Source organism: Mauremys mutica, chromosome 1 (assembly GCF_020497125.1).
Source record: "Mauremys mutica isolate MM-2020 ecotype Southern chromosome 1, ASM2049712v1, whole genome shotgun sequence".
NCBI classification, from domain to species: domain Eukaryota; kingdom Metazoa; phylum Chordata; order Testudines; family Geoemydidae; genus Mauremys; species Mauremys mutica.
Window position 1 is genome coordinate 109,498,021 of NC_059072.1, and position 288,358 is coordinate 109,786,378.

The window sequence follows — 288,358 nt, forward strand, 5'->3', positions numbered from 1 at the left end:
TGGATCACTCAATAATTGCTCTGTTTTGTTCATTCCCTCTGAACCATCTGGTACTGGCCACTCTCAGAAGACAGGATACTGGGATAGATGGACCATTGGCCTCAACTAGTAGGGCCATTCTTATGTTCAGAGGGATGGGCTGAAGCAGATGTCCAGTGAAAGCAAGCTCCATATGCTAGAAGCTATCACAACAGAAGATCATTCATCTGCCAACAAGAAACTATGGTGGAATTCCTTAAAAGGCAGATGGTGTCACAATGCAAATACCAGTCTACAAGGAGACTTTGTATGTTATTGTTCTTTAGTCAGGAGAAATTAGAAGAAATCCAACTAGCAGAAAATGCAGTGGAAAATGAGGCGTATCCCAGGCTGGGATACAACATGGCATAGTCATGACATAAAGAAAGGACCTCAGCAGCAGAGGAGGCTCTTCACATTGAAAAATGTGAATTCAAGTATGCCCCAATGTAAGTGGGCCTTTTAAAGTGATGGATGTTGAAACACAAACTTATTGGCAGTATCCCATTGTACCTGTTACTGTGGTGTTGAGCTGGCTTGTGTAATTATACAAAAGAACCTAATATTTTCTGATAGCCAATAGGGAGGGAGAATGGTGGGATCTCACATTTGACATGTTACCTTACAGGTTTCAAGCTCTGGGGCTCTGTTCTTGTCCCAGGTGCTGAAAAGGTTAGATAACTGAAGCATGCCTTGCCTTTTGATACCTCCACCCTCTCATGTATCTTGCAGCTTGTTTGGTTTAAGGGAGACATGAACACGCCAGCTGAGGAAGCTGATATCCAGACAGTGCTGTGCCTCTGCCCAGGTAGGGAGAAGGTCACTATAGAGATAGGTAAAGTAATAAAAAGATCAAGATGGAGGCAGTATTTCTAAAGGTTAGGGGACTAGGACTAGGGGATGGGACTAGGCGGTATCTGAGGCAGGTTCTAGTCCCAGCTCTGCTGACTTGCTGTGTGACCATGGTCCCTGGCCCAGGCCATGTCTCAGTTTCCCCATCAATAAAATGGGGGTAAGGATAGGAAGGTGCTGCACGGAGCACCGTGTGAGAAGCTCAAACGTTGTCTTCCTCCCCACACAGGGCAGGCAGGCAGGCAGGCTGAGGCCGCTGCTTTTCCTTGGCAGGTAGAGGCCGCTTCCCCTCCGCTCCAGAGAGGGGTGCAGCGGGCAGATGAGCTCCGGGCCGCTCCCCGCAGAACTCAGGTGCAGGGCTGGGGGGGAGCGCAGCAAGGAGCATGCGTGCTGGGACGGGGGGAGGAGGGACGGCGAGGGGAGGCGGCGGCTGTTTATGTGCAGCTGGGCAGGCGGAGCAGCGGCAGAACGCGAGCAGCCAGCAGCGGCTCGGGCTCCTGCCTGCCCCGGCGGCACCATGCTGGCGCCGCTGCCTGCCCGCGCCCGGCAGGAGGAGGATGCCCCGCGCCCGCGAGGAGCCCGCCCGGCAGGATGGTGACAGCCTCCGCCAGCGGCAGGAGCCGGGACCGAGCGCTGCTGCCGCCGCCGCCTCCTTCTCTCCCCGCTGCTGCTCCAGCCCGGCCCGGCTCCGGCAGCTGCGTGGCGGCGGCCGCGGCGCTGCTGCTGGCCGGGCTGTGCGCCCTGTGCTACGGCAACTCTCTGCGGGGCGAGTTCGTGCACGACGACGTGTGGGCGATCGTGAACAACCCGGACGTGCGGGCGGCGGCCCCCTGGGCGGGCGTCTTCGCCAACGACTTCTGGGGCAAGGGCATGGCCGAGAACACCAGCCACAAGTCCTACCGCCCCCTCTGCGTCCTCACCTTCAAGTAAGTGCCCCGGCCCGGCCGGGCGCCCGTGCCCAGCTGCAGCCGGGCGCCTCCTGCTGGCTCCCGGGGGGGGGGGCGCGCAGGGGAGCTCTGCGGAGCCATGGCCCCGCCCCCGGCGAGCCCCGGGCAAGGGGGTGGGCAGAGGCGCACCCGGGGTTAAATTAACCCCGCGGGCGTTGAGAAGGGGGGCGGGACACGGAGGGCGGCTGCTTTAGCCCTGGGGGGCGCCAGCGGGCTGGAAGCAGGCGGGTTAGCCGCGCATCCCCCGGCAGTAGCAGCACCTGTGAGCGCCCCCTTCCTACGCAGCCGCCAGGGCGCCCCGAGGGGAGGGCGGGCTGGTGGGTGCACCCAGCCGGCGGGTTTCCCGGGGGGTTACTTGGCGGCTGGGGCAGCGCGGGGGCGCCTGTGGGTCCGCACTGGGAGGAGGAGGAGGAAGCAAAGGGCTTTTCGGGGCTTGCACCCCAGCGAGCGAGCCAGCCAGCCGCGGGCTCCGCGTGCCCCTCTTGGCTGGGGTGCTCCCCGCGGCGCTGGCCCGAGGGCGCGGGGCGGTCGAAGCCCGCCGTGCCCCGTGGGGCAGAGGGCGAGGCGGGGTTCTGGGGCACCAGCGCTGCCCGCCCTGGCCCGGGCATGTTTGGGGCTGGGGCTGGGAGGCGAGCTCCGTGAGTCAGCGTTTCTGAAGGGCGCGTGTGAGCAGTCCAGAGCCCGGTGAGGCGCGGAGAGCGGAGGCGAGCTCGAGTCGAAGCCTTGCGGGCTGCCTCCCCCTGAGCACCGGGGCCGGGTTGGCGGGGCTTGTGCAGCCCTTGTGCCCGGGGCTGTGGTGTCTCCAATCCGCCTGGGGAGGGAGCGCTGAGGGGGGGGGGGAACGCTGGGTTGGCATCAGAATCAGTTTGGGCCGAGGGGACTCGCTCTCTCCGAAGGGCAGGCAGCTTTCGCGGGAACTTCGGGGGTTCTTGGCAGGTGCACCAGCTCCGTGGCTGGCTGGTTCCGCAGCATCGGCACAGCCCCACCGTTATTCCTTCTGTGTTGGCTTTGTGTCCATTCAAGAAGAAAAGAATAAAAACAGCTTAGAAAGTGCTTCGTCTCTGAAATGATCATTTAAATGTTCTAATTCCTGTTCAACCCTCCCACCCCCCCTTAAAGAAACCAAACAAACGCCAGTGCCTTTCTGAAATCTCCTTCTGCAGTAAGAAAAGGAACATGACAGTTGTCTGCTGATCACTTTCAGTTACACTTCTGAGAGGAATATATTAGCAACACTCTTTAAAAGAACCCAAAGGGTCTGCCTTAAATACTACATTTCTTACTGTCTGACAGCTGCAACTCTCATGTCAGTCACTGAATGCAGACTCAGACAGCTATTCTGCATTAGATGGCCCTTATGCATCATATGCAGAATAGGCAGGGAACATTTTCTGTTACAAAAGAAAAGACAAGTTGGGCAGCAGCAAAGGAACTGACGGTTGTGCCCCACTAATCCGGAAGGGAAAACTGTCCCACTTTTTTAAAAAGGGCAGCAGTATCAGTGCATGTCCTTCTGGTTATCTTATTCCTTTTTTTACTGTTTTGATAAAACTCTTGATAATATAAAATATTTGATATATTGTAATAAAACACATTTTAAAATTGAGGGTCATGAACTCAGTATTGCTATGAGAAGACTTATGGTTACACTTATGGTCACACTTTAAGGTTATGTTTATAAATAATCGATTTATAAGCATGTTACAGACAAGCAGTATGTGCTATAGATGACTATAAGCACATCCGTGGAAGGTTTTATAAAAATGCTTATAATCAATTTATTAAACCTGTTGGACTCTAACAAATAACCATTAATTAAATCAGTTAATAATCATTTATAAAAACTAGTTGAAAATGGTACCTTAATATAAAGTGAAACCCATTAATGAAAACAAAATTTCTTATTTTTATGTGTAAAAAGCTGGAAGTGTTCTTGGTATTTTACAGGCAGGTCTGAAGGCAAGAACCTTGCCTTAAAGAGGTGCATTAGCTTTGCATAGACAAAACCACTTCTACATGGAGCCCCATTGACTTAATTGCTGCCAGGATCAGCATGCTTGGATCTGATGCCTAAATTATATGAGATGATTAGTGAAGTGCTTTTGAACTTTAACAGTATATCTAAAAATAAATGTTTCAGTATGCATTTTTTGTCTTTGAATCTGAACCAGCATTTGCCGATACTGTTTAATTAAAAACATATTTAGGATGAAATCATGCTTGATTTACCTATGCAGGTAGTTCTTTTGATAGTTAGTTGGACTGGTTTTGTTCGTGGGATTTGATCCTGAAGTATATTCATTTCAAAGTGTTTACTATATAGTTTTAATTTGATCAGTCCCTGGGCTGGGTGTTGGACAGGGAAGGAATCATTTTACTTCTTTAATACCTGGCTGCAGAGTGAAGAATAATTCAGCTCAAAGGCCTAAGAAGCCTCTGTGGGACCTTTGTGTTTTTTCCTCCTCACCATTGCCAGCAGCAGGGAGGTGGAGGATGGTGGGATCTGAGCAGAAGTGGGTCCTCTGGCCCCACTTCCTGAGAATTGTGCATAAGGGGCTCTCTCCAAGTGGTACTCCACTCCATGTGCATGCTTCCTGCATAAACATCCAGTCTCCCTCTTGCTCAGCAGAACATCACTGGTTCCACTGTGTAGAGACACACTTTCCCTCTGGTGGATTTACCCTATTGACAATAAAAAGCTTAAAAGAAATGGACCTTTTTAGCAAAATTGAAATAAAAATAGCATCCTAATACACTTTCCAGAGATGAGAGCATCCATTTAGGATGCTTAAGAAAATGGTGCATTGTGTGTATTTGCAGATTAGATTGAAGTTGGAATGTAATGGCTGAGCTACCCATTCAGCCATGCTATGTTGTCTAAGTGAAGATCAAGGGGTTTTAACAGTAGCAAGCTCCTGTGTGAGGCACCATTCATTATCCTCCTCTGGAATAAATTTATAATTCCAGCCATGGAATTTGTTCTATGCACATAATTCAGAGACCGTATGGATTTTGGATCATACTATAGCAAGATTCAAAAGAAATCTTTTGGGATTATATCTGCAACTCTCATTTTAGTCTCTCTCTTATTTATTCTTTAATAGCCATGCCCTTATTGTAACTATGAAATCAAGAGGAACAATTTGGGATGCCCTGTAGACTTTGAATTGACACTGAAACAAAGTCTATGACAGCAACTACCATGTTCTGAAAATGATTTTGCTTGAAAAACAACCTCCCCCCCCATCCATTAGAAGAATTTTAAAAGGACAGTCCTTAATACATTGGACTCAAGTGTTAAAACCAAGCAGTTAAAAACTTCAAAAAGTTATTTGACTTAATTCATATTATAGCAGAAAGACTAAAATAAAAATTTTAAATAAAAATCTTTAATTTCAAGATACAGTTAAGTTACAGATTAATAAATACATATCATGGATATAATTTATTCTGTGTATGCTCTCAATATGAACAATAAGAGGAGAGTTGAACAGCCTACATTACTGGAACCTTGAGCTAAAAATAAAATAATCACACTCTGGGTGCATTTTTTGTGTGTGTCTGGACATCAGCAAGCCAACCCCTCCCCCCACCCCAAGAAAAAAACAACCACCAAGGTGCGTCCCCCCACCCCATCCTCAATGTAAGTTCTTGGCTTTAAAAAAAAAAAAGTTAGTGTATTTGATCTTCTACAGTTCATTCTCTCCCTGCCTTACAAACAAACAAGTAAAATGTGTTCAAATAAGTGTGTGTGGGTGTGTATAATTTCCTAACAGCCAGTCCTTTGATTCCTCCTGGTCTCTTAGAAAGCACCCTGCTTAAATATATCTTGTGCATTGTCACTGGTAACAGAGGTTCTGTAGACCAGTTATGTCCTCAGTGGCACTTAGGTTACACACCCTTGCTTCTCATGGATTTGCACAACGTTGCTGATTTGGAACTTAGTAAACAATACTGTTGATGCAAAAGACAAAATAAAATCCTCAGCTCACACTCTCTTAACTGTTTGTTCTGCAAAACTAGTAACCAAAAAACAGTAAAACTTGCTTTTGTCACTCAAATGGGATATGACTGAGACAGCAAATCTGTGGAGTGATTAAGTAGCACTTTGATATAGTCATCAGAGTAGAACTGCGCTTTAAGGAGCAGCACTACCAGGCTTGGAGAGAAGTCTCTTCTAAATTCAAGAATTAACAAAAAACATGTTTCAAAGGACATTAAACAGATGTCATCCTGTTTTAACTTTGGTTTGGTGAACACAGCCTGTAAGGAAAATGAAAGGCATGCCCCTAAAGCCCATTTGAGATCCCATCAAACCAACAAAAGGCTCACCCTCTCACAAGATGGAGTGGGACACAGAAGTCAACAGATTATTTGGGACAAAAGATGGGGAAAAAAGGGATTGGAAGTGCAGTTCACAGCCCCCCCCCCAAAAAAAGAAAATGGATCCAGAGAGGGACACCCAGCAGAGAAACCTCAAAACACCCATTTCTCTTAGAAGGAGTTAGTGGAACTCTACTCAAATGTGTGAAGGGAACAGAAAAAGGCCTTGCAACTGCAGACAACCTCCTGTCCTGCTTCCTCTTCCTGTCCATCTTGGCTTATGTCAGGGGGAGATGGACAAGGAAGTCACGGGACTTTCTGGGTCTATGGATGAGGAGATAGACAGCTTTGGAGACTGAAGTTCTCTTCCCACAGAACTGGTGTAGAAGAAGGCAGTAGTGCATGCTTCCTTCACACTAACATGCCTTCTTAGGTGGAAGAGCAGTTAAATCTTTGGTCATTCATACACTGGTCTTTCTGCTGAGGTACACCAACAAAAAGGCTAATAGTGTTGGCTTTTGGGACATGGACACTTGGGAGTTAGACTGAGAACATCATCTCTTTTCACAAAGAGCACTGTATTGCTGTCAGCAGTAGCTTGGAGGGTGTGATCCAAGGCCCACTGAAGTCAATAAAAAGACCCCCATTGACTACAATTTCCTTTGGATCAGACCTTTAGCGACTGTGAACCTCTGGGTTAGATTTAAACAACAGCCAAGAGGTAAGATGTTAAGTAATCCATTACCAGCCATCCAAACTGTCCAGTCATCTACAGGTAAACCCTTCTGATTTCCAGGTGGATGGGTGGGGACAATGGCAGTGGAGTGGACTTTAATGTTAGGGAGTTAAAAATAAAATAAAAATGGAGTCCCCAGATTTTTGTTTTACTTTTGTAACAATGTATTATTGTGTTACAGTTTGACACCACACAGTGAGCTGTAATTTATAAGGCTAAATACTCAGGCTCCCAGGTATTATGACTTGCTGTACAATCATTTCATAGCAGCGCTACTACACTTAGGATTATGTCCGTGTTCTCCTTACACATCCTATTTCGGTTGTTATAAATTTGACCATAAAAATCAGTCTCTATACTGAAACTTATTATACGTGACCTGAAACTGATGCACATTTTAAACTGTTGTTCACCAAATGCATATATATATTTAAGAACGGCCATACTGAGTCAGACCAAAGGTCCATCTAGCCCAGTATCCTGTCTTCCAACAGTGGCCAATGCCAGGAGCCCCAGAGGGAATGAACAGAACAGGTCATCATCAAGGGATCCATCCCCTGTTGTCCATTCCCAGCTTCTGGCAAACAGAGGCTAGGGGCACCATTCCTTCCCATCCTGGCTAAGAGCCACTGACAGACCTATCCTCCATGAACTTATCTAGTTCTTTTTGGTACCCTGTTATAGTTTTGGCCTTCACAACATCCTCTGGCAAAGAGTTCCACAGGTTGACTGTGTGTTGTGTGAAGAAATACTTCCTTTTGTTTGTTTTAAACCTGCTGCCTATTAATTTCATTGGTGACCAGTGTTTCCTCTAATTTTTCCCACACATGTGCGGAATGAATTTTGTTATGTGCACCAATATGGAGGTGATGTGTGACACATCACTTTCATATTGGTGCACATAACAAAATTAATATGGTGGGGGTGGGGCTGAGAGGTTCAGAGTGTGGGAAGGAGCTCAGGGCTGGGGCAGAGGGTTGGGGTGTGTGTGTGTGTGTCTGGGGAGGGTGAGGGCTCTGGCTGGGGGTGTGGGATCTGGGGTGGGGCTGGGGATGAGGTGTTTGGGGTGCAGCAGGGTACTCTGGGGCTACGGCGGGGAGAGAAAGGTACTCTGGTGCTCCAGCTCTCTCTTCCTGCAGCAGCACCTGGGCTGGGGGGGAGAGGCACCTCTCCCACTGCGGCAGCTCTGGGGTGAGAGCCACGGGATAGGTGCCCCTCCCCCGGCCGTGGCAGGTCCCAGCCAGGCAGGTTCTCTGAGTGCTTGCACAGCGCTAAATAGGCTGCTGCATGGCCACGCAGCTTACAGGGAACTTGGTGACCCCTAGTTCTTGTGTTCTGAGAGGAAAGTGAACCAGAGTGGAATGTTTAATATTTAGTAGCAGATATTTGGTGCTGTCTTCATTGGTGCGTTTTCTGTTTAGCTTTATTTTTCAGGTGTTTTCTCTGACCTCTCTCTCATTCCATTCCTTTCATACCAATTTCACCCATTATTTCCCTCTTCCTTCCTTTCCTTATAAAGCTGAGCTTTGGACCAGCCTTTCCTCCCAGCTGGAGGAGCCTTGTCAATGCTTTTCGAGTACATTAAAATGAATTACGATTGGTGCTGTGATTGTCTAGTGGCATTTCTTTGCGTTCGGCCTCCTGTGTTTTGGACTCTTATGCCAGGGCTTCTTTTCCCCCTTTTAGTTTGTCTGGCTCTCACTTGTTACACTCTCACCAACAGGCTGAGACTGGAAGTCAGAGCTGAAAGATTATGTAATAAGTTACTCCAAATTCAGTTAAAAATTCTAACATCCATCTGGTTTGAAATCTACCCTTGATCATGCAGAATAACTCCAGTGTAATCTTCACTAGTACTGTCTGCTGATGACTGATTACTGTGACTGTGTCCTTTGAATACGTTTTGATCCTGGTCCTCTTTCAAGTGAGTAGACAAGTAGTCTGATGGGGCTGGAAAGCATCTACTTTTGGAAATCTCTCTACCAGTGCAGTGATATTTCCTGAAAGATAGAGAGCCTTTTGGTTAACAGCTTTGCTATACATGAATTTGCTATACATTTGTTGTGGTTTTAACCTTATTTGAGAATAATTTTAGAGGTAGCCTCTGATGTGTGTTGCCCTCTTCTTCATTATTCAACACCTCTATAAAGTGTTCTACTATATTGTCAATTTGTACATACAGTGGGTCAATTTTTTTTAATTGCTAGGCTACTATGTGGAGTCAGAACCTGAAACCATGTGAATCTTGGTTGCATTAGTTTGTTGAATATCAAAAACAGTCCAAATTTTCTGCTGCTTTTGCCTGTGAAGACCCATAAATATTGCACATTCATATTTGTCACTCCTGATGAACCATACCTCCATAGAACCTTCTGTTCTTCTCTACAACAGAGCAGAGGTAAAGGGGAATGTGTTGTTTTCGTTTGAGTACAAACCTCAGTACCTGTCTGGTACATGGTAGCTGTTACATTCCAAGAGGATTAGTGTGACTGCCTCCAGTTATAAAAGACTGAAAATGTGGTGGTGAAGAAGTCTTTTGGGGCTTACACTCCACTACACTCAAAGTGGAGTAGCACTAAAGAATTACCAATACAGAGTGTTCTACACTTGAAAAATGATACCTATCTTCCAATAATAGTGCAACTGCATCAGTGCTAGCCACAGTGTAAATCAGGGGCGGGCAAACTTTTTGGCCTGAAGGCCACATTGGGTTTTGTAAATTGTACGAGGGCCGGTTAGGGGAGAGGGTCATGGCCCAGCCCCCACCTCCTATCTGCGCCCCCCCGGGAATCCTGTCCCATCCAACCCCCCCTGTTCCCTGACAGCCCCTCTGGGACCCCTGCCCCATCCACATACCCCTGCTCCCTGTCCCCTGACGCCTGACCATCCCCAGACCCTTGCCGCCCCATCCAACCCCTCCTCTCATTCCTGACAGCCCCCCTGAGACTCCTGACTCATCCAACCCCCTGTTCTTCCCCCAACCACCCCGACCCCCTATCCACACCCCTGCCCCCTGATCACCACCCTGAACCCCCCTGCCCTTTATCCAACCCCCGCCCCCACTCCCTTACCGCGCTGCTTGGAGCACCGGTGGCTGGTGACGCTAGAGCCGTGCCACCCAGCTGGAGCCAGGCCACGCTGCCGCCACCATGTAACACAGAGCACTGGGTCAGGCCAGGCTCTGCAGCTGCGCTGCCCTAGGAGCTCGCAGCTCCGCCACCCAGAGCATTGCACCAGTGGTGGAGCGAGTGAGCTGAGGCTGTGGGGAGGGAGGACAGCAGGGGAAGGGCCAGGGGTGAGCCTCCCGGGCCAGGAGCTCAGGGGCCGGGCAGGACGGTCCCGCGAGCCGGAAGTGGCCCACGGGCCGTAGTTTGCCCACCTCTGGTGTAAATCCTAGTAGGGCTTGGGCATTTTTTGGTTACTATGGGTTTTCATGGTATGCTGAAGGAAAATATTTGAACCTTGTCTATTTAACACTTTTACAGCTGTTAGCACTAGTGCAGCTAGACCACTGTCAGAACACAGGTGCACATTTTTTTAGCATATGGTAGATGCATTCTTAGAGTTCATTGTAAGCAGACTCCACTTTATAGTACAGTATAGTGAAATCTTGCACTGGCATACCTAGTTGGCCATTTTCAGATATTATTTCATGATTTATGTGAAGATGTAAAGAAAATGGAAAACCAGAAAAAGCTTAATTGCTCAGTTGGCATCCCCTATTACATTAATTTGTACAGATATATAAAAGCCTGCATTTAAATCTCCATCTCTCCAAGATTTGTAATGAGCTTTGGGATCCTATAAGTGAGAATTTTCATTAAGAATTATTTGCTGCAACAAATTATCATAATTATGCTATGCATTTCCACTTCATACTGTGTTGTATTTTTGTCAGTCTGTTGAAAATAATAAAACAGATTAAACTAAACACAAGCTGTCCAGGGAAAATAACAAGGTCCATAAAAACACAAACTCTCTAATTATGGTTTACAATATTTTTAAATCATGAGAATTTAAAAAAAAAAGAAAAGGCTGATTGGGTATTTGTGTGTGTCTAAATGGATGAAAAGCACTATATAAGTGCCAAATGGTGTTGGTGCTTATATATGACATAACTAGCTTTCTCAAACAAATTCCATTTTTAAGTCACTCTCAAGTTTCTATTAGTTCTGTGTCCAAAAAAAAAAAAAGCTAAATAGAATTCAGCAGATTAACTTGGCAATGTTTCATAGAGATCAAGGCTGAACACTGGGGTCAAAAGTTATGAGCAGTAGAGGGTTATGCAAATTTTTCTGTTTTCCCCCACGAAGGAAGGAGATGAACATTAGGATTCATGTGCTTTCATCATTCTGCATGGGAAAGAATACCTTTTCCCGAGGGCAAGATTGTGCTCTTACCAATTCAGCTGGACAGGGCCATAAGGAGAAAGGTCCATCCTACACCACACAGTAACATGGCGAGCTGTAACTTACCAGGCTCACTTACATGATAAGGGATCCTTTGGAAACTGTCCCCAAACCAAAGGGATACACCCTCTCTAATGTTGTTCTTGAACAGATTTTATTACACTAACAAATCAAGAAATTTCAAGATTAAATGCTGCTTTTTCTTTTCCGTCTGTGTATGGGTTTGGCAATGGTTTCTGAGCAGTGTGTGATGCTATGAACTATCTATGTTGCAATACTTAGACACAAAGGGATGAGTTGAGGCCAGAGTCTCTGCTTCAGCATGGAATTATCTTGGAGCTCAGCTCTCCTTGGTGGGGGAGTACCCACACCAGAGAGTTCTACTCATGAATTTTCCAGTGAGTTCTCTCATTCTGTATGGGGTGGGTGGCCATTTCCCCCTAGAAGATTCTAGCAGTTACACCTCCTCGTGCTTGTGGATTCTCTTCCCCCCTCCCCCAGCCCCCCAATCTCCTGGAGGCCCTTTGTTCTTGAACTGCTGTTCACCAGTACCTGGATGGCATAATCCCCCACCTAACAGTCGCCCTTGAACCTCCTCTTCCATGAGGGGTACACAGGTGTATTTCCGAATTGCAGAATGGGTAGCAGTGAAAGACTGCAATAGTTTAAGCTGTGATTCTGCTTCCATTTAGTAGATTGGCAAAGCACCATTGATTTCAGTAGTGAAAGATCAAGCTCTATGTTGCCAGTAACTTCCAGTGGGTTCTCCTATGTATTTCTTCAAGAGGGGCGAAGGATTAGTCAGAGCTTTGCCAGATGAGATGCTCCACTCCAGAGCCACAGGGTCAGGTAGTCACAGAGATGCTACACAGGGTCTTTTGCAGGGTGGGAGGGATGATACCATGGTGGTGGTACTCTTTTTGTGTACCCTCTTCATCCAGCCTATATCATTGGAATGCTATTAGGGGACACCTTCCTTGGCTGATAAGGAGGAAAGATTGAAAGGGTCTGGTTGGCCCGAAGACACAGCTTCCTTATTGGAGTTCCCTTACAGAGCTCAGCCAAGGAGAAGACAGGGTTGGAGATATATCTTTCTAAAATATATGCTTTAGCTCAACCATAGACGTTATGGTCTTGATGTAGGAATTCTACTGAGTCAGGTTCTGTGGCTTGTGATGTGCAGGATGGTCAAACTCTTAGATCCTAATGGTCTTTCCTAGCTTAAAAAAATTACAAAAATATAACATGAAATCAAAGGTTTCTCAGTTGAAGGCCAGTCTGCAATTGGATGAGTCAGAGAGAAAACCTTGCACACCTATATGCTACTCCTGAATGGGGCATTCCAGATGCTTCTTTCCATTAAGCTGGAGTTTGAGAGGCCTTCATTTCAACTGGAAGTTAATTTCAAAGGACTACAAGGATCTGTCTCCTTATTTTAACCCTCCCACCCCTTTTCTCTCCCACTTACTGAGCTATGCACAGTGGATACTTAATAGTATAATAATGCCCAATGCCAAAAGTGAAGAGAGGACTGGACCCAAACTAGGGCTTGGTGGGTTGGGAGGGGAGGTGCTTTTGTCAACTTCCCCATTCCTACTCTGCAGCACTCTGCTGTGGAGCTTTTTGGCTTTATGTAGGAGGCTGCCCTTTCCCTTGGACAGTAGGTGACCCTACTATGTAGCCTTGTGAAGCTTGTATAGCTTGGAAGGCCATGGATGGATTTTTGGCTGATTGAAGTGCTATATTTGTGCACACATACTGTGTATAACAATCGCAACCACTATCAACATTTCAAAAGATTTCTAGTGAGATTGTTTCAGGACAAAAGAATGTTTCCTTCACCATTTGGCCTAATTTGTTATGACAAATAATAGCCTTAGCAGAAATGAAACAACACCTGCACATTTTCACATTTAATGTTCATGGACCACCAAAGACGGCAAATTATATATAATACGTGCACACACACATGTGCATATTCCTACTCAGATTTTACAGTTTAATGGAAGGCTTATCCTAGTAATGTTTTGTTTTGCTTTTTAAAAAAAGGAATAGCCAGACTATTAGGTTATTGCTATTTCATACGTAGCAGCTACTCTAAAGAAACAACATTAGGTAAATCTCTCCTATTGTAGGCCGGTGATGCTTGGCCCTTCGCTGGGCATTCAGTGGAATGGATTCAAGGAGCATTCCCTCCCCAATGTGTACTCTCCCTAATGATCAGGTGCTGATGTACTGTCCTTGGACTGAGAGGAGTGCAAAGACTACATTACCTACTCCCTTGGAGGCACATTGTTCCCACCACCAGCACTGTATCATCGAGTGGGAATGACAGATGGGGGTGGGGGACAAATACCTCCCCATGAAGGCATTCAAAGCAGGCTTGGGGATTTCAAGAAGACTGCCACTCTACAACAGAATGGTCCCTTGGGCCAGGGCAGGACTGCCCCTCACTCTGCTCTGTGCATTGCAAGTACCATTTAGCCCTGCAGGGCATGATGCTACTGTATATTTTAGGCTGAAATTTGGTTTGAATGTATTGTTTACTTTTTTCTCATTTTGTGATGGGTGGGAGGGCAGCTTGTACCAGAAGTGAAGCTCAGGGTGGACATATCTCACAGGGGAGAAAAAAGGCTTCATTCAAGATTTTTTGATCATTCATATGAATTGAAGTCCTGTCAAAATATAGCTGCATAAAGCATTACTTCAAAGTCCAGGGTTAGGTTATGCCAAAGTTGTATTTTTCCCAAACTCCTTTAGCTCAGTGACTACCTCCAAAGTGTTCCTGTGGGAACAAAAATGTAATACACAAGTAAGACTCCTTCCCTGTTAAAGTTAGATTGACTGGTCAAAATGCAGCCTAGGGTAGATAAAGATCTATCAATTGTAAGCTGTAGAAAGTATTTATAAAAAAACAGATGATGTCTGGGCTTCACAAACTCGCCAATTCTCATCTGATTCAGAAAAACCAAGGTGTTTACATAGTAATAACAAGTCAAGGGCATTGCTCTCAAGCCATGGGGAACTGCAGTCTGACCCTTAGTAAAAGCAAATATAGGGATTGCTGCCCCTTAATGTGTGGTTTAGTCTACATGCAAAATATTTGAACTGATTTTATTGGGTGTCATTTCTTTTGTCATCTTTTTAAAAATTTCCTTTAACATTTTAATTCCAACTCTTTCTTGTTTGTATGTGGCATCTAGGTCAGTGTTTCTTAACCTTTTTGATACCAGGGACTGGCTTGCTGCCTTCCTAAACTGTGTCAGGGAGATCTCAGGGACACCGGTCCATGAACCAGTCGTTGAAACACTGATCTAGAAGACATAACCAAATGGACAAATATGGTTAATTCTAATTAATTTGATTCCATTTTCAACTGTATGTAAAACAAATCCTGTTAAAAACTGTTAAATAAGTTGGCAGTAAGTACAGTGAGGAGACAAGTTTATGAATATCTTGTGAAAAGAAATTCTTAGCAGTTAGTCACTATTTCCTTTTGTGGCAGTCACAAATAATGAGTAGTGCTGTTGTCTCATCAGCAGAGAACCTGAAGGGATAGCAACTAATGTGTCTTGTCACTGAACATTCTGCAAAAACAATTTCTGATGGTAGAGTGGATTCCTGGTGTAGACCCAGGAATCATGGCTTTAATTGGTCACAAGCGAAGATACCAGTTCTTGTTTCGAGTGCTTGCTCATATCAATTCCAGTTAGGGGTGTGCGCGTGCCGCGTGCACGGATGTTGAAAACTTTTTCCCTAGCAGCTACCTGTCGGGCTGGCTGGGGAGCCCCCTGGAGTGGCGCCGATATGGCACTCTATATAAGATCCTGCCAGCCCCACCCCCCTTCAGTTCCTTCTTACCACCCGTGATGGTTGTTGGAACAATGGTCTCTTGTTATCAAGTGTTCCACTAATCCCTAGCTTTCTCTTATCTTAGTAGTTACCTTTGTTAGTTAATTGTTGATAGTTATCTTAGTGTTAAGTGTAGTTTAGTAGTTGGGTGCAGTTCTGCCATTCAACAACTGCCCTGCAGGGCTCTGGGGCATGCCGTCCCAGGGCTTCAAACCCTGCAGTTCTTGAACAAGCCCATGCCCATTGGTGATCCCCATGACTCCTGCCTTAGGTGTCTGGGGGAGGCCCATCAGGCTGACAAGTGTAAGATCTGCAAAGCATTCAAGCCCCGAACAAGAAAAGAGAGGGAATCCGCCTCAAGCAACTCCTCATGGAGTCCACATTGCATCCCTCCCAAGACGCAGGACCAAGCGCCTCGGTGCACAGTGCTCCCCCAACAGTACTGGTCACGGCACCACAGAAGATCCTGTGCCCGCCTCGGGACTGACAATCTCCCAGGCCCCAAAGTTGTCCACCTTGGCACCGCTCCCACTCCCCTGTCTCTCGAAAAAAGCAAGCCTTGGGAGGACCCTCCGTTCGGCCCGAAGCGGTTGCTGCGGCCCCAACTGAGCAAACTTTGGACCAGGCCTCTAAACCTGACAAAGCCGCTAGGCCCCGGTCTGCTCAAGCCAGTCCCATGCCACAAGGGACCTTACAAGTGACGGAGGTTACACTGCCTTCCACTCCAGATACCTTTGAGGCTGCCAGAGGGCTTATTGGTGTCCCTGATTCAAGCACCATCTCCAGCCTGAGTCCCGGTACTGTCTAGGGGTAAACCGGCAATGTTCGTACTGTCAGCTCCCAGACCAGCATCTCCATGCTGCTCTGAGTCCCGGCATCGTTCAGGGTCCCAGCACCACTCCACATACTGGTCTGACTCATGACACCAGTTAGACTTGTGGCGCTGGTCCGTAGCCTCAACCTTCGGAGCCGCTCACACTTGAGGTCGCCGTTGATTGCCAGAACATGGTTCTGCTTGAGGTCCAGATCGCACTCGGCAACCTTGCAGCACTGTTCAGACTGGTACCTTTCGGGGCACCAATCCCCGCACCGGTTGTTGCCACGGCACTGACCCAGGACTTGTCGCCGATCCACTTCGCAGCACCAGTCTCCATGGCGGCACCGTGTTCCCTCATGGCACCATGCTCCCTGGCGCGGCACCAGTCTCCACCGCAGCACCGGTCGCGATCACGGTCAACATTACGACACCGATCACCGTACGACCCTTGTCTGCCAAGGGACTCGGTGCCCCCCTCATTCCATTTGTGCACCGCTCCCCCATGACCGTCACACTCCCAATCCCCTTCCAGTAGATCGGGGAGAGCTTCAGGGGCTTCGGACATTCCCCAGTTGGGCCCAGGAAGCCTTGGTCACAACCCCTCGGTGTCCCACTGGCTACCCCCTGGGGCATATCAAGCCCAGGGCACCCCTTCTGTTGCCCGCTCATTGACACAATCAGGCGCCCAGCCTCCTGAGGCGACCCTCAGCCACCCTCCTTCAGACCCGGAGCAACCCATGGAGTCAGCCCCTGTGGTAGAAGCTACCCCAGGCGCCCAGGAAGATCTGGCCACAGCAGACCAAGGGGCCACTTCCAATCCGACTCCCCTAGTGGTGTCATCCTCGTCTTCCCCTGACAAGGCTGTGGCTGGCACGTCCACCTCTGGCCCATCCCCCCTGGACTTTAGAGTCCTGCAAGAACTACTTAGGCGCGTAGCCCTAAATATGAACCTCCAAGTTGAGGAGGTTGTGGAGGAGGAGGATCCTATGGTGGACCTCTTAGGCCCAGAAGGACCTTCCAGGATGTCCCTCCCCATGAACAAAACAATCCAAACCAATGCCAAAGCTCTCTGGCAAATTCCGGCCTCCATCCTCCCCACAGCCAAAGGGGTGGAAAGAAAGTACTTTGTCCCCACCAGGGGATACAAATACCTTTTTACCCACCCTGCCCCATGTTTGCTTGTGGTAGACGCGATGAACGCAAAAGAGTGACAGGGCCAAAAAGGGCCTTCCCCCAAATCAAAGGACCCCAAGCGGCTGGACCTTTTCAGAAGAAAAGTTTACTGGTGGCCTTTCGTTGTGGATTGCGAACCAGCTTGCAATCCTCAGTAGATACAATTTCAACTCGTGGTCTGCGGTCCTTAAGTTCCAAGACTTTCTTCCAGCGGAGGCTCGTATGGAACTGGGGGCCATTGGCAAGGAGATCAAGTTGGTAGCTTGAACCTCCTTTCAGGGTTCCCTCAATGCCGCGGATGCGGTTGCACACACTCTGGCATCCGGCGTCACCATACGTCAAAACGCCTGGCTCCAGTCATCAGGTCTTCCGCCTGAGGTGCAACACACCATACAAGATCTCCCCTTTGATGGTCAGGGCCTGTTTGCAGAGCAAACCGATTCCCACCTGCATACCCTGAAGGACACAAGAAATACTATTAAATCCTTGGGCATGCATACCCCAGCTACTCAAAGGAAGCCGTTTAAACCCCAGACCACCCAACAACACCCCTTCCCACTTAGACTCAGGCAGGACTTCTCCCGTCGGAGAAGCAGGTACCCTCGATGTAGACCATCATGTCTCCCCCCGGCAGGGTCAAGGACAATCCAAGCCACCTCCGGGCCCTAAGTGTCCTAAGAACTACCAGCTCTTATCCCGGACAGTTATCCTTTTCTGAACCATCTATCTGTTTCTACCATGCCTGGTCCCTTATTACATCGGACCGTTGGGTCCTCCGCATAGTAGAGGCGGGATATTCTATCCATTTCCATTCCACCCCGCCCTCCCACCCTCCTTTCCCATCCCTCTTCAGGGACCTTTCTCACGAGCAACTCCTCATCCAGGAGGTACAATCCCTCCTGGCCCTAGGGGCAGTGGAGGAAGTGCCTTGAAAGCTCAAGGGCAAGGGTTTCTACTCCCACTACCTCCTCATCCCCAAGGCAAAAGGAGGCCTAAGGCCCATCTTGGACCTCAGGGAGCTCAACAAGCACATCGTCAACCTGAAGTTCTTCATGGTCTCTTTGGCCACAATTATCCCCTCACTGGACCCGGGAGACTGGTATGCTGCCCTCGATATGAAAGACGCTTACTTCACATTTCAATTACCCCACCCCACAGGCGTTTTCTTTGTTTTGTGGTGAACAAGACACACTATCAGTTCACAGCCCTCCCGTTTGGCTTGTGCACAGCCCCTTGCGTCTTCACCAAGTGCATGGCGGTTGTGGCGGCTTTTCTTCACCAACATCACATGTACGTCTTCCCATACCTCGATGACTGGCTTATACAGGGCCGATCTCACCAACAAGTTTGGTCTCAAGTGCAACTGGTCATGGACATGTTCAGTCGCTTGGGCATCATGCTGAACGTCAGCAAATCTGTCCTCTTCCCTACCCAGACAATAGAGTTCATCAGGGCAGTCCTGGACGCAAACCAAGCGCGGGCTTTCCTCCGCCTGGCTCTAGCAAACATAATAACCAACCTCTGCAGGTTTCCCACCACCACAATGAGGCAGTGCCTCAGGTTGCTATGTGGTGCAACACGCCAGACTAAGATCAGGCCTCTCCAGATGTGGCTAGCATCGGTATATCAACCAGACTGCGACAATCTAGATATGGTGCTCACAGTCTCAAGCCGCACACTCGACTCCCTAGGTTGGTGGCTGGATCCCTGTATGGTGGGTGCCGGGGTCCTGTTCCACCCCCTCAACCCACCCTGACCCTGGTTACAGACGCATCTGCACTGGGATGGGGGGCACACCTTGGGAGCCTGACAACGCAGGGTTTATGGCACGAAAACGAGCTGTTCCTGCACATCAGTATCAAGGAGCTCAGGGTGATTCGCCTTGTGTGCCAAGCATTCCTTCCCTGCCTACTAGACCATTGTGTAGCAGTCCTAACAGACAACACCAAGGCCATGTTCTATCTGAACAAACAAGGCAGAGCCCGGTCATTGCCGCTCTGCCAGGAAGCCCTTCTTCTGTGTGAATTCTGTTTAGCCCACTCCATCACCCTTCAAGCCTCATACCTGCCGGGTGTCCAGAACGTATTGGCAGACAACTTGAGCAGGCGTTTTCTCACGCACGAATGGTAGCTTCGCCTGGACATCATTCACCCTGTTTTCCACATCTGGGGGTTTCCCCAAATCAACTTGTTCGCTTCATGGACCAACAGGAAGCACCCAGCCTTCTACTCCTTCCGGGGTCACAGCCTGGGCTCGATCGCAGACGCCTTCCTGATCACGTGGTCGGACCAACTACTTTACGCCTTCCTGCCATTTCTGCTGGTCCACAAGGTGCTCCTCGAGGTCCGCCGGGACAAGGTGAACTTCAGTCTTGGTACCCTATCCTGCTGGACCTGTCAATTCGGGTTTCCCTACGTCTACTTCTCAGCCCCGACCTCATCTCTCAGAACCACGGTTGTCTCCTACACCCGGATCTTCAGTCGCTCCACCTCACGGTCTGGAGGATCCGTGGTTGAACCAGGCTGAGCTTGCCTGTTCAGACTTGGTAAGGCGGGTGCTCCTGGAAAGTCACAAGCCTTCGACTAGACTTACTTACAAAGCTAAATGGAAAAGGTTTTCCAGCTGGTGCGTTCAGCGGCTGGTGCCCCCGCTCCCGGCTTCAATCCCGTGCATCCTAGACTACCTGATGTTTTTGAAGGACCAGCACCTAGCCTTTGGATCCCTTAAGGTTCACTCACAGCCATTTCTGTGTTCCACCCAGGAGCGGCCGGGCGCTCGGTGTTTGCACACCCAGTCATGCAGCCTTTCTTCAAAGGCTTGGAAAAAATCCATCCTCGAGCAAAGCAGCCTGTGCCTACATGGGACCTTAACGTGGTTCTTTCCTGCCTTATGGGCCCTCCTTTCGAGCCGCTGGCTTCCTGCTCACTCCTCTAACTTTCCTGGAAGGTCGCCTTCCACGTGGCCATCACTTCGACATGTCGGGTGTCTGAGCTACGGGCTCTTGTGTGAACTGCCTTATACCATATTCCATAAAGATAATGTTCAGCTGAGACTTCACCCAGCTTTCCTGCCAAAAGTGGTGTCCCGCTTCCATGTAAGTCAGGACATTTTTCTACTGGTTTTTTTTTTTTTTTTTTTTTACCCAAAACCACACGCCGACTTTCGGGAACAACACCTCCATTCGCTGGATGTTAGGAGGGCGCTCGCCTTCTATATAGACCGAACAAAGCCATTCCATAAGACAACCCAGTTGTTCGTCGCCATCGCGGAGCGGATGAAAGGCACACCGGTCTCCTCCCAGCAGATATCTTCATGGATCACCACGTGTATCCGTACCTGGTACAACTTGGCAAATGTCCCTCCGCCTGCTGTCACGGCTCACTGCACGAGAGCTCAGGCATCATCATCAGCCTTTCTGGCAAACGTTCCCCTTCAGGAAATCTGCAAGGCTGCCACGTGGGCCTCGGTGCACACCTTCATGTCCCACTATGCCATTGTCCAGCACTCTCGTGATAATGCGGCCTTTGGCAGAGCGATTCTTCAGTCTGCGGTTTCCCCACCTCCGAGGTAAGGCTTGGGAGTCACCTAACTGGAACTGACATGAGCAAGCACTCGAAGAAGAAAAAACAGTTACTCACCTTTCTGTAACTGTTGTTCTTCGAGATGTGTTGCTCATATCTATTCCATTCCCCCCCCACCTTCCCCTCTGTCGGAGTAGCCGGCAAGAAGGAACTGAATGGGGGTCAGGCCGGCAGGGTCTTGTATAGAACGCCATATCAGCGCCACTCCAGGGGGCTCCCCAGCCGGCCCGACGGGTAGCTGCTAGGGAAAAAGTTTCCAGCATCCGTGCACACGGCGTGCGCGCACACACCCCTAACGAATTGATAGGAGCAACACATCTCGAAGAGCAACAGTTACAGAAAGATGAGTAACCGTTTTTTTCCTCCAAAAAATTAATCTTAATGGATCCATATCATAAAACTACCACATAGCTTGGACTTGTGTGGAAAGATTCAGTGTTGAAAGGGCACGAATATCACAGCTTTCATGTTGAAGTGCACGATTTACCCTGGGTAAGTATGTAAAGCAACTATCTATGAGCTGCTTAGCTCAAGTCTGTGTTGTTAGCCTCTTACTTCATTTGCAGTGAAACTTGCCAAATTTAACCACACATTTCAAAAGGCAGTGGTGGGAGGAGGCTGCAGCAGGGAGTGGTTTCTTTTTATCAAGATTAACCAGATGTTCTGAGCAATTTTACCCCAATTAATTTAACAGCCTATACTCTAAATTACGTATTTCGTCTGGTTTTAATGGGTGTGAATGATGTTCTGCCATTGCAAGGATTCCATGGCCTAATTATATTTATTATGGTTCTGTTTTGTTTTCTTACAGGCTAAACATATTGTTGGCTGGTATGAACCCATTCTATTTCCATGCAGTGAATGTAATTTTACACTGTCTAGTGACTCTTGTCCTGATGTATACGTGTGACAAAGCTGTATTCAAGGATGGTCGACTAGCTTTTGTCACGGCTCTCTTCTTTGCTGTGCATCCTATTCACAGTGAGGCTGTAAGTATATATGTAAAACTGAGATAGTACCTAAAAGAAATACATGTTTATAACTTAAAAAACAAACAAATCTTTAATACAAAACATACCATTTGCTGTGACTCAATGTGGTGCTTGCTTTGAAGGGTCAACAGTAAAAAAACAAAAAACAAAGGAACCTCAAACCTTTTGCATTCAAAATAACAACATACATTAAGAATAAACTTCATAGTTGCTGTCTTTCCACTTAATACTATCTGTAATTCCAATTAGCCATCCTAACCTGCAATGCTAAATATAATTACACAATGTTTCAGTTGAAGAAAATGTGGATCCCCACTGTCTCTCAAAACCAGAAAACTTTGCGAGGCATCTGTCCTGCTGAGACATTGTTCTGTTTCTTAAATCTTTTTTCCAGAGTCTTCAATTTCTAAACAGAAAAGGGTCCCTGTAATTCATAATGTAACTTGGTGTGCATTCTGGACAAGATAATAGGAAAATGCTGATACAGGGCGTAGGTCTATATTGACCCATGAATTTACTCACATAGCTCTTAATTAGAAACTATGGATTTTTTTTTAATCTAGGAAAAAAGCTGCTTTGAGTACACTTCATGGCAAAGTTGCAGTATATAAGCTTATGCTGCTTTTCTACTAATCACAGGAAAATGTAAGATATCAAAATATACAGATAACTTGTTTTAAAATGACGGCTATTTTAATTCCCATGTAGATAATAAAATGGTTGTGTGTTTTCTTTCAAATGGGGATGCAGTTTCTTCTGTTTCCACGTAGACAACAAGTGTATGTCTAGTTAAGATATTGTCAGCATTGTATTTTGTTGTTATGAACTATTGCAAACTAGTGAGAGTGAAACGACTGCCAGTGCTGAGATCTTTTGAGGAGAGAGTGCCTTAATAACAAAAGAGCCATGAGCTTTACAGTTACCTCTTGTGTTGTCTCTGTAAGCTTATCAGCCGGGCTCCTTTACTTAATGCTGCTTTATAATATAGGCGAGGCTTTAGAGGAGGCTGGCTTTGAATTTACTCTTGTCTAGATCAGAATTTGGGGAGTTTAAAGCAAATGCCAAAGCATTGAAGAGTACATAATTAAGTTATCTTAAAACAGCAAAAGCTTCAAAGGGCCTTTAATTTCCTTTATGTGCAGTTTCTGAATCTTTATTAAGTGGAATGCTGAAATATTTTGTAATTTGAATAATTATAGAGAAACTTACCAATTAGAATTTGAAAAACTCTCATACGTACTAAGTTAGCAGTTGCAATTTGTTGTCTGTCTGAACTGATTATTAACTAACATTTGAGTAATAAGCTTTCTTATTATGTAGGAGTGACTTTTAGTCTTTGGGGAGGATTCTTATCTAAAATCAGTTCTCACGGTATTAAAGAATATGACTAAACTTCACAGTTTAGTGAATCAGGCATACATTTCTCTTTTTGATCCCCATTTTAATTATTTCATAAAAATCCCGACCACAGTTATGTTTTTATTTTCTGAGCTGCTTCTATAAATGCTTTTAAAAATAATTTAACTTAGTTTTAGTCAGTCTGTATACTGTTAGTATTACACAAAATAGCTTAATTACTCCATATCTATATCTGTATTAGAAAAATACCCAAATTCCTACTGATTAGAGTGCCAGGATGTGGGGAAGAAGAGAGAGACAGAAAGGAAAGGAGGGGAAAAACCCATAAAGCAAAGGCAATTGGTACGGGTCATTGAAACAGTATCTAAAGGGTTTTTTTTAAAGTGTAATTTTCATGTCTTTCTTTTTTTCCTCCTCTTAGGTAACAGGTATTGTAGGCAGAGCAGATGTCTTAGCCTGTCTACTGTTTCTGTTGGCTTTTCTCTCCTATAATAGGTATGGATCTTTAATATTAAATGTTATGAGATGTTGTGAGACATGAGTTTTTTTTGCGGGGAAGAATCCATATAAAATCCTCCAACTATTGTACCCAAGTATGTGTTCGCAGCACTGGGTCCATGGTTATTGAGAATATTTTTTAATGTTTTAAAAATGATGGACATGCACTTGGAAAATGTTTAATGAACTAATTAATAAATATGAAAATAACTTAAATTAAAATCTCTATATCAAATCTATTTTGCAGGAGTGTGGATCATTTTTATGTTGGGGAACATTTCCCTCCCACTGCCTCTCCATTCTTCTTGCTGCTTAGTTTATTTCTTGGGACCTGTGCAATGCTGGTGAAGGAAACTGGAGTCACTGTGTTTGGTGTGTGCTTGGTTTATGACTTGCTTTTCCTGTCCTACAATAGACTTAGACTGTAAGTAACTTAATATATTCTTCAAACCTTGACACCATTTATGTGCATAATATACAGTATGATGTATGGAATTCTGTCCCCATTTAAGTTAATCGGAAACTCCCATTGACTCCAGTAAAGCTAGGATTTCATCCTATATTTTATTTTATGTTTTGCTTGATCCTGTTGCTGGGTGGGTAGCTAGCAAACAGTGAAGAAATGATCTACAGAAACACAACTCAGTTATAGCTAACTTTGAAAGAGTTTGATTTTTATTTTTGTGTGAATTTTGATTGGTAGTATCAATGGTATTTAAAACTTATTGGCTTAATTTCTGCAGTAGCAGCAAACTAAAACCCCATAACTGTTCAAAATGTGATGACATGTGAAGTTACGTTTTATATCAGATTTAGTAATAAAATCAGATTTGTTCATTCATTTCTTAATATTTTATTTGTAACATGAATGATGCTTACATCGGAATTCTTATGAGCCCTCAAGCAATATCTTTAAATGTTTTTTTCTTTTTTCCCCTCTGTAAATCTAAATTTGTTACATTGGAAATATTTTTTTCATCTGTTTTTGGGTGGCTCAAGAATTCCACAGCTGGAGAATTCAGCAGTTGTCAACACTTAGTTCAGAAAAATCAAATCCATTCAAGGGGACTTATCACAGTCTTAGTTCTGCCCGTAGCTATATGGCTCCTTACTTATAGTGTTACGTTCTTCTCTTTTTGATAGGCACTAACAACGTGTAGAGCCTGTTACGTCCATCTCTCCCCCAAACATTCAGTGTTTTTAGACTTTCTACATCCTTGTCCCCTCTCAAATGTTTTATCTCTTTCTGTTGACTTTAACGGGACTTAGATAAGGCCCTATGAAAAAATCCCTCCCTCCACAAGTAGTACTAATCCGTGGTAAGCTATGATACGTCACTAGAGTATTTCTTCTGTCTTGATTCTAATACATAACCTCACAAATGGTCTGCCAGTGGCAAGCTATGGACTTCTTTGGGGTTGGCAATCAGAATTCTTGTAGTGTGTACATTTACAATGGATTGTGTGGAGTTGCAGGAACTCTGTGACTAAGGATGGCAGAAATATTTAATTATTCACAGGAAAACCCATGCACTTATTTTATATCCCTCTTTTCCTTGGGTTCATGTTCCAGCAGTCTCTGAACATTCAGTTTCCTTGCTTCAGTGACATTAAATAATGGTCATGCCTGGGCCAGAGACCTTACAGTAATGAGAGGCTCTGTGGCCCAGATGTGATGCATTTTAATATTCATTCTAATTTATTGTGCACTAGTGTAGCTGTTTATGGTGCTCAGAATTTTGTCTGTCTGTTTTGCTTGATTTTAAGGGATAGGAGAGAACCTGCAGCCAAATGCTGCTGAGACTCCTTCCCGCACCCCCTGTTTGTTTGAACCAGACCTTCTTTCTTTTTTTTAACAAGTGAGCTGCCACAAAGGATAATTGTCTAATGAAATATACTATGCAATTTCTCCCTCCTGACTCCCCATCATTCTCACCGCTGTAAGCTCTCTTGAGGCCTGTAAGAAAGATTAGACTAGTAATATTCTGTGAGGTTCTTTTACATATTTTTAATACTGTAGTTTGTACAGTAGCTGAGAATCCATTTATGCCCCGTAGCAGTGAAGTAAATGCCAGATCTTTGCATGGAGAACTGAAGGAAATGTCATGTATTGTATTAAGATAGCAGTTTGGGATAACTTTCCAATACTCTTTTTTTTTTTTTTTAATGAAGTAAACGTGAAACAAAAGAACCATCGCTTAAAAGGCCTCTTTCTCCCCCCGCATCCCCTCCCCTTGTGCTTCTCAATTCAATGAGTAATTAGGAGAAATGGAGGGGTGCATCAGAGGTTCGCACGGCAGCCTGCGGCTTCTCCATCTGCTTCGCTGCAGATTCCTCCATCCAGCAGGGAGAATGGGAAGCACCGGTTTGCTCACAAAGGGACCTGGAACTCATGCCACCCTGCATCACCTGAAGAGCAACGGAGCAGCAGCCTTTCTGTCTCAAACAAAGCCATGTGGGCTATTCTTAGGTACTGTACAACCACAAGTGGTTCTGATTTTTTTTCTTTTTTTCTCAACAGGTTGATTTATATCTTTGTATATTTTTAATGACAAGAATCACTACTTTCTTTAAACATTTTTATTTAAAAAAAAACAACTATAATTGTTGAGTGAGGAAAAAACAGGGTGAGGGGCCAGGATGGATTAAATAAGTACATTTCTGCTGCTTGAGGAGAAGAAGAAAGGACTGATGTCACTTCACAGCTGAGAAGAATCGGTATTTTTAGAGAAGGCCAGGCATTAGAGAGAGGGCTTTGTCCCCCCGCCATCTTATCCGGTGGGATGGAGTGCTTCCTTGTGTTTCTTATCCTCCCCTTCCTCTTCCAGAGTTAGAAGATGGGGTTGTGATGTTGGTTTGAGAGGGGAGGCACAGACCCTTTTACCTCTAAAACCTGGTGGTGAGCATAGGTGCATAGTTTGGAGCAGAGCTGCCATTTATAAACAATGTAAATATTAACTGCCGATTTTTGCCCTGCCTTGTGCCCAAGATTATATATAGGCTTGGCAGAATTCTATTTTTATTTTTTATAATTTCAAAAAGTAGTATCAGTTTTATTTGTAAGTATCTACTTAAATTTTCACAGTTTGGGAAAATTATGGGGGCAGGGGTCAGACAATAATTATGTAATGACCAGTAGATGTTGAGATTCAAGTAGCTGAACCATTAAAACACAAATTGTCATCACATGTACAAAATATCCTTAAATCAAAGGCTAATAATTTGTCAAGCAGCATTTTTCTTTCTTAGCCTGTCTGTAAATTTTGATTTTTACCAGCTGAAATATTTTTTCAATGGTTTGAGTCTGTGTATGTTGAAATCAACCTTTACAGAAATTTAACAATTAAAAATCTAATCCTTCCAAGCCTAATGGTACATGGAGAAAGCAGGGGTGGTGGAATGATGGAACAGTTTTATATCCAGCACTAAGTGAGGTGGTCAGTGCACTGTCAGTGGACCTCTTCTGCAAGCCAAGCAGCTCCCTTTAAGGCTGAACCGCACTCTGACCTAGGGCCAGAGTCTGACATCCTTTGAATGGCAGTTAGTCAGTAAGAGGGTATAGCAAGATGCATCTCAACGTCCTCTCTTAAATACGTAAGTGTGTCATTTTCTAAATGTCCCAGTCTCTAATAGCATTTAGAAACTTGTTTAATGGCTTTCCCTCCTTAGTAGGATACTGATACTGCCCAGCCATAGTTTTTTCTGATGTTATTACATGCTGCATCACTGGTTTTAAGAATAATGTAGATGAGGTAATGTAGTAATATTTATTTTCAGGCACATGAAACTCCAAATCTGAAAATCTGAATAAACAGGGAGCCAGGCAGTGGTTTACTTTTGAAAGGAGTTTTTTCCTGAATACAATTGTTTGAAGTGGTCTTTTTTTTCTTTTTCCTCAAAACTGAACAGATGATGACTTCTGCAGTACGTTTTAATTGCAATCTTCTAAGGCAGAATGGCTTTTAAAAAAAAGTCTGCTATAAAAAACAGCTGCTTTTAGAAGCAGTATGTTGTGATTCTTGCTTTAATTGCAAAATATTCTCTGGGTTTTAAAATAAAAGGAAAAATAATTAGCAATTTATGCTTTTTAAACAAAGGATAAAATTTTCAGAAGAGACTCGGTGACCTAGCTACCTGAGTGCCATCCAAAGTCAATGGGAGTTAGGCTGTTTTTGATACAGTACCCAAAAGCTTGAGACACAGGTAAGGCTTTTTGGTAGTACTTAAACCAGCAAGGGCCAGCCAGACTCTTCCAGCAGACAGTTCCTACATCAGATCATATGCCATCTAAGTCCTTTTTGGCAGCTTGTGTGCAAGCAATATTTCATAATTATGAAATGGCCCCAGAAAACAGGACACTAATGGAGGCTTATGTTTGGCTGTCAGCAATATGTAAATCCTGTCAGCAGTGCTCATTAATTGTATAGTCCACAACTATGTTGTTTATATTTATTTGCAAATTCCATTTCTTAATAGCTAAAATAGACTCCAGGTTATATGACCATAAGGGGGGCGGAGGAAGTATTGTCAGGTCAGGTGATCAGTCTTTGCCTTTCATCTTGTGCCTTATAATACCATTTATGTCCAGCTATAATTGCCCAAAAATACTCTGCCTGGATTACTAGAGGGTCTTATTGTTTGAAGATGATGTGTAAATGTCTGTCTTTTTTTGGTATTCTATATATTTCTAGTGTAATAGTGCCTAGAGACCCCAGTCAGAATCAGGAATCCCTACGGGGTAAACACTTAGTAAGACACAATCCGTGCTGCAAAGAGCCTACAATTAATTAATTATTTTTAATTAATGTATATGTAATTTTAATTAATGGATAACATTAATGTATTTTTCCATTTGCTTGATGCTACAGATGGAAAGAACTAAAGGTGCATTCAACAAATACATTATTTTAAAATTACCTTTCCACCCCACTTGCCACTATGTTGCCCAGAATGTCCTGGCTCCCTGGTTTACACTCAGAGGCATTGATAGAGCCACAACTCGCGTATCTGGACTTCTGGGGAGGAGGATACATTTTAAAATATTTTTTGTATGGCATGCCCCTTTAATCCTTTCCTGCTTTGAGAATTCAATACAAATATATTTTTCCACATGAACAAAATTACAGGTCACTTTAATTTGTACCCTACGCTGATCCAGATTATCAACTGGCGTAAATTGTTTTAGCTCCACTGAAGTCAATGGAGCGATGCTGATCTTTTCCTGGCTGAGGATCTGACCCTTTGAATGTAGCCCCTAACAACAAGTGAAGAATCATGACCCAACACACACACACTCAGCCGCTTGACTGATTCACTTGCAGGAGAAAGCTTGTGTACCTGAAATTAAATAATTGATAGTGTTGTGTGAAGGACAATAGTAGAATGAAGATGAATTATTAAAGCAGTCTCGCAATACAGTGTGGTACACCTGGATTGTGAAACCCTGCTGACTAGAAGTGATGATGGGTTGGGATGGAAGTCCTGTGTGGACCATTTGTTGGAGAGAGTTTTGTGGAGTCACTGCTGGCTTTTATGTTCTGTCCCCCCTAAACTAGCTAGAAATTCTCTCTCCCAGTCCTTCAGTCACTAAACAGTTTGCTGCCACTGGCCACTGATCTGTATTTAGGGCAGAACTGATTCCATATAGAGGTTTCTGAAGCCTGTAAGAGAGGATACTGTTCATGGTGCCTCTCGTTGGGCATCCCTTATTAGCCAGTTCATTAAGCATCATTGACTTTTTTTTCTTGAGTGTTGTGTCAATATCCACTGTAAGTACAGGCTATTATATGCAAATCATTGACATGACAGTCCATGGTACCTCTGTGTCACTAATCAATAGGGTAAATGGTCCCATACTAGAGAACTTATAGGATGCAGGTCGAAACAGAGTCCTGATGGTCTACCTTGACAATGTGAATTTGCCTGTGGTTGTGTTTTGCTTTAAAGGGGGCCAGGGTTTGGTAATCTTGCATTTATGAAAACTAGTTAATTTCTTCCTTCTCTCAAGTGGAGATGCTCTGAATCCCAGTTTCACTTAGCACTGATCTTTCATGTGCCAAAACCACAAAATAAATTAGTGCAGTTGGCCAGTCTCTGCTATTTCTGATCTGGCCATCTCTAGAGCAGAGGAGTTGCAGGAAAATAGAACTGTGAGGAAGACTCCAGGATTTTTGGGAAGATGAGGGTAAATGTTGGCCAGGTGCTTTAAGGGACAGAGAATGTTGGTGGTGGGAAACTGCCTACAAAATTGATTGATAAATTTAGGTTTTTTGCTGCATCCCAAAAGGTCTAGAACAACTAGTAAGCCCAGGTGACCATAATGTCTTATGATATGGCAGGCTGATGGGCTGCTCAAATACACACTCTGATATCCTGTCTTGGGACCGCCACTCTTTCTATCCTCTGTTTTCTCCTTTTTTTTTGATCTGTCTTCTCCATCTGTGTTTGTCTGTATTTCATCCTTTCTCTGTCAGATACTATGGTGAAAGCCACCAATGTAAGAAACCAGATAGATTTATTTCTTCTTTATTTCTCTCTCTCCTCTGTTTTGCTTTCTTCCCTCATTTCTTTCTTCCCTGTGTTCTGTTTTTCTCTTTTGCTTCAACCTTTCTTGAACTCCAACTACCTCTCCCCTCCCCCAAAACATCCTTTTTAGAACATTTTCCCCTTCCATATGGGGGAAGCCTCCATTTTTCTCTTTCTCTGCAGAGGCAGCTGCACAAGTCAAGTGGTGGTGCTCTGCATAGAGAATGGATGCAGAGGGAGTCTGTCCAGTATGCTAATTAGCATCAGTTTCCCTTAGCTGCCTTTCTGAGTGTTTAAAGTGTTTCTGTGCATAATGAATCAAGCTCTATGTACATAATCATTTTTAATGGAAAAACAGCTCTGATTGCGTGACCCTTGCCAGCTTCCCTTTTTAGCCGGCTGTGTGTAAAGCTTTCAGGAGCTGACGCACAGTTTTGACCATTGAGGATGGCCAGTCGTCTGCTGCTCATGGTACAGCCAGCCCGGTAGCTGAAAGCCTTATAGGATGCATTTGTGTGGTAGATCTGTTATCTAAGAACTTTGGGAGGATGCACTGGAGGGGTCGGTGTAAGCTACTTTGAGTCAATACATCCTAACATTTTATTGTGAATTCCCCCATTCCCCTAAAACATCTGTACACACCTAATCCTGAGCTTTCCCCCTCCATGTCACTTTGATACGTTACGTGAAGAGGCTCGTTTGCCCGCGACACCAGCTATAGTCAGCTGTCCTACATGGGCAGTTTGGTATACCAAGGGCCTAATTTCTCTTGTCTTGCACCTTTGTTAATTTTACACCAGTGCAAAGTGAGAGTAAAATGTTGCTAAATCAGATTGACAACATTTACATCCACTTTGCATTGACTATGCACTGGAGTTAATGACTGCACCACATTCAAGGCAAGGAGGGTCAGACTTTTTGTGTTTACTGTACCTCCCCACTTCTGCATGGTGCTCTGTACAATGTGGGATGTCTGTGTCTAGGATTTGCTAAATACTTCGGAATGCAGAGCTGAAAATCATATTAGTGTTTCTTACTCATTAGTTTCTAATCTTGCTGCTGGGGCTGGGCCAGGCTTCGTGCTATCATATCAGTAGTTGAAGAATTATCTAGATTTGTTTATCATAAAGCTTATTGGAAATTACTCTGGTGCTTTAAGTGACTACATAAACTGAGCCATGTCAGAGAGAAAAATAAAATACTTCAATATAAGCCTTTTATGCTTTCATTCAAAATTAGCAATACTGCCTTACTCCAAAGTAGTAACCTTTTTAAAAGGTTTAAAATGTGTCTGGTTTACTCTCTGCTGTCTTCTTTGGCGATCTTGCCCTTGCTCCAAATTCTGGGTTCATCCAGGGTAGCATAAAGGTAGATTTGTTGTTATGAGAGTGACTATGCTAATGAGATGATATAATACAGTATTAGATCAATTTACCCAACACCTGCATGTCTGAGATCTAAGGCTTCCAGTCACAGTGGAAAAATAAATGTGCTGCTATATTCCCAAAACTATAATCCCAGAGAGACTGTCAATTATTAATCACATTGAAAAGTGTTTACCTATTACTGTTACTTGTAAGTACCAATAAGATGATTCTCAGTCTGTGGTTCATGAAACTCTGGTGGTCTGTAGAGAGCTGGCCAGTCACATGGTACCAACCTTTCTCTTTCTTGTTTCCAGTTGCTAAATCCCATTAAAAAGCAGATAATATGCATGAAATACTTCTCCATATAAGCAATTTTTCTTTAGTTGCCATAGGTACATTACATGACCATGAATAGGGAGGTGTCCATGAGACAGTGTATTAAAATGTTGTCTACACTGTGGAAAACATTGAAAATCCCTGTTATAATTTAAAAAGATTTGAGGAATAAATTAGCATTGTGCTTTTGACAGCACTCAGCATATAACCAGTTTCCTTGTTTCTCCTGTAGAGTCATTGTCTGCTTGGTTTTGAATGGGTCTTTCACACAACAACAGGGAGAAGGAAAAGATTGTTGTTTTTAGTTGTGAAAAACACAAAAATTGTCAAGGGGAATTGGGCATAGATGTGGCACCTGAAGTTATTTTAAATTTATTTTTCAAAATGGGCTAGGTTTCTAGTTAATGGTCTTTTCATGGAATAAAACAGCTTTGCATTGCTTATTGTGTACTGTATTTAACTATACATCAGTCAACTTTCTGTTAATAGCTTTATCATGTATATTACTGCTAGAGCTGACTGAAAAATGCAGAAAAATTTTAGTGGTGAAATTTATGGGCAAAAGTATAATTAGCAATAACTAGAACTAGTTATGTAAATCTCAGCTATCACAGTGGTTTTAAAACTTATTTGATCGTGCTCCCCCTTCTTTTTGTCTGTAATAGTTTACGCTTCCCCTCCCCGGCACCCAGTCAGCAGCCACTGCTCTCTGGCCACCCAGCTCTGAAGGCAGAGTGGAGAATGGCGGGTGCTGGCCGAGTGCCCAGCTCTGAAGACAGCGCCACTGCTAGCAGCAGCAAAGTAAGGGTGGCGTGGCATGGCATTGCCACCCTTTTTTCTCCACTGATGCTGGTCTCGGTGCTGCCTTCAGACCTGGGCACCCAGCCAGCAGCCACTGCTCTCCAGCCGCCCAGCTCTGAATGTGCACAGTAAGTTTGTTCCCCCCGGCCAAAGCTTCTCCCGATCCCCCTCCTGCCCCCCAAAATACATTCCATGCCCAGAACTGGCCTTAGGGTTAGGTGACCACTGAGGGTGCCATGGTTGGGAGGCGGGGGTGCTGTCCAAGTGCTGCAAACTGGTGGGCCTGGGCTGCCGGAGTGGAGGTGAGTGCTGGTGAGCATGGGGCTAGAGCCCTGCCCGGCCAGCTGGGTGGAGGGCGGGCAATACCAGCCTGGTAGAGAGGCACAGGAAGTAGGGCTCACCCCTGCGGAGCCAGTGGGCCAGTTCCTGGGTCACCCCCTTCCCACGGGCATAGCAGGTGATGTATGGCTGGGGAGCCCCTGGGCTCAGAAAGTCTTCCTTGTGCATGCCGCCGTGGGTGGCTGGAGAGCATACCATGCCACCCTTGCATCTGCACTGCTGCTGGTGGCCACTCTGCCTTCAGAGCTGGGTGGCCGGAGAGTGGCAGCTGCTGCCTGGGAGCCCGTGCAGGAGCTAGGAACCTCTAGGCTTGGCAATTCATATTCCCAGCACCTCAGTGCTCAAAGGTTGGTCAAACTTAGGATCAGACAGATAGTGTTCATTTAGAATTGCTGAATATGTGTGCTTTAGCTCACTTCTCAGTGCTGAGGGATCCAGGAACAAAAAAGATGGATCCAAATTCAATTAAGTCAATATGATTACTCCAGAGACGCATTGGAGCTAATAAATAAACTGTCAGCAGTGTTGTTCGCTCTTGCGGTACCATGTAAGCAAACTGGGAACAGGCTTTAGTGTATTGTGTATACCAGGCAGTGTTAGTGTATCAATCAGCAGTCCGACCTATCAAGAAAAGTATGATGAGGTCATACTGTATTTTCCTTTATAGCCCAGTGAAGCTCGCAGATTCTGTTTCAATTCAAACAGATGCCGATCTCCAGCATGCAGCAAGAAGGAAGAGAGAGGGAAACCAGTGACAGTGCAGGTAAAGGTGTATCAGTTGCTTGTGGTTATTTTGGCCTTTCCTAATTGGGTACAAAAGTGGTATTTCTCTTTGCAGTTCATATGTAGCCATAGTTCATCTCAAGTAAGACTCTATAACATGTTTCTACTTAAACATAAAATTCTTGCTTACATTCATTTTGAAAAATAGAAACCTCACTTACTATTCAGTATTTTATTACTTGCATTGAAAACCAGTGTTGCAATTAGAGCTGTGAGAATAAGTGATTTTTCAGTTTGCTGGCAATTCCAAAAATTGGAGGGGGGGAGGGGCGAGGGGAATGGTTCAGACTGAACCAAAACCAAGACTTTTCTGAATTTTTCATGAATTGAAAAAGTTGGGAAAATTTTGTTTCAGATTGACCAGAATGAAATGTTTTATTTCCAGGCATTTTTTTTAACTGCTCTTGCAATTTTTTTAATTTCTTACAAAAGGAATTTCATTTTTAATGTCAGAAAGCAATTTTATAGCAAGGTTTGGATTAGAACGTCTGACTGTCACGTTTTAGAACAAACAGATGGGACCATAAAATAGCCCATATTGATCAATGAATAGTGATTATGAAAGTGCTTGGAATATAATTACTGCTAGGCTCCCTTTTATATAAAATTATATCTGTTTTATAGTTCTCCCCTTCCTGCCCTCCTCCCTCCCCCCGATTCCACTGAGTTCAGTGAGAGCAAATGGGATTTGGTTATTTTAGTTTACGTGATGAGATGCACTATACACTGTGCTTTTTTTATTTAAACTGTTCATTGTTTTTGGTGCCCAGCATACAACTAAAAAGAAAAACCCAAATGTGTGACTCTACCCTTGAAAGCATTTTGGGTTTTTGCCCATGCAACAACAAAATAGTAGAGGAGGGAATTGAAAATGATATGGAAAGTATGTAACTAAGTACATGTACGTAAGTAGCTATACAGCTGCATATTTTTCTATAACTGAGGCTTCAAGATTCAGCATTTCTTGTGAAATACCAATCTGCCATAACTGTAAATTATGGGAATAATAACAATCTTGTATGAAGCAAAGGTCCTAGCTCTTAAGTGAATACATTTGGGAGAGGTGTTGCCAGAGTGTTAGTCATGATAACTTGTTCCTAGTGCCCTTGCTACAGTGATTATACGATATTTTCGTGGCTGTTTAACTACAAAAATACCTAGACAGTTTAAAGAGACCCTGTCAAGGTTGTTGGGTTCAAATTTTAACTTTTTATAGGCCCAGATGACAGATGTTTTCCTAATCCATGTGGATCAAATTCTGGGAGTGAGGCCTATCGCAGTAACTGATTTATGTCCTGATACAGGACATTTTTATATAAGAAAATAAAACTGAAAAAACAACATAGATATTGAATCTGCCAAACACTTATGAACACTCATAACTTTGCTCCCCTCAATAGTCCCACTGAAGTCAATTGAATTATTCATGTGAGCCAAGTTTTGCATGTGTTAAATGCTTTGCAGGAGCAGGGTCATAGTATACAATGGCTGTTGTTCATTTTAGCCCACTGTCTGTAAAGTTACGTGGGGCTCAGGGATAGCTGTATAAAAGTAAATTGTGCCTCTGCCCTATACTTGGCTTCAACAAGTTTATGCATTGTGATGGACATAGAGCTGCTATGTAATCCAAGTAATGAGATAATTTTATGAATACTGTATATGACCTGGTCAGCGAGATGAAGTTACTGTATGAAATATACTGCTCCAGTTTAATAGGGGGGCTAAATGAAAAACAGGAAAAGCAACATGATGGATCTAGTTAAGAAACATCTGAGCGAACACTTGGGAGAGTGGGGGGAATCAATTACAGAACAAGGCCCTATTTCTAGGCCCCAGCCCAAAGTGACACAGCTGTTTTGCCAGGTTAAGAGCCTAATGATCAAAAGGACATTCAACAATTAAAAAGCCACTCCGCCAGAGAAAAAGGGGAGTCCATTATCAGGTGCTCTCCAGGTGGGACAGTTTGACCTAGAGAGAAGCTCTGCAGAGAGAGTTTGAGTCTCCCTTCACCAGACCCAGGGAATGGTAAGCCTCAGGGAGAGGCAACCACACATATACACTGGCTTATTGTTTTGAGATCAGTTTTCTTCTGGATGGTTTAACTCTAAATAAATAATACACCTCTACCCCGATATAATGCTGTCCTTGGGAGCCAAAAAATCTTACTGCGTTATAGGTGAAACTGCGTTATATCGAACTTGCTTTGATCCGCTGGAGTGCGCAGCCCTCCCACCAAGCACTGCTTTACCGCGTTATATCCAAATTCGTGTTATATCGGGTTGCGTTATATTGGGGTAGAGGTGTACTTTGCTTAACAAAGGCTGTTTGGTTACTGTTTACCACTGTCATTACTCCCAGCTGGAGCAGAACTGCAGGCACTGAAGGTAAGTCAGGCCTGCTTAGGTGATCACAGCTGATCATAGGGGACTGCAGACCTAGATCCTGTCTGAGAGTGGGAGAATGGCCTGATTCCACCCCAGGAGAGGTGATGGCTTGAGGGCCAAGACCAGAGGGGGGATGCCCTCAGAGATCAGGAGAGGTCAGAAATGCAATTAGCCTTGAAATCATGACATGTTTCCCCTGTTTGTTATGTAATCCTCTTACAGTAGCTAGGTTGCAGTAGCACTGCTCTTCTTTCCATTTTAGTGACTGCTGAGGGCTTGCCTACATGGAGATATAGCGCACAGCAAACTGGTGTGTAAATCTATAGTGCACTAGCTTGCTGCACGCTAACTGGCCATGCGGATCCCGCTTCCCCTCACTAAGCGTTCTGTGCTTTGACCTACTGCTGTTTGAAATAGCAATAGGCTGAAGAGCACTGCAGAACTTTTAGTGTGCGATAACCGAGTCCACACAGTGACTTAGTGCATTGATGATTTATACCCTGGCTTGCCAGGCACTTACTCAAGCTCTGAGTCAGGTTCAACCTTTCCTCAGTGAGAGACATCTTATTGGGAAAACAATCTCTATGTGAATCTCTTCTCTGACCCTGGCTACTGGCACCACACCTGCTCTGTCTTTTTATAGTCAATATTCAGGAAGGAATGTTGCACTAGGAATAACATCTGAATCTAGTTCTCATTTTTTTGCCCTTCAAAAAATGTCTGTTTTTATCCTTGTTATGCTGAGACAGTAGAAAGGATTGAGCTTTACCATAGTCTAGAAAGATGAGATGAAGGATGATTTTATGATTAAAGTGTAGGATTGGGACTCTGAGAACTGGACTCAATTGCTGGCTCTGCCACAGACGCTCTTTGTGACTTGGACAAGTCAGTTCCTGCTCTGTAAAGTGGGAATAATATAATAATTCCTTTCTCCTACCATTTGTCTTGTGTTTTTTAAGACTAACTACTTCTGCCTTGCTATCTGAATGTACAGTATATAGCACAATGGGTGTTGATCTTTGGAGCCTCCAGTTGCTACTTCAGTACAACTAATAATGAAATAATTGATTGCTAATTAAAGTTTGCCCAAAATAATACTAATGTCTAGAAACCTAGATAAGCAATCTTTTGTTGTTTCAGTATTTTCAGTATGAAGATGAGATATTTTAGACAAAACAAGTGCATTAAAAGAATACTATTGAAGTTGCAACATCAGCAGTCAAAAGTTAGGAAATGCCAGAAATGAGGTTTCCGGTACAACCTTAATTTGTCCCTCTTGTGTGTACACATTATGTATGTAGGGTGACCAGATGTCCCGATTTTATAGGGACAGTCCTGATTTTTTTTTCTTATATAGGCTCCTATTACCCTCCACCCCGTCCCAATTTTTCACACTTGATGTCTGGTCACCCTAACATTATGGTACAGTGTTAATTACACAGTCACATTCTATTTATTCCACAGGACCCCTGCTTCTTTCAATCCATGAGATGCATGATGCTTACTTAATGAGCAGCTATTCAATATTTTGATTTTTTCCTCATTGTTCAGTTTGTGGCCCCAGGCCTACTATTCAAACTCTGCTCTGAAGACAGGCATATTAATGTTCTCCTGAAGTTTTCTGTTCACTGCCAGCCTTAATTCTAGCATTTCCTAACTTTTGGACGCTCGACTTTGCAACCTTAATAACGCTTCTTTAATGGATGTGTTTGTGTGTAATTTCCTAGCTTTTTCAAAAAGCCTGACCACCTCCCTGAAATTCCATCATAGAATATCAGGCTTGGAAGTGACCTCAGGAGTTCATCTAGTCCAACCCCCTGCTCAAAGCAGGACAATCCCCAGACAGATTTTTGCCCCAGAGCTGTCAATGGCCCCCTCAAGGATTGAACTCACAACCCTGAGTTTAGCAGGCCAATGCTCAAACCACTGAGCTATCCCTCCCCCCATTGAATCCCAATGGTTCTTCATCAGGGTCGGAATCTTTAGATCCACAGCATATACCTCTGCCACTTGGGCTTTGCAGTAGGTTGTTATATTGTATGTGAACCAGCACTAAGGGGGATGACACACAGTTTGCTAGTAGGTTTCACAGGTATTAAGCAGGGGAATAGTGAGACTTAGGAGCCTTGGCTTCCATTCCAGGCTCAGGAGAGGAGTGTGCTCTAGTGGACACAGACTGTTCTGCCCTGGCCTACCCTTGTCTCTTCCTCATGCCAGAATCCCCATCCCACTCCCATTCTCCTCACTTAGCCAATCTTATTCTCCACTTCTCAAGATTTTTCATTTCAGTCTTAACTGCCCTGCCCAGCAAGTCCTAGTCTTATCCCTCCAGACTTCACACCCATTCGTTTGTCCGCCCCGCCCCCATCTCAGTCTCCTTGCCCAGACAGCCCAGCTCCTCCTCTGATTTGTCTCTCTTCACCCTCCTACTCTCCAGTCATTTCTATGCCTTAGCCAGTGGGGATGGGGAACATGTCTCTCAGTCCCAGTCTCCCTCTCTGAGCTTCTCCAATTTATGTGCCCCCTGCCCAGTGATGAGCTGCCAAAATCTTAACAATGGGTTCCCTATAAAAAGTTCTGATTTAAGGGATGTGCGATAGCATGTATTTTTTGTACCAATAGGGTTACCATACGTCCATATTTTCCCAGGAGGTGATTAAGAACCGAAAAGCCTGACATGTCCAGGAAAATACAGATGTATTTTAACCCTACCTAAATTCTTTTTTAAAAAGATGGGGCTGAACTAGAAATGAGCTCCGTTTCACATGTGTGGGTGGTGATCAGGGACAGTCTCAATTTTTGGGTCTTTTTCTTATATGGGCTCCTATTACCCCTCACCCCCGTCCCGATTTTTCACACTTGTTGTCTGGTCACTCTAGGGTGTGCACATGTGTGGGTCCCAGCTGCTCCCTGCCCCCCCCTCATTAAAGCAGGTGTGCAGGGTTACTGCCCTGGGAACTGCAGGGCACCAGTGGATGTGGGGCTGGCTGCAGATAGGGGCATGGGGCAGGGCTAGCTGGAGGCAGGGAGTGACACGGGCTGGCTGTGGGCAGGTGATGCAGACGGGCGGGCTGCGGGTGGCTGTGGGCAGGGGGTGGCTGCGGGCGGCTGTGGGCAGAGGCTGGCTGCAGGCAGGGGGTGGCTGTGGCAGGGGCTGCAGGCAGAGGCTGGCTGCGGGCAGAGGGTGGCTGTGGCAAGGGCTGGCTGCGGGCAGAGGGCGGCTGTTGCGGGCAGAGGGCGGCTGTGGGCAGGGGCTGGCTGCAGGTGGCTGTGGGCAGGGGGTGGGGCAGGGGGCTGACTGGGGGCAGGGGGTGGCTGGGGGCAGAGGGTGGCTCTGGCTGGCTGGGGGCAGGGGCTGGCTGGGGGCAGAGGGTGGCTGGGGCTGGCTGGGGGCAGGGGCTGGCTGGGGCTGGCTGGGGGCAGGGGGTGGCTGTGGCTGGCTGGGGGCAGGGGGTGGCTGTGGCTGGCTGGGGGTGGCTGGGGGCAGGGGGTGGCTGTGGGTGGCTGCAGGCAGGGGCTGGCTGGGGGTGGCAGGGGGCAGGGGGGTGGCAGGGGGTGGGGCAGGGGCTGGCTGGGGGCAGGGGCTGGCTGGGGGCAGGGGGTGGGGCAGGGGGTGGCTGGGGGCAGGGAAGGCGGGGGAGGGGCGCAGATACTCACACGGGGGGGGGGGGGCTGGGAGCAGCAGGACGCAGCCGGGGACTCACCAGGCAGCAGCAGGAGCCCCAGGGCCAGAGGTCCAAAGAGCAGGAGCAGCAACAGGGCCAGGAGGCAGCTCACATGGCTCTCGCAGCACAGCGCAGCGCCCCCGGCGGCCGGGAGGAGGAATTACAGGCTTCCCAGGCAGAGCCCATCAAAGCTTCCCTCGCAGGGAAGCTAGTTAACAAGCGGTTCTAAAACCGCTTCTAAATTTAACAACGGGTTCGTGCGAACCGGCTCCAGCTCACCCCTGCCCCTGCCTCTTTGTCTCTGGCTCTTTGCCAAGCCAGTCCCCATTCTTCTCTTGCACTCGGCTCATCATCGGATCTGTCTTCCTTCTCCCCGTCCCACTGGTACCTGGTCCCAGCCATTCCCAGTCTCTCCCCTTGTTCTTCATCTCATCTGTCTGTTCCCACCCTGGTTTCACTCTCAGCTCTAATTTATTTGCACGGCCAGCCCCAGACTTAGATTCCCACTCCCCTGCTTTCCCCAGGCTCTTTGTCCCAATCTATCCCCCCCCGGGCCAGGCTCTTGTCCCTTCTGCTTTTGAATCAGGCAGCTTCCTCCTCCCAGCTGCCTGGGTATAGGGGGAGGGGTGTTTATTGAGAGCCCAGGACAGACAGATGCATTGCTCTCAGTTCTGATGCCTGTCCCCAGCCTGGCGCACAGCAGCCCAGAGACTGAATCAGAGCCTTAGTAAAGATCTTACAATCATAGGCCTGGTCTACACTGTGAGGAGGATCGATCTATGTTACGCAACTTCAGCTATATGAATAACGTAGCTGAAGTTGACGTACTTAGACCTACTCACTGTGGTGTCTACACTGCGGTGAGTCGACTGCTGCCGATCTCTAATCGACTCTGCCTGCACCTCTTGCGGCGCTGGAGTACGGGAGTCGACGGGAGAGCACTCGGGACTTGATTTATTGCGTCTAGACTAGACACGATAAATTGATCCCTGCTGGATCGATCACTGCCCACCAATCCAGCGGGTAGTGTAGACATACGCTGAGGCTTGATGCTTCACTGTCTTCCACTGTTTTTATGTTGATGTAACACCAGTAGGGTATCAAAACTGGTTTAACAGGGCCATAGCTTTTCTGTGCTCTTAAGGAATGGGAGCTATATCAGTATCACAGTTTAAAAAGAGACCAGCATAACTATAGTTATTTCACTGTTTTATTGGCTATTTTTAATACTGGCAGTTTATTTTAATTAGAAACAGAGCAGGTAAATCCTGCCCTAAGCATGACAGCTATAATATTATTAACATCAACAGCCAAAATCTGTTGTTGATGGAATTCTCTCTTCTACTTTTGCTCCTCTTGGCCATGCATATGCTCAGGCAGTTTACAGTAATTGCACATTTGGATTTGAATTGCTAACCCAATTGGCCTATTTACGTGCACAAATCCAAGAACTTGTGCAAGCAAATGTTCCAGCATAAGGAATTCAATGAAAATGTGCCCCTCTAGTGCTAGGTAATTTGCATTGGCTTTTAGGATAATTATTGCAGAGATTAAAACTTTTTTTTTTCCAGGAAGAGGTGGAAAGTAAATAACATACTCATTGGTCAGCCATGAGTGACAGGGTCCAGAGGCCCTGTTTTTTTTCCAGTTAGCAGCAAGTGAACTAATCAGTTAGGCCTCACACAGGTGTATATGCCAGGATAACAGGGAAGCACTGGGACTGGTATTAGTTTACCTACCTGTTGATGGTTCATTAGCTAACTTTTAAAATATCAATACACTCAAAGAATCAAAATCTAGGGCAAAGCCTCATGTTGAACAAAATGGCATAAGAAGGCAAAGGTAGTCACGTGTAGGGAATTTTTTCTTTCGCCCTCCTGAAGGATGTTGATCACCTAGGGTAAAATTCACTCCATTCAGAGGACCAATGCAAGTCCTGTACGCCACTGAAGTCCCACTTAAAACCTTGAGTTGCAGGCATTTACTGTACAATGTTACTAAGTGAAAATCTCTAACGTGTAAGTACAGTCTGTGTTTTCCAGTGTTGATTTGTGGGAGGCTGTATGTATTCCATTCACTTCACAGCACTGCCTGCCTTTTCATTGTACATGATAGTCTCATTAAATTGATATGGAAATAGATTCAATGTCCATTTTCATTGGGCTTCATTAGAAGTACTGAAATTCAGTGTCAAGGAATGAATGGTGTCTGAGAAATATACATGCTTGAATAGCATAGACAGAGGAGTTATCTTTTGAATGAACTGGGCCAGTTTTGTGTAGGGGTTAAATAAGGATTGGAGAAGACTGTCCCCCTCTCTCAGAAAATAAAGACCCAACAGGGATAAGTGGCACCCAAATTATTATGGGCTACATCTCTGTTTCTATTCAAGTTGTCCAACTTTGCCTTTCCATGCTTGTCTATTAGCCACCTTTTTGTTAAAGCTTTGGGACACCTGGCAAAAACATTGGCAAAAACATTGGTCTTCACTAGACCTGCTAAATTGATCCCTGCTGCATTGATTACAGCAGCATTGATCCCTGGTAAGTGTAGACATGGTCTGAGACTTTAAATGTATTATACAAAGGCAAAATCTATTAGTGTGCCTAATGCCTCTCCCATCTTTTTCTGTATGATTTTTACAAGGTACATAGATTCTCCCTTTGGCTATACATTTAATTTGCATCTTGACTTGAAGAGAAAGAACAGTAAACCCAATTTCAGATTTCTAATTCAGTTGCACCAATATCCTCTTCCAACTAATGCATTAAAAGCCTTAATCTTATGTGGTCTTTGAAAATGTTGGAAGACCAATTTAACTCTCAACAACAGACACTTGAAATGAAGCTTTTGTGACTGAATGGCCAGAAGGCTGGAGTGCAGAAGGGAATCTGGTAAATGCATTCCACATTCCCAAACATCTGCATGGAAATTCAGATAATGACCTAAGTGAGCCTTGAAAGACAACATTTGGGCTCATGCTGTTGGAACACTACTATCAATTGTTTGCGCTCCAAGTCTGACAGGTCTCCTAGCATCTGGCAACACTTTGCTTTGCCTTATGAATTCTCATTACCTGTCACAACTGATCACCAGACAGCTTAAAAAAAGCAGTGTATTAAAATATGTTGTAATTAATGTTTAACCTCCCCTTTTATGCTAGGTTAAACAGTTTCAGAAAAGCGGCATCACTTATCATCTGAACAATACAGAGTTCCCTCTGTATAAAGCTACCACTATAAGGTCATTTTATGATGTTTGCTATAGAGCCTCCATTCTGTGGCTGTGTGCTAAAATCTACTAAAATCTCTCCTTTTATGAGCTGTTAATTCCCTGTCTTTGCAAACCAGCTGTGGAGTTAAGGGCATATTAAACCTAGACTGTATTCTCTAATGAAATGGGATTGTCCGTTAATTGCCCTAGTACAGAATATATGAAAAAAACACTTTCCTCTATTCTTTAAAAGATGGCCAACAAACCTCTCAGGCACTGGCTTTGGAAAGAGAACATAAGGAGCAGGTCCGTCTATTTTCTTTTTCTTTTTTTAAACAGGAACATAAAATACAGGGAGAGAATAATTATCAGTCAGTGGGGAACAAAATGTTGGCATTTTTGGCAGTATTGCTTTGATCAGGCAACACCACTACATATATCATACTTGGTAAACTATGCAAGGAATTTCTGCAAAGACAGAGTTGCTGTTAAGTTATGTCCTATGGTTCCTTTACCATATTTTGACACTGTTTGATTTTAACTGCATTTAACACTAATCTCTGCATGGTAGCAGTTTATATCCCTGATGTGCCCAGTGATACATTTGGAATGTTGTGAAGTAGAGTTGTTTCTTCTGTATTTTGTTAATAAATTCAGTTCAATATTGTTGTCTCCTCTCCACCCTAATCCCCTTTCCAGAGCTAATTACAAGTCATATAGATTCTTCTACAAGATACATCGCTGTAAAGAGCAAATTTTATTTGATAGGAGGGGAAGGGATTTTCATCTTTTAGAAAGCTTTTTATCTGGCCTGTGATGTCTTAAATGGCTTTCAGTGCCAGTCTTTCTAGTCAAAACGAGGAGTCCTTGTGGCACCTTAGAGAATAATACATTTATTTGGGCATAAGCTTTCGTGGGCTATAACCCACGCATCTGATGTAGTGGGTTATAGCCCATGCAAGCTTATGCCCAAATAAATTTGTTAGGCTCTAAGGTGCCACAAGGACTCCTCGTTGTTTTTGCTGATACACGGTTACCCCTCTGAAATCTTTCTAGTCAATTATAGATTAGCAGTTTTTCTGTCTTTGGGCCCTGATGACTTCCTGCAGATTTCCTACCAGTCCCTTTAAAGAACACACATTGTGTCTCCTTCTTGGCTGTGTGGAACACTGAAGGTCATATCCACTGCACATATAAACCCCTGCATTTGCTTAGGCAGATCAGGTAACTGCACACTCAAATTTGCATTTGCAATGCATCTGATCTAGTGGCATGTACAAACACAGAAATTTTTGCATGCTACTACAACAGTATAAAGGACTCTTTCAAAAAAATTTCCCTCGCATGATCATTGAATGGGTGTTTTCAATAATCCATTTTAATTCATGCTTCATCTTTTTTCTTTGCAATAAGATTTGTCCATTAAATATTTTTACACAAGTATAACAGGCCAGATTGTTAACTGGTATGTGTTGGCATAGTTCCATTAACAGTGATCTTTCATTTAATTTTTAATGGAGCTATACCAGTTTTATACCATTTGAGAATTTGCCTCTGCATGTTTTTTTTTTTTTGGTCCTGAATGCAAGCATGTGGATGCTGGCTTTGGCTGAAGAATGCCATTTGGGGTGGCTAGTCTCTTGGGCCTCAGCTTCAGGGAAGGAGCTGGAAGAGAGGCTGACCGGCCTTGAAATGTGCACTTCAAGGCTGATATTAGCAGAGCCAAAGAGAACCATTGAGCTGATATTGTACCTGGTGCCTGTTGTCCGTTTAACAAATACATGGAGAAAGATTGTACACACTTTTTAAATAGCCAAATTTTGTGGTAAGTGTACCAATGCTGAGGGAGTCTGTTCACTTAATGCAAGGCCCTGACCAGTAAGGATGGAGTCCAGAGGCTTTTGCCCATTGTTTTGTTAGGTTGCTCTTCTTCCCCGGCAAAAATGTCACCCTCTTCGTTAACATAAGAGTGGCCGTACTGGATCAGACCAAAGGTCCATCTAGCCCAGTGTCTTGTCTTCCGATAGTGGCCAATACCAGGTGCCCCAGAAGGAATGATCAAGGTAATCATCAAGTGATCCATCCCCTGTCGCCCTTTCCCAGCTTCTGGCAAACAGAGGCTAGGGACACTATCCCTGCCCATTCTGGCTAGTAGCTGCTGATGGACCTATTCTCCAGAAGCAGCTATGATTGCTGTGGTCATTTTGTGCTCTCTCCGTCATACTTATATGACCCCATTACCATAGTATCTGAGTATCAAACAGTTGTGAATGTATTTATCCTCAGAACATGTCTGTGAGATAGGGAAGTGCTATTATCCCCATTTACAGACAAGGAACTAAAGAAGCAAAGAGAGACCGAGGGACTTGCCCAAGGTTACACAGGAAGTCTGTCATGGAGCAGGAACTTGAATTCAGATTTCCAAGCCCTCGCTAGAGTGCTTAACCACTGGACCATCCTTCCTTAGGACCTCAGAAGAGGCACTGACTGCAACATTCCTCCCTAAACAGCTGCTAGAAATGCAGAAACCCAGTGCATGCTGTGTCTTTCCCCAGAAGCTGAGCGCTTCACCAACCCTCATGTTTTAGCACCTCAATCCAGACAACCCAAGCCATGATAATCTTTAGCTCCTTCCTTATCCCAGGTCTTTCACATAATAGCTGGTTACATTATTTACTGTGATCTGACTTGATCTTTGCACTCCAGAAAAAACAGCTTTTCAATGTGAATTAGTTAAAAGAACAGTGTTTACTTCCTTTAACTGCACATTTAGGTACCTTTTTTTTAAAAAAAAGTTCCCACGAAGCAATCTAGCAATCAAGAGGTGAGATGCTTTTCTTGAAAATTGTACTTTTAAAATAGTCCAGAGATACTCTGTACCTTTCTTTTCCCTTTGGAAATCCATTTTATTACAATTCTGATGGCTGTAAAATGCCAGACTCCAATAAGAACCCTCAGCCACCCAGGACCACATGAACAGCTTTCTAATAATAAAGAAAAATTTAATACTGCAACATCCTGTCTCTGTATGGTAGTCAATGATGAGGTGTGAATACAGAATATAGCAGTTTTCTGAGCTTGCTGATCCATAAACAAGATTATTGCCTAATAGTCCTTCTGCTCTCTGCCATTATTACATGACAATATTCAACCTTAAAATTAAAAATGACTAAATTTTAAAGTTTCTTTTCCAAGTAATGTCCCTATGAGTGCTCCACTGTAGGTGTATGTGCGCCCCTGCACCTCTAATCGGAGATTTTTGGTAGCAGTGTCCGTTGAGCTTGCACATGTGCTTTCCCTCCCTCATGGTCTGCCTTGAGGCTATCTAGCACTGCGTGGGCGAACCCTGCTCACTACCTTCTCAGCCACCTTTGGCCTCAAATGGAGCGAGCAGTCCCCTCCCCCCCATCACAAGGTGATGATTTTAAGAACTTTCTGGATCTTACCAAGAGAGTGACAAATGAGCTGCAGATTCCCCTACAGGACGTGGCAGATACACATCACAAGTTGGTGGATATTCTGCAAACCTCCTCCTCATCCAGAATTGCCCTCCCAATTAATGAGGTAATTCTAGATCCTACCAAACTCATCTGGCAGACACCAGCCGCCATCGCACCAACCAGCAACAGAGCCAAAAATAAATAAATAAAAATACTACATCCCTACCAAAGAGGCAGACTTTGATTCAACATCCGCAACCCAACTCCGTCATAGTGGATGTGGTTAACGCACAAAGCAAGCAACAAATACAGTTTTATTAATTATGGGGAAACTCAGTGCGTTTTAGAACATTTACTGGAGACACAAAAGGAACAGTTTCAGACCTCAAGAGGTCAAAACTCTCACTCAGCTCCCTTAAGGTACATCTTGCGGTGAAAACTATTTTCCACTGCCAGGTAGACGGATACTTGGTGTTTGCTGACATGTAGATTCCTTAAGGGCATCGGGAATCTCTTCCCGCATGTGACACCACCCGCTCCAGCCTGGAACCTTAATCTAGTTCTCAGGGCTTTGACTAGACCTCCCATTGAGTCCATGGCAACTTGCTCTCTCTTACACCTGTCCATGAAGACAGCATTTCTAATTGCCATTATCTCAGCTAGGCACATAGGAGAAATAGCAGTCGTGGCCACCCACCATTCATGTCCTTTTAAAAATTATTATTATTATTATTTATTATTTTAAAAAAGACAAAGTAACTCTAAAGCAGGGGTGGGCAAACTACGGCCTGGGGGCCATATCTGGCCCTCCAGCCTGTTTAATCTGGCCCTCGAGCTCTTGCTGGGGAGTGGGGTCTAGGGCTTGCCCTACTCCCATGCTCCAGCTAGGGAGCAGGCTTGGAGGCTGCTCGGAGCATGCGTGCCAAGGGTCCCTGAAGCAGCAGTATGTCCTCCCTCTGGCTCCTACGTTTAAGGGTAGCCGGGGGGCTCTGTGCACTGCCCCAGCCCCAAATGCCACCCCTGCAGCTCCCATTGGCTGGGAGCTGCAGGGGCAGCGCCTGCGGATGGGGCAGCACGCGCAGAGCCGCTTGGCCAAACCTCCGCATAGGAGCCAGACGGAGGACATGCCACTGCTTCCAAGAGCTGCTTGAGGTAAGCGCTGCCAAGAGTCTTCACCCCTGACCCCCCTCCCATGCCCCAACTCCCTGCCCCAGCCCTGATCCCTCTCCCACACCCCAATCCCCTGCCCAGTCTGGAGCCTCTTCCCGTACCCTGAACTCCTCATTTCTGGCCCAACCCCAGAGCTTGCACCCCCAGCCAGAGCTCTCACCCCCAACCCCAATTTCATAAGTATTCATGGCCCACCATACAATTTCTATACCCAGATGTGGCCCTCAGGCTAAAAAGTTTGCCCACCCCACTCTAAAGCCATATCCCAAGTTTCTCCATACTTTCTCTGCACTTTCCATAGGAATCAACAGATCCATCTTCCATTTTTTCCCCCCAAAGCCACATTGCGACAACAGGAAGACAATTCTGCATATGCTAGCTGTTTAGGACACTAGCATTCTACTTGGACAGGACTAAGGACTTTAGGAAATCCCCTAAACCCTTCCTTTCGTCCACCACAGAAAGATCCAAAAGCCCTGTGTTATCGGCTCAAAGACTATCCAAATGAGTCTCTGATTGCATTAATCACTGTTATCAAGGGCACAATCTGCTTCCGTCCAGAGTCCATACGCACTTCACGAGGTCCATTTCTACCTCGGTCACATTCCTTAAAGATATCCCTATCTCAGTAATCTGTAGCGCCTCAGCCCATACTTCTGCAGAACATTATGCCATCACTGAAGATTTGGCCCCTAACACCGTCTTTGACTCCACAGTACTCTCTGTAGTAACAATCTCCATTCTGAAGTCCTGGCCGCCAGTGGTTCGGTACTGCTCGGGAGTCACAGTGGAGTCATCCATAGGGACACTACTCGAAGAAGAGGAAGAAGAGAAAATTACTCACCATGTGCAGCAATGAGGGTTCTTCGAGATGTGTGTCCTGATTAGAAATAATAAAGTCAAATATGAGGGGAAATTTGAGAAGGCAGAATCTAGTTCTCAAAGATGGTGTTTGGATAGAACATGATCCCTATTCCTATGAACACTGTCATGGAATCTTTAATGACTGCAAGTGTTCAGCGCCTCCATTTGATTTTTCAAAGACTGCACCTTCGCCTGCACAGTGCTTCCTAACATCCTACTTGACCCTCGTTGACTAAAATAGAGCCTGAGAAGATAGGGATGGAAAAGTCCTGCTAGATCATCTAGTCCATTTCCTCTCCAATATAGGATTGTTCCCCATGGTACATTTTCTAGGTTGTCATCAGCCGAGTTTTAAAAACAGCAACGGATGTGGCTTGGTAGCCTATATTTTCACATTGTAATGGATCTCCTTATCAGGAAGTACCATCTCAGAGGAAAGAAAATCATGTCCTGAATCACAAGCAGCCCTCACTAGAATATCTAAATGGTCCTTGGGAGTCTCTCATCCAAATATTGACTTAACTCAGCCTTGCTTAGTTTTGTGAGCTCTTACTGGATCACAGCACAAGGAAGTATGTCTGTAACTTTAGTTACAGCTTTAATGAAGTTTTTTTTTAAAGTATGTTTTTGGACAGCCTGGGCCAAATCCTCCCCTGGTGTAAAATGGCATAACTCAACTTAAGCTGATTTACACCAGCTAGGGATCTGGCTCAATTAACCGACTACTTTGTCAGCAGTGTAATATTTCCTGTAACAGGTTTCACTTAATTGCATTTCTTTTTATATCATTACCTCCTCGTAAACCCCTTACAAATTTGAGGTGCAATTTGCAAAACTGAGGAGAGCAATTGTTGTTCCATTACCGACTAATGAAGTGTACGTTCGTGGAAAGAATTATAAATCCAAATATGATAAAACGTAGTGAGAATCTCAGAATAATTGCAAAAGAAGTACCTGTGACTTGTAAAATTATAGTTAATAGATGGCAAATCTTATTGCTAATGCCTTGTTTAAAAATATAGGGCAAGAAAACAAAATTAACTCTTAAAGGTGATCAGTGTGTTTTTCAAATCTGAGGTAGGTATTCAGCACCATAAACCACAAAAAACTTGCCATCATCATCACCGCTCAATGTGGGGTGTCATTGGCTTCTGCTCTCATAATACCATTGTTATGTCATCAACTGTCAGATAGTCCTGCTTGGGCATGGAGCAGGCTTCGGGGAAGGTGGCAAGTCAGGTAAGTCCAGGGTTTTTAGTTTATTGTATTATCTCCCTCCCCTTCCCCCCAAGTTACTTTAGAATAGTGCCAAAAGAGTCCAGTGATTTGGGATGACTCAGGTTTTTGGTTTTAGTTTTAATGCTCAGCCTAATGCCTGATTTTCAGAGGTTCTGAGTGCCAGCAGCTCCCATTAAAGCTGTGTGGAGTTATGGGTGCTTAGCACCTCTGAAAACCAGGCCCTGTATATCTTAAGTTGGCCACCTAAAAATTGAAGTGCCCAAAAAGAACGTTTTTTTCTGAACATTGGAGGCTAATTTTTTAATGCCCTTTGAGTATGACTAACCTTATGATCATGATCTGGCTTTAGTAGAGTTCCATAGTAACAGGGACACATCATCATGGTGCATTGCAACAGAGCAGGGATCGGAGCCTCAGCTGGTGTGAATTGTCATAGTTCCATTGAAGTCAATGCAGCTGTAAAGATCTATGCCCATGAGACAGTCACTTGCAAATTTATGGAAAAAGGAAGGATAATACTAAAGTTTTAATTATTCATGATCTGGATTCCCCCATGCTTAGTCTGATTCGGGGTATTCAGCAGATAAAGGTTGAAATGTAATTTTTTTATTTAACTTTAAATTGTTGTTTTGGTTTTTATATTATTAAACATTGATGTAAAAATTGTTTTTCAGTGCATTTGAGGTATATCCTCTTCCTCAGCTCATGCAATGAGAGTTTATGTGCATGTACAAGAGGCGATTTATACTGTCCAAATTATAATATAATATATTTGGAAAATAAGCTACAGTGGTGACTTTTAAAAGTAGTGTTTCTGTCCACATGTCAGAGCATGTCTCATTCATGTGTGTGTGTGTGTGTAAATAAATACACTCTCTTGGTAAGAGAATCAAGCCAGATGTAAAAGTCATGTTAAAGCATCAGAATTTAGCAGTAAGTCTTTGTGATATTTTCTTACATACGTTATTGTAAAAGTAAATAATTCAGTGACTGGTTATGGCAATTCTCTAATATTTTTCTTGTTACCATTTCATTAAAGGCCTGACTGCATCTCATTTAAGAAGGGCGGAGCCTCTCAAGAGAAGGTTCTTTGCAGTTTGCCAGCTGGAAAAGGGTATTGTTTGAAGAATTTTTGCTTTTTGCACCAAATAATACCACAAGAATTACAGCCTCTCCAATATAACTTTTATGCTTTGCCCTCTGACCCAGAGCCTTTATAGAAAGCAGTGAAGACTGGAATCTAAAATATCTGCAATCCTAATTATATAGCAGTTAAAAATGTCCCCATTCAATGTATTTTAAGTTCTATCAATGGAAAGATCTAGATTTCTCTACTGAAGGAAGAGTGTAGGGCTGGATTTTGCTCTCTCACACCAGTGCAAACACAGTGTGAGACCAGAATAAGGCCTCTAACCCTCACTCCAGAATTCTAAGATTTTTCCTCAACTATTTTATGTTTTCAAGTCAAGATACTTCCTTGCTTTTGTTCCCTTTCCACCTCTAATCCCCAGAGGTATTTATTTACCACAATGCCAAACCTTTCAGAGATTACAATTCTTCTTTTAATGAGGGTGCCGTGGGCTTGGCTTTGCTTATTCATGGAATGCTTTTTATCCATTGCCTCTAAGACTTGATATTGGTGTGAAAGTGATTTGCTTTGTAGGTAGATTATAGAAATTACAGGTGGAAAAGGCCTATTAGGTCATCTTCTTCCCCTCCCCCCATGGCATGAAACAGCATGGTAAAGACAGACTGGCATGAAGTCAAATAGACGCTGTGCCTGGGCCCAGCATGACTTATAAGGATCTTGCTGTTTTGCTAAATGTCTTAGAGGATTTTTACAATCTCTGGCAAAATGGTGTAGACCTCCACCATTCCTCTCAGTTCCTGTTAGAACTCTGTGAATCCTTTCCCTCCTTGTGGCTTGATATGCTGCCATTTTAGAGGTCCCGAACTGTGGCTACTGTTTTTTCAGCTAAGAGTATGTCTACACTGCAGTGAAAAACCTGTGGCTGACCTGTGCCAGCTGACTTGGGTTTGCAGGGCTCTGGTTGCAAGGCTGTTTCATTGTTGTATAGACACGTGGGCAATTAAACAGCCCTGCAGCCCATGCCCTGTTAGCCAGAATCAGCTGGCATGGGCCAGCCATGGGTGTCCAATTGCAGTGTAGACATACCCTGAGGAAGAAGAGGTGTCATTTCTCTTTAGTGTCCATCAAAGTTGGTTGTTAATAGGCTATAGCCTAGGCTGCTACTGAATGAGAAAAGGCACTTCCCTTGCTGTAGGGGCTCATATGTTGCCACTGTAGTGTTTCCAACTCCTGCCATCCAGGGAAGCAAAAGACTGGTAGGACTAGCTGCGAAACATGAGTCTCACTTGGCAGTGCAGAGCATTAATTGCTCAGCCACTGTGCTGGACACCTTTTTAAAAAATAAAATAACTTTGGTGTTGTATAAGTTAATACCCTTAAGGGCTACAATCCAGAGGGGAGACACTATGTTTCCTTCAAGAACCTGATGCTGAGCCCCTTCAACATTCTTTGACTCAAGTGAGAACTGGAAGTGCTCAGCACCTTGCAGGATTGGGGCTCGTGAGGAGATGTGGCTTCTCAGCAACTCCCAGGCCTGTAACCATGATTTCCCGGGGGGGAGAAAGGGGGAAGGGAAGGTTGTTCCCTCTCCCTCCCTCCTTGGCAAACTTTTGTAAAAGGAACTTCTCTTTTAGAAAGGAAATTGGATCTTTAAAATGAGTTTTGAAAGGTTCTTTTTCATAACAAAAAGAGGTGATATGGTAGAACCTTGTGTGCCCGTGGCGTTAGTAGATAAGGGGCTCCATGTGTATTATGCTAGTAACTCAAGGTGGGATCCATTTTGTCCTGAATAGCGGTTACTGGTAAAATACCCTGCCAGTTCATGTGTCAGGATTCAGCCAAGCTGGAAATGCATGAGTGAATGGTTTCAGGCTGTTCTCTTTAGCTTTCTACTTTCCCAGTTCCATGGAAGTATTATACAATTTTCCATTATGGTAAGAAAGAGGGACAGATGGGGGCTTACGTGGGTTAAGGCAAGCTATGGATTTATGCTTCCTTATCTACTCTGAGCTCCTTCTCTCTCTCACTTACAGGCAGTTGTATGCCTCCAGACTGTTCAGATCAGAACGATCTTTCCTCAAAACATTTGTCACACTTGTAAAGAAAACTTCTTGTAAAGATAAGCATTGTGCTCTGTATCATGAATCTAAGCTATTTGTAACTTTCAAGGGCCTTCCTGTTGAATGGGTTGAAATACTGTCGCTCTCTCTTCTCCCTGTCGGTAAAGTAGTGTTCCCCTAGTACTGAAGCCAGAGCTTTTCAGATTTTTTTTTCCATTTCTAAAATCTTGATCGATTGACGCTTTTAATTGCAGTGTGCCTTTTGTTGCGGGTATTTTTTAATCGATGTAACTATGTCTAAAAAGAGTAAGCATGTCCTCTTTGAATATTAGTGCCTCATCTTTACTCTTTAGCCTTGCCACTTGATTTGTCTCAAAAGTTCACCTGGATAGGATATGCTTTTTATGTTGCTATTTAGCAGAAATTAAATTGGCGATGCAGTTCCCTGTTCGGGTTCCTAGACCCAGCAAACAAAAGGACGTATGTTTATGCATGGTATGCCCAAAGTAAGGAAATGTTCTCAAAGGATTGTAAAAAAATGATGTCTACACTACCACGTACGTCGGCAAAACTTTTGTCACTCAGGAGTGTGGAAAAAAACACCCCTCTGTGCAATATAAGTTCTGCTGGCATAAGCGCTTATGTGCACAACGCTGTGTTGAAGGGGAGACACTCTCCCACCAACATAGCTACCACCGCTCGTTGAGCTGGTTTTATTATGTCGATGGGAGAGCTCTCTCCCTTCGGCATACCACGACTACACAAGCACTCTTACAGCTGTATCAGTACAGCTGTGCTGCTGGCCACTTGTAAGTGTAGACACATATAGACTGCATTACAAATAGCATTTTAAGAGCTCCATAACTATTGCCTTCACTTTCCCACAACTGAGTGGGAAACCATGCTGGGAAACCAGTGAAAATAATTATTCTAGCATAAATAGACATACAAATGAAACACCCTGATAACCAGGTATAGCAATTAGTAACAGCTTTGTTTAGAGCAAGGCTGATGGTATGCGGCTTAGCCACTTTGATGTGGTGCTAATGTAGATGTGTTGTGGGAGGCCCAGAACTGGGAGAATTGGCTTCTAGATCTCCCTGCTTTAAGGAGTTGATAGTCTAATCCTGAAAAGCATTGCACAGTAGATGTGTTGTCTTGGTTGTTATGGCATGGAATGGGAGTTGGTATTACTGAGTTTTGTTCCTGACTCTCCTACTGATTTGGGGCGAGTTACTGAACCTCTTATCGTTGTTTGTTTCCTTATCTATAAAATGGGGATAAGCACTTGCCTGCCTCTCGTTGGTGTTGTGAGGTTTGCGCAATGTTTTTGTAACATGTTAAGATCCTGGGAGGTAGGGCACTATAAAAGTGCAAACTTTATTATTATTTATTACAGTGATCCAATCTCCTAGGGGAAAGGCTTACACTCTATAGAGTCTACAAGCATCAGAGCATAATACTTTTGACATAAAAGTATTTAACGGTGCAAGAGATTCCCCCCCCCAAACAAAAATACATTTCTGTGAAAACTGTACTCTGAGGTTCTAGATACAGAACCGTATCACTTAAATAAATGGGGTGTTTTTCCCCATAGTTGGTAATCATCCAAATCCCTATTGAGTCCTGAGAACCATCCTCATTTTAGCACTGCTTTCGCTCCCACCCAACCCCAGCCCTGGTTGCCTCACAGGGTATGTCTACACTGCAGTTCAGCACCCGCGGCTGGCTTGGGCAGCGGGGCTGTTTAATTGAGGTGTAGACGTTCGGGCTCATGCTGGAACCCAGGTTCTAGGACCTTGCGAGGTGGAAGGGTCCCAGAGCTCGGTCTGCAGTGCAAGCTGCAATGTCTACACCACAATTAAACAGCCCCAACAGCCCGAGCCCCATGTGCCCGTGTCGGCTGGCATAGGTTTTTAATTGCAGTGTGCCTTTCAGTTTTATTGATAAGGGCTGGAAAAGTCTCCCCTTTAAAGCTTGTCAGTCGTGTTCCTGAATTGGCCAGAAGTCATCCTTCTTAAGTAATCAAAGGCACTCCCTCCACAGGACTAGCATGATGCCTCTGGAGCACTGTCAACCCAAGACAGAAAAAGATGCAAAAATTGACCCAACTATCATGTGAGAGTACGGGGCTAGACATCTAGAGTAGGCCTCTTATCTTTTTTCCCTCATGGATGTGTTACCGTTACTAAACAGTCCTTCCCTTCAAAGATTCCACCACTGTGGTGAGTATATTCAATTGTTGTATCAAAACCAGAAATCACCACCAGTTTTTGTGATTAAACAATCCAGATTTACAAAAAGGGTTAAATTGCACAACCAGTGAGTGATTGGAATGTCCTGGAATTTCAGAAACCATAGGCTGCTGCAATCTCACAGCCAAAAAATAACCTTGGTAATGTGAGTGCAGGACAATGCAGCAATGTCACTACAGTAGGGAGAAAAAAGTAAATAGTTATCTATTGTTGCAGGATTCTGTAATATTAATCTTAAAAATTCTGTGCAAATGAATGTATAGACAGCTGGATCTTGGAGAAATGTTATCTGTTGTGGTGCAGTTTTTTTCAGAAGCTTTTAATTTATCTGGTGAAATTATGTTCACTACCTGAATTTTTTTGACTTGAATCAATTTTTAGGGGCAGAGGTGCTGCCTAAAAAATATACTTGTGACAGGTTGGATCACAGAATCCCCCTTGGGAGCTGCCACCTGATGTGCCCAGACTACTTCTGCCTCTGCTTTCCTGCCCTGTCAACTTAGGACTTCAGTGCCCTGCCTGGTTTGAGCCAGACTTGCTACCCTGCTGCAAACCCAGACCCAGGTCTGAATCATGTCCCCTAAGAGCCGTAGGCTTGCCTGAAAGCAGCTTACAGAAGTGTTCCTGCCTTTAACACTCAGATGCCCAACTCCCAATGGGGTCTAAACCCAAATAAATCCGTTTTACCCTGTATAAAGGTTATAAATTGTTCGCTCTCTGTAACACTGATAGAGAGAGATGCACAGCTGTTTGCCCACCCAGGTATTAAGCCTGAGTTAATTAATAAGTAAAAAGTGATTTTATTAAATACAGAAAGTAGGATTTAAGTGGTTCCAAGTAGTAACAGACAGAACAAAGTAATTCACCAAGCAAAATAAAATAAAACACGCAAAGCTATGTCTAATCAAACTGAATACAGCCTACTTAGAATCAAACAAGTATGCAGCCAATATTCATAACTTTGAATACAAAAACGATACATGCATACAAATAGGATTAATAGATTCAGTAGATCATGACCTTTACAGAGATATGTTACATGGCATATGTAGCATATATATATAAATGCTTATCTCAAAATTATATATATAAAGTATATTTCCATAAAGCCGTATAGGTGGCACCATCACAATACTCATGCAAGAAAGCAAAATAATTAGGGGAGTCAAATATTAGGGGTCAGATTCTCAACTAGTGTCAATTTGGCATAGCTCCATTGACACTAATTAGAGCTCTGTCCCCAGATGCCATATTTGCTGCAAAAACTGCCTGTGAAGCAGCAGAGATATTCTTGTGTCCATGACTCATCTAGTGAAGTGTGAGGTTTTTGAAAATGGGGGAAGTCACTTGGGACAGAAGGCTTTATATTGTAGTTAAATAAAATGTTAATGTATGTTGGGAAAGGTTCACTGTCTGTCCCAAACCTAATCACTGTCAAAGAAGTGTGAGGAAGTTTGCATCGTAGATATTTCCTCCCCACTCCCAGCATTGATGCCACTGGCAAATTATTATGTGTTGGGCAGATAAATGCATTACTATGAATTTATTGGTAGAGTGGATTAAATCTTTCCAGAGGCCAGGTTGTTGACACTTCTGATGAAGGATGTATGATCATGGTGTGAGTCCACAGAGATCCATCCATCTGATGATTACCTTTTGCTGCAGGGCACAAGGCTTGACTGTACATTAAGGGATACTGATAAATGCTTATCTCAAAATTTTTGTCTTCAAGAAAAAGCCTTTGTTCAGTGGTGATTAGATAGAAATGAGTCTCCTAATGAAATTCTGTAGCTGGGAATAGCTGGGACCTCTTGTCTCATGCCTGAGTTGCTCAATGTAGCAATGCCTCATGAGCTGTATCTGTCTAAATTCAACTTCACAGTAACTCTTGGTATTTGGGCTCCTGCTAGAGTAGATGAGTGATGCAGGACTTCGTGTGAGTGAGGCACATGGACAGTCACAAAGCAGATGTCCCTACCTTGTTTTCCCACTGAGTGCCGTTGTCTAAGTGCCCTAAGTCAATGGGCAATTCAGTCTCTGAATTAACTCTACCATGGCTTTTTCCTCGGTGGCCTTAAACAAGCATTACTGTAGCAACGTTATTGGTAGTGCCCTTTTTCAGACAGAGACAAGCGGTCCACATACAGCAGTGGCAAGATTACAGATTCCATTATATTGAAGAGTTTGGATCCACCTTGACCTATGGGCAACAAATGAAAGGACTAGCCCTTTTGTTTCCTGAGCCCATCCAACACTCCTTTCAATCAAAGCCAACATCGACTACTTTCTACTGAAGGGCAGGATTGTTTCTGGATGACACTGTCCTGTACTTGCCGTACCCTTCTGCCCAGAAAATACCGAACACAGAAGGAGGTGTACTTCATGCCACCAGCACTGTTGTTTTCTTTAATAGCCAGTGAAACTTATCCCTATGCTGTAGTTGTTAAGGATAGGAGCTATGGAAATACTCGAGTGGTTTCAAGTTCTTTATTTTAATAAAGTGGAAAGAGAATCTGTCAGATTTACAGATATCCATTATACATGTGATGCACGTATATGCAAAGAGTAAGGGAGGTGTGGAACAAAATATACCCCGAGTTGTTTTTTTATTGATGTGAACTTACTTGATATGAACAGTGAGTTTCAAGAAGGCAGTTGAAACAAGCAGAGAATGGGCACCTGATGCTCTGGAGTTCCAAAGTGTCCTTGTGTACATCCGTTCTCTTTCTGGCTGTGATTATTTGAGGGTAATACAATTGTCCTCACGCTACACATTGACAAAGGTACACCTACAGGACCCCAATCAGTCATGCGAGTGTGCACGTTATCTGATGGAAACTATGGACTCTCAATCATGAGTTTTGCTGTATGCCCATGCAGAGAAGCTCCCTTGCTACCGACACTGCTGTAGCAATAGTTGCTGCTTCTGCAGACTGTTAATCTTGTTCTTGCGCTGATCACCAGGCAGTGGTTGGAGGCTTAGTTCTGTCCCCCTTCAGTGTGCCAGCTAGCACACAAGATCTGGCTAACAGGGGGAAGTAATCTGTGTCAGCCGAAGAACTAGTGCCAATTACTTCCCTCTGATCCCAGAACAAAGGGGAACAGGGACCAGATTGTAATGTTCAGAATTGCCATCTGCTTCCTGCTCTGCTCCTGAGGCTGCACACTATGTGCTGCCCTTCCTGGGGCTGGATCACAGGGTTAAAATCCAGCCCTAGATGGTGAAATAGAAATTTATTTTTTCTTTTTTAACGAAGCTGCTGAAACTCCCCATCTTCCTCAGAGGAGTAAGGGCACAGCCAGAGCTGTGACAAATGAAACCAAGCACAATTCTATTCCAAGATCACAGAACTTATGAACATAAGAGCAGCCATACTGGGTCAGACTAGCCCAGTATCCTGTCTTCCGACAATGGCCAGCAACAGATGCTTCAGAGGGAATGAACAGAATAGGGCAATTATCAAGTGATCCATCCGCTGTCATCCAGTCTAGCATCTGGCAGTCAAGAGGGTTAGGGACACCCAGAGATGGCATTGCATCCTTGACCATCTTAGCTAATAGCCATTGATGGAGCTATCCTCCATGAACTGATCTAGTTCTTTTTTGAACAAGTTATAGTTTTGGCATTCAAAGCATCCTCTGGCAGTGAGTTCCACAGTTTGTGCATTGTGTGGATTAGTATTTCCTTATGTTTCTTTTAAATCTGCTACCTATTAATTTCATTTCGTGAATCTTGCTTCTTGTGTTGTGTATTCACTTTTGCCACACCATTCATGATTTTATAGATCTCTATCATCTCTGCCATGCCTTAGTCATCTCTTTTCCAAGATGTACAATCCCAGTCTTTTTAACCTCTCCTCATATGAAAGCTATTTCATACCCTTAATCTTTTTTGTTGTTGCCTTTCTCTGTTCTTTTTCCATTTCTAATATATCTTTTGAGATTGGGCAACCAGAGTAGCACGCGGTATTCGAGATGTGGGCACACCGTAGATTTATATAGTGGCATTATGACCGTTACTGTCTTCTTATCTATCCCTTTCCTAATGGTTAGCTTTTATAGAACAGATGTTTTCAGAGAACTATCCACGACTCCAAGATCTCTTTCTTGAGTGGTAACTGTTAATGTAAACCCCATAGTTTTGTATGTATATTTGGGATTTTGTTTTCTAATATGAATTACTTTGCATTTATCCACATTGAATTTCATCTACCATTCTGTTGCCCAATCACCCAGTTTTGTGAAATCCTGTTGTAACTATTGGCAGTCTGATTTGCACTTAACTAACTTGAGTAATTTTGTCTCCTCTGCAAACTTTGCCACCTCATTGGTTACCCCTTTTTTCCGGATCATTTACAAATACGTTGAACAGCACTGGTCCCACTACAGATCCTTAGGGGACACCAACCATTTATTCCTACCCTTTGTTTCCTGTCTTTTAACCAGTTACTGATCCATGAAAGGATCCCTCTTATCCCATGACAGCTTAGTTTGCTTAAGAGCCTTTGGTAAGGAACCTGGTCAATGGCTTTTGAAAGTCCAAGTACACTATATCCCTTGGATCACCCTTGTCCACTTGCTTGTTGACACCCTCAGATAATTCGAATAGGTTGGTGAGGCGTGATTTCCCTTTTTACAAAAGCCATGTTGACCTTTCCCCCAAACAAATTGTGTTAATCAATGTGTCTGATAATTCTGTTCATTATTAGTTTCAAAAAGATCTCCCATCTTGATACTGAAGTTAGGTTTACCAGCCTATAATTGCCAAGATTGCCTCTGGAGCCTTTATTAAAAATTGGCATCCCATTAGCTATTCTCCAGTCATCCGGTACAGAAGCTGATTTAAATGATAGAGGAAGTGTATTATGTAACCTATTTGGGAAGTGTATTATGTAACCTAAGGTCCTGATTCAGGAAAGCACTTCAGCATATCCTGAAGTGACTTCATGAATGAGAATGGTTCCCTGAATTGGGTGCTAAATGAGCAAATTATGCCTTAGCAGTGTACAAGTCATATGAGACTTAAAATAATAGCCAGAAAAGACTTTGTATTCATACCTTTAATCAGTGCTTAATTACGGATGCAATAAAATATCCCCTCCAAAAGTAATGTGTTTGGGAATAAACTGGGATTTCTACTTCATACATTGTAGCATTCATGGCCAGATCTTCAGGATCCCTCCTCCTCCTTCCCCCGACCCTGGTAGTGCTGGTAAGAAAGCCAAAGCATTTAAAATGACTGCAAGATCCTCCAACTGCTACAGTTCTGTAATTGCTTCCCTCTAAACTTGTAAAACTGGTTCTCTCCAGTTTTCTTCCAGCCCCTTTCATTGCAGATTGAGAGACGGAAAAAAAATAAAAGATCTCCAAGGACCATATGCTTCCCAACTCCTAGAGATGGATTGGATCAGTTTGCCTCAGCATGTTTCAAAGCCTCCATCCTTATCCTGGAGACACTCTTTCTGGCATGCTGTCAGGGAACTGTTTTTAAAGGGCTCTCAAGAAATGGAGACTTCTGAGTCTGATCAGGTTATTAAAATAAGCTCATTAGAGGTGGAAAAGTTGTGGATTACTAGACTATGATAGGTGCCATTCAATTTGGCAGATTCTTTTTACCTGAGGCATACAGCCTATAGGGGTAATGTAGCATGTATGGTTCATTAAGGGTTTTAAGCTTATGTAGAGGATTTGCAGTTTGTTAATGTTCCCTGAGGCACAGCATGTTCACCATCATTTTTCTTTTGGTGCATGGCAACTATTCAAAACATGCTTTCTGGGTCTGTGGATTGTCTGTGCACTTCCTGAAAACTGCCCTCTCTGTTATATCCCCGAGTGATCAGCTTAAAAGCAAAAGGAGTAAGAGTCGAGAATGCCAGAGGGAAGTAGACTTGCTTAGTAAATTGCACCTGCACAAGCTCAGTCTCTCTGTAGGAAGCTTCTGTCCGAGCAGCACCACTTATGTGGATTTTCACTCTATCTACTATTTCACTGTTCTTTGTAAAGTATCGTTATATTAGCCCCTGCACTGAGGACACTTTATCAGCAAACTATGTAACTTTGTTTTAGAAGCTGCCAGTCCTGAACAAGAGCAGCTTCTAAAACAATTTCATTTAGTAACTGTCTTTACCCTAAAAACCCCAGAAGGAGAGGGACGACCTAAACGTAACAGAAGTTGCTATTGTTTTTTAAGTCATTCCTCATTTAAAGCCACAGGGATTAATACTTTAAACTTAATTGAAACCCTGGTTTATATATAAAGGTGTATGATGGGTCCTCTTCCAAAATGGAGGCTTCCATTCTTTAATGGGTGAGACTTGCTGTACATGGTACAGGACATGCTACATTGCCTGATTGTGGCATCCAGACCCACTATTGTATGTAGGGTCCACTATCTTACATACCATTACCTTCCAAAAGTCCCACTTTGTTCCTGTATCGCTGTTGCTTCTACCAAAGGTTGGACATTCTCAGAAATGCTGACATTTCCTGGTGAGCATGCAGTATTCACTGCTTTTGTTGATAGGATTGTTGTAGAACCTCAGTTACGAATACCAGAGTTATGAACTGACCAGTCAACCACACACCTCATTTAGAACCAGAAGTACGCAATCAGGCAGCAGAGACCAAAAAATAAAAAAAAAAAGTGTACCGTACTGTGTACGTAAACTACTTTAAAAAGGCGAAATTTAAAAAGAGAGGGTTGATAAGGTAAGGAAACTGTTTCTGTGCATGTTTAATTTAAATTAAGATGGTTAAAAGAAGCATTTTTCTTCTGCATAATAAAATTTCAAAGCTGTATTAAGTCACTGTTCAACTGTAAATTTTTGAAAAACGCACCATAACATTTTGTTCAGAGTTATGAACATTTCCGAGGTATTCGTAACTCTGAGGTTCTACTGTACTGTCATTTCTGGTGATCATTCTTGTGGGACTACTCAACAAGTAGAAATGATTGATATTTTTCTTAATCTCTACATTTTTTCACACAAATTTTCATTTCATTTCATTTCATTTTTTTTTGTGTTCAAAAATTTTCCTCCACCCACCAACACTTCCTTTTTCCATTTTGCCACTGAAACAGAGAAAACCAAGAACTAAATGTTTTGGCGGTGGGAGGTGTTGGAATCAAAATCAGCACATTTTGGGAAAAATGAAAAGATTTCACAAACATTTCTGATTTTGAAAAAAAGGCCTTTTCTATAAGCAAACATTCGAAAAAATGTTGACCAGCTTTACAAACAAGCAGCCCATACTGACACTTTCATGCCAAATTATAGTTTGATATATTGTCTCTACTGTCTCCCCACAGTTCAGGTTGCTATAATTTATTTTTGTTTGGCTTGTGGGTATATTGGATGCTTTTCTTGTTTAATTGTGTTTAAACCACTACAGGATATATGAGTGGCACTTGGACTAAGCAAGGCTTTATTTCTCCAAGAATGTTAATGGAATAGCAACTCACATCACTACTTCACAGATGTAACACTTCATCAATAACTCAACAGCTGTCTGTTTCCAATCCTAGCTGGACATGTAGCCTACTGTGGTTGACTTTCATTGTTCAGCCTGCAAGGGCCCATAAAATAAGGCTCCTTAGAAACTCAATACAATAATATGCACAAATGCACTTTGTAATTAACAAGATATTGTCAGCCCATTTATTTCATACTAGCATTAAAAATGGCAAAGTACAAATATTTAGATCATCCATCTTTTTTTTTTACATTGGTCTATCTTTGGTGTAAAATTTAATAGGAATAGGTGCAATGCCTTTGGATCACACTTTTTAGCCTGTTATACAGTGGGCACAGTGTAGAACCCATGTGTGCAGGGATACCTTTACAACTAAATTTGGTAGAAACAAGTGCAATTCATTTTTTTAAAAACTGACTGGATTGAATTGCTATGAAACTGTGGGACAAATAGTACTGGCTGAAGTGGAGTATAATGAGGACAAGCATTCTGCAAACTTCAGCCACATATCTCTGCCAATCTGCCTCATGCCACATGCAGAAGAGAGGCTGCCAGTTATGCAAAGCTGTGTGTTCATGTGGAAAAATGTTTGCTAAAAGGAATCCCAGCTCCTCTATCTGGGATCTTCCCGTAATTGGTTTGGTGTCCTCAGAGGATGCCCTACAGAAGGGATTTTTTGTCAAGATCCAAATTTCTTGGTCAAGGTATAGTTAAGGTCCAGACTCAGAGAAAATTTTTTCACACCACAATAACAATAATGATGGTAATAACAAAATAAAAAAGATTTCGGGGTCTGTCCAAAAGCATCTGGCAGGCCAGATTTGACCCCTGGTCTGCCTGTTGATTACCCCTGCCCTGCCGGCTGTTTACTAAATCCCCAAACCAGAAAATATACTTTTTTATTTGTATGATTTCAAACTTGTGTGGTAAGCTTTTGTGGGGCTAGATGTGCAGGCTCCTTCATGTCTGTCGTACGGTTAAATGTCAGAATTCAAACTCAGATTCACTGAGGTGCAAGACTACCTTGATGATCCACTGGCTTTTCTCCCTCTAGTATAGTCCAAGAATCAATCTGAGATCATGAACAGTAATGTTTTTATTCAAGAAATAATATGCAGATTCAAAAGGAAGATTTCAAAAAGATCTTACTCACTTTAGACAATATTGGAGGATTTGTGGCTTTGCTTCTCTGACAAAGGATGAGACTGAACTATGGTCAAAACAGGAAAAGTGTAATTATTTTTAGGGTTTTTTTTTAATGTAACCCAGTTTTTTAATTATTCTTTTTTGATGTTGCTATTGTCTTTACCATATATTATCTATTTAGGTGATTATATAGAGGATGGCTTTGTAAATAAAATCATCGAAAGAGAGCTCTAATCTTTTACCTGTCATTGCAGATTCTAGTTTATAATTTTTAAAAGTTACCCTGTCATAATGAAACTATGATTAACTGTGATGAAAGAAGTGGTACTCTTTTAAATCTGAGAACTTGGGGATCTCTGTGTGTGTGTGTGTGAGAGAGAGAGAGAGAGAGAGAGAGAGAGAGAAACAGTTGTTGGAAATGTATTGTTTGGTTCTTCATTCAAAACTAACAGCACAAATAGAATTGATTCAAAGTGCTGCTGATAAAAGGCCAATTTTTGGATTGTTTTCTTTCAGCTCAGTTGTTACCATGTTTCAGTGTAACATTGGTGCAGGGCTGTATTTTATTGTAAATATAGAAAAGCTTCAGTGAAAAGATACAATCTCTTTACCAAGAAATAATAATTGTTACAACTCTGTTGGCAATCTGGGAAGTGTTATCTGTCATTTAAAAGAGAATAAGCCATTACTGAGACTCTGTTAAAAATAGCACAGAACTTCCAAACAAGAAAGAGAGAGGAAACTTGTTACCCTTTATTTTTGTATTTAGACATTGCTGTGGAGTGTCCATGAGCTGCTTTATTTAACCTGACAGAAACAAGGGATCTAGGAGCACAGTAGATCAGAATGTCAGATTAAGATTTTTCTGGAGAGGAAATAACTTTTCCTTATGGGTTTAACATTATTGGCATTAATTTAACTACTTTTGAAATGACTTGTAGGTGGGTATTATTTTGACAAAGGAAATGTTTGTGGAAAACAGGCAGGCCCTTCATTTTAAACAATACAAGTGAATGTGGGGCCACTACTACTTTTGTTGGTCATTTTTGGCAGTCATGTCTGGAGCCAAACAATGTGTTTTCACCCTCCCTCCCCTGAATGTAAATCTGATGACATCCTTTGATGAGGCAATGTTTCATTTGACTTAAACATTGTTCAGGAGAATTCACACAAACTTTTCTGCATTTCACATTGGATTTTTTTTAAATAAACAAATGAATATTACTATTTTATCAGTGCTGAGTGGTCACTGCTATGGCATTAGTAGTTGGAATATTGGGTCCAGTTGGGGACAAATTGGCGAAAGTCCAGAGGAGAGCAACAAAAATGATTAAAGGTCTAGAAAACATGACCTATGAGGAAAGATTGAAAAAACTGGTTTTGTTTAGTCTGGAGAAGAGACAACTGAGGGGGGAAATGATAACAGTCTTCAAGTACATAAAAGGTTGTTATAAAGAGGAGGGTGATAAATTGTTCTCCTTAACCACTGAGAACAGGACAAGAAGCAATGGGCATAAATTGCAGCAAGGAGATTTAGATTAGATCTTAGGAAAAACTTCCTAACTGTGAGAGTAGTTAAGCACTGAAACGAATTACCAGAGGAGGTTGTGGAATCTCTGTCATTGAAGGCTTTTAAGAACAGGTTAGACAAACACTTTTCAGGGATGGTCTAGAGATGATACTTAGTCCTGCCTCAGTGCAGGGAACTGGACTAGATGACCTATTGAAGTTCCTTCCTGTCCTACATTTCTATGATTCTATGAAATGCACTGGCTACTGCACAGATGTATTTGTACAATGCCTAGCACAATGGGGCCTCAATCTTGGCTGGGCCCAGGGCTGTTACTGTAATACTAATAGTCATAATATAATATAGAAAGACATAGTCCTGCCCTGCAGAGCTTGCCATCTACAAGGACAGAAGAGGAGGGAAGGAAATACAATAGACAAATGAATGCACACCTACCCCTCTAGTTAACCGTTGCTTGTTGGTTTGTTTGTGGCTACTATTTTATTGTTACTTGTTTTCAATTCCTGCCTGGTTTTTGTTTTTTTTAATTATACCTGTTGCCAACTTTGAATTGTTAAGTAAATTTTAACTCTTGCCTATTAAGCCTTGTGAAGTTCACTTTACACACACTTCCCTCTTATTGTTTACCCAGGAAGCTCAACCTACTTGCTGCTCTGGGATAACTGCTCCTCTCTCCACCCTGCCCAGCCACATAAGAGATTCAGGGTATGGCTACACTTGAGAGTTGCAGCGCTGGATGTGCCCTGCAGGTGTGGACAGTTACTAATTGCAGCACTGGAAAGCCTCCACCAGCGCTGCAACTCTCAAGTGTAGCCATACCCTCAGACTCAGTGGTGAGGCAATGGGCTGAAATTCTCTGTGCCAGAGCTGAGCTTCATACGGGGGTCCAATGTGTGGACTGGAATATGCAAAGTTTGCAGATCAGGATTAATGCACACTGATGGAAAGGACTTTATGGGGGAAGCTTGTAGAATAACCATTGTGGTTAGGCATTTAAAAATAGTCTCTCTACTTATGAACAGCTAGCCTAGTCTCCTACTTTCTGTAAATATTTCGGAGTATATTTTCTGGTCACGCACAGCGCTACCATTACTGTGAATGGAATTTATGTAGGTGCCGCTACTGTGAGACAACTCTCCAACTAAATATTTATAAACAAGATAAATAGAACTGAAAATGTCTGGGCTTACTGCATTTGTTTTTTGTTGCTTTTCATGAAGTCCACAAAGTTCTGTGACTGAATCAAGCCATTGGATCATATTCTGCCCTCTTTTACGCACAGGTAACCCCAAGGACTTAAAAGCAAGTAGTCGGCATTTGGTTAATAATGGATTTTGGTATTTTTCTCCCCCCCCCCCCCCGATCTCAGATCCAAACAGGCAAAGCTTTTTTTAAAAAATGCCTATAGAGAAACTTGTGGTTGTTTCAGCATGGGGGGAATCCCCTCCTCAACAGTCTGAAATGCCATAATAAAGCTACCAAAATCAGTGGCTGTGAAGGCTTAGTGTAAGAGAGGAAAGATATAGTGGTATAAATAGGAAATAATACATTAAACCTCTAATAGCACTTAACCATCCAGGATATAAATTGAGTGCCACAAAAGAATGGGAGGGGAAAAAATCTGTCATATTTCAACAGCCTGCTTATTCCTATGGACAAATAAATGGTGCTGTGCGGGCACCACTTCTCTTGCATGCAGAACCATTTTGGGTGGGGACTGAGTGAATAGTAACACATTCCATCAATAAATACATCTAGCAAAGGAAGGCTCCTTAATAACTCAATCCATGGGTAGGAGAGGGAGTGTGTGCGCACATGCACATCAGGAGCGGCTAGAAACCACAGGGAGCAGATGAGGCCATGCAGGTCCCCTGCCCTACCAAACCCAGGGAGCCCCATGAGAGAAAAGAATCTCTGCCTTCCGCCACAGATTGAGCATAGCTATTTGCTGACAGCAGAGGAGTGTAGAGACTTGGGGATCCTGAGTTCAATTTCAAGTTCTGGAGGGGAGTGGGCTCTAGTGGTTATAGGCCCTTCTTCCCTTGTCTCTGTCCCTCTCTGTTCCTGCCCTCCTCTTCCTATTCACCCCACCCTTCCTGGCTCCCCATTGCTCCTTTCCTACACCGCACCCCCTGGACCCTGCTTCCCACTCACTCCTCCAGCTCCTGACCCCTCCCTCCTTTTTTAGTTCCGAAACACCCCGCCCCATCCTTTGGATACTACCTCTTCTGCTCTTCCGCACCCTCTGGCTCCTGCACCCTACTCTCCCCCCCGCACCGCATAATTTCTCAGCTCTCTGCCCTCCAGTCTGGCAACTTCCTTCATCTCTACGCTGCCTGGGTGCCAGCAGGGGAACACAGAGCACAGGAGACAATCTCCCTGCTCTCCGGTCCTGTGCCTAGTGCAGTGCCACAGTGGCCCCGAGTAGCCAGGAGCAGCAAGTGTAGTGAAAGCCCTGCTCAGCCCCTCCAGACCCAAGTTAGAGCATGCTCACTGCACATGGAATCTTTGGAGGATTTATCTGCCAAACTCTAAGTCTCTACTGAGCATGTGTGAACTGAGATTTTGTCAGAGGCTTGTAACTTGACCAAAGTTAGGTGAATTTTCTTGGGAACAGTCAAAGGCGCATCCATGATGCCCCGGGCAACCTCCCTGCCAAATTTCAAGTTTCTGCTCCAAAAACTGGAGGTAGTAGAGTGGCTCAGCCAAATGGTTCCAAGAATTATTTTAGCATGGGCGAAACAATGTATTTTCCCCAAATCTGTTCTTGGAAATGGCTGAATAGTTTTAACTGAAACATTAAAAAAAAATCAAAAATAAAAATTCAGTTAGAGACAGACATCCAACATGGAAAAATGTCAGCCCAAATGATCAAAGTTTGATAAAGTTGTAAGTAACTGGAAACTGGGACTACTTATGGAAAATGTCAGACAGCGTTAACTATAGGCAACACTACCTGTGCCACCTATAATCCACACATTTTAAATTTTTTTAAGAACCCTTAATTGTCCTGTGACAAGGGATCACCAGTTCTTAATGGATGCTAGTAGATTTCCTCTCTTCAGTGGAGTATAAGTGTCTGTGTTTATCTTTCCTCTTAACTATGCTCCTTCTTGTCTACTCATGTCTATGATATGTCTGGTATGAAGGGAACTTCTTATTCATATTCTACACATCTTTGGCTTATATGTCTCTGTCTCTCTCTCTGTCTCTCCCACCCCCCTTCAAATCTCCTTCCTTCCCCTTCTTCCATACACACCCTGAGGGCCTTTGCAAGAAATGGAATTTATACAAAATATCATAGAATAGTCATGGGTAAAGGGGGATAGTCTCCATGTGGCAATGCAGTTTGTTTTCAGACCTTGTGCGAGGGCTGTTTTGGATGTCTTCTATTTGCTGTAGCTGCTAAGCTCTAGTTTGAACCTGTGTTATGTGAGTAGCTGGAGGAGAGCGAGTATGTGCAGTGCTGAAGAGCAGCCTACTGGTCAGGACGTTTCCAGGTGATGTAGGCACTGGTGACTTGATTTCCAGAGGTTTTGAGAACCCCCAAATCTCTGAGATGCCATTGGCAATTAGAAGTGCTCAGTGTCCTTGTATATCAGGACATGTTTAGTTTTCATGGATTGTTTTTTTTTAACTTTTCTATTAATATTAGATGTTAAGAGGGTTATTTGCAATGTTTTCAAGAATTAAAAATAAATCAGTGATAAGTTTTCAAACTTTAAAAGGTTCTCTTTAAATATTGACATCCCAAAGATTGCATTAGTGAATGAGAGTCACCAGTAAAAGTTAAACAGAAACTGTAACGGACAAGTTTCATTTTGCAAGCTGAGTTAAGATGCAATTTTGAAAGGGCCTGATTTTCAGAAAGTGCTGAGCACCTACCCTCTAAAAATCACAGCTCTTTATGGTGTCTCTCACTGAGGACCCCAGAATCGAGGCACCCAGAATCACTAGTAACTTCTGAAAATTGAGTTCTAACTGTTAGTAAGACAACGGAGGAAAAATAATTGTGAATTTTTTAAAAGCTGACCATGTCCCTTTAAATTGCCAACAATGACTTTCTGTGTACCTGCCTCTGTGTGTGTGTGTGGTGGTGATGATTGGGGTTTAACAGTCTCCAGAGAGGTAAGGAGCAGGGATACAACACATGTGCTGCAAGGAATGTCAAGTCTAAAGAGGAAAGCAGGAGACCTTTCTTTTCCCCCTCATTAAATTTGTAGCTGTGATTGATATTTTATTTCCCGGCACTGACAGGTATTTTAAGTGAGTTGAAAACCTGCAGGCGTCTGGAATATGTTTGTTTATTTTTCAGCTTCACTCTGTGTCTGTGTTTGGTTCTTGTTTTCTCACTGGAAAGTCATTTACAGCCTGTCCCACAATGGCTCTCTTCATACAGGAAAAATAAGCCAGACTAGGGTGCAAAGTTACTTCTTGAATACAAAATTCAGTTGGCTGGATAGATTATGATGAAGATGTGAGTAGGTAGAAAAGTAGACAGTGTTTTTTTTTACTGAAGGAATCTTGACCATCCCCACAAGAAAACTGCATTTTGAAAGGATGGATTTGTCACTGGATATAAACTTCCCACCCGTTTCCTAATAGTGCTCTTATTTTGCTCTTTGGTATATGTGGGTTTTCATAGTGTTGTCATTGTTTTGCCTCCCCTGCAATTGGGTGAGATGGGGTTTGGTTTGACAGAGAGGCTGTGGGAATGGAAATGGAAAACCGTGTTCTTCTGGGGATGGGTCTCCTCTCTCTCCTGCTCTAGAAGAATAAGACACTAAAGGGTGTGTGTGTGTGTGTGTGTGTTTAGCAATGTGTTCTCACCTCATTCCTTCTGGGATCCCTGATGTTACAGTATTTTTTAACGTTCTAACTGTTTGCTGTATTTCTGTAGTGCCCAGTGTGATGGGGAGGGTCGGGAGGAGAGAAGGAGTTGATGTTTTAGACAGAAAATAATTACTTTACAGATTGGGGCTGATCCTCAGCTGGTGTCAATTGTCATAGTGTCATGACAACTTGGGATGCCTCAAATGTTAAAGGAAAAGAAAAAAGGTCTGTTTCTTAGCGAACTTTGTTTTGATTAACACAGAGTCCATCTGGTACCAGCAATTTTGACGTTGCTATAAACTGCACGGTTTTGCGTTTTACTAGGCTACCTACCCTGCTGTCCTCGGTTATAAAATCTCTGAATGCTGTGATAATGTAATTTATTTTGGGATGAGCTGTACTTTTCAGGAAGCCAAAGCTGCCAAATATCTGTCTTGGCCTCTGTTCGAAGTGTGTAAGAGAAATCCTCACATTATTAAGCATTTTTGTATTTATTGTGTGTTTGTGTTGCTTCAGGGAGTATTCCTCTCAAGCTTTTAAAAGACAGCAAGTAGCCAAATACGCAGTGGATTTTGCTATGTGGGAGAGTTGGCATGAAGGCAAGTTGAAACCTCTGCCAATTCTGCTAACCAAGTGTGAAAAAAGAACATTTGGACAATCTGGATTTCCTGCTCCAATTTGCTCTGTTCATTAAAATCAGTGAGATCCACATCTTGAAATGTTTACCATATTGTTATGATGAGGCACTAATATTTTGTGAGATCATTCTTTTTGTTGCACAGGGGCTACTGGCGATATACAGTTTTCTTTTTCTCTGCGTCCCACCATGAGCACTGAGGATCTGTGTTCTTGTGCATATGTGGATGGAGCTGATGATGGGGAGTGATCCTTCTGAACAGAGAGGTGTCTTAGGGTATGTCTACACTGCAGTTAAAAACCCATAGCTGGCATGTGCCTGCTGACTCGGGCTCGCGGAGCTGTTTAACTGGGGTGTAGATGCTCAGGCTGGAGTCCAGGCTCTTGGACCTTGCGAGGTGGACAGATCCCACAGGTCGGGCTGCAGCCCAAGCCGGAACATCTACTCCTCGCTTAAACAGCCTCTTAGCCACAGCTCCAAAAGCCCAAGTCAACTGGCATGGGCCAGCCGTGGGTGTCCAATTGCAGTGCAGACATACTCTTAGATGTTTGACGGGGCTGTGTGGCTTTCAAATGAACAGAATTCTGATCTGTGACTGACTCGGTATAAAAGGCAGTTGTTTTTATAAGGTACAAAACAGTGAAACCTTGCAAAAGTGCAAAATAATTACATTTATTACGTTAAATATCCTGGTTAGCTTACCAAATAAGAATCATTAGCAACTTACAAACCGAACAAGCAAGCTGCACTAGAAAAACACACCTGATCCAAGTTGTGTCTCTAAGCTTGAATTTTACCTTGTATATGTTGCAAGCTGTGTATGACTACTATTTAGAAAATATACTTTTCCTGCTCTATCTGCAGCTCAGCGGAATTTGAGACAGGAGCGCTGAATTGTCATTTGCTCACATTGGCCACATGTAAGATGTCTTCCTAGTTAGTCTTTCTGAGACCAGTAATACCACTCATAAGACATCCAGAATATACCAGGGTTCTGGCAAAGCAACATTTTGATGAGCTGAGTTACCCATATGGTTACCCATGGGTTTGTATTTCATATATGCAGGGGTGGCTCTAGGAATTTTGCCGCCCCAAGCACGGCAGGCAGGCTGCCTTCCGCGGCTTGCCTGCGGAGGGTCCTCCGAAGCCGCGAGACCAGCGGACCCTCCGCAGACACACCGCTGAGGGCAGCCTGCCTGCCGCCCTTGCGGCGCCGGCAGAGTGCCCCCTGCGGCTTGCCGCCCCAAGCACGCGCTTGGCGTGCTGGGGCCTGGAGCCGCCCCTGCATATATGCCACCTCTCTAGCTTGGATGGATTGGGTGACCAGGACAGCTGGATCAACAAGCAGAGTATGATGTTATCTTTCATGGTTTTCCTTGTAGATTTCATAGCACAAGCTCTTTTTAAGTCAGAAAAACATGTTTCCTAATGGAATCTGCATGAAAAGAAAATTTCTCTGCCTCCGTTGTAAAATGCCAAAAACATTTGGAAAAGAGATTATGAAGTTCAGAAACCCTTGAACATCTCTGGGTTTGCCCATCCCCAGTTGTCCCTCTCATCCCTTCTGGTGCATCCTGGCTTGATGCTAAATCTGTTCTGCAGATTACAGTGCTGACCACAACCAGGCTTAATACATAGGTTACTTTTCTTTGGGTGTGTTAGTGCTGAATGACTTAAATGCTGCATGAAGGCACATCAGGAAGATGGGGTTTGGTAAAATGCCATGATAAGGCTTGCTCTGTGGTGGGCTGGGCCTCTCATAACGTTGTGGGGCACTTGTAATTAATTCCTGCTTTTAAACAGCGATGCATTGACACAACACTGGATAAAATGTTTGATTATGCTTGGCATGATGAAGATGGGAATGAGAGTGTGGGTTGTAAAGTGCATTTTAATTATACATGTTACAGGCCAAAATGTCAAAATCAATAAGCTTAAAAAGTATGCGGGATATCTTGAAAGGAGAAGAAAGGAGCTTTAAACCATCAGTACTAGATAGAAGTAGGATTTGGGCCCTCCAGCATGGGACAGATCAAGCACTTTTCATTTTCTTCCATCTTACTATGATCATCTTAAAACACATCCAGAATATTATAGAAGTAAACAGACTAACGTACTCCTTTCAAAAAAGTTGAATCATTGTTATACTCAGCAGACTCCCATTCTGTGTACCTTGGAACATCCACCACCAGAAAGGGACCAATAATCAAAGACAACTGTCACCTTCCTTGAAATGTCAGGATCTAGTTCCTTTTTTTAAACATTTATCCTTAGACTGTAACTGAGACAGAACAAATGGATGGTAGGTGGTGGTGCAGCTAAAGACCTTGATCAGGACCATATTGTACTAGGCACTGAAGAAATAACACAAAAACAGCTCTTGCTCCAGACAATTCACAGTCCAAGATTAGGTTATGCTTTTCCTTATTTTTACTTAGTATATTGTTTCTAAGGCCATGTCTACAGTACAGACACTACAGTGGCACAGCAACAGCATTGCAGCTATGCTGCTGTAGAGCCAATGGATAGATGTTTTCTACGGCAACAGAAGGGGCCTTTCTGTCAGCCCAGGTAATCCACTCTCCAAGCCGCGGTAGCTAGGTCAATAGAATAATTCTTCCATCGGCTTAGCTACTGTGCTCGGGGGCATGAATTTTTCACACCTCTGGCATGGCAACTTAACTTTTAAGTGCAGATCACGCCTAATAGTTATTCCAGACTGGAGCATGCATAGTGTAGATGGAATCTTTGGAGATCAGGAGATTTTATCAAGTAGACTCTAAATAGTCTCTACTGAGCATGTGCCAACTGTGATCCCACCCCTACCCAAGATTTATAACTTGGTCAAATTTGGTTGGATTTTCACGGGGACAACAAAAGGCACATCCCTAACACAAAGACCCCCTTTTTGCTGTATTTCAATTTCCTGCTTCAGAAGCTGGTGGTGCTTGAGCTTTTGAGAGAAAAGGTCACCAGAATTTTTTAAATGGATAAAACAACATTTTTTTCTCTAGTTTCGTTCTCAGAAACAGCTGAACCATTTTGGCTGAAATTTCCCAGAAAAATATCAGTCTAAAGCAGACACTGGGCATGGAAAACTTCAACCTAAATGGTTAAAGTCTTTCAAAATTATAAGCAAGTGTAAACAGGCTCTTATAATGGGAAGTATTAGGCGACCTTAATAGTAGGCTGCGCTACCGGCCCTGTCTATAATAATGTAAACAAAATACAACCAACCACTTCTGTTGCTTACTAAAAAGCATAAGAGGTTTGAATTTCATGAGACATTCCAACTGGCACAAAAGTCCAGGGGCTGATCCAAACCCTGGTGAAGTCACTGGGAGTCTTTCCCTTGGCTTCAGTGGGCCTTGAATCAGGGCCATAGTGAAAACTTGAAGGCCAGTCTGGCCTTTCATGAAGTATAAAACCTGAAGACTAGTCTGAGCTTCCTTGTTCTGGGAAGTTGGGGCCTGATTAAAATCAGTGGGCGTTCAGAAATCTTTTCACCTTGCAGGATTGGGGTCTTGAAGGCCAGTCTGACATTTAAGTCACCTCTTACTCTTAAATGTCAACATTTATAAATAAGTAGATGACAAGGGCCTGAGGTTATCCAGCTTTCTCTACCGAACATAGTTTGGGTTACTATGTTTTAGGTACAATGCTTACAGAAGATTTTTTAAAGAGATTGCATTTTCTAGAGTGCATCCAGCTGCACTCACTTTTCTTTGTTGTTGTCAAACTCTAATTCCTTCTCATACCGGTTTTGGTTCTGTTGCTTTTGTCAGGAGTGAAAGCTTTTCTTCATATTTCAAAGGTGCCTATCACTAACTTCCTGCTATCGAAAAGTTGAACAAAAAGCCGCAAATTAAGAATCTCCTTTTCTTGACGAAGTGTTGTGACCTCATTTTTACAGTGACTTGAAGGGCTAAAGGTAGTTAGAGGATCCTGTGTATTGAGAGATTTGGAGAGGAAATCAAAAATAAATTTCTGTACTAGACGTTCACAGGAAAAAGTGTGACTCTTTCCTTGCATGGAGTGCTGACTTGAATACAAGCATTATAATCTGTTTCATAATCTTCGGAGAATGTATAAACTGAATTTTTTTTATTACTTCTTTTTAACACGTTCTCAAAAGCTCAACAATAATGTTTCTTCTATTTTCTCCAAGTTAAAAACATTCTTCACCTCCTACATACTTGTCCCCCTCAACTATCTTCTATGTTTTACTTGTTTTTCTTCCTCAGAAAAACAAAAAGGTTTTAGGGTCCTAGATAAGCATATTTGGTATTTAGTTACTTTAGTGCCATAGTGACAGTCATTAATTATTTTAAAATAGGTATTAGAATTTGGAGAACACTTTACTGTATTAGAATAATTTAGAGAGATCAAGTTTTTGAGCTTTATAATGCTTGACCTCAAGCCTTTAATTTTACCTGTCTGTGGAGCAGGGAGGGTTTGCACAGACAAAGGGCATCCTCTACATTTGACGCACTTCCATATAATCATAACAAACTAGTCAAGTGACTTGTAATAGAAGTGGAGTATGTGAACTCTACTTAAAAAGAGAGATGCTTTAAAGAAGCTCAATTTTTCCTGACTATGCCTCCCTCTCTAGTTTTTGAGCACAGAATTGGATTAAGGAACTTCTGAGTTTTAATCATGGCCTGATAGTGACTTCTGTGCTGCAAAAGTCATACATGGAGATTTGTGAGCATTAAGTAGTTGGTCGTTGTAAATAGAGCTGGTTGGGGAAACAATTATGATAATTTCTGCAATTTTTTTCATTTGAAATTTTGTTAAATTTTAGAAATAAAATGTTGACTAATTCTAATGAGAAAATGCTTTGAAAATGGAAAATGATACAAATGCTTATCATTATAGCTTTAATGTTAACACATTAATAGACATAGGATGGTTAGAGCATTGTGCCAGTGATTTTTCAGTGTGAAAAACAAGCTATTTTCCACTAAGTATTTAAACAAGTGTTTGTTCATTTGCATTTCAGCTACCTGACGGCAAGTAACAACCAGAATTTCTTGTATACTGCAAGGCCATTTTTGAAGAGGGCTGCTTTAGTAATAAGTTATGTAAGTATGAGTGATTTTAAAAATGTGGTGGTGTACATCTAAATAATATTAACAATAATGTTGCTGAACAGTATCACCAACAGAGCTAGAAAGCTGAAAATGCTGCTGAAATTCTATTTTAAGTGGTTTGACTAGATGGTATTAACTCACAGTTAATCTTGAAAGATAGTCTAATAAAATTTCAGCTGGACAGTTAGATGAAAATGCTGCTCTTTTCCACCTCAAATTCTCTTTTAGTTTACATAGGTCATCATTTAAAAATTAACATTTGCAAATGTCCCACAGTTGATCCTTTTCTAAATAGTGAGGAAATATACAGAGTAAAATATACCACTGTGGGTTAACTGGAAAATACTGACTTTTCAATGGCAGTCACTGCAAGTGTAAAGAATGAACCCCATCTCCAGAAAGCAGTTGACCACGCTGCTCCAACCAGCAGGACTGGTAGTAAGAAGAAATCAAAAGGTTGCTCATTTTAAAGCATAACTTCCCTGCTGCCCCCTACAGGCCAGATCCTGTTTCCCTTGCCTGGAACAGTAGTTAATGACCCTAGTAATCCCTTTGAAACCAGCTCAAAACTAAATCAGTGGAACTCTCTCAGCATGAGGTATCATTCAGCATGAGGAAAGGTATTAACACCTTCATACTCACAAACATTATCTCTGTTTTGAGAAGGCTTAATATCCCATACAGTCCATGGCAGTAGTACACACTTCCACTGTGGCAGGACACTCTGACAGAAAAGGGTAGAAAATTGTCCAGATAAATATTTGTGAAATTTCTTTTATGTATATTCATAACGTGGTTTATTTTTTAGTGGATGTTCAAGGATTAACACCCTGCTATGCCACTGATGCTAATAGGAATTGATTCGATAATTGCCCTGGAAATTGATTCGACATCAAGCCCTAGTTTGTGTTGATTTCCCTGCATTGTTTGCTAAATCTTAAAGAGCCATCTTAAAAAAAATTTAAAAAATTAAGAGTCTGCAAGTTAAAGATTTGGATTTCCATGTATGGTATAATATTGCTCAAATGGTGGTAACCATTTCAATAGATGTTGTTCTTCTCTGAAGGTGATTCTTGTTTTATATTTCCGTTTCTGGATAATGGGAGGTTCCATGCCAATGTTTTCAGAACAGGACAATCCAGCTTCATTCTCACCTTACTTACTTACAAGGTACAGTACCAATAACTGCACAAACTTATTAACTACATGTAGTTTTCTTGAACGAAAATGTTTTAGTCAGGGAACAAACAGATCTTTGTTTTGTTGGTTAACTTCTACACATAACTGCATTTCCTTATCGCTCTCCCAAGATTAGAAAACAGTTGGCATTATTTGAATCACTGAAGCATGCAGCAATGCCTGTGGTATTATGCTGCTGCTGTTGTTGTTTATGCCTTTTTGTTGAAACCAATGAGCTTATCTTTGTAAGGGTAAGGTTTGTAGCCTAGTGGTTTGAGCACAGTAGTGGGAGTCCAGGTATCCCAGTTCTGATGCTAACTTTTTCTGTGATGTGGGGCAAATCACTTGACCTTTTTGTCTCAGATGCAGAGTCTGTAAACTGGAAATAATGATACCTAATAATCCCTCTGGTGTGCTAATGAGCAGTTAGCACTTTGAAGATATAAGGCAAGATAGGGGTATCGGGTATTATTCTTTTTGCACTTACAAAGATATATATCTCTAGGTGGGCCTGGCTGCCAGGGATTAATTAAAAGTAATGGTCTGAAACTTGCAATTTATGTTATCATTAGATTGATTGGTGAAATAGCATAAAGAAGCTGATATAGCAGCAATGATGTTTCATTGCCCCCACAGTCAAACCAAGCTTGGGGTGTTGTCACTTTCCACAACCTAAGTTGGGCCAAGTCAGTACTTGGATTTGAGGTCACACTGGAGCTTCAGGAAGTATTGTTATGATGCAGAAAATGACATTCTTCCCTCTGAGTCTGACCAAACCAGTATTTTAGGATGATGATGGGGAGCTGATATATATTCAGGGGCTTTGCTTTAATTGATAGAACAAGGAACATGCATGGCTTGATAATGCAAGAAGGATCATAGTTGTGGGGATGTTGTTTTGAAGAGAGGATGTGAAAGTAATTGAAAGGTTTTTGTTCCAATGTCCCTATTGATTCCAAGTGAAAGGGGTAGCAGTCCTCTTTGATACCATAATCCTGGAATGCTGATTTGTTGTTTTTAAAGACTAAAGCTCAAACACAGCTGAGACTAGCAGACTGAGATCAAGAAGCTGTTGTTCAACATCTGCAGCAAAATTGAACTGGATCTCATTTGAGAAACTACTTTAATAATGTGCCAAGAGCTTCCTATTACTAGCAATACTAAAATTGCTTCCAGGGAACATGCTAGCTAATTTGGAAAGTTCTAAATTGTTACATATGATACATGTTTAGAATTTACCTTGAAGTGTCTAATAATGACATATTTCTTAAATCATAGTATAAAAGACTTAGCTGTTTGTTCCTCTATTTAATGTTTATCCTAAGAGTGAGGTTATATAATATAAACCAACCCAGTATGACTCCAGTTATTTATTATTCTGTAACTGAAAATGTTTTATTCTATTTGCAATTAACATTTTTCATTTTTTGCAATGACTAGGATAGCTTTTAAAGGAAAAACTAAATTATTGGGTATAAGAGTGAATATTTACCTGATAATAGCACAGGGGTTTTTTTAGTGTCATGCTTCTGAAAGGAAAGTAATCAATAGCACTGCAGACTGAGCTCCTCTTTATCTGAAGGACAGGTAGGGTGACCAGATGTCCTGATTTTATAGGGACAGTCTCAATATTTGGGGCTTTTTCTTATATAGGCGCCTATTATCCCCCACACTCTGTCCCGATTTTTCATACTTGTTATCTGGGCAACCTAAGGACAGGTATGATACCTTCCCTGTGCTGTCCCACTGATGTGTGTCTGCCCTGACTTGAAGTAACTATCTTTAGAAGGAAAGAAGAGTTCATTGTCCAGGGCCCATTCTGTTCTTAGCCTATGCTAAAGCTGCCAACAAGTGTACCCGTTGTAAACATGTTTTGTTTGTAGAGCTGTGCAAGAACCAGAATTTCATTCCCACGGAAAATTTTGTGTTTCAGATTTTTTCACCCGCACTGCAAATCAGAAATACACAATTTTTTGTGGGATGGAATTTTTTTTTAAATGTCTAGATTGACAAGCTGGCTTCCCAGCTGGGGAGCCAACCAGACCGCTTGCTTGTTCTGGAGCCCATCAGTCTGGAGCCCAGAGAGCCAGCCAGCCTGCCTGTCTGGTTTCCACCTAAAGTTTTGTTGCAATCAACACATTCTTATGGAACATTTTCAATATTTGAATCAGCGTTTTCCAATGGAAGATTTCCATTGGAAAATTTTTGTTCAGCTCTGGATTTTTGTAGTGGATCCACTGTGAGCGGGACATGGACCATAAACTAATTCAGTAGAGCCTAATATTTATTGTGTGACTGGTATGGCTTTCCTAGTCTTCAATAACACAAGCATGTGCATTAACCTCAGTTAAAAATATATTTCCACATTTCATAACCATCAGAGGTAGATGAATCCTGTAATTGTGACAATTTGAAATCTTTTAAAAAATGAATCCGTTGTTTGTTCAACCTCCTAATAAAATTTCTGCAATTCTGTGCAGGGGTACAAACAAGTAGTTCAAAGGTCAGAGTATGGGCTTCTCTATGTGGTAATCTACAGTGCCCCAGCTTGCTGCGCACTAACTCGCCATTTGGAGCCTGCTACAGGGCAGGAAAAGTCCCGGAGTGCAGCTTACCATACTGCTCTTTGAAGCAGTATTACTCTAAATCACACTCTGGGTCTTTCACTGCACTGTATCACTGCCCACATGGGACATTACTGCACAGAAAACTGGTGCACAGTAGATTCTCACCCTGGCTTGCCACATAGTAACTTGCTATGTAGACGAGTCCTATGAATTCTTTAATTGGCAGACCCTGCTGTACAGTCCGTCTTCCAGTGTCACCAAAATAATTTAAACTTGCAGTGAGATCTGCAGCATGCTCCATTATGATGGCCTGTGCCTCTAACAATGGCCTCCAGTAGAAGTAACGCTAGAATGACAGAATAGGCCTGTTATGTCATCGAGTCCATCTTTCAGCCAAGGCAGAAAATAAAAGGTACTGGAAATCCTACTCTTCTTGAAGACTCACTAGAGATGAGAAATGGGACCTCTTGTATCCCACACAAGGAACCCGGGTCTAATGAACCACTGGTTATAAAATTCATAAACTTGCGTTCAAGTCGGTGCAAGTTGCTGTCACAAGTTGTGCTATGGATAAGCAACTGCAGCACAATGAACCTCAGCCAAGCTTCTGTGACAACATGCTTAATGGGATTAGGATGAAATGGAGGAAAGATGTAATAATTATAAAGGTATTGAGTGATACAAAGCTTGATGTAAACATTTTACTGAAGTGCAGTTAGTCTTAGCAGGGCATTCAGCAGTAGGCTTGTTATGCTTCAGACATTCTGCACAATGTTTCTTTATTCTGCTGTTCTTGAGGGAAAATATTTCAGTCCTCCGAATAACAATGAGTACATATTGTGTTACGAACACCTTGTTAAGACTGAGGAAAAATATCCAACATATATTATGTCTCACAGATAGTGTAAGAGACAAATAGCAGCAGCCTTACCAGTAAGTTCCAAATACAAATATTTTAAAAAATAAGTCTCTCTCCAAGTGTAACTGTATATTAACCATTGCTGGCATTGGTTGTGTGACAGCCACAAATCCATCTATTGAAGCCGTGAATGAGCTCTAATTGTGTCTTTTAATTTGCTTTACAATATGACTGCTTTGATAGCATTTTTTATGTGGTCAAACTATTCCTTTTGTAATTTGGCTTTTGTGTGTGTTAAGTGTTTCAATCAGGTATATGAGAATTCAACACAGTGGAAATTCGAAAACCCGAAGAAACACACATCCACCAAAGTTTACTTCTTTTACGCTTCATTTGGATTTATGTTTGTTTTCTAAGTGATGCATTTAATTGTGACTGTTGTGGCTTCAAAAGGAATAGAGCTATTGAGCTCAAGGGGCAAACCTCTGCGGTAGAAGCAGATCGCTGCGCCAGCTAGATCTGGCAAGGCAAGGGAAGTCAGTTGCAACAACCCCTGTGGGATTTGCACTAGACCCTAGGCTAGTAAAGCAGTATTGAAACCAACCTCTGTAATATACCAGCCCATTAATTAGCCATCCAGAGCATTCTGATTCTTGGCCACACTTTCTGAGTTTAGGAGCTCTTGCTGCTTTCTCAGTGTGTTTCATTTCATCTGCATTTCAGTGTAATATGTACAGTAGACTTTTTATTTCAGTGCTCACTTTTGGGTAAGGCAGGAAAATGCAGAGACAGCAAGAAGTCCTGACTTACTAACATGGGGACCCCCCAGTCCATATACTAAATTTTGAAATATATTTTCATTTAAAAAAGGGGGGGATGAACCCTAAAGGTAAAATTACAAAGCACAGGTCTCTCTCCTGAAGTGGTAACCTGCCTACCCCATGCCAAAGAGTTGAGCATGTCTCTTACTTAATCTTATACGGTTTAATGAGCAAACCCTGATAAATGTTGCTGTCCTGAAATATTGGTTGTTAACAGGTATTTATAATGGGGCTGTGGAACCTATTACAAACACTGTTTGTGAAACAGAATATCCTGTGAATGCAAATACCTGGCACCCAAAGGTAGCGTTGGGAAAAGAGGCACAGCTTAAACATTATCATCAGACATTTATTCCTCTGAGCCATGTGTGTTTCACTTTTTAAACCCATTGCTAACACAGGGCTGGAGAAAGTAGCTTGACCCCTTGAGGCAACCAGCCAGTATCCTTTTGGTATTCATTCCACTTTCTGTTGGCACTGGATAGGGAAAGATAAGGCTGTTTTCTCTGGGGTCACATGAACTTTTTAGACCATTTTAGAATTTCTATCTTGACTGATTTCCAAGAGATCTGATTTTAACTTCCTGGGGAGCAGTAATCCATATGTCAGTCGTTGCCCAGGGACTCACCATTTTCCCCCTACAGTAAACCTTGGTTGAAGCCCTGGTGTGTAGCCACCAACCTGTTAGATTGGCGTAGGGTGCCCCTTGGAATCCATTGCTACCATTTTTTAGCTAGGAAAATGAATCACATTTGAACACAAAAGTCTCAGGGACTTACAGGTGAGGGGAGAACAAGAACAGCCCCAGGGTTTTGCGTATTGCAACATTATCAGGATGATCTCCAAGAGCTCAGATTTTATTGGCAGGTCAGTCTGTTTGAATGTCTCATTTGAATGTGCCTCATTCTTAAAAATCTGATATTTTCAACTACATAGCAGCAAATTTTAGGAGGAGACTCGGAAACAGACCTACTGGATTCAGAAATAGAAAGATCAGTACAGTTTATACAGCATCCTCCTTCACCTTGTAGTAGAAGATACATCTTACTATTCAGCAACTGCTTGCATAGCTCTGTATTTCTGTACTCTGTGTACCCAGCACTGTATTAATAGGCAGCTTTTCTTTTAGTTGCCCCAGCTCTGTGATGATGAAAGGGAATATATGGAGCCATTATATTTTTTGCAGTTGAGAGGGCTTTTCCCCCTCCATTAATGTTTATGCTGACATTTGGATCTTGTCTTCTACTGATGATGTGAAATTGGACTTTGTGAGACCAATCTATCATTTTATTTATTTAAACAAATGTGATTTTTCTCTATGTACACAGAATGTACTGGGCTGAGAAAGAACATATTATTTTATGATTATCGTAAGAAAATGGCATAGGCTGACAAGATACAAGTAAATTCCTGCAGAAGATATGACTGGACTGATAAGCTGCTTGAGATATGTGCCTTAGAGGATATGCAAATAAACATAACTAAAATACAATACCCTTAAATAACATCACCTGGTTATAATTGCAGCAGCATGTGTTTTACAACATTATCATGAAGTGGCTCATTATCCACGCTTGATTTAGGGCTTTGCAAACGGTGGAAAGAGCCTAGAGCTGAAGTGAGTTCTGCTGTTAATATGTGAGTGAGAAACTCTTCTCCTAATAAAGGACATAAATGAATTCTTGTCACCATTAGAAAGAACTAAAACCCCCTTGAGTACCAGGCAAAGCGCGTGGGTTATTTAAACAAGGGAGTGATGAGCTACAGGGTTCCCTAAAATGGCAGCAACCCTCCTCTGTGCTTCTGTTTTCTACACCGTCCCTTCCCTGAGAGCCTCTTATTTTTTTCTTTCCCCGACCCCAGGTTCATCTGAGATGATATAAAAATAAACAATTATTTATTGCCAGTCTTCCAGACATTTCCCATTTTTGGTGCCCTTTATGAGACCATTTCTCCTCCAACCCTTCTGCTAAAATGTAGGTATAAAGGGTACTTCTGTTCCTAGGCACCCAGGCCCAACAGCTTCTGGGAGCCATAACAAAAGTAACCCGTAGGATTAAATTGTGCCATTTAACAATGTTCCAGTTTGTTACACCATCCCTTTGGGGGAATAAGCTGCACAACCCTATGTGACAAAAAGAAGGGGGGGGTCATGCCCTACCTTCTTCCCACACCCTCTGTAGGGGGGTGCCTGGAGGGAACAATCCTTGCTCTTTCCAACTGCAGGCATGGAGATTGTCCCTGGCCTTCATGCACTGCCTGCAATAGTGGGCAAGGCTGTAGGGAGGGGGACAGCTACAATTGGAAACGCGCCTGAGTGAACTTCAGAGGAGTCAAGTCAGAGGGGCAGAAATCAACAAAATTTACAAACAGAAGAAATCCTGAGCCTAGCCTAGGGTTGCCAACTGTCTAATCCAGGGGTCGGCAACCTTTCAGCAGTGGTGTGCCGAGTCTTCATGTATACACTCTAATTTGAGGCTTCACGTGCCAGTAATACATGTTAACATTTTTTAGAAGGTCTCTCTCTATAAGTCTATACTATATAACCAAACTACTGTTATATGTAAAGTAAACAAGGTTTTCAAAATGTTTCAGAAGCTTTATTTAAAATTAAATTAAAATGCAGATCTTATCAGTTTAGTTTGATCCCTGCCCTTGCTTTTCCTTGCTGAGTTTTCCAATGTCTGGCACGTATTTGGATACTTTAAGCTGCACACAGGCTTCTGAGTGATCAGTTGTTAACCAGCTGGCAAGGGGCCAGCAGCTGGAACCCCAGAGCAGTGATTGAGCGGCTCAGCCCGCCCTCGCTCTGGGGTTCCGGCCGCAGGCTCCTGCCAGCCGGGGTCTCAGCCCGCCGCCAGCCTGGGGTTCCTTCACCCAGGCTAGCAGCGGGTGCTGAGTGGGACTGGTGGCAGGACCCCGGCTGGCAAGGGGCCAGCAGTGGGAACCCCAGAGCGGGGGCGGGCTGAGTGGCTCAGCCCGCCGCTGTGTGCCATCAAAAATCGGCTTGCGTGCCACCTTTGGCGCGCATGCCGTAGGTTGCCGACCCCTGGTCTAAACACATAAACCCAAATATCCTTTCCCTGCCCTGCCCTGCCCCTCCTCCGGGACCCTGCCACGCTCCATCCCCCCTCCCTCCGTCACTCACTCTCCCCCACCCTCACTCACTTTTACTGGGCTGTGGCAGAGTGTTGGGGTGTAGGAGGGAGTGTGGGCTCCGGGAGGGGGCTCAGGGCTGGGGTAGAGGATTGGGGAGGGGAGAGGATGAGAAGTGCAGGCTCTGGGAAGGAGTTTGAGTGCAGGAGGGGGCTCAGGGCTGTGTCAGGGGGTTGGTGTGCAGGAGGGGGTTTGAGGTGCTGGCTGTGGGAGGGGGCTCAGGCTGGGGCAGAGGGTCGGGGTGTTGGCTCGGCTAGGCTGCGCTTACCTCAGGGCAGGGAGCCTTCCTTAGCCCTGCTGCACTGTCGGACTTTTAGTGGTTTGGCTTCAGTAGCCTCCAGGAAATAGAGCCCAGTTCCGGGAGACTTCTGGCAAAACCAGGAGGGTTGGCAACTCTAGCCTAACCCCATGGGTGTTGTTGGGTGTCCTTTTGCGTCTGTAGGGGAGAGGAGAGCATTCAAGTGCAGCAGGCTCTTAGCAGAGAAGGCCTTCTCAGGATTCAGGGTTGCCAACTCTCACAATTTTATCATCTCTCACAATATTTGGTGCTTTTCTTAAAGCCACACCTGACTAGGCAAGGAGAGCAGCCTTCTCTCTCTCTCTCTCTCTCTCTCTCTTTTTTTTTAATGAAAGTCATTGTTGCAAAGAAAAGCCTGAAAACTTGAACCCTTGAGGTTCAAAAACCAGTCCAGAAGGCAGATTACACACACCCACACATGATTTTTTTTAGCAGACTCAGTGATTTCTGAATGGTTGGGGTTGGCAATACTGAGATTGTGACTTTTCCATTCTAAATCATTCTCAACTACTGCCTGGAGTAACAGACGATTCTTCAAGTATTTATGTCCTATATTGTTTGAGTTTAAACAGTGGCCTAAAATAACACTCTCTGCACTAAAGGCAACCAGTTCAGATAGCAGAATCATACTCCTGTTTTCTGCAGCAGATGCAATAAGTGTTGTGCCAAATAAAGCACATGACATTAAATCTAGCCTTAGAGGATTTGAAAGTATGGGTCACCATGACGACGTCTAAGAGCTAAAGAAAGCTTGCAACTTCTGAATATTTCAGAGACCGGGGGACTGGGAAAGCCACATTTGACAACTGCTGAAACTTGTATTTCCATGTTCAATGCGCAATTAAAAATTGATCTCCACTGCAATGCAAACCCAGGTAACTGGCTTGGTGAAGGTGGGAGGGATATGTCAATTGACACTAAGGCTATGGCTACACTTGCACTTCAAAGCGCTGCCGCGGCAGCGCTTTGAAACGCTAAGTGTAGTCAAAGCGCCGGCGCTGGGAGAGAGCTCTCCCAGCGCTGTCCGTACTCCACCTCCCTGTGGGGAATAACGTACAGCGCTGGGAGCCGCGCTCCCAGCGCTGGGGCTTTGACCACACTGGCGCTTTGCAGCGCCGCAATTTGCAGCGCTGGAGAGGGTGTGTTTTCACACCCTGCTGCAGTGCTGCAAATTTGCAAGTGTAGCCATGGCCTTAGTGATGCCAATTAAGAGGCAAATTCTTCCAGTTGTCTCCTCACCATGACAAGTTACCCTGTTATCTAGACTGAAATGCAGCAGGCCTGACCGAAAGAAATGTTTTAAGCACTGTACATTTTTCCCCTCTTGAAATTCCAGCAGAAATGAGTAGTAATACAGGGACGATGATTAATTTAAAATGTAATTTATTGTCAGTCAGCTAATTAAAAGGAAATATTTTAGTTGCTGACTATAGCTAGGCCCCTAAAATGTAACTAGCTCTTGGAATAATTCCAGGTGGTTTCATTTCTGTTTAAAATTGCAAATTATTTCTATCTTATGTCAGCTTTTGAAATAATGTTTTTGAAAGGTTATGCCTGCACTGAACTTTTACCTAGCATGCTTGAATAAAGAAAAGAGCTGCAATGCTGGATTTACAGGAAATCATGTGGGTGCCTGAATGTGGCTCCTGTCCACCCCCTCAATTTTTTCTTCCATTATTTAAATATAAGAAAATTCAAAGTCAGTTCAAGAGATTTATATTTTATCTAAAATCTGTAGCATATTTAGTCCCTACCTTCCAATACAATTTGCAGGGGTACAGGTTCATACATTATAAAATTTGCTTGCTTGACATAACAGAGAATGCTGCACCATTCCTTTCTATCTTGATAATTCTCTTGCCTCATTGGTCTGTCTGCAGGCATTGGAGAAAAGTTTTGAATCCTACATTGCTCTTACAGAAATATTTGCTTTATCAGTCTGAGAGATCACATTGAAGTATAGATGGTAAAACAGCTATCCACTATTTGTGGAAAACAAATCTTTTAGGCCTGGATATTCTGCAGGGTTACATGCATATTCATGCAAGGTTTTCATGCATATTCTGCAGTTTTGCAAAAACTGTGTAAATTTTCCAGTTTTGATATAAAAATTGAAAACCACCAACATTTTTAGGTACACAACTGACAGAACATTCAAGATTACCAAAATTGAAAGACTGTCCAAATTGTTGGTGATAAGAAACATCACTTGTAGAATTTTTACAATTCAAAAAGGCCTGCTGGAAAATCAATCAGTTTTTTTCTGTTTTGCCATTCTGGGATACGTGGTGCATGCATTCTAAACCAAGTAAGGTAAGTGAGAACTCTCAGGATTGACATCAGGAGAAATGGCCAACGGTTTTCTATTCTGATGTACGGAGATGTGCACCAGTCAACTATGTATGGTACATAATGTTTTTTATAGGCTTTGAAATAGTTCACTGCTATTGGCAGATTGCAATTAAGGAACCTGAGTGTTGCCATAACTGAACAGAATAATGGTCTGCCTACTTTGGTAACCTGCCTCCAGAAGTGGATTGTGCCTGAGGTTTATGGGGAAGGCAAAAACACTTCAGTGAGTGGGGAAATAGATCCATTCACAAAACCCATGATCATCAGCACTGAACTAACTTCCCAGCAGAGTGTAGAGCTTTGTATTACACTTGCCTATATATGTATTTGGAATTCCTTTTAAAATCACATTAAATTGATTCAATTTGCTGTAACAACAAATTCCACATATTTGTTACATGCTGCATAAAGTTTTATCACCTCTTGTATCCTGGAGAGTGGATGTTGAAGGCCAACCTGTCTGTTATCTAAACCCTTTAGCATTTCGCTCGTTTGTATCGAGTCGTTTCTCTCTTCCTCTCTGGAAGATAAATAGTCGAAGTGTGATGAGGCTTCAGAATTGCCTGGTAATTTGATGCATCTTCCATCTGGGATGACTGTTGAGATGCTTTTTGAACATACCAATACACAAGTTGCACTAAGGGCCCTTTTATTAACTCAGTAACTCATCTTCTGAAAATTTAAGACATTTCAAGTTGGATACCCAAAATCACTCTTCACTTTTGAAAATCTTAGCCACGTTTCTAACAGTATTACAGCCTGACACTATTCACTGAGTGATATGAATGGTTTTCATTTGGAAATATGGCAAGTCATGCCATATGACATTGTGCTGTATAAACCCATCAGCTCCCGCATGCTGATCAAGGCTGAGCTACATCATTTTTTGAACTGGTGAATCTCTGAGGAACCCCCATATACTGTAGAACGTGATTTTGCTGACTTAGAAGGTGGCATTCCTCATTTAGAGTAATGAGGCAATGGCCCAGTGTGACGATGGGTAGAACTGATCAAAATTTTTTATTCAAAACTTTTTCAGATGAGAAACTGGCTTTTTCGGGGGGGGGGGGGTTCCTATGGGAGGAAAAAAATCCCCTTCCTTATACTCCTTTCCTTTCCTTTTCTTTCCCTTTACAATGGCAAAATGAAAAAAGGAGGAAAACAATTGGGGAAAAACCTAACAATTGTGGGATTTACAATTTTTATATCAAAATTGGAAAAACTACTTTGAAAAACTATCCTGAAAAGGAAATTTTCCCAGTGAAACAGCCTTACAACTTTTTGATCAGCTCAGGTGTTGGGACATTATGCTGCTGGAGATGGTGTCTTTGGGATGAGAAGTAAAATCAAGATTCCAACCACTTGTGGTTATTAAAAAAAATTTCCACACAAAAGTTAGGGTTGTTAGTCCCTGTGTCTTAGCCAAATTCCAATATGAGTAATTCTATACTGCCTGCCTAAAGTCATTGTTACTTTGTTCTGTACCTCCTGTCCTAAAATTCTGTGTAGTGTTCTGCATACTGCTGAGTAATTGCGCTGTTTTCACAGTAAGTGGTGGATGAAATGATTTTTTATATATGTTTGTACATGTCTTGGGAGTCCTTTGGGATCACTTTAATAAATCTGTAAGCTACCAGAGTGTAATATACAAAAACTGAGGCAGACACAGATGAAAAAGTGCTATATTGTATAAATGTATTATTTATATGCAAGTCTCTGTGCTTTCTGGTTCTATATATTTGCCTTTGTTTTTTTTTTAAACCAATGAAAGTTTATAGTCTATGAATCTCACAGTTCCCCTCAATGGACTTTGTGAGCACTCGACCAATTTCAGCAGCTCACAGAGAAATGTATTTAAACTCTTCTGCAAACATGGTTCGAGAGAGCAGCTTTCAGGTTTGAAAATAAGTAGCTGCCAAGTGGCTAAGGGTCAAATTATTTACTTAGATGCATTCATATTGCTCCTGTTCCAGTCCATAGATGCTTTCACGTGTCCCAAAAGGTAGCATGTTTCCCATGTGCCCACCTCCCAATCCCCTCTGCATTACAAATACCAAATTATAAAGTTAGAAGTCTCTCTGCCCCTCCACTTTTGCAGCCCCCCTCACGCCAACTGCTCATGCCCCCCAAGAGCTATGATGGGAGCCAGGAATCACCAACTTTGATCTGGGCTTCTTGCCCCCTCTGCTAGAGAGCAGGGAGGGGGTCTGATGTAGGAACTGCTACAGCAGCTCTAAGCTACCCATGAGTTCCTCTGCACAGAGGGAATCTTCAAATGGCTGGTTAAGCCAGAATTAGGGTTGCTTTGCATCACAGGATTCCAGCAATACTGCTGTAAGAGACTGATTGGTGGGTCTCTCTTATATATATAATTTTAACTTTTAATTACTTTTTTTGTAGGAATAAAACATTACATAGAATTAAAGCAGGTAAAAAATAGTCACCTCAAAAATATAACATTCCAATACTATATGCAGAACAGTCAAGCCATTCAAAAGTTGATGTACAATTCTCATATAGAGATAATTGGTTTAAAGTTTTATGGTGTTTATAAATAACACATGTTGAAGACATATTTATAGAGCGGTGTGTTGCTATCTTCATATATATATATTTTTTTCTTTAGTATAAGGGACAATAATTGACTATATACTGGATCAGCATGAACTCACTGTGCTCTCAACATAAGAAGAAACTTACATGGAATCGAGAACATTCTAAGTATTGTATTTCCATTTCATCTTTCAGATTTCTAACTTATTCGTACCTCCTGGCCTTCAATTCCTGGCTTCTGCTAGCACCAATTACTCTGTGCTATGACTGGCAGGTTGGGAGTATTCCTTTAATTGAGTCGATATGGGATGTGAGGAATTTAGCTACAGTTCTCCTGGTGGTGGTTATGATATTACTCAGCTTACATTGCATAACAGCATTCAAGGTAATTTTAAAAAAGTACACTACAATCTTATCGTTTATATGCTATTTTTGTTACCTAATCTTTGAGGAAATGACCAATAAAAACAATTGAGGGTTTGTTTGTTTTTTTTCAAACAGAATAGACAGTAAGAGGAAAAATTCTTCCCTATAACTCTCACAGGTAAATCCAAAAGGCTAAATTCTGCCATCAGATGTATGCATGCTGCTCCCATTCATTTGGTCTGAAACCAGAATTTAGCCAAAAGTGCTGTATTAAATTACTATTAATGACCAAAAGCCCATTGAAGTCAATTGAAAAGCTCTCCTTGATTTCTATGAGCTTTGGATCATGATCTAAGGGCCCAATTCAATTACCATTAGTCAATGGGATCTTTGCCATTGGCTTCGTCAGTCACTAGCTTTTGAGGGTTAAGTTTATGTTTTTATCTATTCCTCTAAACCAACTAAAACATATATATGAGACGCAATAAGAGGAACAAATTTGAGTGTAATAAGTTGAAAATGATCTGGGAATCATTATTTAGCATAAATGACATGTTGTTTAGGGCTAGTCTACACTTACCTGCTGGGTCGACGCGGTGAGTTCGACTTCTCGGAGTTCGAACTATCGCGTCTAATCTGGACGCAATAGTTCGAACTCCCCGTGCGCTCCGGTCGACTCCGGTACTCCACCACTGCAAACGGCGGTGGCGGAGTCGACCTTGGAGCCGCGGACTTCGATCCCGCGGCGTCTGGACGGGTGAGTAGTTCGAACTAGGGTACTTCGAGTTCAGCTACGCTATTCACGTAGCTGAACTTGCATACCCTAGTTCGACCCCCGCCCTTAGTGTAGACCTGCCCTTAGATACAAGTTGGTCCAATAAAAGATGTTATCTCACCACTGTCTCTCTAATATCCTGGGACAACATGACCACAACCATACTGTGGACAATGTTATTTAAATCCACTTTCAGAGATCAGTATTGGAGATGCACGTTACTTGCACTGCAAATGTGTAAATGAGATTATACTGGATTTGTGTGGGACAGAGATGAAATAAATGTCTAAAATAAGAGGCATCCCTAGTAATAAGGGGTAGTTACAACCAGTGAAGTCATATCTTGTGATTAAAAGTGAGAAGAAATAATTACCGAGTGGTTTGTTGATCATTTTTAAAAGAGTTCCTTCCTTAAGGATAACTAAGCCAAAAAAACATTATATGGTAACAGACAGCTCTTGAATTATGCTAAAAAGTGCAGGTCCTGCTCATACTGCCTGAATGCCCAGAGTTATGTATGTGCTCTTGATAGGAGGATAAAAATGACAAAGACTTTTGGACTGTTGAGTCCTTAATTTGGATTCTTTAAAATGTCAATTGATGCCATATGGAAAACATGAGAAATCAGTCTATTTAGCGATGCTGTAGTTCTGCCTACAGGTCATATGTCTTGTGTATTTTTTATTGTTAGATACTTTGATGTAAAATCAGAATCTTTGGAGAGGATTTTCAAAAGGGCTTTGCTTTGATCTAACTCTGCTCCAATTGAAAGCAATAATAAAATTTCCCATTTGCTCAACACTGAGCACTTCTGAAATCCCACCCTTTATTCCTTGAGGTTTCACTAGCTTCTTATCTTTTACCAGTTGTCAAAATTAGGGTTGTGCGCAATGCAGGGATTTAATTTTCCAGGATTTGCTTGTTTGCTACTTTGAGCCTTGTGTAGTTGGTCCCCCCCCCCAGTTTTTGCTTGGAGTTCCTGGTTCAAATGAACAACAAAACACAAAGTAAAATGCATCTCAAACTATCTGGTTTCATGTCCAACCCCTGTTAAACCATAAATGTCAGAGGTTTGACATGGAACAAGGTTTACCAGCCTTATAGCAAACCTGCTCTGAACTTGGCGTTAGTAATGAATCCTGGATTAAGGGGCGCCACATGGGAATTTGTTTTATTGTGAATGCTTCACACAGTTCTAGTCAGACTTAGAGAGGGCTGAAATATTCTGAATTTCAGTAAGAAAAAAAGGATTTTTTGATAAACAATTTTCCCATTTTTTTTAAGTGGCTTTTGCAGTAATTTGCATCATTACATGCTGTGGAGAGGATTATGATGTCCTAAGCAGTAAGAGTTAGGGTGGGGAACAAACAATAAGAGTAGATGAATTTTGTAGAAACTAATTATCCTGTTTTCATTTGTATGTTACTATTTATAAAGGCAAAGGGGGGGGAAAGGAGTACAGAGAGCATGACTTGCAGGTGCAATTCTTTAAAAAATCGCATTTCTAAATGAGAAATCAGTGACATTTTAAGATGACACTACTCACTTGTAAAGGCAAAGACCATCGTTCTACCAGACAAATGGCAGGCTGTCCTGGCTAGTTTACTTATGCTATTTAGAATGAGGCATATCAAGTTATTTCACATTGAATCAAATCTTGAGTTCCATGAATTCACATTTTAATTTTCTGTTGCTCTTTCTCCTCTTCCCATAACACAGTATAACCTGGAAGTGATAATTTACAATTTTGCTAAGGAATGAGTTTAACGTTAATAAGGCAAGGATTATATATATGCTCTATTAATCTCTAGAAAGACAAGGTGGGCGAGGTAATATGTTTTATTAGATCAACTTCTGTTGGTGAAAAATACAAGCTTTCAAGCTTACACAGAGCTCTTCTTCAGGTCTCTGTGTAAGCTCAAAAGCTTGTCTTTTTCACCAACAGAAATTGGCCCAATAAAAGATAGTACCTCACCCACCTTGTCTCTCTAATATCTTGGGACCAACACGGCTACAACAATGCTGCAAGCTGCTATTCTGTATCACATGTGCAAACACACATATATACACTCTGGTTGCCAGTAGCATTTTCTGTTCTGTGGTACTAAGAATAGAAAATCCTGTGTGCAAATGACTGTGGCAAAATCAAAGATATCAGCACAGTAAATGTTGAATTGTTTTCCGTGGTGGTGGTGGGGTGTGTATGTAGGGATGTGTGCTCATGTGGCATGTACACACAGAGAATTATAGAATATATTACATGGACTGTAATTACAGAATGTGTGTGTTGGATTGATGGCTTTGTTGCCACTACATTTTAAACAGGACTAATTTGTTGTTGATGCTTGTGATTAGGGTAATCACACTGTTGGAATATATGTGCACTGCTGATAAAGGACATCCAAGCCATGATGGTTGATTGTTCCATTTAATTTTATGAATGCTCTATATTTATACCCCAGAAAGAGCATAGACTGATAGCTCTGAGGTTTCTTCTCACTAGTTTTGCATATGCCAAGCTTGGAACAGGGCCACTTCATTTCATTGGAGAGAGTTTTACCCTGAAAACTGCACGAATTGGAAAGGCAGCTGTCCGGTTTTTGATTGTTTAGTAGAATGAGTGTCACTGCTTCTTTCTCTTTCCCTTTGCTCCTGTTGGTTTCAACTTTGCTACTCTTTTTGCATAGCAAGGAAATGCATCAGTAAACTCTATTTCCTAATAACCTGTTTAGTAGCCTTGATTAAATGGGTTCACAGAAGGTCTCCTGTTTTCTGCACACCTGTAACCTACTGGTGACTCCGTTACACATTAACCATAGTTCCTCCTTCTGGAAAGCATGCTGTTTAGGCCTCCAAGGACAGAAAGAACTGCACCACCACCTGAGTAAGACTTGCCATTCCGTCTATACCCTTTATATCTGCAGGCTCATTTTTCAGCTGCCACAATCTGTCCCGTTACACTCAGCTGCCAATGACTGTAGTAAATAATGCCTGATGGGATTTAATAGGCTTGTCTCCTGTAGTACTTCTAGATTCCCCTGTACTGCAAATGAAGAAAGACTCAGCTACAATCGCAGGCTAAGGTTTTCAATAGTGACTAGTGATTTGAGGTACATCTGTTTGGGGATGCCCAGTCTGAGACTGCTTAATGAGACCTAGTTTTCAGAAGGGAGGTGGTTAACTTTTTCTGAAAATCTGGCTCTTTTCGGGTATCTCAAACTGGACACTCCAAATTGCTAGTTACTATTGAAAATCTTGGCCCCAAATTCCAGTCCCCAATGTGGAAGTGTCCTGTGTGGCTGTTAGAGGGAAGAACTTTCCATAAACAACCAGATTAATTAAAAAAGGTATTGAAACTGATTGAGGTCTGTGTGTATGGGAAGGGGAGGAGAGGCAGAGGGGAAGGGTAGAGAGACAGAAACCCTATTGTTAACTCCTACATTTTATATAAAACTTAATGAAAAGAGACAGGAGCAGGAATAGAACACGGTAAACCCAACCTTAGCGACAAAGAAAGGAGCTGCTATATTTTCTAGATTTGGGGCTAGGTGAATTACAAGAGAGTCACTGAAAGTAATTATCCAGTTTTAAATTCTGGCTACCAACTAAATCAGTCAAAGCATCTACTGTCCCTCTGATGCTAGAAATTGTCAGTAGCAAAAGCAACTACTTACAGTTCCTGGTTTTCCATGCAGAAGGGAACTGTACCTGCTGAGACAGTGGGGAGAAAGGATGCCTGGCATACTGTCAGGATGACAACTTTTTCATTGGTGTATCACAATGATTCAGGGAGCATGAAAGGAATACCCTTTAAATGGTTGATCTGCCACTCTCCTTGGCATTTTTAGGCCATTGCTTTATCAGTAGTATGATTAAATTGCAACTTGTCCTCTACTTCTAGCTGTAAAATTTGCAGAGCATACAATGGGTCAGATTCCATGCTCCCTATGCAAGCAAAACTCTTTGTGTGCATAGCCTGAATAAAGTTTAGGATTGGGCCTATGTTGCTATGGGGGAAGAACTGGGTAGGGGTGTCATTCACAAAATGAATGTGGACAGCAGAATCACAAAACTGAGGATACCATACCTGAAAGAGTTGGAGGTCATTTTAGGGTGAATTTAATGTGCCTTGTCACTGACTTTATTCCCTCTGCCTTACCACTGAATTCTCCTTGGCCTTTGTACTCATGACCAACATTGCTAAAGCACCTTATGGCAGTTTCTGCTGCAAACAAGCATAAAGTGTTATAAATATTAGCTAAAGAGTAAACCCCCTTTTTTTGTGCCTGGCTGAGGAGGAGGCATAAACATCTCTCATGGTCTATGTGTTGCTTTTAGAGTATTTGAAGTGCTGCTATATGTAATATAGCTACATATGACGCAGGAGGGTTTGATGCTTTTCAGATTATAAGTACTATATGCAATTAAGGCAAAGTATTATTATCAAACCATTTTATTATATATAGTTGTGCAGTGGCTTTTACTTCATATTTAATCTTAAAATAGAGCTGGTTCTCACATTTCTGTATGTATGTTCCTTAGTTATGGCAAGATACTTAATACAGAATTATTTATTTCTTCCAGTAAATTGCATGATATTGCTCTTTACATGGTGGTTTATAGGTAGGGAGAAAAGCCAGGGAGATTCCTTAGTCATCCCACAAACTATGAATTCTCTGGCTCTAAATGTTTAATAACTTCATATTTTATATATATATTTTCTGTGGTTTTCACCAGTACTTGTTGAGTATATTCTGTTGTGCTATTTATCTTAGTCTACAGGTTTTGAGGCTTTTGCATGGTTTCCCATGCTTGGCATCTCATTAGTAAATCACTGTCTGCGGACCTTTCTCAGAGCAATTACCTTTTAAAATATCCTCTAATGCTAACAGCACAGTCTTTGAAAGTATGTCTAGCAAAATTCTTCTGCCTCAACCCTCCAGAACAATGCTTTTGTCCCCAAGTGCTTCAAAGACACTGCAAGGTGAATAAGGCTATTTATCGACTGCATATATCTGACTAGCTGGAAACCACAGTCATTTTCATAAAAGGTCCATTTAAAATAAATCCTGCTTTCACTTTCCTGAGGGCCCCCATGAATTCCTAACACCAAGTTAAGGTCAGTACTGATGTTCTTAATGTTTAGCAGTGAGGTTTTCTATGCCTCATCTGTTGTTAACGTTTGCTTCAGGGAGGGAGCAATAAGCCATAAAGACCCTGCTTAGCTAAAAATGAAGGAAAGGGAAGAAAAAAAGCACTTGGAGGAACTCTGCATGTCTTGCTGGCTGACTTCTAGGAGTATGGAAAAGCTGCAGGTTGATCAGCTAAGTATCCTTGCTGTTGATGGAAAATACCACAGAACCCTTCCTGAGGTTATAGGTATGTCAACCAGAAAATGCAAGCAAAAGAAGAAAATGACTGTAATCTCTCTGTATGCAGCTGCCAAACTTGTAAAAATACTTACTGTCCGTGTTCTTTTATGCATGGTGGTAGTTTTAGTTGAAAGGAAAAACAGGCTTGACATGTGCTACGTAAATATAGCCCAAATTAATTTTCATACATATGAGCATACTCAGCATGTCACAGCACAGAATCCTTAGTTCCTGCAGGATTTTTTCAGGCACATAAATAGTTTTGGCATTTCCATCCTTTTTTGCACTGAAGAATTATGTTTTGGGGTCTCCTCTTTGTTTATTAACCGGAAGAAAAAAAATGTAGACTGTCAAGGCCCATTTAAAGTGACTGGAAAGACTACTCTTGACTTCTGTGGGCCTTGGATCAGGGCCTCAGACAGTGGATGAAATGAATAAAACAGATGGATTAATGATTAGGAAATGTCCAGGCTAATGGGATAATGTTTCCCGTTTTGAGTTGGTTTGCGATATACAGTAGGGTTTCAAGGTCTGTCTCATTATTTTTATTGGGATCCCCAATAAACCATTCCATCCTATATGAGAACAGTGTCCGTTCTCCAAACCAGATTACCTGTATACATATAACAAGCACTGTCTAGGCTAAGTTTTACCTTCCTTCTTTCTTCATGTACTATAGCAACTTGGGGTCTGAATTAAAAAATAAATTCATAAAGGTCAAAGTTTATTTTTTTTATTTATTTTTTTAAAATTCCTGGAGCCAAATTCTTTTGTATTTCCTTTCAGAATGCTCCAGGCTATTTAAAGGATGTACACCCTCTTGCATCCTGTTCAGAGAAGGCCATTAAGTGTGCAACTAGAGCAGTGGTCCCCAGCCTTTTTCATCTGGTGGGCGCCGGACGACGAGCCACCGAGGACCGTGGCTAGCGGACAAGCATCCACTGAAATGCTGCCGAAAAGTGGCAACGTCAAGAGGCGTCGCCGCTGAAATGTCACCGAAAATCAGTAGCATTTTGGTGGCGACGCCTCTTGATGTTGCCGCTTTTCGGCGGCATTTCGGCGGATCCTTATCCTCCTGCCAGTACGCAGGCGCAGATAGATACCCCAGCGGGCATCATGGCGCCCACGGGCACTACATTGGGGACCACTGAACTAGAGGATATAGGGGTTGAGGCAGATAAAATGAACCCATTGCTTCTGAGAGCCATTGGAAGACTTAATAATGAAGACTCAGATGTGATGGATTGCCCTGAGTTTGAACGTGCCTTATAGTTAGCTATAAGAAAACACATTTGGCTGTGTAAAAATGGAAGGGAAGCTGATAGATATAGCCTACTGGGGGGAAAAAAACAATATTAAAATAAAAAGAAATCTCAGTAAGTTAAATTTCTGCCTCTTTGTTGAGTCATTGAATTGTGAATGCGTTGCATACTGTTTTGTTCTATATTGAAGAGCCTGACTTTCAGAGGTGCTATGCATTCACGTCTTCCATTTGCTTCAGTAGCAGTTGTAGTTACTTAGCACTTCTGAAAATCCAGCCCTAGTTTCCATTATGGCGTATTAATTCCCTTTTCTTAAAGAAGAAAGTGAATCGCAATAGACTAGTTCCCAGTGGTTGTGATCAGTGCTGAAGATTTCCTGAGGGGCACTCCCTGGTCAAGTAGCCAATGACGCTTGATCGATTCCAGCCTTGTGTGTGTTCTTGATCTGCTGAAGAACAAGGAAGTAGTTTTTTGGTGCTGCTGAATGCTAGGAACAGGGACAGACACTTCTAGGCAGTTAAAGTTCACTGAATAGTGACTGTAAAAAGACAACTGTGTGGCTCCATACATATGGAGGTTCTGTGGTTCCTTGTCAGATTTGCCCACATCTAGTCAATAAAAATATTGATGTTTTTATCAGTACTTAGAAGGGAGATAGTCAGAGAGAGCCTAATTATTGAAGGAAGGTGTTGCTAGTGACTTGCTGAACCCAGGCCTGGTATTTAAGGGGCATTGTGCTCTTTGGATGGAAAGTAAAACAGAGTTCCTGACCGGAGATTAAAGAACTCGTGCTGCTTTCTGTAAACATAGGGCTGTTAGAACTTGGCTAGGACACCAAGCTTAACTTGGGTGACTACATTTTCACTGAAAATTATACTATTTTCTTTACTGTTGCGTATGGAAGGTGCAGTTAGACATTTGCAAATCTTGCCCCCTTGCAATATGCAAGCTGATGAAATGTTAAGGAGTGTCATGTTGACAGTGACTTGTCATAGGCCTGGTGAATAGTGAAGTTAAAAGATGGTTGAGAATTGTGATGAGCAACCGGTATTGTAAGCATATGTCAAGTTACCTTCTGAGTTTGTATATGGTTTAGAGGTCTAAACACATCCATGGGTGCCAAAAATAAACTGCAGAGTTGTAATCCTGTCCTGTCTTTGACAGATTCCTTTTGTGGTCACTTAACCTCTCTGTACCTCACTCTCCTCATAGATAGATTATTTACTTACCTCCTAGGATTGTAAGGGCTTTGAAGATGAATAGCATTTATTGCTACAATCATATGCATCCATCCTCCTAATGGTACTAACTTCTCTGTGCCTGAAGTCAAATGCTTGAAACATGGGCCATCTGAGACTCACTGACAGGGAATGATTCAGGTCTTTGTTACGAAGGCGCCCCTTAATCTATTGAGATAGTTCAAAAGGAGGAGAGATGGTTCTTGTCTTGTCCCTGTAATGGAGTGGAGAAAGAGACATCCATTTAATAGCCACAGGCAAATCTTGAGTTTCAAATAAGCAAACATGGGTAAGCAACTCAGGAAGTGTTCAAAGAAAGAAAGAAAGGAAAACCTCTTGCAATTGCCGCTCTCTTATTGCCAACTCTAGCTGTGCATGCCCAGAAAGGGGTTCTAAAGAGTTTTCTCAGTGAAGGGATGTGGACTTTCAAAGTGCAATATTTAGGACAGGAGCTCAAGCTCAGTTTAGAGAGACTCTACTTTTTTCCTCTGAGGTCTCGCTTTGAGAAGAGTATTGTGATTTAATAGCTCAGGAATCTGAGGATACAGAGTATGTCCTTCTGGAAGTTCAGTCTCAGGAGTAAACCTAGTAGTTTCAACCCCTCCCTCTTTTATTTTATTTTTTTTAAAGTTGCCCGACTAGTAATTTAATAAACTTATTTCTCTTTTCATATATTTTGGCCTCAGAATGAGTCAGAGAATTCTCTTCAATTGTGTTTAATATAGTGTGACTAATTCTTGTCCCGCTTATACGAAAAGAACTTAAATCTTTTGAATCTTTGATAAGAGAGTGAAACTTTGCAGATTTTTAAAATCCTTCTTTGTTGATTTTTGATTAAAGGAGACCAAACCTTCAAGTAGCAATAATAGGCAGACATATGAATAATAATAAAAAAATTATATTGGATAAATGATATTACTTTCATTCAAAGAAATCTGGCATGTTGTCAACATACCAGGGAGTTTTAAGGTTAATTCAAAGGTCTCTTCCATGCAAATAAAGTCATTTGGAGTGCCTATAAAGACCTCAGCATTATATTTCCAAAAGAATGAAATGTCTTTAACCAGGCAGAAAGAGCTGGCTCTTGTTAGAACGAAGTGATTGCTAATGTCCAGCCCAAAGTTTGCATTTTAAGAAAACAGGAAAAATAGAGAATCACATATCTGCCCTTTTCTGAAGCTTCAAATAGTGCTCTAGGGACGTGAGTGAAGCTGGGGGTTCTACCATGTTCTGCAGCCCAGCTTGTCCCTAAATTGGCCCATACTACAGAATAATAAAAATGGTGTGTTCTAAACAAACTGTCAGCCAAATAAATGGTATAAATATCTGAAGTATCCCACCTGAAAAATGTAACAAATGCCTTGTTCTTTTGCAATTAATTATGTTTTGGGGGCAATTTCTTAAGAACTGTTCTTGAAATAAGGTCTCTCTCTTCCCACTTTCTAAAGATTTGCAGTGTTGGTTTCTGAATCCTCTGACTCAGTTCTGTCTTCAGTTGTTGATTCACCAATAAATCTGGCAGCCTCTCCTGAGGAAGACAGGTTAACAGTTAGGCATACTAAATAAACTTGCTTGGAAAAGAGAGAGAGGCTGGAATTCTGGCCCTGTTGAAATCAATGAGAGTTTTCCAATTAACTTCATTAGGGCCAGGAATATCACCCATAGTACATAACCGCCTTTCAAGTTCTTTAGCTATTTATTGTGTTCCTTCTCTTTCTCTTTCCTCTTTCATTTTTTCTTTAAGCCTGTAAGGGAATTTTAGTGCTCATTAAAGTCATCTAAAGAAACCTAAATTCTCAGCTTTTAAATAGTGAGTTTGTTTTAAGATAGACCGAGTACTGCCAGGCAATTAGTCCTGTGCTTAGCCCACACAAAGCTAACGCATGTCAAATGACTTGCAGCCGCACCAACTATTCCAATATTTGGCAATCTGTATTCTAGACAGGACCATCACATCAAACTTTGGACCCTGATTCAGGATTTGAACCAAAATTTCCGAAAGTGAAAACCCCGTGCTGTAACCCATTAGACCACCTCGAGTCTACTCTGACTTATCCCTCTTATTTGTTTTTGTTGTTTTTTTAAATTAGTGCCATGCTGACAGGTAAAAATGTTCTTCGGTTCCTCTGCAGAAAAGTAGACTGATTCATTACTGCCTTTGGGGTGTTATTCTACAACGCTAGGGTAGAACAAGTGAGTAGAAGAGTTTAAAAGAGTTTTGACCCTAAGATTTGCCTTGTAAAGAGAGAGTTTGGATGGAGTCAAATAACATTGGCTCTAATACTTTCAGATCTAAAGGCTTTCAGGAACCAGCCTCTCAATGAACTCTTCAGCCTGAGCTGACTTCCTTAAAAAAGGCACTGTCAGCTGTCAAATAATGTTATTGATTTTAGAAGTAATTAGCATCATGATGTTTTCACAATCTTGATGCTAGTGTCACTGGGCTCTTTTGCACATGTGCTGTGACCCTCTGTGATGGTAAATGCTTGTTGTGCCACTCTTTTTGAACCCTGCCAGAGGGATTGAATGACCAAGGCTCCGTGGCATCTGGATAGTGCTGTGATACTTTATACAGAGAAGTGAGGAGATTAGATCCCCCACTTCAGCCTAACCGATTTATGTATCTTACCCTTTTCGGTTCAACATACGTTTGATTTATTTGTTTTCTTCTTCCTGTAGTTTGAATGGAATTTGATTGTTCTTGTAATTCCATGTCTTTACAATACATCTATTTGTTCATCAACTTTATGGACTGATCTCAGTCTGAGCTCTGTGAACAGTGTATCTTACTTTGCTGCTGTGGCTGCAAAGAAAATTCATAATGTTTTATTGTGGGCCCTATGCAAAGTTCTTGCAGGATGATGGTGGTGTCTGTTTAAGTGTATTAAAGAGAGGGCAAGATGAGTGTTTACTCTGTGTCTTATCTGTTCAATGAGAATAACAAGATTTCCCTTCCCTGCAATGAAGTTGTGAACCTTAATTCAATAGTTCTCGAACGTTTTTCATAATTGAAAAATCTTGATGGAGAGGTTCTCATGGACCACCTTCCATTCTGTGGACAACTGCACAGACCACTTCCCCTCCCATTTGTGATTGTACAACATCCTTGTGGCAACTGCTGCTGGTTGGCATTTTCCAATCAAAGTTTTATTGTTGATAAAAGGACTTTTTTCTAATATGAAAAATTTTACCAAAAAAGTGATTTTTTTTTTTTTAAAAGTAGTGATATCGTACTGCTTTCTCTTGCATCTGTGGCAAGGAAAAGTCTATAATTCAGACTCCTCATCTTCCTCTTGGTTACTTATTTAGACAGTGTTTATTTTTTCCCTCCTGCATTGCACAATGCATACTAGTCCTGTGGGGGTTCTTTCTTCAGAGATTTCTCACCAGTTTTGCGAAGTGTGGTAACTGCAAATTTAATTAATCTAAATTTTTTGTAAAAGGTAAAGTTTGTGGGAAGTGTAATCAGTATTGTGCTTGACGGGGTGTTTACTTCTACTTGCTAGTATTGCTGTATATGGGAGTGTAGACGGGCCGGACTCACCCCTGCGGTGCCTCCTGCTGGTGACTCCGGGAATTAGCTCGTTCCAGTGTCCAGAGCACCCTCTGCAGGCTGGTGATCCGCCTGTCCTCTGGCCCCCATGTCCCTCCCTGGACCCAGTGCCCTTTTACATGGGGTGCTGCCCCCTGGCAGTAACCCCTTTCTCTCTGGGTCTCCCCTCCCCAGGGAACCCCCACCCTCTATCCCCACCTTGCCTCAGTATATGGCTACTGCCAGTCATTGTCTAGCCCCACATCCTGGGGCAGACTGCAGTATCAGCCTATTCATCACTGGCAAGGAGGGTTTGGACCTGCTGCCTTGGCCTACCTCTGGGCTGCCCTCTGCAACCCCCAGTACCTGTTAGCCCAATGCTAGGCCGCAGCCTGGGACTTTCTAGGCTGGAGCTCCCCAGCTCCTCTGCCTTTCCCCAGCCCTGCTCCCCTCAGGTACTTTGCATCCAGTTCCCTACAGCCAGGCCCATCTCCCTCTATAGCCAGAGAGAGACTCCTTGGGCTTCTGGCTCACAGCCTCTTATAGGGGCCAGCTGGGCCTGATTGAGGCGTGGCCCAGCTGCAGCCACTTCCCAATCAGCCCAGCTTAAAAGCTGCTTTCTCCAGCCACAGCCCCCTCCCAGGGCTGTTTTTAACCCTTCAGGGCAGGAGCAAGGGTCCACCCTGCTACAGGGAGCTTAGGCACTTAACATAAGGAACCGTTGCAGTCAATTTATTTATAGCACTGCAAGTGTTATACACTCAATAAACATAATGCATATGTGATGAAATCTAGCAGTTACTGTTATGCTGTGGGCCAATGTCTGTTACACCAGTGCAGTGCCAAAGCAGATTGCACTGGTGTAAGTGAGAGCAGAGTTTGGCCTTTTGTCTTTTGCTGGGCTGCATGCTGCTACCTATGCCTTGTTGGATATTTCCATTTTTAGATCCCTTCATGTAAAGCTTTGTAAGGCAAATAAGCTCTCCAGCACTGAGAAATAGACCAAAATGATTAGAAAAGCCGAAAAGATTAAGTGAGTCAATTTGCATCTGCCTTTAAATGTTACAAAGCTAGACCTCTCAAAATGAATTGCCCATCATTTAGGCATGGTACAACAACAGCTGATTAAACTAGGGTATTATTGGCCAGCACAAGAAAGCACAAATGTCTAGGCTGGGTGATTTAACAAACTAAATGCTGTTCTTTCATCTAAAGAAACCTAAATTCTCAGGTTTTAAATAGTGAATTTGATTACCTTAATTTGTAGTGAGCAACAGCAGACATTACAAATTGATTCATCCAGTTGGACTGGAGCTAGTAGAGAAATGGAATTAGCTTTCATCTCTAAAGGCTGTGGTCTCTCCAAATCAGGACTGAGGCCTTTGCAGTCTGGCAATATTTGGAGCAGCTGTGCAAATCACAATAGTTTTGACAAAATCATGTAACAATTTCATTTCTCCTCTCATAGCAAGCAAACATTATAAACAGCAATATGGACCAAAGACAGGGGCGGCTCCAGACCCCAGCACACCAAGCGCGTGCTTGGGGCGGCATGCTGCGGGGGGCGCTCTACCGGTCACCGGGAGGGCGGCAGGCGGCTCCGGTGGAACTCCCATAGGCATGCCTGCAGAGGGTCCTCTGGTCCCGCGCGGCTTCGGTGGAGCCGTGGGACCAGCGGACCCTCCGCAGGCACGCCTGCAGGAGGTCCACCTGAGCCGCGGGACCGGTGACCAGCAGAGTGCCCCCCGCGGCATGCCGCCCTGCTTGGGGTGGCGAAATGTCTAGAGCCGCCCCTGACCAAAGACATTAATGTTAATGTACGGAATGCCTCAAATGTTGAACACTGTATTGGACATAAGTATCTTGTGTGATAAAATATAATTTAAATTTTAGATATTTTCTACAAAGGGATAAAAAGACTATATTAATATGCAGTTTTTAGTTAATTTTCTTCATATAGAACATCATAGATTTAGCTGCTGCTTCTTAATTGTAAAGACTTGAGACTGAACATAGACGTGTGTCTGTGTGTACATCCACACTATTTTTATATATAATACTTCAGTTGCAGATAGTTACAACCTTAAGTATCTATGTACAGTAAAACTGACCTAAAAAAAGTTGCCAAGAGTAATACACACTGTGTTGTATCTGATGTTTGTGTAATTCCAACAATAAACATGTGTTATGGGTATGTCAGATGTACAATAAACAAACAATATGTAAATGCAGAGGAACTGCAGTGTGGAATAATTCCTGTTTTCAGTGCAGTATATTGATCAATCATTAATCTGATGAATTTATTTCATTAATAAAAATCTGAAAATGGAAGAGGAGCAACTTAATGTTGATTGGAAGTTGGATTTCTTTTTCATTCACATGCGTTTCACTATTGTGTTGTTGCAGAAACTGGAACATAGAGAAGTTTTAGTTGGCTTGTTGTTCCTGGTTTTCCCATTTATCCCAGCCAGCAACCTCTTCTTCAGGGTGGGATTTGTGGTGGCAGAGCGAGTCCTTTACATGCCAAGGTAATTATTGCAATTGAATTCCTTTATAATGAGACCCTCTCACCCGTTTTGTAAAAGCAGGTAAGATTTTTTTATTTTTTGCCTATTATTGTGATTCAGACATTATTTTTTATGTATTTTTCATCCAAACACAATATGCCTTTGAATTTTTGAGCAGCAACATCAGAAAATGTGTAGCCTGACAAGGCAGGCTACTTGGCAGAATCAAAGCTAGTTCCATTCCATTGTTATGAATTTTTTTGAATGTGGTTGAAAGTATCCGTATAAAGGGAAGCAGCGTGTTGTTTCTTGTACGTTGTCCTTTCGTGTTTGTACGAATCTTGCTGTTTCCCTAAGCAATATTGTCAATGTAAATTGTCCATGTTCTCTAAGCACAGTATTTATAGGGTTAACCGTTATTATTACTGTTTATCTATTATTAATAGCCAAGGGGGGTCCATTGTGCTAGATTCAGTACAAATCACAAAGGAAGACAAGGTCCATCTCCTAAAAAGTTGACAAGTCTCTGATTCTGCAAGTGGACTGTTTCACCCACACAGTGCATGGGCAATGGGACTATCAATTGCAGGATCAAGGCCTATGAAAGAGTTTATAGTCTAGTTGGTGGGGGTGGGGAAAGACTCCCACACCTTCCTCAACTGTAACTCTAAATTTGAATTCACCCTAGTTTCCACCTAGATACCATTTACATTCTGAACTGACTAGCTGCTAGGGGGTTCTAGTGCTTCTTGCTGCTCTTGCAAGCAGCATAGTTTTGAACTGCTCCTTGTATCTCCATCATATCCAGATCTAAGGCTGAAGCAGTAGGAAAGGCCAACCACCCAAGATGCAACTGGTGATTGCCTGCTTGATCCACCCATAAATATCATTACATTTCATAGCATTGTAGCCATGTTTCCATTCTAAGAACTCAGTTTTGCCATCAGGTGCATACTCAGTTCCCATTATCTTTCCTGGTGATTGAACTTGGAGCTGATGGCCCTAAGCTTCACCCCAAATTGCTTTATGCTGTCTGAAATAACTGCTCTATTCCCTCTACTTTTTAAAATTAGATTGCCAAAAAAGCAAACAAAACCAGAAAACCTAGAAAAATGTTCTCTGTAGTCCTGATCCTGCAAAGGCTCATGTTTCTACTTAATTTTATGCCTCTAAGGCCTTGTCTACACTACAAGACTATTTCGAATCTACTTAAGTCGAATTTGTGGATTCGACCTTATGAAGTCGAATTTGTGTATCCACAGTAAATACACTAATTCGAATTTCTGAGTCCACAGTAACGGGGCTGGCGTCGACTTTGGAAGCGGTGCACTGTGGGAAGCTATCCCACAGTTCCCGCAGTCCCCGCTGCCCATTGGAATGCTGGGTAGAGCTCCCAATGCCTCCTGGGGGAAAAATGTGTCGAGGGTGCTTTTGGGTAACTGTTGTCATTGAACCGTCAATCACGCCCTCCCTCCCTGAAAGCTCCGGCGGGAAATCTGTTCGCACCCTTCTCTGGTCGGTTACAGCGCGGACGCCACAGCATTGCGAGCATGGAGCTCGCTGCGATCATCGCTGCACTTATGGCCGTTGTCAACTCCTCGCACCTTATCGTCCACCTCTTCCACAGTCAGCTGCTGAGAAATCGTGCGAGGAGGCTCCGGCAGCGCGGTGAGGACAGGAATTCACAGAGTGGCGCAGACCTCTCACAAAGCAGGGTACGCTGCGCCGTGGAGATCATGGTGGCAATGGGTCAAGTTCATGGTGTGGAACAGCAATTCTGGGCCCAGGAAACAAGCACGGACTGGTGGGACCGCATAGTGCTGCAGGTCTGGGATGAATCACAGTGGCTGCGAAACTTCAGGATGCGTAAGGGCACTTTCCTTGAACTCTGTGACTTGCTGTCCCCTGCCCTGAAGCGCCAGGACACCCGGATGCGAGCAGCCCTGAGTGTGCAGAAGCGAGTGGCCATAGCCCTCTGGAAACTTGCAACGCCAGACAGCTACCGGTCAGTAGCGAACCACTTTGGCGTGGGCAAATCTACCGTGGGGGTTGCTGTGATTGAAGTAGCCCACGCAATCGTTGAGCAACTTCTCTCAAAGGTAGTGACTCTCGGAAACGTCCAGGACATCATAGATGGCTTCGCCGCGATGGGATTCCCAAACTGCGGTGGGGCTATAGATGGGACTCACATCCCTATCCTGGCACCAGCCCACCAGGCCAGCGAGTACATTAACCGAAAGGGCTACTTTTCAATGGTGCTGCAAGCACTGGTAGACCATAGGGGACGTTTTACCAACATCTTCGTTGGGTGGGCGGGCAAGGTTCATGACCCGCGTGTGTTCAGGAACTCTGGTCTGTTTAGACGCCTCCAGGCAGGTACTTTCTTCCCGGACCACAAACTAACGGTTGGGGATGTGCAGATGCCTACAGTGATCCTCGGGGACCCAGCCTACCCGCTAATGCCCTGTCTCATGAAGCCCTATACAGGCGCCTTGGACAGAGAGAAGGAACTCTTCAACTACCGGCTGAGCAAGTGCAGAATGGTGGTGGAGTGTGCTTTCGGACGTCTCAAGGGGAGATGGCGGAGCTTACTGACTCGCTCGGACATCAGCGAAAAGAATATCCCCGTAGTTATTGCTGCTTGCTGTGTGCTACACAATCTCTGTGAGAGCAAGGGCGAGACCTTTTTGTCCGGATGGGAGGTTGAGGCAAATCGCCTGGCTGCAGTTTACGCTCAGCCAGACACCCGTGCCGAGAGAATATCCCAGCGGGAAGCGCTGTGTATCCGGGAGGCTTTGAAAGCAAGTTTCCTCGGAGAGCAGGGTAACCTATGACTCTCCACTTGCTTTCAAGAGAAACTGACCCTGGGCCTGTGTCTGTATGTGTCGATTTCGATCTGCGGTTACATACCCCGTTCTCCATGTTTCCCCCACTTCCAAAGCACGTTTTAAAGCAAATTAATTGTTACACTCATTATTAATAAATCTTTGTTTTACTTTGCATTTCTGTTCAGGTGTTGAAACATGGACGCATACTGTGCTGGGCACGATGTGCACTGATGTACAGACCGCTTGTTCCATAGAGGAATGACATCCTCCTGCTCCTACATAGGTCTCTGGGGTGGGGGACGGTTGCAAGTGGTTGTGCATGAAGGGGAGGGATTGCAGGAAGGGGTGGGTTTGCAGGAAGGGGCGAGTGGTGCCTTCTTTGGATAGGGGTTTGGATGACGGCAGTGGGCTGCGGGTTTGGGCGTAGGAAGGGGTGAGGGGTGTGGGGGAAGGGTGAGTATCTGTCCGTGGATGAGGGTTCTTGTTGGGGCTCAGGGCAGCGGAGAGGCTCGTTGCTACGGTGGAAGTGCATGGTAAGGGCAGCGTGCCTTAACATTAAGGGGGTGGCAGGCGCTAGGACCCTGGACAAGCATACACATCACAGAATGACCCGGGGCAGCATACACCACACAGAGTGACCCTGGTGCCTACTGACTGCAGTGTGTGTGTGCCCTGCAGTTGATCATGCCCCCAAGTCTGTACCCTGGTAATGTAGGCTATACCGTGCAATTATAAATCCCCTCCCCCCCCATACACAAAAAAATCCTCTGACACGAAAGACGTGACCGAAACAGTGAATAACAGCAAACAGCTTTTAATAATCTAATACACAGTGGGGGGATGAAACTTGGATTTGGGACTGGGTGAGCCTGTAAGGGAAGCACTTCTACAAATGTATAGCGTGAGAGGTGTGTGGTACATTAGCGCTATGCAGTGGTGCAGTGACAGTTCTCACGGCCCCTACCGCCACTCCGTCTTGTACTTTTGGGTGAGGGGGGGGGGCAGGACTTCTTGGCGGGGGAGGGCGGTTGCAGATACACTGCAGGGGGGCTCTGTCCTCCTGCCTGCGGTCCTGCAGAACATCAACAAGGCGCCGGAGCGTGTCCGTTTGCTCCCTCATTAGGCCAAGCAGCGTTTGAGTCGCCTGCTGGTCTTCCTGCCGCCAGCTATCCTCCCGTTCGATGTGTGTGCGATGCTGTTGACATAGGGTCTCCCTCCACTGTCTCTGCTGTGCCGCCTCGGCTCTGGAGCAGGCCATCAGTTCCGCAAACATCTCGTCCCTAGTCTTTTTCTTTCGCCGCCTAATCTGCGCCAGCCTCTGCGAGGGGGATGCCGGGGCAGTCCGGGAAAGAGCTGAAGCTGTGTGATGGGAAAAGTAACTGATTTCCTTGAACAGATACATGTTTGCGAACAGTGAACACAGTCTAGTCAGTTTCTCTGAACAAGACCATACAGGGCAACAAGTCTCACGAGATCTCAGGACAAGTTCGAGATTTCGGAATACGCTCTCATTGGCTGCGGCATTGCACAGGAGAGCGGACAAGTGGGGAGAGACAGCTGAATCCGTCTAGCAGACAGTCCTGGTAAGCCTTACAGTACATTCTGCTTATCAGTTAATGGATAGCTGTGCCCTCCCGCTAAAGGCAATCTGGAAATCATATACTCTGACCCTTTTCCAGCCACTCCCGCCAGTGCACGGGAAAGATCAATGTATGCTTTTCCTATGTGGCCTACAACACGTGGCTGTTAAGCGAGGGTCATTGTTATGCAAAGTAAAAGTCAACCATTCACAACAGTAACAATACACTAATTGCCCTAATTAGATGCAGCATTTCATGAACGAGATCACCCTGATGCGGGTCCCTCGGAGTCACAAAGAGCGGATGCTAAGGGAAGCCCTGCAGAGACCAGGACCATATGCGGCCATGCTTGTGGAGGCGATGATTCCCATCTACATAAGGATGTCCTGGCGCGGAAGAGTGTGCTTCCACGGAGCACCCAACAAGGCACCTCTCCCCAGGAACCTCCTGCGGAGGCTTTTTGAGGACCTAAATTAGACCTTTCTTGAATTGTCCCTGGAGGATTATTGTTCAATCCCTATATGTGTGGACCTACTTTTCATATAGTTTTTCATTGAAAATTTTATATATAGCATTTCTATTTTTTATACCTGTTTTATAAAAAATAAATGTGTACATGTTTATAGCACTTACCGCCTGATCCTTCCCCTGATTCAGAGTCCGGGTTAACGGCCGGGGAGGGTTGGTAGGGGATCTCTGTGAGGGTGATGAAGAGATCCTGGCTGTCAGGGAAAGCGGTTTTGTGTTCGCTGTCGCCTGCGCCGTCCTCCACAGACCCTTCCTCATCTTCCCCATCGGCGAACATCGAGGAGGAACTGTCCAGGTTCACTATGCCATCCACTGAGTCCACGGTCACTGGTGGGGCAGTGGTGGCAGACCCACCTAGAATGGCATGCAGTGCCTCGTAGAAGTGGCATGTCTGGGGCCGGGCTCCGGAGCGTCCGTTTGCCGCTCTGACTTTTTGGTAGCCTTGTCTCAGGTCCTTGATTTTCACGCGGCACTGCATTGCATCCCGGCTGTATCCTTTCTCTATCATTGCTTTGGAGACCTTCTCGAAGGTCTTTGCATTCCGCTTGCTGGAGCGCAGCTCCGACAGCACAGACTCCTCGCCCCACACACCGATCAGATCCAGGACTTCCCGGTCTGTCCATGCTGGGGACCTCTTTCTATTCTTGGATTGGCCGGACTCCTCTGCTGGAGAGCTCTGCATCGTTGCAGGTGCTGCGGAGCTCGCCCCGATGTCCAGCCAGGACGTCAGATTCAAAGTGCCCAGACAGGAAAATGAATTCAAATTTTCCCGGGTCATTTCCTGTGTGGCTGGTCAGAGAATCCAAGCTCCGACTGCTGTCCAGAGCGTCAACAGAGTGGTGCACTGTGGGATAGCTCCCGGAGCTACTAAGTTCGATTTGCATCCACACCTAGCCTAATTCGAGCTAGCCATGTCGAATTTAGCGTTACTCCACCTGTTGGGGTGGAGTACCGAATTCGAACTAAAGAGCCCTCTAGTTCGAATTAAATGGCTTCCTGGTGTGGACGGTTGAGCGGTTAGTTCGAATTAACGCTGCTAAATTCGAATTAAAGTCCTAGTGTAGACCAGGCCTAAGTAGTCCCATGGACTTCAATAGGCCTACTCTCTGGTCTTCGCTAGACTGGGACCAGAGTCTATAGTTTTACATAGCTGAGATGTATTCCTGACTCCTATTATATCAGTTTATGGGCCAGATCCTGCTTACCTTATTCACAGAAGTAACCCCCTTGAGTTCTATGAGACTGTTCACGTGAGTAAAGTGAGTGAGATTTGGTCCTCTGAGTTATTCTGGGACTCATCACCACAGCTTGTGATTCTCATTACTGTCCGTTATTTTAAATGGAGAAACACATCAAAGCTGTTTAAAATAGATATTGAGAAACAGCCAGCCCAACTTCTAACACACTGCTGTGCTGTTCTCTCACTTTTCTGGCTGTGGAAAGAGCAAGAGCTTGGAGTGCTGCAGACGCCAGCATCTAGCTCTTCTCCAGATGAGATTACTGATATCACGACGTGCCTTTTGAAGTTGGTGGTAATGAAGGAGGAAAATGGGCAATGCTCCAGGAGGTCTTTATGGAAGGAATATTAACATATTTAATATGTGTACAGGAACACTGCTTATATAATGTTTTTCCTCCTTTTATGGGCTTTACAAACATACAACCTGTGAAGTAGGTAATTAAAGTGACTCCCTTTTTTAGGAGGAGATACTGAGGTGGAGAGGTTAAATGCTAAACGCTAGGGGCTTGGCTACACTGGAGAGTTACAGTGCTGCAACTTAGTAACTGTCCACACCTGCAAGGCACTTCCAGCGCTGCAACTCCCTGGCTGCAGCGCTGGCTGTACACCTGGTCTGCTTGGGGTATAACGAGTGCAGCGCTGGTGATGCAGCGCTGCTCGTCAAGTGTGGCCATACACCAGCGCTGTTATTGGCCTCCAGGGTATTAGGAGATATCCCAGAATGCTTTTAACTAAATTACTCTCTTTGTTTTGTTATGATGCCTCTCTTTGTTTTCTTGTGAACTCGGGGCTCCGGGAGCTGCTTATCTAAAAAACAAACACAGCTCTTGTTTGCTGTGATCAATCTGTAACTGACTGTGAACAATCAATTGAGATAACCCACTACCTTGCTGTGAATGAGGCAGGCAGGGGGATGAATGTCTACAGCTTAGTGTTTGCTTGAGGAGAGAAACAGCGGAGGGAGGGGGAGAAAGGGAGTCCATTGGAGCAGCTGCTTATCTGGTCTGCAGGCTATTTGCAGTTAAGAGTGAATGAGGGGTCGAGGAAATTTTCAGATTTTGCAAGGCAGGGAGCTGACCCACAGTGTCGGCTCCAAAAATCCACTCTCTCTCTCTCCCCCACTCCCTGTCACACTCCACCCCACCCCCCTCTTTTGAAAAGCACGTTGCTGCCACTTGAACGCTGGGATAGCTGCCCATAATGCACCACTCCCAACAGCGCTGCAAATGTGGCCACACTGCAGCGCTGGTAGCTGTGAGTGTGGCCACACACCAGCGCTTTCCCTACACAGCTGAACGAACACAACTGTAACTCCCAGCGCTGCACACCTGCAAGTGTAGCCAAGCCCTAAGAGTGAGTATGTGTCAGAGTCCCTGGGTCCTGTTTTGTTTTCAGACCACTAGACCATTCATTTCCTAATTCATGACCTTTTTTCACCCCAAGGTGGCAGGCCACTGAACTGAAATTTAAAATGAAAAACTAACATGGCCATTAATTCTCATGTCAAAGAAAGAGTGTGGACAGCTCTCACTCTCTGTCACCAGATTCTTTGTAGGAGAAGGAGGGATGCTCAAAAACTTGTATACACAAGAGTGTTGAGAACTAAATTTACTGCTTGCAAAGTTATTGAATACCAATAAGCACTCTTTCTGTCTCTCTCTATAAAACAGATTGGTGGGGGAGTGTTAGCCTTCCATGAGCATTCATAACTATTGTGAAACCACAATAACATCTCTCTATTCCCCCCCTAACCCCACCCCCCTGAGGAACTTGGCACATAATATTGAGGATATAAGAGAAAGAGGGGCAGTGTTCTTTATTTGGAACATTCTTTAGCAACTGTTTCATTGCCTGCATTTTGCCAAATGCAATATACTTTTCTTGAGTTTTGTTCTATTTTTGCTCTAACATCAATTACTAAATTGGAATATTTCACCCCATTTGAAAGATTTTTTTGAGGTGAGAAAGCTGACTCATTGTGTGGAAAACACATTGATGACTGTATTAGTCTTGATTATATTTAAAGGTGCTCTTCCACCTCCTTTTGAAATGAAAGCCTTTTATAAATATTTGTGTGCGTGTCACAGTTGTGCACATTGCAATGTGTGGATCACATCCTGAACGCCTTACTCCATTTTATTCAGTCCTTACATGGGCAAAATTTCAAGTGTAGTGAATAAAGACCTGAGGATTTAAATAACAGGTTTGTAAACCAAAAAGGAAATGTTTGAGGATTTTTACCCCCACGTTAATTTAATTTGTCTTAGAAAAATAGGGACTTGTACAACCTTTTGATCATGCACTAGTTGTAGAGCTTGACCCTGCCTGCCAGGACTTTGTGTACCTCTTCAAAAGTCTGAAAAAAAATCAAAAAGATTTTTTTTTTAATTTTTGTTAAAAATTTTCACAGGATAATAGTTTCCCAACCAGCTGTAAACATAAGTGGAGATTGGGGCAGGATAGAATTCATAAGACAGAATTTCAAAAGGGCTCCGCTCCCATTTAGGCACCAAAATAAGTGACCAGATTCTCAGAAGATTCAGGACACTGAATGCTGTGACCTCTTTTTGAAATCTGGCTTTAACTGCAAGTGCTGGCCACTTTGAAAATCTGGTCCACTTAGTGCATAACATCACAGTTGCATTTAAAATGAAAAGAACAGTTAATCTTATTATTCCTAGTCATGAAGAACGTAACTAAACATAACCTGGATCTTTAGCTCCTGACTGCAGTTGCTTCTCAGGGGAACAATTGGACACACACAGTGTGACAGTGAACACCTCTGATGCAGTGCTAAACACTCTGACCTCCCATTGACTGTAATGGGAGTTGGGGGTTCTCTGGACCTCTCAGGACTGGGCCCTTATTTTAGGAGCTATTCCTCTGGTTTGCTCAACTTTTTGCACAACTCCTATTTCAGTGGCTCCTGGCTGTTGGTTTGTTTGTTTGTTTATTTACCATGCATTTGTTTTCTAATTTGCTTCAAGATTTTTAGAGAATGGCCCTGCTAAAAGTAGCCAACCACTTGAGCCTGCTAAGTGCATGCACAGTTTCCGGATCGAATGCCTGTGTGTTAAATATTACAATGTTTAAACTCCAGAAGGAATCAGTTATTCTTCCTGGCTCAGATAGTTATGTCACTGCTTATTTTTACCAGCCACGAGAACCTTCCCAGTTTAACAGTCCATGGAGTTTGCAACCATTGTTTTGCAACAAAGATGAAATTAAATGAAAGTGTTGAAAGTTGCACATATTTATTGCAGAGAGTGTGATATGATCAACTCCAGTGTCAGTCAGGTCACCACTAGTTCCTGTGTATGTGCTTTGCTTTCAGACATATTGTTGCAGAAATTTTAAGTGATGAAAGTTCTGTTAGAAGTAAACCATATAGCCAGTCAGGAGGAATGCAGATGATAGGACAGGAAACTGACCTTTTACATCAAAGGGGGAAGTCCTGTGACCTGATGCATCAATTACAATAACAGTGTCCTGTGTGCAGATTTTGATTACATCACTGATTCAGTACATTCCCAGGCAACTTGATAGCAGAGTCCTATGTGTTGGGGTCTTAGGGAGCCCAAGATGAAAATAAAAGCTGCTCTCCAGTGGTTGAACCCCGGCAGCACAGTGGCAGAATTACTGCCATCTGACTATGCATCCCTCTATGCGTCCCTCCATCCATTGCAACTACCACCTTAGGCCCAGCAGGGAGTAAACTGTACCCCCTTATCCCTGCAGTGGCGAATCAATATGATGCTGTCTGTTAAAGAGCAGCACACTCTGCCTTGCAGGTTGCATGATTCTGCCAGAGCCTGTGCATTGCTTTTAGCCACGGTTGTTTAGTGAATCAGAAGTACACCATGGTAAGTTGTAAGATCAATACTTGCAAATGTCTCTGCCACCTTACTAGATTTCTAAATAGGAATCAGTAAGAAAGTCAATATCTAGACAAAATGGTCTAGGTTTCTCAAAAGGATCAGTCTCTTTGTATCAGCTTCTTCTTAAAAATTCTTACAAGACCAAGTGCCCCATGAAGCTTTTGTTTTGACACGCTGTACTTTAAACAACAAAACAGCAAATTGCTGCCTATCCTTGCTAATGTGTCCACTTCACTTAGTATAAACCCATCCATTAACATTTGCAATATACTAATTAAACACTAGAAACTGATCCATATTATGGTAATGAAGTTTGTGCAATTTTCATGAGATTGTGACCCTGAATAATTCTGAAGAGAACTTACCTTCCCCCACAGAGTAATAATTTGAAGATAGGGTTTTATAATATGCCTGCCTTTGGCATTATTCTCTTCCTTTATTCATTTTTCACTGGATGTAATGTTATGCATTTTCACTCCCCCTGGCACCCTTTTTCACTTTTTTTAAACCTATATGTCAATCAAGCTTGAGGATCTGAATTCCCACTTACCTGTCTCGCATTCCTTTAATAGTAGATCAGATACTGTGGGTGTTGATATAACTTCTGCTAATAGAAGATCCCTTTCCCCCCCCCAATTAGAGTCAAATCCTGGCCCCAGTGAAATCAGTGGCAAATTTCCCATTAACTTCAATGCGGCCAGAGTTTCACCCAACTCATTCAGCAAAGCAGTTAAGCATTTCAGTGCCTAAAGTGAAACAAACGGATGTGTGCTTTGCTGAGTCAGAGGGCACGTCTTCACTACAGAGCTAAATCAGTGCTGCTCCAATCAATGCGGTGGTCTGGTGAAGACGTGGAGCGTGCTCGCCCATTGATTTCTGTACTCCACCTCCCTGAGAAGCGTAAGGTAAGTCGGCAGGAGAGCATCTCCCATCAACACAGTGCAGTGTAGACACCGCGGTAAGTGGATCTAGCTATGTCGACTTCAGCTATGTTGTTCATGTAACTGGAGTAGCGTAGCTTTAATCAGTTTACCGCGGTAGTGAAGGCCTGGCCAGAGTCTGTGTATGTGTATTCCCAACTGTATCTGTTTAATTTACTTACTAAAAAAATTTTTTTTAATGCTTTTATGCTCCTGTTAGCTGTACAGAGCTGATAAAGTTAAGAGGGAGTGAGCTGGATTCTATTCCTTGTGATTCATCTATCAACATGATTACAAGGGCCAGTCAGATACACCTCTCTATACCCTGTGAAGGCAGTGGCATTGCACAGGTGTCCCTGACAGCAGGTAATCTGAAAATGGGCCAGATCCTCAGTCTCATTTGGTGTATCTCCATTGACTTTAATGGAGCAATGCTAACCGCTCCAGGATTTCAGCGGAGGCTGTGATCTGGAGGAATAAGCACAGGGTTGGGCTTTTGGTGGTCCTGAATTCTAATCCTGACTCTGCCAGTGACTCTGTATGTAGCTGTGGGGAAGTCACTCCAGCTTTCTTTCTCATTTTCCCCATCTGTCAGACGTCGATAATACTTACCCATCTCCCTCAAAAGGGTGTTGTATTAATTACTTCACATCTTTACAGTGCTTTGGGTGAATAAGGTGCTATAAAATGCTAAATATTGTAAGCATTCAATCTTTCAGATGTGTATCCAAACCTGGACTCCTAACTTTTGGGGGTTTGCCCATTACTATTAAACACTCTGAAGAGAAATCAAAATAACACAAGCAAGAAATGATGAGATGCTAGTGCCAAATATTTTGGTGAAAGGCAATAAATATATAGGAATAAGAGCCAAGTAATTTTGCAAAGATGAAAAAGATTAGCTCATGGTGCTTTTGGTCTAGACTGCAGTCTTAGCTGCGTTAACTGAATATGAAAAATGCCTTTGAAAAACACATTGCACTTCGGCCGCACACAGATGGTTTCAGGGAAAGGCTGAACTTACTATGATTACTACCACTTGCATGTTAACTTTAATGGGAAAGCTAAAAAGCTTTATTTTATTATTGTGCTAAATTAAGTTAAAGAAACAAATCTTAAAAAAAAATTTATTGTGATCAAAGATGATTTTTAAATAAGATAATCTGGAGGTCCAAATTATGTATGGAAATCTTATCTGAAGTGGAAAAAAAATCAGAAATTTTTAAAAAAGTGTAATTTAATAGAAATAATCCACTCAGGGCTTGTCTACACGTATAGTGCTGCAGCGGCGCAGCTGCACCAATGCATCCGTGCTGCTGCAGTGCTTCTGGTGAAGACACTCTATGCCAGGGGTGGGCAAAATTTTTTGCCCGAGGGCCACAGCGGGGAATAGAAATTGTATGGTGGGCCATGAATTCTCACAAAATCGGGGTTGGGATGTGGCTGGGGAAGAGGAGTTTGGGGTGTAGGAGGGTGCTCTGGGCTGGGACTGAGGGGTTTGGAGGACAGGAGGGGGATCAGGGCTGGGGCAGGAGTTTGGGGTGCAGAAAGGGGTGCAGGTTCTGGCTGGGGGTGTGGGTTCTGGGGTGGGGCTGGGGATGAGAGGTTTGGGGTGCAGGAGGGTGCTCCGGGCTGGGATCGAGGGGTTTGGAGGACGGGAGGGGGATCAGCACTGGGGCAGGGGGTTGGGGCATGGCGAGAGGCTCAGGGGATGCAGGCTCCAAGCGGCGCTTACCTCAAGTGGCTCCCAGAAGCAGTGGCATGTCCCTCTCCAGCTCCTATGCTGAGGCATGGCCAGGCGGTTCTGCACGCTGCCCCATCCGCAGGCACCGCCCCTGCAGCTCCCATTGGAGCATGTAAGAGCTGGAGCAGGGCCATGCTGCGGCTTCCAGGAGCCACATGGTGCAGCCCCAGCCCAGCCCCCCGGCTGTAGCAGGGCCCGGCCACGTGGTGCAGCCCCTGACCCTGTGCCCGTCCAGAGTGGGGCCCAGCCTTGTGATCCGGCCCCTGGCCGGAGTGCCAGAGCACGGCCAAGCCTCATAGTGCAGCTCGCAGGCCGGCTTAAAGCAGCTCGGCCCACAGGCTGTAGTTTGCCCACCCCTGCTCTATGCTGATATGTGAGAGCTCTCCTGTCAGCATAATAAAACCATCTCTGCAAGAGGTGGTAGGTATGTCAGCAGGAAAAGCTCTTTCACCAATATAGCGCTGTCCACACCAGCACGTATGTTGGTGTAACTTGTTTTGCTTTGGGGGTGGTTTATTTACACCCCTGAGCGATATAGGCTGTAGTGTAAACATAGTCTCAGTCAAATTGATTGGAATTGGAATTTTTATTTGTAAAGGAATATAAAATTAATATAGAATGATCTCCATTTTGTTTCTTTTGAACCTTCTTATAACATTTAATGTAAAATTATATCCTTACTATAGAATTCTACAAGGTGGTTATAAAACAAAACCCCTATAGAAATAATAATTACCTGCCAAATTATGTAATATTTTAGAGCAATTTCTATGAAACCCTGTTGATTTAATCTCTATTAAATTCTGTAGGACTTTTTTCTTTACAATGCTAAATAATAAACACATAACTGTTTCCTTTCCAAAATATCTGTAATAAAGGCGTGCAAAAGTCCATGTTATCTGGAAGCACTTCAGATAGGAATCTGCTCAAAATGAAGTCTTGGAATCAAAAAGTGTAATGAAGTGAATCTGTACAGTACATTATTTTTATGTCGACAGCACGGGAGAGAAGGAAAATGGACCCAAATGTTAACCAACCATTGAATGATTGGCTGAATCACTTCTTTCAAAGTTAACACATTTTCTGTCAAAGAAAATAGAGTTTTTGAGCTCATTAAATTTTATCTAGTTGTCTCATATTGTGAATAGAGAACCAGATGCTTAGCTAATGTAAATCGGCTTAGCTCATAAACCTGACCCAGTGCCTTTGGGGGTCCCTTAATGTAGCCTGAAATTAGAAACCAGCTTTTCATTTGGAAATAAAGACCAATTATGTCATCAATCACCTGCTCACAAGGTCCCTTTTCAAATTAGGTCTGTCCTGCTAGAGTTTGGGATTCTCTACTATTCCCTGCAGTTCTTACTCAGGAACTGCTCCTGTTGACTTCAAAGGAAAAACTCTTTGTGAAAACATATTGGCTTTGAGCTTGAATCAGTCAGAAAAGTTTCTCATATCCAGGATGGGATTTTTGGTCAACATTAGGGAGAGTGATACACACATGCATGTGTGCCAAGTGGTTAGGACAAGCTGGGATGTAGGAGACCCATATTCAAGTCCCTACTCTCCCTGATTCAGAGCAGGGACTTGAACCTGGCTGTCCTACATCCCAAGTGAGTGCCCTAACTACCAGGCTATTGGCTCTTCTGGGCTGGGTCTCTTTCTCACATTGTTTGTGGAAAAAATTCAAAACGTCAAGTTTTGGTCTGACGTAAAATGAAAACAAATTTTAAAACCTCATTTTTTTCCCCCACAAAATGGAACTCTGGTTTTTCCAGCCCACCCTTCTGCTCATGACAATTCAGCAACCCAGGCCTGGTCTACACTAAAAATGTAGATTGATATAACTACGTTGCTCAAGGGTGTTGATAATTCAGACCCCCGAGTGCCAAAACTGTGCCATACTAACCCCAATGTAGACGCAGCTAAGTTGATGGAAGAATGTTTCTGTCAACCTAGCGACCTTTGCTCAGGGAGTTCCTACAGCGATGGAAAAACCCTTCCCATCACCATAGGATGTGTCTACGCTGTGGGGTTACAGCGTGCTGCTGTAGCCCCTGTAGTACAGACATGCTCCCAATCAGGTGTTTTCAAAACCTCTCTAGCAGAGTGAATCCATTCTTGGGGCTTGTCTACACTTAAAATGCGACAGCTGCATCGCTGTAGCACTTCACTGTAGACAGTACCTACGCCAATGAGAGGGGTTCTCCTGTCGGCATAGGTAATCCGCCTCCCCGAGAGGTGGCAGCTAGGTTGACGGAAGAATGCCTCCATTCACCTAGTGGTGTCTGCACTGGGGGTTAGATCAGTATAGCTGTGCCTTCCAAGGGTGTGGATTTTTAACTATACAGATATAAAATCCTAGTGTAGACCAGGCCTTGGTGTGCTTCTGTTTCCAAGTCCTTCCACCTCCTGTGTCTGAATTAGTGCATACTGAAGGAGAAGTAGTTCAAAAGACATGCCAAGCCCTCTTTCTACAATCAGTTGCTTCCCATTAAATGGCTGTACTATCACTTGTCTATGTCAATAGGGATGAAGTGACTTTAAGCTCCCCCTCCCCCCACCCCAGTGTGACCAGACAGCAAATGTGAAAAATTGGGATGGGGGTGGGGAGTAATAGGATCCTATATAAGAAAAAGACCCCAAAATCGGGACCGTCCCTATAAAATCGGGACATCTGGTCACCCTACCACCCCACCACACACACAGCTGCTGTGCCTGAGAACAGAGTGTTTTAAATCATTTTGATTCTTCCTGTCACTGTGTGTTACATAGAATGTCAGCTCAGGCTCTAGAACTAGGAGAGGAGTTTGTCTGTATTGTACTTGGAATAGCAAAGAGTTTTTTTCAAGGGCGGGGTTGATGGACCATGGCTCAAATGTAGGTTTGATGTTCATGCTCAAGTCTGTTAGGCCCTGATCCAGCAAAGCACTTTAAGTCTTTGACTGGTCTCCTTGATCTCAGTGGCACCACTCCCCAGGTACATCTACATTGTAAAGACAAACCTGCAGCACTGACTCTCAGAGCCCGGGTCAATTGACTCAGGTTTGCAGGGTGCAGTCTAAAAATAGCAGTGCTACATGACCCTCCTTCTTCGCTGGATTTGAGAGCCCAGGCTCCAGCCAGAGCAGGAACATCTGCACGGCTGTTTTTAGCCCTGCAGCCTGTCATTTTTTTTTCACCGTTTTTTCTTTGCAGTGTAAGCATCCCAAAGGCTTTAGGTTAAGCACACACTAAAGCATGGGTCAGCAACCTATGGCACGCGTGCCAAAGACGCTGCTCCCGGCGGAGGCAGAGAAGAAGTGGGGGCAGGGCCTTGGGGAAGGGGAGTGGGTGGAATAGGGGCATATCCCCTCCAGCCCCCTGCCCTGACCTTCCCTCACACACACCCAGCCCTCTGCCCTGAGCCCCGCAGCCCCCCACACACCCCAGGCCCTGAGCCCTGTGCCCTGCACACACCCCAGACCCCTGTTCTGAGCCCTGTACCCCCCTCATACATACATAGCCCTCTGCTTGACTCCTTCACCCCCCTCACCACTCCAGCCCTGACTCTAGCACCCCCACACATACCCAGTCCCCCCTGCCCTGACACCTGCACCCCTCTCACATGCCCCCAGCCCTCTGCCCTGACTCTTGCACCCCCCCACATACCCAGCCCCCCCACACCCCATGCACTCCCCACATCCTGACTCTTGCACTCCCCCCATTCCCACCTGCACCCCTCGCACCAAATGGGAGCTGCCCAGGTAAGTGCCCCACACCCAAACCTCCTGCCCCAACCCTGAGCCCTCATTCTAGCTCCTGGCCAGACCCTTTACCCCCAGCCCTGTGCTCAGTGCACTCCCACCCTCAGCTCAGTGCAGAGAGAGGAAGAGAATGGTCCAGAATCAGGGAGAAGGTAGGTACCCACTGTATGTGGGCAGGGCCGGGACCCCAGACTGGCAGCAGGCTGAGCGGTTCTGGCAGCCGGGATCCCGGCTGGCAGAAGCCGGTGGATGGAACCCCTGAGTGGCAGTGGGCTGAGCCCACTGCCAGTCTGGGGTTCTGGCTGCTGGACCCCTGCCAGCTGGGGTCCCGGCCGCAGGCCCCACTCAGAACAGAACCCCCAGACCAGCAGCGGGCTGAGTGGGTCGGTGGCGTAAGATCAACATTTTAATTTAATTTTAAATGAAGCTTCTTAAACATTTTGAAAACCTTGTTTATTTTACAATACAACATTAGTTTAGTTATATAATATAGAGACTTATAGAGAAAGACCTTCTAAAAAACATTAAAATGTATGACCGGCACGCGAAACCTTAAATTAAAGTAAATAAATGAAGACTCAGCACACTACTTTTGAAAGGTTGCCAACCCCTGCACTAAAGTGCTTTACTGGATTTTGGGCCTTGTTCCTTAGGCTGGGCAGGCCATGTGAGTGCTTGAGGTTTGGGGGACTTTTTGGAGGACTGATGTGTGCAGCCTGTTTATTTAAAATAAAATATAATGTATATGTACAGCACCTTCATGCATGTTACAGGTGCTTAATAAAAATCTAATAAAACTGCAATAATCTCAAATAACTAGAAAATCTGAAAACATATGTTGCCTAGCAACAAATATGTGCAGCTGAGACTTGGAAACTTGTAATAAGTTTTTAAATGCAGAGAATTGCGCATGCTCATGTTGTCAGTCAATACTGACCTCAGACTCCATCCTTTCACAATGCTATTCTCACTACTCTCTGAAGGGTAGCAAAATAAAAATGTGTAGTTACTTGATGTGATGCACAAAGTGGTTAAACTTAATTTGGAGTAGCTTCAGAGCAAGGTTTAATAGAACAAAATGGAGTCATTTAAACTAAGTGCTGAAAATCAGCAAGGTTAGTAGCCATAGACAGGGCCGGCTCTAGACCCCAGCGCGCCAAGTGCGCGCTTGGGGCGGCATGCCGCCGGGAGGGCGGCACGTGGCTCCGGTGGACCTCCTGCAGGCATGCCTGCGGAGGGTCCGGTCGTCCGGCGGCTCCGGTGGACCTGCCACAGGCATGCCTGCGGATGCTCCACCAGAGCCGCGGGACCAGCAGACTCTCTGCAGGCACGTCTGCAGGAGGTCCACCAGAGCCGTGGGACTGGCGACCGCCAGAGCGCCCCCCGCGGCGCGCCGCCCTGCTTGGGGCAGCGCAATTGCTAGAGCCGCCCTGGCCATAGAAAAATCCTCCTGGGTGAAATGTCACTGTTAACTGCAGTTTCTGTTCTCAATATGTTTTTAAAATAATCCCTTTGTTCTGCTTATAGCAATAGGTCTCAAACTTTTTTACTGGCAACCCCTTTCACACAGCAAGCTTCTGAGTGCGACCCCCCTGATAAATTAAACACACTTTTTAATATATTTAACACCATTATAAATGCTGGAGGCAAGTGGGGTTTGGGATGGAGGTTGACAGCTCGCGACTCCCCATGTAATAGCCTCGTGACCCCCTGAGGAGTTCCAACCCCCAGTTTGAGAACCCCTGGCTTATAGACACTATACTGATATAGTAGCATTCACATGTCCTGACATACTGTTTTCAGATGGAACTTTTCCTAATTAATATGTATGGATCAAAATTCTTATCTCAGTTCCACTGGTTTACATCTGGAGTAACTCCATTGAAACTCAATGGAGTTACTCCAGATTTACACCTATGTAATCTAGATTAGAATCCACAGGAAAAGAAACACAACGATTTTAAGATCCTGAAAATTCTTTCAAAAAAAATTTTTTGGGGAGGGGGGGTCATCTTTCACAGATAGTTTCTTCCACTCAGTTTACAACCCAGCCTCCACTGGTTAAAAGCATATAAATACTTCTCCTAGATTGTCCAGAAAGATGGGACTTGCCTACCCCTGCCCCACGTTTTTTTATTTTGTGTCCCAAATAGTTCTAATATTAATGGAACCACCTTTGACCAATGTGCCGAGACTAAATATCTAGCTCTTTAGATCAGTATATCTCAATGTGCTTTACAAAGGAGGTAACTCGTACAGGGTATTCACAAATGTGCAGCCTGCTATAACAGAATGTAATGAGGCTCTAGCGTTGGGGTGGGGCAATAGCTACCCTGTCTCAAAGGAAGCAATGTAATCAAGAAACCGGTGCAGCAAAACCCCTCCTAATGTTTGATGTAAACTGGTGCAGTGTGATGCCACACATAGGGGGAAAGTCTTTTAAACGTTTTCAGTAATAAGTAGCCCTGGCTTCTGAAATTAGACACAATGGTTAAAGAAAAGACTGTGAGTTACTAGATATAATTACTGAACACTGAATAAGTAGGCTGCAAATATTACATATCTGCACTCTGGTTCTTATTTAAACCCTGCAATTTGTCTGTTACACCCTGGGAAATGTGGCCTTCCTGTCATCTCATTCCTCTCTTGTTTGTGCCTCACTGCAATGCACTTGCTCACAAGGGAAGTGCTGTTAACAAATTGCAGAAATTATAGAAGAAAATCATTCATCCCACAACCCTCTGAGTGAATTCTGCCAAAATACACATGTGAATGGTGCACAATGGTTGCCTACAGAGTGTAGCCCTGACTTCATTATAATTCAGGATATTCCTAAAATATTACTTTTGTACAGCAAGAGACCACAACGCTAGGAGTCAGGAAACTGTCAACATGTTGACGCATGTGCCAAATAGGAAGCTCGTATGTATACCCCCCTGCAGGGCTGAGGAATTTGTGTAGCTGCTGGTTCTCCCATAATGAGTGTTCTCATCCTGAACCTGTGGAAAAGCTATTAAGCATTAAACTGTGTTCCTACTCAGAGGGCTGCTTCACATCTGAGTCTGTGTGCAGGATTGTGGTGGGGCTTTAACAGTTGGAAATGGTCACTGTTCCATTATCCCAAAGAGAAAGCAAAATCTGTTTTGGTTTGGTTTTTAAATAATCTGATTGGAAACTAGGGCTGCGTGGGAGAAGAGAAATTAACTTCAAAATAAAAACAGCTGGTGCTTTTCTCTTAAATAACTGTTTTGAAAAACCACAGTTTGATCCAAATGATTATGGTCATCACAAAGATCCATTAAGATAAAGACAAAAGCTGGCAAAAAACATTAGAATGGCAGTGAGGGGTGGATCCTACCTGTACATGTATGCATGGCAAGAGAGAGAGAGATTTTTTTTCTTCAGAAGCGGGAATACTAAAAAAAAATTCTGCCCATTTTTTTTTAATGGGAAATGGCTTTTTGAGGAAACAGAGATTTTTGTGAAAAGTCCATTTCTTCCTCAAAACATTTTGTGAGGGAGGAAAAAATATTCCCAACCAGCTTTAATGTTCAGGGCAAAATTATCCCCTCTGCCAGAATGAGGAGCAGGTTAGTATATGTGAGGGGGAAAAGAGCACAGGGAACCACTAACTTACCCTTTCACTGTCCCCTGAGCACCCATCCCCAGGCCAGAATTAGGGCAGAGCTCTTCCATAGTTCTTAAGGCACAGCTGAAAGTTATATCCATATGTGCTGTCTTGCACATAAGGGGCAAAGTTTTCCAGCTTGAAAGTATAAAGTCAGTTGCCTGTATTAGTAGCCTGATGTTTTCTCAGCTTCAGTTGAAGATAATGTGAGCTGGGAATTCTCAGCATTTCTTTTAAGCAGGATCAGGAGCCTAATTTTGGATTTAAGGGCAACATTTTCAAAAGCACTTAAGTGAAACAGGAGCCTAAGTCTCATTGCTTTTCTGTGTGTACCTGAGTTTGAAGTATTTTTCCAGAGGTTGGGTCTGTGTGGGTGTAGGAGCATACCTGCTCATGGTGGTGCTACCCTCATAATAAAATTACAGAGCCCCTTGATATATTATATTAATCAGGAACCTTAAGCTGTTTCACCTGTACTCTGCTTAGCAATTCATCTCTGCCTGGACAGTTTCTAACATTCCAAAACTCCGAGTACTGTCAGACAACTCCCATACATTTTAAAAAAAATCTGAAAAATGTTTCCTTCTGTCCTCACTAACTGTGGAATTCCCACTCTACCCTCCCCAGGTGCCTGAAGTACAAGACAGGCAATATTCAATCCTGGACTAGGGACAGGTTTAAGGTTTGACATCTCATGATGAGCAATCAGTGCTCATTTCCATTACAGTATGCAGTGTTGTTGTAGCCATGTTGGTCCCAGGATATTACAGGGGCAAGGTGGGTGAGGTAATATATTTTAGGTGGCCTAAAGATGAGCTCTTTATAAGCTGTTGGCGAAAGAGACATATTCCAAGAAGTTGGTCCAACAGAAGTTATTACCTCACTCACCTTGCCCCTCTATTTCCATTACAGTAACCAGGTTGGGAATTCATTGTGCTAGCACTGTACAAACATATTAAAACAAACCCCAGCACCAGAAGCTTTCAGTTTAATTTAAGATGAGACATAATTGGTGGAACAAACAAGTATGTGTTTGTGAGAAATGCGGTGGCGGTGGGGAGGAGAATAGTTAACAGTAGTACAAGCATTGCTTTTGGTAGGATAGCTGTGTGCACAGTTTGTAGACGTTTGTTTGTTTGTTTTTGTTTATAATGGAAACAAATAACCAGATTACTAATAGTAGTCTCAGCTCCCCACCTGCTTCCCTATTAATTTCTGGCAGAGTGCTGTAGGCATCACAGTGGAAATTAATCTTAAAGAGGGATGTGCAAAAGGCTAATGGTAGTGGGGTTAAGGATTAGTGGGAAGGGATGTTTCACAAATAAAAGGTGGCATAGGAGAAAACAACATACAATTGCTTATGGCAAGAATGGATTTGTTAGTGATCGAAGGTATTTCATACTCACTGCTCTGTAAAGAACCTGAAGTTAGAAACTTTAAATCCAAACCCCTGAAATAAGCAATACTGGGTATGAAATAACCACTAAGAAAAGCTGTGTGATGAGATGTGACTGTAACAGACAGCTCCAATGAAAACTCTGTGACAAGATAATGGGAGCTCATCTTTCTGTAGCCGTTTTTGTTGTTGTTTGTTTGGTGAACAGAGACAGAACATTGTTGTCTGTAATTTTATGTCAAACTCTTGTGATTTTCTTTTTTACTATAAAAGCCTCAAGTAAATAAATTCTCTGTTTAAAAACAAATTTTTTTTGGATACACTTCCTAATACAGATACATTAATTACAGTGTAGTTACAGAACAGTCCTAATTCATTTAACTGGAAGCTATACTTAAAGCCTACCTTACTTAGTATTACCCCTTTTAGTCTCATACTTAATACATGTATTATTTTGTAGAATTCTGGTACATAGCCACATTGTTGTTATAGTGTAATTACTATGAAGTTCTACTTTGTGATATATGTATTTGTTACAAAAAGCTACAATCAGAAGTTAAATTATATGGGTGCACTTGATTTATAGTGTAGCTTTGAATTACTCTCTCACTGCATTCTCATGGAGTTACAAGGAATTTTTGGGTAGATAATTCAAAGTCCTGATGAAAGTTCAATGTATGTCTCTGGAACTCCCTATGTAGTGATTAGGGCACTTGGCTGGGGCTCAGGAGACTTGGTTTCTAGTCCAAGCTCTGCCACTGGCGTGCTAGATGACCTTGGGCAAGTCACTTCTCTTTCCAGTGCCTCAGTCTCCCCATCTGTAAAATGAAAATGATGCTGACCTCCCTTGTAATGTACTTTGAGATCTGTGAATGAAAAGCATTATGTCAGAACTACTAGGAGGTGTTATAATGTAATTACCCTTGTAGTTCCCTCAGATGTGTACTGTATTTTGAAATGAACCCTTATTTCTGTGTAATACCACATTTATCCATGTAACTACCATGAAGCTTAATCAAAAGGATATTAAAAAGGCCTCTTCCCAGCAGCTGTATAAACTGTAATACAACTGTATCTGTATTCAACACAAGCATACTGAATACTGTAATATGAGCTATTGGAACTGTCTGAATATTTCCCAAATGTTTCCACTTGTTCTCTGGACTCGCACAGTAGGCTGTTTGGAGAAGGTGTGTGCCTAAAACTGCTAAAGTGAAAGGATCTTCCTTTTGATACTGCTTTGTGATAAAGAAATTCAACTAAATAATGTTCACGTTAAATAGGTAATTCCCAGGGCAGGATTAAACTGCTGAAAGACAATATATCAAACAGAGTGGAAACTGTCTGCAAGATTTTTGAGGAGTTTCTTGTTGGTCTGATTATTGAGATTAACTTTTCAGAGACTTGAAAACGCATTTCAGTCACCTCATGGACTGGATGTTTTAGCTCAATAGAAGCACCAGATATTCAGTTTGTATCTGCAAATGTCTTTTTGCAATTAGTGCAAACAGAAATAGTGTCAATTCAATAAACGTAGCACAAAAAGTTTATGGAAAATGCAACTAAGAAAAGTAACAGTAATGTATTGCAACTAATTAGAAGCATAAACTAAGCATTCAAATCCACCTCTGAAAAGGGTAGGTATAATAAAAATATTGTATCCAGGGTATACTTGAATGCTAATATTGCAGCTGGCATTCTTTTTGTTTTTATTTGTTTTGCAATGGTTGCGCAGAGCTATTGCAGTGCTTTTGGGAGGTACTTCCTCCCCCCCCACCCCTTTCTCTCAGTTTCTGAAAAAAGTTGCATTGTGAATTTCAATGCTGAATATTCTGTTTCCTAAATTCTTTTCCAGGGTTTTTCACTTTTTAAGGAAATGTTTGACATTTAAAAAGCTATTTTAGCAAACTTCTATGTAATTTTATTTCAGAAGTGAATTTTTGGAAAAAAAAATTGTTGCAGTTGCTAACAGTCTGATTCTGAAGATTTTATTACTCGCAATGCTACAGGTTAAATTATATCTGGAGACCTGGCTATAATGCATTTGTCCATTCTCAGACACAGTTAAAGTATCTTTCTAATTTGTTACATAGAAAGGATCTTAACCATGTTTACAAACCATGCTAAAGTCTCCATTCTGGAACGTGGGACGTTCATATCTGTGCAATAAGGCTTGAATTCTGCAGACAGTGAATATATGCTTAATTTTAAGCTCTAAAGTAATCCCACTGAGGCCAAACTTCAATTTAAGCATGTGTCTAAGTGTTGGCAGCACCAAGGTAAATTGGAACAATCACGTTGTAATTGTATCCCCTGCCACAGTTATGCTTGTAGTGTAGACAAGCCCATAGTCATGTTAATGGGTCTACGCACATGAGTAAGCATTACTGATATGGCATGGGCACTTCTATACTAAAAGCCCTAGCAGTGTAAGTTGGCATAATGAGGAGTGTCTATTTTGAGATGTTTTTTTGTTTGTACCCATAGCCCACAGCACTGTTCATTGTTACAATGATCCAGGGATACATTGGCGAGGGGGAAGCAGGAGAGAGGAAAACACTTGTATCTTCTGAGTGCTGATGAGGCAAACTTGCTTCACCCACTGGAGATGCCAAAAAACCAAGAGAAGAGCAGAGAGGGCCCTCCACATCCTGTAAAAAGCAGAATTCAGATAGCACAGCCCCCTGGGCATTCAAGCCTCACTAAAAGGGAACTAAGTGAAAGAACCCAGCAGAGCTCTTACGTATATCCAAATCCCACAGAAAGGGAGCCAAGTCCACAGAGCTCAGCAGATCCCACGTAGTCATATTTAGGACATCTTCACGGTGTATGGTGCCTGGCATCTCAAGAGGGCAGAGCTTGAGAAATCTGAAATGAAACACATTAGGAACTTCTCAGAAAGCTGCATGTTCCATTCTGATTTATATATTGATGTTTGCCATCCTATTTCTTCCAATGGGATTACAAGGGAAGAATTTTTTACGTGATTTTCCTCACCACAAAGCAGTTTAAAAGAGATGCTCCTTTCCTCTTAAGCATTCTAAGCACAATCCATGTGAGTATGTAGTTATCGCTCTCTGTGCTACCTGGAAAACAAGAAGGGGAGAGTTCTCAGAGTTGTAGTTTTCCTGTGTTCCCAGGTAAACATACTTAAATGTGATGGGTGAGTGAGATGATGTGGTAGCTACTGGGAACAGCTTTATTTCCCTTTATGGATAGACTATAACTATAGTTCCAGAATGCTCTACTTTGTTTTCTCTTCTGAGAAGCTACATGGGCTTGGACAGAGTAGAGGGGTCTTCATTATTAAATTATTTCTTTTCATGTGTCATTACATGTGCAGGTCCATGAATGTATGTAGGGGGAAAAAAATTCTGAAAATTCTGTGTAATCACCAGAATGTTAAGAAAGCAATTAAAGATGCTCCATTCCCAGCTCAGAAATATATAGCATAATAGAGTCTAATTGCATACTTAAGTACTTGAATCAGTTTGGTAGTACACAGGAATAAGGGTTCACTTGAAAATATGGGAGTTATTTGACCATTGCATATACAAATCCATGTAAGCACACAGGAAAGTGAACCTGAACATTCCATGAGATAGCAGTGGTCAGGCAATTCAAAGATATTATTGTATAAACTATGTAATTAAACTTCAGCGTCTCGGATTTTATAGTAAATATGTGTATCAAAAAGTATATCTTCGTAGTTGTTACATTAGTGTTACCATGGAGTTTGTGTACCAGGATTCTTTAAAAAATGAGTGTTAATTACATGTAAAAAATGAGAACTGTACAGTAAATACAGTGTAACCACACTGTACTTAATATATGTGCATGATGAAGCGTATCTCACATCTCTACTTTTGCAATTAGCACTTTTTTTTTAGCAATTCTATATATTATGGGCCCAGTTATTATCATTATTTGTGTTATGGTAGCATGAAGAGGCTGCAGTCAAGATTGGGGCACTATTGTGCTAGGGGCTATACAAACACATAGTAAGAGACAGTCTTTGCCTCCAGGTTCTGCCACCTTTAGGCTGAATAGCACCTTACTTAGGGCTTGTCTACACTGGCAATTTACAGCGCTGCAACTTTCTCACTCGGGTGTGAAAAAACACTCCCCTGAGTGCAGCAAGTTTCAGCGCTGTAAAGTGCCAGTGTTGTCATGGGTCTACCCTCACTTGAAACTGGGGGGTTTCAAGGTGAGGACCCGCATGCCACCATGTCAAAGGTCTCACCCCCACTTGGAGCTGTTCGGCTCCAATGTGGGGACCTGACTTGGTTTCCCTCTAAACTAAAATCCTAGTTTAGATCTAGTAAGCTGCCACCACTCACTTAGGAAATGTCAATTGAGACACAGTCCTTCCCCAAAATCCTAGGGGATTCCAAGAGCCCCAAATCCATGGAGTTCTTACACCCAGGAGAAACAAACCATTCCCCCTGCTTCCTCCCCCCTCCCTTTTCCTAGGAGAGAGATACCTGGATCCAACTACAGAGGGATACCTCCCCCTCCTCTTTCCCTGAGAATCCACCCAAGGAAAGACCAACAAGTCCTTAATAGAAAAGAATTTATTAAGAGAACAAAAAGAAAATACAGAATCTCTATGAGCCCAAGCTGGACACTCATAGGGTATAACCTTATCAATCTCTGGAGAGAATCCGCCCCTCCCCCTTTCTTTCTCAGTGAAAGCAAAGTAACAGCAAACAGGAATAAAGCATTTCCTTTAGCAAACACACAATTGCAAATATAGAAATCAAATCATAAGACTAATTTGCCTTTCTAATTAATACTCACTATTAATTAGTAGAAACTACTCCAGGAGAACTTGGAGACATGACTGTCCTCTTTTAGATTCAAAAGAGTACTCACACAAACAAAAAAAAACACAGACAAAGGCTTCCCTCCACAGAGATTTGAAATTATCTCGTCTCTGATTGGTCCTTTGGTCAGGTGGTCACCAGGTACTACATGTTAACCCTTTCCAGGGAAAAGAGACCTTAACCCTGATCTGTTTATTTATGACAAGTGTAGACAGTGTGCCAGCGCTGGGAGCCGTGCCCCTTGTGAAGGTGGGTTTTTCTCAGAGTCCTGTGCTGCGACCACACAAGGCATGTTAAAGCGCTGCTGCGGCAGCGCTTTAGCCTTGCCAGTGTAGACTAGCCCTGAGTTACTCTGATTCTTACAGAGTAAGATACTACTAAGGCTTTGTCTATACTACAGGGCTAAGTCGACCTCAATTACGCTACTCCAGCTATGTGATAACATAGCTGGAGTCGACGTAGCTTAGGTCGACTTACTGCAGTGTCTACGCCACGCTCTCCCATTGACTTACCTTACTCTTCTAATTCCAGTGGAGTACCAGAGTCTATCAGAGAGCGTTCTGCGGTCAAAATTGACTTCTGCTGCATCAATCGCAGCAATGTTGATCCCTGGTAAGTGTAGACATGGCCTTAGTGAGAGTGAAGGTGGCCGCAAGGGCTTTATATATGTTGTTGTTCTCAATTTCAGCCATAATCTGGTATCATTAATGTTACAGCATTCTTATGGTATCACTCACATTATACATCTGTAATTTATGTAAGCTTCCAAAATAATAATTATATTTAAATTCCTACATGTAAGAGGGGAATAATCTGTGCACAGGACCTAAAAACTGTGAACTCCTGATTTCTAATCCTGCAGTGGCCTTGGATAAATTACTCAATCTCTCTTGCTCAATTTTTCCCAACTGTAAAAAGGACATGAAAAAAGCTACCTAGCAGAGGTGTTTTGAGAATTCATTAGTTTGTGAAGCACTTTTCAGTTGTAATTGGCTGTATTCTTGCTGAGTATTATTATGTTATGCTTTCTTAGATTTTTGGTTAAGAAAAATAACCTGCCTTTCACATATAGTGTCATGTACACATACGTACTGTTATGCTATGTGGTACTATGTTTACTACTATATTTATAGTAGATGGGTGTGTAATTTAGAGCTTGTCAATTCATAGAAGCTGTAAATTGATTTCGGGGGGAGGGGGAGAAAGAGTTTGAATTTGTTTACCTGAAAAATGAAGTTAGCTTAAAAACTATTATTGTGCTAGAGATAAAAATGGTGAAATAATCTTGTACATGAAGTATAATACTGGAAATAGCAACTTTTTCCCCCTCCTATTTGTTTTTCTAGTATGGGGTACTGTATCCTTTTTGTCCATGGTTTGAAAAAGCTCTGTGCCTGGTTAAATAGATGGGGAGCTACTGCCCTGACCCTCTCTGCTTTGCTGCTGCTGCTGCTGTTCTCTTGGAAAACTGTGAAACAGAATGAAATCTGGTTGTCAAGAGAATCCCTCTTCAGGTATGATCAGCCACAGGAAAATATTTGCTATATCTTTGTCTTTTAATTGATTTGTAAAGAAACAAGAAACACATGGCATGTTGTTGTTGCATGGAACAAATCATTTTTATTAAGTAAAAGGAATAATTCTACTATTATTGTATTATTATGTTGTGGCTTGCCATTATATAGTGCCAGAAAGTGCATGCTTTTTTATAGGGAGAAGGAAGACAAGGTTCCTGCCCTGAGGATCTAGTACAGTAGTTCAGATTATACATTTTAAATAGCATAATATGTGTTTAAAAGAGAAGGGTGGATAGAGGAATTTTACATAAAACTAACATAAAGAGCAATATTTTAATGAAATTATTACCAACAAAAAAAGTCAAAGCCGTTTTTGTGGGTAGATTTGAACATTCCCCTGCAGCACCATGCACCAAATTGGATTATGTTAAAGCAGAGGTTCTAAACCAGGTTGGGAGGTGTGTGTCATGAAACTTTTTTCAGTTATGAGGTTGCAGTCCGGAAGATATTGAGAACCACTGTGCTACAGTGTGAGAACCAGAAGGTGAAACTGCCTGGAAATAAAAGTGACATGAACTCTTCAAGCTGAGTGAAATGCAAAATGTAAACAAAAGGAATACTGAGAAGGAAATGTGATCTTTAACATTCTTTCTGGTTAAGTAGGGTACATTTCTATTAGTAAGGCAGGTAAAGAAATATGTCCTTGTGGGATTGTTTCCGTTTTGTTTCTCAAATAAAGTAAATGGAACACTGCTGAGGAGACTGAAAGGTTTTATAAAGTATAAAAGGAAGAAAATGACTTAATAATTTTCTCTCCTGATATCTGAAATCATTGTGCAAACACTGATACCAACACTATCTGCATATGAACAAACTTTGATTTTGGCAATATGACAATTTTTTTTTAGAAGTTTTAGTTAAAAAAACCAACCGAACAAAATCTTTGACTCAGTGATAATTATTGCTGTGCCTTTATTTAAAAAATACTATCCTATTCCATAGGTATGGTTCAAACATGGTAGTAGCACAATTGGAAAGATGTAGAATGTATTTTAGCAACATTTTTATAATGGTAGAAACTAGGGTTGTCAATTTAATTGCAGTTAACTCACTCAATTAACTCTAAAAAATTAATCATGATTTAAAAAATTAATCGCAATTAATCACAGTTTTAATTGCACTGTTAAACAATAGAATACCAATTGAAATTTATTAAATATTTTTGGATGTTTCTCTACATTTTCAAATATATTGATTTCAATTACAACAGTATACAAAGTAGACAGTGCTCACTTTATATTGTTAATATTTATTACAAATATTTGCACTGTCAAAATGATAAACAAAAGAAATAGTTTTTTTCAATTCACCTCATACAAATACTGTAGTGCAATCTCTTTATGGTGAAAGTGCAGCTTACAAATGTAGATTTTTTTTTGTTACATAACTGCACTCAAACACCAAACAGTGTAAAAATGTATTGCCTACAAGTCCACTCAGTTCTACTTCTTGTTCAGCCAATCGCTAAGACAAACAAGTTTGTTTACATTTACGGGAGACAATGCTGCCTGCTTCTTATTTACAATGTCACCTGAAAGTGAGAACAGGTGTTCGCATGGCACTTTTGTAGCTGGCATTGCAAGGTATTTACATGCCAGATATGCTAAACATCTGTATGCCCCTTCATGCTTTGGACACCATTCTAGAGGACATGCTTCCATGCTGATGATGCTCGTTTAAAAAAAATGCATTCATTAAATTTGTGGCCGAACTCCTTGAGGGAGAATTGTATGTCTCCTGTTCTATTTTACCCGCATTCAGCCATATATTTCATGTTGTAGCAGTCTCGGATGATGACCCAATACATGTTGTTCCTTTTAAGAACCCTTTCACTGCAGATTTGACAAAATGCAAAGAAGGTATCCATGTGTGATTTCTAAAGATAGCTACAGCACTCAACCCAAGATTTAAGCATCTGAAGTGCCTTCCAAAATCTGAGAGGGACGAGGTGTAGAGCATGCTTTTAGAAGTCTTAAAAGAGCAACACTCCAATGCGGAAACTACAGAACCCGAACCACCAAAAAAGAAAATCAGCCTTCTGCTGCTGACATCTGACTAAGATGATGAAAATACATGTGTCTGTCTGCACTCCTTTGGATCGTTATCGAGCAGAACCCATCATCAGCATGGATGCATGTCCTCTGGAATGGTGACTTAAGCATGAAGGGACATATGAATCTTTAGTGCATCTGGCACATAAATATCTTGTGATGCTGGCTACAACAGTGCCATGCGAATGCCTGTTCTCACTTTCAAGTGACATTGTAAACAAGGAGCAGGCAGCATTATCTCCTGCAAATGTAAACAAACTTGTTTGTCTGAGTGATTGGCTGAACAAGAAGTAGGACGGAGCGGATTTGTATGACATGAAGTGTAAAAGACTTAATGTTCTACTTGACTACTGTTTGCGAATTTGTCTCTTTTACAGCCTCATGTATATATTTTTCATTGAAACAGACCAGTTTGTATTCAGTTTGGTTGGCAAACTTATTAAATTTACTTCCTGATGCTTTTTCAACAATTGTCTAGTTGAGGTCGTCAGGGTAATGCAGGTGATTTATACATCAATTGTTTAACTTGATTTTCAAAGCTATTCACCAAAGCAAAGTTTCCTTTTCTCGTTATTAATGCTAAGCCTTTTTATATATGCCTTTATATAAGCAGTCCCATGCTATAGAAGTAGATGGAGCTCTGGTAGAGAGAGATTTTTGAAAAATATGGAATAGGAGTTGCTTCAGTATAACACAATTCATTGCCTATCTCCTAAAACATGTTTACTTCTTAAACAATGGAAACCATGGTGATGAGATCCTGGGCTCAGATGCCAACTCATTTTAAGAGCTGGATTTCAGTCCAAACCTTCCAGGGTTAATGCCAACAATTCAAAAGAAAGCCCTGGCCTTGCAGTTTGGAAGACTCCCTTCCTTTTGAAGGGGGAAGAGACTGTAATTATTTGTTTGGTGTTCATAAAATCACTTGGTAGCAACTGCACATGAGATGGATTCAAGAGATATTGTTGACTGGATAGACAGATTCCCCCCCGCCCCCTTTCTGAAAAATAAAGAACTCCTGGACTATTTCATATGCAGAATTAATGAGCTGAATTCATTCCTAGTTTAACTAGTTTGAACTCATTGGGGTTACATTAGCATTGAGACATCTATTCCTGCCTGACAGCCTTCCAGTTTGTAATATTTGCTCATATAACACATGCACCATCCTATCAGTGTGGCTTCAGCAGCCCAATGACTTGTGGTTTATATACTCGCTCTTCAAAACTGCACTGTTCCAATCTGCTGAGTAGACCGTGGTGCACATGCTCCTGGCATCTGCACCCCTTTGAGTGGAAATTCAAACATGAGTTTCGGCTTTTCTTTCATTGTGATCATGAGTATGACCATATGTGCAGAGATGGCTGGTCCTGGAGAGACACTGTCAACTTTGATTTGGGTGCCAAAGCAGATCTACCATTGGCAGCATTTGGAAGAGGCAAAGAAAACCAGAAGAACTTAAGATAATGGGGACCTGGCCCCCTACCACCTTATTCTCAAAGAAAATGCTGTTTTAGTAGTCTGAGAAGGTGGAAGATCAAGTCTCCTGCTTCCTAAATTCTTGTGATTTATGTTGCCTCTTTCCCTTGCTCTCAGTGGCCTAGGGAGCAGGCTTAGTGCCTCTTCCTCCCTGTTGAACCTTTAGGCCAGCATGAGCAAGTCCTAAAGCAAGTAGGTTTGAGACAACAAAGGCTCCCTCCCTGCTGCCTGCCAGAACTCCTCTGTCATCTCCCTTCATGCTGTGGGTGGCCATCTTATGGATGTGGGGGCTACTCTGGGGCTGGAGGTGTTTGATACCTGCTCCCTGGGGTGCTGGAGGGATATCTTTGTGCTGAGGCTTGGTGAGCAGGAGCACACAGTAGCATTAATAGGGAATGGGACTCTGGGATAAGAGTTCAGATTGGGCTTTTAGGGAGCAGGCACTGGGAGGGACGTGAGAAAGGTGCATTGACAGGAAAATTCTGTCCTAGGAGAAAGCGGGGAAAGGACTCTTGACTAGGGTGGGTGAAGGGGAGACTGTGGCTGGCGGAGCCCTCTGGGAACGGACCGCAGGGGAGCTTCCCAGCACACAGCCCCTAAATACCCCCTTTCTTGCACACAGCCCCTGGCTACCCTGTCTGCGCCCTGAGCTACCCCTGCCTGCACACAGACCCAGCGACCCGTCCTCCTGGCACCTTGAGCTACCCCTCTGCCAGCACACAGCCCCTAGCCATCCCCTCTTTGCACCCTAAGCTGTTTTCAAACTTTTTGAGCTAAGCCCCCCACCATTGAGTTATAATTTTTGGTTGCACACCACCACCCCAAAACGCAGACAGGCTGGGTGGCCTGCTGAGGTGAGTCAGGGGGTGGAGTGGCTCTCTCTCTCTGGACCCCACCATGTGGAGTTGGCGCAAACCCCGCTGGCCCCTGCCCCCCACAAATAGAAGTCAAACTACATCTATGCCCAAGGCCCCTGTCCTGAGTCTCCCCTGGACCCTGGAGTTTTTATAGCATGTTGAGGGGGGCCTCAGAGAGAGAAAGGTTGAGAACCCCTGCTCTATAAAGTGTTTCCACATCATCCACAACTTGGGACAGTGCTTTAAATTGCAGGTCTACCCTGAAAAGCATCTATGTAAAAATGGCACTTTTTTTTTTCACAAGCAAATCTTTGTCCTGAGTCATTGATTTAAATCTTTAAATCACTTTAGTCAGGTAAAAAAGAGGAAGAAGGACAAAGCAATTCCTACATTTTACTCGTGTTAATTCTGCAAAGAGTGAGTTGGCTTCTGTTCCATTTGTGCATCATCAATTGCATGTTTTAAGTTCCAAGCATTTACACTTGTGAAAATCAATGGGCTAGGTCTGCACATGTGTCACTGAGGGAATAATTGGCCTGGAGATCCTTTATGAGTGGTGATGATTCACAAAGCAGAAAGAACACAGCTCAGCTTGCCTCCCAAAGCCCAGGTTGGGTATGCAGGACTGATAGTAGAAAATCTTTTTGCTTATAAACTGAGCACAATTGATGTGAGCATCACTGAAAAGCATTAAAATGGTGCCCCAGAGAGACTGACTTGTAAGAATAGAACCTGTGCTTTAGGACACAATGGAGGGTACTGAGAGGAGGTTGTTTCCAAGCATTGGCCAAGTAGGATTTGGCTAATGATAATATTTGAAGTTGGGAGTGCTTCTGGTAGTTAAAAGGATGTTGTATCCCACCAGGATGACTTATAGCTTTATATCAGAGAGGAAATATGTGCAAAATGGCTTGCATACATTTATCTTTTATTTATGACAGTTAAAGGTACCAGAGTAGTCAGTAGGGAAGAAAATCCTCCTGAGAAGTGATTTTCATGCTCAGTGGATCTGTTTCTTTCAGGAGTTGGCTTGGTTACAATAAATTTTGAGAAGGGAAAAAAAAAGTGTGTGTGTTTGGAAATGCATATTGGAAAAATGTGTGTGCAGTGGTGGGAGAGGGGCTTGGTGGGAACAGAAATGGAAAAACATTGTGTGCTGCTTTGTTATTTATACTCCACCCTTTCCCACTTGGCTTTGGTTATGAACATGATTGTTTCCTCTTTCAGTTAGAGAACAGTGTCCTGTTCTAATCAAGAACCATGTTTCAGAAGTGTTATTTATTTACCTAGGCACTCATCCTACAAGTACCTGATGTAGTGTCTGTCCTTGAGGCATTCAGTGAAACTACTTATACTGTGTCATAAGCTTTTGCAGGATCAGCCCATCAGTTTCTATATGAGAAGAATAAATAGGTCAACAAGAATTATTGGCTGAGCACAGAGGAATAAAGAACAAAAAAATAGCACCAATACAAATATCCTTCCTGTTCAACACACACAGAGAGAAAGAGAGAGTTTATCTAGGGAGGTCTTAATAAATGGAACCATAGTGATTGATTAATTATGCTTAAAGGGAAACTGTCAAAAGAAAAATACTATTTAAAAAAGCCTGTCTAATAAAACTGTGGTTCATTAGAATTGAAATATAGACTATCAGGGTTGGAAGGGACCTCAGGAGGTCATCTAGTCCAACCTACTGCTCAAAGCAGGACCAATCCCCAGACAGATTTTTACCCCAGTTCCCTAAATGGCCCCTTCAAGGATTGAACTTGCAATCCTGGGTTTAGCAGGCTAATGCTCAAACCACTGAACTATCCTTCCCCTTCCCCTTCTCCCCCCATATGTAATGTACTTCTCACCACTTACTCATTTTGTTGTGTTCAGGCCAGGACTAGAATGAGATCAACCACTCATTAGAGTTAGGCCACTGAATAGCTCTGAGATGGTAACAGTTTTGAGTCACTACCTATGTTTTCACATAAAACATAGTCATTGATGTAATGATACAATTACCATAGAAGAATTAATATTCCAGTAATGCCCAGAAGGTTGTAAGTGGGTAGTTAATAGCTCCCAAAGCTAATGGAAATTAACGCAGCCATAGCATTCACACATTACTTGCTGCTGGTGTGCAATATCTTTGTAAACATTAATATAGAGAATCATTCTCTTAAGAATAGCATCAATTAACTGATTTAGCTCAACAATTAGTCACAGAATGGCTTGTGCCGTAGTGCCTCCTGAAAAATAATTTAGAAATACCTTGTGGTTAGGAAACCAAACAAGTAGTCATTTTTAACTCCTATAGGCAAAGCACAGATCTGTTGTGCTGAGCAATAACTTACGGCGGATAAACCTAGGGAAGGGTTCTCCTTCCTACCATGCACGCACATCCATCTGCCTTTCCTTCTCTCACCTCCACACACGCTGGTGTCATACTGCCGCATCCTCATTCCCACCAAGGCCCAATATGTCGTCTTCCCTTTCTTATCTAGGCCTCCTATGAGACACTACATCTGCTCCTCTCCCAGTCCCATCCTGGCCTAATCCCATTACCCTTTAAAGCAGTGTGGGTCTCAGAAGTAGCTCTTTAGTCTCTCAGATGGGCCAAGACTTGGCTTCTTCTTTGGAAACTAATGTCAGCATGCTGTTAAGATTGGAAAGGAGGAACAAGCCAAAGCCTGGCAGAAAGGCTGGAAATGTGCTGATCTGTGCAATTGCTTACTATAGATAGGAGGGTCTGATCCGGTGGATGAGAAGGAGAAAGCAACAGTGAAACAAGTGTACCTTAACCAAATTGTGTGAAAAGAAATAGGGCTGAGGTTAGAGCCAGTTCTTATTCTTTATGACATGAACCAATTCACCCATCTCTACTCTGAATAACCCTTAGAGATCCTCTGGATATCTGGAAGCTGTGTTTCTCTGCTTTATGTAACAACAAGAGAGTGCCTAAGTCTCTAGCTCTTTGTAGGAGAAATGATCTATGATGCATCTTCTGCTATTTTTTTTTTAGTGTCCAGCATTATTACAGCATTTCTCTTAGGGCATGTCTCCACTTACCAGGGGATTGAAGCACAGCGATCAATCCACCGGGGATCGATTTAGCAGGCCTAGTTAAGACCTGCTAAATCGACCGTCGATTGCTCACCCGTCAACTCCAGTACTTCACTGGAACAAAAAGCGTAAAGTCAACAGGAGAGTTTCTCCTGTCGACCCAGTGCAGTGTAGACACCGCAATAAATCGACTTAAGGTACATTGACTCCAGCTACGTTATTCATGTAGCTGGAGTTGGGTAACTTAGGTCAACTTATTCCTGTAGTGTAGACCTAGCCTTAGAGTAGCACAGTTTTGCACTCTCTTATATAAATCTGGTCATCAAACAGCTACTGAGTCATGCATTTTATTGATTTGGTAATGGATGGGCATTTGTGTGTGTTTTTCTTCCTGTGTTCTAAGTGATAATGCCAATAGTCCAGCTCCTTTTCAGCCCCATGTACCTTCCATTCAGTTTTTCTGCTATTTATAAATACCTGTGTAACCTAGTGTGCATCATGCATCCCCCTCTAGTGGCTGATTCAGACAGACAAGCTACCTACTGCCACTTCCAGTTAATGGACTTAAGTCAAGATGTTTAAAAGCGACTAGTGATTTTGGTGCCTCAGTCTTTGGGTGCCCAACTTGAGAAGCCTTAAAGGGGCCCAATTTTCAAAAGTTGCTAAGTGCCTGCCTTCTGCAAATCAGGCCGTTTCAGATGCTATAAATTGGTGCACCTAAAATCACTAGTCATTTTTGAAAATGTAAGCATTAATCCTTCAGCTCCAGCAGCAGAGGTCTTTGGTGCTAGAAACCCCATGCTCAATCCCTGGTACTAGCCTGTGATGAAGGTGTTGCATGTACACGTTCATGTCTATACAAAACTGTGACTGATTTGAAGCTCTGAATCCAAGGGGACCTGTCTTAACAGTTAACCTCTTTCCATTTTTTGTTTCTCATTTGTAGCTCAGGTGTGCAGACTCTGCCCCATAATGCCAAGGTGCACTACAACTATGCCAATTTTCTGAAAGACCAGGGTCGTAACAGTGAAGCCATCTATCACTACAAAACTGCCCTCAAGTAAGTTCCTTGAAACACCTATTAAGACTGTTTCCTCTTCTGGCACATGAAGTGTTCTGTTTTCTCTTTTCCTAACAATAGACAGCTCCCTGGTAGCAGTTATAGCTTAACTTGAAAGCTCTTTGGCTTAGTGTTTCTCTGTCATTAAATGAGGTAATTTGGCATCTCTCCCACTGTGTGTGTGTTAGTTAAGTATGTGGCATTCAAAAGTTTCCATAGCTACACATTGAGCAGTGAGGTGTCATTTATTCGGCTGAATGTACACTGGTAAATGGGAGGGAGTTGTCATAGCTGTATTTGCAGGTGCTCAGGCCATTTATATTAATAAATTATTAATTGTGCATGTATGAAAAATATCAAGTCTGTAACCAACAAGGTAGAGTAGTGATAATACTTAATACTTATACAAAGTTTTACATCTTCAAAGCACCATACAAACACTCACTATTAATTTATCCTCAGAACATCCCAGCCTGATAGGTGGATAAATAGTATTATCCCCATTTTACAGATGGAGAAACTAAAACAGCAAGGTGAGTTGACTTGGCCAAAGCCACATAGTAAGTTTGTATCAGAGCCAGGATTATAACCCATGGCCTCGTGATGCCCAATCCAGCACTTACTCCTACAGACCACGCTGCCCCTCGGTATGGGTGCAGCAGCGCAGCAGCATTGTAGTTTAGGTTGCATCCTGAGTTCTGTTTAAAGATTGATCTTTCTAAGTCCTCTAAAACTGGCATGCTTGATCAGATTCCTTTGAAATATGGTGTGCCTCAGCATCATGGCCGGGCCATGGGTGTCCAGACCTAGTAGTCAGAGCCAGACTCTGCAGTCACAAGACAGGAGTCAGGTGGGTCAAGATACCAGGAGGTTAGAAGTAGGAGACAAACTGGAGATCACGACAAGTCAGATGCCAGGAGTGAAGCCGGAGCAGGTAGCAGGACTTGGGGAGGGAGCAGAAGGCACACAGAGCAACGTGGAGCCCAGCTATTCAGACGTCTTCCTGTTCCTGCTGCCGGCTTAAGTAGAGTCAGCAGGCCAATGAGCTGCTGTGGGATTCCACCAGTTGGACCTCACTGTTGTTAGTGCTCTAAAATCTGAATGGTTACTTGGATTGCTTGGAAATTTGTTGTGCCCCGTGGAGGCCTGGGGCAGTGTTCGTGATCCAAGTTTGAGGTCAATTGATCAATGGGTTCCTGAAGTTCAGAACTCCCCAAAACAATTTATTTCTGTTGCCTTGTGCAGCCTGGCCCCACAGCTCAATGAACAGGCACCCTTGCAGCATGTAGCCTCCTTCTGAGTTGTAGAAATGGGGAAGGGGAGCCTCTCCTAGAGGAGCGAACACAAGAAAAAGAACAACAATAAAAGACCGAGAGAAAAAACAGAAAGCAAAAGCCAAAGATATAAAAAAAAAAATCAAAATCACACCAGAGAGGAAAGAGACAGACAGAAAAAGAGAAAAGATGGACAGAAAAAAGGGACAGAAGAAAGGCATGTAGGACATAGCTTGATGCAAGGGAACATGTGCATATAGGGGTATCATCCCTTGCAAACTAGGGCTTCTGACAGAAAAATGGCTGGGAACCTTTTCTTATTGATCTGCAGCTTGCGTTTCCCTAAATGTGGGGGAGGGACAGAAATTACCTCAGTCCAATTAGACTGTGTCTGTGCTAATGCCCTCTGACCAACTAAGGAATAATATTGATGGCTCTGAAACCGAGCCCAACCTAGTCATGCTTAGCTGAAAGGATGGTGTTTGCTGCTACCCACCATGTCTGGAAAATGGATGTGAAAGGCACAGGACAACATTTTGGCTATGAACAGGGATACTGAGGACATCAGGGTTTTTTTGGGGTTTTTTTGTTTGTTTTTTTAAGTATTAGCAAATGCTACCCATCTCTAAAAGTGAGCTTACTAGTACCCACGGCTGCTTAGCCACTCCCTCCTCCCCATGTTGACACTGCCACTAGTGCAGGCATCTGCTTGTGTGTTACTCAGAGTTTATAGTATTTGCTGACTAGATTTTGCTCAGCTGTGTCTCTAGCTCAGCAGCACCCATTTATCATAATTATGGTGCTGTCTTCTGCTCTGCAGTATTTCAATTATACAGGAAGCTATTTTAGAATTGATTGCAGGCCATGTTTATTAAACTTTATTAGATATGTAGCCTGTGATGATGATGATATCTGTAGTGTTTGTGCCATGTAAAAGACTGGATTTTCAAAGGAGCTGGGTAGCTTCAGCTCCCTTTGACTTCAGTGGGAGCTGGGGTTGCTTGGCACCTTAGAAAATCAAGCTGCAGGTGTTCATCCTGAGGAGTTAACATTCTAATCCTGCCAAATAAGATACATAGGGAAACAAGTGTTGTCTAGTGCTTGGAGCTCAAACTAAGAGTAGGCTCTCATAGGTTCTGCTTCTGATTTTGCCACTGACTAGAGATGTGACCTTGATCAAATCATTTAATCTCTCTGTGCCTCAGGTTTCCACATCTGTAAAATGGGGATATTAATATTTATCTATATAGTGCACTCCTACGCCACTTCTCTGTCCATCTTCTCTCTTCTCCTAGCTCTTTTTCCTCCATGTTGTCTCTTCTGCCCCAGCACCCGCTCCCTGACTGTATGTCACAGAATGTTGGGGCCTATATACTAAAACATAAAGCAGTGTAGGTACAAAATTGTAAATCTACTTCCACCAAGAATGCCATACTATAAATTCTGCACAATCACTCCCAGTTGTGAAAAGTCCTGCATCAGTAGGTAGGTCTTGCACCATGCATTGAAATTCAACAAATTCCAGCTCTGTTGAACCAGTGGAAAAGGTAAGTAAATAACATAGTGATGGATGCAGTATAGGATCCTAGATATATGCCATAGATACACGTAAATTCCAGCGCCAGGCTTCCTCTAGTGAGTATTACCTGCTCCCCAAGGTTCCAGCGTAGAGAATGTTAGCAAAAGCACCCAAGCTGATTCCAGCTATGGCACCAGCACTTTCTCGCAATGTGACTGTAATACTAATGATATTGGGGCGAATTCTCTGTTGGTTTAAGTTATTGGAGTCCCATGAAGGCCAGTGAATTTCTTACAATTGACATTGGCAGAGAATTGGGACCATTAATGTTATGTTTGGCAATCTAGTGGTAATCCACTGTCCTGCCACGTATGCATCTAAATTTATCTACTGATCTTTTGTCCCTGTGGGACCACTGTACTCAGAAAGTACCGGTAATTTACACCACTTTAAAATAATCTCCTTTAAGAGCAACATTGAGGGGTTTAGAAAGGAGCCTCATTGAACCATCCTCCACTAAAAGGGAAGATTGCTGTACCACAGAGTGTGTGAAAGTGGGGTGAAGGAGGCTTAAGTGGAAGAATTAGAGAGGCTATCATGGGACTTCAGTGACACTCCCAAAATGACAGAGGAGACTAGTGGTAGCACAGAAGGCTACCATATAAAGAGTGAGAGATCAGCAATCATGGTCCCTTCCTCCTGTGTCAGCGATGGTGGGGAGCACTGCAAAGGTCATGTATGCAGTTGTTTGGAGGTAGGAAAAGGAGAAGCCTCACCTCACTGTACAGCAGATCCTTTGCGTAAGGAGCAGTGTTGATGGCCCATTGATCATTTTAGCTTCCTTTCAAAATTTTATGGCAAATTGTAATTGATGTAGTTTTTGTTGCATTTTTAATGACTATGAGATTAAGTATAAAAAATTGCTAAACAAAAATTATCATGATGTCACAGTGTACTTGGATGTCTTAATTACTCATAACATTACTATTAATAATAATAATAATAATAATAAAACCTGGCACTTACAACACCTTTCAGCCAATGCCTAATTACTGTGCAACCATTTAGTTAAGTACCATAATACCCCTGTGAGGTAAGTAATAATATAACTGTGATACAGATGAGTAGATTGAAGGGCACCTGGGTCACACAGTAAATTGATGACAAGGCCTAGGTCTCAGGAATCCTAGCTCTCAGTGCTTTAACCATTTGTTTACATTCCTATTATTCCCAGATCCTCAGCTGGCATAAATTGGAGTTGCTCCATTGATTTCAATGCAACTAATCAATGACCCAGAAGAATATATTTTCCGATAATAAATTTCCAGAACAATATATTTCCAAAGGACAGAAGTCCCATTGATCACCTCTTAAAATTAATGTTTGTTTGAAATGGTGGCAGATCACCCTTTAGAAAACTCATTAAGCACTTGGTGTGGAGGACCCAATCATGAAATGTTCTGGTTTATCTTGCCTTGTGAATTAGTGTGTAGCCTAATTATATACAGTGCTATGGCTGGGGAACATGAAAACTGAGACCTAATGTAAAAATGTACAGGAACATGATCATTTTAAAGAAAAGCTTAACTCTGTCTGTGCACAAGTGTGCAAAAGTCTCTCCTTTATGTCAGGTTTGGAAATGAACATTCAATCTAACCTGGAAGCACAGCCCTTTGGGGATGCAAACTAAAATATGTATAAACCAGATTTCATGAATAGTTGGCATTCTGGAATTGTAGTAATGGGTTATAATAAACCTTTTAGCTGACCTGCAATGGAACAAGAAACGCATCACTGTAATCGACCTCTTCGGTAGTTTCTCAGTCATGCTGTAGTGGCCCCAGAAGAAACTTGTTGCTTCACAAAATAAAAAAAATTAAGGTAATAAAAATGCTATATGGTAATAGATTAGAGAAAATTATCTCTTAAGGCTAGTCTAAAGACTTGCTGCTGTTGCAGATTGTCTACTTCTGCTAGTTCTGCTTGAGACCCCCTGTTGACAGAGATAAAAAAATATTAGTCTTACATGAAATAAATCTTGTCTTATCACCTGTGTGAGAGAGAGAGAATATCAGGACACTCAATTTCATGCTGATCTGATGAATATTTACAGTGTGCTAATGAATATTTCTTGTTGTTGATCGCTGTTGAATTTTGGTGTTTTTCCATTCTTCCTAAGCCTTATGTTGCTCAGGAAACCTTTTTATTATTCATCAGGAATTAATGTAAGCTGATGTGCATGGATGAATATAGCAGAGTTTTAAAAATCTATTCCAGCAAAGTGGTATTATCACTTTAATATGCGTTCTGGCAACAAAGGAAAAAATGCAAACTTGAAAAATTGTGGTAATTCAAAACTAAATTTTCAAAGTGGCCTTATCCCATCCTCTGTATTTCCAGGGCTAAAATGGTGGACTCAAGTTTTTAGGCATGAAGTTTTTCTTGGCTGAATTTTGCCTCCCCTGAATCTTCGGTTTGTGTGTATCAACACATTTGTGTTAAGGAATTGTCATGTAATTAGAGGCTTTGCTCAGTTTGGTTGCACAAATTGCATTTTGTGCAGCCCAAGCTTCTGAGGTAGGCAAAAATTTTGGCACCCAAAATTGAACACCAAAATTTTGGGGCATTCAAATTTGGAGGCTGTCTCTGAAATTTGGTGCTTACCCTTTTTTAACAGAGTATATTGTTGTTTTCAAATTAAGTTAAAGGCACAGGAGAGAGTTAGCTTTGGGTCAGAGATGATACAATGATCTGGAAATGGACAAAAATACTTTATTTATAACTGAATGCATTATTTATAACTGATTTTTGCTGCTGGGTGAATACTCACAAAAATGAACTGGGGGAAGAAAATGAGGAGGGCAAGGGAGGGAGGGACAGAGTTGATATTAGCAGGCATAGGGAGTTAGGCATCCTGAAGCAATACAGAGCTGCTATCTCCCATGCAAAATGTGGACAAAGAAGTGAATTGGTTCCTGTTTCCAATCTGAACTTTAATTTTATATATACCGGTATGTATGTATGTATATGAAATATTTGGTATTTGATATTATATAATACAACATAACAAGGGTGGCCAAACTTACTAGCCCTCCAAGCTGCATCTGACAATCTTCAGAAGTTTGAGAGCCAGGGCACACCTGCCAGAGGCCAGGGATCAGGGCGTCAGCCCCGCAGGAGGCACCTGATGGGGCTTGGGGCTTTAGCCCAGCTCCTGCCAAAGCCCTGAAACCCTCTTCTCCACTGGGCAAATGCCCTTACCCCCTGCCCTGCTGAAGGACAGAGGTCCTGAGCCTCCCCTCCAGTCTGATAGGTGAGGGGCGGGGGGGACTCGGCGAGCCACAGTTTGGCTACCCCTGCAATATAAAGTATTCATATCTATATACATATTGTGTGTGTGTGTGTGTGTGTGTGTATGTATGTATGTATGTATGTATGTATACAATAATTATTTTTGTCCATTTGCAGATCATTGTATCGTCTCTGACCCAGAGATAACTGTCTCCTGTGTCTATAACTTAATTTGAAAACAAATATATACACAGTAGAACCTCAGAGTTGCAGACCCCTCGGGAATGGAGGTTGTTCATAACTCTGAATAAAGCACAGTTCGGACTCCAGCTCCAGAAGCTGACACTCCAGGCCATGCATCAGCAGCAGCTGAGCTGCTCCCTACTGAGCCCTGGCATGAGTTTGCAAGCTTGTCCCCCTCCTGGGAAGGGTGTGTTTGTATACATAAATGTAAAATGAGGAATATACACACATTCACATATGTTGTGTGTGTGTGTGTGTGAGAGAGAGAGAGAGAGGCAGACAGCCCTTTTGGGCTTTCTTTTCTGACCTCCTCCCACCAAGTGGAGCACCTAGGGAACATCTGGGGAGCAAAGAGGATTCCTGAGGCAGTAGTCCCATAGGCCTCCGGGAGAACGTCTGCCCCAGGGGGGAGAGTTCCCGGTGGAGGAAGAGCTAGGAGGCAAACAGGCTGGTTTACTGGTTGGAAATACTAGTATTGCAGGGGAGGAAGAATCTGGGTGTTGCAGAACACAAGTTCAGTCACTTAGGGTTTCAGTCACATAATGGAAGCTGGAAGTTTCAGTGGAAATACTGACTTGCATTACCATGACATGTCATGAGATCTTGCAGGAGAAAAGCTCAAACAACGGAGACATAGGTATATGTGCCATAGCCACATTTCCTGCTGCCCCATGTTGAGAAAAAGCTGCGCCATAACATCATTTGTGATGGCTTGGACATTAACCAGTCACACCACTCTATTCCCTCCCCCACTTAAAAATAACACCCTAGGGAGTGTTAATGACACTGTTTTTTTGCTAAGCTTTCCCACAGTCTTACCCACTGACTTTTTATATATTTTAAATCAACAGTATCTGGAGTTGTTTAAACAGTGTTTAAATTGCACTCTGTGTATTAAAACAAAATCTTGTTCACATGACCTTTTATTTTAAATATACTATGTATATAGAAGAACTCCTTTCAGCACAAACTGCAGGTGGCCTGGAACACCAGCTGCGCTTGATTTTTGGAATGATTTACAATACCAACACCATTTGTTAGCTTGTTTTTATGAGTTAGAATTTACGCTGCTACCCTGTTATAGACATGGTTGCGTTCACTCCTGATGCTTTGAATGTCCTTATGACATCCAGAGTAGTCACTTGCGGTGATCCCTGTAGTTTGGAGTTTGATGAAGCCATATTTGGAAAGAATAAATGAATAGACTGCATTAGTAAATGTAGATAACTTGAGATAACTGCTGACTGATGTAATAACGTTTGCTGGCTGAAAAGGATGCCTGATAAAAACCTGAACCCTAGACTTAACGGATGTCACAATAAAGTGCAATGGAGCATTAGGCACATTGCTTTAACCAAGGGAGTTTATTTTAAAATGTATTTTGTGGAAAGCATGCACTACAGTATATTCCACCCCCACACTCTTGCTCTGCTTCATACTGGCCAAGTATCAAGCAAGGCCATAGTTTTATTTATTCAAAACAAAGAGATATACATGGGACCATGAACAACAACACAAAAGATCCTTCTGCAGGGCCCTGTAAGAGGATATGTAGCATTCCAAACGCCTCTGCTATGGCAAGGCCCCACCTGGTACAGGAATGGCCTGTTGCCTTGTGGCAGTGCAATAAAAACTAAAATGTCACTGCTCTATTGATTTTATTTTCGGTGGAGTAAACATCTCTACATAATAGGACTCGGTGCTTAAAGACCATTCCATTCTCCTAGTATTATTATAAACAGTCTCTCTCTCTGTGCAATAATTTGATTTTAAATACAAGGTGCAGACAATGGGAAATAAGAGAATCATTGAAATGTGGGGCTGAAAGGGACCTCAAGAGGCCATCTAGTCCATGCCCCTGCTGTGAGGCATGACCAAGTATACCTAGACCATCCCTGACAGTGATGGTGGATTCCACAACCTCCCTTGGAAACCTACTCCAGTATTTAACTATCCTTGTGGTTAGAAAGTTTTTTCCTAAATCTCCCTTTCTGCAGATTATGCCAATTGCTTCTTGTCCTATCTAATTAGATATAGAGAACTATTGAACCCCATTGTTTTTATGACAACACATATCATATTAGAAGACGGTTTTCAGGTCCTCCTTCTGTCATCGTTTTTCAAGACTAATGTCCAGTTTTTTTAACTTTCCTCATAGGTCAGATTTTCTAAACCTTTTATCGTTTTTGTTGCTCTCTTCTGGACTGTCTCCAATTTATCCACATCTTTCTTAAAGTGTGGTGCCCAGAACTAGAGAGAGTACTCCAGCTGAGGCCTCACCAGTGCTGAATAGAGTGGGACAATTGCCTCCCAGGGCATAGATGAGACACTCCTGTTAATGCACCTTAGAATGATATTAGCCTTTTTTGCAACTGGATCACATTGTTGGCTCATATTCAATTTCTGATCCACTATAGCCCCCACATCCTTTTCAGAAGTACTACCACTTTGCCAGTTATTCCCCATTTTGTATTTGTGCATTTGATTTTTTTCTTCCCACATGTAGTAGTTTGCACTTGTCTTTATTGAATTTCATCTTGTTGAGTTCAGACCAATTCTCCAATTTATTAAGGTCCTTTTGAATTCTAATCCTGTCCTCCAAAATGCTTACAACACCTCTCAGGTTGGTGGTGTTCACAGATTTTTGTAAGCATACTCTGCACTCCATTATCCAAGTAATTAATTAGTGCTGGACTCAAGATAGACCCCTGCGGGCCCCGCTGGGTATGTCCCCCCGTCTTGAAAGCGAACCATTGATAACTCCTATTTCAGTACGGTCTTTTAACCTGTTGTAAGTTATTTCATAATTACTTATAGTCATTTCGTCTGGACCATATTTCCCTAGTTTGCTTATAAGAACGTCATGTGGGACTGTATCAAAAGCCTTACTAAAATCAAGATAAATCACGTCTACAGCTTCCCCATCATACACTAGGCCCAATAAGCCTGTCAAAGAAGGAAATTACGTTGATTTGGCATGATTTGTTTTTGACAAATCTATATTGGTTATTACTTATCACCCTATTATCCATTAGGTGCTTACAAATTAATTGTTTAATAATTTGTTCCAGTATCTTTCTATGTATTGAAATAAGGCTGACTGATTTATAATCCCCAGGGTTCTCTTTGTTCCTCTTTTTAAGGATAGGATGTTTGTCCTTCTCTGGTCCTCTGAAACAACACCTGTTATCCATGAGTTCTTGAAGATTATTGCCAGTGGATAACAATTATTTTGGAGAGAGACAAGTTAATTTGTGATTTTGGGTTCACATGTGTTTCCCCTGCTCCTCACAACCATATTTCCCCCTCTCAACAATCCATGAGACTTCTGTGCTTTACCTTATGAAGTTTTTTGGATCACTCCCAGTAACATCTTTGAGTGGACCATTCCCTCTTCAGGAGTCACTGGGTGGCCATGGCTTCATACTGTATGATCACAGAAGATGTTTGCTTCCTCCAATCTTACCAAGGCTCCTTTAAGGACAATGGAAGACTTGCTTCCTGTCCAGCTTTTGTCTTGTGAGGACATGGGGTCAGGACTTTCTGAACACTGTTGGCAGTACTTGGCCCAGTCAGCAACCCTGGCTATTTCTAGGTTAGGGTTACAGTCTCATGGAGATGTATGTATCATAGAGTAGCCCCAGGGCTGCTCCAACATATTCTAACTTATGCTAAGGGCTGTGGAGGACCCCAGTCAGCCCCAGAATATGGGAAGATGCATAAGTGGCTTACCTTTCTGTCCTCTTCCTTCCTCTTCTGTTCCAACACTGACTGTAGGCTGGCCAGAACAGATAGGCAGGACCACTTTACTGTCAGACCACTTCTCTGGCAAGTTAAACTGATTCTGTGTATAGGATTCCTACCCCATTGGTCTGTTTGGTGTAAGAGCTGGACCAGTGCCGGATAGGTTGGATGCCCACACTAATGCCACAGAGATGAAGTGGGTGCAGAATAACTGATAGAATAGGAGTATGGGTGGGACTACGCTATGTTCTAACCAAAGTTACAAAAGTGTGCTACAGTCCAAGTCTTTCCAGGACTTCATCACATAAAGTCACATGAGTGTCATAACATGACAGTCATGATTTGGTTGTGTCTACACAGGCAAGATGCAAGGAGCTAGATTTAGAAAACCATTAATGCACTGTGGTTAAAGAGACAGAAGATAGGTTACATACCACAATTTGTATAATTATCATTTAAATCAGCTGACTGGAGAATAGCTAATGTAAAGCCAATTTTTAAAAAGGCTCCAGAGGTGATCCTGATATTACAGGCTGGTAAGCCTAACTTCAGTACCAGGCAACTTGGCTGAAACTATAGTAAAGAACAGAATTGTCAGACACATAGATAAACATTATTTGTTGGGGAAGAGTCAATATGATTTTTGTAAAGGGAAATCATGCCTCACCAATCTATTAGAATTCTTTGAGGGGGTCAACAAGCATGTGGATGATGGTGATCCAGTGGATATAGTGTACTTAGTTTTTAAGAACGCCTTTGACAAGGTCCCTCACCAAAAACTCTTAAGCAAAGTAAGCTGTCATGGGATAAGAGGGAAAGTCCTCTCATGGATCAGTAACTGGTTATAAGATAGGAAACAAAGGGTAGGAATAAATGGTCAGTTTTCAGAATGGAGAGAGGTAAATAGTGGCATCCCCCAGGGGTCAGTACTGGGACCGGTCCTATTCAACATATTCATAAATAATCTGAAAAAAAACAGGGTAAACAGTGAGGTTGCAAAAGTTGCAGATGATACAAAACTACTCAAGATAGTTAAGTCCAAAGTAGACTGTGAAGAGTTACAAAGGGATCTCACAAAACTAGGTGACTGGGCAAAAAAATGGCAGATGAAATTCAATGTATATAAATGCAAAGTAATGCATATTGGAAAACATAATCCCAACTGTACATACAAAATGATGGGGTATACGTTAGCTGTTACCACTCAAGAAAGAGATCTTGGAGTCATTGTGAACAGTTCTCTGAAAACATCCACTCAATGTGCAGCGGCAGTCAAAAAAGCTAACAATGTTGAGAATCATTAGGAAAGAAATAATAAGACAGAAAATATCATATTGCCTCTATATAAATCCATGGTACACCCACATCTTGAATACTGCATGCAGATATGGACGCCCCATCTCAAAAAAGGTGTATTGGAATGGGAAAAAGGTACAGAGAAGGGCAACAAAAATGATTAGGGAAATGGAACAGCTTCCATATGAAGAGTGATTAAGAAGATTGGGACTTTTCAGCTTGGAAAAAAAATAACTAAGGGAAGATATGATAGATGTCTATAAAATCATGACAGGTGTGGAGAAAGTAAATAAGTAAGTGTTATTTACTCTTTCTCATAACAAAAGAACTAGGGGTCACCCAATGAAATGACTAGGCATCAGATTTAAAACAAACAAAAGGAAGTATTTCTTCACACAACACACAGTCAACCTGTGGAACTCTTTGCCGGAGGACGTTGTGAAGGCCAAGACTATAACAGGGTTAAGAAATGAACTAGACACATTCATGAAGGACAGGTCCATCAACGACTATTAGCCAACATGGGCAGGGATGGTGTCCCTAGCCTCTGTTTGCCAGAAGCTGGGAATGGACAACAGGGGATGGATCACTTGATGATCACCTGTTCTGTTCATTCCCTCTGGGGCACCTGGCATTGGTCACTGTCAGAAGGCAGGATACTGGGCTAGATGCATCATTGTTCTGACCCAGTATAGCCGTTCTTATGTTTTGTTATATAGTCCCCAATAGTTTGGCTGTGTAGCAGAGCCTATAACATCCTGCACTTCGTTGTATTCGTATAGTTTTCTTGGATTACATAGTGATACCTAACCTGTTCTCTGTTGGTATTAGGCATATCATGGCTGCACAGCCTTTTGTTGGAGCTCAATTTTTTAGAAGCTCTGTATGGATTCTTCAGAAGCTGGAAATGATCAAAAATGCATTTTCATTCTTTTAGTGGATTACTTTGTTTAAAAGGGGGGCTAGAAAAAAGTTAGACGTGCTCCAAGGATTTTCAGTGGGAAAGTATAATGTGTATGCATTCTTGTCATTGATGTACAAATGAGAGGACCCGAAGAACTGTTCTTATTACAGCACGTGCCTAATAGCTCAGCGTCACTGGGAACTTAGAGTTTAGCAAATTAGTTTTTATTTTTAGCCTCAATACTGTTTGACGTAAAATCCTTCTTTTTTATCTCCTCTATACTCAGTCTGCAAGTTCTTTTTCCCCAGCAGGTTCTTAGAATGTCATGAAAATTCATAAAGTGAAATGGGGTTTAGTGTAGTACAAACTTGTGTGTGTAATTTAATGCTCTTGGATATGCTTTTCATGGATGCCAAGCTTAAGAATCATGCTGCTTCTGCCTACTTTAGATTACATATATTTTACTTCTCTGTTCTTCTCTTTTCTTTCTTTTGGGGAAAACGTTCCCCTGGATATTGGGGTGCAGTATGGCTGTTCTGTGCTGGCTGCTGGCAGGCTCTGCCAATAAACGTGGTATAGCCAGACATGAAAGGATCACTCCAGGAAAAGAAGAATTTTCTAGTGGCATAGAAAAATGTGAAAAATCGGGATAGGGTTGGGGGGTAATAGGAGCCTATATAAGAAAAAGACCCAAAAATTGGGACTGTCTTTATAAAATTGGGACATCTGGTCACCCTGTCTGGCTACCATGTTGGCACTTTACTAAATTGAACACAACCGCACATAGAAATCCCAACTGCTATCAGAATCCCATTGTGTTGGACACTGTACAATACACAGACAATCCCTGCCCTGAAGAGCTTGAACTCTACATAGAGAGACAAAAGGTGGGAGAAAGATGAGGAGCCAAGACAGAAAGTAATGATTTATCCAAGGTCACACAGGAAACCTGTGGCAGTTGAACAGAGATCTGCAGTGGCTGAGTTCAGTTCCTTACCTACAGAGCCTTTTTCCCTTGCAACTACTGGCGGCTGGTGTAACTTACACCTGAGAATGGACCAGTGCGTGGCTTAGGAGCAGGCAAGCAGACAGGCCACCTTTGCACACACAGCTGCTGAGCTGGGCTGGGCTGGGCTGTGTGCTGCTTGGCTGCAGCCAAGGATCTGACAGATTTAATACATCCACTGAAAAGGACTATGGTTGGAATTTCCAAATGAGCCTAAGTGTGTTAGACACCTAGCTAACAATAATCTCCAGTGGGGTTTGTGTGCCTAATTCCCTTAGGTTCCTTTGAGAATACTGGTCTGCAGTGATTTTTTTTTAAAGCTGGAAGGAACTAGATTTGGAAAACCATTAATGCACTGTGGTTAAAGAGACAGAAGATACCTCTGAATATTTCAATATATGCCTTAGTCCTTTACAAAAATATTAAAACGTTCCTAGAAGACAAATTTGGAAAAGACCCTGATCCTGTGAGTTGCAAATCTCTGTGCCCATAGGACACAGTCTGTTGGGTTGAGACCATACTGGTGTTAGGTCATACTTAAGGCTACGATTTAGTCATTGAGGTTGTGGAAGCCATGGAAGCCATGCCTTCCAGTGACCTCCGTGATTTCAGCCTGCGGAGGTCAGGAGCTGCAGGGTCCCCCCACCGCCAGCAGGGGCTGGGAGCTGTCAGATATCCCCACTGCTTCTGGTGGACCCACAGCTCCCGGCACCTGCAGTCAGAGGGGGCACCACACCACACAACTCCCAGGCACCATGGGGAGACCCAGCAGTTCCTGGCCCTTGTGGCTGGTGGGGGACCTCTGGAGCTGCAGGCAGCAGGGGCCCCCGCATCTCCCAGCCGTGGGCGGCAGGGGACCCTGGAGCTCCAACACCCAACCTGCGATGGGGGCTCCCGGAGCTCCTAGTTACCCCACAGTTGCCCTGCTGCAGGCTGCGTGGGAACCTGCAGATCCCCATTTTGTCACAGATATTTTTAGTAAAAGTCATGAACAGGTCATAGCTTCCATTAATTTTTCTCTATTGCTCACAACATGTCTGTGACTTTTACTAAAAATATTTGTGACCAAATCTTAGCCTTAGTCATACAGCATCACCTTGCCAGAGCAGGATTGTTCCATGTAGTACCCTTGCTCCTCAGATTTTATTCAGTATAGTTTTAAATCAATCTGTCACACAGTTTTAATAAGAAATTACTTAGGTGCATGGAAGTGAATGTGATGTAATAGAATCGGTTTGAAATAATACGCTGGTGTGTATATAAATGTGTAATGTAAAAATTTGGCATGAATGATATATTAATGTATCATTCTTACTTTTGTTGGCACAATGATGTCAATAAAATATTAAGGTGAATATAGAGAGGAGGGGGGAAGCATGTCTAAAAAGACTTGCCATCCTCCCAACAAATGTTTTTGCTTATTTAACTAGGGCCTGATTCTACCACACCAAAGCACATTGAAGTCAGTGGTACTCCCTCCATTCTTACTTGTGCTGAGTGTTGACTTCAAGGAGGTTTTGTGTGGAATGGAAGAATCCAGTCCAGTGAATTGGGAGAGAAGATACAAAGGGACATCCTGCAAATCTAAGACATGACCTGCCACTGGCTGTCTCTTAAACTCTGCCTCAGTTTCCCTATCTGTAAAATAAGGGTAATAATACTTAGTTACCTCGCAAAAGTGTTGTGGTGATCCATTAATCATGGCTGGTTTGAAGATGAAAAGTTCAAGTTTTTGCTAAGTTCCTTAGTCAAAAGGAGCATATAAACAAGGCAACCCAGAATTAGCCAGTGAAATTAGTTGCTGATTTCTCCCATTGCCTATTATGATAAATGGCTGAATCTGAAATCCACTGAAATATTTTTTGTGACAATACAAATAGGCTTCACACAATCACCAGTGCTCTAGAGCAGTGGTGGGCAACCTGCGGCCCGTGGATAATCCACTGGCGGGCCATGAGACAATGTTTACAAGACATGGTCTCACAGCCCACCAGCGGATTACCCTGAGGGGCCGGCAGGTTGCCCACCACTGCTCTAGAGTCACCTGTAGGCTCATCAGGTCCATGACGGCCAACAATTTGAAATGTTTTCAAGACATATTTTTTGTAAATAAGTTGGTAAATGGAAAAGCACTAGGACTCCAGGTGCCCCAGAGGGTTTTCTGTGAACTCAATTGAATTTTATCTTGGGGCGGGGGCAGTTAGATATTGAAAGGAAAGGGTGGAACCCAGGTTCTCCACAGGACTATCAGCAGGTGCTTCTGAAGAAAGCTGAGATGGCTAGCAGAGAGGTATGGCTAGAGTTGCAGCTGAAAGACACTTAACTAGGTAGTTGGGACCACTGATCGCCTGGAAAAGGCACTGCAGTCCCCTATTGCAACAGCCTTGCAGGGCCAGGGCATTGTTTGGGACTGAAATTATCTTAGACTCTGATCTCCTATGACTAGTCTCTTTGTCATACTTGAGGCCACTGGCAGCTGTGAGATCATTGAGACCCTTGTACTTCCGCCTTACCATTCCCCTAGCTGCCCTTAACTCATTGTCTGTTTCCTTGGGCAATTGCGAATAGTCACATTTCCTTTTGTTTTCTGCCCTTTCAGGCTTATGGCCCTGGAAAAATATAAAGAACTAAGTAAAAGCGGGTAGGGAGTTGTCAAGCTAATGCCCTTTCCCCCTTTAATACCTCTGGTGCCAGATCAAGAGCCCTTTAAATGCAGTACCATGAACAGGACTTGTCATTTGTTTAACTGGTTTCCCAATATTTGAATTAAAAGTTAAATTAAAATTCTTGGTGGATTATAGATTGTATCCATGATAACATTCCATTTTCCTCCATTCCCTTTCAGAACTGCCTTTTACCACAGAAATAAGTGAGCCACTGAACAGCTTTTACTAATATGCTAGGTAATAACTACATGAAATCAAAATTAAATGGTCATTGGTATTTAAAGATTGAAAATCTGTTTGCATTTTATGCTCTGTGTCTTCTGTGTGAAAGTAGAAATCTCTTGTCTGTGCCAGTCAATGAGGCTTTTGTTTGACTGTATTAGAGGGAATATTGCTAGCCTAAAAGAACTGGAGGATAATTACTAACAGGAGTTTTATGTAGTGTATACCTGTAATAGTTAAAGGCATGGCTGCTTAAATTTATTCCGACAATTGCAGCAGCAGCACTGGAGGAGCTATCTGAATTATTCATTTTGCCACGAGAAAGCATCCTACTTGTTTTTTCTTCAGAAATCAAAGTCCAACCTTATTTAAAGAATACTTTTATGGGGAAGGTTTCAAGTGAATTTTGCTGTTTCAGGACTTCTGCTGTAATTGCCAACGAAAGCAGATTCTCAAAGAAAATACTTAGGTTTTCTAAAAGAAGGGGAAAATTGATTTTTCACATGAGCTGCTTGTTGTAGGGAGAAGTTTAATGAAATTCAGCTTTCTTTCATAAATAATGCAGCACTTACAGTGTTTTTCTTCGACAATTTGATTATGTGAAGCCTAGAGGAATTTCTGCCTAATCAGATACATCGCAAGAGGGATGTTGCCTGCAGACTGTTACCATTACAGATGACATGTGGGTGAAGGGGTTCATCCAGATGGAACACTCCGTTTCATAAAAGAAGCTATAGGACAGTGTGTAAATTTGAACAGTTGACTCTCTGCATCTCAAACTGAGATAGTTATTTATAAAACAAAGTCCGTGTTCTGTGCAGTATTATTACTACTACTGGAGCACTGAGAGGCCCCAACTGAGAGTAGACACCGTACAACCATTGTAGGCCTTGTATAAACACCTGGGACGAGAAAGCCCCTGCCATGAAGAACTTACATTCTAAACAAGACAGACAGACACTGGGCTACATTTTGAAAATTTTCTTTTTTAAGAAATGCAAAATGTGCAGGTGTGTCAGTTTAATTTTAAAAAACAATATCCCAACCTAGAACCCTTTTGTACATGCAAATGATTTGCAAACTTTGTGGGAATGTTTTTAGAGGCCTTTAATCGATTAAGCCATAAGGTGTAACCTGAGTACAGGCTTATTGTGTTCTGTCATTCTAGTTCAGGGCTATGTTCTAACCTCTTTTTTGCTCCCCTAACATTGATACTGATAACATTGGAGTTCATGGACAGAAGTCCAATGGAGTGAGACCACGGTCCCCTTAGGGCCTGATTGTGTCCCTCCCTGCCCCTTATTGCATTGAGTAGCACCTTACTCCTTGACTTCAATGGCACTACTTGCAGAGTAAGGTATTCAACATAACTAAGAGTGGCAGGATCAGACCCTTTCTCATGAACCCATTGAATACCATGTCATCTCACTACACATTGGCTTTTCTCTGCTGCTGTCTTTTCTCCTAATGTTTGTTTGGATGTGGTGTGTGTGAAAGTTCTTCGTTTTCTATTGCTGGTAAAATTACAAATGGCTTCGACAAAGGTGCTTTAAATTTAGGACCAAATCCTCAGCTGGTATAAATTGGTAAAGCTCCATTGACTTTAATGGGACTAAATCAATTCACACTGGCTCAGGAGCTGGTCCTCAGGGTATATTATTTTTTGTAAAGGGCCATATGACCATAAGTAAATCTAAAGCACATGAAGTACAGCACAGAACAGCTGGAAGAAGTGTCTGCAATACTGTAATTTACTTCATTTGATGGCAGAGGCTTTAACGCAGAGTTCAAGTCCTTTATTTATGGAGCCGCTGGTAGGAGTTAAAGAGTTTAAAGATGAAACCAGCTCTGTATTTTCAACTTGGGTTTTCATTCCCTTTTAAATTTCCCCAGAAAATTCCCTTGGGGCTAAAATTTCATGTGAACACTCCTAGGCCAGAGGAGAATTTATTTCTGAAAGTTTGAGGGAAAAACACTAGTTAAAGGGCTGTAAAATGTTAATATATTTCTGACTTTTCCAATAATTGTCTTAAATGCTTTTGCCCACTCATAACTCAAACACAACTTGGTGTCAGGTGTTAAAACCGCCTCATGCTTTGTGAGTACTGACTATAAAGTAATGCACAGGTTTGTTTTGAAGCAGAAATAGAAAAAAAATTGACCCTGAAAGTCCCTGAACTTTTTTCCAATGAAATCAGTGGCAAAATTCCCATGGACCAGTATGGAAACAAAACTGAGCTCTAAAATGGCTACCTTGAACCTTATCCCAGAGCCCCCTGTATGGAATGGAAACATAGCTGTGCCATCCCTGAAGCAACCCAAAAAAATTGCTGTGACTTGATTCATCCCTACTACCCCATAGTTCCTGGTGCGAGGAATTTCCTACAGCATCTATCATCTTGTGTCCATTCAGTTCTGCTGGCCAGTGTATTTGGGGATGGACTCGGGGCTTCACTCATTCCCCCCCCCATCCCTGCCCACTTGCTCCTGGGGTGGATGTGGCAGCTCAGTGGAGCCTGCCCTTCCTCCCACACCCAGAGGGGGACTTCAGGCTGGTTGTGTGGGGAGATGTTGGGCTTCCATGCCCCAGTGCAGCTGTTTTAGGGCCAGCCACAATCAGGTCCTTCATTTATAACTCATTGTTATATGTTGGAAAAAGCCAACTGAAGGAGAGGTAAATAATTGTACTGTTGGTGAATGGTGGTGCCGATGGACTGTTTAGCTGTGCAAGATAAGGGCTTATACATCCACAAACTGTCAAGTAAACTTTCACAAATGAGTAGTTGCAGCAAGCAAAGTCTCTCATGGATGAACACAAGATGCTGATCCAAACATGAGGAATGTTGACAGAATATTTAGACATCAATTATAGTCGGCGGCAGTTCAATGACAGACTACATTTTTAAAATGCATATGGTTGGGTCCAGGAAATACTTAGAGGTCAATTACACAGCTATTAGTACCTGTACATTAGGGATTGTGGTGGAGGAATAAAATGATTTTGAGACATTTGATCATGCTTATTCATAGAAAGTTACCTGTGTTTTCCACCAGAACCGCATCCCTAGTTGTCTGAGTTCCCTCATACCTTTCCAGATCCTCCCACAAACAGGCCCCTTGCCAGAACTGTTCATATGCCACAGATTCAGAAAAAGACTGGTGTAAAAATCAGTGACAAAATACAAAAATGTTCCTGGTATTTAAGAAAAGAAAATCCCTGGGCTGTCATTCATGACATCGTGAGAAAACATGGGGAGAAAAATAGGGAAATTCCCAGATAAAGTTTTAAACTTTGTTAGCATTCTGTTTATCTAAGGCACTATATGGCCCCCATTACTATGGTATCTGAGCACCTACATCTTTAATGTATTTATCTTCACAGCACTCCTGTGAAGTTAGAGAGTAGTATTACCCCTATTTTACAGATAGGGAACTGAGTCACAAAGAGACTAACCACTGTGCCCAAGGTCATGTTGGAAGTCTGTGGTGGAACTTAGAATTTGAGCTGGGTCCCAGGCCAGCATCCTCACCCTTGGACCATCCTTCCTCCTTAGGGTTCATAACAGGGTTACCATATGTCCGGGTTTTCCCTGATATGATCTCTTTTTGGGTTCTCTGATCTCCATCCAGGAGAATTTTTGAAACATGAACAAATGTCTGTGATTTTGAGCTGGGTGGCTGGAGAGCAGTGTCTGCTGGCAAGCCACCCAGATCTGAAGGCAGCACCACTGCCAGCAGCAGCGCAGAAGTAATGGTGGCATGGTATGGTACTGCTGTACCTTCTCCTTTCCCGCTCACCCTCCCTCCAGCAGCGTCCTCTATTTGGGAACTTGAAATATGAAAACCTGGTTCATAAGTGATACCCCACTAGCAAAATCAGTTGTGAAGGAACTAGAGAGGGCAGGGCTGGAGAAGCAGCTGCGCATTGTTTAAACTAAACTTCAGTTTATCTGGATTAAAGCTCCCAAATCAAATTCTTATGAATTCAGGCAAAAAGGTGAGAGGAGGTAGGCAGAAAAAGCAGTCAGAGATGAGAGGCTAAAGAGAGAGGAAAAAACTATCTGGAAGCACCGTGCGCAGCACAATAGGGCCCTGAAGTTGATTGGGGCCTCTGAGTGTTTGTTTATTTCATAATAATAATAATAATAATGATAATAAATTTACACCTTCATCATCTTCTCTCTCTAGGAACCTGCATTTCAGATCTCACTTTTGACCACTTATTTCTCACTTTTTAGGGAAACAAACAAACCAAAATACTGACTTAGGAGCCCAATTTCAATTGAGAGTTGAGATTAGTGTTGGTCCACAAACTGCTGTGAATTCAGTGGAATTACACCACAGATGAATTTGACATGTTGTGCAATATTATTGCAACACAGAAAGGCTGAGTTAAGGCTCTATTTTGAACCACTAATATTTTACCATTCAGTTTATATATTAACTAGATGTTAAGGAGTATTCATACTCACAGGCAACAGTGTGGAAGCCAATAAATAATTAATAAGGATTTGAAGAGATCTTAAATGTATGTTAGTTAAGTTAGCATGAGTTAGCTGTGACCCTAATGATGTGAGATTTGTAGAAGTAAGATAATGTAAGACAGAGTGAACTGTGTGAAAGTTATTACGACCTTGCAATATGCAGTCTTGCTTTTTTCTAGTAGTAAGACAAATAAGATAGCAAAGAAGCTTATGTATAAACAAATGCAAATGTTTTCTTTTACTGTCTCCAGGATTGCTAGCTATTGTCTGTAACAAAGATATAAATGCTTGCTGTGATTGTTTACTAATTGAGAGAGACCTGTCCGGGGCAAGGGGCAACCCTGTTTCCTAGGACACTCTCTCCCTCTATTGTAATTACTAGAGAAAGAATAAAGTATTTGATTTTGCTGCACCCAAACAAAAAGCGAGAACTGAGTTTTTCTTCGACAACTGTAATAGCGTTTTTCCAAAGTTTGATAATTTTGTTTTGTCTGGATAATGTTCTTCTACAGCTGATTTTGTAAGTGGGAAATGACTTCAGTGAAGTGTTTTGTTTTGAGATTGTCCTGGAATTTTATTTCAACTTATTGGTGAAAATGGAAAAATGTTAGAAAGGGGTTTTTTGGGTTTTTGATGGAAACAAATGGGAAAAAAAATCAGAAATGAATGTTTCCCATGTAAATTTCCATTTTGATGGAAAAAAATGTGAAAGAAAAATTTTGACCAGATGTAACCACTCTGTCTTCTGCTAGCTTAGTTTATTACAAGCTACGTAATAAACATCCTCCTTCACCCCAACTGCCAGGAGATCTATAAGAATAGGTCTGATTTGCATTTTTCTCTGGAGGCTGAGCTCATTTCGTCCCATCCCTTCTTTAGAATGACTATCTCACACATGATGTTTTTGCTCCAAGACTCCCAACTCTTTCTCAGCTGCTGCAGGGGAGGAGAAATACATCAGCATGGTTCAGAGGTTTATTTTCACGTACAGAAAGAAGAATAACTGCAATAGCCTCATCTGGTGTTGGGAAGAGAGAGTATTAAAGCTGATAGCTTTGTTTGTCAGTATCTGAATGACTGTGATTTGAAATGTCCCCTTTCCCAGATTGTATCCTCGTCATGCGAGTGCCCTGAACAACCTCGGCACGTTGACCAAAGACTTGGTGGAAGCAAAGGAATACTACAGAAGAGCTCTTCAGTTAAACCCACAGCATAATCGAGCTCTCTTCAATCTTGGAAATCTGCTCAAGTAAGTTGAACATTGAGGTCAAATGGCTTCAATAAAATTAAAATACTTCCCCCCCTGCTCTCCCTACTGCCCTGTTACAGCAGCAGATTGTCTACCCAATGGTAGTGAAGAGTGATGTTAAGTTCTCACCGGCAGGCAGGACCAGGACCTCTTTGGGTTTTAGGGCAGGGATGGTGGCTGTTTTTTGGTTCTGATGTGCTCTTCGTTACTTTCTTTTGCTAGCTGCGAGTTTACTTTTTGGGAAGACACGCCACTTTGGCTCAGACAGTCTTGCAAAGAAGCTAGCCAAAGAAAGTAAGTTAGCGATATTAGGCCAGATCCTCAGCCCCGTTAAGACGCCTTTACACCAGCCTGCTGGCCTAGAGGTGCTCGAAACCCCGTGTCTCCATCCATCGGCAGGATCCTCTGGTGACAAAGAGTGAGAGTAGTGATCTGTATATCATTCAGTCCCCCCACTCCCATCCTTGTGGTCAGCAAGTTGTGGGGGACATGACTGGTGAGAGGAGGCATGGTTGAGACATCCTTGGCTGCTGGGGCAGCTCAGTAGGGCTATCAGCTGCTTGTACAACTTAATACAGCTCTTAGGCTGTTCTAAATTGCACCAGGGAACTGGGGGTCCAGAATCAAGGGAGCAAAGTTGGCTTAAGGCCATTTTTTTGCCCCATTTGTTGCACCAAATGCTCCTCAGCCACAGCTCAGGGTCTGGCCCCTTGTTATGTTTTACATTAGAACATAGGCTAAGAACAAAGAGGCCAACACTAGAAACTTTTGCTAATATAGTAATGTCAGTTAATAGTGTGACTCTTTTTTAACAGCATCTCTATACCAGCAAAAGCTCTAGGGTAACTGTTGTTTATACTAGCAGAAAAGCGCTTTTGTCAAATAGCTTGTGTCACTTGGAGAACCAGTATAAACTATAGTGGCAAAAGCATTATTTTTTCCCCCGCGTAAGTTGCATCTACAGTATGAGGGTTTGCCAGTATAGCTATACCAGCAAACCTTTTCTAGTGTAGACCTGGCCTTAGTATTGGGTTGGTTACAAAACAACATCATCTTACCAAAACTTATTTTAGCTGTACTGTTCTAAATGTTGCTTTGAATAAGGCTCTGTATCAAAGGTAACAAAAGGCTACAGTACTTAAATTCTGCCTTGTACCGTGGTGCTACACGTTATTGGTAATGGAGAATTCACTGTGATAACCTTACCAGTCAGTGCTATTGGTTTGGACTGATATATGGAGAACAAGTCATTCCTGAGAAATAAAAGAATAGGTCAATATTATATCAAACCATAGAAAGCACAAATTTGATCCAAAAGGCATTTGACCCAACGTTCTTGCATTATTCATTACAGTTGGCTGAAGTGCTCCTGAACTCCTCTGATCCCCAATTAGTGGGGAACATTCCTAAACATCCTAACATACAGAAGCACAAATTAGCCTCTAAGATCAATGGAGTGCATAAAGCCACATTTGCCCCCCACACCCTCAAATGCCCTACGTCAGCCCATTATCTCCTATATCCTGACCAAGTTCTAACATGGGTAATTACATTCTTTCTGTTGTGGTTCACGTCCCCTCTTAAAAACCATTGGACAATGCGGCTGTTAAACAGGTGCTGTGTTCCATCCCAAAGGCAGCTGCTTTAAAGCAGTGGCTGTGTGAGTTCTGTAAAGTGCTTTTGAATCCTTCAGGTTAAGAAGTGTTATAAAAAGACAATTATAACTAAGACCATAGCCTTAGAGATATTGCAGTCTGTAATAAAGTTGAACTTAGATACACAGACTGATTCTCTGCTGCCTTGCACAAAGTACAGACATTTAAACCTGTGCAAAGTGAGTACAAAACTCTGCCACTGGTGTAATGGAGAATTCAGATTTGATAACATTTTCTGCCCATTTTGCACAGGCATAAATGACTACACCAGGGAAAATCAATGGAGAACCAGGCGTGCAATATTTAAAACATGGCCGTTAATAGTATTATTTCCACTAGGACATTTGAAAAATGATTCTGGGGGAAGTCAAAGTCAATTCTGCAAAGTTCCTTGCGTTTATATCTACTTGTTCTGGAGGAATCCTGCTGTGCACTTCATTAGATTGCGCTCCCGCTGGAGTTTTGAGAAAAGGGAACTTCAGCATTTTGGAGGAATAAATTTGCTGTTAACATGTGGGAATCTGCCTCCCCTTCCCCTTTGGAAATAACCTGTCTATCCAGACAGCTGTTCCTAGTGACCTGGGCTTGAGTAAATTTGTTTTGGAATCCACAAGATGGAATCTTTTGGTTTTTCACAGTAGTCCCATTTAAAAAAAAAAACTTTCCATTTTCCGTTTTGGCCAGAAGATGAATTTTCACAGGAAGCACTGCATGATATCAATGAGTTAATGAACCCCTGGCTTTGTTTACATACTCTAAAAGAAACTTGAATGGCATTATTTTCTTGCCTTGTATAAATATCAGACAGAGGATAGCTAAACCGTGCAAACAGTTTTCTCAGTAAAAAAGCAATCACTAATAGACTCCCCTCCAATGAAAAATCACATCCCCAGCCTTTTGTAGCTCAAAATGCCTCTTCCTTTGGGTTTAATATTTCTTTTAAAGCTCTGCATTATGTAAATATTTAACTCGTGTCTATAGATTCAGAACTGGTGAGATTTAACTTGAAAAATCAGAATAATATGGATTATTCATACCAGAATTTCTTATACAGATTTTATGAAGAATTCAGATAAAAAAGGATATAAAATTTGGTAAATATATCAGAGAAGTGAATATGCATGAACACACATGTGCACACATAACCTGATTTTGTTGCAGCAGGAAGAATAGGAGAGATAGTCCTCTTTGCTGCATCCCTTCAAATGTAAGGATTTATAACAGGCAGTATGGCACTTCTGTCTAATAAACACTTCCATACTCTGTGCACTGTAAGTATGTTATGGCTACACTTTCAAAGAAAAGATTGAATGCCTTGAGGCCTGTTAACTGAAATCTAATGTTTATTCCCAGGTCAGACTACACAGTACATAGAGGAGCATACAAGATGTCTAGTACAGTTATTGCAATGATTTAGCCCAGGTTTGACAAGACCACCTATCCTGAGGAGGGAGAGATGTCAGTCTGCCCTCTCTTCTGAACTTCTCAGATTCAGACTATGGGGCATAAGTGTGAATGTGCTGAAATAGCCCTGTGTGTTTGTCTGAAAGAGGCAGAGAGTATCATGGAAAAATAAAACTCATCAGAAACTTTGCAATATTAATACCTTTTGGAGACTAAAACATTTCCCCTACCCACCAAACAACCAAACCAAATGCTGCTACATGTTAGGGACATTAGTCCAGAGTTTGGGTAAGGTCTCTGATTTGAAACTCCACATTATACATAGTGCTGACATTATAACCATGCTTCTTGAACCAAGTCTCATATATCACTTGTTGGCTGCAGTACTGCGTACATAGTTTTACCCCTTTCAGAAAAATGTCTCTATATTAAAACTGGAAACAGGAAGATTCTCTATTGTAGATGGATGCCAAAGGAGTAAGTTGTCCATATTCATTTTAACATACATCGTCCAATTTGTTTAGTTATTTATTTACAGATGAAGACAGCTAGAGACAGTAAATGTCTTTTGCTTATGATGCTAAACCAAGATCCTTTCTCCTGGCTTTTGGTAGCTATACAAGTAGAAGTTAAAAGATTCTGTGGCATTTTGTTGGTGAGAAGAGGAAAACCCCTGTGGCTTGGCTGGTAAATTTTCTATTGAGGAAAACCGGTTACTCTGTTAAGGTTGTGTGTGAGCCCCTACTGAGCAGACAATGGATCCAGTGTTTGTGCAGACATTGTTCTACCAGTATCTAATGCTTTACTTTATAAAGTCATTTGGGATATTTTGAAAGTAAAAAGTGCTATAGAAGACAAACCCTATGCTATTCTTTTCTCTGACAGTGAAATTTATCCCAGTGCAGAGACCCCTCTCAAAGCCCTATGAATCACTTACCCTCCATCTTAGGGATTTAAGTGGTACCTTGGCCGCTGTGTGGGATGAATTTCACCCTCTCTGTATAGCAGTGAAGGTGTCCATTCATCTGGCTTTTGCCATGATAGATAACGAATGCATAGAAAATAGGCATATAAAAAAATCCTCCCTTTGCAGCATACAATATGAGATTAAACAGATCATTTTTAAAATTAAAAAACTCATATGGCCTCCATCCTGTAAGAGGCTGAGCACTTTGGCTCTGATCCAGGAAAGCATTTCAACACACCATTGACTTTCTACTCATGTGCTTAAAGTTAAGCATGTGTAAATTCTTGGCTACGTCGGAGCCAGAGTACTCTGCATCTTGCAGGGTTGAGCCCTGTTAGAGGTTGTTGTATCTGTTCTTTTAATATAATTCAGTCTGTCACAACAAAAAGATTTTGTAATCTTTTCCTCCTCCCCTTTAAGGAGACACATTGTTCGGGGATCAAACAAAAAAGGGCTATTCAAAAAAAAAAAGAATAATTAAGAGTGCATGCTTGTGGTTAATGGGGACTTTTACTGCTGTCGAGTGGATCACTTAATCCTTTTATTTCTGTATCTGGCATTTCCTACATTCCTGCCAAACCGTTGATAACTTTACAAAGCAGTCATCTGTTTTCAATTTATATAAATGTGTCACGAAACTCCAGCCAAAGAATCCAAAAGTTTTCTAAATTGACAAACTACCTAGCCTTTAATTAGTAAGAGGGAAAGTGGTTCTTTATTTGTTTTTGCTTATTTGGGTAATTTAGATTGAGTACCACTGTAAGAAGGAAAAGACTAGCCCAACTGTTTTTACTTAACTTAAAGCACAGGGAAAATATTCTCTCAGTTATATAACCTAGAAGGGGGAAAAAATCTGAAAATCCACAAATACTGTCAGCTGAAATTTGCACCTTATAAACAAGATCTGGTTTCTTGGCCATGTCGCCCAGATGAAATCCAAGGCTAAAGTTGCAAGCTTTTCACATATTTCCCATACTTCAGAGTCCTTTGTTTCTTTTCAAAGGCTATGATGTTCATATTACTTTGTGCACCCAACACAAAGAAAGCTTGTTGGCTCAGTCCATATAAACATCCATAGCCACTCACCCAGGGAAACTGCTCCCTTTTCCAAGGCGAGAAATATAGTAAACCCCTCCACTGCAACTGGAGCTCACCACATTAGGCTTTCCACAACCATCTCTGGCCATTCCCTTCCTAGGAGCAGAGTCAGGGACTCTCCCCAGCCCAGCAATGGTCAAGATGCTTGAGAATGGAGTTAGTGATACTGGGCCGTCAAAAACATGAAAATATATTCCACTTAAAATGTATACGTTGTTTAATTAAATTGTGACACTGTGCCCATATAACACATTTTTATCTCAGCTTTAAGGTTCGTAAAGCCCTTATGGAGTATGTAAGCTTTATTGTCCCCATTTTGTGAATAGGGGAAACAGAAGCAGAGAGAGGTTTCCCATAGGTGACCTATTCTAGGTGAGTCAGCGACAGACATGGGAATAGATCCCAAGAGTCCTGACTAGCAGCCCACTGTTCTAACCCTAGACATTTCTTCCCATAAGGCAAGTGACTTCCTAATGGCTTCTGTGGGAGAATCCCATGTCAGGGGAGTGCATTGTGCTCTGATGAAATTTTCATTAGCTTGCCTTTGACTTATAACTAACTCATGACCAGGGTTCTGCTGGATGAGTCAGAGTTTCACAAATTTGTCCTCTTCATAGGCTCCAGAATTAAAGACAAATGTGGCTGGAGATCCATAATTTTATAAACAATTATGTTTGTAGTTTTGCAAGCTGAGAATATGGCATGTGCTGATCACTGTGTAGACAGGGTGAAATGTTTTCATGCCATGTAGAGTACTGCAGAGTTGGCTATGTGCATTATGACTTACCTGTTTTGCCTTCATCTGAAGCATCAGATAATGGCCACCACTGTAAGCCGACCACCACAGTAATGGAGCCAAATGTCTGATCCATTAAGGAAAATCCTGTTGGCTCCAAACTCCCTTATATGAGAATAACCTGCATCAGAGAGCGGAGACGCTGTGAGTTGAAACTCTCAGAATTTCCGGGAATATTTTTGTCCATAGTGGGCAGATTTTCTGCTCCCACAGAAGAAACCAGAGGTTGAGTTCCCTTAACCTAAAGATCTTGAGACATACACATGATGTAAAGGATATCTGAGTGGATGTCTCTTGCCTCCCCTCTACCACATGGCCTCACTGGCCTGTTGGCCCTTAGAGAGCTGACTCCTGAAGAGTCAAAGTCGTGTTTTGCGTGGCTTCCTCAATCATGGCTGGTTCTAGAACCTTCCCTGACCACCCCACCTAAAGAGAGAAGGCGGTTTTATACCATGGAAGGGGAACCAGCACAAATTAACAAAACATCATGCTGTATTTGGTTTACTCCACACCTGTCAAAAGGGGAATAACCAGCGGAGCTCAGCAAGCTCTCATGCCCCTCCCTGCCAGCTCCAGAGCTGGAATGCTGCAAGAGTTGCCAGTGAAGGGCTGCTGCAAAGGTGAGACCCTATATTTCCATTTCTTAAGTGGATTCTCTTATCTCTTCTCAAATCACTCAGAGTTTCTTGGTAGGTTGTCCAGTTGATGTCAGCAATAACTGTGAAAACAGGCCCTACTAAAGGCAGCATCTCCCCCCTGCCTCCCCGCACTCCAAATATATAGAGAAGTGCTGTAGGCGGAGAAGAATCTTTGTGTTGAACTTGTATATTTCCCAGCAAGCTATAGAAATCCATACAAGGAGTCTGAAGGTGCCAAGGTACAAACTTACCATGTAACCAATAACTTCAGTTCTTCACTTCTTCTCCTCCCGCTGACAGAGAGGCTATGGAATTCTATATTGCCTCGGGAGATTCTGGTTACCTAGACTGTGGCTAGAAGCCAGAGTTAATTAGTTAGTCTTTGTTGAAAAGAACAAGACAGGGACTTTCAAGTCTCTTTAAAGTATTTAATCAATAGGTGACCTAAACATGTTGTTAAAAGAACTTTGTTTCTTTTATGACTTGCAGGTCCCAAGGGAAGAAAGAGGAAGCTGTGTTCTTATTGAGAGATTCCATTAAATACGGTCCAGAGTTTGCAGATGCTTACTCAAGCCTTGCTTCCCTGTTGGCTGAACAGGTAACCAGTAATATTTAGACTTGGGTAGCTAATTCCTTCTGTGCACGATGCATTGATGTTACCTTTTGACATGTCTAAGTCTCCTCTGAATACAATAAAAACTCTCTCACCAATACATAAGAATTGCCATTCTGGGTCGGACCAATGGTCCATCCAGCCCAGCATCCTGTCTTCTGACGGTGGTCAATGCCAGATGCTTCAGAGGGAATGAACAGAACAGAGCAATTTCAAATGAAATTTGAAATCTGTCATCCTGTCCCAGATTCTGGCAGCTGAAGGTTTAGGGAGATCCAGAGCATGGGGTTGCATCCCTGACCTGTCCCATCCCTATCATATATCTATTTTTTTAAAATGTAATTCTTTGAATATCTGGGTATGACAGCTGGTGTATTCTAGAATAAATTACTTCGGTATGGCAAACCCACTTTGAGGTAGTAATTTGATTGAGCTGATTTGAGGTTATGATAGTACAATGTGAAGTCTTCTAATGTAATTTGAAAGCTTTCCAAGTTATTGAAGTTATAGAGAAATCATGATCTATTACATAGTGCACCTAGGGTGTGATAATAGGCAAACTATATAATACATTCAATACAAAAAAAACGGCGTTTAAAAGAACATTATTAAGGTTGCAAAGTCAAGCACTCAAAAGTTAGGTAGTCCCAGAATTAAGGTTGCCTTAACCATGAGCCTGTCCTTTGTCTTCCTACAATCCCCTGCCTCATACACCTTCCAACTTTTGCAACAAATAAGGCAAGGGTCCAACAGACAACAATTTCCTTCTCTCTACAGTCCTCATTCATCCCCAGGACAGGTCCATCCTGTGCACTGAATAAAGCAGGGTCCTGTGGAAAAAGTAGCTTGTGACCGTGCAGTTAAAGACTGTATCATAATGCGTACAGAAAAGGGGGCCAAATTAAGGTTGAAAGGGCAGCCTTAATTCAGGCATTTCCTGACTTTTGAGAGATTGACTTTTTGGCCTTAATGATGTTCTTTTAACAGAGCCTTTTGTGTGTAATTTTCAAGTTTTGTTTTGTTTTTTAAAGCAAACTGAAAAAAAAACAAAAATTCTATCATGTGGCATCATATTGACACCCACCTAGATCATCGTCATTGTTGGAAGCTTTAGATCCACAGAACAGAGTTCTGCCGTCTGAGTTAATGGAGTAACTGATAGCAGTAGTATATTGTTGTCCTCTATGTGGACCAAGACTAGAGGGAAATGAAACACACACTTTGTCAGTGGGTTTTGCAGCGATTTGCTGACAGCAGAGGAATGGTGAGACTCAGGAATCTTGGGTTCTGTTCCTCTCTGGAAGGAAGCATTCTCTAGTGGGCACAGACTCGGCTGCTCATTCTCTCCGAGCTTGACCCAGTCTGCTCTGTTCCCTCTAGCCTTGCCCAGCCTTGCCCAGCCATTCCCACCCACCAGGACCTTGTCCCCAGTCTCTTTGCCCATCCAGTCCCAGTTCACCCCCTCCAGGCTCTTATCTGATCTGTCTCTTCCCCCTGTCTCAGGTCTTCAGTTGCCCTCCCCCCATCCTCACTGATTGCCAGCCCCAGTCTCCTTCCCTGGGTTGCTCGTCCAGTCTCCTCTCCGTGCCCCCTCCTCCCGTTTCCCACCAGCTCTATCTCCTAGTCTCTTTGCCCAGTCAGACCCAGCTCTGTCCCCCACAACCGCACAAGCTTCTCATCAGATTTGTCCCCTCCCTCCATTAGTGTCCCCTCTCCTCCCCAATTGGTTCCCAGTTCTAGTCTCCCACACCAGCTCCTTTCCTGGTTCTTCTCTCCCTCCCTCCCCCTCACTTTTCCCTCTCTTTCTCCCAGTGCTGGTCTCCTTTGAGGTCAGACTAGATGATCCAATGGTCACTTCTGGTGTTAAAATCTATGAGTCTATAAAAATCCTCCCCTGTGTCCTGGCTCCCAGTCTCCACACACACACCCCAGATCCCAGCCTCTGCCTTCTTGCCCAGCCACTCTCCACTCCCTCCCACCCCACAGCTCTCAGACCCAGTTGTTCCCCTCTCCCCTTGCCCTGGCAGCCTCCAGTTCCAGTCATGTCTCCTCCAGACTCTTTGACCCAATCTACTCCACCTGCATCCCTCCCCCAGGATTGGCTCTTGTCCTCTCTGCATTTGAATCAGGCAACTTCCTCCTCCACATTACCTGGGCTTGGAATACTGAGAGCACAGGAGATATAAATTCCCTTCTCTCGGTTCCAGTGCCCTGCCTCAGCCTGTCCCACAGCAGCCCAGAGCTGCAATTGCAGGGAAAGTCCTACTCAGCCCTCTGCAGATACAAGCAGCAGCATGTTGTGAGCATGTGCAAACTGTTTTTACAGAGGATTATAACTTGGACAAATTTGGGAGGATTTTCTTGGGCACAGCACAAGGCACATCCTTGACACAAAAGCAACCCCGTGCCAAATTTCAAGTCCCTGCGACAAAGCATGGGGGTGCTACAGCTTTTCGAAGAAAAGATCATCCAAAAATTTTTAACATGGGCCAAAAAATATATTTTTCACTAGTTTTGTTCTTGAAAGCATCTGAACTATTTTAGCTGAAATTTTCCAAAAAGAGTCATCTTGAGGCAGACATCCAGCATGGAAAATTTCAGCCCAAATGGTTAAAGTTTGAAAGTTAACAGCAAATAAAAAGAGGGTCTTATAATGGGAAGGGTCAGGCAGTCTTAATATGTGCTGTTACCAACCCTGTCTATAATAAATATCAGTTGCTAAAATGTATTTTGCTATTTTATTTTCTTCTCCTTTCATCTATGGATGAGAGTAAAATGTTACCAGATCTGTTCAAATAGATGAAAATCTCTATTATGTCTGATATGATAGGAATTTCAAGGCAGGGCCTTTAGATTTCTATCAGCAATATATTTACACATACACATTATGATAGACCCAGGCCAGTTGGGTACAGCAGAATAGCAGAAGGCAGATATACTGGCCACTGGATTAATAGTCTTCTGTTCCCTGACTGACCAGAGCAGGGGCTGCTCCAGGCTAATGAGAACACCTGACTCTAATTAAGGCCCTGCTGATACTATAAAACGAGCTCACTCCAGTCAGGCAGAGGAGAGCCAGGGAGCCAGAGGAGAGGAAGTGCGGCTGAAGGGCTGGTTAATGAAGACACCCCCAAACCATCGGTAAGGGAGCCCTAAGGTAAGAGTGACGAAGGGAGAAGCAGGAGACCTGTGGGGAAGTGGCCCAGGGAAATGTAGCAACTCTGGCAGTGAAAGGTTAGCTGCCAACAGCTGCTACCATTAGGGTCCCTGGGCCGGAACCCGGAGTAGAGGGTGGGCCCAGGTTCCCCCCAACCAACCACTATAGGAACATCTCCTGGCAGGGGAAGTCAGGCCCCTGTCAGGACAGGAGGCTAAACTGTTCTGAAATAAGCTCCCAGGGACAACAGAGACTGTGGGAGTTCTCTCACCAACCTCCTTGCTGGCCTAAGATGAAAAGGCTCAATAGACTGTAACCCTGGCCCTAGAGAGAGAAGGGCTACGTGGAGGGTCACAGGGAGCCACTGAGGCTAGCATAAACCGCCTGGAAGTGCAGGACCCATGGGGGGCAAGGTCAGAGCTCTGCCATAACACTTACAGTGGGTTTGTTGCATTGAAACTGTGTTTTGAATAAGCCCCTCAATGGGCACAAGAGCAAACTATCCCACTGCATAGGAAAAATAGGAAGTATGGCAAGAGACCACCCTGGCTTAACCAGAAGATCTTCAATGATCTGAAACTCAAAAAAGAGTCCTACAAAAAGTGGAAACTAGGTCAAATTACAAAGGATGAATATAAACAAATAACACAAGAATTTAGGGACAAAAGTAGAAGGGCCAAGACACAAAATGAGATTAAACTAGCTAGAGACATAAAGGGTAACAAGAAAACATTCTACAAATACATTAGAAATAAGAGGAAGGCCAAGGACAGGGTAGGTCCATTACTCAATGAGGGCAGAAAAACAATAACAAGAATATGTGGAAAGGGCAGAAGTGCTAAATGACGTTTTTCTTTTAGTTTTCACCAAAAAGGTTAGTAGTGATTGGACATTTAACATAGTGAATGCCAGTAAAAATGAGGTAGGATCAGAAGCTAAAATAGGGAAAGAACAAGTTAAAAATTACTTGGACAAGTTAGATGTCTTCAAGTCACCAGGGCCTGATGAAATGCATCCTAGAATACTCAATGAGCTGACTGAAGAGATATCTGAGCCATTATTGATTATCTTTGAAAAGTCATGGAAGATGGGAGAGATTTCAGAGGACTAGGAAAGGGAAAATATAATGCCAATCTATAAAATGGGGAATAAGAACAACCTGCGGAATTACAGACCAGTCAGCTTAACTTCAGTACCCAGAAAGATAATGGAGCAAACAATTGAGCAATCAATTTGCAAACATCTAGAAGATAATAAGGTGATAAGTAACAGTCAGCATGGATTTATCAAGAGCAAATCATATCAAACCAAACTAATAGCTTCTTAAACAGGGTAACAAGCCTTGTGCATAGAGAGGGAGTGGAAGATGTGGTATATCTTGACTTTAGTAAGGCTTTTGATACTGTCTTGCTTGGCCTTCTCATAAACATATTAGGGAAATACAACCTAGATGGAGCTACTATAAGGTAGGTGCATAACTGGTTAGAAAACCATTTGCAGAGAGTAGTTATCAATGGTTCACAGTCAAGCACAAGGAAGGGAACATCAAAAGAGGTCCCAGAGGGATCAGTTCTGGGTCTGGTTCTGTACAATATCTTCATCAATAAGAACATAAGCATGACCATACTAGGTCAGACCAAAAGTCCATCCAGCCCAATAGACTGTCTACCAACAATGGCCAATGCCAGGTGCCCCAGAGAGAGTGAACCTAACAGGTAATGATCAAGTGATCTCTCTCCTGCCATCCATCTCCACCCTCTGACAAACAGAGGCTAGGGACACCATTCCTTACCCATCCTGGCTAATAGCCATTAATGGACTTAACCTCCATTAATTTATCTAGTTCTCTTTTAAACCCTGTTATAGTCCTAGCCTTCACAATCTCCTCAGGCAAGGAGTTCCACAGGTTGACTGTGTGCTGTGTGAAGAAGAACTTCCTTTTATTTGTTTTAAACCTGCTGCCCATTAATTTCATTTGGTGGTCCCTAGTTCTTATACACCTCTACCCCACTATAACGCGACCCGATATAACATGGGTTCGCGTATAGCGCGGTAGCAGTGAGACTCCAGCGGTGCTTTAAAAGGTCTAGGGCTCCGGCTGCTGCGGGGAGCCCCAGGCCCTTTAAATCTTGCTGGAGCCCTGCTGCTGCCACCCCGGGGCTGTGGCAGCAGGGCTCGACCGGCGATTTAAGGGCCTAGGGCTCCCCACAGTGGCTGGAGCCTGGAGCTCTTTAAATCACCGCCAGAGCCCTGCCGCCCCTATCCCGATATAACGGGGTTTCAGCTATAACGCAGTAGGGATTTTTGGCTCCCCACGACTGCGTTATAGAGGGGTAGAGGTGTATTATGGGAACAAGTAAATAACTTTTCCTTATTCACTTTCTCCACACCACTCATGATTTTTATACCTCTATCATATCCCCCCCCCTTAGTCTCCTCTTTTCCAAGCTGAAAAGTCCTAGTCTCTTTAATTTCTCCTCATATGGGACCAGTTCCAAACCCCTAATCATTTTAGTTGCCCTTTTCTGAACCTTTTCTAATGCCAGTATATCTTTTTTGAGATGAGGAGACCACATCTGTATTCAGTATTCAAGATGTGGGCATACCATGGATCATAGAATATCAGGGTTGGAAGGGACCTCAGGAGGTCATCTAGTCCAACCCCCTGCTCAGAGCAGGACCAATTCCCAACTAAATCATCCCAGCCAGGGCTTTGTCAAACCTGACCTTAAAAACCTCTAAGGAAGGAGATTCCACCACCTCCCTAGGTAACCAATTCCAGTGCTTCACCACCCTCCTAGTGAAAAAGTTTGTCCTAATATCCAACCTAAACCTCCCCCACTGCAACTTGAGACCATTACTCCTTGTTCTGTCATCTGGTACCACTGAGAACGGTCTAGATCCATCCTCTTTGGAATCCCCTTTCAGGTAGTTGAAAGCAGCTATCAAATCCCCCCTCATTCTTCTCTTCTGCAGACTAAACAATTCCAGTTTCCTCAGCCTCTCCTCATAAGTCATGTGCTCCAGCCCCCTAATCATTTTTGTTGCCCTCCGCTGGACTCTCTCCAATTTTTTCACATCCTTCTTGTAGTGTGGTGCCCAAAACTGGACACACTACTCCAGATGAGTCCTCACCAATGTCGAATAGAGGGGAATGATCACGTCCCTCAATCTACTGGCTTATATAAGGGCAATAAGATATTCTTTGTCTTATTCTCTATCCCTTTTTTAATGATTCCTAATATCTTGTTTGCTTTTTTGACTGCCGTTGCACACTGCATGGACATCTCCAGAGAACTATCCATGATGACTCCAAGATCTCTTTCCTGATTAGTTGTAGCGAAATTAGCCCCTATCATATTGTATGTATAGTTGGGGTTCTTTTTTCCAATGTTCATTACTTTACATTTATCCACATTAAATTTCATTTGCCATTTTGTTGCCCAATCACTTAGTTTTGTGAGATCTTTTTGAAGTTCTTCACAGTCTGCTTTGGTCTTAACTATCTTGAGCAGTTTAGTATCATCTGCAAACTTTGCCACCTCACTGTTTACCCCTTTCTCCGGATCATTTATGAATAAGTTTAATAGGATTGGTCCTAGGACTGACCCATGGGGAACACCACTACTTACCCCTCTGCATTCTGAAAATTTACCATTTATTCCTACCCTTTGTTCCCTGTCTTTTAACCAGTTCTCAGTCCATGAAAGGATCTTCTCTCTTATCCCATGACAACTTAACTTACGTAAGAGCCTTTGGTGAGAGACCTTGTCAAAGGCTTTCTGGAAATCTAAGTAGACTATATCCACTGGATCCCCCTTGCCCACATGTTTGTTGACCCCTTCAAAGAACTCTAATAGATTAGTAAGACATGATTTCCCTTTACAGAAACCATGTTGACTTTTGCCCAACAAGTTATGTTCTTCTCTGTGTCTGACAATTTTATTCTTTACTATTGTTTCAACTAATTTGCCTGGTACTGACATTAGATTTACCAGTCTGTAATTGCCGGGATCACCTCTAGAGCCCTTTTTAAATATTGGCGTTACATTAGCTGTCTTCCAGTCATTGGGTACAGAAGCTGATTTAAAGGACAGGTTATAAACCATAGTTAATAGTTCCACAATTTCACATTTTGAGTTCTTTCAGAACTCTTGGGTGAATGCCATCTGGTCCCGGTGACTTGTTACTGTTAAGTTTTCCGATTAATTCCAAAACCTTCTCTAGTGACACTTCAATCTGTGACAATTCCTCAGATTTGTCACCTACAAAGGATGGCTCGCGTTTGGTAATCTCCCTAACATCCTCAACCATGAAGACTGAAGCAAAGAATTCATTTAGTTTCTCCGCAATTACTTTATCGTCATTAAGTGCCTCTTTTGTATCTCGATCGGTCAGGAGCCCCACTGGTTGTTTAGCAGGCTTCCTACTTCTGATGTTCTTAAAAACATTCTGTTATTACCTTTTGAGGTAATGATTTACATAATGGCATAGAGAGTACACTTAAAAAGTTTGTGGATGATACCAAGGTGGGAGGGGTTGCAAATGCTTTGGAGGATAGGATTAAAATTCAAAATGATATGGACAAACTGAAGAAATGGTCTGAAGTAAATAGGATGAAATTCAATAAGGACAAATGCAAAGTATTCCACTTAGGAAGAAACAATGAGTTGCACACATACAAAATGGGAAATGACTGCCTAGGAAGGAGTACTGCAGAAAGGGGTCCGCAGGTCATAGTGGATCACAAGCTAAATATGAGTGAAACAGTGTAACACTGTTGCCCAAAAAAAAAAAAAAAAAGGAAACATCATTCTGGGATATATTAACAGGAATGTTGTAAGCAAGACACAAGAAGTAATTCTTCAGCTCCACTCCACACTGATTAAGCCTCAACTGGAGTATTGGGTCCAGTTCTGGACACCACAGTTCAGGAAAGATGTGGACAAATTGGAGAAAGTCCAGAGAAGAGCAACAAAAATGATTTAAGGGTCTAGAAAACATGACCTATGAGGGAAGATTGAAAACAATTGGTTTGTTTAGACTAGAGAAGAGAAGACTGAGAGGCGGCATAACAGTCTTCAAGTACATGAAAGGTTGTTACAAGGAGGAGGGAGAAAAATTGTTCTCCTTAACCTCTGAGGATAGGACAAGAAGCAATGGGCCTAAATTGCAGCAAGGGCTGTTTACGTTGGACATTAGGAAAGAATTCCTACCTGTCAGGATAGTTAGACACTGGAATAGCTTGCCTAGGGAGGTTGTGAAATCTCCATCATTGGAGATTTTTAAGAGCAGGTTAGACAAACAACTGTCAGGGATGATCTAGATAATACTTAGTCCTGCCTTGAGTGCAGGGAACTGGACTAGATGACCTCTCAAGGTCCCTTCCAGTCCTATGAGTCTATGGTGACAGCTGGTTTTAATATTAATTAATTTTCAATAATTAGAAGTACTGGTCATAAGATTGTCAGGACAATTAAACAGTATAGTGGTGTAAGGCCATATATCCAAAGGAAATGTCCTTAGCTGTAGTTCTCTTGACTTAGAAATGCTAAGTCCGCTCATAATTGATCTACTCCACACACAGTTTGTCCATCCTCTTCTGAGTTGACTAAGTGGAGGGGGAAAAAGTGGTCGATACAGTTTCCCCAGATGGTAAGAACTTCCTTTAGCTTTTTAACACCTCCACATTTCAAACCACACAAGATTAATAGTTGACTCTGTAGCCCTTGTACTACGTACCACTTACACAAACAGACCTGTTGACTTCCATGGGACCACTCATGCAAGTAAGCACTATTCCATATGATTAAGGGCTGCAGAGCCAGACCCTAAACGTGCAAAGCTCCTTGAGGAATACATTACAGGAAATTCTGCCAGCATTGGCCTGATGATATATGTGTGGGAAGGAGAAATTAGATCTCATTTTTCAGTTGCAGTCTGATTTCTTCCTTTTAAAGAAGTGTATTATTTGTAGTTCTTAAAAGGAATTAAGTTCATGGCCTTTGTTCTTTCTATTTGGAGCATAGTTTGGATCACACATTTTTGCACTGTTGGATACTTTTAACACACAATATTCAAAACTTATCCCAGTAATAATTAAAAAAAAACTGTGTGTAGCTGTTGGAGAGGAAGTATTTCAAGAATTATATCTCGCACATGTCTGAAAAGGGGGCTGGAGTTGCTAGAAGTTGCACACTTAATTAGCTCTGATGAAGTTACCATGCTTATGACAAACTGCTGTGTCTGAGGTTGTGTGTGATGGTTAAAGAAGGAGAGAGCAGGTGGGAGTGACACGATGAGATGGCATCTTGATTGCCTTGGTCCTATACAGTATGTTCCCCAGTAATTTGAGAGCTATGAATCTGAAATAGGGCTTAAAGTTCCTTCGCTCCTGGCTTTGTAAAAGATGCTGTTAAGAAGAAAGTCTCATGCTCAAGGGAATTTTAGTACAAACTGCTGTAATTCAATGTCTTCTAGTCCCCTTGCAAGGTGACTTTCAAACCAGAGCAGCCTCAATAAGAGAACACTTATACAACGCACAGTTTCACTCAGTCAAAGCTTCCTATGTTCCCTTTGCTGTTTATGAAGATATTTGCACCTTTAAGCAAGGATGCCTCTCTCATTGGGAGCCCAACTCCTCCCTCTGCTTGGTCTCAGTTGCAGCTCGGTGTTTGTGCCATGATAATATGTTGCCAATTTGCCATGGAAATGGTTGTGATATCAAAAAGTGTGATATCGCCAGTTTTACAGTGATGCAACTCTACTGCTTTCACTGCAGTTTGTCCTGATTTACTCCAGTCTGAGCACGGTTGCCATCTCTCATGGTGTTATCCCATGACTCATGATATTTGGTGTTTCTTCTTCAAACTTCAGCTTCCGGAGTCAAGTTGTTTCATGAGAATCTCAGCTTTTATCTTTTTTACAAGGAGATTTCTAGCTCTCATGGTTGCAGAGAAAAGCCAGAAAATGTGACCTGAACACACCCTAAAGGCTCAGAAGGCAAATAAAAAGATCCCAGAATTTTTTTGTTTAAATCTCATAAAAATCTTGACAAATTGATCAATTAATCTCGCCTCGTGATTTTTGAAGGGGTGGGGTTGGCAATATGGAGTGCAATAGGACAATCAGGCTCTTGTGACTGCACTGCAGTACCATTTAGGAGAAGATAAGAGGTGTGGGAGAAAGTTCTGCATAATGCCTTCAACATACCCTTCCAGATTCCTGACCAGGACTTTGGAACTGCCAAAGAGGTCTCACCAGAGAACTGTGTAGTGAACCCAGCGCATGCTGGGACAGGACTCTCTGACTTGTCAATGCTTTATGAATACCTGTGAAATACAGACATGATAACATCCCATAGTCGTATATGTCATTGAGTTTGATTTGATTATGAAAAAATCTTTAAACTGACCTAAATTCCTGTGCAGACAGTGCTAGGTCAATAGAAGAATTTGCCTCTTGGGAGGAAGTGGATTACCTGTGTCGCCGGAGAACCACTCCCATCGGCGTAAGGAGTGTCTATACTGAAGCACTGAAGCAGTGCACCTGTGCTGCTGTAGCGTTTTAAGGGTAGACAAGCCCTGACACAGGATTTTCTCCAAAAGTTGTCCTTTGTTTTAGTTAAGAATTCGTGATGCTAACTGTACTCCTTATTTTCCCTGGTAGACTACAAGGGGGTGGTAATTCCATATAGGGTATGCAAACTGTCCAAACTGAACATTTTTAAGAGTGTTTGTGTGTTATCACACCCTATCTTTTCTGCTGGCTGACCTTTATCATGTAAATGTGAAAGCACTTAACCATGACAGTCATTTGCTTTCATTAAGTCATATTTTTTCAAATGCCATTAATTTCAGCGTCCCATTTCTTAAATGAATATGAAGAGGAGAGCTGGTGCATTTAAAAAAAAATTAATGGGCCATATTCTATTCTCAGTTACACCACTTTAGATCCAGAGTAAGTCCAGTGAATAAGCTCTGGGATTCACTGGTGTTATGACTGAGAGCAGAATTTGAATCTGTGTTAAGAAGCAAAACCATTCTGGTCCACTCCAGGTATTAGGAAATTCCTCTGTAAAAAGATACTACAGCCAACATTTTTCAGTGCCCAGCTTGGCACTCTACAGTGGCCTCATTTTGAAAAGTCCTGTGAACCCAAAATCAGGTCCCTTTTAGAGTGTGTCAGCTGGGGCACCCAAAATGGCTGGTCACTTATGAGTATCTTGGTTTAAAGATCCTTGTAACAAAGCATAATCAGTTATTTGCAATATATATATAAAATTGATTGGGACTAAAGTGGTGCAGTGGGTTAATAGCTTTTTGCTATTTTAAACTTGGATTCAAATCCTGGTTGTGAAAATCCCTCTTGGTGGTCTCACAAGATTATCAAACAGCTGATCTCATTTGGGAGTCTCAGGAAGAGGCCGTGGTTCTGTCATTGCAGTGTTGTTTCAGATCATTAAGGTGCAGGAACAGCAACAGAGCTGGGTGGTAGAAATTTGCACAGCATCTGCCTGCTCCATTTTTTGCTCTCACCATTAAAATGCCTCCCTTTCACAAGCATTAAATAATATCACCCACGGCAAATGTATGAACTGAGAGGGGAGAGAAAAAACAGTAATTCTTTAACACTTATGTATAAGCAAGCAGGTAGTTTTCTCATGCCAGCTGGACTGCTGTGGGAAGTGGAAAACCTTATAATTGCTGTTCAATCAGAATTAAAGACCTTATTCTCCTCATAGTGTCTGGCTGCATACTCATGAAATTCATACTAGCTAGAATGTGGGTAATACAGTGCCTTTCATATGCAGGATGTCACCAGGTGCATTACAAAACAAAGAGTTATAGCCTGATTTTCCAGAAGTGCTCAATACCCACAGATCCCATTGAAATCTATGAGGAGCTGCAAACACTCCTTCAGGTCATTTCATAGAATCATAGAATATCAGGGTTGGAAGGGACCTCAGGAGGTCATCTAGTCCAACCCCCTGCTCAAAGCAGGACCAATTCCCAACTAAATCATCCCAGCCAGGGCTTTGTCAGGCCTGACCTTAAAAACCTCTAAGGAAGGAGATTCCACCACCTCCCTAGGTAACCCATTCCAGTGCTTCACCACCCTCCTAGTGAAATAGTGTTTCCTAATATCCAACCTAAACCTCCCGCACTGCAACTTGAGACCATTACTCCTTGTTCGGTCATCTGCCACCACTGAGAACAGTCTAGATCCATCCTCTTTGGAACTCCCTTTTGGGTAGTTGAAAGCAGCTATCAAATCCCCCCTCATTCTTCTCTTCTGCAAACTAAACAATCCTGGTTCCCTCAGCCTCTCCTCATAAGTCATGTGCTCCAGCCCCCTAATCATTTTTGTTGCCCTCTGCTGGACTCTTTCCAATTTTTCCACATCCTTCTTGAAGTGTGAGGCCCAAAACTGGACACAGTACTCCAGATGAGGCCTCACCAATGTCGAATAGAGGGGAATGATCACGTCCCTTGATCTGCTGGCAGTGCCCCTACTTATACAGCCCAAAATGCCGTTAGCCTTCTTGGCAACAAGGGCACACTGTTGACTCATATCCAGCTTTTCGTCCACTGTAACCCCTAGGTCCTTTTCTGCAGAATTGCTTCCTAGCCACTCAGTCCCTAGTCTGTAACCGTGAATGGGATTCTTCTGTCCTAAGTGCAGGACTCTGCACTTGTCCTTGTTGAACCTCATCAGGTTTCTTTTGGCCCAATCCTCTAATTTGTCTAGGTCCCTCTGTATCCTATCCCTACCCTCCAGCGTATCTACCACTCCTCTCAGTTTAGTGTCATCTGCAGACTTGCTGAGAGTGCAGTCCACGCCATCCTCCAGATCATTAATGAAGATATTGAACAAAACCAGCCCCAGGACTGACCCTTGGGGCACTCTGCTTGAAACCGTCTGCCAACTAGACATGGCGCCGTTGATCACTACCCGTTGAGCCAGACGATCTAGCCAGCTTTCTGTCCACCTTATAGTCCATTCATCCAGCCCAGACTTCTTTAACTTGCTGGCAAGAATACTGTGGGAGACTGTATCAAAAGCTTTGCTAAAGTCAAGGAATAACACATCCACTGCTTTCCCCTCATCCACAGAGCCAGTTATCTCCTCATAGAAGGCAATTAGGTTAGTCAGGCATTACTTGCCCTTGGTGAATCCATGCTGACTGTTCCTGATCACTTTCCTCTCCTCTAAGTGCTTCAGAATTGATTCCTTGAGGACCTGCTCCATGATTTTTCCAGGGACTGAGGTGAGGCTGACTGGCCTGTAGTTTCCCGAATCCTCCTCCTTCTCTTTTTTAAAGATGGGCACTACAGTAGCCTTTTTCCAGTTATCCGGGACCTCCCCCGTTCGCCATGAGTTTTCAAAGATAATGGCCAATGGCTCTGCACTCACATCTGCCGACTCCTTTAGCACCCTCAGATGCAGCGCATCCAGCCCCATGGACTTGTGCTCGTCCAGCTTTTCTAAATAGTCCCTAACCACTTCTTTCTCCACAGAGGTCACCTTCTGCCCATATTGTGCTGCCCAGTGCAGCAGTCTGGGAGCTGACCCAGACTGGTAATGTAGTTACAGGGTAACTGATACTGGTAATGTAGTTACAGGGATGTGCAGACGGAATAGCAGCATGTATTCAACAATAACTTAGAGCAGCCTTAGGGTGTGTCTGCTTACAATGCAGAGGCTGCAGCAGAGCAGCTACGGTGCTCTGGTTGTGCCACTATTTCAGACACTTCCTGTGTCGATGGAAGGGGTTTTTCAGCTGATGTAGGTAGTCTGACTCTCCTAGAGGCAGTAGCTAGGTCGATGGAAAAATTCTTCCATCGATCTAGCTGCATCTACAGTGGAGATTAGGTCGACCTCACTACATCACACAGGGTGCGAATTGTTTCACAGCCCTGAGCAATGTAGCTACAGCGACCTAAATTTGAGGCATAGACCATGCCTTAGACTAGTGATACTCAGACTGCGACTCACGGGCCGCAATTGGCTCTTTAATGTGTCTCCTGTGGCTCTTTGCAGCACATGATATTAAAACCGTGTGTGATTTAATTATTAACCAGTCTAAGTTATTAACCAACCAGGATGCTTTTACAATGTTATTAACCAATTAAACTATCAACTTGCACTAAGTTATTCACTTATTTGCTGTGAGAATTCTATCTATGTACAAAACCCAAATATTTCCCCTGTCCTGCTGTTGAAATATGAATTGTACTGTAGTGAATGAATTCACACTGTTGTGGCTCTTTGGGGTAATGTTGATCGCTAATTTGTCTCCTGAACCACTGAGGTCTGAGTATCGCTGCCTTAGACCTTGGAACCCATTTTATTCAACAGTCCACACCAGGCACTGCAGCAATTTCCATTTGAATACTTTTGGAGGGGCACGTTAAACACACACAAATGAAAGTTTCATGTGCCCCGCCCCCATTTCTCTGGAGGCCTCTGGCGGGGACACCCAGCAGCAAGGAGATAGCAACTCCTCCTGCAGCTGCAGCCCAGGGAAGGGAGGAAGCAGCAGGGTGGCTGGCTGCAGGGTCCCTCCTCCCCCCTACAGCTGCAGCCTGCGGCTTCTCCTTCCCTACTGCTGGAGTCCCAATGCTACTGCCTGCTTTGCAGGTGATGTGAGTCAAGGGCTGGAGACAGAGGCAACCCCTGGGATTCCCAACAGCAGGGAAGGAGAAGCTGTAGCTGTCGGGGGAGGAGGAGCTTCGCTGGCAGCCAGCTGCTCTGTTGCTTCCTTGGGCTGCAGGAATACATGAGGGCGGTGCTCCTGTTTCCCTCCCATGTGTTACACTAGCTGAGAATCTGGCCCCGCCCCGCCCATCCCTTTGTGCATGCCCCTGGCACCAGGAAACCACTCAGGACTGGAACTGAGTGAATAATTGACTTTTGGCAACATTTACCACAACTACCTCCTGTTGTGACTGTATGGGGAAGTGGAGGTAATTGCTAGTACCCCTGTGAGGTAACAGTTGGCAAACATTGACTCTGTGGGTGAAATCCTAGCCCCACTGAAGTCAATGGACTAACTCCCATTGCCTTTTAATAGGGGACAAGAGTTCACCCTAGGTACACAGCTCCCTGAATACTGAGATTAAATGACATGGACTGTTGAAGTTCTGTGTGATGATAACAAGGCATTTCCATGAAATATCTGTATGCAGTAATAAAGCTGGTATTACCACTAATAACAAATCTTCATTTGTTTAAGGAACAATTTAAAGAAGCCCAGGAGGTTTATCAGGCTGGGATAGAGAATTGTCCAGAGAGCTCTGATCTGCATAATAACTATGGTGTTTTCTTAGTTGATACTGGTAAGTGAGATGGAGCTAGCAGATTTGTGTTGCTGGCTTATTTGCTGTGTTGAGTGGCTCTGGTTTATTTAGTAGGGTGTTTTTTAAAGATTTGTCAAGGGCTCCCAGAGCAGAGGATGGACACACTTACATTGTAGTTTGTAAAACTCCAAATAAATAAATACAGACTGTCCCTCTCTCTTGAGACTGACCACAGTGCTGAGGTTTGAAGAGATTTGTAACCAATGTAACACTGTACAGCGGTGATTCTCAGTGTGTTTCCTGCCACATTTGTCTCACCATAACAGTGTCTGCAGCTATATTCTCGAGGATGCGCAATGCATCACACAGTGGCCTGACAACCGTGTGATAATTTCCCCAGGAACTCATGAGCACTCAAAGCCAAAGAGAGACAGACAGACACACCCATGTCACTTTTGTGGCTGTTTGTGACTCTGCTCAGTGATGAAGTTGCTCTATGAGAAGCTGAATGCTACTGCTGTAAAATAAACAAAGCTTTGAAACTACAGTACAATCATTTGGCAAAACAAAAACTTACGACTCTTGTGGGGAGAATGGATTTCTCAGCGGATTGGTAATGGGATACAGAGCCTTTCACGTCTATGCTATTGGTTCAAATCCAGCTTCCATGGCCCCAGGCAGTTCCTGGCATCTACATAATAAAAATCACCACCCCAACTGGACCTTTTATTGACAGTTTTAGAAGCAAGGCCAAGTTTAGATAGACACAGAAACTAAACTATCCTCTCGCTACTAGAGGTGGTCCCTGCAGAACCGGGTTGAGACATTGGTGAAGTGCTGCAGACTAAGCTGGCATAGCCGATGCCCATTCTGCGCTTCAGGCTATGCTGTTTTCACATCTCAAAGTTAAAGAGGGGCAGACTCAGTTAACACTTGTAAGGGAATCCTTGGAAAGCCAGGATCTGGCAAGAAGTGGTGTTGGTGATTTTTGGCACTCTTCCCTCTGAGTTAGTACTGACCCCTCACCCTCACTCTTGTCTGATGTTAGTGGGCACTGTGCTGCTGCCAGTAGAAAACAAAAGTGCCAAGTATGTGGGGCCATGAAAGAAATCAAGGTGTTAGGTGCAGAAGTAGAGATTTTACCCTTGTGTCTTGGCAAAGTTCAAATTTCCCTTCCAGTCCTAAACTGTTGTGTGAAGCTTCCAAAATGCCCTATTCAGTTCTTGAGGTTCCATTTCAATTTAGCATACCGTATTTATCGGCGTATAACACGCACAGGCGTATAACACGCACCTTCATTTTAAGGGGGAAATTTCAGGAAAAAGACTTAAATTTCAAATAAAGGACTTTGAAGCTCGGGGGGGAGGGGGGACGGGATCTCGGGCCGCTCGGGAGGGGGTCGGGGACTAAGGCCGCTCGGGGGCTCGGGCCGGGCCGGGCCGCGCCGCTCGGGAGGGGGGCGGGGGCTAGGGCGGTGCTCCGCGGGTTAGGGCCGCTCGGGGGGGGGGACGGGGACGGGGTCTCGGGCCGCTCGGGAGGGGGTCGGGGACTAAGGCCGCTCGGGGGCTCGGGCCGGGCCGGGCCGCGCCGCTCGGGAGGGGGGCGGGGGCTAGGGCGGTGCTCCGCGGGTTAGGGCCGCTCGGGGGGGGGGGGACGGGGACGGGGTCTCGGGCCGCTCGGGAGGGGGTCGGGGACTAAGGCCGCTCGGGGGCTCGGGCCGGGCCGCGCCGCTCGGGAGGGGGGCGGGGGCTAGGGCGGTGCTCCGCGGGTTAGGGCCGCTTGGGGGGGGGGGTGACGGGGACGGGGTCTCGGGCCGCTCGGGAGGGGGGCGGGGGCTAAGGCAGCTCGGGCCGGGCCGCTCGGGAGGGGGCTAGGGCCGGGCCGCGCCGCTCGGGAGGTGGGGGCTCGCGCAGGCCGGGGCTCGGGGCTCAGGCCCCGCCGCTGGGGGGGGGGAGAGGGCGGGGGCTCGGGCCGCGGGGGGGGGGGCTAGGGCCGCGCTGCTCGGGAGTGGGGCCGGGGCTAGGGCGCCGCTCCGCGCCGCTGGGGGGGGGGAGAGGGCGGGGGCTCGGGCCGCTGGGGGGGGGGCTAGGGCCGCGCTGCTCGGGAGTGGGGCAGGGGCTAGGGCGCCGCTCCGCGCCGCTGGGGGGGGGGGGTTATAGGTTATATCGGCGTATAACACGCACACATCATTTGCCCCCTATTTTCAGGGGGAAAAAGTGCGTGTTATACGCCGATAAATACGGTAAATCCATTTCTCTTTACACTTGTTCTTTCTGCCAGGGGAAAGGGTAACTTGTCCCTGTTCTGTTGCAACATAGTCCCCCTCCCCTCCCAACCACACACAACTTTCAAAATTCAGCCTTTTTTTTTTTTCTTAAACTTGAAATGTAAATAATTCTGTTGAGGATATGACCAAGTCTGAAGACAACTGGACAATTAAGTTATGAATGTTTGTTTGAAAAATGGCTACTGCACTTACACAATGGAAAATTGTGTTAAATCACAAGATGTGTTTTCTCTGAGAGTTAATTTGAGCAATCTACCCTCACGTTTACTCCTCTCCAGTCAGCCTACCTTGAGTGAGAGTAGCCAGACTGCAAATAACATGCGAGCTGCATAGAGTAATTGGATTAGTAGCTGATGAGATGCGCTAATTTGAATTCTCCTTCTCCGGCCAGCCAATTCAAATTAGAAGCACCACTGGCCTTAAGCTACAGGTATTTATGTGTGGGTAGGGCTCCAGTTAGGGACAACACTAAAGCTAAAACTCATGTTATCTCTGCAGCGAAGACAAGCCCTCAGTGGGCACACAGATAATGAGATGCACTCCTCCTTCCTGGGTAAGTGTGTGCCTATTAAATGTGCACCTAATATGCAGGCCTGAAAGACTTAAGTTCTCTCACTAGCTGTGGCTTAAGTACTTATGCCACTGTAAATATTAAGGCACTTCAAAGATGGGCATCTGCTCATCAATGAGGGCAGAGTTAGGCCATCACTGAATATTCTACCTTGGAGGGCTGTGTCCTCTTCTGGCTTTGAGGCATTTTAAGTGCTTATGATTCTCACTATGGATTTCTCTCTTGCTTTCCTTTAAAAATTCAAGGAAAATTCAACCTGTTTTTTTTTCTGGCTAAAAATGCAGTTTAATATAGTACTGTTCATTGTGAAATGGTTTGTCATAAAACATGTGAAGGGACAGAGCTTCAGCAGCTGCAAATAGACATAGTTCCCTCTACGGTGATTTACACTAGCTGAGAATCTGGCCCAAAAGATGCAATCTAGCTGAGTTAACATCTACTGATGTTTTCATATTTGCATTGCTGGGATGTTGGTGATTTCAACTATGCCTATGCTTATTTTGTAGTTAATATGCAGTGTGTATGTGCATAAAGTATGATGAGATCCTTCAGTATGAAAGACTAGACATAAAATTATTATAAATGCAAATTCACTCCCCAGGACTAGCAATGTGGCACCTTTCTTCAGCACAAAATGAACTTCAGCTTTTTAAAAAAAACAAACATAAGGCACAAAAGAATGATTGTAGTTTTTCAAGTAACTTGCACAATATTTTGTTTTGTATTTGTGTTTGATCTAGTGGATTTCAGAATCGCATTTGTTATTTTGTGTGTAGATAGGTAAAATACAGTGACACAGTGCCACCCAATGGTTCCTCTGAAACATAGACATCCTGATTATATTCTACAAAACAAGCATTTTCTACCAATATATTCTAAACCCTGGAAATAACTGCAGCAGCGTGGGGATTAGTGATCTGTTGGAGTCTGCCTCAGGTGCCTTTTGAGTCCTGAGTGCAAAGGCTGTGCGTACCCTCAGCCACCCAAAAGGGAATCAGTAGCCTACCGTTGTTGCAAACTGCGGGGTAGGTTATTGTTATTTGTGTGTGGCTGCTGGATTTGAATCTTTTTTGCCAAATATTAAAAATGTGTGTTTGTCCCATGTAGCCTTCACAACAGTAATTCTGAGTGGAAAGAAGCGATAACACTTCAGGGGAAGGATTGAAATACCCTTTCTCTAAGTTTTGACTATATTTATTGTCAAATTAGTTTTTAGTTACTATTTTTCTTTTTCCAGATTACCTGGATTTGAAAGACGACTTCTCTCTGTTCCCATTCTATGAGCCTAACTGTCCTTTCAACTGCTGCTTGTAACCCAGTAGCCACTTGCTGCTCCCACTTTCTATCACCAAAAAAATATTTCCCTCAGTAGCCAAATTCATTTTAAAGCTGGAGCTGTTTGTCCTGTCTACATTTGTTTGCAGCCTCTGTCTTTTACAGCTGGGTAAATTTGTGCCTAAAGTTAGACTCCTAAATCTCATTTTCCCCTTACTCTTGTTTGAATGGCAATTTCCCTTTGTGCATAATTTCAAGAAGAGATGAGACAGGATTTTTCTCTTATGATGGTTCCCACCTTCCAAGTACACTGAAGGCTGATAAAAGGAGTATTTTGCAACTGATGATGGTGATTCTAAAGAATCAGAAGCCTGATTTAGTGCTGAAACTTTTGAGACTTCCATAAGGCGCCAACTTAACAGCCTTTTGCTTTGCAGGGGCTCCTGAGAGAGCAGTGTCCCACTACCAGCAGGCCATCTGGCTCAGCCCAAACCATTACGTGGCCATGGTGAACCTGGGCAGGCTCTACCGCTCTCTGGGGCAGAACAAAGAGGCTGAAGCTTGGTACAAACGGTAGGTAATAGAAATAGGATGAAACTTAATAGTGCAAAGTGGTCATGCACTTAGGGACTAACAACAGGAATTTTCCCTCTAAGCTGGAGATGTGTCAGTTGGAAGCAACAGAGGAGGAGAAAGACCTAGGTGTATTGCGCAATCACAGGATGACTATGAGCTGCCAATATGCTGCGGCCATGAAAAAGGCTAATGCTAGGGTGCATCAGGCGAGGTATTTCCAGTAGAGACAGGGAGGTGTTATTGACATAATACAAGGCACTGGTGAGACCTCCTCTGGAATACTGGGTGCAATTCTGGTCTCCCATGTTTATGAAAGATGAGTTCAAAGTGGAGCAGGTGCAGAGAAGGGCTACTAGGATGATCTGAGGAATGGAAAACCTACCTTATGAGAGGAGACTTAAGGAGCTTGGCTTGTTTAGCCTAACCAACCAAAGGCTGAGGGGAGATATGACAGCTCTCTCTAAATAAACATCAAAGGGAAAACACTAGGAAGGGAGAGGAGTTCTTTAAATTAAGAGCCATTGTTGGCACAGGTACAAATGGATATAAATTGGCCGTCAATAAGTTTAGGCTTGAAATTAGATGAAGTTTTTTAACCATCAGGTGAGTGAAATTCTTGAGCAACTTTCCAAGGGGAGCAGTGGGGACAAAAAACCTAACTTGTTTTAAGACTGAGCTTGATAAGTTTATGGAGGGGATGGTATGATGAGGTTGCCTAAAATGGCATACAGCTCATCCATGACAGCTATTAGTAAATGTCTCCAATGGTGGGAGATGGAACACTAGAGAGGGAGGGCTGAGTTACTTCAGAGAATTCTTTCCCTGGTGTCTGGTGGTGGGTCTCACCCACATGCTTAGGTTCTAACTGATCACCATATTTGGTGTCAGGAAGTAATTTTCCCTACGTCAGATTGGCAGAGACCCTGTGGGGGGTTCACCTTCGTCTGCAGCATGGGGCATGGGGCATTTTCTGGTTTGAACTAGAGTAAATGGTGGATTCTCTGTATCTTGAAGTCTTTGAATCAAGCTTTGAGGTCGTCAGTAACTCAGCCAAAGGTTAGGTACCTAGTACAGGAGTGGGTGAGTGAGGTTCTGTGGCCTGTCATGTGCAGGAGGTCAGACTAGATGAATACAATGGCCCCTTCTGGCCTTAAAGTCTATGGGTACATCTGCACTGTAATAAAAGACCTGCAGCATGGCTGCAGCTGGCCTGAGTCAAGTGACTTGGGTTGCGGAGCTATACAATTGCAGTGTAGAGGTTTGAGCTCAGGCTGGAGTCTGGGCTCTGAGACCCCGTGAATGGGGAGGGTCTCAGATCCTGGGCTCCAGCCCAAGCCCTAACATCTACATTGCAATTTTTGGTCCCGCATCCCCAACCCCGCGTGTCCGAACCAGCTGACCCCAGGCTCTAAGACTTGGTGCCACGGGTATTTTATCGCAGTGTAGATGTACCCATTGAGTCTGTGATTCAGGACAGGAGGCTGACTCCTCACTTGTCTCCACCCACATCCAGTCTTTATTACAAGACCTTACGAAGATTTGTTAGCATTTTAATCTTCCAGTGCAGTGTTGGTTCCTCTGTCACTCAGATGGAGGGAGTGAATGTTCACCATTGTGGCTGTGTCTGGCTGGTTTTTGAGTGTGTGCAGAGCACTATAATTCAGTTGACGATCAGCCGGCCTGGACTGTTCAGCAAGTGCCTTGCTATGCTCCTCTTGAGCGCAGCCCCAGGACATCCTCTGCTACCTTCAGCTGCAGGGGTGTTCTGTTTATGAGCTCAGTGGTTTCTGGTTGTTATCAGTAAAACCGTTAGTGCCATTCACATGACACTAAAAGCATTCCAGGGAGGGACTGTCACATCTGTATTAGAGTATGTCACTGCCAGGCAATCCTGAGCCAAGCCCTACACCTCCAGGAATCCAGGCTTTCTTCAGGGGATCTCCTGTTCTACAATACAGCGCTGAACAAACAGCTTCTTTGAGATTTTCCTCTCAATGGGTAAGAGGGGATGGACTTTCTTTTGCCTCCTTGTTGGAGCACCTCCCTTTTCTTACCTGCATTGCCACCCTCATCCCACAGCCAGTGGTGCTGGAACAATTTTTATAGTGTGGGTGCTGAAGGCAGAAACCATGTATTTGGATTGATAACACTACTTCAAGCCAGGGGCTCTGGCAGCACTCTTAGTTCCAGCACCATAGCTGCAGATTTCCATTACCTTCAGAGCCTGTCCCTTCTGCTCATTAACAGGCCAGCGGGATTGCTGTTGGGGGCACTCTCTTCTCCCACCAGGGACTATGAATGCCGCCTCTACCGCTTTTTCCTTCTGGGCTGGCTTGGAGCAAAAGGTCAGAATGGGACCAGCCCTCAGGCTCTGGTCTGGCAGTGCAGAGCACTAACCTTTCCAAGGCAAATCCCACAGCCAATCCCACTCTTGTCTTACGCTCTCATCCCAGCATCATCTGAAGGCATTTCGTTCTTCCCAACATGTAGAGCGTTGAAAGTATTGCGGAAGGCGGAAATTCTGTCCCCACTGGGAGCTCTCTACTACAACACGGGGCGGTATGAAGAAGCTTTACAGGTTTACAGGGAAGCCGCAGCACTGCAGCCTTCAAACAAGGAGATTCGACTGGCCCTGGTGAGTGTAGAGAACATTGGTGGCAGGGGTATGTTACTATTTAGAAATATTATCCAAGGCGTTGAGGTTTGAGGGGGTTCAGCCTCAGCCTGGCTCTCTTTCCACATGGATGATAATTACTGTGAGCTTTCCCTAGAGCAGGCAACTGAGCAAGTCTTGGTTTTAATTTTGTCCTGAGGCAGGAAGGGGTCTTCCTCATCTGTGTCGAAGCCCAGAAAATTGGCCTCCAACTCTTTTTTTTCTTCTCACACCGTTAGGCCTCATATTCTAGCTGAGGAGGACCAGAAGTGACTTGCTCCAGAGCCAGCCAATCATTCCTTCTGTCCTCCAGGCGCTGCTGAACCATTGCCTGTTAGCACGCCTGTCTTGCTAGAAAGCAGGATGCCAGGACTAGACGCTGGGTCCTGGGCTTAGTAGTGCATGATAACTGGGCCACTGTATTGACTCTGATCTTACCAGCCAAGCAGGCTAGCTTAAGTTTTCACAGCTCTTTTGACATCAATGCGTGACAAGAGAGGAGTGTCATAAAAAGGGATGAAAACTCTGTTTACCATTGATCTCTAGGCACAGGTTTTAGCAATGATGGGACAAACAAAGGAAGCTGAAAAAATGACTAACCATATTGTGACTGAAGAGGCCGAGTGCCTAGAATGCTACCGCCTTTTATCAGCAATCTACAGCAAGCAGGAGCGTTACAGCAAGGTACTGGGAACTCCGTTTGCTGCTGTCCCCCACACACACAATCAAAGGGTTTGGGATGAATTTTAATCTCTGTACAGCCAAAGGCTAGATCCTGTCTTGAGACATGTGTAGCAAGGGCGTGTAGCCACATCATGACTGACATAGTTTGTGCATGCACAATAGCTGGATTGCTTTATATGATGCTTCCGTTCAGCTAGGTCAGTGTTTCTTAAACTTTTTGATACCAGGGACCAGCTTGTTGCCTTTCTAAACTGTGTCAGGAAAATCTCATGGACCAGCGCCAATCCACGGACGGGTTGTTGAGAAACACTGGTCTAGGAAATAGGATTGAAGGCCAAAGGCTTGATTTTTTTTTTTCTTCAGAAGTGTTGAGTACTCAGTTCCTACTGACTCCAGCTGCTGGGGTCTGGTCAGCATCTCGGAAAATCAGGCTGTGAGGTGCTAGAATTTAGGTTTCTGAATGTGGTAAAGGTCCACGAGCAAACAGAAATTTGGGGAGCAGGGTGGTGATGCTGTGTATTGCTCAGTGGTTCATGTGCTCCAATATCATAGAGATGGGCACAGCATAAGAACCTGGATAGAATAGAATATTGTGTCCTCTCTCTCTCTCTGCAGGCCCTTGAAGCTATAGATAAAGCTCTGCAGCTAAATCCAAAGGATCCAAAAGTCATATCGGAGCTCTTTTTTACTAAAGGAAATCAGCTAAGAGAACAAAACCTTCTTGACAAGGCTTTTGAGGTATAACAAGTAACCGCTCTAAAGCACATGGCTATGTTTATAGTTCAAGAACTGAGCTCACTAGCTGTAATTAATATTCTGCAGAGAACATATATGGTGCTTGTTCACTTATATAGCTCATCTGGTCACCATATAGGACAGCTGGGATTATGGAAGGGTAGTAACAATTCCATAGTTAAAGTTACAACAATGTTCTCTCTGCCTCCTTTCCTTTTTGAAATACTCCTACACAAAAAATCTCCCTCCAATTTGGTAGGTTACTTGTGGAACCAGAGATAGCTCTCTAGCTATTAGAGATCATAAGTTTAAGTCCTGAATCATAAGGTTTAACACCCTGTCCAAATATTCTGTTATAATTAATTAGAACTCTGAGTATACTTGTTATCCATATAAATGTCCAGATGCTCTTTGAATCCTCATCTGTTATGATGTCCCAAAAATAGAGGTGATCCTCAGAGTCCAGAAATTCTTTTAATGATTTCCCGCCCCCTTTGTAGAAGCAAAATAAAGGGGTAGGGGGAAGCTACCTACAGTCCTTGTTAAATCTGCACACAGGTATCCATCTTGTAAGAAAGACTGCAGCCATTCAGATAATAAAACCTTGCCAATGTTCTCTCCCTCACTGCACATACATGCTGATGTGGAGTTGTGGAGATGCCATAAGGTAAATGCCGTGTGCAGAAGGTAGATGTAAAGCGCAGAGCATCCCTGCAGGTCAGGATCAGTAGAAGGTAATGCACTGTCCTGGAAGTTGCCTTGATTCCCTGCAGGACTCTGCAGACAAAGCAAATTCCCCCAAATAGGCCCTTCGGGGAAATGGTCACTTCATTCATCTCCACTTAACACTCTGAAACAATGCACATTTTGTACGTAAGAAAAATCAAGAAAGAAGACAACAGTATTTTAAAGGGATTGGTGGGGGGAGTCATTTCCCCCCTAATGTAGCTTTTAGTCAGGGACACAAGCATCTTAACCTGAAGACATTTCATATTTATTTAGAGCTATAAAGTGGCTGTGGAGCTGAATCCAGATCAAGCTCAGGCATGGATGAACATGGGAGGGATTGAGCATATCAAGGTAGGAAAATCTCTAGCTTTTCTGCAGGCTGTCAAGTAAACGGACTATTTCTGTTCTTCTAATACATTGCTGAACTTGCCCTCAGGCAGCTAAGAAGTACCTGTTCAGCGTGTCTTTTTTTGTTGCCCACTGAGTTGGATCCAAAGAGGATGCGAGTCTTTTACAGCCCCAGCTAGAGATCCTGGCTCTAACTCAAGTTGTAGAGATTTGTGCCTTTAACTCTGGAAATCTCTAGTTCAGTCCCTAGTGTATTGGTCAAAATGGCTGTCATCACACAAGTATACAGTGGATCTAGATATGACATGTGGGGGGAGGGGGCACCTGGTCTGAGCGATAAATCAGAGGCAAAAGCAGCAGCAACATGGAACCCTGAAGGGCTGTCTCCCTTCAGAGAAAGGTTGATAATTCAAGAAGTGGCAGGAAAACATTGGAGGTGGAAAGGCTGGGAGCATAGTCTGTCTTTTGAAAGGGGTGCTCCTTCATTAGTGAAGCTGTGCTTAGCGCACAATCTACGATGTGTGTTTTTAAACTGTTGGATAAGTGTTCCCAGTCTATGCAGTTGAGAATCAGCCCTTTAAATTCCTCCTTACCTAATCCACTTGATGATAGTGTCTAATGCATAATACTGACACCAGTTGGTGGAAATATATTGACAAGACATGTGATTTCATACTTGATGATTACTGTAGCATATTTTTTCTGAATGTCCTAAAGATATTAGTTTAACTCATATTATACATATCTTCTGCTTGGACATTATAGCCTTGTTTAAATCTGCTTCTTGCCATGTCCCTGTTGATCTAATTTAGGCACAGAGTGAGTTCTTCTGAAATACCAGTTGACCAATTTAATAATGAGTGGAGTGTTGCTGTTTCAAAACATGTCAAACACACTTTATAAATTGCTTTCTCCATCCATTATGGAGCTTGCCGGTCTCAGGCAATGATGTTTCAATGTCAGAGAATATGAATGACTCTCTTTCCCCCTTTTATAGGGAGACTACATCAATGCACGTAGCTATTACGAGAAAGCTTTACAGCTGGTTCCAAACAGCAAGCTGCTGAAGGAGAATCTGGCTAAACTGGATCGCTTAGAGAAACGATTGCAGGAAGTCCAGGAGAAAGATCAGACGTAGCTAGTGGAAGGAGCTCCGTGCCCCTTGCAGAAGAAAGAGAAGTGGAAGCCCATTGGCAGAAGTGACACAGGAGGAACTGTGATGTGACTCAGAATTAAGGAGGGCAAATTTGGGGCGCACATTTGTGCATCACCAGAGTTGCCGGAGACCCTTCATTTCTATAGGGTATGCTGAAGAATGAGTGAAAACCCTGTTTTAATCAAGATTTGTGTTTGGGTTGGATGCATATCACTTGCCATTAGTGCTGTAAGTGGGAGATGCACCTTTGATGTCCTGGTCTCTCACTTCCCAAGCTGGGTGGGCTGTAGAGGCAAAGTTCTCATCCACTGGCAAGGGATGGAGCAGTGCCTCTTGTTAGTCAACATTCACCCACTTAAGGAAGTACTATTAATAGTCTCTAAAGCATTCCCCATAAAGTCCTCCTCAGCCAGGACGATGGTGACAATTATCAGCAGAGAGCATCAAAAGTCGTTACAAGGTTAAAACTGGGAGAAATGGTGGCCATTTTTAGGTCTCCAACAATGACTTGAAAATGACCCCAAGGAAATGGAGAATTATGTCTGGACATGGCCGTCTCTGAAAGTGATGATTCTCTGACTAGGGCTGTTTTTGAGGAAAAACCTCAGTTGAATGTTTTACTCGGAAGATAATCATTTTTGTAACTATTCAAATCATGATATCACAGAATTGTCAGAAATCACATGACTTTTTTCACCCAATCAGAATTATAATTTCTATGAAGAAATTGGAACTGTCCAATGGAAATGTGGAATTCTTTAATGGGTCCACCTCCCTCCCTTCCTCCCTCTCCCCCGCCCCCACAAAAAAATCTATATTTTTAAATATTGAGTGGAAAGGCAAGTTTGCTTCAGAATATGGACATTTATTTTTGAGCGTTATTTATTTTTAACTTATAATAAAATGTTTAATATATTTTACTCTGTTTATAAGAGTTGGACAACATCCCTCACAACTAGCAGTGTGGCCTGTGACTGTTGCTTTTATTGTATAAAGTTAGAAAATACGGCACCACAAGGCTGTGTTTGAATAATTCTCCCTGCTGATATTTCTAAAGCAATTGGATGTTGGACCAAATTTTCATTACAGCAGTGCCACGCCCATTGATATGTAGGGTTGCACCAGTTCAGCTGAGATGAGCATTTGATCTGTTGTTATAGTAGAGGTAGCTGAGAAGGTTAGATGGGGCAGTGTAGTGATATTCTGCCCTTTCACTCTGGACAGCAGCTCATCTCACAAGTTTATTGTTTTCATCTTAGCCCCCATCATGAAACCATCATACAGTTTGTTTCAGCCTGATTGCCATGTCTTTGCCGAAGAGAAGCCCAGGTCATGGAATTAATAGCGGGTGGTTCAGGTTGGGACTGAAGTGCATTGATACAGCTCGATCAGGGAAATCTTGCATGGCAATGGCACATGGCTTTAACCAGTGCTAATAGGGTGTCACTATCATGAGCTCTAAATGCACTCAGGAGTAAATTAAAGAAGTTTCCATAGTTAAGCATAATCATGTGATGATGTGGGTCTGTCTGCTTTATTTAGGAGGTTTGATTTCTAATTGCCATTTTTGGAAGGAAAAATCACAGACATGAAATAAGAGTTTAGAAATCAACAGGGTACCACCCAAGCACAGGGCGGGTTCAGTGGATCCAATGGTAGGACTGAAGCATAACCACATAGGGTTCTGTTCAGTACCGAGGTGATGCTGAAGAGTATTAATTTGGCTCCTGCACATAGCCAGGTGATTCTTTTTTGAGTTCTTGCTCATGTATGTTCCACGTTAGATTTTTCCCTCAGTGGTATCTGTCGGGCCAGCTCGAGTGCCCTTTGGTGCCACACCCTCTCACTTCCTTCTTACCACCCATGATGGTTGCTGGAACAACTCCTCTTGCTTCGGCAAGGCATTTTTCAATGGTTTCTTCTCTGTATCCTTGTTTATTAGTCTTAGTATAGTTGTAGTGTAAATAATACTAATGTAGATAGTTAGAACCGCTCCTTTATCACTGAGGGGCTCTCTTTGCCACAGGGCATGCCCCTGTCCTTGGGCTTCAAACCTTGTGCCTCCTGTGGAAAGCCTATGCCTGTGAGAAACCCACACTCCAGTTGTCTGAAGTGTCTGGGAGAGGCTCAGATAAGAGATTTGTCAGAACCTTAAGCCTTGTATGAAAAAAGACAGGCTAGACTGAGGACTATCCTAATGGAAGCTGCTCTAAGACCGGCTTTGGAGCCAAGCTGCCCAGATTCGGCACTAACCACTTTGGCCTTGGTGCTGTGTGTATCCTGGCAACATTCTCCATCTCCGGTGTCAAGGAAGAAACATAAAAAGCAGTGCTCCAAGAGAGGGCGTTTGCCAATGCCAAAGAAAGGCAAGCAAGGAGAAGGCAGTGGAGTGTGACCCAGGTCGGGCCACTCCTCCACCCCCGGTTCCATGGCAGAACCATCAACTCTGCGCAGAACATTGAGTCTAGTACGGGACTCTCTGCCGACACCAAGAAGTCATTATGGCACCAGCAGAATCACAGTGCCTTCAACGCAGGAGGCCTTTGCAGTTGCCTCTAACAGCTGGATGGGGACTGATGGAGACTTTGCATTCCTGTGCTTCTCCCTCCTGATCATTTTCACTTTATAAAGTGAACAGTTCAAACCAGGGCCAAGTAAACTGCAAGTGTGTGTCTGGGTTCACGTTTGGGGACCCGTTCACACCTGGTAATAATATAATTTTGCCATTCTATCTCCTCTACCTGTGTTCTTGCTCATACTTGTCTTTTAGGGACAGATCAGCAGCAGTTCTCTTGTCACTCATCCTTGGATGATTCTGCTCCCCAGCCTGGTCATGGCTGTAGACTCATTTAGTGACTTCTGGGTTTCCCCCAAGACATCTTCCACTCGGTTCCCCAAGAATTCAGTCTGACTCCAGTCTTATCATTCAGGTTTCTTTATTTGGCAGCAAAGCTATGCTGAGTTGATCAGACTCAAGCGTATGACATGGGTATAGGACATACCACACATCCAATTAGTTACACAGCAAGCCTCTTCCTTTATATACATTTACTATACATTGCATCACACATTTGGGGATTGGCTTAGTCACTTTGTAGGAACCAATCCCTGTACAACCAAGCTCTGTCCATGCATGACTGACTCTACCTAATCTTCCAGGTTTATCTTGCCCATTATAGATGGTTCCCTAGGTGTTGCCCCTTATCTTAGCTAGTACGGACATTTTGCTTCCATCCTGCTGATCCATTTACCTCCCTAATCCTGTTTCCCAAGAAATGAGGCCTCACCTATGTCCAGTTACTCACGTCAAGGCATGCCTACATGGTGGATTCCTAGTGAAATTGTTATTCTGAGGCTATTTGCATGAAGTAGCTACAGGCTGTCAGGCTTTCCCTAACATAGCGAAGGGATTGCCAGGCTCTCCGACTTAGAGTTGCCATAGGGCAGCCCAAATTTTTGGTACAAAGTCAGAATTGGCCTGTCTGGGAGTCAGACTGGCAAAGCCCCATAGAAGGCTATGCAGGCAAAGTGAGTGCTAAAGTGGTCTTTGAGGCTTACCAGTTCTCCCACAGTAGAATTTTAGGTAGTTCATAACAAAGTTTCAGAGCTCAGACAACGTGCATATACCCATAGAAGTCCAGAGCACTTTAAACCATTGGAAGACCAACATTTAGTGAGAACCACAGGTTTTCCATCAATATGTACCATGGAGGGAGTGACTCCATTATAGTGGGGTATGTGAAAGGGTTGAACAGGAGGCATCATACAGGTGAAGCTCTCTCCCTTTTAAAAGGTAATAATTGGAGATATACCAATCTCCTAGAACTGGAAGGGACCTTGAAAGGTCATCTAGTCCAGCCCCCTGCCTTCACTAGCAGGACCAATTTTTGCCCCAGATCCCTAAGTGGCCTCCTCAAGGATTGAACTCACAACCCTGGGTTTAGTAGGCCAATGCTCAAACCACTGAGCTATCCCTCACCCTAATCTGCAGAGCCTAATTTCTTGGCACCAGCACCAAGGTTTCCCATTAGAAGTACAACTTTTCAAAGCAGAGCACGGAGATTAACCCACTCAACTCCCCTTCAAGCTCAATCACGCCCTGATCCTGCAAAGGGCAGATCCTTAAAAGAAACGACTAAGGGGGAAAATGATAGAGGTCTATAAAATCATGACTGATGTGGAAAGTAAATAAGGAAGTGTTATTTACTCCTTCTCATAACACAAAAACTAGGGGTCACCCAATGAAATTAATAGGCAGCAGGTTTAAAACAAACAAAAGGAAGTATTTTGTCACACAACACACAGTCAACTTGTGGAACTCCTTGCCAAAGGATGTTGTGAAAGCCAAGACTATAACAGGATTCCAAAAAGAACTAGATAAGTTCATGGAGGATAGGTCCATCGATGGCTATTAGCCAGGATGGACAGGGATGGTGTCCCTAACCTCTGTTTACCAGAAGCTGGGAATGGGTGACAGGGGATGGATCACTTGATGATTCCCTGTTCTGTTCATTCCCTCTGGGGCACCTGGCATTGGCCACTGTCAGAAGACAGGATACTGGGCTAGATGGACCATTGGTCTGACCCAGTACTTCCGTTCTTATGCCCACACAGAGACTCATTGAAGTCATCTGGGGCTCAAGATGGGAGGCAACAGGCTGCTGTGTGGATAACTTTATAGAACTGGGGCTTTAGCGCCCAATCCTGTGAGGTGTTTGGCACCCTCAATTAACTTCCACTGAGATTAAGGAGGGTGCTCAGCATCTCACAGGAAGGGCCCTTTGCGCATGGCATGCTAGGGTCCTGAGTGAGAAAGATACTATTGAACAGTATCACGTACTGCACATTGGCAGAGCTATTGTTTATAAAGATGCTTGTATCAATGCCGCAAGCTATCCCATGAGCCATAGTTTTCTGAGATGAGTTTCCTGTAGCCCAACAGCACTTTGAGACCTAGCCGAAGACAGCTGAGAATGCACACGTGTGGCTTTAAAATGTGACCAATTATATTATTTTTCAAATGGAAAAAAAAGTTTATTTTTTTAAACAATACTTTGAGAGGGGAAGAGAGTTTGTTTAGCTAAAAGTTTTGTGTGTCCTTTCTGGCTGACCTAATAGGAGGGCTGAATCATTATCACAATAGCATTCAATCAAGGCCATCCCATCCTGCTGAAACTTGTACTTGTGTAAATGTAGAAGAGATTTCTCATGTCCCTCCCTGATCCAGGAAAAGATATTGGCCCTGACCAATAGGAGACATGCAGTACTGTTACAATGCTAGCTTCTCAGATGGGCAACCCAGGGAAACCAGCCCAGCATGAGAGGGTTGGTTTGGCTAGAGGGCATGTTTGTGCTCATTGTATTGTCATCGCTGCCTGTCTTCAGTCTTGTAAATTTCAGTTGCCTGCCAACGCACAAGAATGAACATTTGGCTGGCAACATGTTGATATGCAAAGCGGTTTAACCCCAGCCTATCACAGCTATGAAAGGTTGTGTCATAAAACAGGTTTAAGGCAACCTTTGGGAGAGGAGGAACTCATTTAAATAATCCGTCTTTCCCTAACCAGCACTTTATGGCCCAAACCCATGCCAAATAATAGTGTAGAAACTGTGTATTCTGCATCCTGTCAGAGTTCTTGGGGAATTGACTAAAGCCCTGATGCTGCAAAGCAGTTAAGCATGTGTGTAGCTCTAAGCCCACGAGTAATCCTATTGGCTTCAATGAGACTACTTCCGTAAAGTGCTTTGCTGGATCAAGGCATGTATCTTGATCAAGGCATTACTGTAGGTAAGGAACAATAATGGCCCAATAATATGCAATAGGTTACCTCAGCCAAAAGGAAATTTTACTGTGAAGACAAATAGAGCAAGCTAACCTGTGATGAAATGGATCTTACTCGAATTAATGGTAGAAAACATCCTCCCCCTTTGGTTTTATATAGTTCATAAAATAAACTATGAATACTTTGGTTTCTGCCTACTGCAGTACTCAGCATGCTTACTACAAATTATGAATGCATATTTTGCTGAAAACCTTAACAGGTGGTGGCTAGCTCTTTCCCTTATGAAGTAGCATTATCTAAACACACCTCTAAAGATGCACATCAGCTTAATCCAAAGTGGAGAACTAACCCAGAGCCGGAAAGATAGGACTTTTGTGCTAACTACATTTCAATCTCAAATGGCAAACTAAAAAGCTGTCATTCTGTTTTGTTGGGGGCTGAGGGGGGGGGGTTGGTTGTATTTTCTCACCCAGAATAATGTTCTGAACTAATGGGTCTTTTGGAAGTTTGGGGTTTTTTTATTACATTTTACTTATTTAAAATCCAACACTCTTTGCTCCTCCCCTACTGCCATCTCTCAAAAGAAAGGATTTAGGAAGGACACTTTTATTTTTCACTTGGACATTTTGGGCTAGATTTTTATAAAAATGTGTAAGCAAGTCATTTTGGCCAAGCAACACGTATGTGCATCAGATAAAATGGCTTTCATTTCACACTGAAATAAACCACAAATAAAAGATGAGAGAGCAAGGGAACACACAGACACCCACGCAAAGTCATGCCTGCTCTCATGCATATAAACTCTTAACGTTCAGAGATTCTGAGCATCTACAACTCTACCTAAAATGAACAGGAACTGTAGCTGCTCAGCACCATTGAAAATCAGGCCAATATTGTGTAAACTATTTTTCTCGTGATTTAAGACACAGGTTTTAGTTACTAGCTCATACTTTGAGCTGTTCTGTATATGCTCCATAAGCCCCTGGTTCAGCAAAGCACTTAGTGCATGCCTAAATTCTATTGAAGTCAATGTGTGTGTTTGCACCTGCTTGAAATTTCTGTGTGTTTTATTGCACACCCTATTCCTGCTTTTCACATGTGAAGATGACAGCCTTTTGAAAATCTAGCCCTAAGGGATTTTTGCTTTATGGGGACTCATGCAGTAGTTTTATAATGTAGGAGTTTTCTTTCATGTACACTTCAACGGAGTAGCAAAAAGAAAAATTGCTTGGTCTACAATAGTGTTTTAACGTGGCAAAGCTGCATAAAGTGACCTTTATAACTTTGTGCAAAACTTCCTTGCCATGTTTATACTGAGTTGCTGAAAACTTCTTTCTTCTGGGAAATTTGCCCCGGCAGCATCCTCTGCGAAAGTTACAGCTTCTACAAATTTATTACTATAGAAATCTCTTTGCCTGAAGTGGCTGTCATGCTGCTTTCTCCTTCTGTCATGTGGGAGTTATTTGCATTGACTGTTGTTCATATGGTTCTTGTTTCCGTACCTCTGTTTGTATCAATTATGCATATCTTATTTTTAAAAGCCCACCAATTAGAAATGTTTAAAAATTAAATTCACACTTTTAAGCAGCTGGATGTATGTCAGTAGTACAGTATTTTGAAAAACCTTTGCTTTTTCACTGTGGGATACATTTTTGCCTAATGGAGTTATGATCGGAGAAGTTTTTCCAAAAGAAAATGTATGTAAATGTCTATTTTATATAAAAGTGAGAAAACAAACTGTGTCTAGTTTTGTTCTATCAGGTGTGGGGTTCGCCTACGTCCTACGATAAACCACCAATGGATTCTTTTACTTAGGATCGTGTTCTACCCCCTTACTCTGCTGAGTAGCACCTTACCACACAAATAGTACCATTAACTTCAATGGGACTGCTTATAGAGGAGCGTGCTCTTCAGTAGAAGTATCAGAACCTGGTCCATAATAAATAGCAAATGGGACAACAATCAAAGGCTGCATGTGGGGAAATGGCAACTGCTGGTATATACTTAAGCAACATCATCAACAATTAATCTGTTAATAAACGCATTACTACAGTGATAGGTTCTATGTATTAGGAAATACCTGGAGGAAATGTATCCGATTTGGCTTAGGGCTACAGAATAGAAAGAAAAAGAGATGGAGGAGGGAAAAACAGGAAATAGAATCTCATCTCATCTAAACTTCTTGCCTGAGATTGTCACCTTTTTCAGGGCAATGGCCAGGCCATTGCATATGTTTGTAGAACACCTAGTACTATGGGACCCCTTGCTAACCAGCACCTCTGGGCACTATCACAGTACAGATGTCAATAGGCATCTTTGCTGAAAGCCTATTTCCAATCAGCCCAAAAACCTAAAGCCATGTACACAAGTTATGCTGTGTTCTGCCCTCATTGTATGTCTGAATCCCCTTTAGGGAACTTGCATGTGCATTGTGAAGTTGGAATGTACCCCTTAACATTCTTCAGTCCTTAGGTGGCAAAATATTTATTAATGGAGCTTGTTGGCTAAACCACTCAAGAGGTCAACGTTGTGCCTATAGAGGTTCCTGACACACTGCACAGCACTACACTTCAAAGAAAACATGGTCCAGATCCTCCCAAGTGGATCTGTGTGTGGCTTTCCCCCTTTAGCACAGGAATGTCTTCCCTCTGTTGTCTGACAGGGGTCTGAGGCTCCATAGACTTCAGGTGGCAAAACCAGAGTGGGAGGACATTGAAAAGGGCACAGAGTTGTTTCCCCTTTGTATCTCTTTCATGGCCACGGCAGAGAAGTCACCGACGAATCCATCCAGTGGTATTGCTGCTTCTGCTGATGTCGTACCACCACAGATGGAAGGGGTTGGGGGAGCACTAAAGCAACAGCCATCTTGTCAGGATTGCTCCTGTCCCTTCACGCAGAACTGCTGGGCTGAGGGACATGGCCTCCAAAATCCACAGCCCCCTTAACTCCTCCCACCAAAGAGGACACTTCCAGGTCAAACTCCACAAGAGTAACTTCTGATAATTTTTCCACAGAATGTTCAAGCTCCATGTGCAAGTCTAAATATATAATTCCTACTCTGCTGAGTGGTAGCAGATGTTGGGGCCTTGTAGATTGACTGCCTCTTGGAGACATGAGTGATGTGGAGTATAGGTATATTTTTAATGCAGTTTATTTTATGCTAACTACATTAGTCCTGGAACAGAGATGGTCACAGACAGCATGCACACAAACTCTCCTTTCAAGAATCTCAGCCCAAATGTGAATGCCCAGTTCACAGAGAATGACTGATTCTCTTCCCAGAATTGAAGATGAAAACAAAACTCCCTTGCTGCTTGCCATAGCCCACCTAAGAAGAAACTACATCACAAAACTAATAATTCACACATTTCCTCAACAATTGTATACTGCTCACATGCTAAGGCACGCATATGTAACAGCATTCCCTGGTGACTGCTGCCATAACTAATAGGCCACTTCCTTCCCCTCCCCCTTTACTAATGTTGAAGTAGTACCTTACTCTGCAAGTACCCCAGTGAAATCAAGGATACTATTTAGCAGGAGGAGTGAGAATGGTAGCAGAATCCAGCCCAATTAGAACAGAACATATTTTCTTAGTCCTTTAAATGCTTATTGTAAGACAGATGAGCATTTCAAAGCCCCCTACTTTTGCAGCTCCTCTTTGTAAAGGTGCCTCAGCACATAAACTAGGGGCGCCAAAGGCTTCCGGGATGGGTAAGCCAATGCTGGGGAAGAACATGTTATTTCTGGATAATGAGCTGCAGGTGTGTCTCTATGCTGACTAACCTACACTAATTTCTAGATTTACTATGCACAACTATGGACTGATTATATCTGAATCCCAGGGCACTGTGCAGTTAGGTCTGTTATTTGTTGCTATCTCAGAGCTATTATCCAAAACAGCTAATTGACTCGCCACACCTGCACAATATATTATTTTCTTTCTACATATATTGTTGCTTAAGGCATGAGATTATTAGTCTCACGACGATAGTTGTTCTGACATGGGCAGATAAAATACAGCAGGTATTTCCATAGTCTGGAAAGTTTACTCAGAGCCCAAGATAATAGGTCCTAACTACCAGACTCTCCCAAGGGTTGGGTATGATGGGATCCAGATCCAACCCATGCCTGCTCTTGATTTATTTAACACAAATCAAAGCCAGCTCTAGCATTCTCTCTCTGGCTGCTGAAGCAATGCATTTTTAATCTGCAGTTACACAGAGGGGTGACAAGATGGGATTTTCAAATAAAGAAACATGCAAGTGAAACAGCATTGTAAATCTCACAGACTGAAATGAATTAGGAACTATAAATCTGAAAATGGCCCAGGAGGGAAACTGAATCAATTTTCTGACTCCATCAAGTCTGGGGAGGTGGGGGTGTCAGTGTCACTGTGGTGTTGACATGTGGGTTGTCTCTGGTACGACCAGGGACAAGATGTTAATAAACCCCCTGTTCACTGTTACAACTGTTAAATGGTTTAGTGTGGTCTGGGTTTTATGTTATCACTGGCTTACTTTGATTGTAACAACCACCATTCCAAATCTATTAACCTTTTTATTAAATACACAAAAATAGATTTAAAGCATTTGAAATGTATTAAGTAAGGCATTCATTTTAACACTATCCCCTATTCCCTTTAGTCGTGTAGTGTCTTTGCAGGGGAACAGCCCCCCTGCCCCCAGTTTCACAGGTTTTTAGATGGTATTAAAGATGTCCTTTAATGTACACTTCATGTATTACCTGGCCTTTTATGGAAAGGCAAGAGAAAAAGTTAGTTGCGCTGGCCTGGAGCTGATGTGGTCGTTGTATCCTATTTTCTTTAAGCCAAAATGAGGCAAACGCACACAAGGGGAGGGAAAAGAATAGCAACATTAGAAAGTGCAGCGTCTGTGTCTTGTGCTTTCACTTGCAGCATCACTGCTGGAGACACACAGGCCCAGCACACAATCGTATCAGCGCAGCAGACCTGGCAGACTTTTATCAGTATTGGGCTGTTTAAGGCATTACCTTGAATGCCTTTCTGGTCACAGGCTCACAGCAGAACTTCAAAGGTTGTCTTGGCCAGGTAAGCCAGACTCTTCTTAGACAGAAGACAAAAGGACCGAGATAGGCAAGAGAAGAAATAAGTTCTTGAAGGAAAACAACATGGGGGAAGGCTTATGACCTATGGCTCACATCCTGGATGTTGTTCAGAATTTAGCTGAAGCCAATGGAGGTGGTGATATTAGCTGGTTCCCTCTTGCTGGCCTGGTCTGGTAAGGATGCCTTTCAGGATCAGAATAATGAAGGCCCAAGGGTGTCATGGTGAATCCTTGTGTTCCAGGAGACCGTGCATGTGCAGCCTTTATGGTAAAGCTTGCCTCTTCCAGCCCAAACATCCCATTTAGTGACACCTCGCATGCGTCTGACAAAGTGGGTATTCACCCACGAAAGCTTATACTCCAATACATTTGTTAGTCTATAAGGTGCCACAGGACTCTTTGTTGCTGGACAAACAGTGTCAAAGAAGGGAGGGGACAATCTCAGCCCATTAAAAGGAACCAATCAAACTACATTTTGCTGACTTTAACTCTAAACATTTCTTCCCATTTCTAGAACTGTTCAGCTTATTTGTTGTGCCAGCCAATGATTGTATCTGGGGCCTTGAATAGCCCTTATCACAGGTTCTTCTAACTTAAACAGTCTAGCTTGCCCCAGGCTGATTGTTTCCAACATTCACCGACTTTCATAAACAATGCTATGGAAGCTGAGCTGGCTTTTTGTTACCCTCTCACCTCTGCACAATAATGACAGACAGACACCCACATAAAATTATAGGGCCAGATCTTTAGCAGGTGTAAACTGACATAGCTCCATTAAATTATCAGAGTGGAGGGAGGTTACTAGTGGAGTTCCTTAGTGATCAGTCTTGGAATCACTCTTACTCCACGTTTTGATTAATGACCTTGGCACAAGTAGGAGGGTGCTAATGAAATTTGCTGATGATACTAAGTTGGGGAGGCATCATCAAAACAGAGGAGAAGCAGAACATTACACTGAAAGAGCTGGCTGGCCTTGAAAACTGGAGTGACAGAAATGGGATGAAATGCAATAGTTCAAAGTCTATTGGGGTCAATAATAAGAATTTCCAAGCTGAGGATTCACCAGTTGGCAGTGACAGGAGGAGGAGAGAGAACTAGGGGTATGGGATGATCACAGGATGATTCTGGGCTACTTATGTGATGCGGCTGTGAAAAAGATCAATACGATCCTAGGATGTATCAGGGCGAGGCATTTCCAGTAGTGAAGCATTAATGCCATTGTGCAAGGTACTGGTAAGACCTTGTCTGGCATCCTGTGTACAGTTCTGGTCACCCATGTTCAATGATGAATTTAAACTGGAGCGGATGCAGAGAAGAGCTATTATAATGATCAGAGGAATGGAGGGCCTGTCTTCTGAGAGGAGATTAGAAGAGCTTGGCTTGTTTAGTCTAGCAAAAAGCAGGCTGAGAGTGGATAGCAATAAATTAGGGTGATAAATACCAGGGAGGGTGAAGAGCTATTTAAGCTAAGGGCCAAATGAGAACAAATGGATCTAAGCTGGCCATGAACAAATCCAGGATGGACATTAGACAAAGATTTCTAAGGCTGAGGGTCTGGAACAGCCTCCCAGTAGGCATTCTGGGAGTAAACAACTCAGTTTTAAGAGCAAACTGGAAAAATGTATGAGTACAGTTGTCTAATGGTGGTGTATCTGATGGTAGGGGGCAGGGCTCAATACCCCTGTGGCTCACTATTATGTTCTGTAACCCACACTTCAGGGTTTCAGCCAACCACCATCCAGGGAAAGAAAGAGATTTTCCCCCTGGATATTCTGGGAGGGTTTTTAAAAAATCTCCTTCCTCTGACACCACAGGGATGGCCATGGTTGGAGATGGGACAATGAGGAGAGGGCCAGAGATCCGAGATGGTACCAAGCATTATCTGTCTCTCTGAGGTGCTTGGCTGGTTGGTTCTTGCTCACATGCTCAGGGTCTAACTGAAAGTCATAGAGGGGGCTGGGAAGGAATTTCCCCCCAGGTCAGATTGGCAGGGACCTTGGGGTGTTTTCACCTCCCTCTGCAGCATGTGGGTGCTAGTCACTTGCCAGGATTATCTGGGTACATCTCACTTAATCATTTCCCTGCCATTGCAGGGGCCTCGGGCACCTTGGTCTCTCCTATTCTCTGCCCGTGGCACATCATGGTCTCATCTCCTATAGGGCTGTAATACTTTGGTCTCATTTTGGGTGCTAGGTGGTATTGTTGACCTGTTGCTATATAGGAGGTCAGAGTAGATGAGCTAGTGGTCCTGTCTGGCTTTAAGCTTTTTGACTCTGTGATTTAAATGGAACTGTTTAGACTGAAGCTTGATGCAGATTAGGCCCATAGTGCTACTGTGCTTCATGAGGTGGAGAGGAGGTGAGGGGTTGAAAGTGTTTGCTTCTATTTTCTTTGCTTGCTGCTTCTCTAGGCATTCACCTTCTCCCAGACTCATGTGGAAGGAGGTAAATGCCTAGAGACAGGCAGCCTTGCGAGGCTACCTGGCAATCCTGATTAACACGCTGTTGGACACCATCCTCTACCTTCAGTCCAATTTAAGCCAGTGGAAGATGGGTACAGCGAAGGGCAGCTGAGGTGAAGATGAGACTCTGATGACAGCCTCCCAGACTCTGCAATTGGAGTTAGGAACCTAAATACCTTTGAGGATCTGGGGATGATGGTGTTTCTACAGCAGTAGCACCCAGATGACCAAGGTGTGTCAGGCTGGATGCTGTACAAACACATAAGACTAGTCCCTGCACTGCATGCCTCTGTTTCCCCTGTAAAAGGTGGATAGTTATGCCCACCTTTATACAACCCTTAATGATTCTCAGCTGAAAGCTGTTCAACACCATCCTCAGAGCTGGAATACAAAAACTGCCCATGGAGCTCTTAATTTGTGTCATGAACAGGTAAGTTGGTAAAAAGGTTAGTTTTCAAAAAGATCATGTCCTGTTCTCCCAGAAGGGCAGGCTAAAGCCACCCCAATGCCTTCCTACTTCCCAGGTAGCTGTGAGTAAAGGAAGCAACACCCCCCACTCTGCATTGCTGCCCCACACCCCTTCCCACCAAGCGAATGGTGACTAGTGTCATAACAGGATTAGGGCACAGGGTTACTGGAGTCCTGGGAGCTAAATTCTTTCTCAGTCAGCTACTTAGCATGAAAAGGTAGAGAATGGGCATATTTCAAAATAGGAAGGCTAGAGCCTGTGGGTGATAATGACAGGGAGAAAGAGGGGGACAGATGCAGAAAGCAGTCGCTACTGCTTACAGTGCAATCTCTGTAGAGGGGTATAGATCCTGCAGGAGTATTCTGCTACTGCTAATGGGGTCACCTATTTAATAGGGCTCCCCAGGAGGCCTAACAGAGAGGGAGAAATGGTGCAGGCCTGAGAGAGGGGGGTGGAGTCTAGATAGAAATTGATTGGGACCCTCTCTACAGGTGGCTGGTTTGCAGCCCTGTGACTCCACCTGCTGAGGCTGATTCAGCCCCTCATCTATTAAGAGATCCTGGCAGTGGAGCTACAGCTGTGGAAAGGTTTGGACCTTTTTATAGGGGGCAATGAAAAGCAAAGCAGTGTAGAGGGGAAAGGCTAGTTGTGTTAGAGGCTCTTTTTTTAAACCCTCCCCTCCCTTTCCTTTTTCTCCCTTGGTTTTTGCTGGATGGGGGTGGCAGTTTGACTTTAGTGTACTTTCATATGGCTATGGGAGCATCTGTGCAATCCCTCCTGTTTGTTTTTCTCTCCGCTCAATGTGGTAAGTGAGTCCCTCCCTGTTCCAGCTCAAGGGCATGAAAGCAGAGACTATAAGAAGCCTCTGTGCTGGGTTAGGCAGAGCTCTGCCCAGGAGGCTGGGCTAGAATCCTCATTGAGCCCCTGCATAAGGCCGGAAGGGAGCTGAAGGATTTGAGAGAGTTACTTTCTCAGTCTAGAGAAGAGGCAAGAACCCCAGCCCCTCTGCATGGACCAATTTATGCCTCAGAACACAGGGTTGTGCCATGTGACTTTATAACTTGCGAGCCAAGTTCCAAATGAAGTGAGAAACTTGGTCAAAGCTTAAAGTTTGTGCTATCAAATGTCAGACCATGAAGCAGACACCACATAAAAATTTCCTCTGGGTGGTTTGCTTCACAATTGTTCCCCTTTCCCTGCCCCTTATAACTTTGTCTCTTGGTGGCTGATATCTGTGATGAAATGTAGTCAAGTGTAATAGGACTGGTCTGTATACTGTGTGTCGTCTTGGCATCTCAACCACATCAGTCCCTGATCTCCCTGTGCAATGGTTAACTAGTTCAGGGGTTCTCAAACTTCATTGCACTGCGACCCCCTTCTGACAACAGAAATTACTACATGACCCCAGGAGGGGAGACCAAGGCCTGAGCTTGCCTGTGCCCCGCTGTCCTGGGTGGTGGGGCCCAAGCCCAAGGGCTTCAGCCCCAGGCAGGGGGCCTGTAACCTGAGCCCTACCACCCAGGGCTGAAGCCCTCAGATTTTGGCCCTGAGGGGTGGGGCTTGGGTTTCAACTTTTACCCCAGCAACTCTAAGCCAGCCCTGGAGACTCCATTAAAATGGAGCTGCGACCCACTTTGGGGTCCTGACCCACAGTTTGAGAACTGCTGAACTAGAGAAGTTCTGCGTGATCAATTATATAAACTGCTGTAACTTGAATAGGAGCAGCTGTTACCCCTTCCCTGTACTACTTATCTGCTACAACACCTGTTCTTTTTCTTCTTTCTCCAGGAGAGATCCCCAGTCACGCTAAACTGTAATGTGTACAAATGATGATAAATAGGCTGAATCCACTAAACTTAAACTGGTGACCTAAGAAAGCGCTGAACAAGCTGGGGCTCAGAGCAATGTTCTTCAGCTGATATTGTTTGTGTTCATAAAGCCTTCCTACGTGTCCTCCTTTATTAGTTAATATACTAATGAATATATGCCTTTACCCCCAAGACCTTCACTAGATTGTAAGGGACTCTTCTTCCCAGAAACGCTTGCGGGGGAGAGGGGTAAAATGGTGCATGCTGGAAGCACAGTAAATTCTTCAGAGCAGAGGATGTCAGGAAGGTAACGTTGTACAGGAGACCCCCATGGCCCTCAGAGCAACTTACAAATGTTTTTCGTGTGAAGATCAGAATAAATAAGCTTGGAAGGATTAGATGTTGGTTTCACTGTACACACACAAATGACGGAAATATTTTTCATCACCTTAAATTTATGGCTAGACAAAGTAAGAAGAATGCTCTTTGAGAACTGAGTTTGATTTGATATTTACTTTGTATATTTTGACATGGGATAATGCCAGTGTGTGTTTTTAATGGTCATAAAGCTTTCATTTTTTAATCTTGTCTCCTGTCCTCAAATAATTATCTGATTTCCCTGATAATTTTGGGAAACTGAAAAATTTAAATGGATAAAAATTAAAAATGCTTAAAAATAAACTTTTTTTAAATGATTTCAACAGAAAATATCATCTAATTCTGCCAAGCCTAACAATAAAAATCCTGGCTGGAAATGACGTAATTAGCTGTGAGACTGTCTAGCATAGCTAGTTCTCTGCTGTTCCTTCCACTCTGTTATGGTGCATGCTATTCCTCCGTTGTTAGCATGGTCTCTCTCCCCACCTAGATCAATGGTCATCTCCCATGAAAGCCTGTTTATTTTCCACTGCTTACAATAGTCCTGACATGTTGCTAAGCCAACAGTGCCCTTAGGCATATGCATCTAGGAGTCCCTTATCTATACATCCAACCCACCAAGCATGGGCCTATTATAAAGAAGAGGGATTTACCCCAATCAGAAGGCTTTGAATGCTGCTTCCTCTTTCTGAGGTCATTCAGGACCTTTAGACTAGTGGTGGAAGGAAGCGGAAAACATTTTTCTGGTGACTCAGTGGTAACAAAATTCAGTTTAAAAGCAAGAAGAAAATATTTGCTACGCTCTGGGTGGGACTCCAGCTTGTTTCTCTGTAGAAAACATTCATATAAGAGTTCTGTGGGAATGGAAGCTGCTTCTGGAGAGATGCTGGTTCCCAACTATTTACCATGCTAGTCTCAATTCCACAGGACAAGTTCTCTATATGGCTCACCACGAAAGTAATAGATAAGGAAATGTGGGGCTTTAATTTGGTTTGAACTCATACAAAGCTTTCTAAAACCTCCATGGTGTGATCCTTCGTTTCTGATGCTGATGGCGATTAGCCAAATTAAAGAATGAGCAAACAAAACCCCTTCAGGTTTGTGTAGAACCAAGATAAATATGGGGTCACCAATGAATGACATTCATCCACATTGCAGGGCAGCGTTAGGGCTAAAGGAGTATAGAACCCTGTTCTATAGCAGCTGCTTGTGAAAGAGCCGATGACATTTAGTAACTAGATTCTGGTCTCTATTGGACCAGTATTGATTGGGAATGACTTCCAAGGAGTTACTTCAGGCTTATGCTAGTGGAAATGAGATCAGAATCCAGCCTTTAAGGTGTGTATATATAAGCACAAAGCTGTGGCAACCTGGCATTCTGTCTAGGGTAGAACTGAACAACTATCCAGTACTTTTAGGTTTCACTGTGCGTGTGTTTCATTTGTGGTGTTGGTGGGGAAATTCCACCTGTCAGGTGTTCCTGTGGGAAGTGTGTTGGCCTTGAACTAATGGTGTAGTGCTTACAGCCCTCTTAGGTGCAGGAACAGACCAGCTGAGTGGTGCAGAAGAATTGCTGTTGCCCCATCAGGGGAGGAGCCAGAATGCTGAAGATCTATCTGTCTCTGAACCATCCAGTCTGGGAATACGGGACCCTGGTATGAGGAGTTACCATACAGTAGCTCTTTTCTTTGTGTCTCAGATATTTACAATCACTTGTGTATACTGTTAACTGTGATTAATAACTTTCTGCAGTGGATAAGATGAAGAGGGGTTTCTTCAGGCCCCAGCATGTCTTCTGCCAGGTCTGTGAAACAAGTACGTTATTTTCTGCTGGGTGATTTCCCCCTGCCCCCCCCCCCGCCCCGAAAACATATGAGATTGCAACAGATTTATTTTGAACTTCCTGGCTTATTACAGTACCTAAAAGCAAACCAGACACAACTGGGCACAATCATATTTTCCCTCTGTTTGTCTCTCAAGTTTCAAAGGTACAATCACTTCTCAAATGGATTCAGGGAATGTATGTCTCTTTGGACTGCTTGTCAACCTGAAGCAAAAGATTGCATGCTGAGCCTGTTCAATTCAGCCAGAGAGAGAGGATCTTTCATAACTGACTCTAGCTGACCCCTTTGTGTATTGCACAAGGGGCTTTTTAAACTTGAAAGTAGTAAATATTCAATTAAATATTTAATATTGCAGAGCCCTCTTGGGTACTGAAAAAATAGATTAAACAGGCCAGCACTATATCCCATAGCACTTGTTAGGTAACTTTATAAGTGCCAATAACATTTGATCAGTAATAGTTTTATCGTCTCTATTCTTTCTTCAACTGCTGAGTGAATGAATAGCTTTGATACATTTGATGGCAGCTGAATTAACTATTAAGCACCATCACACTTAAGACAAATTGACTTCAGTCTCTCGCACGTTCTGATTTATTCTCTAGACACACCATTCCTGTGTACGCTATATATTCTCCACCTGAGTTCCCTTCATTTTGGAAGTCAAACTTAGTACAGTAGAGCCTCAGAGTTATGAACACCTCGGGAATGGAGGTTGTTCACAACTCTGAAATGTCTGTAGCTCGGAACAAAACGTTATGGTTTTTCTTTCAAAAGTTTACAACTGAACATTGACTTAATACAGCTTTGAAACTTTACTGTGCAGAAGAAGAGTGCTGCTTTCCTTTTTTTAAAAAGTAGTTTATATTTAACACATTACTCTACTCTATTTGCTTTTTTGGTCTCTGCTGCTGCCTGATTGCGTACTTCCGGTTCCAAATGAGGTGTGTGGTTGAGTGGTCAGTTCGTAACTCTGGTGTTCATAACTCTGAGGTTCTACTGTTGAAGGCAGTGGTTCTCAACCTTTCCAGACTACTGTTCCCCCCCCCGATTTGTCTTGTGTACCCCCAAGTTTCACCTCACATAAAAACTACTTGCTTGCAAAATCAGACATAAAAATACAAGTGTCACAGCAGGCTGTTACTGAAAAAGTCTTACTTTCTCATTCTTGCCATATAATTATACAATAAATCAATTGGAATATAAATACTGTACTTACATTTCAGTGAATAGTACATAGAGCAGTATAAACAAGTCATTATCTGTATGAAATTATAGTTTGTACTGACTTTGCTAGTGCTTTTTATGTAGCCTGCTGTAAATCTAGGCAAATATCTAGATAGGCTGATGTATCCCCAGGGGTGTGTGTACCCCCGGGTTGAGAACCACTGGTTTAAGGCTTTGTAATCCAATACTTAAACATGCAATTCCCAGTATTGGCCACTAGGGATTCTGTTAGAGGTTGATTACAAAATCAGCGTTATGTCCTACTGAGACTCCCGAGGCTGTACACTCATATGTATCAATGTTGTTTCAGTGCATAACATTTTCCTTTCTGTCTGGCGTAGGATTGAAATGTGGAGTTCGTCCTGTTGACTTGGAGAACCAGAAAAGTTTCCTGCTGTCTGGGTTCTTTTCTAGAATTGTTGGAGGCAGAAATTCAGTGGCTGGGGGGCAACCCTGGCAGGTCTGTGACACAAATACAGTAACTTCTTGAGGGAGAGGTGATTTTTTTTTCAAGGCATAGACAATAACTGAGAGGATGTCTTCATTCAGTAAGGAGCCTTTAAATGCCCTTTCTTAACCTGTATCTTAATTTAAAATCCCTTTTCTCCCTTAATCCCTGAAGTTACTAAAGTACAGGTTGCTTACAGTTTTGGCACATACCTTTCACAAAGGATTTGGAAGTAATCTGTGGGGTGGATTAGTCTGAGGGATTTTTTCCCTATAACTGATAACTCTGAGGTTACGTCTGATCTTCAGGGAACAAGTTCCAAACTGTTATGCCTCTAACATACAAAAATTGTCCCGTCCATATAAGGAAACTGGCCACATTTTAATAACAGTATTGCATACTGGCCTTCTGTTGGCTGTAAGAGTCCTAAAGTTCATCTGTTCCTTCTTCATAGTAGCTCAAAATGCTGCATTAGCTGTATTTGTGGTGGAGGAATTCTTGCCTAATTGGTTCTCCTGTTGGCAAAGTCAGGGAAGTCTCACTTCACAGAAATGTTCTCTCACTCTGTAAACTTAAATTCATGTAATAAAAGGATTGGGTCACTGCTTCCAGACTTTCATTTTGAAGCAAATTAGCAATTTTTGACACTGTCAGTGGATGCAACATTACTGCTTCCTGTTACTATGGTCCTATCTTCATCCCATGAAACAATTTCTGGTGATACATAACAGTAAGCAGGAAGGACAAAATTCTCCCTCTAGGCATGTCTGCATTTCAGAGAATTCCAAGTTTCGGTCCACACTCTGCTCCTTCAGCTCTTCCCAAATATCTGTGAAATTAGGGATAGCTATCAAGGGTGAGTCCACAGTTTAAACAACATTTCTCTGGACACCAGTCATCTGGGAATTCTTGTCTAGAAATGAGTGCGTTCAAAACCTCCTTTTTTTTTTTTTGGAGCACTGCCATCTGTTATGATCTGGGGGAGGGTGGAGAACTTCCTCAGATCTTTGGGAGATTTCAGATGTTCTTTTGGAGGGCAGTATAACTAGCTTCACCTTAAATGTGTATGACTTTCTTTTTGTAAAGGTATCTCTCAAGTTGGGTCGTTTCCACTTCTGTGGTGGCAGTTTAATACAAGAAGATGTGGTTGTAACTGCAGCTCACTGCGTATTCACCCTTGAGCAGTAAGTTAGAGAATGCTGTTTTTGTCTTTAGCCTTTAAGTTACTTCGTTAAAGCCCCTGTCTATTAGTAAGGAAAGCTCCATAGTGTTAGTATGTGCTGCTTCCCAGCTGGAGAAGAAAATGGTATTAGAATATCTGAAGTAGGGCCGTGCTGTGCTACACTCATGTTCTCTTTGTGGAGCAATAGCGTCTAATCCAGGGGTTCTCAAACTGGGGGTTGCGACCCCTCAGAGGGTTGAAGGGTTATTACACGGGGGACGGGTCCCGAGCTGTCAGCCTCCACCCCAAACCCTGCTTTGCCTCCAGCATTTATAATGGTGTTACAAATTAAAAACTTTTTTTTATATATTTAAGGGAGGGTGCCTCACTCGGAGGCTTGCTATGAGAAAGGGATCACCAGTACAAAAGTTTGAGAACCACTGGTCCAATCCAGGGCTGCCCAGAGGATTCCAGGGGCCTGGGGTCTTCAGCAGCAGGGGGCCCTTCCGTTCCGGGACCCACCGCCGAAGCGCCCCGAAGACCCGTGGCGGGGGCCCTCCGCCTCCGAATTACCACCGAAGCTGGACCCGCCGCCGAAGTGCAGCCGGGTCTTCAGTGGTAATTCGGCGGCGGGGGGCCCTCGCCGCGGGTCTGCGGGGCACTTCAGCGGCGGGTCCCGGAACGGAAGGGCCCCCCGCCACCGAATTACCGCCGAAGACCCGGCTGCACTTCGGCGGCGGGTCCCACTTCAGCGGTAATTTGCCGCTGGGGGTCCTTCCACCCCAGAGCAGAAGGACCCTCCACCGGCGAAGACCGGGAGCAGAAGAAGCTCCGGGGCCCGGGACCCACGAGAGTTTTCCAGGGCCCCCAGAGCGAGTGAAGGACCCCGCTCCAGGGGCCCCGAAAAACTCTCGTGGGGGCCCCTGCAGGGCCTGGGGCAAATTGCCCCACTTGCCCCCCCCCGCCCCCCTCTGGGCGGCCCTGGTCCAATCCATTGGGTTTTTCTGACTGTTTCATTCTGCAAGCTACTTCAGGAGCTTAATGGCTTTTCTCCATGGCTTAATTTGTGCTGGGGCTTGCAAGGGCAGTTCATAGTCCCACCACCTCTGGGCTCATCAAACCTTTTATGAAAATTTAAAAAAATTGCTTGAGCCCTGGCACCTCTTCCATTACAAATTAAGCCCTGCTCTTCACCCCTCCCAAAACCCTAGCTGTCCACTCTTTGGTGCTGAGAATATTTCACCTGATTACTGGTGGTTCCCAGATGGCAACTTAAAACCTTCACCATTCTCTACATGGATTAAATGGTGGTAGAGCTCACAATGGCTAGGACTCTGACTTTGCTAGCTGAGTCTTGTACTTTGAGTGAACATACTCTGTCCAAAGGAGGAGCTTTTATTGAGGGTTTGTCTATGCTACCCACCAGATCGGCGGGCAGCAATCAATCCAGCAGGGGGCAATTTATCACAGCACCTGATCTGTGACTAAATGGGGGATTTCACTGTCCAGGACTAGAAACCTGGTACCTGTCAGGAGCACTAAATCCACGCAAAATAGGAGGAGGAGGAGAAATGCTGCACTGCAAGGGAAAGTACCTACATAATTAACTGTTGTCTGCTGTACTTCTCTGCCGCACTTTAAAACATTCGTCCATGCTGAAAGTAACTGTAAAATGACAGTTGTTAAAACCTAGCAGAGGGAGAGGGGTTTGAACCCCTTAGTTAATTGTTCTGAAATCCTTCAGCACTGAGTCGGGGGTGGGGATGGGGAGTAGTTAGGAACGATGATAGCTGTAGATATGAGAACTGATGACTGTAGGAAACAATCAACAGTGGAACCCACTGTGGTTTCTCCTTTTTCGCTCACCTATTCAGTATTTGAGCTAGAAATAATTATTTTTGAGCTTCCAAAAAAAAGAACTTTATTTCTGGAGATTGCCTAAAAGATTGGGTGGGGGGAAATTTATGAAAACATCCTTGATGGGTTTTTTTCTTTTTTCTTTATTGAAATTGTGACAAATCTTTATCAAACTTGAAATTTAGAAAACTTTAGTCGGCTCTACTTATCTCCCAAGAGAGACGCATAATCTCCATAGTTCTGAATCATTTCTCTGTGGTATTGAGAGACCCATAACATTAGGAAGAGGAAAGGACGTTGTTTGCACAACCTGCTTATGGGAGACCTGCTGAATACATCAAATCTTGTTCACATGTGTATCTATAAAACAGACATACTGTGGAGTGGGAGAAAGGCAGTATTAGGGTTCCTATGGATAGGTTAAGCAATTCCCCTGAAGTCACACAGGGGATGTCTACGCAGCGAAGAAAACTCCACAGCTGGCCTGAGCCAGTCAACTCATGCTCAGTGGGTTCAGGCTGCAGGGCTATTTCATTGCCGTGTAGACTTCTGGCCTCAGGCTAGAGCCAAGTTCTGGGACCCTCCCATTCCGTAGGGTCCTCCAGCCTGAGCCTGGAAGTCTACTCAGCAGCAGGGGCGGCTCAAGACATTTCGCCGCCCCAAGCACGGCGGCATGCTGCGGGGGGCGCTCTGCCGGTCGCCGGTCCCGCAGTTCCGGTGGAAGCCGCGGGACCAGCGGACCCTCCGCAGGCATACCGCCGAAGGCTGCCTGCCTGCCGCCTTCCTGGCAACTGGCAGAGTGCCCCCCCACAGCTTTCCGCCCCAAGCACACGCTTGGCGTGCTGGGGCCTGGAGCCACCTCTGCTCAGCAGTGAAATAGCCCCACAACTGAGCCCAGTGAGCCTGAGTCAGCTGGCGCAAGCCATCTGCAGGTTTTTCTTTGCTGTGTAGACATACCCACAGTGGGAAGTATGTGACGGAGCTGGGGATTGAATCCAGACTTCCAGAGTCTTAGTCCAGTGAAAAACCATTCTACCCCTCGGTTATAACTTCCTGATCTGTTACCCTCCTGTACAGACTAGATCGGGTTTGTACACAACTTAGATACTCCTTATCCTTCTCAAGAGACTATAGTAAATACATAAATAAGGGGATCACCTGTAAGTTTAGTGTACAATAAAGATTAAATGTAGCTTACTAATTAACATGGTAAATGCCAAAAGAAGTAACCCAGTGTGATTGATTGTCCCAGGCAGCACCAAAATGCCTGAGTTCATTAATCACAATGCCACATTGCTGTGTTCATAAACCCCCAAGAGCTATACCAGAAACATGACTGTTTTCAAATAAATATTAAACATTCGTCTCAAGTATATGTAACCTTCTAAAGCCCTCTCAAAGGTTTTATTCTCGTGAGCAATCCTCCTCCTCTAAATCTCCTCCTCTAGGTGCCCCCTTCTCCCAAACATCGTGAATTAAAAACAAGCAGGGGATTTTTTTCAAAGGGCTCTAAAGGACTTTAGGCACTCATTTCCCACTGATTTAAGGTGCCTTGGGACTCTCATAGTCTAAAGGCTGCAGGTGATCCATTGTTGCAAGCAGAATCCAGGCCCAAGCTTATCAGTCCTTGTATTACTGAGTGGGAGGTAGAACAAAAAGCCAGTCAATTAAGAAATAAAATCTTAACAGTATTCTAGCACTCTGACCCTGAGGCAACATGGCCCCTTAAGGCATGAGGCCAAGTGAAAGTAGCATAGCTGGGAAAAGCCTGCTATTGAAGGCTCTAGATTCAGGCCCTCAGCAGGGAAGGATGTGGTAAGGTCACATTTTCCATGTGTTGAACTTCCCAGTAATGAGAGAATTGCTTGTACTTAGCTGTTTCTTATAGGAAACTATCAGCCTTGGCTCCAGCGTAACAGGCTGAAGTGTGTTGGCAAACCTCTCCGTCATTAACCTTGCCCTTTGTTTGTCAGGAAACTAGTGAAGAATCTCATTGTGACTGTTGGAGAACATAACCTCAGAAAGACAGACGAGCAAGAACAGAACATTCCTGTCTCACAAGTCATTGTTCACCCTGACTTCAACAGACTTGGCTACATGCATTCTGATATCGCTCTGCTATATCTGAAATACAGAGTAAAGTACGGTAAGGGAGGAGACTGAATGAAAGTGCTTCAGAGCGGATCCTTGACTATATATAACTTGTTAGTTTAGCGCAACCTTTTATTCTCCTCTCTCTCTGTAATGCTCTTTCCAGCATATAAAACACTCTCCTGGTAGTGTCTTTACTCCTGCCCAAGTAGGTTACCCATGCTAAATCCAGCCTAGTCTTAGTGACCTTGTCCAAATAATTGTCCCTCAAGTCAAGTCTTTGTTCTGGAGCTTCTCATGTCTTGTTCATAGTACTGATCTTTGCAACACTAGAGAGCACAAAAAGTCAAACTGTCTTCTGGTTGTAGTAATTCTATATTTTCTTTACCTCTCGGAAAGTTCTCTCCTCGCTAATTAGCTTGCTCCTCTTGTCCACTTCATTCAGCACCCCCAGTCTCCACTGTTTGTGATAGTGGAACTTTTCACTGTAGGAAGAGATGTGATGCCACAAACAGCAGATTGTTCCACTATTGAATGGATCTGGCAAAATGATAAGATGGCTTCAATTTAAATGCACATCACCCTGTTTTAAACACACACCATCCAGTATCTGTCATAGTGGCAAAGGTGAACACAAGAGGAATTTTAAAGCCATTTTAAAAGGCTTTCTGGAGTGTAGCTTTTTGCATACAGATTCATAGAGGGTCAGGAGACCACATGGGATACATAGATCCTTTCACTGCTTGATCAAATCCCACCCAAGTTGGCCGTGATTAGCTACATGATGGTAACAATTCCAATCAGTGGCCCTTCTAAAATGACTTTAGTCTTAGTCTAGCTTCCAGTGGACAGGTGTCTGCATCACAAAACCATTGTGATAAATGCCACTAAAGTTGCACCTATTTGCTGCTCTGAGTGGAGAGGATTGAATGGGTATGGAAAATCAAACTACGCTTGTTAGCCAGGAAGTGATCAGTTAAGGGTTGAGGCCTGTTGACCGGGCAGTGAGGAAGCTTGCTTTACTACTACCTATGTACCTATTTTGTGGATAAAGAACCTTAAGTCTCCAGTCATAATGCTTGAAAACAGCTTTTGAGTCATCTAGATGATCCCTCCAGGAGAAGGTGGGTCTGTCTTCTACACTGGTAAGTGTTCAAGGTTTGTCAATATTTTGAACATAAATTAATTAGGCCATGACAAGTCAAGTAGCTTTGATCCCTTTCTCCTCTGATCCCCAAAAAGAAACTTACAAGGGTATTTGCCTAGTTTGAGGACAGAGCTGAGCATTTGAGTTTTGAATGTCCTGTGTAAATCAGAACTCCACTTCTTTTGACATATGGTCAGCATTCTTGTCTTCAGAGAATAGAATGCTCAACAGGATCTACAACTGGACACTATCGCAGGCTGTATGAGAATTGTACATAGGACAGTTCCCTTTTCTGTCCTCCATGCTGCTGCTCCTTTTCCCTCTTTCAACCCCCCCATCTCTTTCCTCTAGTCTTGTTCTTGTTGCTTACGTTTCACTTGAATATGTCCGGCCAAAACATTGTTCACATTATTTTCTCTAAAACAATGTGATGGCTTAAGATTACCGCAATTTAAAGGTGATTGACTTGACTTATTTTTAGCCATTTGATTGAATTGCTTTAGAAAAATGTCTAGTTCAAAGGACCTTGATCCATTCTGTTCATACAATAAAGGACATTGTTGTTTTTATCTGGTTGGTGCAGAGAGAATCACTTCCGACAGCCTGGAGTTCATGTACTCACATTTGTGTGCACTTTCCTTCTTAGGACGTAGGGTTCAGCCAATCTGCCTTCCCCACAGAGATGATAAATTTGAGGCCGGGACTCTTTGTGTTGCTAGTGGCTGGGGCAGGGTGTCTGAGGGTAAGTAAAATGCCTGGTTCTTACAATGACAACATTGATGTGTGGGTACTGAGATAAAGAAAAGGGAGCTGCCTTGTTTCTGCAACAGAAATGCAACATCTGCCAAAGGGAAAAGCCAGTCAGTGGTTCTCTATTTTGGTGGTTCATCATGGTATCGGCATGTCTGGAAGAGACCTCCAGAGCACAGCATGTGCAAAGGACCAGTGTGCCAGAAGCACTGTCCTATGCAGAGCCTTGGAATCTCCATACCCGTTATTCTGCAGCTCCATAGCGCTATTCCTCCACCCATCTCACAACTTTTTGTAAATAATTAAGCTCCATAACACGCTTGTGAATTAGAGAAGTATTCTTCCCTCCTCTTTTCCCATCCCAATCATACATATGGGGAAACTGAAGCACAGAGATGACTTGGTGAAGGGCTAGACATAAAACCCAATCTTCTGATGCCCAAGTTCCATGATCTAGCTGTAATCTTTGTGTGTTACATAACCACTAGATGATGCATCTCCACCTTCTTCCTAGTTTTTTTTAAAGATATATAATGGGATCACTTGGGCCTTAATTTACACACACAAACTGTTAAAAGAACATTATTAAGGTTGCAAAGTCAAGCACTCAAAAATTAAGCAATGCTAGAAGTAAGGTTGCTTGTGCATAGCAGCATGTAGCCCTTTATACGCTCAAAGCAAAGATCCCGTTGACTTCAGCTGCAGCCCAGAGAAACAGGCCTTCTGATCTCAATTCCAGTGCTCAGAATCAACCGTACTCAGGCCAGTTCTAGTGGTCAGTGAGCAGGGCTGTCATCCTGGGTGCCAGCTACCAGGGGGTTCTGTACCAGTGTGCTGCTTGGCTCTTTTTTGCTCCATTCTCATTGGCTGCTGATTGTCTGGCCTTTTTTTCTTTTTACTCTGCTGCTTGGGAGCGCCAGAAACATTTTCCATCCTGGCTGGCAAAATGGGTAGGGCTGCTCCTGCTCCTACCTGAAGCAGCTATTACAGGAAATGTCTTTCTGAGCCCGCATAGCCCTGGGCTGGAGGGAACATGCTCAGTCGCCGTGCATGCATAATCCAGTTGCATGGAGAAGCTGTGAGGGGATGGAGGATGCAATCATCAGGAAGTTTATGTGCAGAAATTAAAAAAAAAAGTCTCTACTGAGCATTTGGAGGCTGCAGTGTTTTTTCAAAGACTTCTAACAAAAGTAGGCAGACTTTCATGAGGACAGTAAAAGGCACATCCCTGACACCAAGGCCATCCCTCTGCTAAATTACAGGTCCTTGCTCCAAAGCTAGGAGCACCAGAGCAGTTAAGAGAAAATGTCATTAGAATGATTTTACCTGGGAAAATCAGTGTATTTTTTTTCCCTAACCTTGTTTGTGGATATGGTTGAACCATTTCGGCTGAAACTTTGTCTCAGGCTGAATTGTTCTGAAGACACCAACATGGAAAATGTTAGCTTAAAGGGTTCTAGTTTGGCAAAATTTTATACAGACCTGAAAACAAGGCCTTTTAACGAGAGGTCTCCGCTAATCTAAATAAGAGGCAGCATTGCCAGTCCTGCCTTTGTAATACTGAATGAAATCATGGTAGCTAGGATGTGGCTATAGATCTGCAGTGTAACTTCCTGCTCTGTGCAGCAAGGAGGGGGGTTCTAGAATGTCTGATGTTGCCTGTTTCCTTCCTTCTGCAGCTGGTGAACTATCTAATGTTCTACAGGAGGTGGAGCTCCCCATCATTGATAGGGGAACCTGCAGTGCCCTGTTAAAGCAAATGAATCTGCCTCCAATAGCAAACTCCATGCTGTGTGCTGGCTTTCCTGATGGTGGGAAGGATGCTTGCAAGGTAAAGGGTCATCATTCGGCAGGGTCTTCCTGTATAGTGAGTTCTGCAAATGGAGGCAGACTCCAATCCTTCCCACCAGCCACTCCTGTATTCTTGCTTACCAGAATGGCCACCTCCCCTAAAGAGGGAAGGGAGGAGGAGGAGGAGGAGGAAAGAAAGGAATCTTGTCCACTACTACTTGTACATTGCTACTGAACTGAGGCCTTAAAAGGAGCTTTAGGCTAATGAAGGCCTTGTCTATCCTAGCCTTTTGGGGGAATTTTCCCACTGGTAGGAGTGCTGCTATAGACAAGGAACTGGTGTGTTTAATCACCTTTTTGTCTAGACCTGGCCTGAATGGGATTAAATGACATGGTGAATAATATGCCTGATCCCTGTCTAAGCTACTGTTGCTACCACTGGTGAAACTGCACAGATGGGAGAACAGTGGCAGCAGGCAGCCCAAGAGGCAACAGGAGACACAGCCTAAGGGGTACGTGATACCACTGTATTGGGAGAGAGGAGGCTGAAGTGAGTTTTTTGCTTTCTCTTTAGGCTTTAAAAAACATACCTTGACCATTTCTACTTGGTGTATTCGTTTCTCTTGTAGTCACCTCTCCTTTCCATACCTATCAAGCTGCTGGCAGCTGTGTTCATCAGAAAACCAGCCTTTCTCTGGTAGAAGGGTGCTTCTACTGCCAGGAGACCAAGTCGTCCCTCCTCCCCCCCCTGCAGTGCGCACACAGTCCACTGTGCTGCCATTGCGGGAGGGCCAGGTGTAGTCCGCTGGCTGAGGTACTGCTGCAATACTGACGTTAACATCTTAGCGCAAAGGGGGCAGCAATGGTTAACAGACATAGAGTGACACCGAACCTTTCTGTCAATCTTCCAAAGAGCTGCAACTTCTGCTCTGAGAGGTGAAACCATGAGGTGATTCACTGAATCTGTACCATCGCATTTGAACAAATATCTGCTCTTCTTTCCTGTCTCCTCCCCAAACCCATGCTGGGCAAGGGCGATTCTGGAGGTCCTCTCGTGTGTAGAAGAACCAGTGGCATCTGGACTCTGGCCGGCGTCACATCATGGGGAGTTGGCTGTGCAAGAGGCTGGGATGTCCTTGAGAAAAGCATCAGTGAAAGGGGTTCCCCAGGCATCTTTTCCAATGTAGCTGAACTGATGGACTTCATCACCCAGAACATTATCCCTGGTGGGTACATTTACCAGCAATTTTTCTCTTTTCCTGCTTGTTTATCATGAGGTTCTAGAAGATACCTGCTATGTGCCCCACGGTTAGGCTCTAGAATGTTTCCATCAAGGTGCACACAATGTGAAGCATTTCTCATTTTAGAGCAGGAAGTGGGGATATGAAAGTTAAACCAGAACTCCACCTCTCTTGGAACAGCATCTGTATCTAGGACCCTCTGCCGTAATGCTTTGAGGGGAGCTTTGATCCACATGCCCCACTAAATGGAATGTTGTTTGCCAATCTAGCTAGCATTTCCGGGTGCATGTGGTTTTGTTGATTTTGAGAAGCACTTCTCTGGCCTAGAAAAATTGTCCAGTTATAACAAAATAAATTTTCTAATCCTTGTCAACTGGGAATCTGTAAATTGTTATTGTAGAATCCCTGAAATGGTCCACACTATTTATTTGGAGCAAATATGACTTTAAACACACACACGGAGCAGATTTGTGGAATAAACTTGCCATTTTTTTAGTTGATTATCAGGACTACACTTTTAAAGCTATAAACAGATCTATGAATTCCCTATAGCCCAACCATACACTTAAAACTACAGTTCAAATAGAACCTATTGAATAGAGGGCATTATTTTTGTCACAGCAATCAAAGTTAAAGTTTCTGACCTACACTTCATCTGTGCTATTACTTATTTGCCACAATATCTTGTTGGGGCTGATATCCTCATAAAGGGAAGAACTAGTCTGCAACCGTACAGTGCCTCTTACTCTGGAATAATATTAAGTAGAAGCAGAATAAAAAATGTTCGCATGAACCCTGCAAAGCAGAACTTGGAAGATTCCTGCAACTCAAACTACGAGCACGGTTGGAGAATGAGCAGAGTTAAACTGTAACCCATTGAAATAGCATTAATAAAATAGTGCATTTAGAGCCTCAACTAGTGTAAAACCGTGTAGCTCTATTGACTTTGATTCACATTTGCAAAGGATTTTGGCTCATTTATAAGTAGGACTCTAAGGGAAGGCCTACACTTAATGCATTAATGCAGCTGCGCCTCTGTAGTACTTAAAATGCTCCTATGCGTCTCCTGTCAGTGTAATTAATCCACCTCCCCAAGAGGCAGTAGCTATGTTGATGAGAGAAGCTCTCCGCAAACATAGCATTGTGAACATCAGGGATTAGATCTATATAACGACGTCACTTGGGGCTGTGGATTTTTCACACCGCTGAGCGACAGTTATGCTGATATTAGTCTCTAGTGTTGACCTGGCCTCAGAAGAAGTGTGGCTACCACCTGAGACCCATCTCTGGGTCTTTCTCAAGCACTCAGGGTGTGAAGTGACATTAATCGAATAGTTTCACAAACTGTAGACCTGCTTCTCCCAAACAATGCCAGTGTCAGAATTGTATTTCACCTATTTCTCTTCTCTTTCTAGCTGCAGAGCCAGATCACCTTCCCCCGCACTTTCCTGAAGGATGCAGCTCCCATGGAATGCTGGTCTTTGGAGAAAGTGGCCGCATTCAGTATCCCCAACCCAGTGAGAGTAATTACCTAGATAACAGGTATTCACTGTACATCTTCAAAAACACCTGCCCTTTTGTGAAGGGCCACTTTTCATGGGGCATTTTGTTTGTGTCTGTAAAGCCAGAAGGGATGACTATCTCCTCTGACCACATGCGTCACTCTAGCCATAGGACTTCAGCCTGCAAATGCATGAATTCTTACTCCTGAATAGTTAGTGAACACAATCAAGTCAATAGTTTGTCGCTGAACTTGTGGGTATGTGTCAACCTTAAAAAAATAGTATCTAGAGTTAAACATCTCTGTAGTGATGTTTGCTTGTCTGAGATTGGTACTGGGCAACAATAGTTACCCAGAAATAGCACGTTAGAATGAGAAACACAACTCTTGTTGGTCTAGTTCTTATATGAAGTGTGCTCATAAAATTGATGCCCTTGGATTAAGCCTGTGAATTAGCTTAATGTTAAAATTCTTAAACTGTTCTAAAGTCAGGTTCTGCAACCACTGAAGTCTTTAGGACTTTCAGAGGGAACAGATCCATCCCTTAATGTCTTCTGAAGATGCTTGAGAGCTGGAGATGTGCCAAAAGAAACCTCCAGATGAGATGAGTCTATTGCAGATCCTCCTTGCCTAACAAGGAGATGCCATTTTGTCTCTACTACAGATGCCTGTGTGCCTATCCACATTAGGATAAAAGGTGGTTTTGTTTTAAAAATGTGTGAACTCCAGTATATACCTGGCAAGTTGTTCTTTAACATGTTTGTGGGTTGAATGATGTGCTGAAATATAACTTGTTCCATATACTCTAACGTTTTGAGTTGTTTGCTAACAGATATTAAAGGATCATGTTTTGTCCTAATGCGGATATGCCCTGTAGGTCCCTGTATAAGTTTTAGCTGTGCAATGTGGAGGTTGTGCATAGAATGAGCCAAATTCAGTGCCAGAATAACTATTGACTTGATTGGATTTATCCTGGGCATGAATTTAGCCCAGTGAGCCCAGTCACTGGTTGGGGAATGCTAATGGTTAAGGTCTCGGTAACACTGGCCATAGGCGCCGACTTCCCTTCTTTCTAGTGGGTGCTCGAACCAGCCCCCACACCACCCATTCCACGAGGCCTTGCCCCCATTCCGACTCCTTCCCCAAATCTCTGCCCTGCCCCACCTCCTCCCCTGAGCACGTCACATTCCCACTCCTCCCCCTCCCTCCTGGAGCGTGCTAATGCTGCCAAACAGCTGTTTGGCGGTGGCAGCTGGGCGGGAAGCATTGGAAGGTAGGCAGAGGAGCAGTGACACGGCGCACTCGGGGGAAAGGGAGAAGGTCAGCTGGGGGGTGAGGGGGAGCTTGGCTGCCAGTGGGTGCAGAGCACCCACTAATTTTTCCCTGTGGGTGCTCCTGCCCCGGAGCACTCATGGTGTCAGTGCCTATGACACTGCCCATAAGCTGGTAGAGGCTTTTGCATGTGTGAGTATTTTCCTGGCTTCCTCTCTTGCCATGAATTGCCTGGGCACACAATCCATTTGGCAGCACAGCCACAGATGGAGAAAGAGTATTGTCAACCATCTGAATTTTCCTATGTTAGGGTTGTGGAAACACATCTGGAGTGAGCTGAAGGGCTTTAAGAACACTTAATGCTGAGGTCAGACCAAGTTAAAGTGGGTGGCTAGGTGGTGATGCAGGGCAGAGTGAAGGAGGAAAGTGATAGTTCTGGGAAGAAGCTAAGCTCCTCTCTGATGAAACATAAACTACTTTGCTTTATGATAATGTGCTCTGTCCTTGGTGTCTTTTACACTCTCTCTGGCACTCCAGCATGCACCCACCCCCATCCCTGCCCCTCGGAGCTGCTTGGGAGGGAAGGGTGCAGTCAGACGAATTTCACTCTAGCCCCAGTTTTGTTGTCTGACTTAATTGTTTCTTTGTTTTGAGCCTGTGCGTGTGGAATATAATTGTGCCAGAAGACAAGATTATATTGATACAGTTCACCAGATTAGACATAGAGAGCCAGATTACATGTGACCATGACTACGTGTCCTTCTATTCGGACAAAAGAGAGCTAATTGGTACGTAGAATGCCTTCATCTCTTATATCGATACTTGGCATGGCGGGCACTCAGCAATCTGAAACGTGAACATTGATGACATTAGAGCCTTTTCATGTCTTATTACAAATCAAGGCACTTTTAACTGTCATCTGCCCTGGCACTGAAGCTGTCAGAGCAAAGCAAGGGAGGTGGGGGGGAAGGTAGATATTCATGTCCATTCTGACAGCTAGTGCGTGACTATAGTCTGAAAACTGTCTCTGTGTAAAAGTCTTTCTCCACTGTATTTTTCAAACTCCTATTTCTGTCTTGTATAAAAAACAAGTTTTTACTCCTCCTAGCCCCATATACCTGAACTGTGATCTAATTCGCCTCGTACATCAACAAAACTGCCAGCCAGTTTCTGATACTGGAGTCCTTACTGAAGGATGGTCAATGACAATGGTACAAAGCGGAACATGCAAGATAAAGACACAATTCTACCTATCTGAAAAATCTTGTTGACTCAAACTTTTTACTTATACAGCACAATAAATATGTCTGTTGCTTTGTGGATAAATAATGATGGGACTTTTCCCTTGCAGTCTAAATTTATTATCCATTCTTGAGACTGAATTGCTAAAGAATAAATATTTCGTGCAAATCTTTGCTCCTTCTGTACTCTGAACAGTACTAGTGGCTATGTGCCAGTACTAGCCCACCATGAAACCTTGAGCTGAATCGCCTCTGTGGTTGTTTTGGATGCAGTTCTGTCTCCAAACATTTTACCTTATAGGCAACCGAAACTGATGCTGAAATAGTCTTCTCGGAGTCTGCCCTGGAATATGTGACTTTCCAATATTGTATGCAGTTTAGTGAATCTGAAAAAGTAAGCTGTCTGACAAAGTGTGTGTGTGTATGCTACCACCCTAAACAATAAGTCTAACCTTTTCCCTGTAGGCAAAATCTGTGGGGATGTGTTACCAACCCCCCTGCTGATAGACTCTAACCGAGCAATTGTTACACTTGTTTCTGATGGAAGCAACACTGGCAGTGGCTTTGAATTCACCTTCACAGCTATACATAAGGAATCGGAAGCAGGTGACTTCAGACATACCATTTGTACATACTTCTCTGCCACCTGACCCCCTTTAAAACCAAAGAAACCATCCCTGGTGCCCGTGGTGGTGGTAGTTGGTTTTTTCTTCTTTTTTTTTTAACTTCGCTATTAAATCTGACTTTCTTCATAACCCAATGTGATAGGTTCTGGTTGTGGAAGTGTTGCAGTGCTGGTGGAAGAAGGAAAGATTGATTCTGCTAATTACCCTGGCTTGTATCCCAGTAACGTGAAGTGCCATTGGTTCATTGAAGCCCCGGTAGAGAATGTCATAAAGGTAATCATAGAAGATTAGGGTTGGAAGAGATCTCAGGAGGTCATCTAGTCCAACCCCCTGCTCAAACAGGGCCAACCCCAACCATCTCCCCAGTGAAAGGAGATGCTGCTCTTAAACCTTTGCCATTGACTGCTCAGGGAAGCAATTCAATAAAATCCTGCTGGAAACATCTACAATGCACAAGCCTGTAAGATGTAAGGTTTTCAGCTTAGGCTTCTCGCAGGGTGTGTTTTAACCAATTTAGATGGTGTGTATAGCCCTGTATGGACTGGCATACTGAACTGCTGCAGCTGTAGATGCTTGAAGCTGGCTGGTACCAGCCCTTCCAGTTAATGTAACTGCATCTTGGGAAAGACAATGCAAGGTTTCAGTAGGGGGATGTGGGGGGAGGAACCTGACCACCTGCCCTCCTTGCTCTCTATCTAGTCCCCTTCTTCCACCAGAGTGTTAAACGTGCCGAAATGGTACTGAGCTAAGCAAGCAGTAGCTAGGACCGATACATGTGATGACTGTTCCTACTGGGGGTGCTGGAAATGACATTTTGCTGTTGGGGTTTGATGCCTGCCCTTCCTCCTGTTGTCATTGCAATTGTTCCAGCTAAAGTGAGGTTCCCTGTTGGATTAACTTCGCCTAAAGATAAAAATAAAGCTACGGTATCGTACCATCCAAGGCAACGTCTGTCCTCTGCGGCCTTTTTGTAAAAGCAAAGAATCCATTAAACCCATGTCTGCCTAAGAGCATGCGGGTTTGTTGCTCATGGGCTGGCCTCACACTAATGCTCATGCAGTTCTGTGATCTGCTGTTTGTATTAAGACACTGAACATACTTTTCCTCTTCACACGCTCAAGGTTTTTATACAGGCAATGCTGTTGCTGTGAGTGTTTCAGAATCCCAACAGCGACCAACCGTGGTTTGGATTTTTAAAGGGTCATTGTGATAATAATGTGATGGTTTTAAAGAGAAAATGTAGGCCTTGATTTAAAAACTTTAAAAAACAAACAAACGACAATTTCTATTTAAACCCACCCCTGTGGTTCAGCCGCCGCAAACTCTTCAGCTTTTTGCTGATCACGGAAAGCAACACTGGCCAGAAAGGGACAAGCTTAGTTCCACTGCATGGTGAGTCAGCTCCACTATAAGAGGTGCTCAAAGTAAACTTTGATAGATTTAAAGAGTCCATGCATCTTTTAACCTTCTTTTGGGGTGCACTAGGAACAGGCTCTTTAGCTGTTACTCAAATCTTGGCAATGACTAAGACTCAGAGCTAAATTTAGAGTTAATGTTTTGCTTACAAAGGGGGTAAAAAGAGAGACCCCAGTTATTAATTTTTTCTCTCTTCTCTTTCCAGCTGGAGTTTGAAGACTTTGCCGTTGAATTCAGCGAGGGCTGTATCTATGATGCAGTTGTCATTTACAGTGACACACAAGATGAGCACCAGCTGGGTAGCCTGAATTAGTTCAATCTCATATGTAGAATCCATTACGGAAATGAAGACTTAAATAGCTACATTAGTGACACTTCAGTGGTAGAATTAAACCACTGTAGTCAGAAAATGCAAAATTAAGGTTCCTCCAACCGCCTTAACTCTGCCTCCTTGCACATCTCAGTACAGCAGGGTATTCCAGTGCCATAGTGATTCCCAAACCATTGGAGTTCTTGCTGGTGGATTGCAGAGATCTGACTGGTCATGTTGGGCTTAATCCTGCCAGGTGCTGAGCACTGTGCTGCTGATCCAGCAAAGCACTGAAGTATGTGCTCCTGTGCTCTATGGAATGGGGACAGAGTGCTTGGCACCTTGCAGTCCATAGTACTGGTTCTCCACTTTGTTTCTAGCTGCTGTGTTGCATTCAAAGAAGATAAAAATTAAAGCTGGTCAGGAAGACTTTGTTCTGTTGGAATATCGTTCTGGTGGAAAATTTCCAAGCAGCTCTAATTAGCAGCTGGGCAGTAGGGAGACTGAGTGCTTTATATAGGCACAGAGAGAGAAGGGGAGCTGCCAGTTCTGCTCCAGGTCCTCAAAATGGTGGATGATGTGTGTGTGTGTGTGTAGATTTAAGAGGCATTGAATGTCCATCATATATAGCTGGCAAATGCAACTCTTTTAAGAGGCTCTCCTGGTGGGAGGCACTTATGCAGCTAACTTGTTTTTTGTTAGTTTAGTTCCTATAGCGGGAAAATTAGAAGGCTGTCTCATTCCTGAAAGTATATAGTAGCTTAACTTAGGCTACTACTTCCTTCTCTTTGGATACCTTTCGATTGGACCTGGCCAACATGTTTGTTTCAAATTTTTATTTTTTTTTAAAATGTCCCCCACAAAATGGCTTTTTGAGCCAAGTGAAAATTACAAGTCCCTGTTTGGTTTTTCCTCCTGTGGACAAAGTTTAGCAAAGCTGGAAGTGAGTTTAAAGTGATATTCTGAATTTTAAAAGCATGGGGGTTTCCTTGCTTTTTCTTACAGCCAATCTGTGTGGGTTCTCAACCCCCAGCCCAATTCTGAGCCCTGGCAATGAAATGTTGATACATTTTGAAAGCGATGGGGAGAACAACTTCAGAGGGTTTAAGGCCAGATTCACCTTTGTTCCTTCAGGTTGGTAGAAAGACCTTTATTATGTGTTCTGAGCTCTTGATCTTAGTTTTGAAATAATCCCCTATCACTATGCTGGGGCAGTTCAAGATGGAACAGTTTCTACTGGGAGAATTCAGCTCTTTCAACAATGGTAAGGAATCAGAATTCCCACACTGGGAACACCAATAGGACACTGACGCTTTTTTGATACCTGAAACTTGCAAACTTTGTGGCATTCTGAACTACTTCTAGAAGAATCCCATCCAAGGACTGCAGTCCTATTACAGCAGTGGGCATGGGAAATTGGGGTAACAGTCCCCTGAATGATTGCCGTTGCTTCACTCTCTTATATACCAGCTGCTAACATTGAAGGATCTGGCGTTCGCTTGTAGGAGTTCCTCCTACAGGACTGGGGCTTTGGGAGGAGGAGGAGGAGGAAGTGGGGCCATGACTGATGCCTTGAGAGTAAAATAGGTTCCATTTACTCTGTCTTCAGCAGAAGAAGCTGAATCAGTAGTTGCAGAACCAATTGTTCTACAGGCGACCACTCCAAAGAATATCCCCTTAGGTAAGCTGGTAACAAACTCGTTGTAATGGGCTGTGTCAATAGTTCTTCCTGTCTTATAACCAGAGGATCCTTAGGAAATAGACTTCAGTGGTGCAGGTGCATTTGGGCTGTAAGGTATACACAGTAAGGAGGTATAAAGCACATTCAGAGTGAAGAAATGGGGAGAAATGCCCACTTATCTTTCAGGGGCTGTGCCCATCCAGTGCCACATTATCTAGTTTAATCCTTTCTAACCTGCACTGGGGGAGGGAAAACTTGAAATTGATCCATGTATTTATAGGGTGGGAGAAAGATACTAGCATCTATGTCTGGGCCTTATTTGTTCTTTGAGGTGTAATATGGAACCCTCTGTCCAGGATTCAAGTTCTCAGCCACCTACATCAAGCTTGCATTTCTTCTGCTCAGAATAAGTGACCACACCCAGCTGCTACCCCTATGAAGGGAGCCTGCTGTACTGCATCTCTTTGGGGTGTAGCTGCTTTATAGTCTTAGTTGCAAACAAAGCTAATGCGATAGATGCAAAGGAAGAGAGTGTCTCGGAAGTCAGTGTGTCACTCACTAGCTTTCTGGCTGTTGTGTTGCAGATGTCTGTGGCTTCCCCCCGTTTAGTCCCCAGTGGCTGTCTGGACGTGTTGTCGGGGGAGAAGAAGCATGTCCCCATTGCTGGCCTTGGCAGGCAGGCTTGCAATTTTTAGGTGACCATCAGTGTGGCGGTGTGGTCATCAGTCCAACATGGGTACTCACAGCAGCCCACTGTATACAGTCGTGAGTAAACCTGTCTGGCAAATGCTTCCCTGTGCTCCTATGTGCACAGATACTCCTTTGGGGACAGTGTATGTCCCCTCCTCTAGGATAGAGAAACAATGCTGAAAAGTACCCACACTCCCACTTATAAAACTCTCCTTTGCTTGTTTCCAAGGCTGGATTTTAGCCTTTTCCTGTGGAAAACATTGGCTCAGTGGGGGAGAGGGGGTTCACATGAAATTTGACCTGGTGTATTTCAGCAACTTCCAATTGTAGAAGACTTTGTCATGGTGAAACTCTCTGACTTGTCAGTCTGGGGGATAAGTGACTAATTAAACTGGCACTGAAGACCAAGCAAAAGATGGTCAGTGTGCTGAATAAGGAATACATAAGGCTGGTTATACGCAGATCCAGTGCAGTTATTTCTATTTTACAGAACAAACAGACCACTGCATTGGACTGTCATTGTGGGAGACCATGATAGAATCCTGAAGGAGTCAACAGAACAGGTAGAGACTAAACAAAACAATCTAAAATGTGGATTGTGTTGATTCCTCTTCCCTGCTTCTTTGTAATAGATCCATGTACACTAAATAAAACCCAGTGCTAACAAATAAGATGAAATAACCAAAGAAAGGTGGGTGTCTTGGGTGACCAAAGGGAAGAAGAAGAGCATTTGAAACAAAATAGTCTGTGGACTTGCATGGCAAACCTAATCCTTGATGATACCTTTTTTAAGGCTTTCTCTTGTTATTATCTTTTTAATTCTAGTAGTTGGCAAAAAACAAGCTGTAGTGCTTTCAGCATCTTGCTGTCTTAATGTTGGGCAACACATCTTCCTACAGAATCACTTGTTGACCAGTGCCTTTCTATGCATTAAGTTGAGTCAAGGGGGCAAAAGCTTAGGGGTAGTTTATGTTGGTCTTCTGCAAAAACGTATCAGCTTAGATTAGCAACATGAAATAGAATCCTTGCTCCTAAATTCAGGGGATTTTAATACAGTCTCTTCCATTTGTGGCCCATCTGTAACCAAGAGTTGGGGGATATACTGAGCTGACCTCCAGAGTCCTGAATCTTCCCTCTTTTAATCTGTTTTGACTCTTCTCCAGCCTGACACTGATTTGTGTCTCATCCAAAATGTACTTTAAACCTATCTCCCTTTAATGTCAATTTTCAGTTGCATCTTCCCTGGTCCAGCCTCTTTGATCTCATCATTTTTGCTTTATTAATGTTTGATTCTGTTTGGTACAGGTGAGAAGGGTGAAAACTATTGTGGCACACCCTGATTTTGATACAGTGAGCTATGACTCTGATATTGCACTGATCCAACTGGATGTCCCTCTGGAGTATAACACTGTTGTGAGGCCAATATGTTTGCCCAACAGCACACAACCGTTATCTTCCTCTGTTCTGTGCACCATGACTGGCTGGGGGAGCACCCAAGAAGGTATGTAGTATGTTCTTCTCTAACTGGGCAAACAAGATGGAAATGTCTGAAGATTCTACCTCTGTCCTGCATCTCTTAATATCATTGTCAGGTGTGCTGAGCACTATGCTGGGTGGGGAGTGGATGGCAGGATCCATAGCTCTTCCTATGCACAAGTGATTTTAGCATGTAGGAGTTTTCTGCTATCACTGTGCAAATAGATGTATCTCTTACATGTTGCTTATGGGCTGTCTGATTTGCAGCTGTCTAGCTATAATTAGAATCATGTCCAGGATTGCAGGCCTAGCAGTTGATCTTAAAGCTCCCGTGCTTTTGCTTTTATGTTCTGGGTCTTACTTTCTGGTTTGTAGGGAGTGGGAAGCCTCACAAACCATGAAAGGGTTAAAATGATCAGGGCACTGAGGAGAGACTCATAAACAAGAGGTATGTTCATTCGGAGACAAACTTGCAGTAGGCTGGGGAGACACTAGCTAAAACCTTGGCTTTTTCCAGCAGGAGCTGTGTTTGAGTCCATTTACTGAACAAAGCCAAATCGAGCATCTACTTCTGCTCTGAAATAGCTATACTGTACTGTTGGCAAAGTGTGACATAGTGTGTACAGGCACCAGCCGTATTATTACATAACCAGAAGGTTCAGATAACCTGGAGGAAAGTCCAGTTCCCATACTCAGCTGCCTGGTTGGATCAGAATTGTGGCTGTTAGCAAGGGGACATGAGGAAACGTGTGGTTTTAGCTGACTTCTCTTTCTGTTGGTTTCCATCTCCAGTTTTGCATTCTCAGCAGGTTCTTTAACCCTACAAATAGCTTGCAATGTGATAAATGTTTCTCTGCCAATTTCTCCCCCCAGCAGATGGGAGCCTTGCTAGTCGACTGCAGCAGACACAAGTACCCATACTTGAGAGTGAAGTCTGTGAGAAAAATTACTATTTTAATCACCCTGGAGGGATCACAGCTAGGATGCTTTGTGCTGGTTTTGCTTCCTCTGGAGGGCAGGATTCCTGCCAGGTGAGTTGCTACTAAATGAAGATGAGTCTTGGTGATTGTTTGTTTTTCTGCTGTATTTTAATGTGATGGAAAGCATTGGGAAAAAGCTGGTAGACCAAATCCTACCAACAAGGAAGCCGCCCCCGATAACTGTCTACAGCAGGACTGGGCAACGCACAGCGCATCAAAAAAAAACAACACAATTAGCCCAAACTAGAACTGAATTCAAACCATGGAGCTGGAGAAGCTTAGTGGCAAAAACAACCATTGGTGTATTTGGGCTTTCAGCTGTATCTGTGATCAGGCCTGAGTAACTCTGGGTGAGGGGTATCAGAGGGGTAGCCGTGTTAGTCTGGATCTGTAAAAAGCAGCAAAGAATCCTGTGGCACCTTATAGACTAACAGACGTATTGGAGCATGAGCTTTCGTGGATGAATACCCACTTTGCCAGATGCATGAACATCTGGGTGAGGGGATATTCTTCCTTTTATGTTTCTTGAATCCTACCCAGTGAATAGATGGCAAAACCAGGTTAGAATATTGGGTCACACTTTTTATATTAGTTATATGAGAGAGTAATGTTCAATAATTGTTCTAGAATCCAACCAGTCAATAGGTTGCTTATAACAGTCTGTAAAACCTACTGGCATGCTTATCTCTAGAATACAAAATATTCATGCCTGTAACACATTTCATTTCTATTTACCTTTATTAACCCTTGATAAACTAGTAGCTGAATGCCTGTTCTGTTGCATGGTTATGGCAATTGAGCCAAGTAATATACTATCTGTGCAGTCTCCCTCGCACAGCCAATGAAATTGATGCATGCAAATTAGCTGTGGAGTAAGGGTGGTGATTGGTTATCTATATCACAGCAGTCTAGGAGTCCTGGCAGGGCATAGATACATGTCTTATGGTAGCTGACACTGCACAGGTGTCATTTGTAAAGTCAGAATGGCTGAGAACTTAAAAATACGGACAGTAACAGACTGAAAAATCCGGTGATGATTGAACCTGGTGGTACTCTAAACAAAAAGAGCTACAACCATTGTTGTTGCTGTTTACGTCACTGCTACAGGTGTGCTACATTTCAGAGTGACAAGTTTGGAATCTAATACAGATTATAAATGGAATATTTATATAAAATGTGACTGAATTTAGTACCTCCTGATTCCCAACCCTGTGTTCAGTCTTCCAGACCACTTTGCCTTACTAACAATCTGATTTATTGAATTAGCCATCCCAGTCCATGACTAAGAAACCAGGAGTATGAGCTGGGCAGACTCAGTTCTCGTATTCAAACTTTTCCCCTTAGCTATGGTCTGTGACTGCTCTTCACTTCTGTGACTAAGAGTGTAGAAGACGAATGAAGGAAGTTTCTACTAATATTCTAAGAAGTCCCTCTGTTTGTGTGCTTTCAGGGTGATTCTGGTGGCCCATTGGTTTGCCATAATGAAAAAGAGCCATTTATTCTTTATGGCATCATCAGCTGGGGTGTTGGTTGTGCCAGACCAAAGAAACCAGGAGTTTATACAAGGGTGAGGGTCTTCCTGGATTGGATCAAATCCACAATAAGAGGTAAATATCTTCTTTCTTCTAAGCAGTGTGTGTCCTAAAGGAAGAGCTTTCTGGAAGTATTCAAAGTATTTTGTGGACAGCAGATAGGACATTTTTCATCCAAAACAAAAATCTTTTTTTTACAACTTTATTTGATTTAGAACCAACCAAAAAAATAAGAAGAAAAACCCAAACTTTTTTAAACCAAAAATTTCCCAGTTTTCAGGGAGGAGTGAATGTGAGTGTGAAACGTTACAGGAAATTTCGGACAAAACACTTGTGCATTTTTTTCCACATTTCTCGTGAAAAATAATGGTATTTTTCTATCAGCCCAATTTTAGAGATGCAGAACTTCTGGGATAATCTGAAATGAAGTACAATCCACCAGTACACACCAAACATTGGACAAGTGCATTTTGAACACTTCAGAGTATGTGATATAGAAAGAGTGATCAATAACACAGCTCACTAGAGAGTGACTAAAATACAGTATGTGCCTCTTAAAAGGAAGTGGACCATGTTCTTTACAATGAAAGGAACACTTAGAAATGACAGGAAGAATGTTTTAAGGCAGTGTGTGTGATCTCCTACTTGGTATCCTCACAAACCGCCATGCCTGGGGAATTGGGATGTCTTCCTAACTGAAGTAGAGCAAATTATTTCTTCCCCACAGCGAGTTCACTGCTGATATGGCTGCCATCCATCCCAAGGGATATTCCTAATTATCCATTCTGTATCTTGTCAAGCTAGTTCAGGAGAATGCAAAACTAAAACCTACTTTGGTTAGCAAAAAAATCCTTTTGATAGTCTAGCTATGTGTGACTCAGCATAATGCTTTTATATATAGATTTTTTTTTTTTAATTGTCTACCAGCAGAACTGCAGTGGTGGCAAATGCAGCTCTGTTCCCCATCCTGATTTATGGCATAAGGGGTTAAAACTATTCACTTGTTGGCCTGCTTAGTGCAGTTGTCATCCGGTACCTTTTCATAGAATAAGCATGACTTTTAGATCTGCTGTTAACTCAAATGAGGAAGAAGAAATGAATTTCAGCATCATCAGGGACTCAGCGTGAGCTTTTTTTTTAAGCATTTTTACAATGGTCACTACTAATTTAGGATTGCTAAGTGCAGTTCATGAGGGTAGCAGTCTCCAGTCATCTCCCCCAGATGAATTATAAGGTGGCTAGAGGTCTCTTCCATATTGGAAGATCTAGTATCGATGGTTGGTGGGCATTAACTTTCTATAGTTTACTTTTTTCATGAGTTTACCCTAAGATAACCAGTCTCAGGAAGAGAAGTGCACAGATCTTTACCTGTAAATCAGTTTCTATGGTGGAGGTTTTACTATCACTTGCTCATGTTCACTTCTGCCTCTGTATAGATGGCTTCATTTGAAAGGTTTAGCATTCCATTATCACTTCACAAGCAAGGCTATGGTCTTAATCCTGCGTATGCAGGGCCGGCTCCAGGGGTTTTGCTGCCCCAAGCAGCAAAAAGAGAGGGGCTGGGGGGAAGCCACGATCACGATCTGCATCTCTACCACCACCGCTTCAGTCTTCGGCGGCTGGTCCTTTGCTCCGAGAGGGAGTGAGGGACCAGCCGCTGAATTGCCGCCGAAGACCCGAACGTGCCGCCCCTCATTGTTGGCCGCTCCAAGCAGCTGCTTGTTGGGCTGGTGCCTGGAGCCGGCCCTGTGTGTATGGGTACTGTCTGGTTTCCCACAAAGCTGTGTCTTTACAGATTATACATAGCCCAGGACATCTTTATTAAATTGTCCTAGTAATAGACATGTTGTACCTCTCTCTACAGAGATTGAACCAAATGCGCTTCAAGTAAGTAATAATGGACATGAAACCTTAACACAGACACCAATGAAACGGCCTACAACACCAACAGGAGCTGCATACAGACAAGGTAAAAACTCTCCTGCAGCTACATTCAGTTAATAGTGCTGCTGGTCTTATTTCTTGCATACCCTTGTATCCTGTGGAAGATGGTGGGCCAAGATTCAGCCTGGTAGTACTGTGCGGGGTGCCAAGCTAGGCAACTGTTTGCCAAGCTAGGCAAAGTGTGTAAAGGCCAAAAACTTTGTAATTACAGTGGATTTCTTGGAATTGCCTATTGACAAGAGATCTTAGGGTTAGATACAAATAATCCTCTTTTAACCCCAAGACTAGTGCAGACAAGCTAAGAGAATCTATAGTTGTAGGAGTCTAAACTGGGGGCAACAAACAAAATTACTTGTTTTCTTTTGAGTTCCATCAACCATAAGCTATTTTCCTCAGTGACTGTTTTTTTCTTTTTTAAAACAAACAAAAACCTTCTAGCTGTTAGTTTTTCTTACATTGCCCCACTCTACAGTCTTAAACCATTTGATACCAGCCACCATGTTCTCGTGCCCTTCCCAGCCCCATACTACTAGCATAACTGCCAATCAGAAAACAATTTCCATCTTCCTTTTAATATTGCTTGAACTGTTGGCCACAGGATTCAATATATTTTGATTTGTTGGCTATAGAATAATTCTCCATTGTCTACTTTCATAAGGATTTGGCCCTTAACTAGCAGGTTTTCTCACAGAATTATGACTCGCTTGACTTAAAATATTAATTAACCCTCATCCTTGTAAGTTAGGTAAATGTCAGAATGCCCTTTTCACAAACTGGTAAACTAGGGAGTAACCAGCCCGGCTTGGGCCAAGAGCAGGGCTTGAACCTGCTCCTCTCGTAGCTCAAAGGCATGGAATGCGGCCACTTGAGTTGACTGACCAAGTCCCCTACCTGAAAGTGGTAGCAGACTTTCACAACTCCTATATGGACCAGCCTCTACTAGAATGACCAGTTTCTAATGTAGGTTACCTACTTTCCTTAATGGAACTTACTTAGTACTGTAGGTGGTCTGAAAAGTAAGTGACAGCACTGGGACTAACATTTGGCACTCCTGAGTCAGCAAGGATTTCAGAAAGGCCCATCGTAGTTAAGATTTTGGCTCCAAACATTTCCATTTATCCATGGTGCTAAGGGGTATGTTGTACCATCTGCTTTCAGAATGTTCTATTGACTAAACCTTGGACAGCTTTCTTTGAGAGATAAAAAGGACACAATTGGAGTGCATGATTTTAAAGCCCCACCTCTCAGGGCTCTGTACTCAGAGGGGACCACAGGGAGTGCTTGGCTTTATTTTTTTTTTCTTTTGGAATGGGGTGGATGAGAGCAGACCCAAGCACATCCATAGAAGAAGGATCCTTTTGTGGTTAAGGGACTGGACTAAATCAGAAGAACTGGATTCAGTTCCTGCATCTGCCCCAGATGTCCTGTGTGGTGATAGGCAATTCACTTAATCCTTTCTACCTCAATTCACCATCTGTAAAAGGTGTAATATTTCCTGTCTGCTACCCTTTGTCAGTCTTGTCTATTTAGACTGCAAGCTGTGCAGGGTAGAAACAGTCTCTTTCTGTGCTTATGTACAGCACCCAGCATAACTGGATCCCAATTTTGGCTGGGGCTCAGAGGCTACTGTAATACAAATATGATGATGATAAACAATTTTGGCTCTTGACTCAACCTCTCCCACCTGCCACACACTTAACACACCCAGAAAGGTTTTCTCCCACAGCTGAGCAGACAGCATTGAAGGAAAAGAATGGTGAAAACCTGGAGAGAAAGCAAAAGAACCCTTAAACAAGACACTAGCTTTGGCAAGGCCCCAAAATCCAGTCTGTTCAGGAGTTAATGCTACCAGCTCAGCTTGCTTGTGCTGTTACCAGAGAACCCAGGCAGGCAATACATGCCTCTAAGCTGTGCTAACTGGCTAGCATCACCAGATAGAAAGTATGTAAAATTGGGATGGGGTAGAGGGGTAATAGGTGCCCATATAAGGAAAAAGCCCCAAATATAGGGACTGTCCATGTAAAATTGGGACATCTGGTCACCCTATAACTAGCACCCGTGCTGATAATTTCAGCAGAGGTCAGAGATTTGAATGGCCATCGAGACTGAAATATCCCTACTGAATGGTGCCTCCAGGACAATGTGGGAGAATAAGGGGGGATATGATAGAAGTGTATAAAATCATGACTGGTGTTGAGAAAGTGAATAAGGGTGTGTTGTTTACTCCTTCGCATAACACAAGAACTAGGTCGTCACCAAATGAAATTAATAGGCAGCAGGTTTAAAAACAAAAGGAAGTATTTTTTCACACAATGTACAGTCAACCTGTGGAACTCCTTGCCAGAGGATGTTGTGAAGGTGAAGACTAAAACAGGGTTCCAAAAAGAACTAGATAAGTTCATGGAGGATCGGTCCATCAATGGCTATTAGCCAGGATGGTGTCCCTAGCCTCTGTTTGCCAGAAGCTGTGAATGGGCAACAGGGGATGGATCACTTGGTGATTACCTGTTCTGTTCATTCCCTCTGGGGCACCTGGCATTGGCCACTGTCAGAAGACAGGATACTGGGCTAGATGGACCTTTGGTCTGATCCATTATGGTCATTCTTATGTAGTGGGTGGGGATGCTCACACAGTTGTTAGCAATGCTGTACCTCTTCCATACAGAGAGCATCAGTTACCAGCATAGCAACCTCCGCATAGGATTCATTTAATTTGCTTACATATAGAATAGAGATGGGGTACACACTCCTTCCTTCGGGTTCCTAGCCTAACCACCCAGCCTACTAAACTGTGAACTGCAGGCTTTTTCCCGTTGTCAGCATTCCGTGCTCATGCATAATGTGTGGAGCGAGGCGTGGTGAGGTCAATGCTAGCTTTAGCAGGGATTTCAGAAACTTCAGTGGTGGAGGAAATGATTTACAAAGTACTAACGGTATTGCATAGAGATTATGGCTTTTAAAAGATACTGCTGTGGGATGCAAAAAGCCCTATTGTATACAGGATTAAAGGGGGACACAGATTTCACTAGCAGTTTTGTTTTCTCTCCTCCAGTTTACAACACTCACACAGATGCTTCAAAATATTTCCCTATTGATTTGGTCTCTTTCCACTTGGGAAATGCTGCATTTGATTCCCCTCTGTGTGCATGGAGCACAAGCCAACACAGCTCTGTTTTTCTTGTGCCCTTATCTGTGTGCTTTCTAAGCAGGGAAAGCGTTCTTTGCTTTCCCAGAAAACATCCACTAACTTGTTGTGCCTGTTGCCTAATCCTGGACAGGTTGGTAAGAGACCAGTGTCAGATAAAGAATAAATCATCACAGTGGAAAATTGTCCAGATCAATGAATATGTGAAAGCTTGAGCTGGATAGCTTTGTGAGCTTTCTCCCCATTGAATACCCAGTTCACTCTGGAACTGTCCTGGGTCATTGGCTGTTTGGATGGGCCGTCAGGCTAGTTTTACGAACTCTTTTTTGGTCTCCCCTCTGGCAGGCCTGGCAGGCTGGGCACTCAGTCACTTTGGGGATGTTGCCCATCTTGCTTCCAGTTGCTGGATTGCTGGGGCTTTCTGCAAAGCACTGTGCTTGCCTTTTAGCACTGGAAACTCATCCTCTGTACTTCTATCATTCCAAGCACTTGAGACCTGGGGATTGCTTAAATAATTATGGGAACTGTACCATATCTATATTAGGGGGAAGCAAAAGTTTGCCCTTGGTTACACCTATGCATTTCAACTGGCTTCTGAGGACTGCACGTTTGTAACTGAGGGCAAACTTTCTCTCTTTGTATTACTAGAGAGACATTTAGTGCCCTGGGTCTCAGTGATGACTGAAGCAGTAACATGCAGTACTAACAAGCTATTTCCAATTGGCCATATTGTCCTCTTAAGATCTCTGATCTAAGATGTAATTAATAGGAGTTGTAGAGGAGTAAAAGCTCTTTCCCAATGCTCCTGTGACCAGCATATGCTCTTTTGTGCAGAATGTCCATCGGAAGTGGAGTTAACAGAGCCCAGAGGTTTCTTCTCATCCCCTTGCTCATCAGGCTACCTGGGAAACTTGAATTGCTCTTGGGTGCTCAGAATGTCCCCCAGAGGCATGGCAAAGCTCACAGTAAAGCATCTATCAATACCAGCCTCACGGAACTGCCAAGTGGAGCTCCTAGGGATATATGAAGAGAGCCAGAGAGGAAGAAAAGTAGTAGGTAATCAATAATCTAACTGAAGCTTTTCAGCACTCTTAGTTTCTCCTCTGTGTGTGGAATCTTTTTTAAAACTGGCCAGTGTCCATAGAGTGACTGTGCCATACTGCAGGCTGGATTTACTTTAAGCTACATTTTAAGGCCAGATTCTCTGTTGAGTGTATATTTGACTTAGTTCTGTTGACATCAGTACATCGGTTTAAAGCAGCAGAGAGTCAGGCCCTTAATTGAATTGTATGAATGGCAAGGGAGGGTGTGTGGAAATCATGGTGTAGTATTTGGATAGATATGCAGGTACTATACATTAGACATTCTGGCCTAAATCAGTTTCTTGACCTTTTTTTCAGGTGATGTATCCCTTACCTGAAGTAAAAACATTTTACAGCCCCCTTACAGGTCACTTTTCAATGATAATGATAGGGTTATATATGTATGGCTTCTGATGATAGTTAACTGATAAAACACTCCTGATTTAAAAACAAAAAAAGCTCAGTGATTTCATTATTCAACAAACATGGGAAATAGCTACCTGTATCTAAAGGTTTGTATATTCTGAGCAGTAAATTACTCCTGGGGGAATTCTGTGCCACTGCATATGTGCAGAATTTATGTCCCCTGAAGATTTTTTTTTTTTGCTTCCCTGCAGAAAAATGACTCTCTGATGGGGAAGCAAAAGGAAGCCACAAGATCAGTCATGTGACCCTCCCCAGCAGGAGGGGCGGCTCTAGGAATTTGGCCGCCCCAAGCACGGCGGCACGCAGCGGGGGGCACGCTGGCGGTCGCCAGTCCCGCGGCTCCGGGGGCCTCTTGCAGACGTGCCTGCGGAGGGTCCGCTGGTCCCGCGGCTCCGGTGGAGCATCCGCAGGCATGCCTGCGGGAGGTCCACCGAAGCCGCGGGACCAGCGCACCCTCCGCAGTCATGCCTGCGGGAGGTCCACCGGAGCTGCTTATCCCGCGACTCCAGTGGACCTCCCGCAGGCATGACTGCGGAAGGTCCGCCGGAGCCGCCTGCCGCTCTCCCGGCAAAATGCCGCCCCAAGCATGCGCTTGGCGTGCTGGGTTCTGGAGCTGGCCCTCCCCAGCAGTATGTTTCAGGTGCCCAGGGCAGCCAGCAAATCACTGTGGGGCAGGAGGTGGGCCTGGGGAAGACCCCAGCTGGCGGCTCCTACCCTGCACCGAGCTCAGCAGCTAGTCCCAGGTGGGCTGGGGAGGACGGAACTGCCTCTTTCCCTGCACAGCATCCAGGGCTGTGTCAGACCCACCCCCAGATTTTTTCCCCAGTTGTAGGAAGCTCTGCAAATTCCCCCTCCCCCCACCCCACCACTTTCTGAACCCATCACTCCTCAGATGCATGGGGAGGGATCACTGTACAGGGAGGTGCTCCCTCATCTGCCCAACTCCTGTGCATCCAGGTACCCCATCATACCCTGACCCTTCCGCTGAGCCTCACCCCCTCCCCTGCACTCTACCCCCAGATAAGCCCCACTCCCCCTGTTCCTAGGCCCTGCCACTGAGCCCCCAACTACCTTCACCTGGACCCCCCCTGCAGAGTCCCATTGCACCCAGCCCCCCAACAAACCCCTGTGCGTTCAGCTCCCCCCCGAGCCACCTGCACCCAGATTTGCTCCACACAGAACCCTCTCAACCCACACCTGGATCCCGCCACACTAAGCCCCTTCACACTGGGATCCTGCCTTGCTGAGCCTGTCTGCCCACACCTGGTGCACCTGGCACAGAGGGGCAGGGCCCTGAGGTGTTTCTGGGGCAGGCCCAGTCCTTGGATTGTCAGAGTTGGGTGCAGCCTTGCCGCTGAGCAGGGCCAGCTCCAGGCACCAGCTAAAGAAGCAGGTGCTTGGGGTGGCCAATACCAAGGAGCGGCCCTCTGGCCGCTATTGGGGTGGCAGGTCCAGGTCTTCGGCAGCAATTCAGCGGCGGGTCCCTCACTCCCTCTCGGAGTGAAGGACCAGCTGCCAAATTGCCGCTGAAGAGTGGAGTGGCGCGATTGCACTGCCACGGCTGATTTTTTTTTTTTTTTCGCCGCTTGGGGCAGCAGAAAACCTGGAGCCGGCCCTGCCGCTGAGTCTATGTCCTGGGGGGAGCTGTGCAGTGATCTCCCACCCCTGTGCAGCCAGTGGCCTGTGCTCCCCAATGCCATGCTGGAGCCTCCATGTTTATTTGACAAAAAAATTGCAGAATTTTAAAATATTGTGTGCAGAATGTTTAATTTTTTGGTGCAGAATGCCCTCAGGAGTAAGGGCAGACTACAGGGATTTGATGTGTGGTGGTTATCCATGTAGACCCACTGGTGCATGCTAAGTTTCCTACTGCACTTCAATGTAGTGCTGTTTGAGGCAGTATTACATGAACACCCATAAGGGAACATTGCAAAGAGATCTCTTGTGTCAGCATATACTAGTGTAAGGAGTAAGACTGTCTACACTGTAAATTACTTCGGTATAACTTACGTCATTCTGGGGTGTAAATAATCCACACCCTGAGCAACGTAAATTACTGACCTGAGCACCAGTATGGACAGCACTATGTCAGCGGGAGAGCTTCTCCCACTGACATAGCTACTGCCTCTCGTGGAGGCAGGAGTTAAGTTGATCAGAGATCTCTCTCTCATTGGCTTAGAGCATCTTCCAGGGCTGCCCAGAGGATTCAGGGGGCCTAGGGCAAAGCAATTTCAGGGGCCCCTTCCATTAAAAAAAGTTGCAATACTATAGAATACTATATTCTCATGGGGGCCCCTAGGGGCCTGGGGCAAATTGCCCCACTTGCCCCTCCTTCTGGATGGCCCTGACATCTTCACCAGAAGTGCTACTGTGGCGTAGCTGTGGTGTACACAGTATACATTGTCCTATAATATACTGTTACCCTTTTGGCCCAAGCAGCTACTAATTGGTTACAAGATTTTAGCTTTTTAGCCTGCATCCTAACCCAAAAACCTCCCCAGGTTCCTTCCAGGATCAACCACTGTGCCTTCAGCTGCTCCTTCGGGCAGTCTTCCCCCTCCGTGTGTTCTTGTCTGGCCTCTGTTTGTGTGATTTCTTTCCCCATTACCCCTCTCACCACTTACCCAAAAGAATACTCTGCCAAAAGTTCCAGGGTGGGTTCTCACGCACCTTCTTGTCTTAGTTATGTTAATAGAAGGGAGAGCTCACGCCTGCCTTTTCAATGGGATTTTAACTCAACCCATAACAAGGTTTCACCCAGCTCATAACACATTACTCATTACATTATACAAAAAGAAGGACCTGAAAAACCTATTTTTTGGCATCTACATAGCTCAAAAATTGCTAAACCTACCCCCCGCCCCAAATTTAATACCCCCCCCCCAAAAACCCAGAAGACCTAAATATATTTAAGTGGTTGTTTTGAGAGGTTGACAGCGACCCTGGAAATGTAAGGGAGCATGGGGATGGAAGAGGGAAACTTTTTTTTGCTTTAGATTTTAACACTTTCAATTCCTCATGACCACAATTGTCTTTTGCAACCCTCTGCACCCACTGGTTGAGAGAAATGGGTTTAATAAACAAATGAAATAATATTGTGCCTATATTTTAAAATAGGCCGAAACTATGGAATCGGGTTGGAGAGAGGGGTCAAAGAAAGTAAGGTGCCAGCTCCAACATCATCTTACTTATTTCATGCAGATTTACAGATTCGTAGACTTAAACACCATAAGGGACCATCATGATCATCTAGTCTCACCTCCTGCACATTGCAGGCCACAGAACCTCACCCACCCACTTCTATAGTTCAGGTGCACAACATTCTGTACTATACAACCATAAATAAAATAGAACTGGAGCTGCTATGTGCAGAGGAAAAGGGAAAATCAAGATAAGAACCTTGGAATCCCTGTGAGGAAATGGGTGGGGGAATGGCTTTTTCTTCTCTATTTAAAAGTGCTGTGCTGATGGTGGGGTGAGGGGTTAAGAGGAGGCAAATGACTAGCTAGCAGCATGCTCCCATTGCTGCTTGAATGCCAGCTCCATCCCCAAAGAGCTTTATTAACGTTCTCCTTCCTATTCCGTATGTGCTCTGAGTAGAACAGGAAGTGGAGTGAATTGTAAGTGTTTCAGGAGAGGGCGTGGTGTGCGCTTGGGGAGAAACAAGGCCTTTCTAATTGTTTAAAACAAAACAATGCCCCCCACGCAGAATGTTTCTGGGGAAAAGGAGGGGCTAAAAGCCACAAGGAAGAAATAGTAGTAGCAGTTGATGTAGTTAATCATAACAGAACAAGGAGTGCAGGGAAACAGACCTGAGATGGGGGGACTTTCTACTATCCTTGAGACCTGCAGTTCCCTTGGCAGTTTGCATTCACCATTGGAGGACAGGATTAAAAATCAAAATGATCTGAACAAACTGGAGAAATGGTCTGAAGTAAATAGGATGAAATTCAATAAGGACAAATGCAAAATACTCCTCTTAGGAAGGAACAATCAGTTGTACACACACATAATGGGAAATGACTGCCTAGGAAGGAGTACTGCGGAAAGGGATCTGAGGGTATAGTGGCTCAACGTTTAACACTGTTGCAAAAAAGCAAACATCATTCTGGGACGTATAAGCAGTAGTGTTGTAAGCAAGACATGAGAAGTAATTTTTGCACTCTGCTCTGCGCTGATTAGGCCTCAACTGGAGTATTGTGTCCAGTTCTGGGTGCCACATTTCAGGAAAGATGTGGACAAATTGGGGAAAGTCCAGCAAAGAGCAACAGAAATGATTAAAGGTCTAGAAAACATGACCTATGAGGGAAAATTGAAAAAATTGGATTTGTTTCATCTGGAAAAGAGATGACTGAGGGAACATCAGTTTTCAAGTACATAAAATGTTGTTACAAGAAGGAGGAAGAAGAATTGTTGTTCTTAACCTCTAAGGATAGGACAAGAAGCAATGGGCTTAAATTTCAGTAAGGGAGGTTTAGGTTGGATGTTAGGAAAAACTTCCTAACTGTCAGGGTGGTTAAGGGCTGGAATAAATTGCCTGGGGAGGTTGTGGAATCTCCATCATTGGGGATTTTTAAGAGCAGGTTGGACAAACACCTGTCAGGGTTGGTCTAGATAATACTTAGTCCTGCCATGAATGCAGGGGACTGGACTAGATGACCTCTCAAGGTCCCTTCCAGCCCTATGATTCAATGAGTCACACTCATTGTAAACAATGCTCTGCTTCTGATATGCCTAAAGGAAAAGCTATTTTCAGACCTCTATCCAGCTTCTTGCATTGAGCAGGCAGAGCTCAAACATTCCTTTAGCCCCGTCTGCATTTATTCGGAAAAGCTGGAGACAAGGGAAATCAAAAAATTGGGAATCAGAGGATCCAAACAGGACAGAGTGCAACAGGGGTCCTGGAAACAATTTCAGATTCAGAGGCCCACACACAGGGTGTCCCACAGCAGAGGACCATAGTTTAATCCAAACTGGCCCTTTAGATGGCAAGCAAACAGTCCATGTGATCTCAACTATCTGTGGATCATAGGATGACCAACAGTTCTGTTTCCTACCTTGTCCTTAAGTTATTGCATAATAATGGAGTTCTGCTCTATAAATTATATGTAAGCTTGGAAGGATTAGGTTATCAGTAAATATTGATTTTACTGTGTACACACAAACCGACAAAGTATTTCCATCGATGACGATGAAAATTTACAGATAAGCAAAGTAAGAGAAATGTTGCTTGAGAACTTCTTAGTTCAATTTAAGGATATTTACTTGGTATGTTTTGATGTGATGGTGACAATTTTGTTTTTAATGGCTAATAAAGCTTTAACTCTTGAATTTCCACGTCCGTTGTCATTAGTCTGACCTCTCCATAATTTTCACCCTGTGAACATTTCAATTGATAAAAATTAAAATGCTTAAAAATCCATATCCAAAATTAATTTTAAAAAAATCAGTCAGTAGGCTTGGCAGAAGTTGGGCTTTTTTTATTTTCATCAAGAAAGACACTGAAAAATGCAAACAGATAAATTACTTACAGCCAGTATGTTTCCAAATACTGCATGTATTAGGCTTTATTTCCTCTTCCTCTTAGTTTTTCAACTTCCCCCAGAAAGAGCTGTGTATTAATTTTGTAACTATTATGCAACTAAAAGTTGCACTTCCAGGATTTGTTTCCAGAGCAGTTTCTAATATTTCTCCTTTTGCTTGGGTTTGTTTCTCTCCTAGCTGAACTATGTGGTGTCCTGCAGTCGCCTAGGACCTTTCTGAGTCGTGGCCCTGTGGTGAAAGTGGTGTTCCATTCTCTTACCCTTGCTGCCTTTGGCATTGAGTACATGGTCTTCAGAGTCCAAGGTATGGTAAGGTGACACCTCCACTGCTAGAGAGAGAGATGGTTGGTAGAGAGTGAGCTGAACCATTTGACCTCCAATTCAAACTAACCTATACAATTTCAGGACTCTGCTTGCTTCCAGAAGGCAGTGGGGTGGATATAGAATAAGGGACTCTCTTCTGGAGGAACCAGTTGAGTTCTTACTGAGCACCAAAATAGAGTTCTTATTTTACTGAGCCCTACATGGGAAATTAGAAAAACACAGAATGAAGAAAGCTGGAATGACCTTAAAATAAGCCTTGATATTTCTTTTTACAGAGAACTTAAATAACAAGCAGAAATGTCTTGAATAATGGAAAATAATCACTATTGGTATCAAATTAGTTGGCGGCCCAACTGTTTTGTTTTCCAGACTAATTTTAATTTTTAAATGAGGCATTTTAATTTTCAGCTTTCTTTAGATGGACTTTAGCCTAGGAACCAACTTCTAGAGGCACTCATGGTATTGTCTTGGCCATTGGTAGAAGTGTATTTAAAAGACAGTAGCAACTTGAATCCCAAATTTTACATCCAGTTTCTTTCTAGGGCCAAAGATTGGAAAGACAGTGAAACGTCCCAAGGATATGAACCAAGAATTGTCACGCTGCCGGGATGTCATTCTCACAGACCCAGAAGGATTGATCCAGTCACCAGGCTATCCCCATGGCTATCCTAATGCCACCAGGTGAGAGTGAACTGGTTTAATCCCGTTTCTTGGAACTCGGTTCTACAAAACTGTGGCTGATCTGGGATGAACAAATATGACTTTTTCCACATCTAACTTCTGTATTTCATTTACACATCTTTTGAAAAACTGAACAGGTGCCACAGAAGGCAATTGTGGAACCTGTCTGCCTCTCACATAGAAACATGGTGATCAGAAGGGCTAATGCTGCTACACCCTTTCTAACACTTAGTGGCCAAATCTAGCATTGTTCTGGTAAAATCATTCATCATGTTGTCAGCTGGAATGCTAAAAGGGACTCTCCCTCCCCCTCCTCTGGCATAGAATAACTCAGCAAGGTGGTAAAAAGGGCACTCTTGCTCAGTTTTATCCTCACCCTTTTTGCAAGGCTTGTCTAGTTCCTAGCCCTTTCTTCCCCCAGCTTTTCCTGCTAAGAGGGAGTGATGAGTAGGAGTGGTTGCTCAGTGAAGTGTTAGGCAGCTAGGAAGCTTCATTGGCATTGGTCCATCTTGTTTCTGAAGAATAAGTGTCATAATTTTATGTACACTTTCATCAACTGGTTGATAGTTCATTTTATTCATAATTTCTATACCAAAATGGATTCAAACCAACATCCCACTCTGGATTAGAAACTCCACTTTGTTGTTTGGGGTTTGTTTTTTTTAAAACCGACTCAAATTCTTTTCTTTCCTTGTTCCTTCCACCCCATTTTAGTAATGATCCCGTGGAAATGTGAGCCAGTTGTAGGGTGCATGTGATTGATTGATTGGGTGTTAATTTGTTCTTGCCCTGCAGCTGCCACTGGCGAATTGTAGCCCCGTTAAAATCCATTATTCGGCTTGATTTCCTGGCCTTCTGGACTGAAAAGACTCTGTCTGATTGCCATGGACAACTGATGGTGTATGAAGGATTTGAGCCAAGCAAGGAGCTGATAGGTGAGAGATTTGCTTGTGGTTCTGCTGGGAGTGGAAGAGGAAGAGGGAAACTCTTCCAGTTTTCTTAGCAGACCATTGGGCAATTTGCCACATGAAAAGAGGAATTCCAACTTTGTTTCTATTTATACTGACTTTAGGGGAGTGTCTTCTAGCTAGTTCGTCATCATTTCCATTTCTAGGACCATTTCTGTTGATCTATTGTAGAGATGGGTTTGGTTGTTTGTTTCACTGTTCATGATAAATTTGCCTTAAAGGCAGATGTCAGTCACCAAATTGGCCATTCAGTATCTTAGGAACAAATGCACTTTAGCATGTGGAGTGCTTCCTATGATGCTTCTCTCAACACTGCTGTGCATGACAGTAAGCAAGTGACAGTTGAACTGGAAATAAATTGCAGCAGATACTATTATGGGGCCCTCAAGGAATTTCTACTAATTTTATACATTGTCTCAAACAGTTCTGGCCTACAGGGCACTGAAGTGGCTCATTCTCCAATGAACGTGATGCCCTGTGATCAATCCATTGGTCTCCACATAAAAATGTGTCTTATGAAAACTGTGAAACAACAAAATAACTTAAAAAGAGACTATTCCCTCCCTTGTGTGCAACCCTAACAATCTAAACAGTTAAATAGAAAAGTAACTAAAATCTCATTAGTGCCATAGCATATGACCTCTATGTGGATTGGTTAACTTTCAGCCATCAGAGATGTTGGTCTGAAAGCATTCTCTTCCCCCAACCCAACCACCACACCCTAATGCTTTTAATGGTTACAGCAAGTGTGTTTTTACCTCTTTGATTTTGGTTTGTTTTAGTCAAACTGCACTTTCTCTGTTGTGAGAAGGACACTGTTTTGTTTATAAGAAGTGTGTACAATAACCTTTTGAAATTCTGCTCTATCTTAGCACCAGTCTACACTACAAATGTAGATCAATGTAACTGCATCACTCAGGAATGTGGGCTTTTCCCGTTGACATAGCTACCGCTTCTCAGGGAGGTGGAGTACCTATGTCAACCGGAGGTCTCCCATCGGCGTAGGTAGTGTCTCCACTAAAGCTGCACCAGTGCAGCTGCAGCTCTGTAAGTGTAGACACGCCCCTCAGTCTGTTAATCAGAGTAGAATGAACTCAAGGTGGCTCAACAGACTGAGGTTTCATTTCTCGCTGATACATGAAGGATTTATACAGGTACAGTTTAAGGCTTCATTTTTCTGAGGTGCGGTATAACAGGTCTGGGTAAAATACAATAGCCTAGCATTGTGCCTTTCATGGTTATCAACCTGGAATCCTACTACCTGGCAGGTAACTTCTGTGGGGAAATTTCACTCTATCCTTTAAAGTCTGATGGTCCAGTGGTGACGCTGACCTTCATGTCCAGTGCTGAAGTGGTTACAAAAGGGTTTGTTCTGACCTACTCTTTCCATGATCTACAATCTGGTAAGTTGGTTACAGATTCGGTTTGGAGTGGAGGAGTGGGAGTGGAGTATAGAGAAAGGTTATGCAAAATGTAAGAGAAAAATACATATCAAAGTCTCATGACCATTTATAAAAAGAAAACCAACTTAAAGAAGAAGCTTTAATAAATGTTCAGCCAATATCTGGAAGATGTAAAGCACTATGAGAGAGGGTCTCCCAACCAATCCATTCCAGAGAGGAGGCTTATTGAGCGTCAGAAATCTGGTTCTAACCCAGTCTCTACTATTTACTAGGTATTGAAGCAATTCACCAAACTTCTGCATCTTCTTTTCCCATCTGTGAAATGAAGGTCACTAATTAACAGCCTAACCAATGTACTGTATCTTCCAGTGACCCCACCCATTCTGCTCTGCGTAAACTACTAACCCCTATCACCATCCCTACTTGTTGACTTCTTTCACGACTATTCTTTTCCTTTCCCTCTCTCCTTATGCACTGAACTCCCTCCCTGAGCTAGTATACAAGTTCATAGCTTTCCGTCCTTCAGACGCCTCCCCGCACCCCCAAGACTCACTTCTGCTGCACCTACAAGAAACCAGCTAACTCATACAGCCGTTAAGGTTGGTTAGTTTTTAAAAAATGATAGATTAAAAAAATTGATTTTTTTTCTTTATCACTCATCACCTTTCTCTTGTAGCCCTGGATTGGAAACCCTTTGGGGCAGGGACCCTCATCTTTGTGAGGATAACACCTAGCACACAGTGGGTGCTACTGTCATACTACGAAGTCATACTGTCATACCCTGGGATCAAAGACATCATAGATGTGAAAAATTACCACTTTGTCCCTTAGGATACTACTTCTGTTTTTCATGAAAGCAAATCACTTTGTGACCACAACAACCTAATTCATCAGTCCCCACCACCACCCACCCCTTCGCATTTGTTATGCCACATAACAAAACAAGCAGAACATTTTGTTCATGTAAATGGTCTATCCAATATAAATATACTGTCAGTTCTGGTAAATGAGTTTATCCTTGTAAATTAACAAAACACAATCATATCTTTAAAACTTCAGGTTTTTTTGAATATTACATATTTGGAGACCATACAGACCTTACTGTAAATATAGGGGAAACTACCTGTCCCTGTGTCAGAGTATGGTTCTTAATGCCTAATCGCTCAAGAGTTCGTGTCTACCCATTGAGGCATTCAGAATCCCTAGTTTATTTGTATGGTGAGTTTAACCATTAATGATAAGTATGGTAACTCTCTCATTTTAGGTTTTGCATTAGGAAAATTGAAAACTGCTGAAAAAGGTAAGATCAGTTCTAGCTCTTTCTACCAGCCATGCGGGGAGGGGAGACGCAAACCATAAATAGCTTTTCTAAATGTCTCCTGGATTTTATTTGGAGAAGTCAGGGCCAGAGAAGTGCGTTGGTAGCTGGAACATAAAGGAATTCTTAGCTAATCTCAAAGTCAGCCTCAACTCCCTCAGATTTTGAGTGATGGGAAAGGAACTCTATTTGCATTTCCCCCTTTGTCCGTGCATCCTGGAGTTGTAGCTAAAATGACTAGTCTGTCATGCCATATGTGACACATCTGGGAGAAGGAACACACTTTTTTTTTAAAGCTTGAAAATGTGAACCCTAGTGTGACATCCTGTTTTTCCAGACCCTTCCCTATGTCATTCCCAATAGCCTGCAGTTCTCCCTCCCTCACTGCCCCACCAAATGTACCCTGCGTGCACTATCAGCCCCATGCCCACCTTAGTCTTAATCTAAATGTATGTGATGCCAAATTGTTAGTGGTGAAATAACTGAAAGTGACTCTCCTTTCACAACCTACATAAATGAAATGTACAAGCAAAAGGACTTTGGAGAAGCCTGGAATAAATAAAGAGTAAAATTTATTTAAAAAATAAGTAAATTCCAACCCTGCAGCCTGCTCTACTCTACTAAATAAAACTGAGGAAATACATCCATTGGTTTCAATGGGCTTAGCCCAGGGATGTTTTTCCAGGTATGAATCTGTCTAATTAGAAATGTTACTCTTATGGCTGAATTGTACTGGTCGTAGGTTCTCAGATAGCTTGGCCTTTGGCTCTTCCAGAGTTCAACACACTTCCCAAATGATGGCTCCCTTTTCCTTCTTCTAGAACAGCTCTTCTATATTAAATATACCTGTTAAGGGCACTGTATCAAGCTGTGTGGAGAACTATGTTTGCTGTGCAGGTAGATCTTAGTATCAACAGGAGCTTTGTTCAAGCAGAAACCAATAGAATTTAAATTCCACTCATGGGTCTGCATGCTTTTGTTGTTAGAAAATCATAGGGGATCAGGATTTTTCCAAAGCTGGGTGGAAATTTTTGGATGAAACTTTTCTTTTTTTTCACACACTTCCCTCTCCAGCCCACCCCACCCCCCACAAAAGGCAGATTCAGGTTGACTGAGCCCTTTTGTAAATGTGTATAGAATTAACTGAATTGTTTCAGTCGAGGTGGGGGAGGGAGAGAAATGAAAAAAATCAAAGCATTTTGTTTCGACATTGAAAATGACTTCATTTTGAATTTTGGTTCAATTTTTGCTTTTGATATGCCAAACTCAAAGAAAATGTTTTTCCTTTTGGGTCTAACAAAATGCTTCCTTTGACTAATATTTTTTTATCTTCACATCTCCCAGTTATGCCAGTGATCCAAAAAAAACCCAGTCAGTTGTTTGTACAGCTCTAGCATTTTCAGACAGTTTTAATGGATGTTAGAGAAGACAGATTTCTGTCAGGGCAAAATCTTAACCACTGAAACTCTCATTTTTCTCTTTAAGGGTGTCCAGTCTTGGATCTAATTCCAGTTGGAGCTGCTGAGATAACATCTCCTAATTACCCCAACACTTATCCCAACATGCTGAACTGCACCTGGACAGTTTATTCCACTTCAGGAAATAGGTTGAAAGCTGTGATCAGAGACTTGGTAACAGAGAATGCAAGAGGCTGCATTTGGGACTCTTTGAACATCTATGATGGCCCAAATCACTCTTCAGGGCTGCTTGGTAGGTTGATCTCTCTCACTCTCTCCCTCCTGCCTTGTCTCAGGGAAGTTGGCCAACATATGATGTGGGGACAATCTCTCTATGTGGGGAACTAAACAAGGTGAGGGAGAGGGAAATCTGAGTTACTGTAGGTTTTCCAAAGGTAATGAGTGCTTCCAGAATTGTTCTACAATTCCTATTGGGTGTGGACTGGGATGGACTCTGAAGAAATTTAAACTCAGGGACTTCTCTCTTGAACTATTTGGGGCGGGGGTAACAGTAAGAGGGAGCTGGTGTCTCATACTCTCTCTTTCCACTGTTCCTTTGCTCAGTCTTTTGTATCTTATGACTTGCTGCACTATATTCTATTTGTGCATCTGATCTAATATGCAGTTCATGGACAGATACTACTCCTTTGTTTTGAATAGTGATGGTAGTCTTACTGTTTGGGTATAAACAGAGTAGGATTGCTTTCGAATGTGTGTGTCTCCTTTTCTTGAGTATGGCTCTTTTTTTAATTCTGTGGCTTTGACAGAGGACCTTTAAAGGCTGAAGCTGTTAGTTTGATAATTAAGGGAGTACTGTGTCTTATGAAACACAACTACATGGAGGACTTTATCAAAGCCTTTCCTCAGACAGTTTACTAACAAATGGCCCAGAGCATCTCACAACTGAATATTCTTGGTAGGAGAAAAATATTTTCACCCTCTTCAGGAAGGATATTAAAATACTCCTGTACTTAAAGTATTATCCCCACATACTGTAGCAGTAGGCTTAGCCCAGAGCACTCAGACATTGAGTGACTTTGGGCAAATCATTTAAGATCCTAGCAAAGCTAGCAAAAGAGCTGTAAGTGAACCCCTGCCCCAGGGGCATTGTCATTATAATGTTTTGACACATCTAATTGGCCTGGGTTTTATTTTATCTTCAAAAATGTGGCTACCCTAAGAATAAGTTTAGCACAATTTGACAAACAAAATTGCTTTGTCACTCTGTAAGTGCTCACCTCTTCGTAATTTGCAGCTAGTTTATGTGGCCAAAAAAAGTCTCTCAGCCTGTTATCAAGCAGCAGCTACCTGACTCTACATTTCAAGACGGACAGGTCTGTGGGGAACAAAGGCTTTAAAATTCTGTTTGAAGAGGTGAATCAGTGGCCAGCACAGAAGAGTAGGAGTGGCATAGAACTTGAAAGCAAATGTAAGTAATGCTGTAAGTCTTTCTCTCTTCCAGTCCAAATAGCCTTCTTGTGCCTAAATAGTAGTAGAGGTCTCAAGGAAGGGAAACTTGAATGTATACAAGTCTGCTGAGGTGACCTGTCTCCTAAAGGAATCATCCTACACTTAGCTGAGGATGCCATGATGGCCAGTTTTCATTCTCAGCTATGGACTTGGTTGTTAATTGTACTAGAGGTATGTTACTGGGGTGTTGATTTTCAGGCCTCTGCATAATTCCAGTCATGAGTGGATCAAATAGCAATATTCTTACTGAATTAATGTACGAGGCAGAACACTAGATCATACCTTAGTGGAGGGAGAATGCAGTTAACATACCTAATTGGACTTTTGTATGGTTCTGACCACCGCACCAAAGGCTTAACTGAAAGAATGGTTCTCTAGATGCTGATTGCACCCACAGGAAACCAATAAATTCTTCCATGTCTGCTCATGTCTCTTTGATGAGAACTCATCCAACAATTCTTACTAAAAGGATGTGTTGTCTCCTGTGGCTCTGGACGCAGGCCAGAGGTGTCTGTCACAAGGCTGTGTGACACAAGGCACTGTGACCCAGGTGCTGGAACTAGGGGTGCTGGTTTCCATCATATACAGGGTTTACAGTTTTGTTCAATGGCTTTCAGCACCTCCTCTATAAAAATGGTTCCAGCACTACTGACCTGTGGAATGTTCCAGAATATCTTCCACAGAGATCCAAAAAGAGGCTCTAATGCACCTTGTCCGTTACTGTTCTTGATAATTTCCTCCACTACACTTGCACTGCCAATGAAAACAGCTTGACAAGGAATTTTTTAACTGACTGTCTTTCCCTTCAATTTCTCACAGGTCCACCTGCTAAGTTAACAGCTTCTGAGGAAAGTAAATATTGTTCATTTAAGGTTTCAACTATCTCTTCTCTCTCACACCAGCCCCTCCCACAGTAAACATCTATTGGAAAATTAATGGTGTGGGAAGCAGATTCACCACCCAGTTTTTCAGGCTCTCCCCTCCTTAATCCTACCAGATGTACTTGGGGATCCTGGAACTCTTGATAGGGTATTTCTTCTGTTTGAGCAAATGTCTGATATTTCACTGTCTGGATTTGTATGCATGTTTAGCTTTGTCAAGCTATGACCAGTAAAATATTACTAACAAAATGAAACCGATTCCAGACAAATGTGGCGTTCCAGTGGTGGATCCATTCCCAGTGGACAAGTCCGAGATGAATGTGAAAGCAGTCAGAGAAGACTCAGGCAAGCCAAGGGTGGTTGGTGGCAGCCCAGCACCTCAAATGTCCTGGCCCTGGCTGATCAGTCTACAGTACGAGAATGAGCACTTCTGCGGAGGCTCTCTGATTGCTGAGAAGTGGGTCCTAACAGCTGGACACTGTAACTTCAGGTGGGCAATGTTGTTAACCCTTCCAACACCACCACAGTGGCGCATGCTAGCCTGCAGACTTTGGCAGCCTTTAAATCATTGTTGCTTCCTGGCAAGCAAAACCACTTCATACTACTTCTTGCTTCACAACTGTCCCAGAAGGGTGTATTTACCACCTCCTCCTCCCTGCTGCTACAGCCCTTTTGAAAAACCACAGACAGACACACATTCCTCCTTCTCCTCAAAACGTACAATTTCCAGGGATCTTCCATCAGGGCACTTGGTGGATACTAAGGTTTAATTCATCTTGGTTACTGGGTGACCAGTGTAATCACCCCACCTCCACCCCCTCATCAGTGAAAATATCCTCCTAAAATAACTTCTACTGGCACTAATAGGTCTCTACACAGGTTTGCTTCTACACATACAATAGTATGGCTAGCCTAGTGTGGTGCCTTTGCCAGCCCAAGCCAAAGAGTTAATTATTATACTACATATGAGGGTTAACTTAACTTGATGTATGCCCTGGTATCTCTTCACTATTCAGTGGTGGTGAGATTGTGGCAGTTGTGCCAGAATTTCATACAAAAGCATTGCGCTGAATTGTCTGACACGGCTCCGTAACAGATAGAGATGCAGAATGATTCTTGGAAAGGATTGGCACTTAGATGCTAACATAGTCACTAAGTTGGCACTTGTTGTGTGGCCTGAATATTTGTGTCAATGTAAACTTCAGCAAAACTAGAATCCAGTTCCTCCTCTAGTGATTAATTTCAGAGTAGCAGCCGTTTAGTTTGTATCCGCAAAAAGAACAGGAGTACTTGTGGCACCTTAGAGACTAACAAATTTATTTGAGCATAAGCTTTCGTGGGCTATGGCCCACTTCTTCAGATGCATAGTATGAAACATATAGTGAGGAGATATATATACATACAGAACATGAAAAGGTGGAAGTAGCCATACCAACTGTAAGAGGCTAATTAAGATAAGCAATTATCAGCAGGAGAAAAAAAACTTTTGTAGTGATAATCAAGATGGCCCATTTAGTGTCACTAAAATTGAGTTTCGAGAATACTGGACTGCCTTGCTTAAAAGTACACATGAACAGTAGTGCATTTTGGAAACTGAAGGTTGATCTCTCCATTGTTTTACAATATGGTAACTTCTGATTGTTTTGGGTAGAATTTTCAAAAGCATCTGTGTGACTTAGTAGCAGAAGTTCCATTTAAAACCAATCAGATTTATGCTTAAAAGTCATACAGGTGCTTTTGAAAATCTCACCTATCATCTTAAGTAGAATTTTATGCCAGTTTTGTATATGGAGGTTTTGTTTTCTTAATTGAACTGAAAATGTGTGTTCTGTTTTTCCTTGCCCAGTGCTCAGACAGACAGGATAGTTCTGGGAAAAACCTATTTGTTGCCAGACATAAAAGGCAACAACCCTGTCCTTGTGAAAGCTGTGCACACGCACTATAACTTCAGTGGATTTCCTTCCAGCAATGATCTCTCTCTCTTGGAACTGGAGAAACCCATCAAACTAGGTACTATCTGGAGTCCAGTTTTTGTACAACTCCTCTAGCTGTGTCTCAGTATATGGTGTGGGATTGGCATGCTCCATTGAAAAGGTTCTGATCCAAGACATGCTGTCTGATAAATATATGTAATAATATAACTCTGTTCTCTTCAGTAGTCATTAGGACACCACTACTATCTGGATAAGTTCATGGGGAGCCTGATCCAAAGCCCAGGGAAGTCAGTGGAAAGACTCCCGTATTTAAAATAGTATTTAAAATACTAAATTTAGAAGAACCAAGAGTAGGTACATAATTTCCATTATAAGGCCCTTCCTTTTTCTCACTGCATAAAGATTTGTGTGTATAACTCTCTGGCACTGACAGGCACATATACCTTTTTCTTTTGAAGTGAAGTATATTGCTTTGAACAAGGTATCTTGTTTGACAAAGCAAGTTAGCCGCGTTCAGAATTTAAAGGAATAGTGTGTTTCTTTACCACTCTACCAAATATCATCTTAGCTGTGTATATAGAGACAGTCAGAGAATATCCATTCATGGTTAAACTTAGATTTAATTCATGAGTGTTTGTTCCAAAAAATACTAATGTTACAGCTTGGTCAACAACATATTGGAGGAATAGAAACGTGGTGTAAATTGAGTTAGTACCCGCTAATATTGAACTTTGAGTGAGTGAACCATGGACATCGCTGTACACCCTCTTTGTGTGCTGTTGCTAATGCAGATCAAACACCTCTTTCCCTCAATCCATTGAATCACTGTGTAGCGAGGGGGAGATTGGTCCACTAGTGAAGGTTTTTTGTGTCTTGCTTGCATGACAGGGTTAATTGTGACTGACTTAGGAGTGTGCACTTGCTTGAGTTCTGCAGGAAGCCTAATTAAAAGTCTCCAACTTGTTTTCTCTGTCAGTGTTTCAGAAGTCTCCCTCCCTCCCACCTTCTTTATCAGACCAAAGTAAAGTGATATCAGCCATATTGTGTTATGGTCACTAGGCCGAGACTTAAATATTATGAAATGTGGGTCTTTCACGTAATTGTGACTCTTTAAAATGGTTCTCTCAGGCATTCAAACAGTCTGTGGGGAAAACCTAAACAATACTAGATCCCATATGGTGCTCTGATTTGTTTCATGGAATACTCGGTTGTTTGGTTTTGGGGGAAGTAGTGACTAGGAGAAAGGGGGTTAGAAAAACTGGAGATGGCTTAAATAAAAAAGGGAAACTATACCAAATACCGACCTGATTCTTTTCTATTCAGGAGACTCTATAGCAATAATTTGCTTACCAGATAGAGATGAGGAAATAAGCATTGATGCAAGATGCTTAACAGCAGGATGGGGAGCAACAGAACCGGGTAGTAAGTACATGTTACTTTTCTAATACTAAAGAAAACCTATACAGTCCAGAGCCTTGTGTGAGCTTAATTGTTTGTTGCCTTCTAAACTCCATTCACTTTTTGTTTCCAATATTGCCCCAATGTGTAACACATTTTCCAAACAGAAAAGGTGTAGTGACTGTCCCAAAAAGCTCACTCTGTTAAAACATAGTGTAGGGAAAGGGTAACAACAAACTTTAATGTGGTGAGACAACTCTCATGGTATCTAGATACCTCTGATCTCCTTGACCCTTGTCAAATGGTACGTTGGTTGTGCTAGATGATCTCCACTTGGGGGTGGAGGAGCTGGTGTTAAACCTCTAATTACTCTTGAATGATAGTACAAGAGGACCGGGAAAGTTTTTTGTTTTTTTGTGGGAGGTTTTCCACTGACTTTTTCCTGGCAAGGGTTTAACAACATACTCACAGTGTTCTGTTGGCTCACTGCATGCATGTGTAACTGAGCTACAGGAGAATGGGGCTTTGTCCCCATTCAACGGCTGGTCCATATAGTGCTTCCAGCGAACGGACTTAATTCATGCTTTAGCTCAGCTGACCCTCAGCTATAATTTTAGCTCTCGGGGTCCAGGGTTCAAACCCTGCTGATGACACAGGTGCAGTGAATTATACCTGGCTGTGTGAATGGAGGGGAATTCTTTTTCTCTGAAGACACACATGGAATCTCATTCTATGCAATGTGTTGAATGTGCATATGAAATGATGCAAGGTTCTAAAACTGTGTGTAAATGGAAATAATTTCTGCAATAGTAATCCCCAAATTGTAGTGTCAAGAGATGCCTGGCATGGCTGAAGGGGTTAAAGGATAACTGACAAAGTACACGTCTTAAATATGTAACCTCTTGTCATCCTGCCTCAATGGCATGTCTCCATGCATTCCTTTGTTTTCACTAGAGGATGAATACTCCATCAGGCTGCAGCAGACAAATATACCTCTCCTTTCCAATGAGGCCTGTGTGAGCTACTGGGGACAGGATATTAAAAATACCAACATTTGTGGTGGAGCTGCTGGAGCAACTGCTTGCTCGGTACGGACCTGGAGGGGGGATATGAATACTTCTTTCCAGGCTACTACTGGTGGCAAAAATGTAGCTACATAATGGGATCCTGGGCACTATGGTAATACTACTAATATATCATTGAAGATCAGAGTTTGAAACAGTACCCTTGTAATTCAGCTGATCTAAATATTTGTGAGCTGATTTAAAAAAAACCTTTTTACTCTAGTAGCAGCAAGTAACTTTTTTTTCCTTTTTACAGGGAGATTCTGGAGGGCCACTGATATGTATAATAAATGGGTATTATAAGCTGATCGGCATTGTGAGCTGGGGCAGTGATAATTGCCATCCAAAGTCACCAACGGTTTATACCAGAATTTCTGCCTACAGGGACTGGATTTCCTCAGTCACTAATGGAAAAGTGTGATTCCTGAACTGAACTCTTATTTATTCCTTTTTAAATGGGGAGGAATTTGTGAAATATGCCTGGTAAAAATCCCCAATAAATACGGCAGCATCTGTCACATACCCTGATTTTCTTTAAACAGCTAAAGTGACTGTGTTAATGCTCAATCTCAGCTGTCTCCTTCTAATGGTAAATCTAACACTTTGGCAACTCTAGCATGAAAAATCCATCTCCCAAAAGGTGTACATATGTGAATACACATCTCTCCTTACATGGTTAGCATTGCCATTATTAGGGCCAAATTCTCTGTTGGTCTAAATTAGTGCAGCTCTTCTGAAGTCAAAAGAGCTGCATTAATGTACAAACAAAATGTGTGTGTTTAAATGTATATATTTAGCATGGCAATGCTCAGCTGTTGTTCTGTTGACCACTCCCAGAACTTTTAGATCCACTATTCCCAATTAATAGTACAGACCAGCTGATCAGATTCAGTTCAGGATCACCACTGTACTTAACACACTGCACTTAGATCGTCTTATTGAAACTAAGGGCCTTGTCTGATAGGAGTAAAAGTGCAGATAATGAAGAAGCATCATGACCAGCTGTTCCTGGGTAAAGGTGCCACGAAAAGGTGGGAAAAGCACAGACATGGAAGCTGCTCACCATGTCCCTTCCCAGTCATGACTATTCATGGGAAGATGATGTAAATGAAAACACTGTAGAAGGTAAACCTCAACAACAGGAGAGAGATCACTTGATCATTGCCTGTTAGGTTCACTCCCTCTGGGGCACCTGGCATTGGCCATTGTCAGTAGACAGATACTGGGCTAGATGGACCTTTGGTCTGACCCGGTACGGCCTTTCTTATGTTCTTAACCCAATGAGGAACTGGAACTAAAACAAGAGTGTGGTGTACCTCTTGCTACTTCTGGTCTTGTCCCCCATGACCTCCCACTTCAGTGGCCATTCTGGGCATGCTGGGTGGTGCAAGGTTGGTCTGGCAATTGGAGGGAATCAGTTGTCAGCAATTGTAACAGGATATGAGGTGCAGCTCTATGGCTGTGTTTGTTTTTTTTAATTCTTCAAGTTGAAAGGATGGGGTGGATCTGCTCCATTTACCACGGAGTTTTTCTCCTCTCATAAACACTTTATAGAGGGGAGGGAAGGGGACTAAGAAAGAATTACCTTGGCAGGAAAGGATCTGTGAAGGAAGAGGATCCAGAGGTCTCTAAAATACAAGGTTTCCCCCCTTTCTCTATGTTAAAGATGAGGATGACTAGTTGGAAGAAATTACTGCAGCTACATAGCATCAAGACACTTCATTTAGCTAACAGGCTTTTGTTTCTGTATTGAGAAGTCTGTTTCTTGCTTTGTTAGTTTTAAGATTGAGTTAAATAGATTCATGAACTCGTGTTCTTGCATCAAACTTGCATCTTCAGAGTGTTTTCTGTGCATGCCTCTTGTCTCTGATAGTGCATCTTCATTACCCCACCCAATGCTAAATGCTCATCCTGTCAGATGCTTCCAGCCATGCCATACATGCAGCCCTCCCACACCACTAAAAACAAGTATTAAAAACTACTACAGCTGAAAAGAGTGATGTGTGAGTAAGACACAACTAGGCCTTTTGTCTGACTGCTGTCTGTACCACCAATGCCAAATATTTAAAAAATCATGAGTCAGACCCTCTCAAAATTATGAGATTGGCTTAAAAAACCCAATACATTTAGGGCTCTTTATTTGCCTTGTGGTTTTTAAGATTCATGTTTGTAGCCCTTGCAGTCAGGGAGAAAAGCTCGAAAAAAAATTTCCCCTACAAAAGCTGAGATTCTCACAGTAACATGACTCTGGGGCATTAAGAAAAACCCCCAATAGGAGACTATCTCTACAATCATGAGTAGACCATATTGTGTGCTCAGACACTACTAGAAGTCTCCTGTCTGTAGAGGCAGCTGCCATTTTTGTGTTATAAAAGAAAAATGCCCCGTTCACACGCTCTCACGGAAATCTCCTGGAGACTTGACTTTTCTGTTTTGATTTCTTGTTTTCCCTTTACTTACAATGAAAGTAATTTAGACAAGTTACATGGTTGCTTTGCGTATATCAAAATACCACTGAACTTCAGAAATTTGAGAGAGATTTCTGAATGACCAGTTTAGATTGATGCTTATTGATTCTGAAGTCAGATCGCTTGCTTCCAGATACCAAAACAGACATGGAGAGCGTGTGATTCTGACAAGGGGTCCATAAAGAACAGCAGCTTACACTCCTTTTTGCACAAAATTTTCAGATGCAAGAGACCTGGTATTAATCACTTCTACTGGGAGGGGATCTAATTTTTCTTTCACTTCAGCATATGACCTGCTCCTTGGATCATAAAGTCACGTGACTTTACAAAAGTCCCTATGAATACTTTCACTAGCTAGGCGGTAAGCCAGCTCTCCTTGGCCAGTGCTGAGCTCAGATGCCGCCTTGGCTGTTATCGGTAGCTGCAGTTTGAGGAAACAAGACACCTAGTATGGTGAGAGACTTCTTAGAAATCCCTAACCAAATAGCTGTTTTCTCCCAAAGAAAGTAAATAGGAACAACTGGAAGCTGTGGAAGTGTCCTCCTAGATACTCAAGGTTCCTGCTCAATATTCAGGATCCTGGACCTGTTCCTTTTAATGTTCCAGGTGGCTTGCTGAGAGTGTGTGTGTTTGTTTGTAAGACAAAGGCCTTACAAGAGTGACTTTTTTTAAGTCTCAGAATAATAGAACACTGTATAGATCTAAAAATTAACAGATTGATATGTTTTTTTAAACAAATTACTTGGAAAATAATTTATTCTCTTCCTTACTAGCCAGGACCTGAGCTCAGAACTCTAGATTTCCCCTACTTTAGCTGGTGACGTTACACCTAAAGGAAAGGTAAGGAAGACACACAAATGATCTGATCTTCAGAGATGTTGAGCACCTACCACTCTCATTGAATTCAATGGGATTATTCGTGTGAGCAACTTTTGGCCAGAAAAGAAGCGAGTGTGCTGAATTGGAAGCTGACATACAAGCGGGAGGTTGGGAGAGAGAACCCTCTTCTGTTTGTGAAAATAGGAAGTTCTTGGTTGAAAGGTTTGGTTTGGTGTCTGTATGTAAGACTGTGCAGGATGTGTGTGTATTTATATATACACATACACACCCATTTCCTCCCTTGTTAATTATATTAGATACACTGTCAAGTTTAGAGCAGAATTGAAAGCTATTCTCTCCGTACAACATCTTTTGAATCCAGCTGACAGACAAGGAATTTTATCTGAAGAAATACTGCAGGCTTACTTATGCTTTCTCTCCTCCAAACCTGCTTGCTGCAGTTTTAATGCCTAGTCATTTCTCTCACTCTTTTAAACAATGCAGTTTTTCACCAAGGTTATTTTCCTGTTACGTTTAGGATAAAAATTTCCAAAACATCTATGTAACTTTGGAGCTTGCACCCCATTTTCAAATGTGACTTTAAATGAAGTAGGAGCTGAAGTCACTTCTGAAAACGGGGTGTAAGCTCCAAAGTTGTTTAGATGCTTTTGGATACTTTTACCCTTCCTCTACTGGACAATCGCTTTTAAAATTAGCCGGTGCTGATAGGACTTTGCTGTGGAAGATTTAATAGGGGATTGGTAACTATTCCTGAATCTACAGGGCGTAAGCCACATTACTTGAAAGCATAGCAAAAACTTACTGCTGATTAGCAGGTTTTCAATTTCATGCGCTGCTAGATGTAGTAAAAATATTAAGATATTAGTTTTGGTGGGGATTAACTGAAGCACTGGCTGTATCACTAGGTAAATACTAGTTCCTATTCAGGTGTGACTTGAAAAAACATGGGCACATAAGAACTCTTGGTTTGTCAGCTGCATTCAAAAGAGAAGTTGAACAGAAAGAATAGCTTTTAGTTCCTGCCCCGAATATATGGCAGGTTTCAGAGTAGCAGCCGTGTTAGTCTGTATCCGCAAAAAGAACAGGAGTACTTGTGGCACCTTAGAGACTAACACATTTGTTAGTCTCTAAGGTGCCACAAGTACTCCTGTTCTTCCTAAAAATATATAATATGACTAGGAAGGAGGGAAATAAATATACGCATGTGTACATGCAAGGTCTATTCTATATTTAAATATGAACTAATGGCTCATTTAGAGTTTTACGTAAGCTACACAACACTCTGTCCTTCAGTTAGGGTGACCAGATGTCCCAATTTTATAGGGACAGTCCCAATTTTTGGGTCTTTTTTTAATATAGGCTCCTATTACCCCCCCCACCCCATCCCGATTTTTCACATTTGCTATCTGGTCACCCTACCTCGAATTCCTATGCCTCAGTGCAGCATATGTCTGCCTTTAGTGCTGGCTCTGGTCCTGATACATAGTGTCCAGGATTCAAGGGGACAATAGTGGGGTAGGCATTGCAGATAGCGAAGAGGCATGTTGGCTGTGATCTGTGCTTATAGCATTGTATCCTGGCCTGTCGCACAGACAGGCCACACCTGGAAAAGGAGGACCAGATCTTGTGTGTGAATGCGTTTTTATTATGGACTCTACTCTAGACAGAAGGAGGGGGGGGGCGGCCTTGGGCGGCGTGGCGCTCGGGGGGGGGGCGGGGGCAGCAGTGCTGTTTTTGTTTGTTTTGTTTGTTTTTGCTTGGGGCAGCAAAAAAGTTAGAGCCGGCCCTGGTCCTGATTGCTGCCTTACAGTATGGGAAGGGCCGCTCACAAGGTGGTAGTAGCTCACAAGGGTGGTGGTAGCTCACAAGGGATACCTGGGGAAGCCCTAGATGGCTCAGTTCCTTCAAAATGCTGTCAGCTGGCTCAGTATCTCCCCCAAGCAGTGCGGGTGGGGGGTCCACACAACTTGAGGTCTCTCATGGAGATTCTCCGTAGGTCTGGCACTAGAATGCAGCCCTGCTCTGCTATCATGTCCTCACTTGGCGTTTATTGTACAGACGCCTATGATACACAGATGAGGGACCTGATCCACTTTGTAAAGAAAGGTGGGAGGTTGTTCACTGGGGGTCAGGCTTGGCATTGGACCTGTGAGCACAGTCGAGAGAGAGTGCGGTTTGATTTCCCTGGGAACCGTGTCACCTGTGTGGCTGACATGTACTTCACAGCCAGATATGGTGAGAAGAGGATCTTCAACATCTCAGGAACGGTGCCAGCAATTCCTTTGATCACTCCATGAGTATCAGAACCATTCCACACATGTTTAAAGGTATCATTAAAAGTACTGTAAAATATTATGTAGCCCCTCCCATAGGCGGCAGGTTCGTATAATTTTTGGTGGGGCCCAAAATGGTGGTCCCCCCTCCCCCCCCGCTCTCACCCTGTAAGCTGATATAAAATGAAGCTACAATGTGTCAGCACCACAAGATTACAAGGGTCAATTAAAAGTGGAAAGTCAGAAGCAGCACTTGCCTGCTTCAATATACGGTATTAAATTTTGTTGCACCTGTTGTGACAAAGTGGGAATGTTCTTAATGTTTTCTCTGAATACTGTGTGGGTGCCTCAGTTTCCCCTGCAAAGTGCCAACTGATGGTGTTGGGGACAAAGAGATCAGGTGGCCTCCTTGTCCGGAAGAGACACAAAGGCCAGATGAGGGAGTGTCAGTTTGGAGCTGGCTGGGGAAATCGGGAGAGGCCCAGAACTTGGGTCTGGGCTCCCCACCCCCCAAGATGGACCTGACTGAGGGGTCCTGTTTTCTGTACCTACAAGCTCTGTTTTAGACTGTATCCCTGTCATCTAATAAACCTTCTGTTTTACTGTCTGGCTGAGAGTCACATCTGACTGCGGAGTTGGGGTGCAGGGACCTTTGGTTGCCCCAGGACCTGCCTGGGCAGACTCGCTGCAGAAAGTGCATGGTGTGGAAGGGCATGCTGAATGCTCCGAGGTCAGACCCAGGAAGGTGTAAGCTTCTTGCCCTGGAGACAGTATCCTCAGAGAGGAGGCTCCCCCAGAGTCCTGACTGGCTTTGTATGGAGTTGTTCCAAAGCATCCCAGCATCCCCTTCCACACCATGCGCTTCCCGGAAGTCTGCACAGGCACTGACACTCCCTCCTCTGGCCTTTGTCTCTTTTCCAGGCATTAGGAGGCCACCTGATCTCTTTGTTTTCCAACACCTTCAGTTGGCACCTTGCAGGAGAGTGGCCCAGGCCATCAGTTGCCTGGAGGCAGGGTTGCAGCCATTCTCTGTGCAGACGGCATCACACTGGCCCTCTAGGGCTTTACAACAATCACACCCCCTTATCCCACCATCTAGAGCCTTAAGAAATGCATTGGGGAAACTGAGGAACACAGTATTCAGAGAAAACACCTGTATACGACCAGTTACATACTTTGAAGGGTGTAAAATAATCAAATATTGTGCTAAATACAATGATACTCCAAACTGACCACCAAATTTAAGTTGCATGTTTTTCCCCTCAGGTGAGGGTTCTGGGGTGGGGCTGGGGATGAGGGGTTCACAGTGTACAGGCGTGTGCTCGGTGCTGGGGGTGCAGGCTTTGGGGTGAGGCAGGGCTGAGGATGAGGAACTTGGGGTGCAGACAGGCTGCCCCAGGGCTAGGGCCAGAGAGGACTCCCCATCACCACCACTGGCAGCAGCAAGCTCCAGGGGAGGGACCCCTCCTGCCCCCCACGGCACACACACTCTGCACATGCTCCTAGAGCCCCTCTCAGGTCCAGAAAGCTCACTCCCCTCCCCTATGATGGGTACTGGGGGGGGGGCACAGGTGGCCTTCCATGTTGCTGCCCGTCACCATAACTTCACTGTGGATGGGGCTGCCCCTTGCCCAGCATGGGGCAGAAGTGGGGTAGGCAGGGTGGTGGCTGGCTATGGGACGGGGGAGCAGGGTGTCATAAAATTCACCCAAGCCCCAGCTGCTCAGGTCTAGGAAGCCTCCCTCTCCCATCCCTCCTGGGGCGGGTGGGTGCTGGGGGAGGGGGCATTGCCTTCACATGTGGCTTCCTGCCTCCCCTGTGCAGCCTGCTGTGCCTCACTGGGGGTAGGAGTAGGGGCTGGGGCTGGGACTGGGGCTGGGGCAGGGGGGGAATCATAGGGTCAAACACTCAAACATAATAAAAAATCATAGGGTCAAACACTCACGGAAGCCCCAACAGCTGCTAAGGTGAGTGATGTCTGTCTCCTGGCCTGTTTGTGTCTCCTCCAGGTAGGGGCAGGAGAGGGGAGGGGAGGGGAGGCCCCCTCCACTCCCCTCCCCCTCCTGAGTGCTTCAGCAGCAGTTAGCATTCCTCTTATGCTAATGTTGCAGCCCTTAGGCTACGGCAGCAGCAGCAAAGGAGAGAGAGAGAGAGAGAGAGAGAGAGACGCGCTGTGCGCTCTCTTTACATTCAGGCAGGGAAGCTCCGGGGAGGGGGAAAAATCTAGCTCCAAATATTGGTGGAGCAGAGCCCCTGATTATGAATATTCCTGGGGCTTTAGCTCCAAGAGCCCATATAAGCTGACGCCCATGGCCCCTCCATAATTAAGGTGGCAATCTGCTTCCATTATAAAGCTCTTTGTTAACATCCTTATAACTTCAATATGGAAAATCTATTTGGCCTGAAAAATACTGTGCAGTCTCTGAAGGCAATAAATAAATAAAATTTAAAAAATTCTAGTTTGAAGGAAATTGGTGAACCTATTTTCTTAATAACAAGTCATCAAAAATTACCTCGATTTGAGTTTACTTTTCCCCTTTAGCTCAAAAATAGCTGGTTAGCGCCCTCTTCAAATTTTCCATAGTTAGTTCTCCTTAAAGATTCACCTGCTAGCTATATTTGGGGGAAAAAATACATTGCAATTATACAAGTAGTTGTACATTCTTGATGGGATAATAAAAGGGGTACAGTCCTGCTCCCACTGATTTTTGCTGTTGATTGCAATGAGTGTAAGATTGCACAGCATGTCCCTTGTTTTCAGAAGACTTCTGAAAAACAGGTTCGAGATAGGTGGGGGGCGTGTGTGTGTGTGTGTGTGTGTGTGAGAGAGAGAGAGAGTGCAGTTGCGGCATATTGCACATACGGAACCTTCCACAGGTGATGGTTAACAGAGATATTCCTATAGCACAAGTGCTAGAAACATTTTGTTTCTTGCCGCTGTAGGACCAGGGTTTGAGTTCTGACTCTGTGTGTGGTTTATTAATGGAGACGTGATGGCCTCTCAATAGCCAAGCTTCTGCCTGAGGTCCCATTCTATGGGCTGGTCTTCACTACAGGGAGATCTGATGCTGCTACAATCAATGCAGCGAGTGTCGATTTAGTGGGTCTAGTGAAGACCCACTAAATTGATGGCAGAGCACTCTCTGGCTGACCTGGTATTCCAGCTCTCCTAAAAGAGTAAGGGAAGTCGACCGGAAAGCGTCTCCCATTGATGGAGCACAGTGAAGACACTGGAGTCAGTCAACCTAAACTACATGGACTCCAGCTACGTTATTCACGTAAGTTGACACCCCCGTTGTGAAGACAAGCCAAATGGCTGATATCAATCCCTAGTGTAACTTGTAATTGCAAGAAATCATGGTGCTTTCACATGTGGAGTTTCGAATGTCAAAACTTTGAAGAAAACTTTTAAAAATTAAAAAGTTTATCTTTTTGCTGAAAATGTTAATGGTTTAAGAAAAAAAGAATCCTGACCAGTTGTGTCAGCACAAGCACGGTGACATGCGTCAGCACAAGAGACCATCACAGAATTTTGAACATAAGTAGATTTTTATCCTGGCTCATACACAAGGAGTTTTCTAGGGAAGTGGTGGTGAAGGATTTAGAAAGTTCTCATGCTTTGAAAACGATATGTGACTATCTGCCATTGAAGCAAGCGAAGAATAGAGACTATAAATGACTTGTCAAAAGTTGCGTAGGAAACTTCTGGCTAACCTTTTCAATTTTTGCAATAGCACTGCAATTCGTGCTTCTGTGTTTGTGCTCCAAAAATATTTTTATAAAGATCACATTTTAAAAAGTGTAATTCTGGGAATATAACTAAGCCAACTTTACTGCTGTGCCTCAAAGCAAAGCAATGTGTTTTCAGATATCCGAAGAGCTGAGTTGCTCAGTGAAAAACATATCTCCTGACCCCTCTCATTCCTTTTATCTCTGCTACCCTATCAGTCATTTGCATCTCACCAGCTGCTCCCCACATGTGGCCATTTCATATAACAGAAAGTAAAGGGCAAGAATGAATGACATGTAACAGCCACATCATGATGATGCACAGTAAAGGGTCAAAAAAGGCAGACTTTGGTTTTTCATAATTGGGGGTGGGGGAGGACCAGATTTGCTGTGGAGAAAAGGAATGGATATTTTGGGTGGAATGAGAGAAGGGCCAGCATGGTGCTGGATGTGGATAAGAAAGATGAAGGATTTAGGCACACACTCTTATCAAACATCTCCAGCAGAACTGAGGACTGCTCAGAAGGGCATTACCTTGTCAGGGCTGAACTGGCAGGCTTAGGCAGCCAGGTGACTCTGATTGAAGGATATTTTGATCCTACAATGGGCAGGGTGGATAAACCAGACTCATGTCTCAGCTCAGATGATTCTATGCTAGTGTTGGCATTTCATCTGATGGTGACCTCTTAGTTTTGCAGACATGGGCTAGATCTCTGCAGAAACTTAAAGCTTCTCTTAAGAGGGGTGTCTGAGCTGGACATATTGAAGGGTGGCATGCCCTCTCATTTGGTTGTCCATGGGGCTTTGGCCTTCCCCCTGAGCATGGATGGCTCCTACCAGTGTTTTCTTGCAGCAGCTCACTATGGCCAGGTCTGTGTAGTAGTAGCTATGCATGAGAGCCAAACTTATGTGCTGCAGCTGATACAGTTCCTTCTCGATGCCATTAAGTGGCTAGGTGCTGGGAAGAAAGGGAGGATTGGCATCAACCCCAACCTAAAGAGCCTCCATGACCTGCTAACTCAGTAGAAGGTGGTGTGCAAGTCAGCTCTGACTGACAACCTGAGCATTTACTGCTGCCAGTCCTACAGCAACACAGAGGCCAAGAAGATCCACCCGTGACAGCTGCGGGGCCTGCAGCAGCAGCTCGGAGCTCCAGGGCTGAAGCAGCAAATGTCATGGAGGCCTGTGAAAGTAATGGAATCTGTGACCTCCATGACAAAATCTTATCCTTAATCATAAGTTATCAATATACAATGGGTATTGGGTTAGGTGTAGTCCATTTCCATTCTCTTCCCTCCATCCCTTCCAGAAGCCAGGGTAGACTTTCCCCTACAATCTTGATGGGCAAATACATTTCTAAGAAGTGCCAGTTGCTTGAGTCATTTAGTATTGGACTGGATAAAGCAATGGAGAAGAGGACCTAAGATGTGCCCCTGTGGTGATATGCAAGCACAGCATTGAAGATCGGGAGATGTCTGTCTCTTCTCTCCGGGGTGGCCTCATTTATATCATAGTGCCAAAGGGCAGCCAGTTGGGTGTGAAAAGGGTTATGCAGGCTCCTTTCTTCAGGCTTGGTAAGTACACGAATAAATGCACTGCACAGCTTTCACTAGACAATGTTGCTACAGTTCCTGATTTTGAAGACCTAAACAAAAGCATACCTCTAAGTATCAGTGACTCCACTTGGAACAGTTCTCATTCAGCTGTTCAATGCTTGCAAGTGCTTTTCCACCCTCATCTTTCACCTCTGCTGCCACCAAGTGGCAGCATCATGTTTCTCATTTAATATTAATATTAATTTTGGGGAAGCATAGTTTATATTCTTCCTAGTCCTTTGTGTATTCCTTTCAGTCTTGTTCTTTGTCATGCATCTCTGACCTCAGAGTTGTCCTCTACCTCTGGGTTCCCCTCCACATCCTTGTCCAAGATTTCCTCCTTCTGGCTCGATCCGCTTTTGACTGGCACACGAGCCACCAAAGAATCCACAGTGGCCTTTGCAGTGGAGGAGGGGTCGCCACCGAGTATCATGTCCAGCTCTTTGTAGAACTGGCAGCTCGTGGGTGCAGCACCGGAGCGGCCGTTTGCCTCCCGCGCCTTGTGGTAGGCGTTCCATCAGCTCCTTCACTTTGACCCTGTACTGCAGTGTGTCCCGGTCATGGCCCCTTTCTGTCATGCATCGTGAAATCTGTCCATAATATCATAGTTCCTATGGCTGGAGCACAGCTGGGGCTGGACAACCTCCTCTCCCCAAAGGTTGATGAGTTCCAGCAGCTTGGCATTGCTCCAAGCGGGGGATCGCCTGGTGTGTGGAGCAGACATGGTCACCTGAAAAGATGTGCTGAGACCAATGCATGTGTCACCGAGCAAACAGGAGGGGGACTTTCAAAATTCCTGAGGAATTTAAGGGGTGAGGCTCACGGTTGGTCACCTGGAGGCAAGGCAGTAGAAGTCAAACTGATGACCAGAGAGGCAAGAATAGACAGTGTGCAACACCTCCTGGAGGTCAATCGCAGCACTGTAATCAACCAGGGTGTCTATACTGGCACCGCAGTGCTGTACCTCCGGTGCAGAAAGCGGTATGCCTCTCATTGAGGTGTTTTTTTTTAATAGCGCTGCAACTGTGCACTAAGTGGCTTGGCAGTGTGTACACCTCGGGAGTTACATCGCAGAAAGCGGCTATACTGCATAGAAACTTGCCAGTGCAAACAAGGCTGGAGAGAGAATCATTATGGCACATTCTTGTGTATTTTACAAGTCTCCTGCTTCAAGGGCTTAAGGGACGTGAACTCCTATTGACGTGGACAGGAGCCAGGTGTGCATGGAAAGTGTATTTAAGGCCTTGTCTACACTACACAAAGAAGTCTACCTACGTTAGGTTGATGTACCACCACCATAGTAATTACTGCGGTTTTTCATGTTCACACTGCCCTTTTGCCACTGGTGTGTGTTCTCTCCAGGAGCACTTGCAACAACTTAAGTGGGGCAGTGTAGGGGGCTGAGAGCCCAGGTTCTCAGTGCTGGGAGCTGGGCTCCCACACGGTGCTGACAGGCGATATAAGTAATTCAGTGTCTGCATTCACCTCTTGTGGAGGTGGAGTTATTAGGTCGGTGTAGTGGGGGACTTATATTGGCGGCAGTAATGCTGTAGGGTAGACACTTACACAGTTAGGTCGACTAAGGCAGTTTATGTTGACCTAACTCTGTAGTGTAGACCTGGCCTAAGTCTGTAGTGAGTATGTATGGCTCGCTGAGTAGAGCAAACTCTAAGGCTGTTTGTTTGTGAGACTTCTCATAGGTAGGGGGCTAAACTCAGACCTGTGGCAACGTTACCACTGGTATGGAAATACAACTCCACTTAACCCAGGGGAGTGGTGCCTGGGTACATTCATTTGAATTTAGGCCACAGATTAGGATTATTAATAATTTCTGATTTAAAAATTAATTGTGAAGTATTTTCCTACATAATTTTTCTTCAGTTTTGATCTATAAAGCTCATAATTAAACTGACCCATAATCGTCAGTGCTTCTTGTACATAAGGCACAAGCAGCCTTAATGAAAGTAAACCCAATGTCACGGAAATCAGTGAGGTTATATTAGGTATATTTTTGCCCCATAGCCCTTAGAACATCTGCTAGTCTAACAAAACCGATCATCATCAAAAGAATTTGTGAGGCAAAAACCTTAGCCGCGAGTATTCAGACAAATGAAGTAGGGGCTATGTGACAGTAACAGCATTAAATTTTCCCTCTCAGTAAAATGCCGGAGGTGTCATCTACAGGAGGAAAGAGGGTTTAACACTTTCCTTCCCCTGAAGTCACAACTCTAATTCCCTTCCCCCTTCACTGTTGCTATTGTCTTTACATGGAAGGTGTTCAGATACAGAGATGAGCAGCAGCATAAAATCCTAAAACAATCTTAATGTTTTGTTTGCTTTTTTTTTGACTTGCACTAAAGACTAAGCAGTGTTTTTACTGAGCTGTCAGCAGTGACAGCTTTTTTTTTTTTCCTGAGTGGCCGCAGTCAATTTAAAACCCATCAAAACAAATGGTACAATTTTCATAACATTTTGCATGGAATATATGAATTTAAAAACCTAACTGAATCCACACGGGGGGGTGCAATACAACTGTGTTAATGTTGCTCTGGGAGATCTTCCTTTTGAATTTCCTGATTTAGAATTCAAACAAACCAAAAAAGATACAGCTGAAGTGATATACTCTGCTGTAGATGTTTGGGTTTTAATTTTGTTGCCACACTGCTACAGGAGAGAGACCTCTAAGCACCAGTGGCTGACCAACATCTGTCACTATCCTGCTCCATGGTGGGGAACTAGCTACCAAGAACCTCATCTTGACAATGTCTTATGACAGCATTTGCCATATAGACAACTCAGAGCCTTTGTTGACCCTCTGGGAGCAGATAATGGCAGCTGTAGCTAAGCTGGCAGCAGCACCGCAGAAGTTTCCTCAGCCAGAAACGAGTGTAGCAGATGTTCAGATCTCAGCTGGTGAGTATAACCTACTGTCATAAAAGGCAGCTGAGTAGCCCTGTAGTGCAGACAACTGAGCTGGAGAGTAGGAGCTCTTACATTCCAGTCTCCCACTGTGTAGCTTTGGGGCAAGTCATTCAACCTTTGTATGCATCCTATGGTTCCTATCAGGGGCGGCTCTAGGAATTCCGCCACCCCAAGCAGGGCGGCGCGCCGCGGGGGGCGCTCTGGCGGTCGCCGGTCCCGCGGCTCCGGGGGACCTCTTGCAGACGTGCCTGCGGAGGGTCCACTGGTCCCGCGGCTCTGGTGGACCTCCCGCAGGCATGCCTGCGGATGCTCCACCGGAGCCGCGGGACCAGCGGACCCTCCGCAGTCATGCCTGCGGGAGGTCCGCCGGAGCCACCTGCCGCCCTCCAGGCAAAATGCCGCCCCAAGCGCGCGCTTGGCGCGCTGGGGTCTGGAGCCGGCCCTGGTTCCTATGGGCTTGCCTCTGGCTGATCTGACTAAAAGGCAGGGCCGGTAGAATTTGTCGTTGTTACTGATGCTCATAGACCACATTTAAATAGGCTTTATTTCTAGAGTGCACCTCCCACCCACTCAAGCACTTAGGGAGGTGGGTATAATATGGTAAGAAAACACTAGGATTTGTGGTATTCACCTAACCCCAAATATTTTTCCACACACATTCATTGTAATGTCTTAATGAATTCTATTCTAATACCACCCTCATCACCCTAGTAATTGGGCACCTTCCAGTAGTGCATTGCTAATAGCTGTCACATGTGGCTTGTTCTCTCATCCTCTCCCCCCGGGGAGAATTGGGTGTGCAATGGAGTGTTTTGTTTGGGAGCAGGAGGGGATGTTTAATGTGCATGCTTCTATTATTATTACTTGCATTACTGAGGAGCCCCAGTCATGGACCAGGACCCCATTGTGCTAGGCGCTGTACAAAAACAAAACAAAAGGATGGTCCCTGCTCCAAAGAACTTTTTTTTTTCTGTGTTGAATTCTTTTGTTGTGCTCCTCTCGTTTGCTCGTCTCACTAGTAATAGAGCAAGTGTTACTGGTAAATGCTCATAGGAAAACAAATCAGAGTTGCATGAGCCAGTATTTGTGAAAACTGAGTTTTTAAGTCCCATGTGCAAGTATTCTCACCAGAAGTGCACTACTCAGGGGGAGGGGGAGAGAAATAGAAACAAAACCATGTGACTTACTTGAGCAACATGGAACAGTGTGTGAATGTGGAGCATCAAATACACCAAATCGTGTTTTAAAAATAATTTAACTTATCAAATAAAATGTGAGGAAACCACAATCTGCTTTAGGATAGCTCACAAGCAGCACAAGGGGTTGAATTTGCCAGATGAATTACTTCTTGTGAATTGTTGTATAGCTCTAAAGCCCGCAATAAAGTAACGGTTTTTAAATGAGTTCCCCTCTGGGATGTTAGCTCCATCTCCTCCTACGAGGCTGGATGCATGCTGGGTTCCCCATCATGTGCCATTTGGATTCAGTGAAGGAGTTAGTGAACATGGAATACATACAAGCCAATGTTCTGTGCAGGGCCAGCTCCAGGGTTTTTGCCGCCCTAAGCGGCGGGGGGTAGGGGGGAACTGCGATCAGCAGCTGGTCCACCGCGCCGCTTTCTTCTTCAGCAATTCAGCAGCAGGTCCTTCCCTCCGAGAGGGACTGAGGGACCCACCACTGAATTGTTGCCGGAGAGCCCGATGTGCCGTCACTTTCCCTGGGCCGCCCCAAGCACCTGCTTGCTGAGCTGGTGCCTGGAACCGGCCCTGGTTCTGTGGGGGTCCCATTCATGAGCTGTGACACAACCAGCAGTGGGGAAGCTGGGAATTCCCCCCTCACACCACTAAGGCCACCTGAAACCTCTGGTCTGTCTATGTGCATGAGAAAGTGCTAGAAATTCCCAGACAGAGAGCTCATGAAGAGCTTCACCTGGGGTGCCAGAGGGAGAGGGTCAGATATTAGCTTGAGAAAGGGGCCTGGCTAAAGGACTGGAGTGTCTGGATTGTGCTGGAGACCTACCTGTAGGTGAGATGGGGAGAATGGAGTCAGATATTCTTATGAAACTGCTTCTACAAAAATGGCTCCCTGATTAGATCTCTCGGCTTCCACAAAGTGATGTTTTATCAGTTTTCTCATCTTTCTGTGGGTGTGAGGCCCTTCATGGGGAGCTCCATAATGTACTCCTCAGGGAATTCAGTGCCAAAATCTTTAAAATTCTACAGCAAAAATTAAAAATTCTGCACAAAATATTTAAAATTCTTCAAAATTGTCAAAATAATGCAATACAGTCCAGCTAGTTTCAATTAGTTTGGTAATTTATTTCAATTACAATACAATGGATGGAGAATGGGAGTGGGGAGCTGTGATAAATAAGGGAGAGTAGCTCCCTTTTATGGCCATCCAGCCAGTCCGTAGCTATAGAATCCTCCTTAGCAGCTGTACCCTAATTGCCTTAATGTAAAGGGTTAAGAGAAGCTTAACCCGAGTTGGCACCTGACCAGGGGACTCAATAGGGAGGCTTGACCCTTTCAAATTGGAAAAACTGCTGCTGGGGGGAGGAAGGGTTCTTTGTCTCTTGGGCTGGAGAGAGGGGAAGTCAGCAAGCTGTAAGCTTTAAGCCAGGTATGGGAAATCATCAGCATCATACCCAGAAATTCCTCATTTGGAACCCTAGATATGTAAGTAGCACAGGAAAAGTTAAGATGGATGCGATTAGGAACCTTTTTGGGTGTTTTGGTTTGTGAATTCCTCTGTGCTAACCCCAGGTGCTTTTGTTTCACTTGTAACCTTTAAGCTAAACCCCAAGAAAGTTATTTTTGGTGTTTAATCCCTGAAGCCTGAGTTTTCAGATGTTTCTTTTGTATTTAATTTTAAAAAAAGGTAAATTTTAAGAATCCTTTGATTCCAAAGTCCTTAGACAAGGGTTGGTCTGTGCTCACGTTGCTAAGGCAACTGGTTGGTATTTTATCCTCAAGCCTCCCCAGGAAAGGGGGTGAAGAGGCTTGGGGGGATTGGGATTCCAAGTGACCCTTTCCTGAGTATTTGTGAAAATCAGTTGGTGGTGGCAGCAATATCTGTCCAAGGCAGAACACTGGGCCTTGGAAAAGTTTTAACCTAAGCTGCTAGAAGATAAGGTTAGGGGGGTCTTTCATGTGGGTCCCCACATCTGTACCCCAGAGTTCAGATTTGGTGGGGTATACCCTGGCCAGGAGCATTGAAGGGAATCCCGTAACCCTCTCTGTCTAATAATAATAATGTAGCTAGTGTTGACCCTTAACTTCTATTATTAGTCAACAAATATGCAGGCATATTCTCCGTGTTACATCATTGGCAACTGAAGAGCAAGTGAGGGCTGGGGACTCAAACTCATAATTTATATTGGCTACTGACCATCTCCAGAAAGGTCAGTAGCAAACAGCTCTTGGAGCACATTTTTAATAGGAAATTTTTTCAGTCCAAATATGTAGACCATTTCTAATCACTAAAGCTCCATAAGCATTTATAAGGCCATACTATCCTTTACCATAAGGCTCCTTTACACCACTCTGGCAACGTAAAGGAGCCTTAAAATTTTTACATCTGTTTTATACTTCTGGGGGAATTCACTAAGAACAATGGGAACAATTCACTAAGCAGGCAGGCGGCTACATTCTCCTCTGCCAGAGGGAACCTACCCACCCTCTACCCAGCCCCTCCCAGGCAGTGATTTATGTCTCTACCAGCTGCTCTGGGTGCCCAAACTGACCTTTCTGCGCTGCCAGGAAGTGGGTGCATGACTGCTCTTGTGGCTTCCCTTTGCTTCCCCATCAGAAGTCATTTTTCCGTGGGTAAGCAAATAAACCTGCAGGGGCCATGAATTCTGCATGCACACAGTGACACAGAATTCCCCCAGGCGTAATAATGGGATTCTGAGGAAAGGGGAAAGGAATTGCTTCATGCGGTGCTTCCCAGATGGCTACATTGATCTCCACTCCACCCCTCTTTCAACACTTTGAGTCACGGGATGCCCAGCTGCATGCTCTGTTCAGTAAATTCACGGGTCTAGCAACAGATGAAAAAGAAGAGACCTCTCCCAGCTGAGTACTGAACTTCAGATAAAATGAGAATCTGTTCACTGTATGGCTTATTTATTATGGGCCTAAGGCCATTAGAGGATGCTATAGTCACATATTTGAGCAATTCTGACACATTGTTTAATAGAAGGCAATGATGGCACATACACACCAATCAGCACATTAAAATATGCAAGCTGAAGTGTTTCTCCATTCTGTAAGGTGCTCATTTGAAAATGGAACCTTCTTACTTCACAGATGTACTGCTCGAGCGTATCCAGCGACATATTATCGCCTAGGCCAACAAGGCCTAGGCCTTGGGCAGCAAATTTGCAGGGGCGGCAAATTTGAGCACCTATGGAGCAGCTCTCCTCCCCGCCCCCCCACTTCAGCTCGCTTATGCCTCCTCCGCGAGCATGCCGCCGCATCCTGTTTCTCTCCCCTCCCTCCCAGCACTTGTGCCGCGAAAACAGCTGTTTCACGGGGCGGGGAGGAGGGGGAACACGGCACGCTGGGGGAAGAGGCGGGGCCGGGGTGGAGATTTGGGGAAGGGATCCAATAGGGGCAGGGAGGGGGCGGAGTTAGCACGGGGACTTTGGGGAAGGGGTTGGAATGGGGGCAGGGAAAGGGTGGAGTCAGGGCGGGGCTAGGGGCAGGCTGGGCAGCAATTATTTCAGGGCCTTGGGGCAGCAAAATCATTAATCTGCCACTGAGTGTATCTATTCACTTTGGTGAGAAAACTGTTTACTCCTGTTAGTTCTGCAGAACCCATCTAGCCAAGAGAACACTAGCTGTTTCCTATACTTCCTTGTGCATCATAAATAGAATTGTTTGACTCACTTACACACACCGAAATCCACTGAAAACAATGGTGTTGCACAGATGTTAGTGGGGGCCTAGTTCAGTCTGCAGAGCCTTTATTACTGCTGATACGCAAACAGTTAAGAACCCAGGTGTGTCCCCGATCTCAGGCTGACTTTTCAGGGCTGTTTTTTCAAATAAACCTCATCTTATTTATAAACTGAGCATGCCTGATTTAGAAACTTGTGAGTCACATGAGCTACAGAGACCCAAGATACCATTTTGAGAGTCACTTTTCAGAGTAGAACAGTTTTCAAGGTCCCTCCTGATTATTTAAGTCCAAACACTGAAGCTTATTTTCAATAGCTTTACCCCCAAGATGACAGTGACCAAAGAACTAGATACTCAGCGATGTGGTAACCATTGATGTTCATGAGGTGTAATTGGAAGCTTGATCATGAATGTTCAGGAGGTGGGATGAGGTGCAATGTCTTTGGTTAACCTTAATTTAGGGGCATAGGCTACAGCTTTAATGCAGCTCCTTGTTGCCTTCTAGCTGCAGGAAGCCTTTGGCTGGGAACCCTTCATTCGGCTCTTCTCAGATGACCAGAAAATGTCTAACATCCCAACGGACAACCCTTCCAAGATGAACTTGTGGGCAGAGAATTTCTCTCAGCAAGTGAAGAAGAATGTGGCCCCTTTCTTTAGGACTTGGGGTTGGAAGTCTCCAAGAAACTGGAATCTCTGCCCAACTGGGATAAGAACCCAGTGAAAAAGATTATGACTTAGTCATGAGAAATATTAGCTGTAATGTAAAGATCTTTGAGAGTTTTGTGTTTCCTATAATATAGGAATATTATAAATATAATAAAACTGTATTAGACTCTCCAGGGTGTAAATGTACTATCCGTTGCAGACTGTACTATGGTGATGGCTATGGTTTATAAGAGAGAGGTATTTCCTGGATCTGCTTTCTTGGTCATGTGAGACAAATATCTGTCATGCACCTGAATTTCCTTCTGAATATGCTGATTCCTTTCTCTTTAAGGAAGCAAACCTAGGTCCTGACTGTGGCATTTAGTGACTGGCCTGAACTGGGGATTGTACAGAACTACACACCTTTAGTAGGCACAATCCTCGCTCCCAGCGTCCTGATCTATGGTGAGCATATATCTGGGGAAATTGAGGGGAAACCTCCATCAGGGCTCCAGTGTATGGTTACATGTTTGTCCTGGAAACAGGACACATGTGCAACCAGGGTAACCCCTCAGCATTTGTATGGAAGGAAACCCATTGTATGTACATGACTCCTGCACCAGAGATAAGAGACTGGAAAGAAGCAGTGAGAGAGGGCTAAGGTTGTGGGCAAGAGCAGGTCAGCTTGAGAGAGGGGCAGCAGTAGTGTTGGCTCTGTGACTGCATTTGGGTGGGAGCAGGACTGGAAGAAAGTTATGGGGTTTGTGCATCTGCCAGTATTCTGGGGTGGACGCTCAGCTTTTGTAAACTGTTATAGTTTTTAGGAAGAATGACTGAAATTATGGAAATCACTTTGTAATTGGGTGGACTAGAAAGACATTACAAGGGTTGAGCTCCCAGATGATGATGGCTTTCTTGCAGTAGCATTGGCTTGGAAGTAACTGACATAAAAGGAGCCAGGCAGGAGAATACTGGTCAGATCAACGTGTAGCTTCTAAGCTGGATGTTTCATATTAATTTTTGTGTTTTGTTATCATTCTGATATTATATTGTAATGCTAACTTCCAGGGGAATTCACTGCATCAGGGCCTACCATTATGTTTCAGTCTCTGCATTTTATGGGCAGACCAGATTATGCCTTATTGCCCATAAAACAGGGAATTTAATTAGTTCCTGAAGTCTGTCAAATTAAATGGAGGAACAAACTACCCGGTGTTTGAATGAAGGAAGAGGTACTGTACACTGAGTCTTTCAACTGGCACAAGATTTTAATTCATTTTAATAATCTTTTAGAACAGCAGAGAATGCATGAAAGGTTTAATTATCACTCATTTTTCAAACAAACAAGGAAATGTAACACCTATTAAAATGTATCATAAAATATACTGAACAAAAAGGGAAAATCGAGCCCCCTGAATGGTAATACAGTATAACAAAGTGAGTTGGGTGGCTTAGCTCAGAGGAAACTGAGTAATCCCAAGCACCCAGGATGTCACTGTAAATTTTTGGCTCAATTAAGAGTGCTAATGCAAGAAGATCTGAGGCTTTCAAGAAGGGAAGGAGGATGTAAGAAGTTCTGTCCTGCATTTCCACGGCTGCTGCAACTTCTCACTGTCTTTGTGTCCTACACTCCATGGGTGCTCAAAATTAGTAATAAGTTTTAATGCTACAAAACTTTAACAATTTTAAATCTTGGGGAGAAAATGGCCACGATGGTCTAAAATAGAAGTGCGGAGTTAACCCCCTAAGTCCCTATTTAGGCATCTGCCCAACTTTCAAAATCTTGGTCCAGGTTTTTTTTTTTTTAAACTTAGTGAAAACATAACCATCAATAATGTTTGTACTAATGTACTGTGTTGAACAACTATTAGCAAACTGCCCATCTGGTGAGAGAAGACCCTCTGGAAACCAAATGGACTCATTTTTCAGGTATGCTGGAAAGCTTTTAGACGCATTCTTACCTAGCACGTTCTCTCTATGCATCCCCATGGGACGGGTTATAGAACATTTTGTAGGGATCATGGCAGGAAGGAGATGAGGTGTGGGGGATGGAAAGGATGGTGTGCTGCTCCTGGGAAGGGTTGGGTGTCCTCATCAGTGAAGCTGCATATTCATAGTGAGCATTAACTGACCCTCTTCCTTGAGCTGTCCATCAATCATCTAGCACCACAGGGTCAGATAAGAGTTTGTAGCTGATCAGGAAGTATGGATAGCAGTGGTAGCTATTGAAGATCACATAAATATTTGGACTGGCCACATTATCCACACATGAGTCAAAGCATTCCCTACCAGACTCTATTTGTGGAGGCTGCCAATAATGCTTTTTCCCGCGTGTACATTTGCCGACCAATACTTTGGCCAAGAACATGTGGCGCAGCCCACCCTTCCCTGCCTGGGAATAGCGGTCAGCCTGGTCTGCGTTCACACTGAAATAGCAACCTCTGCCATACATATGTGATCCTGAGAGGTGAGTGTCAAACTTTATCTGGCAGGTGAACTCCAGGCGTTTGGCTGAGGTGCTGTGGAAGAGGTGCTTCTCTAGCCTCAATTTCTCCTCTGCTGAGAGGCTCTGTGACATTAAATCCTTCTGGCTGAGGAGGGAGCAAAGGAGAAACAAGTGTGGTTAGTTACTGACCTACGGGGAAACTTGTTACTTCCCCAGCACCTCAACCAGGAACCTAATCCCATCTCCACTGTGTGTATCCATCTTTTTGCTTCCTCAACATGAAGAAAACAAATTGTGGGCTAAATGTTTCTCTCCATTAACCTGGAGTTCAAGTTCAAATAATCTAATCACTCACTCTGAAAAATGGAAGTGGGGCTACAGAAGCTCATCAAACTTCTAGATGCTCTAGCCCTCTAAAGCTGGCTAATAAGCACAGTTGTATAGAGCATGTGTCAGAGTAGGAGTGTTGCTCATGCATTCGCAGTTGTAATTCCTGTACTTCTGTCTGCATCAATCACCCTTCATTTAAGAAATTAAATTTGACCATCTCACTTATTCCTGCCTTCACACAGTGAGGCTTCAGCTTCATCCGAAACCTGAATATGATTTGTGACTCACTGTGTCTTTCTGGCTGCCATGGAGGTGGTGACAGAGAGGCAGAGTTAAGGTTGTTTAGGTAACCTTAACTATGTATTTCTGCACTCTAGCCCTCTTTTTAAAGAATACTCACACCACATGTGGAGGCTGGCCATTTAAATCCTACACTGGAATGTAGATATTGACATTGTGCTGGTGCATGGTTCAGATGTTGGAAATGTAAATCCTAGCACTAGTACCATGTGCTGCTGATCCACACCCTGGGACTTAAGCCCTGAGATTCACAGTCCTTGTTTATATATGCAGAAAGATCCCATAGTGCTCAAACAGGTCTTTCTTCCCATCTCTGAATACAGCAGGATCTGCACAGTGGGGCATTAGCACCTGGATTCACTCATCCACCTACCTACTGCAGGATCCACACACTAGCACATTAGCAATGAGATACAGATTTCCAGTCCTCAGAGGGCTCATGTTTTTGCATCCCAGGCAATGAGAAACACAATCAATACTTCCACTCTGGTCTAACCCTCTTTCTCTCTGAACCCCTCTGGAACAGCACCAATTTTACCTGCAGTATTTTTGCCAGAGAAAGTCATTCCGGATCCTGTGAACTGAGAGCAGAAGAACTTTGTCCTCTGAGAGAGACTTGTGGAAGAGGGTGTAAATGGTTTGGTACGCTGCTTCTGATGGCAACACCTCCTCCTGCGCAAATGGGACACTGCCTTCTGGACGCTTGATCCAGTAGGCAGGATATGGGCCGTTGTAACCATCTGTAGGATCTTCTCCAAGGATGTTAGAAGTGGGAGGATAATGCATTTCCGAGGGGCTGCTTGGAATTGTCCTAAAGTGAGAATAAGACACAATTTAATTCATCCTAGTACCACTTACATGCCATTAGTGATGGTATCACCTGTGGCGTTCCTTACCACAGCTGTGGCAACATCTGGAGGGGTGAGCGATAAGTGGGCCGGAGCTGGATAGTGTGGCTGTTTCCTGTATTATGGTTGTATATTAGACTTTGCTTGAAGTCCATGGTGTAGAGGTGGCCTCGCAGCTGAAAGATATGCTCTTGTGTGTAGTCTTCAAAGGCAGCAAGGAAATCATGCGAGAGGGGCTGAGAGGGGAGAGAAAGGGAGAGCTGCAGTTACAGTAGCTGGAAGAAGGCCAGTCACTTCCACCACACGTTGCTCCTCATGGTTAGAGCTCACCCTCGCGCTGGAGCAACCAATCTCCTGGCACTAAAAGGAATTCCAAATCTATGTTCATTCAGTCCTTGCCTTTACCACCATACACAGACAGGTCCTCAAAATGGATTTATACCCTGAAGAGACAGCCCTCCCCCCAAAAAGGGTGATCTGAGTCCTACTGTTTTTACCCCCTCGTATTTCTTCCAGATGCTGCCATCCTCCCAGTATACTGTCCACTCAGTGGGGAAGTAGGAGTTCTGCTCAGGATGACTGGTGTTGGACAGCCGCCGTATATTACTGAAAGGCCCATGGTGACCTATTTTCAATGTACTCAAGTTGACTTTCCCAGACAACGCCTTCCTAGGAAAGAAGAAAAATTGCTCATCTGTAACTGGAGTTCTGAGAGCAGATTCAGTACAGATCCCCATTTTTGGGATGCTCTTGTGCTGCTTACATCAAGCCTAGAAGCCTCTAAGATAGCCTGACTATTGAGGCCTCCACCATGAGCAAAATTGTATCTCCCCTCCTCCCCTTTCCCTATTCTCAGTTCCTTCTACCCTCTCAGGCTCTGAAGAATTGAGGATGAAGGGTGGTGGTGTGAATTTGTATTCCAGTTACAGGAGAGTAGCTGTTATTTTGGGAGAGTCACAAGCAATTAGTCCAAGGAGGTAGGAATGAGATTATTCTAATTAATAATTGCAAAACTACTCTCCTGACCTGGAGCCCAGGGCCAGGCTGGGCTCCAAGTAGCAGGTCTACAGCTTTCCACTACTAGCACTTTCTGAAGGCATAACCTAAAAGCTTCTGTGAACCTAATGGAATGCACCTGGCACCTTCAGGCACTGGGATACCTGCAAATCCATGACATGTTTTG

General features: G+C 43.4%; 3 protein-coding genes and 1 pseudogene across 10 annotated transcripts; 3 read left to right on the forward strand and 1 right to left on the reverse strand.

Annotated features, from left to right (window-relative positions):
* Window positions 1-1,622: 1,622 nt before the first annotated feature.
* On the forward strand, window positions 1,623-198,004 carry TMTC1 (transmembrane O-mannosyltransferase targeting cadherins 1). Of its 2 annotated transcripts, XM_045002256.1 has the most exons (21): window positions 1,623-1,796; window positions 21,520-21,697; window positions 23,481-23,554; window positions 23,805-23,981; window positions 25,820-26,026; window positions 50,722-50,796; window positions 75,713-75,794; window positions 76,870-76,973; window positions 89,784-89,973; window positions 104,540-104,661; window positions 132,298-132,465; window positions 140,916-141,029; window positions 162,784-162,927; window positions 169,975-170,083; window positions 185,494-185,596; window positions 190,128-190,263; window positions 192,757-192,901; window positions 193,466-193,603; window positions 194,219-194,341; window positions 195,341-195,418; window positions 196,413-198,004. In XM_045002256.1, the coding sequence occupies exons 1-21, from the start codon at window positions 1,741-1,743 to the stop codon at window positions 196,551-196,553; spliced, it is 2,664 nt and encodes an 887-aa protein (XP_044858191.1). In that variant the 5' UTR covers window positions 1,623-1,740; the 3' UTR covers window positions 196,554-198,004. The 2 variants fall into 2 exon arrangements, with proteins under 2 accessions (XP_044858191.1, XP_044858190.1); XM_045002255.1 differs by lacking the exon at window positions 50,722-50,796 and having other exon boundaries at window positions 196,413-198,003.
* A 12,989-nt stretch (window positions 198,005-210,993) lies between these two features.
* On the forward strand, window positions 210,994-264,403 carry OVCH1 (ovochymase 1). 7 transcript variants are annotated; one of them, XM_045002125.1, is made up of 35 exons: window positions 210,995-211,176; window positions 214,084-214,212; window positions 215,967-216,085; window positions 217,160-217,257; window positions 221,066-221,238; window positions 222,977-223,072; window positions 224,760-224,911; window positions 225,905-226,097; window positions 227,528-227,654; window positions 229,540-229,673; window positions 230,592-230,732; window positions 230,895-231,025; window positions 232,374-232,467; window positions 233,484-233,612; window positions 234,088-234,159; window positions 234,744-234,924; window positions 235,340-235,412; window positions 236,155-236,350; window positions 237,199-237,356; window positions 238,756-238,912; window positions 240,702-240,806; window positions 244,761-244,982; window positions 251,156-251,281; window positions 251,844-251,982; window positions 252,778-252,917; window positions 254,219-254,353; window positions 255,618-255,653; window positions 257,157-257,381; window positions 258,384-258,557; window positions 259,418-259,450; window positions 259,744-259,969; window positions 261,326-261,489; window positions 262,737-262,835; window positions 263,766-263,899; window positions 264,132-264,403. In XM_045002125.1, the coding sequence occupies exons 1-35, from the start codon at window positions 211,119-211,121 to the stop codon at window positions 264,294-264,296; spliced, it is 4,734 nt and encodes a 1,577-aa protein (XP_044858060.1). In that variant the 5' UTR covers window positions 210,995-211,118; the 3' UTR covers window positions 264,297-264,403. The 7 variants fall into 7 exon arrangements, with proteins under 7 accessions (XP_044858063.1, XP_044858065.1, XP_044858066.1 ...); XM_045002126.1 differs by having other exon boundaries at window positions 237,202-237,356; XM_045002128.1 differs by lacking the exon at window positions 255,618-255,653 and having other exon boundaries at window positions 210,994-211,176.
* Window positions 264,404-277,608: 13,205 nt separating this feature from the next.
* LOC123352398 lies at window positions 277,609-283,376 on the forward strand (annotated as a pseudogene).
* A 1,076-nt stretch (window positions 283,377-284,452) lies between these two features.
* LOC123352351 (protein mono-ADP-ribosyltransferase TIPARP-like) lies at window positions 284,453-287,944 on the reverse strand. Its single transcript, XM_044992353.1, has 4 exons — window positions 287,673-287,944; window positions 287,224-287,411; window positions 286,866-287,138; window positions 284,453-285,842 (listed from the first exon to the last, which is right to left on the reverse strand). Exons 1-4 carry the CDS (start codon window positions 287,910-287,912, stop codon window positions 285,404-285,406), a joined length of 1,140 nt encoding a protein of 379 aa, XP_044848288.1. The 5' UTR covers window positions 287,913-287,944; the 3' UTR covers window positions 284,453-285,403.
* Between the last annotated feature and the right edge of the window lie 414 nt (window positions 287,945-288,358).

What these genes read in the sequence shown, in the direction of transcription:
- OVCH1 (XM_045002125.1), top strand. Translation starts at nt 211,119, where the DNA reads ATGGCTATGGGAGCATCTGTGCAATCCCTCCTGTTTGTTTTTCTCTCC. An exon ending in TCTGGGAATACGGGACCCTG is followed by an intron (nt 214,213 to 215,966) that starts GTATGAGGAGTT and finishes TGTCTGGCGTAG; the next exon opens with GATTGAAATGTGGAGTTCGT. An exon ending in GGGAGCAACAGAACCGGGTA is followed by an intron (nt 262,836 to 263,765) that starts GTAAGTACATGT and finishes TGTTTTCACTAG; the next exon opens with AGGATGAATACTCCATCAGG.
- LOC123352351 (XM_044992353.1), bottom strand. Translation starts at nt 287,912, where the DNA reads ATGGGGATCTGTACTGAATCTGCTCTCAGAACTCCAGTTACAGATGAG. An exon ending in TCTGGAAGAAATACGAGGGG is followed by an intron (nt 287,412 to 287,672) that starts GTAAAAACAGTA and finishes CTCCCCTCTCAG; the next exon opens with CCCCTCTCGCATGATTTCCT. An exon ending in CTCTGGCAAAAATACTGCAG is followed by an intron (nt 285,843 to 286,865) that starts GTAAAATTGGTG and finishes CTCCCTCCTCAG; the next exon opens with CCAGAAGGATTTAATGTCAC.
- TMTC1 (XM_045002256.1), top strand. Translation starts at nt 1,741, where the DNA reads ATGGCCGAGAACACCAGCCACAAGTCCTACCGCCCCCTCTGCGTCCTC. An exon ending in TCAAGAGAATCCCTCTTCAG is followed by an intron (nt 132,466 to 140,915) that starts GTATGATCAGCC and finishes TCTCATTTGTAG; the next exon opens with CTCAGGTGTGCAGACTCTGC. An exon ending in GCTGAAGCTTGGTACAAACG is followed by an intron (nt 190,264 to 192,756) that starts GTAGGTAATAGA and finishes CCCAACATGTAG; the next exon opens with AGCGTTGAAAGTATTGCGGA.